We start from the raw sequence: 230,590 nt of genomic DNA, 5'->3' as shown, positions 1-230,590 counted from the left end.
TGCAGGGTAGGACCGCGTCCACTCTGACAGGGCCTTGAGGCCGGGGGAGACTGGGCGCTCCCATTCTAGAGATAAGAAGACTAAGGAGCACTAAGGAGACTAAGGAGGCTGCTGGGTCACGGTCCTCATTCTGGCCCACGTCACAAGTCCCCCACCCCAGTCAGTGGGGACCCGGCCCCGGCTTCTCACAGAGGTCCTTCAAACACCCCAACAACCCCGCTGCTTCCTTGGACGCTGCAGCTAGTGGGCCCCGGGGGGCAGCCTTGTTCCTCCCCGGTGGGCTCGCACCCCCGCACCCCGGGGCGTCCTGGCCCCTCCTTCTGTGTACACACCCCAGTGAAAGGCGTCCCGGGCTCCACCGGGTCAGCATCTTATTTGTTTCAAAACAGCCTCGCTGCTGTCAGGAGACAGGCTTCTGGGTCCAGCAACCCGACCTGGGCCCTGACAGCCCCTCAGTCGTGCGGCGGGGCCGGCCCCAGGGGGGAGGGGGCATGTGCCCTCCCGCCTTGAGTCACAGCCCCTGTCTCTCGGAAAGCACGTTTCCCCACCCCTGCCCCGGGGTCCGCAGTCCGCAGTCCGGGCAGGCTGGAGCAGAATTCCAGCGGGAGGCCCCGCCCTGCCAAGATGTGCCGAGGGACGACCGCTCAAGCCAAGCACGCGGGGGGCCCAGGAGGAGCCCCTCCCGAGCCGCAAAGCCAGCGGCCCCCCCCCCCCCCGGCCTGCCGCAAGGGCCGGGCCCCGGTGATGTGAAGCGGTCACCTCCCGTGGGGCTCGAGGACTGTCGTGGGGATGTCCGCGAGCGTCCTAGGGCTGCTTCCTTCCCGCGTGCAGTGGGAATGCCAGTCCCGGGACCCGCGGTGGGGGACGCTCAGACATCCTGCTCTGTCTTCCTCGGCCTGCAGCTTCGGTTCCGGGCGAAGGGACACAGTGTCCAGCTGCTGGACCTGCCCCTCGGTGCCCGACTCCTCCCTTACAACCTGGGCTCCAGGCACAGGCAGGTTTTCCAAGTACATAATCGGGAAATGCGGTTCCCCTGGCTCCTCTGATTCACACGTTGTCTGTTGCAGCCGCTGAACGAAGCTGCAAAATACAAACCAACCTCCAACCCTGAGACACGTGATGGTGTCAGGGGCCGCTTAGGTTTTCTGCCCCCAAAGCCCCGGGAGGGCCCTACCTCTCTCTGGCTCAGGGCTGGCTAGCGGGCGATGAGGGGTGGGTGCAGGGGGGTGACAGGAGGCCCGGAGACACAGCGGCGGTGGTCTGAGGTGGAGGGGCAGATCAAGGTGGAGTGGGTGCAGGGTGAGCGGGGTCACCAGCCAGTGTTACTGCGACGACCTTCCCAGCCCAGTGCCTGCTGGCGTCAGTCCCAAAGCACGAGGGGCCGGCAGCACTGCCCTCCCACCCTGGTGCAAGCCCTGCTAGAGCAGGGGTTCCGAGGGGACGGCTCAGGCCCGGCTCTGTTGGCATCTGTACCCCACATGAAGCCCTGGGGGGTCTGCAGAGGTCAGAACAGAGTCCCCCTTCCCTCTGCTGAGGCCTCCCCTCCGGCGCCACACGGCCTGTGGGAGCCAAGAACGGGCAATGCCAACACCGCTTCCTGACTCCCTGGCACTTGTTGGCTGTCCTCGATCCCGCTCTGGCCCCCGCTGCCAGAGTCAGCGTGGCCCTGCAGGCCCCAGGCTCCATCCCACAAGGCACCACCGCCGCAGAGCCAGCTGCAGCGGGGACCCCAGGGCACCCCACACCGCCAGGGACCGCAAAGCAGAGCTTAGTGAACTTCACGGTCCAAGAGCTTTGATCTTCGTTGTCGATGGATCTCGTCAATGGCCCATGGTGACCGGCTCTACCACCAGCAGCCCGGGGGGCCTGCGCACCTGGCCAGGAGCCAGAAGGCCAAGTTGGGGGAGGGGTCCTTGTGAATAGCCAGCGACACGCCTCTCCCTCGGGAAGCTGCACGGGTTTCAGGTTCTCCGTGCTGGAGTCCGGGCAGAGGGTGGCCCCTTGGCCTACCTGGCTCTCCATTTCCCTCATGCTTCCATCAAATATATCTTAAGTATTTAACATTTTTGATGCCAAAAACATGAACTTGCAGGTACTTCCTTGCCCTCCCCGCCCCAGGACAACCCCGCCCCCTGCCACAGCAAGCGCATTGCCATCTCCCGCAGGTGTTCTTGAGGAAAGCAGGGGAGCGCTCCCGGCAGTGGGCGTCTGCGCTATCCGTGCAGCGGTGGTTTTTCCCCCTAGATCACTGTGTCATATCCCAGCTGCAAATGTGTATTTGGACAGGTTTTGAGAACTTCACACCAGCTCTTAGGAATGATGAGAAATGCCCCCAGGCCCCACAGTGGGATGTCCGAAGACAGCCCGAGCCCTGCCCTACGGCTGGTTTGGTTCTCCAGGACTTCCAGCATGCCAGGGCTTGATGTGGGTTCCTGGAAAAGGCAGGATGAGCAGTCAGGGCTGACAGTCCAGAACTATGGGGGAGGGGGCTAGGAAGACACAAATCACACCCCCAACCCCTACCAAGTGGATGCAGTAGGGTGCTGACACCCAGAGACGTCCACCGGGGTGACTGCTGGGGTCCTCCCTAAGGTGACCCCTGGCTGAGGGTGCCGGAAGTGGCCACGCTCCAGGTTTCTCACACCCCTACTGCCTGCTCACCCACACAACAGTGTATCCAGGGGCCTCTCCCGTCAGCCGGAAAACCTCTACAGCCTCATGCATTGCACGTTTGAGAATCAAACATGAAGGTGCAGGACCACAGCCAGCAGGTGAGCCCGTGTGTGCAGGAGTGCCTGCCGGGGAACACCTGGCCTGTTCAGTGAGTTTTCTGAGTCCTGGCCCCTGGTCCCTGCACCCCTGCCTTTCCCAGGTCCTCTTGGCCCCCCGGGTACTCCTTCCTGAGTCTGTGCAAGCCCTCACTCTCCTGGGTCTCATCACCTCGGATGAATAAACAGGCTTATTAGCCTCGGAGCTCCCCACTTCCCAAGGAGTCATCTGCCAAACCCTTGGTGACCACATGAGGCAGGAATAAAAATTCTACCCCCGAGCTCCTGCTCCTTCGGATGGCAAATAGGGGCAGCACCCTCCGCCCCATCTGGGTAGGGGTTTGGTTTTCCCGGCGACCCTGGGGCCTGCACCACTGCCTTACCCACCCAGGAGCCCAGATCTGAGCCTGGCCCTACAAGCACTCCTGCCTCCTGTCCGCTCCGAGCTGTGTGGTGAGGGTCGTCCCCAGCAGAGCTCGGGCCCTCATGTCCAGCAGCCTCCTTGCCTGTTCTTATGACTCAGCGGATGACCAGCGCGCCCGTCTCCCTACAGAGAACCTGCTGCATCCGGCCCTGGGTGTCACATCTGATCAGCTGCAGACAGACTTCACAGCCCCGGTGCTGGATGGTTGTCATACGTGCCACTCTTCCCGGCCACCTTCCTAGTACAGGGGCCCCTGGGCCTGGGAATTTCGGCAGGAACTGTGCACTGGTTAAACCTCTTCCCAGACGGGATGCGGCAAAATAGCAGCAGACACAGACTGGCCTTGCCAGGGCGCTCAATTAGCATGGAGCGGAGTAAGCCAAGGATCTAACCCAGCTGACTGCCCCCCGGCTGACCATGTAACCCAGCTGACTGCCCCCCGGCTGACCATGCAACCCAGCTGACTGCCCCCTGGCTGACCATGTAACCCAGCTGACTGCCCCCCAGCTGACCATGTAACCCACATGACTGCCCCCCAGCTGACCATGTAACCCAGCTGACTGCCCCCCGGCTGACCATGAAACCCAGCTGACTGCCCCCCAGCTGACCATGTAACCCACATGACTGCCCCCCGGCTGACCATGAAACCCAGCTGACTGCCCCCCAGCTGACCATGTAACCCACATGACTGCCCCCCAGCTGACCATGTAACCCACATGACTGCCCCCCAGCTGACCATGTAACCCACATAACTGCCCCCCAGCTGACCATGAAACCCAGCTGACTGCCCCCCAGCTGACCATGTAACCCACATGACTGCCCCCCGGCTGACCATGAAACCCAGCTGACTGCCCCCCAGCTGACCATGTAACCCACATGACTGCCCCCCAGCTGACCATGTAACCCACATGACTGCCCCCCAGCTGACCATGTAACCCACATGACTGCCCCCCAGCTGACCATGTAACCCACATGACTGCCCCCCAGCTGACCATGTAACCCACATGACTGCCCCCCAGCTGACCATGTAACCCAGCTGACTGCCCCCCGGCTGACCATGTAACCCAGCTGACTGCCCCCCGGCTGACCATGTAACCCAGCTGACTGCCCCCCGGCTGACCATGTAACCCAGCTGACTGCCCCCCGGCTGACCATGTAACCCAGCTGACTGCCCCCCAAGCTGACCATGTAACCCAGCTGACTGCCCCCCAGCTGACCATGTAACCCACATGACTGCCCCCCCAGCTGACCATGCAACCCAGCTGACTGCCCCCCCAGCTGACCATGTAACCCAGCTGACTGCCCCCCGGCTGACCATGTAACCCAGCTGACTGCCCCCCCGGCTGACCATGTAACCCAGCTGACTGCCCCCCGGCTGACCATGTAACCCAGCTGACTGCCCCCCAAGCTGACCATGTAACCCAGCTGACTGCCCCCCAGCTGACCATGTAACCCACATGACTGCCCCCCCAGCTGACCATGCAACCCAGCTGACTGCCCCCCCAGCTGACCATGTAACCCAGCTGACTGCCCCCCGGCTGACCATGTAACCCAGCTGACTGCCCCCCGGCTGACCATGCAACCCAGCTGACTGCCTCCCGGCTGACCATGTAACCCAGCTGACTGCCCCCCGGCTGACCATGTAACCCAGCTGACTGCCCCCCAGCTGACCATGTAACCCACATGACTGCCCCCCAGCTGACCATGTAACCCACATGACTGCCCCCCAGCTGACCATGTAACCCAGCTGACTGCCCCCTGGCTGACCATGTAACCCACATGACTGCCCCCCAGCTGACCATGAAACCCAGCTGACTACCCCCAGCTGACCATGTAACCCAGCTGACTGCCCCCCAGCTGACCATGTAACCCAGCTGACTGCCCCCCGGCTGACCATGTAACCCAGCTGACTGCCCCCCGGCTGACCATGAAACCCAGCTGACTGCCCCCCCAGCTGACCATGTAACCCAGCTGACTGCCCCCCGGCTGACCATGTAACCCAGCTGACTACCCCCCAGCTGACCATGTAACCCAGCTGACTGCCCCCCGGCTGACCATGAAACCCAGCTGACTACCCCCTGGCGGACCATGTAACCCAGCTGACTGCCCCCCAGCTGACCATGTAACCCAGCTGACTGCCCCCCAGCTGACCATGTAACCCAGCTGACTGCCCCCCGGCTGACCATGTAACCCAGCTGACTGCCTCCCGGCTGACCATGTAACCCAGCTGACTGCCCCCTGGCTGACCATGTAACCCAGCTGACTGCCCCCCGGCTGACCATGTAACCCAGCTGACTGCCCCCCAGCTGACCATGTAACCCACATGACTGCCCCCCAGCTGACCATGTAACCCACATGACTGCCCCCCAGCTGACCATGTAACCCAGCTGACTGCCCCCCGGCTGACCATGTAACCCACATGACTGCCCCCCGGCTGACCATGAAACCCAGCTGACTGCCCCCCGGCTGACCATGTAAGCCAGCTGACTGCCCCCCGGCTGACCATGTAACCCAGCTGACTACCCCCCAGCTGACCATGTAACCCAGCTGACTGCCCCCCGGCTGACCATGAAACCCAGCTGACTACCCCCTGGCTGACCATGTAACCCAGCTGACTGCCCCCCAGCTGACCATGTAACCCAGCTGACTGCCCCCCAGCTGACCATGTAACCCAGCTGACTGCCCCCCGGCTGACCATGTAACCCAGCTGACTGCCTCCCGGCTGACCATGTAACCCAGCTGACTGCCCCCTGGCTGACCATGTAACCCAGCTGACTGCCCCCCGGCTGACCATGTAACCCAGCTGACTGCCCCCCAGCTGACCATGTAACCCACATGACTGCCCCCCAGCTGACCATGTAACCCACATGACTGCCCCCCAGCTGACCATGTAACCCAGCTGACTGCCCCCCGGCTGACCATGTAACCCAGCTGACTGCCCCCCCAGCTGACCATGTAACCCAGCTGACTGCCCCCCGGCTGACCATGTAACCCAGCTGACTGCCCCCCGGCTGACCATGTAACCCAGCTGACTGCCCCCCCGGCTGACCATGTAACCCAGCTGACTGCCCCCCGGCTGACCATGTAACCCAGCTGACTGCCCCCCCGGCTGACCATGTAACCCAGCTGACTGCCCCCCGGCTGACCATGTAACCCAGCTGACTGCCCCCCCAGCTGACCATGTAACCCAGCTGACTGCCCCCCGGCTGACCATGTAACCCAGCTGACTGCCCCCCAGCTGACCATGTAACCCACATGACTGCCCCCCCAGCTGACCATGCAACCCAGCTGACTGCCCCCCCAGCTGACCATGTAACCCAGCTGACTGCCCCCCGGCTGACCATGTAACCCACATGACTGCCCCCCGGCTGACCATGAAACCCAGCTGACTACCCCCAGCTGACCATGTAACCCAGCTGACTGCCCCCCAGCTGACCATGTAACCCAGCTGACTGCCCCCCGGCTGACCATGTAACCCAGCTGACTGCCCCCCAGCTGACCATGAAACCCAGCTGACTGCCCCCCGGCTGACCATGTAACCCAGCTGACTGCCCCCCAGCTGACCATGTAACCCAGCTGACTGCCCCCCGGCTGACCATGAAACCCAGCTGACTGCCCCCTGGCTGACCATGTAACCCAGCTGACTGCCCCCCAGCTGACCATGTAACCCAGCTGACTGCCCCCCGGCTGACCATGTAACCCAGCTGACTGCCTCCCGGCTGACCATGTAACCCAGCTGACTGCCCCCCGGCTGACCATGTAACCCAGCTGACTGCCCCCCCAGCTGACCATGTAACCCACATGACTGCCCCCCAGCTGACCATGTAACCCAGCTGACTGCCCCCCGGCTGACCATGTAACCCAGCTGACTGCCCCCCGGCTGACCATGTAACCCAGCTGACTGCCCCCCAGCTGACCATGTAACCCAGCTGACTGCCCCCCGGCTGACCATGTAACCCAGCTGACTGCCCCCCGGCTGACCATGTAACCCAGCTGACTGCCCCCCCAGCTGACCATGTAACCCACATGACTGCCCCCCAGCTGACCATGTAACCCAGCTGACTGCCCCCCAGCTGACCATGTAACCCACATGACTGCCCCCCAGCTGACCATGTAACCCAGCTGACTGCCCCCCAGCTGACCATGTAACCCACATGACTGCCCCCCAGCTGACCATGTAACCCAGCTGACTGCCCCCCGGCTGACCATGTAACCCAGCTGACTGCCCCCCGGCTGACCATGCAACCCAGCTGACTGCCCCCTGGCTGACCATGTAACCCAGCTGACTGCCCCCCGGCTGACCATGTAACCCAGCTGACTGCCCCCCGGCTGACCATGTAACCCAGCTGACTGCCCCCCAGCTGACCATGTAACCCAGCTGACTGCCCCCCAGCTGACCATGTAACCCAGCTGACTGCCCCCCGGCTGACCATGTAACCCAGCTGACTGCCCCCCAGCTGACCATGAAACCCAGCTGACTGCCCCCCCAGCTGACCATGTAACCCAGCTGACTGCCCCCCGGCTGACCATGTAACCCAGCTGACTGCCCCCCGGCTGACCATGTAACCCAGCTGACTACCCCCCAGCTGACCATGTAACCCAGCTGACTGCCCCCCGGCTGACCATGTAACCCAGCTGACTGCCCCCCAGCTGACCATGTAACCCAGCTGACTGCCCCCCCAGCTGACCATGTAACCCAGCTGACTGCCTCCCGGCTGACCATGTAACCCAGCTGACTGCCCCCTGGCTGACCATGTAACCCACATGACTGCCCCCCCAGCTGACCATGTAACCCAGCTGACTGCCTCCCAGCTGACCATGTAACCCAGCTGACTGCCCCCCGGCTGACCATGTAACCCAGCTGACTGCCCCGCCAGCTGACCATGTAACCCAGCTGACTGCCCCCCCGGCTGACCATGTAACCCAGCTGACTGCCCCCCCAGCTGACCATGTAACCCAGCTGACTGCCCCCCCAGCTGACCATGCAACCCAGCTGACTGCCCCCCGGCTGACCATGTAACCCAGCTGACTGCCCCCCGGCTGACCATGTAACCCAGCTGACTGCCCCGCCAGCTGACCATGTAACCCAGCTGACTGCCCCCCCGGCTGACCATGTAACCCAGCTGACTGCCCCCCCAGCTGACCATGTAACCCAGCTGACTGCCCCCCCAGCTGACCATGCAACCCAGCTGACTGCCCCCCGGCTGACCATGTAACCCAGCTGACTGCCCCCCGGCTGACCATGTAACCCAGCTGACTGCCCCCCCAGCTGACCATGCAACCCAGCTGACTGCCCCCCGGCTGACCATGTAACCCAGCTGACTGCCCCCCGGCTGACCATGTAACCCAGCTGACTACCCCCCGGCTGACCATGTAACCCAGCTGACTGCCCCCCGGCTGACCATGTAACCCAGCTGACTGCCCCCCGGCTGACCATGTAACCCAGCTGACTGCCCCCCAGCTGACTACCGGACCAGCCACTCTAAACCAGTGTCTGTCTGGGAGAGGGTTCTGTGGTCACCTGGGGCAGTGTGCTGCTCAGCACTCACAGTGGGATGATGACCCTCACACAGTAGTCCCACCATACCTGGACGTGAGGTCAACCTGATCCCGTCTAGACCTCGGGAGCCACACTGATCACATGATTCCAGAGGGATGCATGTGCCTTTATACACGTACCTGCAGACTTCACCTCCACACTCCTCTGATGCTCATCCACCATGTGTTCTCTGGGCAGCTGTGGGGTCTTTGCCAGAGAGCTTGCAGATGCCAGGGAGGGAGCTGGGTCTAGGAGGCACTAGAGCTTTTGTAGGATAAAATGAAAAGTTCTTGGCGATGTATGTCCAATTCTGGTAGCATCTTTAGCCTTGGGTGCTCGTACCCATAGTAAACAGGTAGCAGTGGGTTTTCCACCCTGTACTTTAGGTCACAGGGGCAGTGAACTGAACCTTAGGGATGAAGCATCCTCCTCTGAGTATTGACCAACCAGCTATTGGCCTCAGAGTGGTGCTCATGGCTGACCACTGGGTTCTGCTCTAGATCTTGGCCTGTCTATGCGCTGGACGAGGCTGACAATTTTCAGAAATGTTCACAAGTTTGGAAGAGAGGGTCAATATGGAGAAGGCAGACTCAAGATTCTAAATTCTCACTAAACGAATGGGCGAACCTACAATTCAGTGTCACACCGATGCATCATCTACACTTTGCTTTACTTAGAACAAGTCTGGGGACCTTGACTTGGCAGCAGGTCATAGAAGGAAGATCCTATGGTTCCGGTGGACCACAAATCATGTGAGCCATGGTGTGGCCATGTCGTATCTGGGAGAGGGCACCATGCCTGCCATCTTTAGGAGGGCACACCCGGAGGGTCCTCCCGTGGGCCCAGGGGCCACTCCCAGCTCAAACACATACCTGCCAGCACAGTTAAAACTCAGCCCATGAGCCACAGTGTTGACCACCCAAAGGGCACTTGCAGGGAGGTGACATGGATGTGGAAGCAGCTGAGAGGAGCAGCACTCTGACGGGATGAGGAGTGCCCACAGAGGGTTCCCCAGCTGCTCAGGCTGCTCTGCTTCTGCAGCACCGGGACCGCAGGCTGATTTTAACTCAGCGTGAGGACCACTTTGTACACGGGAGCCTGCACGCTGACGAGCTTCCTGCCTGCCATCGTGGCAAGCCTGCCCTGCGGTTGGTGTTGGAGAGCCGGAAAGAGAGACTTCCAGGAACTTCCCTGGTCAGGGTGGCTGGCTGCCAACGGTCTTCCCGGGGCGTCAATCCTGAGTCTCCGCACACTCTCCCCTGTGGTTTAGCGCAACAGTGGTCGTGTCTGCTGTGGCTTGGCTGGTTTCTATTTCCCGCTCCCACGACTATTGGCTAAGGGAAGTCCTCCTGAAAGGAGAGATGTCCACTTGTCTTCAGCTGGTCACTCTGGCATGGACTCCAGCACCCTGCGAGGTGGACTCCAGAACCATCTCCACGTGTGTCGTGGGGCCAGGATCCCTCTGTGGCCCCCGGCAGTGCCTTCAGGCTATGCCCTGTGTCCTCCAGCAAGCTCTTACTCTTCTAATTAGTTTATTTGGGAGCATTTCCTGGTTGTCCACCTGCATAGGATGTTCCAAGCTCATCTGTTTTCCCTGCGCCACTGAGGGCTGAGCCAGCCTCGTCTCCAAGGACCTGGGTCCCCTTGTCAGTAGAAGCTCCAAGTGGAGATTGCAACCAGAGGAGAAAACAGCCTGAAAGGAACCCCCGCCCCCTGCCATCTGGCCCAGGCCACCGCTGTCCCTGGCGGGACCCAGGCCCAAGCCTGCGGCTGAGAGACAGAGGCAGGGACAGGGCAGGCAGTATGGATCCCTCGTGCTGTGGAGGCCGCTCTGCCGGGGCCGGGCCGTCCTCGCCCCTTGACGGGTACCGCGGAGGTGAGCCTGCCACAAGTCCTCACCCAGATGCACGGCCACTCTCCCGCTTGGTCTGAGGGGAGACCGTGCTCAGGCGGAGGCACTGCCTCCAGCCACCACCCTGAAAACCTCCTCCCGAAGGACGTGCTGCACTCGCAGAGTCCCAGGTGGCAGCTTCTGGGGGAAGCTCAAAGCAGGAGGGTCTTCTGCTTCAGTGTGGGGCCTGGCCGGCCAGGCCCCCTCGCCCCCGTCCTCCCCAGGCCTGCTTGGCTTCGCCCCGGACCCTCCCCTCCCCACACCGGGAGTCCTTTCCAGGGGACACTGCTGACTTGCGGAACGGCTATGCCTCAGGACTGTGGCTCCCACTCAGCTCGGAGGTGGCTCTGGGGACATGGCCGGGGACATGACTGGAGCCTGGTCCCTGAGGCATCAGGACCCGACTCACTGGCCAGCTCACTCACGGGGTCGTGTCCTGCACCTGGATCACTCTGCCGGCCGGGCTTTCTCTAGGACGCCAGCAGATCCCTTTCACAGGAACCACTATCACCTTTACAGGACCTGAGACCTTGGACCCCTAGGTCCTGTGTAAAGCCTCGGAAACAGGGATGGTCACTAGCTCTATTTTGCAGATGACAGTGAGGCCACAGAGAGGTTGGTACCGTGGCCCAAGACACAGTACATGAAAAGGAACCTGGGCCCCACACTCTCCTTTTTGGGACTAAGACTTATAGTTATGCCCACTTCACAGGAGAAAAAACTCCAGGCAGCCTCAGGTCTCCAGGCACCAGGCCTACGGAGGCACCGGCCTAGGGTTCCCTCAGGCCTGTCCTACATCGCTGTCCTGGGTGGTGAACCCCAGCACCCCCGTGCTAAACAGTGACCCTATCATGGAACCGGGGACAAAGGGCGGGTTCAGGAAGACTTCCCAGCTATAAGGGAAGCTGAGTTTCCAAAAGGGAGCAGGGTCAGCCGGGTGAAGGCTATTGGGAAGGGGTGCTGGGCAGCAGGGACGTGTGAGCCAGGATGTACGGCAGGAGGCACTGTGTAGTTCACCACGGGAACCCAAAGGACCCTGACCGCAGTGACACCTGCGGAGGCTCACCTCTCCCCCAGACACCCATGTGTCCAGGGGCAGGGGGGTGCCCTTGGTGGTGACCCCAGGGCCCTTGTAGGAAGGCAGGCTGGTGAGAGGCAGAGGGAGACAAGGTGCTGCCTGTGGATTCAGAGGGAACCCAGTGAGCTCATCTGCTCTCATCTGCTCTGACCCCAGATTTACAGGATGACAGTGGTGGTAGCTCCAGCTGCTCCATCTCCGTTATGATGGGCAGTCACAGAGTCCAGGCAGAGGGGAGGGGATCTGATTACCCGGTGGCCAAGGTGCCCAGGTGTGAATAGGGGTCTTGGAGTCCAGGTCAAGTGTCCTGTGTTAGCACCCGGCGACTTCCCACTTGGGACCTGGACTCACCCACCCAGGCCGGCCCCTGAATGATTGCATCTTGGCTCCTACGCATGTATCTGCCTCTTCCTACTCCACGCTCTTGAAAAAGGCTTTGAGCTGGATGGAAAGCTAGGACGAGTCCGTGTCCTGCACTCGGGAGCCTCAAACTCAACGGACAGTGCGTTCTTCTGGCGGCCGGGGCCGGCACAGCTCCTCTGGATCTGAAGTCAGCATTTGGTTTGGGGGTGTCTCATACAGCACGAGGCTTTCCTGGCCATGAGCACAGTTTCGGAAGTTGCTGGTGGGAGCTGAGCTGTGGCAGAGCGCCCGGCGGGGCGGCCCCGGTGGTTGGTGCTCTGGGAGGCATTGGGGCTGTGGTCCCGCTCTGCACCAGGCCCATCGCCAGAGCAGAGAAGGAAGGCATGGAAGCCAGCACACAAGGCCTCCAGGCCCAGCAGCGGACCAGGAACCCCGGGGGTGTGTCCAGTTTACCCCCAAACAGTGGTTGCTGTGAGAACAGGAGTTCTGGAGGCCTGGTTGTTGTTGGGAGACGGATGTCGGTGGCTCCACCAATCCCATCCTCAGGAGGAGGAGCTCAGTTTTCTGAGAGGTGTTTAGAGGATGATTTGAAATCCAACAAAAGCAGGAGCTGTGGGATCAGGATGGGGCTCAGACAGAGGCACTGTGCCACAGCTTTACTGGTTAGGCACAAACGCCGGCCAAGCCAGCCCCAGGCCAAGGAAGACTTTCAGGCCCATTTTCCACTTTCCGGCCAAGTGGCTGACGGCCCGGGGCTAAGGCACAGAGGACTGCCTGCTGCAGGAGGAGAGACCACAGGAGGCTGCTGTCTGTGGCCAGGATCCGGGGCGCGCCTAGAGGAAGAGTTATAGGGTCGCCTGTGAGGTCAAGTGTGCGGGAGGTCCAGGCGCCAAAGAGCGGGCTCCAGTAGAAGGGGAGGAGGGTCCGGTTCCTTGGACTTGGCAAGAAGGAAGAGCTAGAAAGTGTTTCCCTACAGGACCATACCCCATCCTGACTCTGGAGGGCTGTGGAGATGCAGGTCCCATCTTAGGATGTGGGCCCTCTTCCCACTACAGCCCCTCCCAGCTGGTTTCTGAAGATCCTCAGTCAGCTTGCCTGGTGAGTCCTACATCACCTGAGTTCCTCTGTGAGTCCGTGGGACCCATGAGCTTGAGCGGCTCACCTGAGCTAGTGGTGCCATGCAGAGCAGGGAGGCCACATGAGGGCCTCACAGGGTGAAGGAAGGTAGGGTCCAGACAGGTACCCTATAACCAGAGGGGGCAGGTCAGTGCCACCCTGGGGTCAGCCAAGGAGCACGCAGAGATGAGGTTGACACATCAGGTAGCGCCAGGCTGCCAAGGACCTTGAAGGCCAGACAAGAAGGAGGAGTTGTACCCTGGGCTGTCAGCCAGGAAGGTTTGATGGAAGGTGATGCAGAGCCCATGGCACTTTGAGGACACCGAGCCCCGAACAGCTCCAGGAAGGACGGCACTGGCCACAGAGGATCCAAGGAATGGCTAGGAGGGTGTGACCCTGTATACTCATGTTGTTTTTTTTTTTTTTGTTTGTTTGTTTGTTTAGTTGTTTTGTACTCACGGTTTTTAAAGTATTCTTTTCTTTGGTGTGACTTTATTGCATTAAAGTCAAAGCACAATAAACTACATAAAGCTGGAGTGTGTGATTTGGTTGCTTTTGGACATATGTGTACACTGAAGAGACCATCATCACAAGATCATGAACATTTTCTTCACCCTTCGGGGCTACATGTAGCTCACCCATCTCTGCCTTGTTCCCAGAAACCAGTCATCTGCCCCTGGTCACTAGAAACTAGTTTGCATATTATGTATTTTATATGATTGGAATTATATAGTATGGACTCAGTTTTGAGATTTATCCATGCAATTGCACATATTCACCCCAAATATACTCCATCATATGGCACACCACAGAGTGTGCGGGCATTCTCCAGGGGTGGACTCAGGGCTGTCATGGTTGCACGTGTCTCACATATAGCTTCGTGCACACATCTTGGTGCTGACTTTGTGTTTCTTTCCTTGGGGTAGTATCCCGTGGAATGGTTGGATTGTGTAGTGGTGTACGTCTGTGTGTTTTGCTTTTTCTTCTTCCTATGGTGTCTTTTGAAGACCACATTTTTAACTTTGGCAAAAGCAACTTTATCCATTTACATTTTTGTTTTATGCTTTTTGTGTTCTAAGAAATTGTTGCCTACCCCAAGCAAAAGATGATGCCTGTTTACATGCAGATAATTTATACTTTTAGAATTTACTTAGACCATAATCCCCATTCAATGATTTGTGTGCATGTATCCCCTGAGACCCATCCTGCTTTCCCCCACTAAGTCGATCCTTGGGACCAACACTTTGTGGATAAAACTGTTTTTCCCATTCAGTTATCTTGACATCGATGTCGAAAATTAATTTACCATATTTATGTGGGTCTACTTCTTCTATAAAAAGTGATTTTTCAACAGAAAATTAGAACTCTGCTTCAACTCTTTGTCCAGATTCTGTTCCACAGCTTCCTCCTCCACAGCTTCCTGTTCCTCTACTTCCTGCTCCACAGCATCCTCCTCCACAGCTCCTCCTCCATATCTTCCTCTCCACAGCTTCCTCTTCCACAGTGTCCTAAAAAGTTAAATGTGTGCCCACAGGATGACCCAGCAAGTGCACTCCTGGGCATTTATCCTAAAGAAATGAGATATCTATATTCACACAACACTGTACACAAGTGAAAGCAGCTTTATTCATGGAGCAAAATTGTGGAAACATCCCAGATGTCCTGTAGTGGCTATACAAACTGTGGCCACCCACAGAAGAATAAAAAGGAATTAACAGAAATAAAAAGGAATTAACTACTGAATTAATTACACAACCTGGATGTGTCTCAAGAGCATCGTGCTTGTTGAACGATCCAACCTCAGAGGTTGTATATGATATTCCATTTACATAGTGTTCCTGAAATGACAAGTTATAAGATGGAGAAGACACCAGGGGGTGCCAGGGTTAGGGAAAGGGCAGCATGCAGGAGTCCTTTCTGTGACCAGGAGGTTTTGTGTCTGGAGTGTGGTTGTGGTTTCAGGAAACTGCATATCACAGAATCACTGCACAGTGTCATATCCAAATAAATGCACACATCTAAAGTCAGGCCAACACCGCAGGCTGGTTAATTGTTTATGCCAACATTGAGCCACTGGTTTTGGTAACTTACTGTCATTATGCAAATTTTCATCATGGAAGGTTATGTGGAAACTTTCTGTACTATTTTGTAACTTCTTGTGAATTTATAATTAGTTGAAAATCCAAAGTAAAATACAGATACTCAGAAATAAATTCAACAAGAGATATATACAAGATTTATATACTGAAATTTAAGAACATTGCTGAGATGAATTAAGGAAAACCTAGCTAAATGAGGAAATATGGTATTCACATCAAGGAAGACTCAATATTGTTAAAATTATTAAAATGCCAATCTCCCCAGATTAATCTTTGGAATCAACACAATCCTTGTCAGAATGCTTGGAGGTTTTTGGTAGAAATTGACAAGCCAATTCCAAGGTTTATACAGAAAGGTAAAGGATTTAAAGTTACCCCAGCGAACAAGAAAAGAAGAAAGTTGGAGAGTTTACATAACTTGATTTCAAGGCTTATTAATAAGGCAGCAGTAATGGAGGCTGTGATGCCATCATTGTTAGAAGGAGGTAGATCAGTGGCCCAGATCAGAGACCCCAGGATAGATCTACTCAGCTACTGTCGATTGACTTTTGACAAAGATGCCAAGACAATTCAGCGGGAAAGAATACTCTTTAAACAAATGATGCTGTGTCACTTAGACATTTATGTGCAACAAAACAAAACAAAAATCCCCAAAACTCCTGTCTTACACCACATAGAAAACTTAAGTTGAAACAGATCATAAATCTAAATGTGTGAACTATAGCAATAAAAATTATAATAAAAATATAAGACTAGGGACGCCTGGGTGGCTCCATGGTTGAGCGTGTGCCTTCAGCTTAGGTAGTGATCCCAGGGGTCCTGGGATCGAGTTCCCCATTGAGATCCCCGCAGGCATCCTGCTTCTCCCTCTGCCTATGTCTCTGCCTCTATTTGTGTCTCTCATGGATAAATAAATAAAATCTTTAAAAAAAAGAATTCTTACAACTCAATAATAAGACCATTCAATTTAAAAACAGGCAGAAGAATTGAATGGATACTTAATCGGTAACAGATGTGTGGATGGCCCCGAAGCATAGAGAAAGATGCTGCACAATGAGACACTGCAGCACAAGCACTAGAGCAGCTAAAATTAAATACACAGGCCGGCCAAGGGTTGGCAAGCCCCTACAGCACCTGGAAGTCCTGTAGACTGCTGGCAGGACTGCAAAGTAATAAAACCACTTTGGAAAATACTTTGGTAGCTTCTTAAAAAATGAAACCTCTGAGCATATGACCCAGACATTCCTGGTACATGAATGATGACAACTGCTTTACTTTTAATAGCCAGAATCTAGAAGCAACCCAAATGTCCACCAACAGGTGAGCAGATAAACAAATGATGACACGCACAGGAGAACGCTCCTCAGCACTAAAAGGAAATGAATCGTTGGGTTCATTTGAAAATAACCGTGCAGCATCAATAAGGTCGGGCAGTAGAAGCATCCGTGATGTATTCTGTTGATGAAGACTTCCAGAACATACAAATTAGTCTCTAGTGGCGGAAACGTCAGCGATGCCAGGGCTGGATGAGGGAAGGGGAGAGTGGACGTGCTGGGGGTGATAGACAGGTTCACAGTCGTCTGATTGTAGGAACACCTCTGTGGGTGTATCCGTATGTCAGAACTTGCTACCTGTATATCTTCACTATGTGTTTTCTTGTTTGTCAAATATACCTCAATAAAACCTCATAACAAATCACACCTAACTGTAATAAGGGGGATTTAGGGCAAGATGATTTCCTTAAGGGGCATGATGCCTGCTCACAGGTTTTGCTGTTTTGTGTGATTGAAGTAGGCATGAGTGGACACTGTGCCAATGACCCACAAGTTACTTTATGTCACTTCTGGGAGACGATGTGGAAGTGACAGGAGGATGGACTTGGAGTCCTGTGGGGCCCTGCACCCTGCAGAGCATGTTCACGCCCTCCAGCTGAGGGTTTCCCCACAGTAGAGGTGGCCTCTTCTTCTAGAGTGGCTGAGTGTCTTGTCCATCATCTCTCGCATCATTAAGGCCCCACCCTTTCTCACCTGGACAATTCCAAAAGTCCACAAACTGGGGAGAGGATGCACAGATCATGTCACGCCTGCCTGGCAGGACTCTATCCAGCAAGGACGACCATTGTGCATCACAGAGTGAGTGGTAAAGAGAAGAAGCCAGACCTGAAAGAACGCACAGTTTGGTTCTGTCTGCACGAAGGCTCAGGACAGATGAAAGGAAATAGGCCAAGGGTGGCCTTGGGATGCAGGGGTGCCTGGAGTTCGCAGCAGTCTTGCAGCCATGCGTGTGGCATGTTTCAACAGACAAGTTTAGTCGATCCAGTCACAACAAACGTGTCTAAATCTGTCCTCCCAGAGGCTTGAACGATCGCCTGGTGTGTCCCAGAGGCACTCATGGGCCCCTGCCTGGCTCGGGGACCTGCCTTGACTGCCTGCTCACCTACCCCCCGACTCCTTCGAGCTATTTCTGGCAGCCCTCAAGGCCCACTTTGGATCATCCCAGGTGGAGCCAGGTCACATCTTCCCCATCTCTGCCATGGGCCGCAGCTTCAGAGTCCTCACTCTGGTCTGGGGCTCTGGGGCTCAGCTTCCCCTGGTGCAAGGAACTCAGGAGGACCTACCAGGGAGAGAGGCATGGTCCTCCAGTAGCCAGGAGTGGAGGTGGCTCTGGGATCCCAACTCCAGGAAAGCATGGGATCCATTTGTCCACAGGCACCAGGGAGACCCAGCAGAGCATCTCCAGAAAGAGACAGGTGTGTGTGGCACAGCCACCATGGCCAGCATACCCAGAGTGGTCCTCGAGGGCACAAGGAAGTGACCAACTTTGGGAAGAGATTGTACCGTCTTGGTGGCTTGTGTGGTCTGCTGAATGAAAGGACACTACTCGTCGACCAGTATTGGCTAGATGGAATATTGGCCATGTCTTCGATGGGCTTCCCTGCAGACACGGGAGATGTGGAGGGGAGGAAGGGCTTTCCTGGGTGGGCGGGGTAATGGTACCAGGGGCGGGAGGGCTGCGCGGGACCTGCAGCTATGAGGCTGTTGGTTCTCCTACTGGACAGAGGAGGAAAAGTCTGAGTTGATCAAGTAGCCACATTTGAGTCCCCGGCAAATACAGGGGAGTCTCACCATTAGAGCAGTGGCTCCTAAATCTGCAGCATCTCTGGACAGACTCAGAAATGCAAGGCCCTTCCCAGACTCAGTAAGAGTGCAGGACCCTGACCCAGAGGACACAGCCCCACACGGCACGGCACGGGGGTCCATGTGGGAGGAAACCACTGAGCTCCAAGCCCTGGCTCATTCCCTGCCTTGTCAGATGGGTTGTGCATCTAGGAGTCTGCACTGTTGACGACCCCAGGACACAGGCTGTGAGGTCCTTCCAGGTAAGGCCGGCTTCTGAGGCTCCCAGAGAAAGGAGGCAGCTGCCCATGTGGGGGTGGGGGGCACACAGTCCGACAGCAGGCTGCCACATGGGAGATCTGTGTACATGAACCTGAGGAAAAACCACCGGAAAACCCCTCTGGGATCAGGATTCCTTTCTGCCACCTAACTCCATTTTGCTGATGCTGCCCCTCCAGAAGAAGGAACCTCAGCTCCCCTGCGGGCCCAGGCCAGGACAGTGAGGGGCAGACAGACGGCCAGCTGCAGGTGGCACCTGCCCTTGCTGGGAGCTGGGCTGGCCCCAGGAGGGGCTGCATTCTGCAGGTGGGCCCGGGATGAGGGCTGATGGACAGATGCTGTGCTGACTGCTCGCTCAAGCTGTTGTGTGACTTTATGGAGCCTATCATCCTGGTTAGTGCATCCAAGGCTTAGCTGCCTCTGACCTTGGCCTAAATCCCAGTCCCTCAAAGGCACAGACTGGATGTCTCCTTAACCAGATGCTGGCCCCATCTTTGGCATCCAGCCCTTTCCCATCCTGGACAGAGTGGTGGAAGTGAGGACCCAGGGAACGTGACACTGAGGGTCAGCAGCAGAGACCCCTCCGGACAAAGACACAGGGTCATGATGAGAAAGCAGGCCCTGGGGGAGGCTGGGGGCACTGGTGCTCTAGCAGAGTGGTGCAGCCCATCTCTTGAGGAGAGCTTGCTCATGCTGTCTGCTGCAGGAAGGTGCACCCCGGGGAGGTGGCTGTCCCTGCATGGTGGGTAGTCCGCTGATGAGGGACAGGAGCTGAGAGGTGCTCCGGGGCCCATGTGGTCTCAAGGCTGCCGCGGAGAGCCAGGCCCCCTAGGGGAGGCCTGTGCCTGTAAGGAGAGACCACGGAGCCTGAGCCTGTCGGTGATGCTGGGACCCCCACGCTGGCCAGTCAGCCCCACTCCATCGGCACAGACTTTCTTCTTAAAGAGCCATAAGAACAAAAATGCCCAGCGTCCAGGTCAGGAATGTGCCCATCTTCTCTGATGGCATGGTCTCACCCTGTGCTGTGTCGAGGCCCGAAGCCCTCGTGCTCCACGCCCAGGAACGGTGCTGAGTGTGCGTCTGGCTGCGGAGATGTGACAAGTAGTCATCACTTAAGAGAATAAACAAAAGTTCCACTTCCCATTTAACTACTCTGGGCCATGTTTAGAGTCAACGTTTCAAAACATCTGGAAAAACATGGCAGGTTTGCTTCCAAGAGCTCTGCTCCATTTTGTGGGTGGCAGCGCGGCGCCCCGTGTGCTTTTACCAGGAAACATGGCTCTGCTGAGCCACCTTCCCGCGGACCACGTGCACGCATTTCCCGGATTGCAGGAGAGCTGTCCTGGGACACTGACGAAGCTGGACATAGAAGTGGTCTGACCGTCCAGGGCCAGTGGAGCAGCAGCCTGCCGTGAAGTCGGGCCTGGAAGCCAGCGCCAGTGTGGGTGATGCTGCACTTGGCCTAGGAACTGGAAGCTCCGGCACATTCAGGCCTGCCTGAATCTGCTGAGTCATCGCTGCCGATCACTTTGGTCTCCCTGATGCAAGGCGACTGCTGCTCCCCAGCACAGTGGGTGTCTGTCCTACCACAGGAGGTGGCCAGACCAGACGGGGCAAGGCTGGGGTGCAAGTCTCCCTCACAAACAGGCATCTCCAGGCCTTCAGTGGGGTGGGAGGAGGTGGGAAGGGAGAGAAGGCCCAGCAGCGTCCCACTGGCTGGGGGTGGCTGGGGGTGGGGGGGTGGGTGGGGTCCTTAGTGTGCAGATGATATCCCCAGAGCAGCACAGCTCAGAGGCCCCTAGCTCTGCTCCAGCCCTACAAGCCAGTGGCTCACCCCACGCAGACAGCACCCATCCTGGTAGCCCTTGCTAGGGGCCTTCCTTGGCCTGAACCCCTCCAAACGTCCAGCGGCAACAGCAGGCAGCCTGATGCTTCGTCCCAGGGGCTCTGGGCAGGGAATCGATGACCTCCTGCTTGAATACAGCCGCAGGTGTGATGCTTTGACCCACACGTACGTGAGGTGTGCTCTGTCCAGTGGCACCCGGCAAGAGCTCCAAGAGCCAGCGGGGACTGCGGCTACCAGAAGCGAGCCCTGCCCCGCCCCTGAGGCTGAAGCACAGAGAGGGCAGGCGGGCGGGCAGCTGCTCAGAGGTCCTGCGACAGATTCAGAAGAGGCCGCCTTCAGCAAGCCTCAGACTCCAGGCTGCCTGGGGCCCCGGGGGCCCGACATGCTGGCAGAGCAAGAACCGGAGCCTGTAGGGGGAGAGGTGGGAGAGGTTTGCTGGAATGATGTCAGTGACTCACTGTCGCAAATGTAAAGATAGATTCGCCCATAAACTCTCTGTTTTCTGTGTACCTTATCGAGGTGAAATTCATGTAACAATCAACTGCGTTAAGAGGACGCGATTGTGTGGCATTCACAGTCTTGTGCCACCTTCAGCTCCCTCTAGTTTTACAACATTTTCGAGACACCCCAGATGAACACCTCATGAGGGTTCTGCAGTCGCTGCCTACGCCCCCGGTCCCTGGCGACCGCCAACCTGCATCGCGTCCTTGCAGATGCGCCTCTGCTGGATATGTCGTATGAAAGGGAGGGCAGGACATGCAGGCTGTGGTGTCTGGCCTCCTTCACGGAGCATGTTCTCAAGGTTCAAACAAGCTGAGGGGCGTCGGCCCTTCATCCCTTCTCACAGGCGAATACTGTCTGATGGTCGGAGTGCACTTTATTGTTCATCTGTTGACAGACATGGGCTGTTTCCACGTTGGCCACTGTGAATAGCACTCCCATGAACACTTATGTACGAGCTTCTGCGTGGATATTGTGTTTTTGTTTCTCTTGGATAGACACCTAGGAACTGAGCTGCCAGGTCATACAATAATTCTATGCATAACTTTTTTGAGAAAGCCCCACACTGGTGACCACAGCAGCTGCTCCCTTTTGCATTCCTACGAGTCATATCTGAGGGCTTCAGTTTCTGCACATGTTTACTTTTCCCCACTAAAAATAATTATAGCCACCCTTAAGCTTGTGGAGTAGCACCTCATTGTGGTTTTGATCATATTTCCCTAATGACTAATGATGTTAAATTTCTTCTTATGTGCTTTTTGGCCATTTATGTATCTTCTTTGGAGAAACATCTGTTCAAGTTCTCTGCCCATGTTAAAAATCTAATTGTTTGCCTTTATGCTGTTGAGCTGTCAGAGCTCTTCATACACTCTAAACACTAAACCTTGATCAAATCTACAATTTGCAGATATTTTCCACTGTTCTATAGGTTGTGTTTCTACTTTCTTAATAATGCCTTTTGACGCACAAAAGTTCTTAATTTTTGTGAAGCTTATGTACCTATTTTTTTCTTTGTTGCCTGCGCTTTGGTGTCAAACCTAAGAATCTACTGACAGATTTGAGGTTACAAGGATTTATTTCTACTTCTTTTTTTTTTTTTTTTAGATTTTATTTATTTATTCATGAGAGACACACAGAGAGAGGCAGAGACATAGGCAGAGGGAGAAGCGGGATCCTCACAGGGACCCTGATGGGAGACTTGATTCCCAGACCCAGCATCACGACCTGAGCCTAAGGCAGGCCCTCAACCACTAAGCCACCCAGGTGTCCCTATTTCTATTTCTTTCTAATACTTTTGTAAGTTTTAGTTCTTATATTTAAGTCATCAATCCATTTCAAGTTACTTTTTTTATATAGAGTGAGGTGGGGGCCCAAATTTATTCTTTTGCATGTGATTCTCCAGTTGTCCCAACACCATTAGTTGAAGAGACACTGTTTATCCCCAGTTGAGTGATCTTAGCATCCTCACTGTAAATCAACTGGTCCTCAGTGTTCAGGCTTATTTCTGGGCTCTTGATTCTATTCCCTTGGTCCATACATCTGTTCTTATGTTAGTACCACCTTGTTTTAATTACCATAGCTTTGTAATCAGTTTCAATATTGGGAAGCATAAGTGCTCCAACTTTGTGCTTCTTTTTCCATACTATTTTGGGTATTTGGGATCCCTTACTATTCCATATGATTTTGAGGATTAGCTTTTCCATTCCTGCCAAAAAAGACATTGAAATGTTTGTGATTTGTGTTTGTGACAGGGATTGTATTGAGTCTATAAATCACTTTGGGAAGTATTCCATCTTTACAATATTTTCTTCCAATCCATTGAAATGAGGTCTTCTTTAATTCTTTCAGCAATGTATTGTAGCTTTCAGCCTATAATCTTTCAATTCCTGGGTTAAACTTATTCCTACATATTTTATTCTTTTAGGTGCTATCACGGGTGGTATCATTTTCTTAATTTTCATTTTGGGTTATTCATTCATGATATATAGAGACATAACTCATTTTTTAGTTGATTCTATACCCTAAAAGTTTGCTGAATCTGTTTATTAGCTCTATTTTGTGGATTATTAGGGATTTTCTGTATTCTGGAATCATACCATCTGAAAATATACAGTTTTACTTCTTCCTTCCCAACTTTGATAACTTTATTTCTTTTTCTTGTTTAATTGCTCTGGCTAGGACTTCCAGTACAATGTTGAGTAGCAGTGGTGGAAGTGGGCATCTTTGTCTTATTCCTGATCGTTGGGGGAAATCTTTAATCTTTTACCATTGAGTATGATGTTAACAGTGGGTTTTTTGATAAATACCCTTTATCATGCCTTCTATTTTTAACCTGAGTATTGTTTGTTCATTTGTTTCTTTCTTTCTTTTAAATCATGAAAGAGTGTTGGGCAGCCTGGGTGGCTCAGTGGTTTAGCGCCGCCTTCAGCCCAGGGCCTGATCCTGTGGACCCGGGATCGAGTCCCATGTAGAGCTCCCTGCATGGAGCCTGCTTCTTCCTCTGCCTGTATCTCTACCTCTCTCTCTCTCCGTGTCTCTCATGAATAAATAAAATAAAATCTTAAAAAAAATAAAGTGTTGAATTTTGTCAAATACCTTTTCTATATGGAGATGACTATGGGTTTTTTCCCCCTTTATCCTACTAATACAGTGTATTACATTGATTGTTTTCTTAAGTTGCATCACCCTTATACTCCAGATAAACTCCACTTGGTCATGGAATTTAATCCTTTTTATGTACTGTTGGATTTGGTTTGCTAGTATTTTGTTGAGTTTAACCTCTGTATTAAACTTATAATAAGGGATACTGGACTGTAGTTTTCTTGTAGTGTCTTTCTCCGGCTTTGTTTTCAGGGTAATGTTGGCCTCATAAAATGTGCTAGGAAGTATCCCCTCTTCCATTTTTTGGAAGAATTTGATAATAATTGGTGTTAATTCTTTTTCCACAGCAGGCACAGGGCAAGCATGGCTTGTGGAGAGAACATCTGTCTGTTTGGAATCACTTGAAGAAGCCTGGAGATGTGAGACTAGTCAATCAAGAGGCAGGTGAACTTGTCAGATGGATGGGATTGCCATGGGAGGGTGCTGGAGAAGAGAGCAGGACAAGAGGCAGAGCCTGAGTGTATCCCAGCTAGGGTGTGAGGGGAAGAGGTGGCTTCAGGGAGACAGGGGGAGGCCGGGCAGAGTGATCTACCCATGAGCCAGGGGATGAAACATTTCAGACTAGACAGGGAGATAACTTATCCAGTAGGGAACAGTATCAGGCTGAGAAGAGCCCCACGGCTGAGGATTAGGTGTGAGAACACTAATGTTTGAGGACAGTGTTAATGCTGCTGTTGGGGAAGCCAGTGTGTGAGACTTGCTGTGCGGGCCTCCCTGCTAGCTGCACAGGTGAAGAAGAGCAGGTATGAGGACCAATGTCACTGGTGGTTCTCTAGTGGCCCTTCAGGCAGGGGGAGGGCAGCCCACCACACATCTCTGAGTTCTGACCCTGGACACTAGAGAATATCTATGTGGTAGGAATGACAATACACTCTTTGACCAATGGCAGGTTCTCACTGCAGAGCTGCTTAGAGTGAGGGTGGGTGTATAATAATGTAGGACAGAACCGTGTTAACAAACGACCCAGTGTCCCCAGGGAATCAGGTGAGTTAATCTGCCAGGAGATTAGTCCTTTCACTGCAGGAAGGAGCAAACACCGTGAAGCCATGAAAGGATGTGTTTGTTTCTCAATGAGTAACAACTTATCTTGGAGAACCCTGTCACTGATCATGAGAGCAAGTTCAGCAGCATGTTCTGAACTCAACTGGGTAATGCAGGCTGAGGTTACATACCTTGTGAAGAGCCCTAAGAAAAATCTCTAAGCCCATGTTAAGACTTCTGCTTTTAGAAGGAAATTAACTGGACTTCATGTGTGAAGAGGATGGCCAGGTGGAGGCACATGGCGCAAAAGCAAGTGCAGGCTGAGTCAGAGTGAGCTCTGTGAATGTAGGGTCTATTCTTGTCACTGTTTCTCCCCGCCCAGAGCTATGCCGGCCCATGACAGATGCAGAGCAGTGAGCACTGTCAGCTGTGAAACTGACTCCAAACCTTGACTAGGAGTGAATGAGAGAAACACCAGCCCCACTATTGAGAGCTTGCTGCTGGGACAAAACTCTTTTCCCCGAGTTCACGCACTAGAGCCCTCATGCACAGTGTGATGCTGCTAAGGTGTGGGGCCTTGGGCACAGCATTAGATGAGGCCATGGGCACAGAGTGCCAGCAGTGAGACCAGTGTCCTTACAGGAAGGGGGAGACCAGGACCAGAGATTATTCACTCTCCATGAGGACACAGTCTTCCCTGGTGGGAGCAAATCTGCCAGCACCTCTGATGTGAAATGTTGGAGTCCAGGAGCAAATAGTCAAGAAAGAATTCTTGAGACATCTTTGGTGCAAAAAGGTGGTTTTATTAAAGCCCTGGGACAGGATCCATGGACAGAAAGAGCTGCACAGGGGTCATGAGAGGTGACTGACTGTATACTTTCAAGTTGGGAGGAGGTTAGGGAGAGCTTAAGTCTCTATGGAATTTAGAAGCAAGGTTTCCAGGACCTGAGGGGTTAGCTATTGTTGGGAAAAATTACTATTGTTCAGCAAACCCTCAGTCCTTGAGACCCTTCTAATGTGTATCAGGGGGTCATATGCTTGGAGGATGATTGCTAACCTATATCTTGGGGGCTAGAATATGCAAAAGGAAGTAACCAGAGGAATCTCTGTATGTTAAGGTAGACTCACAGGGTCCTGGGGGTCAGGTTTGCCATGAGCAAAGTGTCAGCATCCAGGCAGCCGAGCTCCTAGAGGGAGGTCACTCTGCCTGCCCAAGGACCTGTCCACAGGCTGTACTTTAGAAGGAGGTTTAATGGTTTTCTCTATTTCCTTTGCCTTTGTTCTGCACATGACCTTCATCTTAGACGTCCAGCCTCCAAGGCCCCTGAGAAACAAACTCCTACTGTGTAAGGCCCAGCACTGATTGGAGCTGTGGTGTCCGGGTTCTCAGAGGACCCTGGCCTTGCCCAACCAAGGCAGCCACACCTGCAGCTTTCCACAAAGGCCAGACTAGAGACAAAACACACTATTGGAAGAGGGACTCCATTTCACAAGCGGGGTTTAGGTCATCATAAGAGGAAACAATTTGTTTAAAAGAAAATAAAAAGAAAACATTATTTTGACTGTGAATCAAAGACTGCATTTCAAAGGATTCCTGTCAAGTGAGTTGTTGGTGATCGTAATGCCCTTGAACTTCCTCTCTCAGCCAGAGAGTAACCAGTAAAAAGAATCCTCCTTTCTTCTATCAGGAAGACTGGGCACAATTCCCGACTCTTGGGGATTATTTTCAACTTTGAAATTGATTCCCCCAAAAATTATGGGTCAAATGTGAAGATAGAATGAAGATGTGTTCTGATACACACACTTTTTACTGAAAGTTACAGGAGGATATGCTCCAGAAACATGAAGGAGAAAATAAATAAAGAAGAAGACAGATCAAAAAATAGTGGATCCAGTTCAGAAAAGCTGTGTCATGAAGTGCGAAGAGCAGAGCGACTGGGGCTGGAGAAGCCGCTCTCAGGGGTGTGGGACAGGGTGCCAGGAGCCTGTCCTCATGGAAGGCCAGTCTGTGGACTGCCCATCAGCGAGGGGAGAAGGAATAGAGCCTGTGTTAAGAGCACACAAACAAATATGAAATCATATCAAGGGAAAATGTTAACATTGTCAGGGGAATGAAGCAGGGGGACTGTGTTCACAGAAGGAAAAACAATCCTAGTGCTTTCCTGGCTCTGCCAGAAGTGGTATCTATATACTTGTGAAAATGGAAACACTGCTATGGACTTAACTAAAGATAGGGTGCTGTAGTGGCAGTGGGAAGGTGGAAGCATAAACACCTGCCATAGGAGGAGTAGCAGGTGTTGTCTAAATTTGATAAAGAAAAGTATAAAAACAGAAGCCTATGATTCACTGGTAGAAAAGTCCTTTTAGGATAAAGTCTCTAAAGTGCAGAGCACTTTTCTCTGCATTGCACAAAGAAAAATAAGACATGGTTATGTGGGGACACCTGATTATCAGTTCCAGGTAAGCTTTTTGACCCTGTTTCATTTTACAGTGTGATTTGTGTTATGTTGCACAATTATTTTATTTAAAATGTCGTATGATAAGATAATTAAAGTATAAAAAATAAAATGAAGCGTCCAGGGACACCTGGGTGGCTCAGCGGTAAACATCTGCCTTTGGCCCAGGGCATGATCCTAGATTCCCAGATCAAGTCCTATATCGGGCTCCCTGCAGGGAGCCAGCTTCTTCCTCTGCCTGTGACTCTGCCTCTCTCTCTGGGTCTCTCATGAATAAATAAATGGAATCTTTAAGAAAACAAAATGAAGCATCTAGTTCCAGCAGGAGCATGGGGAGGGGACCAGAGGTTGGTCAGGTGTCTGGCCCCTGACAGGTGGTCAGAATAGCTCTCGGTGTCACAGCAAGGAGCCCTGAACACAAGGTCATCCCCAAATCATAGCACAAAACCAGAAAGCAGAGCAGGGAAAGTATTTGCAGCAACTATGACACAAATGTTGGTAGTTACAGATTTCACACCCATGCAAGGGCTTTGAGCACGAAGAATCACGTGCGCACCTATACAAGCAAAGTAGGAGGGAAGCCCAGGTCCCCCAGACGTACCACACAAGGGCAAGAGGAGACTGTCACTGAGGAAATGCAAATACAGTGTGTTCTGCTGCATTTCCACCACACTTTTACATGTGGCTAGAGTGAGGGTACATGCAGAGGCCACAACCCTGGGAATGCAATTGAACAAAAATTCATGCCTCTCAACCAATTTAACCCATACAGAACTAATTTACAGAACGTATAGTAAAGCTGTTTATGTACAAGTAGAAAACAGTTCAAAATATCCAGCAATAGGGCAATTGAGTAAATCACATACCTATTTTATGGCTTTTTATCATTGGTAAGTGTAAATTTGTAAAGATACAAATAAAAATTTCTTATCTGAAAAAAACTGGAACATTAAGCAGTGTATGAACAATATTGAAATCATGTAAATGTATGTACACATACGATTAAAGGTTTGAGAACAGGGATAACTCATAAGGCTGGTAAAAAGAGCGAGCAACTTTTGTGTCTTCAGTATTTTATTTTATCATATGTATTTTATTTTATTTTTTTAAAGATTTTACTTATTTATTAATGAGAGGCAGAGAGAGAGAGAGAGAGAGAGAGAGGCAGAGACACAGGCAGAGGGAGATGCAGGCTCCATGCAGGGAGCCTGATGTGGTACTCGATCCTGGAACCCCAGGATTACACCCTGGGCTGAAGGCATGCACCAAACGGCTGAGCCACCCAGGCGTCCCTGTATTTTATTTTATTTTATTTTATTTATGTTACAGAGAGTGAGAGAGCAGGGAGGGGAAGAGGGAGAGAATCCCAGTCAGACTCCTGCTGAGTCCAGAGCCGTGCACAGGGCTCAATCTCACGATCTTCACTGAAACCAAGAGTTGGATGCCCGATGGATTGCGTGCCCCAGGCACCCTCTTTCTCTAGTACTTTATTTTATTATTATTTTTAAAGATTTTATTTATTTATTCATGAAAGACACAGAGAGAGGCAGAGACACAGGCAGAGGAAGAAGCAGGCTCCTTGCAGAGAGCCTGATATGGAACTTGATCCGGGGTCCCCGGGGTCATCTCCCAGGCCAAAGGCAGATCCCAAATCCCTGAGCCACCCGGGCATCCCACTAATATTTTAATAGTAAAATGAAATTGTCCTGTACATTGAACTATAAATTTTCACCTGACATAAGAAGTCAGTAACTCCATTTGTTAGAAGAGGAAACATGTGACCACAACTGAATTAACTGGGAGTAAATATTCAGAACTGTAATTCAACTCCTGCCCAACTCATCAGGCACAGAAAATTACAAGCATCTTCAGATGCCCTGGTTTGTTTTAAAGATTTTATTTATTTATTTGAGAGACAGTACAAGCAGGGGGAGGGACAGAGGCAGAGGGAGATGCCCTGCTGAGTGGGGAGCCCAATGTGGTCCTAGCCCAGGACCCCAGGACCGTGACCTCAGCCAAGGGCAGACACTTCACCAACGGAGCCACCCACATGCCTCGAAATTCCCTGTTTTTTATTTGATTTATTTAGGCAGAAATAGTTGAGCCACCTCTCCCACACGCACCTCAGCAGCCACCCATCTGCCCCTGTACCTGCGAGCCTGTTTGCTGTGTGCACACTCCATATAAGACAGAGCATGTGGCGTCTGCCTCTGACTTACTTCACCGTGCCCTTGTTTTCCACCCATGTCATCGCAAATGGCAAGATCTCATTCTTTTTGAGGACAGGGTCCCTGCCTCTGGAGTTTTGTGCCTCCTCTCACTAAAGCCTCGTTTGCCCCATTGTCACTCCTGCAGCAAGCACTGCTCTTACCTGTGTCGCCCTCTGGGGAGGGAGCAGGCCAGACTCAGACGGGCAGCAGTGAGGCAGGGCCCCAAGCCTCCTGTGTTTGGGGGCTCTCTCACTACGGTGTCCCTGCCGCTGCCCGCACTCTGTGCTGGGGCCACAGGGATGGACAGCGCGGTGGCTCGGGTGAACGGGGGCCGAGGTTGCCAGCTCCAGCCTGCAGTGGCTGCTCCTTCCACCTCTCCCTGGAGCCCCACGCCTGCATCTCTCCTTGCCCTCTTGCAGTGGGATTAACCCTCCTACCTTCCTCTGGTCAGTTAGTAAATATCTGTCGAGTTAAATTCCACGTCCACCCAGGAATAAAGACAGCAATAAAATTCCAAGTGGACTTTCTGCCCTAAGCCTGTCCTCTCGTGGGCTCTGCCTACAGGCTGGCTGACGGCCAGCTCTGAGCAGCGACAGGCACATAAAGGTGGCCACATGGGGACCTTAAACCGGTGGCCTGAGCTGCAGGCTGTCGAGGGCAGGGCTGAGAAGAGGGATTGACAGGCTTCCCAGGGGAGGTGAGGGGAAGGCATTCACATTCCATTTAGGAAATGATGTGTTTTTGATAAAGCAGTAAAAACCAAATGATGAAATCTCTCATGTCTGCATTTTAAAGCTTAGATATAGCTTTTCCTAAGCTGCAGTCTGGGAGCTCTGCCCTCTTGGAGCTTGAAGTGAGCCACTAAAGCGGGGCAGGCCCTGGAGAATTAGAGGTTCTAATGAAGAAGAGGGAAGACAGGGTAGGACTATACCAGGAGGGTCAAATTTCACAATGAACAAAAACAGAGCATATGACTATTTACTTGAAGCTGGGGTGGGGGCAGCAGGAAAGGAATCAAGGCAGATTGCGACACACTGTATTTAAAACGGATTTTCCTGGCATAAGGAACAGTCATGCCTGCTTTTTGGCACCAGGCTTGCCTGAGTCCAGAGTCTTCGATGTCGACATTCACTAGCTCTGTGGCTTCTGTCCGGGCACCCATTCACCACTTTGGGCTGCTAGCCCAGGGACATGGGTGTAGGGCTCCTGGCCAGGTCAGGGACCAACCAGAAGATCCTTCCACCTATGGCCTCACTGTGTTTCAAGCCAGTTTAAAACTGAGGTATGAGTGTGATCTGCTGGAGGTGCTCTAACATGAACCAGACACATTTTTAAATGCCCAGCCTCAACAGCGATAGAAATATTTGCAATGATCTTTGGAACTGATTGAGCATTTGCCATGGGCCAGGAACTAAACGAGCACTTTCCGTAAGTCTTCTTTGTTAGGACCTCATGGACCCTGCCTAGCTGCCACTGCAATGCTCGGAAAGTTGTCCCATCCTGTAGCCCAGCAAGACCATGGAAATGAGAGATCAGGGCCCCAGAGCCTCTGGCTGAGGCCCACCCTCTACAGCACTGTCCAGCCACCCTGAGGTGGGGCCGCAGGAGGAATGGGAAGGTGGCTAACCCCAGCTGGCATGACCAGGAAAGGCAGGGATGCTGACCAAGGTGGCTGTGGGGCCATGACTCTGAGGGCTCTTATGTTACACACCAGCAGGGGCAGGGGATAGGCCAGGCCCAGGCATGGACGTGAGGACTCTCAGGGACCTGACTCCTTGACACAAAGCAGGGCAAAACCAGTGACCACTGCAGGAGCCCCCCAGCACCCTGGAGCCAGGCCAGGGGTGGCCCTGTGTCCCTCCGCAGCAGCCTGGCCCACATGCAGCACCTTGTCTGGCACTGCCGGCTGCCACACCTCTGCACCTTCTTCCCCTACTATTGGCTCGGGCCTTGCAGGTGAGACCAGCCGGTGGCCCACGGCATCTCCAGACCCTCGGTGGCCCAGACAGGGACTCAGCTGTCTACACCTCTACTTGAGAAGGAGCAAACTTGTCCACCAGAATGGCACACCTGCAGCTGCAGGGGCAGGATCAAGGTCATCCCAGGGTCCCCTCCCCTCCCCTTGCTGGGGAGCCAGCAGAGGAGCTGCCCAAGTCCCCAGATGCTCCAACTGACCCAGCCCGCCCACCAGTGGCTGTGGACAAGCCAGAGCTGGGTCATGTACCCTCCTCAGGGGCAGAGACAGAAGGGCGGGCCAACGTCGTCGTTGTCACTTGAATTGCAGGAAGGGCTTCCCGCCAGGAGAGGGGCTCCTGGAAGCAGAAGAAACACAGACGGAAGAGTGGGTTCCTGGGCAAAAGGCCCCCTGAGGATAAACCAAAAGAGCATGTTCCCAGAGTCAAGTCCTGGGGCTGAAGCAGGGTAGGGTCTAAGGAAGGGCCCTGGGGAGGGGTCCCGGGGCAGGCTTCCCAGGGCAGCCCTGGGGTTGGTGTGAAGCTGGGTCCCTGGTGCAGCCCTGGTCTGAGGGAAGCCAGAGTGGGCAGTCGTTGCCCCAACACATCATGGCTTCATTGGGTCAGAGACCAGAGGCCACACTTCTCCCACACATTGTGGGGCCTCTGGCATGGCTCCAGAGCTGGTGTAGGGGACTTGGACCCAGGCCCTTGAGTCACGCAGCCTGAGCCGGGTTGTGCTCAGTAACCAACACTGTGCTCGGGTCAGCCAGGCTCCATCCCCACCGGCTTGTGACCTCTGAGACTCAAGCTGAAGGGGTCTCTGGATGCAGGGAAATTGGAGACCCCCTGCCAAGAGGAAGGGCATGTGGCAAAGCGCATGGTGTCCCCAAGGCACCTGCGCGGATGCGCAGATGCGACTCACATTTCATCGGCTTAACCCAGTCTTGCAGTCGAACCAACCAGAGTGCAGCGGCAGGGAGGGAGGAGCATTAAGTCCTTTGAAAGACAGACCGACCAGCCTCCTGCACACACAGCCCTGTCGGTAGCTGTCCCCCCTGGTCAGGCGGGCAGTCGGGGGCCCCAGGATGTTTTTACTGGAGGGTGGCCAGTGGGCAACCTTGCCCAGCATTTCCTGTTCAACCTTGTCACTGCAGGCACAGCACGGCCAGGCCCTCCTTTGCAGACGCCAGACTCCTTATCACTGTGGCTTTGGAACTTCTGTCTCCACAGAGCCCGCTCTCGGCTTGAATTTCTCCAACGGCCCTCAGCCCAGCCACGTCCAGACCTCAGGGTCCTCCAGGTCTCTAAATTCTAGGGTGTCTTCCAAGGTAACAGCTGCTGGGCTGGGTACAGAGCTTCCTCCCTCGGAGGTGTGACCCACGCTCCCAGCCATAGATGCTGCTCACCTCCCGCCCTGGGCCTGGAACTGTGTCCCTTCTGCCTCAAGTGCCCTGGGGCCTATTTTCCTTTCCTTTTTCCTTCATTACCACACTTCTGGTTGACTTCACTTACAGTGTGAAGTGGGGAGGAGAAACCGAATCGACACCAACCCCCTGGTCCAGGACTTGTCTGGAAATAGCAAAACTAAGGAATCTTCTCTCTTCCTCCAGTGGAGGATGGTAATTGTTCTTATAACCTCTCTAGAAGGGACAGGTTCCTCAGGCCACTGTGGGAACAGTTCTCCTACCACTGGATCCAGAAGCAGGAGAAAAGCAGAGACATTGCCTGTGTAATTCACCAAGCTCAGCTGTCCCCTTCAATGGAACTGTCCTTAAATCCTCCACTGGGTAATTGGATCCTGCTGTGAGCCTGGGCTTTGCTCAGCAGAGACTTCTGAGTATTACCAAGACTTTTGTAAGCTCTACTGTGAAGTTTCCAGATTTTATAAGCACTTTCTCCGTAAGATAAATAGGATGTTGAAAGAGTTGGCATCCTCTGAAGGCCTATTGTTATTGTAGCTGCTCCAGGAACTTCACATCAGTGAGGACAGTTTCACACCATGGTGGGAACATAAAATGTACAGTGAACCTCCCCACGGCTGTCCACCCCATATCATGATGGGCCCCCATGCTTTTTCTCCTCCTTGCTGTTTGTTTCCTACGAAACCACTCTACAGTTTGAAACCACAATTGCAAAGAAGAAACTCACAGAAACACAGCAGGATTATCTAAATTGTTTGTCAAGGACATACTGGTCTTCCAAAATCCTCTTGTACTTTTCTACGACCTTGTCGTGGGCCAAGAAACCAACAGCCATCCAGACAGTCAGGGAAAGACAGTCAGTAAAGGGCTTCATTCACTGTTCCTCCACCAGCAGTGAACTTTCTGATGCCAGGAAAGATATCTTGATTGACAGTGTGATTAGGACATGCTTGATGCCTTTTGAGCTAGAAATGCTTTGAATTGTGCTCTTGAGGGAGCAGAGACTGTGACCAAGGAGGAAAACATAGGTGCCTCTTTAAATGCAAACATAATAATACCTAATGGGGTTATGATCACCTGGAAGTAAATGCCCTTAGTGGTGTGTCTGTGTAAGACACACCAGATACCACTAGGACTGCTAAGCACCAGGACATCAAGTCTGTGCTGGCCAACACTGGTGGGATGCCAGCCTATTCATCCTCCCACCCGGGCTGCCTGACTCCCCAAGCACTCATTCTGCATTCTTATCCACCACAGGATAGAGCATTCTTTCCAACTTAAGGATTTGTTTGAACCAAGCATGAGTTCTCTTTCCATAAAACACAATTAGTACATAAATGCCATGTACAGACATGGTGAGAGGGATTAAGAAAATATGTTTACTTTGTGAATCCAAAAGCAACACCTTTAACCCTTTGATGTGCCAAGCATCCAAATGCTCAGCTGGAAAGGAAGGATAAACCATATTGCTCACAAGCTGCTGAGGGCGGGGGTGGGGGGGAGTAAACAGCAGCCCAAAGGCCTCCCTCCTGGCAGGTCTTTAAGGTGTTGGACTGGTCAGCGCAGAGCACAGTGGCTAAGTCTGGGCCTGGAGTTAGATTGGCTCAGGAGGGATCCTGCATCAAGACATCGCCTCAGCTGAAGCACCTGACCTTGCCATCGGAGGAAACAACTCCACAGGGCATTTGAGCAGAATAATGGGCTAGTCCATCTAAGACACGGGAACTGTGTCTGCAGAATACAGAGTTATAATCGCTGCCATTATGCGAATTATGACCATTACATGAAGACGAAGATCCTTTGTACAAAAGTGGAGCCTAGAAACTGTTCTTGTGAGCATAGAGATATTTAAGATCAGACAGTTAGAGAACCTAACAACAACATGCAACCCTTGCTCAGGTGGCTTGTCTACATTTTAGGAAGTGGCTCCATGGGAAGGAGGGTAGGGTAACTGGGTGGGCTCCTAGGGCAGCATGGCATGTCTGAGGGCTATGTGGGAGGCTGCAGCCACCAATGGTAACCAACGGCCGGAAAAAAAGGACCTCCAGAATGTTCTTCAAGTCTGCATTTCTCCAGTTCTCTCTGGACATTCACTTGGTTTTACAGCTGGAGATAGCCTGACCAGACTCTGGCCTGCCCTTCTGACATCTAACCACACAACCCTGGTTCCTGCAACCTGTTCCACCTACAAGTTGAGCTCCAGCTTGTGCCCAGACAGGAGACAGCAGGCCATGTGACCAGCCAGGTAGGTAGCTCTCCTGAGAAGAGGAACTGAAATAAAACTTAATAGATTTAATAAAATAAATCTTTATAGATTGGCTCAACAGAAAAAAAGAAAGGACAGAGGAAAGAATCTGTGAACTCAAAGAAACAATAAAAACCATCCAATCTGAACAACAGAGAGGAAACAGACTTAGAGAGAGAGAAAGAGAGAGAGAGAGAGAGACCTAAGGGACTCTAAAAAAAGATCCAACATTCATGACACCAGAGTCCTGGAAGAAGAGGTGAAAGAGGATGGGATGGAAGAAATTCAAGTAAATAAATATGTAATGGATCAAAACTCCCCAAATATGCAAATGACATAAACCTACAAAATTAAGAAGCTGATAAAAAAAATTAAGAAGCTGAAAAAATTCCCAAATAGGATAAACACAAAGAAGTTCACATCAAAAAAACAACATTGTCAAAATTCTGAAAACTAAAGACAAAAATGAACTGGTGTTTTACCCATAGAGGAAAAACAATTCAAATTATAGCATATTTCTCATGAGAAAGCATAGAGGCCAGAAGAGAGTAGACCAATATTTTTTGAACACTAAAAGAACTGTCAACCTAGAAGCCTGGATCCAGCAAAAATAACCTTCAGGATTACAGGGGAAAATCAAATCATTCTCATTCAAAGAAAAACGAAGAAATTTTGTCACCAGCATACTTACCCAAAAAGGATTAAGGTTTAGTTTCCCAAAGCCAAAAGGAAATGATGCAGGGAGGAAACTTGAACATCAAGGAGGAGGAAAGAACATGGCAAACAAAATATGTGTAAATATAATAAGCATTCCTGTCCTCTTGTGTTTTCTAAATTGTGTTTGACAAGTGAAGCAAAAATTATAACACTGTCTGACGTGGAGGAAATAAGAAAATGACATCATAGACAGAAGAGGGTAAAAAAACATACAGGGAGATAAGGTTTCTAAGCTTCATCTGAACAGGTAAAATGGTGATACTAATAGGCTGCAATAAGCTAATCATGTATGAAGTAGCATCTAGAGGAATCACTAAACACTAAAATAGCTATACAAAGAAATATGTTCAAAGGGGCCTCTGTGTGGCTCAGTCGATTAAGCATCTGCCTTCTGCTCAGATCATGATCCCAGGGTCCTAGGATGAGTCCCACATTGGGCTCCCTGCTCAGGGAGTCTGCTTCTCCCTCTCCCTCTACTTCTCCCCGCCACCCCCAGCTCATGCTCTCTCTCTCAAATAGATACATGAAATCTTTAAAATATATATATGTTCAAAAACAATACAGATAAATCAAAATAGAATTCTAGAAATTGTTCAAGTGATCCACAGACAGGAAAAAGAAAACAAAGGTGAAAAACAGAGAACAAACAGAAAACAAAATCAAATATCAGATGGGAGCCATAACATACCAGTAATTACACTAAATGTAAATGGCCTAAGGAATGCAACACACTGTAAGATTGGCAGAATGGGTTAAGAACTGGGACCTATGTGCCATCCAACAAAGCCTCACTTCAAACATAACAATATTGGCAGTGGAAGAGGATGTATCATACAAACATTATCCAAAAGAAGCAGAAGTGACTATATTACATCAGATAAAATAGGCTTCAGAGCAAAGGAAATTTCTGGAGAAAGAGAGGGACATCATAAAATGATAAAAATCTCAATCGACCAAAAAGACACAGGAATCCTAAATGTGTGTGAACCAAACAACAGAACTACAAAGTAAGTGAAGCAAAAGCTGATGGAACTAAAAGGAACAAAAGGCAACATCCACAATTCCAATTGGAGACATCAACATGCCTCTCTCAGCAACTGATGAAACAGACAGAAAATCACAAGGACACAGGACTTAACAATATCATCAACAAACAGAATCAACGTTTATCAAACACTCTGCCAACAACACCAAATATACTTTCTTTTCAAGTGCCCTTGGGAGATACATCAAGGTAGGCCACATCCTGGGCCATAAAACAAATCCCAACAAAATTTTAAAAGTTGAAATTACAGAATGTGTTCTCTGACCAAATGGAATCATGAACAGAAATCAGTAACAGAAAGATAACAGGAAAACCTCCAAACACTTGAGAACTAAACATTGAAATTCTAGATAATCCCTGGGTTATAAAGTCTCAAGAAAAATTTTAAAAACACATCAATTGAATGGCAACATGTCAAAATTTTAGTAATACAATTAAAGCAGTGTTGAAAGAAAAGTTAGTACTAAATACATCCATTAACAAAGGGGAAGTGTCTCAAATCAATAATTGAAGCTCCTACCCCAAGGACCCTGAAAAGAAAGAGCAAAATAAACCCAAAGAAGCAGAAGGAAAGAATGATAAAGGTAAGGGATGAAATTAAAAACAGGAAAATAAGAGAAAAGCAATGAAACAGAACCAGTTCTTTGAAAAGATAAAAAGAAAATAGACTAATCTCTAGCAAGGCAGAAAAGAGAGAAGACACAAATTACCAAGATGGAAAATGAACAAGGGTTGTCCTCATAGACCCTGCAGACAGAAACAGGAGACTAGCAGAGTACAAACAACTCTACATGAATATGACCACTTGGATGAAATGGACCAAGTCATCAAAAAACAGACTACTCCAACTCTCACAATATAAAATTAGAAAATTGGAACAGCTTTATAACTATTAAGGAAATTGAATTTATAATTTAAAAACTGCCAAAAGATAAATCTCCAGACCCAGATAGTTTCACTGGAGACTTGTACCAAATGTTTAAAAAATTAGCACTAGTTTTCCACAATCTCTTTTGGAAAATAGAAGAGGAGAAAACACTTGCCAATTCATTTTATGAAGCTCATGTTAACCCTACATCAACACCAGACAGACAGAACAAAAAAGAAAACTGCAGGTAAGTATTTCTCATTAATATAGATGCACAAATCCTTAACAAAACATTTGTTCATAGAATTCAGCAGTAAATAAAAATAATTATGTGCCACAAATAAATGGAGTTTATTCCAGGGATGCAAGGCTAGTTCAATATTCAAAAATCATACAGTGTAAACCATCATATTAGTGGACCAAAGAATAAAAATCACATGATCATATCTATTGAGCAGAAAAAAGCATTTTATTTTATTTATTTTATTTTTTTTTTAGAAAAAAGCATTTTAAATCAATACCTATTTGTGCTTGATCAGGCAACTACTAGAAGTGAAGATGAATTTGGTGGTGTTGCAGGATTGAAGCATAAAATAAAAAAGAGGATTGCATCTCTACTTATCAGTAGAAATGCACCTACATATATATGGTCAATTTATTTTCAACAAAGGTGTCAACATAACTCAATGAAGAAAAGACTGTCTTTTCAGCAAATGGTCCCAAGACAACTAGATATTCATATGGAGGGAAAAAATGCAACATTGACCTTAAATTCACACTATACACAAGAATTAACTCAAAATGGATTAGAGCCCTAAGTATAAAATTAAAAACCATAGAACTTGTAGGAGAAAAACCTTTGAAGCCTTGAAGTGGCAAATATTTCTTAGATAGGACACAAAAGGCATGACCCATAAAAGAGAAACTTAGGCCGCTTGGGTGGCTCAGTGGTTCAGTGTCTGCCTTTGGCTCAGGTCATGATCCTGGGGTCCTGGGATCCAGTCCTGCATTGTTCACCCCGCGGAGAGCCTGCTTCTCCCTCTGCCTATGTCTTTGCCTCTGTGTCTCTCATGAATAAATAAATACAATCTTTTAAAAAAAATAAAAAACTTAATAAATTGTACTTTTTTTTTGAAAGACACCATCAAGGAAACAAAAAAGAAGTAGATCAAAAACAGGAAAATTATTTGTTTATTGTTTTACCTATACTAAAAATACATTGATATAATTTAGCAGACTTATTTAATAAAAATATTGATAAATAGAAATAGCAGGAAACATCCTTGACATGTTTTTGCTTTTTTAAGTTGATCAGAACCTCTCTTGAATCTGTTCTACATGCCAGCTTTTATTCCTTTCCTGGCTGTACATCTAAAGTCATAAATCTTCTCTGTGAAGTCAAGCCTGCCTGCCTCTACCTGGAAGTTGCCCAGATGTTTTTGGTCTATGCATTTCAACATCTCTTTATGCTCTGAGATAAGCAAGTGAAAAAGATGGAAGAGGAGGAGGTAACTCTTATGGCATTACTAGGCCAACTGTCCAGGGCAGACCCTCCTTTTGGGAGGATGGGAAGGAAGGGCAGACACCCTCAGGCAGAGAGCACCAGCAGGAGCAGCTTGCACTGTTGAAACCAGACAGGAGTCCTAGACCCTGGTCTGTTGACCACCGTGGACTTCCAGCAAGCAAGATCAATGTAAGATGCTTAAAATTGAACATCTGAACCATGCAACATGGAAAGACTCCTGACTTTCTCTTAATAGTGCTGCTAGGCTGTCCGTCATGAGAGCGGTTCAGGCTCCCAAAATCTGGGGGAGGAGACAGCCATGAATTTTATCCTTGGAGGAATTCCTGATGAGGATCATGAAATAGAAGCAGGTGCCAGCAACGTTGGAGAGGAAGCACTAAGCTCTCCCAGTATTATTGGCAGGAAGACCCTCTTTCTCTATTGTTACTCAGCATTCCAGAAGTTCTACCCAAGGTAGTAAGACCAAAAAAAGAAATAAGAGATACAACATCCAAAAACAAAAAGGAAAGGAACTTCTACTATTTGCACCTGACCTGTCTGAGATACATATTTACATATAATGTATATACATATATGTGCATGTATAATACATTCTTAAACACATTATCTCACTTCACTGTGACACCATTTTAGTGAGGTGTCATTTTACAAAAATTACATGCACATTTTACAAAAATTAAACCTGAGCCTTCAGAAGATAATGACTGGCATTGGAAAAACTGAATATCCATGCAAAGGAATGAATTTAGATCTCTATTTTACACCACTCACAAAAATGAGCCAAAATGGATTAAAGACTTCGATGAAAAACTTGAAACTGTAAATAAAGTTCCTAGAAGAAAATATGAGGAAAACCCCCTTGACATTAGTCTTGGTGATGACTTTTTGGAGATGACACCAAAAGCATAGGTAACAAAAGCAAAAATAGACAAGTAGAATGACACCAAGTTAAAAAGCTTCTGCACAGCAAAAGAAACCCATCAACAGGGGCATCTGGGTGGCTCAGATGACTAAGCATCTGCCTTCAGCTCAGGTCATGATCCCAGAGTCCTGGGATCGAGTCCCACATATGGCTCCCTGCTCAGGGGGAGTCTGCTTCTCCCTCTGCCTATGCCTCTCCCCTCACCCAGGTTCTCTGTCTCTTTCAAAGAATAAATAAAATCTTTTTTAAAAAAGAAAGAAGCTTGTCAACAAAATGAAAAGGCAACCTATGGAATGGGAGAAAATATTTGCCAACCATCTATCTGTTAAGGGATTAATATCCAAAATATGTAAAGAACTCTTACATCTCAATAACAAAGCAAATAATCCAATTAAAAATGGGTAAAGGACCTAAATAGACATTTTTCCAAACAAGAGATCCAAATGGCCAACAGTTATATGAAAAGACTTTCAACATCACTACTCATCAAGGAAATGCAAATCAAAACCACAAGGAGCTATCACCTCACACCTGCCAGAATGGCTATTATCAAAAAGACAAGAGGTAAGGGTTCTAGAGGATGTGAACTGTTTGGTGCACTGTTCGGTGGGGGCATCACTTGGTGCAGCCACGGTGGAAAATAGTATGGATTTTCCTCAGAAAATTAGAAATAGAAATACCATACGATCCAGCAATCCCACTGGTGAATATATATCCATAGGAAGTAAAATCACTGTCTTAAAGAGATGCTGGCGCCCTCCTGTTTGTTGCAGCATTATTCTACAATAGCTAAGACATGAAAACAGCTTAAATGTCCACAACAGATCAATATCACATTTACAGGGCATGTGGGCCACTCGGTTGGTTAAGCATCAGCCTTTGGCTCAGATGGTGACTTCAGGGTCCTGGGATGGAGACCTGACTCAGGCTTCCTGCTCAGCCGGGGGTCTGCCTCTCCTGCTCCCTCTGCCCCTCCCCCAGCTCATGCTCACTGTCCTGCTCTCTCAAGTAAGTAAATAAAATCTTTTTAAAAATCAGTTAGATATATATTTTTATTTATCCATGTTATGGAAGTATGTATGTATGTATGTATGTATTTATAATGGATAATTATCCAGCCATAAATAAAAGAAGGAAATCCGCATTTGCAACAACATGGATGAACCTTGAGGAGATTATGCTAAGTGAAGTAGGCAACAGAGAAGGACAAATACTGTATGATCTCAGTTATATATATGGAGTCTAAAAAAGTCCGGCTCACTGGGACAGATTGTAGACTGGTGGTTGTCAGGGGCTGGGGGAGGGGGAAATGGGGAGATGTTGATCAAACAATACAAATTTCTAGTTATTAGATGAATAAGTTCTAGGGATCTAACATGTAGCATGGTGACTGTGGTTAATGACACTATATTATATACTTGAAATTTGCTGAGGGTAGATCTTAAATGTTCTCATCACACCCTACACACACATGTGGTAACTTTGTGAGGTGATAAATGTACTAACTGACCTTAATGTGGCAACTTTTCACAATATATATACAGGATCATTAGGTTGTACAGCTTGAACTTACACAGTGTTGTCAAGTATATCTCAATACAGCTGAGGAGAAGAGAATATAATGACCTGCCCAAGACCTAGATCTAGCAAATGGTGTACCTAGAATGCAAGCACAGGTCTGGCTGATTTCAGAATCAGAGCTTGGAGCCATAAAACTTCCTCAAAACACCCAAAAGAATGGGCTCAAATTGATAAAATCAGGAGAGGAAATGACAACAACAGACAATAAAATTAATGCACAAAGCCAGTGGTGCTTCCAGATGGTAGCAATACCCAGTGGGCAACGGTGCTGAGGATAGAAGATCCATTCAAAGTTGCAACACTATCTATTAAAAACCCAGGTTAGTTAGGTCAAGAAGTGTGCATTGTGCAAAAGTTTGTTTGCATTGAGGAAACAGTACACTTAGTAAGAGACTGTAAGAAAAGCTTAAGTAAGTTGAGAGTGTAAGTGGAATACCAAAACCAGAAACCAGAGGTGGGAAGCTTAGTAGAGCTGAGCACATAAAAATATAAAATGTATGACACTATGAAGCCCACTATGAACACATTTGTAAAACAAATGAAAGCATAAAACTTCTCTAAGGAGCATAGAGAAACACTGCACTCTTTGGACACTTTGCTGAAATATTTGGTCAGATAAGGGAAAATATTGGTTAAGGTAGGGAATCGTCACGGTGATATTTCAAATGTTTCATTTTAACCAAACGTCCACTAGAGTTCGTGTGTAAGGGGATGACAGTGAAAACGTATAAGCAGTTCTAAAAGTCCCACACTGGGCTAGAAGCTAAACTATTTCCAATAATGAAATGCTGTGGAGCCTTTGAAATGGTGCGTTAGGAAAGTTAGTAAACTGGAAAAGTGCTCATAATATTGCTAAGTAGGAGAAGCATGTTACAGAACAGTATATATTGCAGGAACACATTTTTTTGTGAAAATATGTGTCTACATATTTATGCATTTGCATATTATTAAGATATCAAGAACATGTGTGAAGATCTTAACGGTGTTTTATGTCTAGATGAAATTTATTTCCTTATTTGTATTTTCTTGTATTTTTCAAATGATCTGCAATACACACAAATTACTTTTATAATTAGAAAAAAATGTAGATAAATATTGTTTGGATTTCATAGTGCCATCTTGGTAACTTTTCAAATATTTATACTATTCTTACATTTTTTTTCAATGCTAATGCAGATTATGGTTCCACCTTTCTATTAGATATATTGGATCTGCTCTGTGAGAAGTCCTATTGTACTGAGAATTTACTTGAGGTAGGAAATTACCCTAGGTTTTAAGTTAAATTTTAGATTTTAAAGGACTTGCCTACATTTTTTTTTAAGATTTCCCTAATAAAATGAGTAGCATAGCATGCCCACTTGGCAAAATTTTGGGACGGCTGTTGGCAGGTCAGGGCGTCTGGGTGTGGGTGAGGCAAGGGCCACCTCTCTGTGCTGCTTCTGCCCATCTACCCATCTCCTTTATTTGTTGTGCACCTGTGTTCACACAGCAGGAGGTATGATTATCTCTTTCCTTAATCCGAAGTGTGGAGGGGTTGTGCAAACGGTTTTAGGTGGTATGCAGCTAGATACAATTTTTTTTTAAGTTGCTAAACTATTTCAGTGCCCTGTGACTTTACAGATACTCCTCCAAATAGACAAAACATTAAGTCTATTAAAGATGCAGTAAGTAAATAATAATGATGCAAATGACACAGATATGGCAAAACCAGCATTTGTGAGCAGAAGGCTGAAATTTGGAAAGCACTGCCACGTGATACAGTGCTTGGGTTTTGTGTTCGAAATGTAGTGTTTTATATTTGTGTATTCACTGCTTTTAAATAATGTTGGGGGATCCCTGGGTGGCTCAGCGGTTTAGTGCCTGCCTTTGGGCCAGGGCATGAGCCTGGAGACCCGGGATCGGGTCCCGCGTCAGGCTCCCTGTATGGGGCCTGCTTCTCCCTCTGCCTGTGTCTCTGCCTCTTTCTGTGTCTCTCCTGAATAAATTAAATAAATAAATAAATAAATAATAATAATAAATAAATAAATAAAGTTCACAGTATTTCCTGTATATGTACCTTTTCTGTTTTATTTAAGAAATTAGCCAACTTCCCTCAGCTTAGGTATGTTTTCATCCTTCTTTTTCTTATTTGGTTTCAATATTATTGCAATATGACACAGTGAGATTTTGTTGAATTTATTAAATGCATTGTTACTTCCTAGATTCAATTATAATCACCCTCTTCTAATTACTGCAATCTTGAAAAAGAAAAAATTCTTCTTCAACAGCATATGTGGGGTCCCATAAACTCCCCACGGTAGGTGGGGATTACGGTTTGGCGAGCCTGACAGACCAGGGGAGGTTTGGACAGCCTGCAGGCCACATCCGACACTCCTGATGGCTTCACGGCAATGGGCGTGACTGATGTGAGCAGCGAGTCTGGGAGTTCCTGCCGAGCTGGCACCCATTTCATTACCTGTTTCAGAGAGACTCCTTGTCTGAGGACAGAGGAGGTGTGACCCTGCACATGGGGGTCTGTGGAGCTCCGGTGAACACAAAAGGAGGAAATGAGGGGCAGGACAGGTCTTCAGGGGGAAAGCCAGGTTAAGTCAGGTATGCTATGTTCGAAATACCTACTGGGGATACAGATCAGAGACGTGATACCCAAACTCTAATGAACACTTTCTAGAGTATTCTCATTGCAGAAGTCTAGTGGATGAATTCCAGAACATACAGGTCTCAGCTCTCATTTCTTCATGGTGTTTATAGGATCCTCTCTCTCTCTCTCTCTCTCTCTTTAATCTAAAACCTTGACAAGTAGGTGCCTGGAATTGGAAAGAGGGGTGGAGCCTTTCTTTTAAAATTGCTTTTGGGCAAGTCTCGCTGCCTGTATAGTATCAATGCCAAGATTCACTTTCGGTCAGGAAAGTTTCTGGAATTCACTTTTGAATTATTCATTTCCACATTGCTGTAAGGGCTTGAAAGTTATATGTGGGTTGCAACGTGGCCCTGCTTGCATATGGTGTGATCTTGTGCAAGCACCGAATCTGTCCATGTGCAAGCCTCAGTGTCCATGTTTGTGCACTTGATACAGGACACCTGCCTCCCTGGGTTGGGGAGATTAAATGAGATAATGTTTGCATATGCACCAGAGTGAGGTTATTACTTCCAGGACCATCTTTGGTACCACTGCTGCCACCAACCACCACCTACTCGACAGCAAGGGGACCTCTGGCTTCTTTCCCCAGGTCTTCTGGCTCCTTTGGTGTTATCATTGTTATGTGCTTCCACCTTGTTTTTGGACAGTGACCCACATGACATCTACTATGATCACAAGCTTAGTATTTGAATACCAGTAACCCGTCCTGCCTTCACTGGCATTTACATTTCTCTTTCTTTTTAAAACAGTTCATGTAAACCCAAATGCACTGGAGTAAGAGTTTTCAGGGAGGGTCCCAGCCCAGGGACCCTCTTCCTCACCCTTCCCCACCTCCCCATGGAGCAGTTATTGGTAACTGGACCAGAGATGGTATTTTTCTCTAAATTTCCTCTTAATTTTTAGAGAGTTCCTCACTGGACTTTGTTGGCTGTCCTTTATTTGGGGTATTACTCTCACTTTGAGTATTCAGCCCAAGGAAAGCTATACTTCTGGCCATCTTCCTGAAAGTCTGTCTTTCCTAAATGCTACAAAAGTGACACACTCCAGTAGGGTACTGATTATTAAGGACTGACAGATCCTCTGTCTTTAGTAGTATGCGTATTTGGAAGAAAGTGAGTCCAAAGTTGCAATGTCTGTCCTTCAGCCAGAGAGGCAGATACCAGGGACTATTGTTTGGAAATTTATGAGGACTTTGTTGTAGCGTGCAAATCCCCTGGCCACCAAAGGCAACCTCATAAGGAAAGTATGCACTGAAACAATGGAGGTGTTGGAAATGGTTTGCATTACATCCAGGAATGATATTAATAGACCAAAAATATTAATTCCCCGGCTGAAGTTTATCAGTGGGATGTGGTGATGGTCTGGCTCCATCAGCACCGTGTACTTTGGCAAGTTGAGATCTTTTTCTGTCTCCTCATCTGTGCAGAGAGGAAGTACACAGGTAAGTCACCCATCCTGCTCTGAAGACAGGAATGGGAGATAACTGTGTGCAGAGCCCTGTGCCCTGGTGGGGACCCCAGGTCATTACTGGTTTGTGCAGAAATATACTGTGTGGTGGAGGAGGTAATGCACACAGGAAGTGATGCCAGAGTAACTGCAGTCAACACACACACAAGCAGAAGCTACATACAAAGTGCAGCCAACATCCTATTGGGAGTTTCCTGGTATAAAATGCTCGTTACAGGAAATTTGGAAAATAAAAAACAAACGGAAAAAAAAGAAGAAATCACTTAGAGTCCCATCACCCAGAGAAGACCATGGTGAACATTTTTGCCCTATTTTCTTTGAGGCCTTTTATATTGTAGCACAAGAAAAAAAAAACTATTATCATATGTTATGTGTATGATCTTATTTGCTGGAACAGAATACACAGAACACTTTACTGTAACTCAATGGATAGATGAGTGCATGTTGTTAGCTCTTGATAAGTATCATGTTTATTGTTTTAGGATCATCTGGCATGAGGATTTACCACAGCCCACCTAGTAATCTCCCTCTTGGACATTTGGTTGTTTATATTTTTCACTATTACAAATAATGCTATCCAAAATGCATATTTTGGTGTATCATGATTTTTTCCATTTTTAAAATTTTTTCCTTTTGAATTCCTCTCCTGGACAAATGCTGGAACATTTGTACTCTGTTGGAGAGTCATGGGAAGGACTTTGTCCTCTACTCTGAGAACTCTGCAAACAGTGCTAAGTAGCACATAGCTTGATGTTTAAGAGGGGTCTACTGGGAGGGTTGTTTTTTCCTGTAGTTATGGAGCAACTACTACTTACACCCAAAGTGTTAAGAAAGAAGGGGTCTGAATCTTCAGTGGGCATAGGGTCCCCTCCAGGAAGTTCTGGCCCTGTGGTGGCGAAGCAGGTACTCCATTCCAGAAGAGCCTCTCCAGATGCCTAGCCCCTGCCTGCCTGGCCAGACAAAACTGGCATGCTGGGGAGGTGAGGGTGGTGGTGCGTGACCCAAAGTCCCAGGGCAGGAAGGTCTTGAAGCAGATTCACTCTGCTACAAGGGAATGACACAGAATAGCCCTGAATACCTGCCGGAGTTTATCTCCATCCCTATGCATTTTCTGCTGCATAGAAAACATGACTCTCCAGAGGCGTGACCATATTCCTCCTCTTTTTCCTGGACGATTGGCTCTAATTTTCGATTATTCATTGCTTCCAGGTTGGATAGCTAGTATGTTTGTTTCCTGAACTGACCCGACAGGCTCCAGGGAGCAGGATGAGAGAGGGGGGTTCTTGGGGCTGCAGAGGAGGATGGGCGGGTGAAGGGCGGTGGCGGCATCGCACATGGAGCTGGGCAAGACCTTTCTGCTCCCCTCAGATCTGAGATCCTGTGATCTTCAGGGCTGGCTTCCAGCTGGCGGAGCCCCTGGTGCAACTCAGCCTGTGGTCCCTAATCTTGGAGAGCGTCTTTCATCTTCCTCCAGCCTGTGGGTGGTCGTGATGAAGCTGAGTTTCACCATCTCAAAGCCTGAGGTCCAATTAGTGATAATATATTCTTTTCCAGGCCTCTAAAGTTTGGAGTGAGAACCCAAGCCCCCTCCCCCACCCTGAGGCCACAACCTTCAGTTTGTTGACAATTCAGAGCATCTAAATTCCTGCTTCTCTGTGAAGAAAAATGAAATCTCAGCAATAAGAGTCCAGTCCTGACTGCAGGAGAGAACTCTGCACACTGTGCTGTTTAACTGTGGGGGTGCCCCGGTGCTGCTGCCACCTGCCAGCCCTCCACCTGTGGTTCCACCCTCCTACTGAGGAGACTATCACCAGATCTGACGACCATCTTGGTGGCACCTGCTGCTGGCAGGGCTTTAGGATCATTGTCCAGAAAAATCTCAAACCTCGGGTTCCTGCATTTCATTCTTTCCTCAGTGTCTGTCAGTAACTCTCTGTTCAGTGGGGCTTTAGTACAGGCACCCTAGGGCTGCAGACATGGTCACTGGCCAGATGGAGCAGACACTATCGATCTAGGAGTGGCCAAGAAATTGGGGCCCTCACCCTGACGCGAGCTCCCTCCCCACAGAAGAGAGGACTCGTCTACATTTAGCCAAACAGCTATGGGGCAGCATATCTTTCCAGGGAGGAAATGATATGGGGTCCAGATGGGGCCACGGTGCCTCCTGAGGACTGCAGTATGGAGCAGGGCAGCTTGGGTGAGTCTCATAGCACACTGAGGGAGAGAATCCAGATGCAAAGAGTGCAAACCGCGTGAATCCATCTCCACAAAGTTCAAACAGGCCACACTTTTCATCGATAGAGCCGTGAGCACCTGGCTGCCTCTGGTGGAGGTGGGGTCACTGGGAAGGGGAATGAGGGGACCTCTTGGCAGTTTGGAGAGTTCCTGTCTCTTTTTTTTTTTTTTAATTTTTATGTATTTATGATAGTCACACAGAGAGAGAGAGAGAGAGGCAGAGACACAGGCCGAGGGAGAAGCAGGCTCCATGCACCGGGAGCCCGACGTGGGATTCAATCCCGGGTCTCCAGGATCGCGCCCTGGGCCAAAGGCAGGCGCCAAACCGCTGCGCCACCCAGGGATCCCGAGTTCCTGTCTCTTATCGAGGGGAGGGCTACACAGGACTTTCAATTTATCACAATCATACCACGTGTACACATTACCTCCAAAGCCCCAAGTCAGCCAGAAAGAACAGTCCGGGCCTGGGAACCGTGATGGGGTTAAGCAACATGCCCAGACTCAGGCCCTGCAAAGTATTTCTGGGATTCTTCCCTCCTGGTTGGCTTCTCTCAACCAAAACTAAGTTCTGCTTAAGCTCTGAATTGTCAGAATTCTTCTTTGGAAACAATTTCCCTCCAAACACCTCTCTTCCTCACTTGGCTTTATTTGCGTAGGCCCAAGTTTTGATAGCTGAAATGTATGATGTGTGATAGCCTCTAGAATAACTTTTCCAGCCAAGGAAACCCACAAGCCATCCACCGTTTTTGTTGGATTGGAAGCAAGCGATCTCTGAAGAGCAAGTACTGCACAGCAGGGAGAGCGCAATGTTTGTGTTCTGCTCTGACTGGTCTAGTCTGTGCGAGGCTGTGGCCGCAGAGCCCTCCAGCTGCAGAGCCCAGCTCTACCTTCCAAACATCACAGCCCCCGCCGCTCTTCTCTCTGTTGGCTCGTGATGGAAAGCACAGGGTCGACACCTCTGCCAGCCCTCAGCTTATCACTTTTGGGATGTTATTCGAAAAGTGGGGCTCTGAGGACAGGATGATGGGCACTGGGTGAGACGCGTGTGTGGCACCCACTGCTTGTCCTCCCCCACCAACGGCCCCTCCCCTGGGAGACCCTGGAGGGAGTCTACCTGGTCTAAATGGTCTGAGCAAGGGCCAGAGAGCAGAGAGGCCCAGGTCTGGGCACCTGCCAGCTCTGTCCCTGGGCTTCGGCTACACGGGCCAACAAAGGAACTCACATTTCCCATTCCCCATAAGCTGCCCCGGGCTTTCTGTGCCTGCCACCCAACAGTCATAAAGAACTATTCCAAAAAAAAAAAAAAAAAAAAAAAAAAAAAAAAAAAAAAGAACTATTCCGTTCACCCCCCCATGCCACCCCAGAACTGGAACCCCACGCTAACTCCTGCCACCACTGACCCTTCTCCGTGCCTATGATTATGCTTCAGTGTATCACCAGGAGCCCTGCTACCAGCTTCCATGGGGACACGTTTCGTTTCCAGGAGTGAACACCAAGGAACGTGCTGCTGTGCCGCTGGGTGTTGGGCGGGGCTGTGCGGCTCTCCTGCAGCCTGCCTGTGCCCTCGTACCCTCTGGCCCACAGCTGGCATGAGGCCAGCTTCCCGCTATCCCCCCCCACCCCCCGTACGTGACCTTGTCACTGTCTTGACACACGTGCAGTGATAGCTCATTGCAGCTGTAACTCACATTTCCCTCGTGGCTAATGACGGTGGTGAGGTGTCTGATCACATCTTTTGCTCACTTTCTAATTAGCTTATTTGTTTCTCGCAGCTGAATTCAGAGTATATTTTAGATTCAAGTCTTTTGTTAGAATTGTGATTTGCAAATACTTTGTAGCCTGCTTTTTATCCTCTTAAGGTATCTTCAACAGAGCAGAAGTTTTAAAACTTTCCTATTTGGGTGACTTCTCCCAGACACACAGGCCTTGCTCTGTGTTAAGTCCAGCTGAACCCAGTGCTCCCACAAAACCTACCTTCCGCATACTCGCTCCTCTGCCACGCGCCGGGAATGCTGGGCATGTGCTTCCGGGGTTCTGTGTCCTGACAACTCAGGGCACCAAGCCCATGGATGGAACCCCTGAGTTAGGTCTGCTGGGGCAGAGAAAGCATTCCAGCAGCTGGGACACTGTGCAGGGTTGGTGGGATGGAACGGGGCAGCCAGGGTCCCAGGCAGAAGATGCCCCGCAATGCAGGTCTAAAGGACTTTGGCCCACAGAGTACGCTGCAAATCAGAGAAGGAAGAGTTACCCACTCGGGAAGCACACGGAGGGAGGACGTGTGGGCAGAAGCAGCCCTGTGCCACACGAGTTGCTCCAGCCAATAACCCCAAGGGCAATGGAAAGCTGTTGAGGAGCTTTGCCAGGGTTAGCAGACCTGCCAGCAAACTGCCAGTCTCTCTCCCTTGTCCCCATGCATTTTGCTTGTCACTGTCATCCTGTGTGATGGCTGGTTTCCACTTAGCCTCCTGCAGCATCCTCTCAGCTCACCATGAGCATCCCTGCCGGCTGCCCTGCCCGCCTGCCTGGCTGCGAGGTGCACCATCCCAGGCACATCCTCCCTGGCTGCCTCCGTGTGTCCTGACCCTGGCTCTGTGAATCCCCAAACCCCAGTGAATGTTGCAATGCCTCCTTGTGTGCTTGGCCTCCTAACTCCACACCCCACCAACCCCGCACCATGCGCCCCACTGCCCAGCACTGTGCTCCCCACTAACCTCACATCATTCGTCCCACTATGTAACACATGCTTCCCACTGACTTCACATCATTCTCCTCACCAACCTGCACCATGCTCCCCCATCTACCCTGTGCTGTGCTCCATTATTAATCCTACTAATGTACACTTCTGAGATTAAGGACCCATCACAGTCTCTTACTAGGTATTCACATATGTGTTTGTGTGGACTGCTCTGGAGGGCTCCAGGGAGAAGCAATGTGGTGATGACCCTGGACGTCCAGGGTTCTGCATTATGACTACCTGCACATGCTTTCCACACCGGTCAGGAGCCACAGAATTGTTCAGCTGCTCAGAGACATGGACATGATGTCACTGTTTCCCTGCTGATTTCCCTCTGTGGAATGTGATGGGCAATGAGATGAGCCAGCCCTCCCTCAGTGGGCCTCAGTTGGGAAGAATCACTCCTGCTTCATCTGCCAAGCCAACTGCTTTTCCTCCCGCTCACCTCTCAGCAAAGCATACTTTTTCTCACCACAAAAGTGTGGGATAAGGGGAAAGAATGTACCAGCTACCAGCCAACTCTTTCTGGAACAGAAATCTTCCTATTTCTTCCAGCTTTTCCATCTGATTTAGTTGGTGCATCCCAGAGAGCAATAGTGACTCTGCAACTAACAGTAGAATCTTATTGGTGCACCACGAAGGCAAATTTGGTACAGATGGAGGTGCCTTGGATCATCAAGGGAGGTTAATTATCTTAGTGCCACCAAGAGATCCCTTTAAAAGTGTTTCCTAAAAAAGCATCTCAAAGGCCTAAAACCAAAGACTGCATTGCTGGGCAACTTGCCCAAACGTGGTCTTCCAGGAGGCAGGTTCCCAAGGCGCCTTGGTGCTTGGACATTAGACAACTGCAAAACTGATTTGATTCTGGCTTTCCAGAGTTTTTAGCTGCATGACCTTAAATAACTTAGTTAACTTGATTTCAATGATCTCATATGTGAAATAGAGATAGAAATACTTATATTTAAGGGTGAACACTAAGGATTAAAAATAAAGTATTTAAGTGATAAATTATTCAACAAATGATATTAAGGCAACCAACAATCCAATTGGATAAAATACTATTCCTACTCTTTACTCTTCATTCCATGTAGTAAAGTACATTTCAGATGGACCAAGGATTTAAATGTGAAAGAATTGAGAAGAAAGCAAGCATGTGAGTAGGCCCATATTTTTGTAATCTCCCAACAGAGAAGGCAATACTAGGGCAGATCTGGACACCTTTCCAAAGGCGCTGAGAAAAAGGCTGACAAAAGTCACTCTAGTACACTTTTTAAACTCTTCATGGAAATAAACATGATACATAAAGGAAAAGCTGAGGGGAAGCTTTCTATGCACTTGGCAAAGTGGTAATTCCACTTCTCATGTGATGGACCGTCCATGCTTTGACCTATCAATGTTGGTACCCTACTTGTGATGCTTGTTCCACGGTTTTGCTAACTGTTACCATTGGAGAGACACTAAGTAAAGGGTCCGTGGAATCTCTCTGATTTGAATGTAAATCTTCAATTATCTCAAAATAAAAGATTTAATTTTGAAAAATCATTTTTTGTAATTTGCAGGATTACAGATAAAGGATTAATCCATAGGATCACCTCAACAGATGTATAGAAAGCATTTGACAAAATTCAGCACACATTCACAAATTAAAAAAAAAAAAAAATCAGCAAACTAGAAGAGCCAAACTGAAACACAGCAAAACGGAGGGAATTGCCTCAATCTGATAAAGATCATTTAAAAATATGTAGTTGATATGATGTTTAACAGTGAAATATCAGTTTCTTGTTAAGATAAGAAACAAGTTAAAAAAAAAAAAACTGCTCTTTTAACATGTGCTGGAGGTAATAGCCAGAGAAATACAGCAAGAAAGAACACCAGATAAACAAAAACCTCACACCAGAGCCTAAAGTCCTAGTTATCTCAGCTACTTTTACCTGATACATCATGTCCAGCTTTCAACAAAAAATTACAAGGCATGTTGACAGGAAAAAACACTGTCTGACCAGATAAAACAAGCATCAGAGCCTGCTCTGGTGTGGCAGAGATTTTAGAATTATCAGATCAGTAATTTAATATAAGTACAATTGATAAGCCAAAAGTTCTCATGAACCAAATCAACAATATGCAATAATAAATGAATAATGTAAACAGAGAGATGGAAACTCTAAGAAAGAATAAAAAAGAAATGCAAGAAATGAAAAACACTGTCATGAAAATCAAGCAACCCTGATGGACTCCTTAGTATAGCGATGAGGAAAGGGTTAGTAAGTTTGAAGATATATCCCAGAACACTTGGATAAATGGGTCAGAGAAGAGGCTTCCAGAGAAATTAAGAATTATTTTGATTAAATGAAAAGAAAATGCAACTTTTTAAATACAATGTGGGGGTACAGTGGAAGTGGGGCTCAGGGGTCATTTGTAAGTAACTGCAGAAGAAAGGTCTCAAGTACATGATCTAAATTTCTACATTGTGAAACAGGAAAAAGATGAGCAAGTAAATCCCAAAGTAGCAAGAAAAAAAGAAATAATAAATCTAGGAAATTGAAAACAGAAAAACAATTGAGAAAATCAATAAACACCAAAAGCTAGTTCCTTGGAAAGATTAATAAAATTGATAAATCTCCAGCATGACTAAGGGAGGGAGGGAAGACACAAATTACTAACATCAGAAATGAAAGAGGGGCCATCAACACAGACTACAGACCCCATGGACATAAAGGAATATGATGAACAAGTCTAAGCCTGCATGTCTGATAACCTTGATGAAATGGGCCAATTCTTAAGACACAGTCCACTAAAATGCACACAGAAACAGATGATCTCAATAGGCCTATGTATTATATATGTGTATTAGAGAAATTGAATCAGTAATTAATAATCTTCCAAAGTAGCACCAGACCCAAATGAATCCACTGGTGAATTGTACCAAACATTTAAGGAAGAAATGATATCAATTCTTTGCAATCTATTACAGAAAATACGAGCAGAGGGAATACTTTCTAACTCATTCTTCAAGGCCAACAATACCCTAATATAAAAATAAAAGAAGAAAGAGTACATACCACTATCTCTCACGAACATAGATGCAAAAATTCCCCCCCCCCAATACTAGCAAATTGAATTTAACAATGTATAAATAGAGTGTACATCATGACCAAGTGCGATTTATCCCAGGTGTGCTAAAGAGGAAAAATTCATACGATCATATCTGAAGATACAGAAAGCATTTGATTAAAATCCAACTCTTATTTATGAGAAAAAGCATCAACAAATTAAGAATAGGAGAGAACTTTTCTTTTCTTTTCTTTTTTTTTTTTTTTTTGATTTTTTAAGGAGAGAACTTTTCAACTTGATAAAGAGCATCTACAAAAAAACCTTTAGCTAACATCATACCTCATGGTGGGAAACTAGCTTCTCTCCTACGGTCAGGAGCAAGGCAAGGATGTCCCCGTTACCACTCCTAGTTAATGTTGTACTAGAGGTCCTAAATGATGCAAATAAGACAAGGAAAGTAAGTAAAAATTATACAAATTGGAAAGGAAGAAATAAGACTATCTTTATTTGCAGATGACATGATTGGCCAGGTAGAAAGTCCCAAACCACTAACAGTGGCTACAAGTCCTGGAACTTGTCCACTACAAGTCGTGGACAGCACGGTTGCAGGAAACAACGAACAATGTCCATTGTTTTTCTACATACCAGCAACGAATAACTGAAATTTGAAAATAAAAACACATCATTTACATTAGCACACACACAGGAGAAAAAGAGAGAGAGAGACATATAGACATACTTGTTTTATTGAGCTTTGTAGATACTGCGTTTCATACAAATTGAAATTGTTAGTGACAATCCTGAAATGAGCAGGTCAGTTGGGGCCATTTTTCCAACAGCATTTGCTTACTTTGTGTCTCTTTGTCACATTTTGGTAATTCTTGCCATATTTCAAACTTTTTCATTATTATTTTATTTGTTACAGTGATCATTGGTTATGACTCACTGAGAGTTAAGATGATGGTTAGACTTCTTTAGCAATAGAGTACTGTTCATTTAAGGTATGTACATTGCTTTTTAAGACATAATTCTATTGCACACATAATACACTAGTTAAACATAACTACATGCGCTGGGAAACCAAAAAACTCATTTGACTCATTTTACTAAGGTATTTGCTTTATTGGTGATCTGGAGCCAGACCCACAGCATCTCTGAGTGCCCCATCCTTAGGCACAACCTAACAGAATATATAGACGTATTACATCTATTTGAGGAAAACTAAAAAGCTATGATGAAAGAAATAATAAAATATCCAGATAAATAGAGAGATACTCCGTGTTCATGGGCTGGAAGACTCAATATTGTGAAGATGCCGGTTCCTTCTAACTTGGTCTATAGATTCAACACAATACCCATCAAAATCCCAGCAAGCTGCTTTAAAAGTTTATATGGCAAGACCCGGAATAGTCAACACAAATACCGGAGAAGAACAAAGTCAGAGAACAGATACTATCTGACTTCAAGGCTTGTGATGAAGCAACAGTAGTCAGGACCGTATGGTATTGGTGAAAGAACAAACGAATAGATGAGTAGAACGGAACAGAAGCCACACAAACATAGTCACTGATTTTTCACAGAGGAGAAAGGACAGTCTCTTCAACAAATGGATCTGGAGCAACTAACGTCCACAAAAGAAAAAAAAAAAAGAATTAGACACTGAATTTAATGTAGGGAATTAAAGACTTCTGTTCTGATGAAGACACTGTTAAGAGAATGAAAAAACAAACCATAGACGGGGAGAAAGTATTTGCAAAAGACACATCTGACAAGAGACCCATATCCAAAATATACAAAGAACTCTTAAAACTCAACAATAAGAAAACAAACAGCCCAAACAAAAATGGCTACAAGACCTGGACAGACACCTCCCCAAAGCAGGTGCACAACTGGCAAATAAGCACATGACAAGGTGTTCCTCAGCATTGCCATCAGGGAACTGCAGATTAACGTGACAGCAGGACACCGCTGCCATAGACCAGCATGGCCACGATCCAGAACACCCACAGCACCCAGTGCTGGCGAGCACGAGGAGCAGCAGGAGCTCACCCACTCTGCAGAGGGAGAGCAGAATGCTGCAGCCACCCTGGAAGACCGTCTGGTGGCTTCTCACGGGGCCAAACACATATCATAGCAAAAAATGATGTTAAGGCAACAGATTATCCAATTGGAAAAAATCATATTCCTACTCTTTACTCTTCATTCCATGTAATAAAATACATTTCAGATGGACCAAAGATTTAAATGCGAGAACTTGAGAAGAAAGCAATGCTAAGAGTAGCATCCGATCCAGCAATCACGGTCCTTGGTATCGACCCAAAGGAGTTGAAAACGTGTCCGCACAAAATGTGCACATGGGTGTTTATAGCAATTTTACTCGTCATTGCCAGAGCTTGGAAGCAACCAGGACGTCCTCCGGGGGGTGAGCAGGTGACCAAGGCTCCTTGAGAGACAAAACCCTCAGGGCAGCGAGGAAGGGGACCGTCCTGAGAGCCGACTGCATGGCCCTGGGGTCTCAGGCTCCTGCCCCCAGAACTGGCAGGCCTCATTGCCTGGTGGCCTGTTACCACTGAAACAGTAAGCCACAGGCTTCTCAAAAGCGTCTAACCCAAAATGAGCCCTTCACCATTTCTGAGTCTGATCAGCTCTTCCCAGACCACTGCCTGGTCCACATCCTGTCAAGACCACCAGAGACCCTGCCCCAGCCCCAACTCCTGGCTGCTGCCGTGTCCCCCCAAAAATTTGGCCAGGCTGGTGCAGCCCCCACCTGGCCCTCACTGTCCTGGGGCCTCCCCATGGCAATGCCCTCCTGGCCAGCTCTGAGGGCTGCCACTCCTCCCCCAGGAGCTTCCCTTCACCCTCAGGAAAGAGGGAAGGAAGGCTGGCACCCACTGGGATATGCAGATTCCAAAGTCCTTCGTCCATCTGGCACGCAGCCTACCTTCCAGTTGTATATTATATTTGCCCCATGAGAACAAAGGTAAACTCAATGAGAAAGGCCCTATATTTATATATTTTGTTTAACTTTTGACCCTCATCTCCAGCATCTTCCTTGGTTCCTGGAAGATAATGTGAACTTGATAAGTCATCACTGAATGGGTGAATGAGCAAGAGAACCGGGAGGGAATTCAGGCTGCAGCTTGGTAGGCGACAGTCCTGGGTAGAGGCAGGTGGGAGGGCTCGCAGGGGTCTCAGAGGGAAGGAGCCCCAGGGGCACCCTCCCCTGCAGGGAGAGGGGAGGGGAATCCACGTTGACTCCAGCTTCAGGGCTCCAAAAGGAGCTGGTGGTCCAGAGATGAGGCTGACAATTCCCCAGAACTGTCTCCCCACCGTCAGGGAGAGGCAACAGCAGCCCTACTTCTGACCCTGGGCCCCAGAATCCTGCCTCTGTCCCCACCCAAGGCTGGAGGCCCAGCAGAGGCCCTCTCAGAACTTCAGAATCCAAGCCAGGGCTGCCCCTGGTTGGCGCCACTCCCAGCAGATGGATGTGGACAGGAGGAACCCAGCACTCAGGATGTCTGGGTTCTTGCACACACACGTCAGTTTTACTGTCTTATTCGTTCTATGGCTGACATTTCACGGTTCACCCAAACCCTATTTTGACACATGCACCAACCCACAGACCCGTCTGGGAGGCAAGGTGCAGGGTGGGAATATACACAGTGGTTTTTATGTGGCTCATGTGGACATCAGTCATGCCCTCGAGACATCAGCCTGAATCCCCAGAACTGGGGTTACCTTGCCGACTTGAGGATTTTAGGCCAGTCCTTATGAGGGCAGGAGGGAGGCTGCTGGCGTGAGGCTAAGGAAGGGGCCGTGGGTGCAGGTCCACCCAAGCTGGCATAGTCAGGGAAGGTGGTCTCCCCAGAACCCGCAGAAGGAAGCAGCCCCTGACACTCTTCTTGTAGACCTCTGCCCTCCAGAACCGTGGAATGACAAATTTGTGTTAATTTTTCATTCATGAGAACTTAACTGGGTGTCACATATGTGCCGAGCCAAAGCCAGAGACATGAGCCACCCAGGTGAGGCCCCGGCACCCAGAACGCGGGTCACAGGCAGATACCACCTGAGGGGACAGGACACTAGTTGTGGACTCAGGTCCAGGTTCACCGTGTGGGCCCGGAGCAGGCGAGTGGGGATGGGCCCAAATCAGGAGCACACGGCGCTTGGGAAGAAGCCCTCTGTGCAGTGAGGCCCAGAGAGAACCCTTCAGCCCCAGAAGGCTGCAGCAATGTCTCCAGACTCGATGGCCTGCACCCTGCCACTGAGCCAGGGCCCCCTGCCCTCTGCCCTGCACATGGATCCCTGGGGGGCGAGGGCAGTGCCCAGTCCACTGTGGCCCAGGGGAGGGGGGTCACAGGGAGGGGCCATGGCTGGCGGCTGGAAGTTCTCCTGGGCCCTGCCCAGCTGCAGACTTGGCCTTCCTCTGCCTCGGGAGCTATGCTCAGAGGGCCTCTTGCCCAGGGCGAAGGGCGATGGTCTGTGACAGCAGAGGAAGAGGAAGTTGGCAGGCTTCCGCCAGCTGCAATGAGTGGCAGATCCTGAGTGTTGTTGTGAAGCTGACAGATTCCTGAGTGGAGAACACTCCACCTCCGACCCTCCAGACAGCGCTCTAGGTCTCGGTACCCCAGGTTCCCTGCCTGCAGCTTCATGCCTGCCCCCAGGGCCCTGCCCGGCTTTCTTCTCAGGCAGAGCACCTGTGACCGGTGTGGATGGGGCCGGGTGCCCACCCAGGGCACCAGGGTTCCTGGCTGCAGCCACAGCAGGTGTGTGTGAGAAGGGGCGGCCCCGACTGTTAGGAACCACACCCAGACTTTGCAAGAAGGAGGGGCCAAGCACAGGCACCCCTGCGGCCGCTCCCTCATCTCCCAGCCTCTGTCCCTGGTCCCTCTGCTTTGACACAAGTGTGTTGAGTTGCAAAACGAGGACATCTCCCTGTGAGAAGAAGCCATGGTGGGGCAGTGGGCAAGAGAAGTTTCTTTGTTTTGCCCTTGGAGTCAAATGTTTGAGAAACAGAACTGAGGCAGAAGGAGGAACCCTGTTTTCTTCTGAGGGAACCCTGCTAATTCCATTTCTCCTGTAAAATCCCAACCAGGGAAAACTGCTAAACCTTGAAAGTTGCCCATCAAGCAACAGCACAAGATACAAATGTGGAGGGAGGCAGGCCGGGCCATCGAGGGACAGAGAGGTGCGTGCTGGATACTTGCAAGCAGACGTCACAGGATAGCCTCGGCTGTCCCAGCCTCCACAATGGGCTGAAGCACATCATACGCAGCAGAGTCCAGGAGTTCACACTGAGCCTAAGGATAACAGCGTAAGTCACCTTTGCAGAAGCTAAAAAACTAACTTGCTTTTCTGAGAGCTGGCAAATCAAGGGAAAGAAGAAAGCATTTTCCTGCCTTTCCCAGGCAGACTGCTCTCAGGGTGGCTAGACAGTTGACAAAGGGGCATCTCTCTTCAGAGGGGATACAGCTAATAATGGACCCGGGGTGGCCAGCGGGCCGGGTCCTGGTGGGAGTGCAGAGCCTACGGGAGCCGTGTGCCTGGCTAGGCCCTACCTGCACACAACAGCAGCAGCGGCACCACCCTCCCGGGAAGCCTTGGGAGGAAAGACAAATAAATCATAAAGGAAGGGAGGGGAGGAGACGGAAAGAGTAAAACAGCCTTGGAGGTCCTCACTGGAAAACACAACTACTTAGAAATGTTGCAGAGCCAGCAGGGAAGCGTGAGCTCTGACGTCTGGTGACCCCAAGGGGTCACCGGCAATTATTTTAAGTGCAAATATGGAATTGTGGTGCATGGGAGTTGTGCTCAGCTCTTATCTTTCATAAATACTTTCTGAAATATTAGGGATAAAACAATACGATGTCTGGGACTGGCTTAAAATAACCCAGTGAGGAAGTGGGTGGGGTGTAGACGAAGCCAGCCACAGTGGGCTGGCATACGTCGAGGCCAATGGACAACAGGGCTCACTCTCCCGCTCTCTCTGCTTTGAGTGGGTTTCCTTAATCAACGTGGCAGACGTGGCTTTGTGCATCAGCTTCCCCCGCGGAGGTCTCAGTGGTGACTCCCGGGCCAGGAGGGCAGCTTCTGTGAGCAGGCATCGGGCACATGCTTCGCCGGGAAGGAGAACCAGGAGGTCCTAGAAGACACTTTGCCGCTGTTTGAACCTCAGGCCCGAGCGGGCGCATCTAAGGGTCCCCTCCGCTCCTGTCTCTATCATTTCCGCTGGCTTTTCTCTTCGGGATGCCGCAGGCCACTAACTCCTCAGACTGGTCTTGCAATTGTCTGGGGAGCTGGGGAGGGAACACACAGAGGACATCGTGCACTTCAAACGACCTTGAGGGAGAGGCCGGATGTCAACACAGGTCCCAGAAACTATACAAAGCCCTGTGCCTGCCCTGCTCACGGTGTCCCCTCAGGCGGCCACCTCACCGTCCAAACCCCAAACCACATTCCGACCCCAAGGGAAGGAGCCTCAGCTCCATCTGCTAACCCTGGCATCCACCATGTTTACAAACACCCCTGCCTTGCGAACAGAGGAAGTGATTTATTATCATAAGACAGGCTGCCTGCTGGTAAAATCAGATAAGCCACGTTGGACAAAAGCGTTTCCTTCGCCAGCATTCCACTGGAGACCCGGCGTTTTCAGGTTGCTGCAGGGACTCACCGGGACTCTCAGCACAAAGACACAGGGCGGCGCAGCTTTTGTCTGGTGCCTCCTCCAAGTGTCAGCAAGGCAGACAGCCCTTTATTTACCTCCTTCTGTTGAGATTTACCCAGATCTCAGGAACAGACTGGGAAGCCTCAGATACCGGCTCAGGATGTGGCCCTGATTTTGCAGCCAGGTGGGCAGGCATGACCTCAACTAACCCCACAGCAGCTTCCCCGGCAAGGCCTCTGCACTGTGGACGTGGGCGGAGGCCTGGGGGCTGCCCCGGGGTCCCAGGCCCAGAGCACCTGCCAGGGTGTCCATGCAGCACCTTGCTGTGCCTTTGCTGTCAACAACGCCTGAGCGCAAGCTCCTTGCCCAACCACGTGGGGGGGCTCAGGGCCAAACCTAGTGATGGTTAGGAACATGGGGACCCTCCACATCCCCCAGCAGCCCGGTGCTGAAATAGCAGTTCCAGGCAGCAGCTCAGGGAACCGGGACCCGGGACGATTCAGGAACCGGCCTGGCCCCACGCCAGACCTGCTCAGATGATGGACTCCCGGGGCTGAGCATCTGGGGTGGAGGACAGAGGGAGAAAGGACAGCAGGCATCGAGGCTGCTCCATCAGCCTGAAGCTCTGTGAGTTTTACACACAAATAAACACTAGTAGCAAAATGTCCTGAGGCCTCTTTCATGGATTCCTCATGGAGCATGGAGAAGACATCCGTGTCCCAAGCAGACAATATTATTATAACTGTTATTATGATGGTGATGACTTTTTACTGCATGGCATCTAGTGGTCGGTGATCCCTGTGACCAGTGCCGGCCAGGCCATGTTGGGACCAGAGACAGAAGGAAAAATGTGCACCCAGTATGAATGCTTTTATGTATGTCTTTCATAGTTTTTCTGGAACACTGAAGTATTTAGAAAAGATACTGAAAATAAGGAGGTATATTAAAACTCAACGATGTTAGGTTTAAATATTTTATTTATACCAAAAAGAAAATGTATTATCATTTAACTTTATCAGATTTAATGGAATGGAAATAATAATATTTTCAAAATGGGCTTCTGGGAAAAGATTAACCATTGACTGAGAAAAAGACATGAAAATGTTATAGGTGGCTCTACATGTGGAAAAACAAGAAAATACACGAGCAGTGTTCAAGACAGCCAAAACGGGGATCCCTGGGTGGCTCAGCGGTTTAGCGCCGCCTTCAGCCCAGGGCGTGATCCTGGAGACCCGGGATCGAGTCCCACGTGGGGCTCCCTGCATGGAGCCTGCTTCTCCCTCTGCCTGTGTCTCTGCCTCTCTCTTTCTCTGTGTGTGTGACTATCATAAATAAATAAAAATTAAAAAAAAAAAAAAGACAGCCAAAATGTGGAGACCACCCAGATGCTCATTGATGAATGAGCAGGCCAGATGTGGTCCACCCACACAACAGAGTATTATTCAGCCACGAAAAGGAGCACAGCTCTGATGCAGTCTGCACCGCAGAAGCATTTGGGCAACACCCAACAGCACACACTGCGTGACGCTGTTACGTGAAAGGCCCGGGACAGGCCAGTCCACAGAAGGGACACACACTGGTAGCTGCCAGGGGCTGACAGGTGCTCATGATGGAACATTCTGGAACTAGGTAGAAGTGCATTGTGAATTCACTAAATGCCACTGAGCTATTCACAATGAAATGATTGCTTTTATGGGACTTCCACCTGAATGAGTTCTTTTTTTAAAGATGTCTCACACACGACCAGGGAATTGATGAGACATTGGCTAGATGGTCAGCCGGATGACGACCAGCAGGGTCCCGGCATGTTCCCAACGGCGGGATGGCGATGCCTGCACACGAGGTGGTGTGGCGGTGCCCCCACTCTGCCACAGACTGTGCAGGCCGGACTGGAGACAGCCAACCCCACAGAACTGGGTTCCTATCCTGTTCACCCACTTCAGTGCCAACATCGGGCCTCTGCCCACACCCTCACCGTGAACTCAACAGAAGCAGTGTGACTGTCCTGAACACTGCCTTGGCTGACCCTGGGGCCCTCAGACCCCGCATCTTCCAGCGTCCACTGCCCAGCCAAACACTGGGCACCTAGTTGGCCCTCACAACCTTCCTCTATAAAGAGACGTCGTGCCCTGGACCTACACACAGAGGAAAGGTAAAGGTGTGCACCAGTGAACGCTAGACCACATCTCCAGCCCCAGCTGCACAAAATCAAGACAAATGAGGGAGGGCGCACTCCTGCTTCCTGCAGACACACAGGAGACACAGTCCTCCCACAGTTCAGACATGCTTGGAAACTCAAGCACAGCATCTGGGAACCTGTCCACGCACACAGCAAGTCTCCTTGCAGGATCCCTCTGCATGTCCACAGTCTTGACCAACGCACAGTCCAGAGGGGCATCCCCAGAGGCTGAGGGAGGGAGGCCCAGCCCTGCTGCAGCTGAAGAATGTGAAAGCTGGCCTTTGTCTCTTCGGCTCCAGCCTCTACATCCTCACACACCTGGAGCAGCTTAAAAATCACAAACTGGCATCATACTTGGCAAACCACATATAGAGTGGGTGTAACTTCAACCAGCCACTTGTTTTGTGAAGTCCTAGGCATCATTAGTTCATTCTGGGCACCAGGGTGTGCCGGTCTCGGAGCACGTCCCGAACCCCACTTGGCTCTGTCCTCTGGGCTTCAGGGCTCACTGGTCATGTCCCCTTTGCCTGTGGCACTAGAAGGCCTGTAGAAGATCCACTTCCATGTGACGCAGAAGTTGCGCGTGTCCCTCCCTGCCACACTGGGGTCTCCTCCTGAGCCTGGTTCACCAGCCGAGCAAACGGCCTTGTCTCACTTTGCCACTTCATATGATTTATAGATTCAGACTCTAAGCTCTGTGTTAACTCACAGAACTTTCCCCGGGAAGAGGCAAGTCATTTCTGCCCACAAGGAAAGATAGGTTCTATAAATATATATATATGTACATTTAATACCATACACTTAATCAATAGATGTTGAAAATATAATCTAGATATTTAAATCAATAATAAATGGAATTAGCTAATTCCAAATTGATAATTAAATATTATTAGTATTAGATATTTATGGTGGGTGTTATTATAAGTGATATAATATTAATAATTAATTAAAGCTTTATTATTTATCAATGTAAATATATTAAAATATAAATTGATAAATATGTGTTTAATATGTTTCATGGCCTCGAAAGACCTTGACTGGTGTTGTGTCTGACTTTCCCCTTCAATGCCTCTGAGCACCCACTCCCCTAAAATACTCTTGGTACAGCTGTATCAACTTTCTGGTTCCCTCAGTAATGAGTTACTACATCTCTGACACTTTTCATTCTATTATTTGTGCGACGGTCAGTTTTTGACATTTTAAAACCGATACTTTGCCATATACCCATGAGATGGAAGGACAAACCAAGGCCCAATGGCAGCTTGGGGTGGGTGTGTCCAGACTCTCCCCGCTCTGGATCTCCCAACCGGTGCTGCAGGTTGCATGTACTTCCAAATCACCTCAGGTGCACAGAGAATTTGTGACCTGGAGCAGTGATTGCAGCGGGCCCTACGCCAACAGGGCAGGTGACCTTGAAGAAGGGACGAGACGCCAAGAGAGAATGAAGTTATGTGCCCCCAGGCCAAGAACTCCAGCAAGCTGCGGGAGCTGGAGGGTGGGGACGGTCCACCTGAGCCTCCGGAGGGGTGCAGCCCTGCCATGCCTTCATCTGGACATGTGGCCTCCAGAACCGGAGACCATGTGCTCAGACTGTTAAGCCCCGCAGCCCCCCCGCCCCACCTGTGGCCCTTTGCTGTGGCCACTCCAGTGTGCTGCCCTTCCTGAGGACAGAGCACCCAGCGGCTTGGAACATCACTGCGGGGTAGCCGGCCACAGTAAGGACCGCCAGTCTGTGGGGGAAAGCCGGGTTGTGTCAAAGGCTCCCAGGCAGCTGTGAGAGTTCAGATGCTCTCTAAAGTAATGTCTTTAGATGATTGCAAACTCTGTCAGCAGTTGTTAAATTTAATGAAAGCAAAGCTCACGAGCCTCAGTGAGTGTCAGTGCCTGTAGGAGATGTGCACTGTGGCTGCTGTCTCTGCTGAAGCTACGTGACCAGCACACACATCCAAGGTCCATAGCCATCGGCTGGTGAGCATCCTCAAGACTGAGGTCATGGATGCTCTGGCCATGCACGACTGCCACTCACCACTGTGTGAGCAGGGTGTGAAGCCGGTGGTGGAAGGGGGCTGCGCCGGGCTCTTCCCTGGAAGGATGAGCCAGGGTGCTGTGCGCCAGGGAGGCCCAGCCTGATTCCATCGCCCCGGATGCCCACACCTCCTTCCCAGACGGGCCCTGAGCTCCCCCGACAGGCCTGCAGCCTGGTGTGCCCCCTCTCCCAATTGAGGAAGGGAGGCTTCTGAAATTTTCCGGAATTGGTAAATCCCTCATGATTGGGGCTGTGCCCCATTTCTATCAGGGAGACTGTGAAGGAGCTCTGTGCCACTGACACTCCCGGGGTAACTGGCGGAGGGCAGCACCCCAGCTACCTGGGTGCCCTCGGACACTGGGCTTGTGCTCGGAACTCGGCGTCAGTGCTTTCTGCAGAAAAATCGAAATCACGTCCCAATTTGCTGAGTCTTCAGAGGCAGCTCACCGAGGACAGTGCTTTCTGGCATGAATTTCTAGATGAATAAGCTAAGCGACATGACTTTCAAAGGCCCTGATAGCTGTTACAGACAAAAGACGCAGAAAAGTCACCAGTAATTCTCCCCAACAGAGAAAACAATCCTCACTACCCTTGCAATCAGCCTGAGACACCGGGCACGTGACACGGGCTGGGCACACAGCCTCCCTCCTGGACAGTGCCGTGGCCAGCGGGCAGGGCCTCTGCCCCATGAGCTCACCCTTGACCACTTAGCAAACACTTGGAAGCGGCTCCAGTGATGATAGTGACATACACTCATCGTACAAAACCACCGCGTGTCCAGGCCCAAGGACCAGGCGGGCTCACGTGTGCAGCCGGAGACTCCGGGCCTCCTGGCCCTCCTCTGGCTTTGCCCCAGGCCCCACATGTGGACCTGATCAAGCTTAGCGCCGGGAGGGCTCTCCCCTGCCATGCAGCATCTCTGTCAGGCCTGTGAACCCAGAGTCCTCCGAGAGCCCAAGCGTGCCCTGCCCCAGGCCCCTGCTGGACGTCACCACCGCCCCCTCGGTCCTCGGTTTCCAGCACTCCGTGGGCTGTCCCACCTGCACCATGTTCTGCCTCTTTCCTTCTGGTGCCACAACAAGACCTGAATTGTCAGTTCCTGAGGGGACAACTGAGATCTCTGTCACAGTCAGCTGGAGGCTGGAAGGATCTTCCCATCCAAACCAAAACTGTCCCCACAGTGCTCCCATGCCCTGTGGTGGGCTGGACAGCCCCACACACCACCAAGGAAGGTCCAAGTGCCCCAGCTGGGCACACAACCCCTCTGCCTTCCGTCCCTGTTTCTGCTCGGAGCTCACCTGCACACACTCACCTGACACTCTCTGGGGGGGCGGTTTGTGACTGTTCTGTACTCACAGCGATATTGAAGAGACTCCCACACCTGTCTCAGTCCCCAGGACACCCGACCCAGCCCCTGGGGATACTCGTCCCAGCTCCCAGGGACCCGCCCCAGCCCCTGGGGACATCCATTCCAGCCCCCCGGGCACCCCCGACCCAGCCGCCAAGGACACCCGACCCAGCTCCCAGGGTCACCCAACCCAGCCCCAAGCACCTGTGGGTGTCTCCATGAGGGCCCGCCAGCACATGTGCCTTTCCTTCCGCTCTCTCCTGGTCTGCCCCCTGACCCCCAGAACACCAAAAGAAAACCACAGGTGGAACAGGAAGGGGCACCTGAGGCAGGAGGCCCAGTGAGAAGGGAGGGCCGGCGGTTGGAGGAGCCTGGGAGGAGGCTCCAAGGGTCCAGCAAACACCTGGCCTGAGACAAATTCAAATCCAGCTGCTCTCAAGCAGCCAGCATGTCCACCTGAACAGGTGCAGCTTCACGGCACCAGGTGAAAACCCACTCCTGTGGTGGAGGTGAGAAAAGCAGCCAGGAGGAACAGGCCCTGAGGGTGAGCAGAGACACAGGTAAACCAACCACCCCTGGGAGGAACCTGTGAGATGGCTAAGTAGTGAAAGTCAATAGGACACACGGAAGGTAAAGCAGAACATTCAATGGTGTCCTGCCACACAGAGATGCACAGAAAGGCCACCCGTGCCCTCCACCCCCACCCTTGGGCCTGCAGCTCCATCCAAGCCTGACCTCAGACCCTCCACCAGGTACTGAGTGCCTCGGTGTCCCCTGTGGCCACGGGCACATGTTCCCTGGTGCGGTGTAGAAGGGCTTCTGGGGCTTCTTCTAGATGCTGGGGACCAGGCTGCCTGCGCCCATCCCCACGCGCCCCATTGGCCGTCTGGGAGTGGGTGGGGTGCAGGAGCACCCCTGCTCCCCACACCCTGCCGAGTGTGATTCCCAAACCACCGCCCAGTTCTCCTGTGGCCCCTGGGACTGCCCCCACTGGGAACCCCGCATGACACTGCTACAGAACAAGCAAACGGGCTGAGTGGGAAGAGTGTACTCCTGCCTCCTTTTACATACGTTGTGCATCTAAAGGGATTTTGGGACTTCTGGGTGGCTCTGCCGCTTAAATTCCTGACTCTTGACTTCAGCTGAGGTTGGTGGGTTGGTGACCGGGGGTCGTAGGGTCGGGCTCTATCCCTACTATTTTGGGTCCTAGATGCCCAGGCCCCATGTCGGGCTCCTCGCTGAGCATGGAGCCTACTTAGGATCCTCTCTCTCCCGCTCTCTCTGCCCCTCCTGGCTTGCACTTGCACTCTAAAAAATAAGGATTTCCTTCAGAGCCAGGGACTGCAGTTTACTCTGGAAATCTGGTATTTGGTTATCTTCACCAACATTTACTGTTATTATCACAGTAGCCAGAATCCCTAAAACTATCCCTTTTAACAGACCTGCCCAGCAGGTCCCTGTGACAGTAACAGTAAGAGCAGGGGCCATCAGAACTGGTAACATGGCTGAACACTGACAATGCCCAGGCCCTTGCCCAAGGGCTCCGTCTGCACTCGCTGTTCTCATTTTCAGGGCAGAGCTAGTGGCCCCTTCTATAGACGGAGAGACTGAGGCCAGGGGATGTGGGGTCCCACCGATTCAGGACCTCTGGTCCCAGCTGCCCACCAGCACACAGGCCTGTGATAAGGCAGGAAAGAGGCTGACTGCACATCATGGGAATTTTGGGATAAAACAACACACTAGAGAAAGCTGTCGGGGTCACTGCCCAAAGAATGGGGTCACTGGAGGTCAAGAATATAGCTCACCACAGAGCTGGCGGGTCATTAATGACACAGGAAGTGTGTGCATGTGGCCCCTCTGCCCACATGGACCTGGGCCACCACAAGGGTCTCTCTTGCAGCTGGGGAGAACCTCCCATTTTCCTGCCTCCTCTCCACACAGTCAACGTAAATAGTAAATAGATCAATCTTGGGGAATGTGTGCTCTGAATAAATACGAGTAACCACGCAGCCCTGGGCTGAGGGGACCACCCACCCACCCACCCTACGTCCTCACCCCCACCCTACGAAGGCAAGAGGAGGTAGGTCTGTGTGCTGGGTTTGGTGCAGGAAGCAGAGGCGATGGGCAGCACCAATTCCAAATTTGTCACCCAGCACCCGAGAAAGTCCTGGAAATTTCAATATTTCAAAAAATAGCAACTAAACAGGTTGGCAGTATACTAAAATATAGGAAGCCAGAAAAGGGGGAGATGGGAGTCTGAAGGGGGTGAAGGAAACCCCGGGAGGATGCAGGGGGATGTGCAAGCTCTGCCCCACAGGCTGGTGTCGGCAGGTCCTGCTCGCTCCTTCCAGGCACCAGCTCCCAGTGAGCAGCTGCTCTGAGCTGCCTGGGACCTCCTAACCTCCTTCTCTTCCTCCCAGTGCCTTGACTTCCCAGGACCCCACTTGATCTGCCCCCGGCACCCCTGTTCTCCCCTCGGTGGGCCAGGTGGACTCCTGGAGCCATTCCAGAACCAGACTGCTAGGGACCCCCAATGGCAGGGATAGAGCAGGCTTGATAGGGACCCCCCAACAACAGAGATAGATCTGGGCTGATAGGGACCCGGCCAACAGCAGGAACAGAGACATTTCACGTTACTTGGATTGAAGTGCCTTCAGTTACTTTGCTAACAGAGGTTAACTGAGATGCTAAACGGGCAAGAAAAGATGAACATTTTCAAGGAGGCTTTGCAAATGTGTATCTTTGTCCCAGTAATCAAACAAAGTGCCTGGGCGGTTATTTGCGGCACTGAAGGGGACCAGAAGCTGGCACCAGATGTAGGTCTAGTGCCGGGGGACAAGGCTCGTGTAAATGATCACTCCCTCAGACAAAGCTCAGAACAAACCCTACGAAATCATGTCAGCATTTCAGGTCACTACAAGCATACCTCTGAGCCAACTTACATACTTTTCCAACAAATTCTTTTATCAGCCAGAAGGAAAAAATCTTTCTGAAAAAGTTATTGTTCTGGAAGCTCTAAAAATGTAAACTTCCACATTATGGTGCACTTATCTCCACTTCCAATACAAAAAGCTTTTCTTCTCCATAAGGGGCATCCATTGCATTTTGCCTGCCTAGCACTTTGCCTTTTTGGAGCTCTTCCCTGCCCTGAAGGGCTGTGAATCTCACAGCATGTTTCGAGCTGGAGCTGTGCACACACATGGCCAGGAGTGTGAGCTCAGCCCCCACACCTGCAGCAGGAGGCCTGCCTGTGGAGCCTCTGGGTGTGGGGACATGGCCAGCCTACAGCAGCTGCACCATCCCTACCACACACACAGGAAATGTTAGCTGCAGGATAGCACAAGGCTGGGTCATGGTATAACCAGAACCCTGAGGTCAGCACAGGCCTGGGCTGGCCCGTGACCCAAACCAGCATGTTCCCATTTGCAGTGTTAGCACATCTGGGTTGGGTTTCTGTGCATGCAGGAATGGCTCTGATGAACATATCTCTGAAATGCTCAAGTCTTGGGGCAGTTGCCCCTGGGCAATGACATGATAGGGCTTGTGCTCAGTCACAAACACAAATGCAGGTCCATCAGGATGACTCTGACAGAACAGTTATACTCTACAATGCTACCTTGGTCATACGTGCTTTCTGGGTCTGCAAGTCACAGAGGTGATCCCACCTGCCTGTCCTGAACATGGTACCCTTGTCCATCCAGCTGCACCCACACCCTCCCGTGGTCCTTGGCTCCCACGAGGTGCCCCTGTCCCGGCTCCTTAACATAGCAGTTCCCCTGCGCTGGGCCTGAAGATAGGAATGTGTTTCGACTGGTTAGCAGAGCCCCTCCAGCTACTGTCTACTTTGTTAGACCAACAGAGACTGTTGCTCCTCCCTCCTCAGACCAGTAGGGCATAAGCAGTGGAAGCTGCGTGGCTAGAGCTGGTCCAGGGAAGCACAGGCAGGACCCCATCCCTGACAAGGAGCTGTCATCCACCATCCCATCTGACTATCACACTATGCACCAAGAGTCAGTAAGCATATGCTATTTTGTAGAGAAGGAATTTTTTTAAAGTGACCTCTACATCCGACATGGGGTTCAAACTCATGACCCTGAGATCAAGAGTCACATGCTCCGACTGAGCCAGCTGGGCAGGCTGCAGATATGGAAACTGGGGTGGAGAAGAAAAGTGGCTTGCCAAAGATCACTGTAGGTAGAGGAGGTAACTCTATCTGGCTCAAGGTTCTGCTCTTCCCACCATGCACCTCCTCCTCTGTCTGGGCTGCACATTCCCCAAGATCAGGGCCTGGGACTCAGGCGAGTCTGAGGCTACATGTTTCAGATGAGGGAGTTAACTAGGCTACAGTCGACAACCTTACCTGGACACATTGTTTCTACATGAAGATCCCTGCGGCATTCCATAAAACCACTTATGTGGGAACTTTTGGCTCAAAACCCTTTGTAAATCACAGACCACAAAGGGATCCTCTAGGGGGTGGCACAGGGGGAGTAACCTTCTTGGCATGCCCCAAGCTGAGAGGGTCGGAGACCTAGCACCTTTGATTTTAAAGCTGGGAACATCTCTGAAAAACTGGGACATGTTGGTCATCCTCAGAGAAGACTCTGGAGGACTTACCCACAAAGGGACTTTCAACTTAATGAGGTCTGAGCATCTTCATTACCTAAGGTAAGTAATGTTGTTCAAACTTTTTGACCACAACTCACAATAATAAATATTTCTTACAACTGTGATCCAGTCCACACTCACAAAAATAGATATTGTGGAAATAAAGAACTCACATCCAATAAAACTCTGATATTGTCTATTCTATTCTGCGTCATTAAAAACCACTGGTTACCAAAACACTGAATTCTGTTAAAGTAAAAACCCACTATGGGTGCCTGGGTGGCTCACTCAATTGGGCATCTGACTCTTGTTTCAGATCGGGTTGCAGTCTTGAGGTTATGGGATCAAGCCCTAGGCTGGGCTCCATGTTCAGCAGGGAGTCTGCTTAGGATGCTCAATCTCCCTCAGTCTCTGCCCCACCCCCTGCTCATGCATGTTCTCCATAAAAATAAATAAATAAACAAACAAATCTTTTTAAAGACTCCACTAAACCAATGAGTTGCAAAACATGCTTTTAAAAAAACTTTCATTAAAATATGACTGGGGATTTCTGCTTCTTGGACAAGATAGAGTAATAGACCAGATTCACCTTCCTGCCTGGAACAAATGAACAACCAGACAAATACATGAAATAACAGTTTTCAATACACTGGAAATTAAATAACAAAAGAGTGAACCCTGGGGGACAGGAAATAAATGAGGTGGGCCCTAGGATTGCCAAAGTCACTGCCTAGACAGAGGTGAGGCTGCCAGGCATGGGGAAGCCACCCATGCAGAGCCGCCAACTGCATGAGGGAGAGGGCTGTGCAGACAAAGAACTTCAGAGACCTGCAGAGACCCCCTCAGGTCTTCAGCTGATCATCACAATGAGATGAAGGTGGGCCAGACTCAGCAATGATGTTCAATAGGTTAGGTCATTAAATGCATTTTTAACTTAAAATATTTTCAATTTATGTTGGGTTTATCAGGATATAACCCCATTGTAAGTTGAGGGAGATCTGTAGTAAAAAGAGACAAAATTTCAAGTCAATGACCTCAGCTTTTATCTTAAGAAACTAGATCAAGAAGAGAAGATGAAATACAGTGTAAATGAAAGAAATAAAATTATAAAAATTAGATTGGATAATGAAATAGAAAACAGAAAAATAATGGAGAAATAACATTAAACCAAAATCTGATTATTTGAAATCAATACAATTGTTGAATCTCTGAGCCAGAACATTGTTCTGAGCCAGAACAATGAAGACAAAAAGAAAAAAGACACAAATTATCAATACTGAGAATGAGAGAGGTGCCATCACTTCAGATCTACAAATATTAAAGGAATATTATGAGTAGCTTTGTGCCAACATATTCAACAATTTAGATGAAATGGCAAATATCTTCAAAGGCACAAACTACCAAAGCTCAGTCATTAAGAAACAGATAACTCCAATAATCTTATATCTATGAAAGAAATTGAATTTATAGGTAAAAATTTTCCCACAAAGAAAATTCTAGGTATGCATGGTATCACTGATAAATTTCATCAACCATTTAAAGAATAACTAACACAAATTCTACATAAACTTTTCCTACTGGAGTGTTTCCCACTGAACACCTCATTTCATGATGCCAGTATTTCTTGATGCCAAACCAGATAAAGAAAATATCCTCATAAACATGGTTACAAAGATTCTTAAAAAAGCAATACATCATGACCAGGTGAGGTTCTTCCCAAGGATGCAAGGTTCACTTGATATTTGAAAATCAGTGAAGGCAATTTATATAATAATGAATGGAAAAAGGAAAAAAAATATGATTGTCTCAACAAATGCAGAAAAAGCATTTGACAAAATCCATTATTCATTTCTAATGAAAAAAAAAACTCAGAAAATTAGAAATAGAATCTCATCTTGAGAAAAAGCATCTATGAAAATCCTACAGCTAACATTACACTTAATGGTGAAGGACTGACTTGTTTCCACCGAGTTTGAGTCTCCACTCTCACCATTGTCAACACGGTAGTGCAGGTTACCATACAGCCTATAACACAAGACAAGAAGTAAAAAGCAGCTGGATTTGAAAGAAGATTTGCTATGTTTACAGACAACATGACCATCTATGTAAAAAATTCTATTGAATCTACCAAAAAACATTGAAATTAATAGTTTAGTTAAACAAAGTGGTAGGATAAAAGATAAATATACAAAAAGCAAATATAAACAATCAGAAATTGAAATTAAAAACATCTACAATAGGGCAGCCCCGGTGGTGCAGCGGTTTGGCGCCGCCTGCGGCCCAGGGTGTGATCCTGGAGACCCGGGATCGAGTCCCACATCGGGCTCCCTGTGTGGCGCCTGCTTCTCCCTCTGCCTGTGTCTCTGCCTCTCTCTCTGTGTCTATGAATAAATAAATAAAGTCTTTAAAAAAAATCTACAATAGGATGGAAAATTGTGAAATATGTGGGAATGAATTCAAAGTGGATCAGTTTTAAATGTAAAATGTAAATCTATAAAACTTTGGAAGAAAATATTTGTGGCCTTGGATTAGGCAAATATAATTTGAAAAGCAGAATTCATTAAAAATAACATGATAAATTGTACTTCAAAACTAAAAGAAAGCAGAGTTTCATTGTTTAATAGAATGAAAAAGCAAGTCACAGACTGGAATAAATATTTGCAAATCACAATCTGACACAGGACTTGTGTCCAGAAAATATAAAGAACTCTAAAAACACAGCAAATAAATTAATAATTGGAAAAGCAGACAGCCCAAATAAAAGATACAAGATGATAAAATTAAAATGGACTTTTCATGAAAGAATATATTTGGATGGCAATAAGCACATTAAAATTTGCTCAACATCATTAGTTATTAGAAAAATGCAAATTCAAGTCACAAGGGAATGCCACTACAGATCTGCTCCCAGGGCTGAAATTAAAAAGCTAACCACAGCGAGTACAGGTAGGAGACGCACAGGTGAATCCCCCATATACTGCTGGTGGAAATATACAACATAATTTGCTTTGCAAAAGTTTGTCCGTTTCTTAAAAATTTAACCACCTACCATACAGTCCCACGTTATGTCCTAGATACTTCCTCATGAGAAATAAAAGCTATGTGCATACAATAACTTATACACAAATGCTCATAGCCGCTTTGCCCCTAATAACCAATACCTGTTAAATGAGCCAAAGTCCTTAAGCAGACGGAGGCTGAACTAATTGTGGTGTATCCACACACCAGAACACTCCTGAGGGGAAAAAAAGGAATAATCTATTGATACATGCAACAGGGTAGATGAATCTGAAAATAAATACGCCTAGTGAAAGATGCCAGACAAAAAAGCACATAGTATATGATTCCTTTTATGTAAAATTCCAGAAAATGCAAACTACTCTATAGTCAGAAAGAGGACCAGCGATTTTGCCTGAGGATGGAGGTGAGGATGGAGCAGGGATGACTCAGGAGGGAGGAATTAGTGAAGGGCATGAGGAAATGTTTTTAAGTGATGGGGGACTGTGGTGGTGGTTTTACAGGTATATACATTCATCACAGATATGTCAAAATATATTACGCAGTTTACTATATTTCTATTATGCCTCAGTAAAGCTGCTTTAAAAACAAGGAAAACCCAATATGATTGATTTGGTCAGCACCCAGCACACTGCCTTTGAAGACAGAATAGCAAGCACTTGGCTCAGTTTATTGAGTGGATACATATAAGGGAGTGGTCCTAGCACCTTGAAATCATCACCTGCAGATGTGATGGTAGAAGGAAGAATGCAGAACTTTCATCTACAAATTATAATATATTATATATATTATATACATATATATGTATATTTGTATATATATGTATATATATATTTGTATATATACAAATTATATATACTTGTTTCCTATACCCTCACTTTGATCCCACCTCAACAGTTTCATCCCACTGTTGCCATCCCTGGCAAGAGGAGCCACTGGCTTTCCATCTCCAACCACGACTGTAGATGGTCCATACAAAGCACCCATTACTCTAGGTCTAACAGGTGAGTGGTCTACCTCATCATTGTTATTTCAGGGTATATGATATAGTCCCTGACAAGTCTTTCCAATTTTGGAAGTCATTATCCAATTTTTGTATTTCTGGCTTAGAGCAATTTTTCTGCATTGGTAAGAGTTAGCTTGGGTCAGACACCTTCCCTTGCTCCCTGAGCATTTGCATTCTGCATTCTGCAGTTATCAAAATGACCAAGTGTGTGTGAAGGCATTTTATTAAAGTAAGTCTCTACGTAATGGAAGGTGTTGGGGTTACTAGGATACCAACTTAGTACCAGGGGTGAATGGGGAAGGGGGTGAAGGGGCTTGAGGTCCAGGCTAAGAGGTCAGGGCCTCCTTTCAGTAGGGATCATGCATGGTCACCTGAAGCAGTGAGTCCCTACCCAGTATGGACCCTCCCAGGGGGGACATGAAGAGGCCTCCACACTCTTACTGGGATCAAACTCTTGAGAATTAATTGCATGGACTTAATAAATTCTCTTCACCAAACACACAGAAATAAGAAATCATTGCACACGCTTTCTGAAATCTATCCATGGGCCAGAGGCCTGGAACCTAGGAAATAACAGAAGTGTAATTAATTCATTAAAGGTCTGTATAAATACACACTAAAGAACTTATCACCCCACCCAGATTTGTGAAACCAGTGTTTCTCCTTAAGAACAACAAGCAGGAAGCCCGAGGTGTTTCAGGGCGCTCCCATCACTGGCCGAGGAGGAGGAAGAGCTTTGTGGCTGCAGATCTCAGGGGCCGGTGACTTACCTATTCAAGTGTTCGTGCTCTTTGCAGAGCGCTCTCGCCAAAGCTCATTTCCCGAGTTTAACGAATTAACGCTCATTAACCCCACCTTCAAACCTGGACCTCCGAGAATCCGTAGCAATGATCCATCTCATCTCCCACCGCAGAAGGGAGGTCCGGGCGCTCGCGGAGCCCCCCAGCGCGGTGGCCGGGCGGGAGGAGGGCGCCTGGGCGCGCGGTCCTGTGGGCCTGGGGAGGGCGTCTCGGGCCGCCTGACCCCCCGAGCGGCTGCGTCCCGGCGTGGTTTGTGTCTCGGTCTCAGAACCAGCACAATGTTGCTTCCAGCCTAAGTATCTACCGGGAAACCTCAAGGTCTCCGCGTCATCGCCGTAGGAGACATCACAAAGGAAGTCGTGTCACCTCCCTCCCTCACCTCGCCGGGATTCCGCGTGGCCTCAGCGTCTCTCTTCTTGGGTGGTTCTAAGGCGTCTCCAGACTTAGATGGAGCGTCCGGAGCGGGGGCGGTGGCCCGGGGGGGGGGTGGGTGCTGGCGAGCGGTACCTGCTCCGGCCCCGAGCCTGGCGGTCCTCCTCCGGGTTAGAGGACTCGGGGGCCGCTCTGGGACGCGCGCTCCAGGCGCCCCTCCCCGCTCCCGCCTCTGATCCCCGCCGCGCAAACCTGCTCCGGAGCCCGGCGCGGGTGGGAACCGGCGCGCCCCGCCCCCGCGCGGCCCCGAGGCCGGTCCTGCCCGCGCGCCCCGCCCCGGCCCGGCCGCGAGCGCCGAGGTGCCGCCGCCGCCGGGATGTGACCTTCAGAGCCGCCCGCACGGGATGACCGGAGCCTCCGCCCCGCGGCGCCCGCGGCTCGCCTCGGCCTCCCGGGTGCTCTGAGCGCGCGCCCCCGGCCGGGTGCTCGTCCCCACCCCGGCCTCGGCCCTCGCTCGCCCCGGCCCGGCCCGGCCCGGCCCGGCCCCGCCATGCCGCCGCCGCCCGGGCCCGCCGCCGCCCTGGGCACCGCGCTGCTGCTGCTCCTGCTGGCTTCCGAGTCCGCGCACAGTGAGTACAGTGAGTACCCGGACACCCCCGGCCGGGACGCCGCCGCCCCAGGTGCCAGGGCGCGCCGCCGCCTGCCTCCCGCGCCCCGGGCCCCGCGCCCCGCGCCCCGCGCCCCGCGCCCCCCGGCCCCGCGCCCCCGGGCCCCGCGCGCCCCCGCCCCTGCGCCACCCCGGCCGCGCGCCCCTGGCCTCGCGCTTCGGCCCCGCGCCCCGCGGCAGCATCCCCGGGCGGAGAGCTGGGAGCCCCGCGCGTGCGGGGCGGGGCGGGGCTGACGGCGTGTCCCGGTTCCGTCCCGACTCCCTCCGGTCCGGGCAGCCGTAATGCTGCGGGCGCGCGAGGCAGCACAGTTCCTGCGGCCCCGGCAGCGCCGTGCCTACCAGGTCTTCGAGGAAGCCAAGCAGGGCCACTTGGAGAGGGAGTGCATTGAGGAGCTGTGCAGCCAGGAGGAGGCCCGGGAGGTGTTCGAGAACGACCCGGAGACGGTGAGCGCGCAGGGCTGCCTGTCGGGGCGGTGGTGCGCGGCTCGGCGGGGCCAGGACACCCGGGGCGCTGTCCTTGCAGCACCGCAGTGGGGACACCGGGTCCAGGGCGTGCGCGCGCCGCTGGGAGCCTCGGCTTGCTCCCCGCTCAGACCGCCCTGCTCCAGCTCCGGGTGAACCGTGCATGGTGGGGGCCCCTGCTGCCCTCAGGTCTCACACCCTGAACCCTCGAAGGCCACTCAGAAATGGTGGAAGCACAGTGTCATAGGGCCCCCGAGCCTGCCCTCAAGCGTCCTGCACACTGTGTGCCCCATTTCTCCTAGTGACTCCAGTAGCTTCCACAGCTGTTAGCAGATGCCTGAGTAGGTCCTCTTGAGATTCTCAGCAGGTCCCTGAAGGCAGACACTTTATTTTTTCAAAGATTATTGGGGGGGGGGGGGGCGGGGGGCAAAGAGAGAGGGAGGAAGAATCTCAAGCAGACTCCCCGCTCAGCCGGAGCCCTAATCGGGCTCCATCTCACCACCCTGAGATCACCACCCCAGCAGAAACCCAGAGTTGGGGTTCAACTGAATGTGGCCCACAGATACCCTGGTAGACAGCCACTTGAAAGGAAGTACACAATATACAACACCTCTACCGTTTTTAAGATGTAAAAGAAATAGGATGGTTATGAAGCCAAACAGCTTCCTCCCTCTACCCTCCTTAGATGCATTGGAGGTGAGGAGTGGGCTGCCTACAACCCCTTGGACCCCCTTGGTCCGCATCGAGGGGGATGGAGTGTGTGCTTGAAAGAGGAACTGAGAGACATGAAGTCTAGAACTGCTTGCTACAGCAGGTCCCAAAATACCACTACAGGAATAGGACCAGAACATATGTGGGACGGGTGGGCAGGAGGGCTGGGGTCAGGGGGCCCGGCCAGGGTGGCCTGCATGTGCCGCCTTTCAGCTAGGTGCTCTCTAGAAGCAGCTGGGGACTTCAGGAGCCCTAGCTGTGCTGGCTCAGGACACATTTCTATTAATAATGTCCTTGGGGAACATGGAGCAGCACGCAGCCTCGGGCAGGGAACAGCCCAATGTGGCCTCAGCATCTGCCCGGGAGCTCTGCCCTCCAACAGGACAGGACCCACGGGACCTGCATGTGTGTCTGTCCTGGGGCAAATGCATTTGGAAAGTGAGAGTGGACTTTATACCATGAGGTCAGGGTGATTTCACAGCTGTTTTTGGTTCTACCCAAATTCTTCTTTTAAAGAATCCTGGGGAAAAATAAATAAATAAATAAATAAATAAATAAATAAATAATAAAGAAGGAAGACAGGAAAGAAGGAAGGAAGGAAGGAAGGAAGGAAGGAAGGAAGGAAGGAAAAGAGAGAAAGAGAGAGAGAGAAAGAAGGAAAGAAAAGAAAAAAGAAAAGAAAAAAGAAAAGAATAGAATAGAATAGAATCCTGGGATGAAATAAACCTTCAGGCAGTAAATGGATGGCTCTGTGTGGCCCAATATAGGCTTTATGTTCACTTGTGTTTCTTATCAGTTGACATGACAACCCCTCTCTGGCCCTCTCTGGAGCCAGCTTTGACAGGACAGCCAGCCACGAGCAGTTGTCCTTGGGCAAGTTGTTGCCATGGGGCCACTCTGTGGTGTCTTCCCTGGGGCTGCTGCCCTCCCCATCAATAGCAACTCAGTGTCGGTTTTGTTGTGAGGGACAAGGTTCTGGACCTTCTCTGGCCTGTTTTGGGATTTCTTTAATGATGAGTCCTGGTGGCCCAGTGAGCCATTCTCTGTGGAGCATTGCCGAGGACCAGTAGCAGGGCTGGGTGCCTGGCTGCCAGGCCCCTGCACAGCTGTGGGATTGTGTGACAGGTGTGGTGCTGCTCCCCCACCCCAGACCTGAACCGAGAGCACGAGATGGGGCTTCCAGGTGACCAGTTCACAGCAACCCTGCTACCAGCCACCCTGACCAGACCTGCCAGCCAGGCCCCACCCAGCCAGGATGGCAGGGCCCTGACCTGGTTTTTCCTTGTTGCCTGGACACACTGTGCATTAACCACGGTGTCCTTCCCAGAGCTTTAATGCTCTGATTTTAATAGCTTTTATGTTTTAATTATAACTTTATTTACAAATGTGTAATACAAAGGCAGGAAAAAGAAAGTGTGCTCATGATTCCCTGATTTTAAGGCAGTCAGCACTCTCTGGGCTCGTCCCTGCATGGGACATCCTGGCTGCCCTCGCCTCCTGGGCCTGGCATCCCTGCAGCCAGCCTAGTACAGACTTGTGAACTTCTCTCGTAGCAAAGCCATCTGTAACTTCCCAGGGTTCTGCCTTCCTTACTGGCCTAGCTGCAGTAGGACCTGCCTGGATCCTTCCTTTTATTGGCCCATTTCCCACGTTAGACCAGCTACCTCGCTGTCTCCCCTCAAGGTCAGCTGGGTTTTAACCTATGTTGGTGTCGACAGCAGTGAAGACTGTCGGCTCTGCTGTCTGGATTTAGCCCCTGACTTGTGGAGCGCTGGGAGCAGCCAGGCTGGGGTCGGGGCCAGGGGTAGGGGTCACCCTTGCCACCATGGGGGAGCTCTGCAAGCAGCCAGCCTGTCTTCAGTGTCTGGCTCAGTGGGAGCCATGCATGCCTGCCCGGTCCTGGCTCCAGTCTTTGCTGCTGCCAGGGAAGGCAGTGCTGCTCTCCTGTTCCAATCCCAGGGCTCTGGGGGCACGCTGGTATGTGAGCCCCTGGGCGGGAGTGGGGGAGCTCAGCCCTGCCCCCTCCGCTGATTGGGCTCTAGCACTCTGGGCTGCAAGTGTCCTGCTGCTTTCTGGTGTTTGGAGGCAGCTGGAGCTCTGACTGCATGCAGGGTGTTCCTGCCTGGTCTGGATTGTTCCAGACTAGGCTGTCTTCCTCTTTGGGAAGGGAAGTAACCTTCACAGCAGGTAGCTTCTAGCACACTGGCTGCTTCCTGATTGAGAGCTTGGGGAAGCTCTCTCACACCTCTGCTGGAAAGGAAGGGTCTGGGAACCTTCTTGACTCCCAGGCATCCTGGCCACCCACCCACTTCCCTCCTGGGGACAGACAGTTCCCAGGCTCCTGGAGAGGGTCCCAGGCTCCCCACTGCCATAGGGCTCAGAGGCGTGAGACTCCCTCCTTATCTGTTTCCTCTCCCTGCCTGGCATTTCCCTCCCGATCGCTCTTATGCAGTTCAGCGTCCCAGTGATGAGACCCCAGTGACTCTGCTGGGATCCTCTAAGCTCACCAGAGCCCAACCCAGCAGAGTCACCTTCCACTTAAATTCTTTAAGGCAGTCGGGTTCCAGATGCCAGATGCCATCTCCGTAATCAGCTTTTGCTTCCAGAAAGGGTTCTGGACAAAAGACTTAGCCAGTGCTGCAGGACTTGCCGCAGAGATCCGTTCCTCTACCTTGCAGCGTCTGGGTGTCTGGTCCTTGCAGCCAGCCACAGCCCTGGCAGGAGGGAAAAAATCCAGGCCCTGGTTCTTGACCCACAACCTCGTTTAGAAATGCAGTCAGTGTGGGTGACACAGCACAGCCAGCAGCACACCAGGAGGTCTTCCCAGCCTCAGTGCTTGGCCCCTGGCCAGTGCTTGAGCTCACAGGGGCCCATCTTAACCACCCCACCACCTCAAGCCCCTCAGATGTGGGGATCCCAGGAGCGGTACAGAGGGTTTTAGGGGTGCAGTCAGCTTCAAAGCCCTGCAGCACTGGCCTCTAAGGACACCTGTCACCCCAAGAGCCCAGGTTCTTTGGGGACAGGCATCGCTATGGAGAGCCCTTCCCTCAAGTCACCCCTTGTTGGGGTCGCCAAAGGGGTCTCATGAAGGCCCCAGCAGGAGGGTGGGGAGGAAGGAAGAGGGGGACCTCGTGCCCCCCACCCCATGACTTGCCTCTGCAATGTGGGTGCCCTGGCTAGGGAGGTGACACCCTGGCCGTAACCTCCAGGATAGTCTCTACCTGCCCACCTGCCCCCCACACCCCATCCCTGCCTTGAGATCAGCTTCCGTGGTGCATAGTCACCCATGCATGTTCTCTGTGCCTGCACTCCCCACCCTGCGCAAGCCCAGCCCATTTCCTTCCTTGGGATCCTCGGGGAAAACAGATCCTGCTCCCACTGACCCCTGTGGACTGAGGCCTCCCCTCCTGGAGGCCTTGAGGAAGCCAGTCACAGGGGCTGGATTTGCTGTTGCGGGCTGGTTTTGCTTCATCTGAGTTGGGCCTATAGATGGCTGCTGAGGCCAGGACCGGTGGCAGCAGGCCTGCTGCCGCAGGACTATGTAGGGACATGTACGAGGCTCTCTACCCCAATAACACATCAGGCCCTGTGAATGGCATGTCGTCCTTGCCAGTGGGCCCAACATCTGCGCAAAACCAATTAAAGAATTTTGGAAAACACTGAACGTCTGCCTTTGTTATTTAGGAACAAAACAGCCTTTTAAGAATCGGATGCTTATGGCTTGTTTCTTGAGATTCCAGGTCACTGTGGCCAGGACATTCCAAACCATTCCCAGCTCATCCCTTTGCTCCAGGACCCCAGCATGTACCCCACTCTCCCCACGCTTCACTTTTTCCTCTCCCCTAATGTTCGGAGCAGGGGCGTCTCTGTGATAAAGCACCTGCGGGGCTCAGGGGGTAGCGTTTGACATTGGCCGTGTGCCCCTGCAGTACTTGTGTCCATCCAGGATCCTGCTGAGACCCCAACAGGGTACAGTGCGTCGAAAGTTGTTGAACTTTCCAAGAGGAGTTGGAAGTGAGGAGGTTGGGAAGCACATCAGGCCTGTGTGATCACACCTATTACAACCTATCGTTCAAATGAAATAGTCACATGTTCCTCTAGTATCTGTTCTCTCAGACTTCTGTTTTCAAATTTGAAGAGTATTTCTTTGGTATTACTGCCCATGACAATAACACACATTTTTTCCACATCTGTCCCTAAACCTGCCATCTAGACTCAGTTTGTGGGGGCATATTCTTGGGACCAGCAGCCTTATAGAAATCACACAGCTGGACTCAGCGGCCCCCCGGGGAATAGGCCAGCTCCACAGCTGTGCACATTCTCACGGGGGCTTCTGGGGCAGGGCTGGGGCATCCACCCAGGATGATGCGCATGAGTGGCAGACACAGGTGCAGCCCCTGGGTGCCCCTCTGGTTGGACACACATCTCTGTAGCACAGTGCTTCCCGCTGAGAGGAAGGAACCCATTAGGAGGTTGCTAGTGGCAGTTGTTAGGGGTCAAGACTGTGGGTTTGTGCTTCACCCACCCCATCATGTGGCAGAGCCCCAGGTTCCAAGGCAGACTCGCCATTGGTGACGGAAGAATCGCCTTGAGTGGGCCCCGAGCGCCTGCCGCGACTGCACTGGTCAGGTGCGCTGGTCAGGTGCATGCTCCAGGATGCTGCTGCCTGCATGCACCGTGCTGCTTCTGTGCCCGATGCATAGTGACACACCTCACATGCTTGCCATGATTTAGCATGAATCTGGAAGGCACCAAAATGCACTCAAACTCCCCTTTCCTAAGCCAGAAACAAACACATTTTGCAGTAGCAGTTGTCATAGCATTGTCAAATGCCATGGTGAGCCCTCATTCCAGATGCCTGTGAAACCAAGGCCCTGGAATTCATGTGGGGATTTGTCCAATTTAGCTCCTCAGTAGGAGAAGGATGGAAACTCAGCTCCCTGGGCTCCAGGGTCAGGATGTTAGCACTGAAACTGTTGGCCTTCTGAGCGACTCCTGTGGGTTATGTTTCATCCTAACGCTGGTTATGAAAAAGGCCCCCGGCCCCGGTGGCTCAGTGGTTTAACGCCACCTTCAGCCCGGGGTGTGATCCTGGAGACCCGGGATCCAGTCCCACATCGGGCTCCCTGCATGGAGCCTGCTTCTCGTCTGCCTCTCTCTCTCTCTGTCTCTCTCTTTCTCTCATGAATAAATAAATAAAATCTTTAAAAGAAAAGAAAAGAAAAGAAAAGAAAAGAAAAGAAAAGAAAAGAAAAGGGTCCCAAGACCCCAGCTTTCCCATGGGCTGTAGCCACTCCCTGGGAGCCCGCAGCCTCAGGCCCACCAGCATGTGTTGGGCCCCGGGAGATGTGTGGGGGCTGTGGGGGTATGTGCAGCTGTGGGGATCACTGCAGAGACCCAGAGAGCAGCCACCCTCAGCCTTCAGCCCTGCCACTGGGTGATAATGCCCAGGGGTTTGACCCCGTAGGAATTCCCAGCAACAGACATGCACAGCAGTGTCTGAGGAAGGAGGCAGAACACTGTGGCCTTGTGAGGTGTTTCTGGGGCCTGCCACCTTGCAGGGCCAGCCCAGAGGGGCTCCTGGCTGGACAGGAGCCGGGGAGCGGCCCAGCATGGGCAGGGGTGCCGTGTTTCCTTCTGTCTTCTAGAACGCTGAAGCAGGCACCCGGTTTGAGAGTCCTAGGAGAGGAATTTGGGAGGAAGAAAGGAAAGAAGGATTTTGTGTGAATCATGCTTAGAAAAACATGCACAGATGGAGTGATGGTGGCCTTGGGGATTGAGAAACCTTCAGGCCCATGCAGTCTGAGGGGGCCCTAGCTGGCCCACTGACAGCAGGGAATCTCTCTGGGAACTGTCATAAGAACAGTGAGAGCGCAGTTGTGAGTTCCTCCAGTAAGGGTGATTCAAGTTGACCTAACTTTGACAAGTTTTTCCCTAAGAAGTCAAGTTTGTTAGCTGGATAGCATTGAGGTCAAAGGATTAACCCATTTTTCTGACCCTTTCTCGTGGAAAAGACCTGATATTCGTGTCATGTAAATAAGCAAACTTACTGTGACACACAGGTCTCAGCTTGCTTTGTCAAATAATTTAAAGATTTTTGGAAGCAAAATTTCAGGCCATCGTTTATTAAAGGAAGTAATACACTCTTAATCTATTGAGAAAAAAACTGCTACTTGTGGTACTTAATGTATAGCTCCTTTTACATTGTATAAATGTACACAGAAGTCCTAGGTAGGAGCTCTGCACAGCTGGTGTGGAGGTGTGTGCATTCATCAGCACGCGGATGTCCCCACCACACTGGCTGTAAGCGTCCAAGCACAGGAGCTGCCACATCAGGGCTGGAGGCTGTCCTGGTTCCCCTGGTTACCTCTTCCCTGCAGGGACCTTGCTGGCCTCTGAGGACTCAAAGAGTTGAGGGAGATTTGGATGTGAAGGTATTTATGAGCTGTAGCTACCAAGTTCTAGAACCTTCCTAGCTGCACGTGGTCCTGTTGATAAGCTACATCACTCTGAGCCCATGTCATGTTTCTCTCTTGGTAATGTACATTTTGACCGACTAGGCTTGTGTGGGTTTTGAGCATTTTTGGAGGGCAGATCTGCTCTCAGAGTTTGGTAGAGAGATCGCTCCAGGGCCCACCAAGCCTCAGACCAGGCCCAGCGGAGAAAGTGCGCCACGAGGCCCTTGGGGGGCATTCCAGAGCTATGGGCTGGACAGGTGGCTGGGCGAACAGGCTTGCGTAGGCCACCAGTGCTTCTGGAGCTGGCATTCCAGAACTGACTGCCCCAAGGTCGGGGAGGACGTGGCTGGCAGGTGATGACCCATGGGGATGCTCAGGGGGCACAGGCCCTGCCAGGCAGACGGGGGTCCCACTGGTCATGCAGAGCAGAGGCTGCTGGGAGACTCTGTCCACAAATGGGAATTCCCAAGGATTTCACCAGCCACCTGTTTGCTGTCCTTTCCTATGGGCCCTTTAGGGAAGGGGCCATCTGGGTGACAACATAACTAAGGAGCAGAGACAGAGGAGGTTGTCCCACAGAAACACTGGCCTATAGTTTCAGAAAAGATTGCCCAGCCTCACATTAGATGACAGTGGACCGAGCCTGCCCTTGGGCACAGATTCCCATGTTTGTAAACCCACAGGGAACAGGGGCATGGCAGGATGGCGTCTGTGGGGAAGGCAGGGCTTGTTGGAGCGTTCAATTCTGTTTATACAGGGCTGTGCTCTAGCAAGTGGGCTCTCAGCCAGGACCAGTGTGCCAAGCCTGCTGGAACCAGACGCTCTCCCATAGATGGGATGTGTGCTCCACACAGGGCTGCTTCCCTCACAGGCAGTCCTTACCAGTAGTGATGACAGCTCAATTGTCTCACGTGCACCATGGCTCATTGCCCCCTGGGAGTGCAGGACTCTTGGGATGAACGGCAGGAGGAAAGCAAGGCAAATGGCAGTTAATCTAAGGATTAAAAAGTGCACTGGCAATCTGTAAGCTTAAGGAAGCATAATACTGATACTTCCAAGTTTTGAAAGAGACGATCTAAGGGCATCAATTTAGATTTTTCTCCCAATGTGCTTACCTGTGTTATAAGTAAAATAAAGAATCTGATGCTTTGTACAAGTCAGTGAAAATTATAGACTCTTTGTTTGCCTGGTCATCCATCCATCCACCCACTCACCCGTCCATCCATCCACTTTTCCATATATCCACCCACCCATCCGTTTATCCACTTTTCCACCCATCCACCTACTCACCCATTCATCCATTCTTCCATCCATCCACGTACCCATCCATCCACTTTTCAATCCACCCATTCACTCCTTCTTCCATTCATCTATTATTCATTCACCTGTTTGGCAATGGCTCCTGCGGGCCTTCAGGGAGGTGGTTAGCACCAGATACTAGACATACAGGTACATCCTTTCTCTCTGGGAGCTTCAGTTCACAGGTTAGTGGCCTACAGTTTGCTCACTCCCTTCTCATCTTTAACTGTTTAAGTTAATCAGAAGTAAACCCCTGAGCAAAATGATTGCCAGGTGACAAGTGGCCCCATTTCCAACACAATGGCCCTGGCCATTCCCTGCTCCTGACCCCAACCCCACCATTTAGCAGCTCTGTGCCAGGCTTTGCTCCTTGTGTGATCAAAAAGAAAGAAGGCATGTTTATAGGTCACTGATCCCTGGTTCTGAACCTGGTTGAGCTATGGCCTCTGCTCTGGGGATCCCTGTGGGGTGATGCTCATGAAAGTAAACCCAGCTCCTGATCCTCGGGCCACGGTTTATGTGTAGCCGATTTGTGGCTCAGGCAGGGACAGCTCTGTGTTCCCTGTCCAGTGCCCGTCACTCACAGAGGTTTCCGTGGGTCCTCGTCTCTGGTCAGAACTTTGAAGGGCAGTTGGAAATGTCTCTTTCTCTTGGGAGAGTGCATAGTGATTTTAGCTGTATCCATCCCAGCTTTGCAGTTATTCAGGCTTAACCATTTCTGGCCTAGATTAGCAGCCAAATTAGCACCCTCCCCTCCCCAAATAAATCAAGTGCACAAATTAGAATAAATTGTCACCAGGTTATGTATGGCCCTAAGGTTTCAAAACTCTCATTCCCATAGGTGTGGTGAACTGAAGAGAGGTACACATGGTTTTTCTATCAGTGATGCTTTTCCACAACAATAGAACTCATTAAAACATATGGCACATAACTAGTAGTAATCATGGTTTTGAAAAATATAATAGAGCTTTCCGGAAAGGTGTGGTAATGCCACCATTTGTGACAGTTGGTACTCTGCTCATGGTTCTTCACTGCTTCTAGTCTCTTTCTTGGTTTTCTGAGTGGACACATGGTACATCCATCCTAATCCTAAATCTTTCCTCCTGAACCAGAGTCCTTCCCTTTGTGACAAAGACTGTGGCCTCTGTCATCCCTCTAAACCCAGAAGATGTCTCTGCCTGCTTGACCCCAGCTCCAGGGCTTTGTCAGAGCTCCCCTGGCCTCGCCCACCTTCCGGGCCAGAGAGTTGCCAGCCCGTGACCAAAAGCAACCACAGGGGTGAGAGTGGGTGGTAGGGGTCCCTGAATGCTGGTGTGGAGGGGTGTCCCCGCCCTGGCTGTGGAGCTCTGCCCACCAGGTCGGGCCACTGTCGCATCTGTCTGAACGTCACTGTTGTGTCACACAAGCTGACGTAACAGACTTTCTCTGACCATTACTGTTCTTTTAAAGAAGTTCTGAGTCTTTTTGAACCATCTCTACCAGAACATTAATTTCTGAAAACACATCTGAGGGTGTTTAGCAAAGTGTCCCTGGCATCACTGCCCAGGCTGTTGTAAACAATGAGGGAAGGGGACAGGTGGGGTTGTGCCAGACCAGGGCATGCAGCCGGCCAGATGTGGCCAGCCCAGGGATCCCCTCTGCCTGTCACTGCAAATGCAATGCCAGATCTCATCAGCATGGTTTTGGATGACGATGGTGTGCCATTGGGAGCCCGTCCTGGCTTCCTGACCTTGGCCAATTGCCACCGTGCGTCCTGAACATCCATCTCCTCATCTCTGATGACAGGGTTAATTTAAAAGACCTTGACGTGGTTGTGGGGGTCGGATAGAATGATGTATAGTCACAGACCTGCACCAGTTCCACCTGAAACCCAGCACCTTGAGGCAGGTTCCATCAGGAGACGTGTCTAGGGCCAAGCTGCCCCATGGGGGACCCTGAGTGGAGACAACAGTGGACGGGTGGGGGCCACTTTCACCACCCTGGGGCCTGGCGTCTGTGGCTGGAGCTGTGGACCTGGGGATGGTCCCTGCTGCTCCCTGCTGCTAGCCAGGTCCTGTATTTGACAGCCAACTTGTACGGTGCAGGCCTCTTAATTTGCATGCATGGACAGAAAGACCCTGGCTTACGCCCTCATACCTCATTCCAGCATCAGTGTCTTACAAATACAGTAAATGCCAATCAGTGCCCATGTGCTGATGATCCTACCAAGGTCTGCACAGCTGTGGGAGGAGCCTGGCGGTGGGGAGGGTCTAGGGATTACACTGTGGTGCTCCTCACCCAATGAGACACTTTACTGGGCACCACCTACGTCCCTTAAATGACATCGCCGTTGCTACTTCCAGAAGGTCTAATCGCGTCAGCAGCTTTGCAACACCATTCTGTAAAAGCCGAGTCAGCAGCCTGGGCTCCGCCCTCCCACTTTCTCTCCTTATGCCATGGTTTTTGTGGCAGAAAGCGGCTTTCTGGGTGGTTGTGTTCTGCTGTTGCTGGGCTGGCTGGAGAATTCCCTGCCTTCCTCAGACACCTGCGTCTCGGGGCATCTGTTTCTCCTGCTGGGGAGGAAGGCGCGGTCTCACTGCCCAGCTGCTCAGGGGCTGTTTGTGAGCCTGTGCTGTGCCAGTAAACTGTTGTTCTTTCTTTTTCTTTTTCTGCAGGACTATTTTTATCCAAGATACTTAGGTAAGTTTACATCCCTGCTTCTGTAGGTGTCACAAAAGAATAGAGGGGGCTCTGTGTCACACATCAGAGACATCTGGGCCAGCTCGTTACCCAGTCACTCCTGAAGGGGAGGTTGCTTAATCACACAGTGAGCTTGGGACCACCCAGAGCACGCCGGGAAGAACACCTGTTTGTGTCTTTCACGCCATAGGGGCCGCATTAACTCAGTCCGGTGCCATTATTTGCAGACGGCTTCCGTGCTCTGACTTCAGGATTAACTCACTGTTTGGGAGTGTGATTGATTTAGTGGCTCTCAGACATTTTGGTCTCAGGGTCCCTGCACTTCCAGAATTATCAAAGACCCCAGAGAACTTTGTTATGTGGGCTGCGTGTGTTGATATTTGCCAAACTGTTAATCAGCTCTGAGGACATGTTTTTGTTTAATTTGAACAAGAGGAATGTATAAGCAGACACTCCCAGTCACTGAGCAGGGACGTCACTGTGCGAGTAGCGGAGAAAAGGAAAGGACAAATGACAGCCGAGTCTAACCTGGATGATCAGAAAGAGGCCCTGGATTTCCCCGAGAACTGCTCCTCTAATTAATACCATTTTAAGATTGTTTTTAGATGCATGTCATTTAGAATGAAATAAACCTATTCCAGGGCCTTCCTTTTTGATTTTTCAAAGGGCATGTTGGTAGATTTTCCATTGGCTTTACATCCTCTCAGAGGTTCCTTCTCTGAGTCTGTATCTGGCAACAGAGAAGAGGAACTGTAAGTGGCCCTGCAGAGCTCAGGAACCCGCCCGCTCCCAGGCTGCCTGTTCCCCACAGACCTGGCCCCTGCCAGGGTGTGCACGGTTTATTTCCAGAGGCAAAGGGTGAGCAGCTTTGCCAGGAGTGCCCTCCAGCTTGCCAGGGCCTGGTCCTCCTGGGCAGGGTGGAGTGCCAGGGGCCATGGCAGCTCCACACCTGCTCTGCAGGCCTTCAAGCTCCCAGGCGCCTTTGCCCACGCCTGTCAGATGGATGGGGCAGGTGGGGATGCTCCCCAAGGCAGAATGATTTTCGAATTAAGGCTGGTGTTTCCAGACAGTGTCTGTTGCAATTGAAGTTTATCACTGTGACTGTGGTCAGAGTGCTCCCTGAGTGCAGCTCAGGATCCTTCTGGTTTGAAGCAAAAGGATCCCCTGAAAAGGCTGCAGACAGACTTCGGACACAGTTCCTCTTCTTTGGTGAAGGCATTCTCTTGCCTGCTGGGGTTAAAATGATCTGTGATACAAAAGCTGACCTGTGCCTCAGCTTCAGCACCCCATAAACATGACAGTCTCTTCTCCAGAGATATCTCAGAGGCCATGTACCAGGTCTAAGGTCTGTCCTGTGTCCTGCAGCAGGAATGACCTTCTTTCCATCTCTCTCTTGCAGACTGCATTACTAAGCATGGATCTCCGTACACAAAGAGCCCAGATTTTGTTTCATGTGTTCAAAGTAAGTCTGTCACCTTCCTGTCTTCTTCACAGCCCTGCGTATTCAGGTCACTCCAGGCTCTGCTGTGGTTTTCAGGGGGTCTTGAGTATTTCCATTGATCCTAGGGAGCAGTAGCACCAGCCTGAGCTCTGCTCTTTTTCCACTGAACTTTCTCTCATAAGCAAGTAAATTTGATTCTTTATTTTTTTTAAAGATTTTATTTATTTATTCATGAGAGACACACAGAGAAAGGCAGAGACACAGGCAGAGGGAGAAGCAGGCTTCCTGTGGGGAGACCAATGTGGGACTCAATCCCGGGACCCCAGGATCATGCCCTGGGCCAAAGGGAGGCACTCAACTGCTGAGCCACCCAGGGATCCCAGCTTTGGTTCTTTACATAGACAGGACGTGCATGCAGTACAAAAGCTAACCCTTTCACGGGTGTGAAGAGCGAGCGCATCCAGCCATGCCTCCTCATCAACCAGTTCGGCTTCCAGAATATTCTGAGACCTGTAAACACATAGGCACTTTTGGCTTTGCACAAATGCTAGCTTCCCATAGATGTGCCTGACCTCATTCTGCTGCCCTGCGTGCAGGTTGTCTTCCAGCTCAGCCTGTACAGAGTGCACACACGTGCACAGTGTACCGGTACGGGTAGGTAGCACTATTACACCGTTTCCCGGCGGACTCACGGGCTGCTTATCACAGACAAATCTCACACTCATCGAAGTGTGTCTGTGGGACAGATTCCCAGGTGGGAGTGCAGCCCCAAGCCTGCGCGGCATCACTCAGTCTGATGCAGATCCAGCATTGGTCACCCCCGGGCAGTGGGCAAGCAAGATAGCCGTCCCCATGCCTGGCAGGCTAACACATGCTTTTACTTTTTGGTCTCCTTCAATATCAACGGTGAAGATTATGGCTAGTCTTTCTGTTTATGTTTTTCTCTTTATATGCTTTGCCTGTTTTTCTCAATTTATAGGAGCTCTTGATTAGCCATTTGTATTAAAAGTACCACAATTTTTCCAAGCTCATTATGCATCTTTTTTAGTAGTAATGTCATTTTTTTAATTTAGTTATTTAGTTATTTTTAGTTATTTAGTTAGTTATTTAATGTTATTTTAAATGATCGCATGTTGAAGCTGCCGTTTTGCTTGCTGTCCTGTCACTCAGCTGCCTGGTCGCCCCCAAGCCCAGCAGTCAGTCTGTTCATTGCATGTGCTGGGCAGTGGGCTCTGAGCGCCCAGCCCCAGCTGCAGAGGCTTGCGTTACACATGCGCCTGCCCCCTCAAGGCAGCCAGGAAGGCAGAGGAGGACCCACGGCTGCTCACAGGGCCTGGCTGGCCTGACTCGGTAGCAGAGCTGCTGCGTCTGGCCTCCCACCTGTCCACATGTGGGCACAGTCCAAAGCCAGCCCAGATGAGCAGAGAAATGATTGACTTAAATCAGGAAGGGGAAGGTAAGGTGGCACTGCTGCTCAGCCCCCACCCCCTTCAGCCCCAAGCAGTGTCACCTAACAGGAGCAGAGCCCACTGGGCTCTGTCATTTTGGGTAGAAGTGCCTCTTAACTCAGGGCAGCCAGAACCAGCCCATGCATCATGGGCGACCTGGGGCAAGCCCCCTCCTCAGCCTCCCTGTGACATTGGCGTCTCCCAGGGCTGAATTGACCTCCCCAAGGCCTTAGGCAGACATCAGGGGTGTGTCGTGGCAGTTTTAGTTTTGTGTCATTTTGGCTTTTTGTTTTTAGCAATTTTTTTTTATCGTTGTCAATCTGCTAAATCGGTTTCTTCCTTTCAGATTAGGTCTCCAAATTGATTAGATTGTTTAAGTTCCTGGGTCATAGACTGTGATTTTCTGGAGATCATAAACAGTTTCCCAGAGCTTCATACCTCCTGGCGGTGTGAGCATTGCAGTTTCTAGATGGCAGCCCCTTGTTCCAACAGCATTTGTGTAAAATCACCCAGGTCTTGCTTAAACGGAGGCTGTCACAGTCCTGGGCCATGTCATGCCCGCTAGAGATCTCATGGTTAGAGGGACTTGAACTGTTTGAACACCACAGATTTCTTCTGAGTGGGCTGGAGGCTCTGTGCTCTGGTGGCAGGTGGCCAGGAGTGCGGGAGGAAGGGGAGTTTCTGAGCTGGCATCAGAGGACAGCTCTCATGCCACTGCCAGGCTGCAGGAGATCCCAGCCCATCGGGACGCCGCCTCCCACTCCTGGCCTCTCCATCCTGCCCCGGGTCATCCTCCATGGGTGTGTGACCACATGCTGTTTGTGCTCCGTCAATTCTCTGAAGCCTGACGTGCCATCCTTACTCAGCTGCATGTGAAGATAGCTGAGGACAGGGACCCGAGGCCTGGCGCTCAGGACCCACGCACGCCCTACTTGCCCCCAACCCCCAGAGCCACACCCCTAGGCCTCCGTGCACAGGACGCTGGAGGCACTTCATGCTGTTTTCATCGGTTCCCTCCCAAAACCATCTTATTTCATGGCCACGAGGCACAAGGCATAGCTGGGTGCTTGATTGCTCATTATTGTTAAAGTCAAAGCAACAGCCTCATGGAGCGGGCCTCTCAGCATGCCCGGGCCCCCCCTCAGCCCCACTCACTCCTGGCCTGGGGCTTTCCTCCCACTGACTCTCCACCTTCTGTCCAGCCCCATTGGAGGAGCCCCTTCTTGTTAGTCACGGTGGGCACCGCCCTGGAGCCCATCATCACCCTCAGATCTGGAGAACAGGGAGCTAAAGCAGCCGAGAGAGGCTCCTGCCAGGGGCAGCCCCGCCGGCTCAGAGCAGCACCGCCACCCGGGGCTGTGGGTGCCTGTCCCCAAAGGCCTCTTGTGTCTGGCGCTCAGGCTGGGCAGGAAGTGGTGCCCTTGGTGCCTGCAGAGGCTTGTCCTCACCCACGCATCCGAAGTGTCGCTCATTCTGCTGCTTGCTGGGTGCACACACGGCTCTGCGGCCCCCTTAGGTCCTGGAGAGAAGCTGTGCAGCAGGGCGGCAGACACAAGCCATGGTGGGGTTGGGAGGCTGCTATGCTGGAGCCCCACCACAGTGCCACCCACAGAGGTTTTATTAAAAGGGGTTCAGGCATTCTAGGTAAATTCTAGTTAACCAGGCCTCACGCCAAATGCTCAGTTACGCACTTGTATATAACTCAGGCTTTAACCACATATGTCGAGTGGAGACACACCACCTCCCACTCCCTCCCTCCCTTGGGGCCCCTTGGGCCCCGGCATAGGACCCCTTCTGCCTTCAGAGTCCATCTCTGGTGCTGGCGCTGGGCTGGCCCTCACGGCCTGGCCCTCCTGCACTCAGAGTGTCACCGGCGGCACAGCCGGGCGCAGTGGCATGGCTGCTGGGCTGACTGGCCAGCTCTGGGCAGGGGGACACGCTGTTCCCATGCTCCGTTTCCTCACTCTGGACTCAGTCCCTACTTGATCACAGTGGAAGGCAGTACCTTGCCCTGAAACTCTACAAGTTCCCCAAGAAGTGGGGCCCCTCTGTGACAGGGTCACTCACCTGTGTGGGACAAAGGGACACAGCTCCGCTGAGTCTGGACTGGTACCACTGGGGCCGGTGGAGGCCTGGACGGGCTGGGGCACTAGGGGTTTGCTGCTGCTGAGCAGGAGCAAGTCCGGTGGCAGAAATGCTGTGCCCAAACCTGGTGTTGGGCTAGAAACGTCATCGTTTTAAGAAAGCAGTGATACATTGGTGCTGAGTTCCCACCTGGCCAGCCTCCCGCAGGATGGACACGGGACTGAGCCATCTTACTGGCCCTGTTGATTTGGGCAGAGAAACGCTGCAGAGCTGTCATACCCTGGTCACCCAAGAGTCAGACAAGCCAACGCTGCCCACCCACCCCACGGTTTGCAGTGGGCAAGTCACTTCTGTCGTATAAAAGGAGCAATTGTACCTGGTGAGGGTCCTGCAGGACATGGCTCTGGAAAGGGTGACGTGGGGTGAGGATGACCTGGGCTGGTCCCTCCATGGCCCGGCCGCCCCTGCCGGGCCCAGGGATGTGTCTCCACCACTGAAGGCCACAGTCCCCATGGCTGCTGGAAATGTTGGTCGCCCCCCAGCGACAACAGAACAATCCAGAGTAGCAAGGTTTTGCCATGGATTGTCAACACAGCTGAGGGGCACAGGCTCAGGTGCAGCGAGGTGTCACGGTCCCCTCAGCCCTGGCCCTTGCTTTGGGCCTCAGCCATGGGCCCCATGCTGTCCAGAGCTGGATGAGGCATGTGTCCACACAGGAAGAGAGCAGAGAGAGATAGGGACCAACAGAGCCACCAGGACACATTTACCGTCTGCACAGCTGTGGCGTGTCAAAGAACAAAGCCTGGAGCAGACCCATAGGACGGCTGGGGGTCAGGGCAGGCTGACCTGCAGTGGGACCCTCGTGCCTGCCGCGTGACCTGCAAGACAGGCATTGGGGAAGTGGGTTGGGCCCGTGTGCAGCACAGGCTGACAGCGACCTCAGGAATCAGCTCCACTCGCTGAGAGTCCCTGGAGACCCTGCATCTCCCTAAGACCAGTGGCTCCTCTGCCCTCCATGCCCACCAGCCCACCCAGCTCAGCCATAGCCCTGTAGAGGATTTTTGGAGTGCAGCTCCCGACCACCAGCACCCGGAGTGCACATCTCCGTGGGTGGGGCCCCACCTCAGCCTCTGAGCTGGTGATGCTCCCTTGGAGCTGGAGCTTCTGTGGATGCGTAGCCCCCCAAGGAGTGGAAACGGCTCCCGTGATTGACACTTCTGACGGGGAGACACCCTCCAGCAAGGGGATCGGCGCAAACCGACTGGTGCTCCTCTCTGGGAGGGCAGGGCAGGGCAGCCCCTCTCCAGGGAGCCAGTGTGGGGGCTCCTGCAGCAGCCACGCCCTGCCTGGGAGGTGTTGGCGAGTGTCCATGGCAGGGTTTGAGTGGCCAGATGCCTGGCCTGGGAAGGTGGAGGCCTGTTCCTCATGCGACCCCTTGGGTCAGCCAAGGGTCTGTGGACCTCTCCCTGAGGGGTCAGAGCACGTGGAGCCTGGCCAGGCCCCGCCCTATCCTCCTCCACTGCCCCATGGGGAGGTGGTCACTCCCTCCAAGCTGATCCAGTTCCACTACCCCACCCCGGGAGTGGGGTCTGTGCCACCAGCCTGGGCCTACCTCAGCGTCCTCGCCCCGGGCCAGTCCCTCCTAGCTGACCATTCTCTCCCTTCCTTTGACACAGACCTGCCTGACCAGTGTTCCCCGAACCCCTGCACCAAGGAGGGGACACAAGTCTGCCAAGACCTCATGGGCAACTTCTATTGCCAGTGCCGAGCCGGCTGGGGGGGGCGGCTCTGCGACAGAGGTGAGGCGGCCCTGCAGCCACAGCTGTGCAACAACGAGGCAGGGGCTCCCAGGGCAGGGACTGTGGCCCATCCCTCTGTTTCCACCCTGCCCTACCCCCGGGGACCTGGCCCCCCCTCACCGGCCACCCTCCAAGGGCTCCCTTGGCCACTCAGGGAGGCCAGCAGGCCCCTCACGTCCCCTGAGAGCAGGAGTATTCAGAGGGTGTGGGCCGGCCCTGCTCTCGCCTCTAAGTGCTGGGGGCTGTCCAGCTGGAGGACCATCGGGTGCTGCCAGAAGTAGGGGGTGCGGCCTGGACGTAGGAAGGCACCACCATGGGGCCCGGGCTGTGGTGACGAGATAGTCTCAGGGCCAGCCTCCCCATCTGCCCCAGGATCCAGTGACCTGAGGCAGCCCCTCACCACAGTGCCCGGCCACCCTGGGGAGGTGTGTCCGGGCTGAGTCTGGGCCCGCAGGCTGCCTGGTCACATCCATCCTCTTTTAGCCCTTGCCCTCCTCCCGGGTGCACTGGCGGCCACCAAGCTGGCCAGGGATGGTCCCATCAGGGTCTCCCTGTGCCCTCACACTCACGGCACAGACAGGCGTGCAGATGCCATGGCATGCTCCCTGCGGACACTCCCCGGTCTCTCTGTGTCCTGTGCCCAGATGTCAACGAGTGTGGCCAGCAGAACGGGGGCTGCAACCACATCTGTTTCAACAAGCCGGGCAGCTTCCACTGTGCCTGCTACAGCGGCTACGCGCTCTCCCATGATGGCAGGACCTGCCAAGGTAACGCCCGGCCCAGAGCCTCCCCCTCGCCTCTCAAGTTCTCCCCGGGTTTGTCTATGCAGTTGCCAGACTGCTGAGGTTGGCAGTCACATCTGCTCCTCTGCAAGAGGCTGCTGCAGGCTCTGGGGGGCGGGACAGGTGGGGGGGGCATCCAGCTGAGCACATGCCCGGGCATGTCAGCAGCCATGGGGAGCTGCCCTGGCCCCAGCGCAGGATGATTCACTGGGATCTGTGCATGGCCAGCCTGGCTGAGACCTCCCCCGCCCCAGGATGCAGCTGCCGGCATCTGGTTTATCTGTCCAGGAGCCCAGGACGGAGCCCAGATGCTGGGGCCAGAGCACACAGGCTCCCTCTCACCCAGGGGTGGCACCTGTCTACACCCACCCAGCTGGCTTCCCCCCTCACCCACTTCCCTCTGGCAGAGGCGGGCTGGCCACTGAGCAAAGCAGAAGGCAGCCGCCCTCCTTAGTCTGGGGCCCCTGGGGTCCAGTGCCCTGACCACCCCAGAAAGTCTGCACACTGTGGCTGGCCGGGCTGCAAAAGGGGTCCCCGACTTTACAGGGGGGCTGTCTCTTCCTCCCTCCGCCCCCTGCCCTCCAATACAGACCTGCTGACACCTGCCACTGGCGTGTCCCTGAGAATCCGGGCAGTTCTCTCGTACTACGGGCCTGCCTGGGGCAGAACAGATCTACTGAGGGAGAAGCGGCCTCAGGAGCAAGGCTTGCGCAACAGCTGGTGACAGGGTGAACTCTGAGTCAGACAGGACAGGGGGCCCTTCCCACTTTTGGGAAAACAGCTTCCACTTTTGTCATCATTCATGGCTCCTTCCCACCTGCTGCCTCAACCTGACAACAGCTGTCCTCTCCTCGAGCTGCGGCTGGCACCCAGGCCAGACGTGCACGGCCACGGCCCCAGGGACTTCCGGCCTGCGGGCTATGTCTGGGGCCGTGTCTGCATGTGATGCACCCACAGCCGCTGGGAGTTCCCGGAGCCATGGTGTTTGCACACCCCTGGGCGATGTGCTGTGTGCCGCGGGCACCTCCTGCTTTTGCCTCCTCGGGAGACCCTGAGTGACGAGGGTCTACTTAGCGCTCATTCACCAGGTCTGTGATGTGTGGGAGCTGACAGATCCCCTGCACCTTGGTGCTTGGTGCCTTCCCCCAGAACAAAGGTGTTCTCCTTAGCGTGATGGATTAACAGCAAGCATGGCAGGTGCCCCACCTGCGCGGCCAGGGTTCCTTGTGCTGACACCAGCTGACAGACACCTCCCCTTCTCTTGGCCATCGCCTGTTTCCTTGGGGACCTTGGGACCCCAGACCCAGCCAAGGGAAGCTGTGGGAATGAGGGGCCTTGCCAGTGTGGTGTGGAAGGGCCCAGACTTTCCATCTTGTCTTCCTTGATCAGACTCTGAGATGCTGGGAAGGAGGGGCTGCGGTCGCTCCACTTCTACAGCCCCCCAGCACCCTGGGAATGGGGGCTCTGGCCTTTCTGTCATTGCTCCTTGACTGCAGAGAGGGATCTCCAAGCCTCGCGGGTGGGGCCCTGTCCTAGGAGGAGAAGCAGATGAGGGCCTGGGCGGGGGGCAGAGGCAGGGCCTGTTTGGGGGCCTCGGGCCTCTTGGCCTTGGTGCACAGTGTAGGGTTGTGTCTAGGCTTGTGCCCCATGCCTGGTGCCAGCCCCACACACTGCCTGCCTCCGTTTTCCTGGTCACCGTGCTCTGATGAATGGTCGGACCGCAGCATCTCCAAAGGGCCACGTTTTGGCAGGATGCAGCGTGGAGGTGCTGAGAGGCTGGAGTCAGAGCGGTCCTCTGATAGAGCTCGGCCCTATGCATCACAGGGGTGCTCTCTCCTGTGGGAGGAGAAAGCTGGGTGTCATGGAGCCAGATGGGCACGTGAGGAGGGGCTGGCCTGGGAAGTGCAGTGTGCCAGAGCGCGGAGAACCCTTCCCCCATGCCACTGCCACTGTGGGCCATTCCCTGGTGGGTCTGGGCCCTCCAGCCACCAGCCCCTCCACCGTCACAAGCCCTGCAGGGGCCGTGGCAGCTCCTTACGGGTGGTGTTCAGAGAGCCTGTGCTTACGAGGCATCCTTCTTGGGGTGGCCCGTGTCCTGCAGCCAAGCTGTATGCATAGCACCCACAGCCTCCCCGGGGCAGTCAGGACTGTGGAGCCGGGTTCCTATGCTCCTGGACATGGTTGGCCTGGCTCTGGGACTGAAATTCAGGTTCAGAAGCATCCACACTGAGTCAGTGGACAGAGGGAACCCGCAGCCTTACGCCTGTGTCTCAGGGCCGCGTGCTGTTGCCAGAGCGCCTTCCTACGCTCACTGAGCCACGTTTGAGAGCCTATTTGCTGGCAGGCTGCCCTTGTGATGAGCTCCACCTAAGGCCCCGCAACACGGGTGTCCCGCTGCCGTCTGAGGGATCCATGTCGTCTGGACTAATAATTGCCTGTCCCAGATATTCGTTCTGCCCCTGGAGGAAACAGGATTAAGTGCAGAGGTTTTTGTATTTGTTCTTTGCCAAAGTAGCAGATGGATGAGCCTCAGGATGAGCCTCAATAATTCACCACTAGTGAGCTTGGTTTCCAACGGAGAGATGGGGTGTGTGGCTGGAGGTCATCCCTCAGGAGGTGAATGGAGCCTGGGAGCCTCCACTGGAAGTCCCCATCCTGGGCTCCAGTGCTTGGCCCTGGACGAGCTCAGCCGCATCCAGCAGTCTGAGATCAACCTCCTCAGCCGGGACCCCAGGCAGAAACATCCACCACGCCCGCCGTGCCTGAGCCTGGGGCTGCAGAGTCCAGTGGACGGGAGGAGGGCTTAGTCACCCTGGGAGCTGAGGCCACCCAAGGCTGTGGCTCACGCTGCAGCACCTCCCCTACCGACCAGGAGACAACCCTGGTCAAGGGCCCTGGCTTCTCTTGCAGACGTGGATGAGTGTGCAAATGGAGCTGCCTGCGGGGAGGCGCGCTGCCAGAACCTGCCTGGCTCCTACTCCTGCCTCTGTGATGAGGGCTACGCATTCAGCTCCCAGGAGAAGGCCTGCCGAGGTACCCCTCCACAGCTGCCCGCAGGCCCCGGCACAAACACCTGTGAACACATGTGTGCACACATGCAGCGCCCCACACATGACCACACATTTGCACACACATCACACATGTGTGCATGCCATGCACACATACATCCACAGGTACCTCTTAAAGCAACTAGGTGCCTTCTCCAAACTGCTGCAGACACAGAATTTAGGAGGAACGAGCTCTCAGGCCACACTGCTGTGTTTGGGGACAACTGACGAGCACTCGCTGTGTCCAGGGCATCTTCCTCCCCTTCCTTCCAAGAGGAAGGTGGGGTGGTCCCAGCCTCTGTCTCCCCTGCAGGGTGTCCCTGGGGCCCCTTTAGACCCTCAGGCCAAGCACCTCGTAGATGTGGTTTATGCGCTGAGCTGGTACCGTGCTCCAACCCTCCTTCAGCCTCTACACTAGCTGCTTCCCTTGAGAAACTGCAGAGGGTGTGCAGACATTGGAGACTGCTGACCAGCACAGCTCATGGCCAGGGAGCCAGGGGGGCGTGGGGTGGGCTGGGGAGTGGGTGCCTCCTGAGGCTCGTGCTCTGGAGCTTGTTTTCACAGCAAGCCAACCGCGTGCACGATCAGAGAAGGCATGGGCACTGCACCTGGTGAGGTTTGCCCATCTTCCCTGTGGTGGCAGATGTGGACGAGTGTGCGGAGGGACGCTGTGAGCAGGCCTGCGTCAACTCCCCAGGGGGATACAGCTGCCACTGTGATGGACGTGGAGGCCTCAAGCTGTCCCCAGACATGAACACCTGTGAGGTAAGTGCCCTCGGGGCAGCCGTCCTTCAGGAAGACAGTGCTGGAAGAGGTGTTTTTATGGGAAGGCCCAGTGTCCCCTGGCCGGTGGCAATGTAGGATGGAGGCATGTCTGTCCTGGGCATGAATTCCCTAGGCCTGGTGGCTCCCTACCCCCAACGACCTGGGGGCTACACCCAGAGTACACTCTGCCCTCCCTGTCTGCCAGCTCAGGCTCTGCCACACGTGTGCAGTCGGAGCCTCCTGCTTTTGGCCAGCCTGCCCACCTCTTGGACTCGTACCTGCTGGTCTCTCCGGGCCGTGGCGGTCTGAGTGTAACAGAGTCTCTGGTGTCTGTGTGCCACCTGCTGTGCATCTGGCTGGCGGAGTGGCGGGGGAGGGCCCGATTGCATCCTGACAGGCAGTGTGATGGGGAGGGGCTGAACCAGGTATGCCCCTCCTGACACCCCTTGCTCCCACTCCACAGGATATTTTGCCCTGCGTGCCTTTCAATGTGGCCAAAAGCATGAAGTCCTTGTACCTGGGTCGCATGTTCAGCGGGACACCCGTGATCAGACTGCGCTTCAAAAGGCTGCAGCCCACCAGGTGAGAGGCGGCGGCTCACACAATACAGAGCAGAGTGGACCAGAGCCCGAGGAATGGCTGGCCTGATGCTCCCTGGGCCCACAGACCCCTGGGCCATGCCCCAGGCTGCACCCCAGCGGTCTAGGCAGTCAGCCCGTTCCCTGCCCAGCCACAGCAGCACGGCTCCAACTCTGGGCCTCTGGGCGCCCACCAGTGCTTCTGGCATTCAGGGAAGAATCCCAGGCTGCCTGCACACGGCTGCTCTCTCCCTGCTGGTCTGGGTCCCTGGGGCAGGAGGCCGTGAGCCGCCAGCCCATGCATCACCTGTTTCTTTTTCGTGCTGGCCCTCAGGCTGGTCACCGAATTCGACTTCAGGACCTATGACCCTGAAGGCGTCCTCTTCTTTGCTGGAGGCCATCAGGACAGTACCTGGATCGTGCTGGGCCTGCGGGCTGGCCGGCTGGAACTGCAGCTCCGCTACCATGGTGTCGGCCGTGTCACCAGCAGTGGGCCTGTCATCAACCACGGCACATGGCAGACGGTGAGTGTGGCCACCACTCCAGCCCCAGGCCGGCTGGCATATGGGACTCCCGGGGAAGGGCCCTGGCATTTGCTCACGCGTTTGCACAGTCAGCAGTGAGTGGACACTGCACAGGCCCCTGCCCTGCGAGTCCGCATGTGATGGGGCAAGAGCTGTGGTCTCAGGGGCTGTTCCACCAGGAGCTGCTGGCTATGTCCTGGTTCTGCTTGTCAGAGCTGCTCTTGGCAGCAGAGTCAGAGCCAGAGGGCTGCTGGTCACCCTGCAGCACACAGGATGCCCCACGTCTCAGAAAACCGTCCCGTTCAGAACATCCACAGTGCTGAGGCGGGGGTCCCTGGACTGAGGTCTGGGCGCAGCTCCTGTCTCCATGCATCCACACCGTCCCAGGACCTGGCTTCTGGGGCCTGTGCCATTCCCACAGAAACCCCGGCACACTCCCACCCACGTGGGCGCCTCCTTCTGGAGAATGCCCTGACCACCCAGAGCCTGAACCATTCGCTCCTGGTGAGACCGTGCCGAGGGCAGCTGTCTTGCCACTGCCCTGTCCTGCATCCTGATGCTCAGAACACAATAGCCTGTGACACACAGGCCCCTCCAGAAGTCCAGAGGCCCCCAGTTGGAAGTGGGCTTTTAGAAGTAAGCACTTGAGAGAGAAAAGCATTCTTTTCCCTTTAGAAGTCAAGATAAAATGGGAAATTCTGAATAAAGGTGATGTGGATGTTTGCTAACCTCTGCCTTCTTTCCTGAGCTCTTGAGGCCCAAGTGTCTCCCGAGCAGTGGGAGGGACACCAGTGCAGAGCTCAGATAACATGGCAGAGCCAGAGGGAAGCGGCTCCCTCGGGGTCGAGATGACAGGAGCTCTGCCCAAGGAACCTGGCACCTGTGGGCTTGGAGCCTGAGGGTCCCTGACGCACTCCTGCTCCTGGCGGCCCTGACACACACGCCGGTGTCCTCTTGACCACACTCTGACTCAAGGACCTACATGTTTCCCTCTTTAACCAAAAAAGAAGTTGATAGGCTTCTGGTGGGTTAGGAGGACACCCTGAGTTTAGAGATGGGTTTTTAAATTTCCCTGCATGGAAAGGAGGAAAGAACAGAAACTTCTTTTTTTTTTTTTTTTTTAAGATTTTATTTATTCATGAGAGACACAGAGAGAGAGAGGGGGGCACAGACACAGGCAGAGGGAGAAGCAGGCTCCATGCAGGGAGCCTGATGTGGGACTTGATCCCGGGTCCCCAGGACCATACCCTGGGCTGAAGGCGGCGCTAAACTGCTGAGCCACACAGGCTGCCCAGAACAGAAACTTCTGGAGTGAATCCACATGCCCATGCGGTATCCAGGCTATACCTGGCACCTGAATATCTGCTGGGATTTAGAAATGTGTCCTCCTGCCTTGGGTGGGGCACATGGGACTGCACACTGCATAGAGGGGACGCAAAGCACCACATGGAAGGCATGACGTCAGGTGGGATTCCTGCTCCCTGCAAGCAGTTCCTGGGGGGCTTAGAGGAGCATCAGGATGGGACCAGGGAGGTGGCTACAAGTGGTTTGGGTGTGGGAGGGGGAGTGGAGGGGGAGCTGGGGCTGGGGTGGCCCAGAGTCGGGGAGGCGGGGCTGGGGAGACCCAGAGAGGGGAGACAGGACTGGGGAGATCCAGAGGGGGGGAGCCGGGGCTGGGGGTGCCCAGAGAGTGGTGACAGGGCTGGGGGGAGCAGGGCTGGGGGGAGCAGTGCTGGGGAGCCCAGAACGGGGAGGCAGGGCTGGGGAGAACCAGAGTGGGGAGACGGGGCTGGGGGTGCCCAGAGAGTGGTGGCAGGGCTGGGGGGAGCCGGTGCTGGGGAGCCCAGAGCGGGGAGGCAGGGCTGGGGAGACCCAGAGTGGGGAGACGGGGCTGGGGGCCCCAGAAGGGGGAGGCAGGGCTGGGGGAACCCAGAGTGGGGAGGCAGGGCTGGGGGCCCTGGAGGGGGCATCCAGGGCTGGGGGGGGCCCATCGGGGCCTGGAGGGGGCGCCAGGGTCATGTTGGCACATGGGGATTGTGAGGTGTATGCATGATGAATGTTGTTCCCTGAGGGTGGAGGTGGCTTGGCCCTCAGTGGCGATGGGGGCGTGGTCCCCAAGGTCAGGGGTCCCTTTTGGAAGGTGTACCCCCTGAAAGCACCGTCTTCTTCAGATCTCCATGGAAGAGCTGGATCGGAATCTGGTCATCAAAGTGAACAAAGACGCCGTCATGAAGATCGCGGTGGCCGGGGATCTGTTTCAGCTGGACAGAGGGTTGTACCACCTGAACCTTACCGTGGGAGGCATTCCCTTCAAAGAGAAGGACTTGGTCCAGCCCGTGAGTACTGAGTACTGGTATCAGCCCAGCACAGGCGAGGCCACAAGCTCACTGCGCTTGGGCAGCCATCCCCCCAGAGGTTAACACGCAGCAGGTGCGCCTCTGCCCGAGATTCATTTCAGTCCTCTGAAATGATACTAAAGATGCCTGTTTTTCAGTGGAGATAAAACACAATGAAATCGTTCTTTAACGAAAAGAATAGTCAACTTTTTTGGACAATTCCCAAGAACATTTGTGTTGTTAACCCTGCCATAGGGGAGCAGGACTGACGGGGTGGTTGGTATTAGTCGCTCCTCGCTGCCCTGCCCGGCCTCAGCCCCCCTGCACCCCGCCCTCACCCTCACTGGGATTTCTCCCTCACCAAGCCTGTGGACGTCAGTGGCCAGAGTCCCTCCTGTGATTAGGACTCCCGTACAAGGGAAGAAATGGGTTATGGGCATGTTGCAGTTCCCCTGGTGGGAGGTATTGGCCTGGTCCTCCCTACAGGAATGGAGGAGGAGGTGCTACACATGACTTCGAGCATCAGCCCCATTCCAGGGTCCCATAGTTGCTGTTTACACCTCCTTGTTTCACAAATACAGGCAGGGGTGACCGATTTGCTCCAAACCATGTAGCAAGTGCCTGGTGCTCTGGAATCTGCATGCCCGGCCCCTACACTCACATTTCCATAGGTACCAGAGACCACTGTGTACCCATCCCCTCGTCCACTTCCTTCCAGGGGGTGGTCGGCGCTCTGATCTGGGAATGAGTGGGCAAACCCCATGCAGACACAAAAGGTGGGCGTCCATATGGGATGCACAATACCCTTACCTTGCTTGGGTGAGGACCCACTGTGAGTGCTGGGTGTCCTGCAAGGACTCATTTTGTCCAGTGAGGAGAGTTTTGGGAAATAGATACTCTCCACAAGTAGGGCTTGTCCATCTTGTAGTAGCCAAGAGGGCATCCCCATCCATCCGAGCAGGGTGGTCCCAGGAAGCCACTGGGATTTCTCCATCCTTCCAGATAAACCCCCGCCTGGATGGCTGTATGAGGAGCTGGAACTGGCTGAATGGTGAAGACACCACCATCCAAGAGACTGTAAAAGCAAACCCCAAGATGCAGTGCTTCTCTGTGACGGAGAAAGGGTCCTTCTACCCTGGGAGCGGGTTTGCCTTCTACAGCCTGGATTACAGTAAGTCTCGGCTCTGGCATGGTGCTTATGCTTCCAGATCATACACAATGCAAGTGGATAAAGCAGGGAACAGCTTCCCTGGACAGCAGAGTCCAGGAGAAGCTGAGCCCCGCCCCACCGCCCAGCCCTATGACTACCTCTCAGGGTGGCTGCTCCCAGTCAAGGTTTCCAGGGAACCAGTGAGGAAGAAATGACAGGCAGGAGCAGACAAACTGCCCTGCTGGCACTGGGACAGCTGGAGATGGGCAGGCAGGTGGGACGTGAGGGACCTCAGGGGATGCTGGCAGAACCCTCAGGGTTCTGGGACAAAACGAGCTTCGGTGTCTGCACGTTGGCAGAGAAGCTCTCAAGAACACGCTTGGCGTTGCAGTCAGCAGGACCTCATGAAGAGTGGATGGGGCAGCATCCAGAGGGCTGCCTCTGGGGCTCCAAGGAGCTCTACATTGAAGGAAAGAGAGGAGGAGGAGGAGGGCCGGCCAGGAGGCGCCAGAGGGGTAGCCAGCCCTGTCGTGTTGCCGAGAAGGTGCGGGTCTCAGCAGAGCTGGGTCCAGCCACGCCAGCATTGAGGACCATGCAGGAGAAGAAGGGGAACCTGCGGGAACAGACCTTTTGGAAGCTCCTGTGATGCCCACGAGCCCTAAACTGTTGCCCGGAGTCAGGAGGGCCCCATGCCTGGCCCAGGAAAATGCAGGTGCACCTGGCCGTGCGGGGCCCCCTGGGTGGGGTCACGGGCCCAGGAACCTGCCATGCAGCCCGTGTCCAGACCCGTCTGAGGATCATCTACACTTTGTGTGACACAGCATAGGCCACACAGGTCATCTGTGCCTTGGCTACGCCACCTCGCGGACCCCAGGGCTGCCCACTATTTCTGCTGGGGGCTCTGCTTGTTCAGGTACAAGACTGCAAAGGCCAAATGGTATTTGGAACTCTGGGCCCTGTTAGTAAACCTCCAATGGTACCATTTTATAACACGGCAGGGACCCCTCAGGAAGTCACAGACTGTGGCAGAAGAGCCCTCACCTCCTGAGTGGCCCCACAGAACCACGGAGGCCCGGTGTGCCCAGTCCTGTCACGGGAAAGCAGCACCAGGAAACACTCTCCTCTGTCAGAAATAAAGGCAAAACTTGGCCACAGGGAAGATCACTGAGTTTTTTGGTTTTATTTTTGGTTTTTGCCCGCTTTTTCCAGTTCTACATGCATTCAGGGGACAGTTATCGGGAGCCGACCGTAACAGACCCCAGTCAGGGCTGGGGGCCCACAGATGGTTCGGGACGCGAGCTTGCAGCTCGGTGGAAATCTCCAGGAACCTGCCTGCAGCCGAGCGCCTGAGCTCCAACGTCCGCGGCCCAAATGGACTCCTCCGTCAGGATGCTGACGTCCCCGAGACGCGCACTTCACTCCGTGGGGCGGAGTCTGTCCTGCGGCGCCGACATCAGCGGATTGAAGCGTAGGGAGGAGGTGTGCTGTGGTGTTGGCCCCCAGACCACCACGAGCCGGCCCTTTCTACCAGAATGTGTTTTCTGGAACCATCCATGCAAGATGTGCAGGATGCTCTACGCGTCCTTCACTCTGATGCTCGCGCATCCTATCCCATATACGTCGCATGCGTTCTGTATACAGGAGGTGCCTCCATGTGGAGCTGCTCCCCTGAGGCGGGACGATGGCAGCAGCGCTGCCCCCCATGGCAGGAGGCCATGGGTCTGTGACGATGGCGCTCAGCGCAGCTCGCAGAGACTCCCAGGTTCTCTAAGCAGTCTGACCTGCTGGTGGGCCTGACGGGCGCAGGGGGCGGGCGGCCCGAGGGCCCACAGCTCAGGCTGTTGTGCGGGGGAGGAAGGGGAGAGCCCGTGGAGGGCGCCGTGGCTCATGGCGGCCAGCAGGGACCCCGGAGCCCGAGTCAGGAGCGCATGTCCGCGGCGGCTGGCTCCCCGGGGACGGGGTTCTCCTGTGGCCCTGTGCTCAGGTGGGGCCCCTGCGGCCAGGCGGGGCCGGCGACCCCCTCACTCACCTTCTGATGCGCCGCCCTCACCGCAGCTCGGACCTCGCTGGACGTGGGCACTGAAGCAACCTGGCAGATAGAGGTCATGGCTCGGATCCGCCCCGCCGCTGACACGGGGGTGCTGCTCGCGCTGGTGGCTGGTGACCACGTGGTGGCCCTCTCCGTGGCCCTGGTTGACTACCACTCCACCAAGAAACTCAAAAAGCAGGTACCGCTCACTGTGGCCCCGGCCTCCCTCCTGGGTGGGGCCCAGTCCTGCCTCAGGAAGCTGACCCAGGGCCGCGCAGCCTTCACCAGCCCGACGGCCACGTGGCTGGGAACACTGGACCCGAGGTCACCCAACACAGCCTGAGGTCAAAGCTGTGTGAGGCCACTTACCCCCGACAGTTGGCCAACCTGGCGTCAGGAAGACGAGCGTCAGTTGCTCGTGTTGGTGTCCGACCCCTTCACTAACATGGTCAGGCTCCCAGTCTCTCCTGCGCCCTCAGACATGTAGGCCCAAACCCCTGGGTGATGCAGCCGAGCCCTGAGTGTGGCTGTCCTCTGTCCAGCTGGCCCTTCATACCCAACCCAGTTGACCACCACTGTGTGGGACGCATTGTCTCCACAGAACAGCCAAGGGGCAGAGGAAGGAGCTTTTTCTTCTTGCCTCTGTCCAAAGTGGGAGGACCCGCCCACCGGGGAGGGAATGGGCACACCCAGCCAGCCTGCCCCCGACTGGTCCAGGGCCAGCAGCAGGGACCCCCATCCCCACCCTCACCCCCACCCCCACCCCCAACCCCACCAAGTGCCGTCCGCATGCACGCTGTCTGCACCTGCCCCTCCGGCCACCTACAAACAGCTGGAGCTGCCACAGGGGGAGGATCCTCCCAGGGCACAGACACCGGCAGACCCCCGGCCACACAGCCCTGCCCAGGGACCCTGCTGCTGGGGCTTCTGTCCATCTCACTGTCAGAGCCCCTGCCCATCCCGCTGTCGGGGCCCCTGTCTGTCCCTGCTGCTGGGGCGTCTGTCTGTCCTTCTGTTTGGCCCGTGTCTGTCCCCGTGTTGGACTGTGTGTCTGGCCCGCGTTATCAGAGGCACGTTCTGCGGTTGTGGACACTGGGTTACGTGGCCAGCTGTCTTCTGGAATGTTTGCATTTACCTCCTCACACCTCCAGCCACTCTGCTGTGGCTTACGGGTCAGGGTCTTCCATGTCCTGTGTTCTGGATTGTGGACGCGCAGACAGCACATCCACCTAGATGGCTGGACAGTACGGTGCCCTGACTCTTGCCCTGGGATAATGTTGCCCACCCCCACCTCACACTTGTGGAAACTGAGTCCTGGACCAGTGTGCCACAGAACGCAGCGCCCAGGCTGCAGGGGACCCCACCCCCACGGAGGGTTCGGGGTGTGGGCAGTGGGACAGGAGGCCTGCACGCTCAGGTGCGCATGTCCCCACAGCTGGTCATCCTGGCTGTGGAGAGCGTCACCCTGGCCCTGATGGAGATGAAGGTGTGTGACGGCCAGGAGCACCAAGTGGCCGTGTCTGTGCGGAAGGATGAGGCCACCCTGGAGGTCGACGGCACCAAGGGCCAGAGCGAAGTGAGTTCTGCGGGACTGCGGGAGAGCCTGGCCGTGCTTGGGAGACACCTGCAGGGCTCCGTGCTCACCTTCGTCGGGGGACTGCCAGGTATGGCTCCATGGCCTCATGCTCGGGTGCGGCACCTGCTGTTCCCACCAGCCCCAGTGTGTCTTTCTGTATAGGGTGAACTTTTAGATGAAGAGAAAACACAGGTACACCCCTGGCTGGCATCATGATGCCTTAGTGTATCAGTGCCCGCTTGGCAGTTCAGGGATTGAGGCTGAGACCAGCTCACAGGGACAAGCACCAGCTGAACCTGCTCAACCCGCATCCTCGGAGAGCACCCACCTGACTACGCATCACACAGAGGCTGTGGCTGTGGCCTGTAGGGCAGGCCTAGCCTCCAGGGGCCACACGGGAGTCCAGGTGTCCTGGGACGCCCCCACCAGCCTGCTCCCTGGTCCAGATGTACAGCTTCTGGGGACAGGGTCACCTTCAGCTCCTGCTATGCCCAGGAAGGGGCCGCATGCAGCCACCTCCTACAGACTGGGGACCCGATTCTGACCAGGCGCCGTGTGCTTGCCATGGCCGTGAATGATCAAGGGCCAGCTGCTGACCTGACCCCCAGCGGCCCCCAAGGCCCCATGTAGGTTCTCACTCACTGTGCAGGCCAGGACTCCTGGCTCGGCCCGCAGACACAAGCTCCATTTAGTTTGAACAAACAAACCTTTGAGGAGGATGGGTTGGGAGCCCTGCGGCACGACTGACTCACTGGAGCCAAGAGGAAGATTGCATTTATTTAATCGATTTGACTATCTGGACACACTGGCTGGGGACCTGCTTGCCTACAAGCATGCAGCCGAGCTGGTGCCATTCTGGACAGAAGACACCTGCGCCCCTGAGGAGGAGGGTGGGGGAGGAGACGAGCCTGCGGATGCTTGGAGCACTGGGCGGGGGGACGGGGGGCCCAGGGAGCCCGGGCTCCCACAGACGGGGTGGCTCATCTGCTAAGATGGTGTTTGTTTCTTCTCACTGGCCCAGATGTGCCTGTGACCTCAGCGCCAGTCACGGCTTTCTACCGCGGCTGTATGACGCTGGAGGTCAACCAGAAGGCGCTGGACCTGGACGAGGCCGCCTACAAGCACAGTGACATCACGTCCCACTCCTGCCCCCCGGTCGAGCAGGAAGACGGGAGGCCTTGGTCTCCCCAGCCCAAGCCCACCACATGAGCAGCTCTGGACCCCGCACTCCCACAGGCCGAGCTTCCTTCCAGACTGTTTTCTGCCTTGTAACATACATGTATATAGCTGAGGGCACTGCTGTTAGCCACCAAAGCCACAGCCCCGACCCCGGAGCACCCTCCGTGTGGAGGGCTGGCACATGCCAGAGCAGACCCAGGGGATAGTTCTCTGTTATTTTTATTACCAAATGCTTCTTTCTGGCCTAAAAACATGGAAAAATAAAATATTTACAGACCCTTTTAACTGTGCTGCAGGCTTGGCTCCTTGCTTGTTACCGTGCAGTGGCTGGTGTCAGCAACACGGCGTCCGGGGTGCTGGGCTCAGCTCCGGGCACCTCCCCTGCTCCCCCTACCCGGCTCCTGGCTCCCGGTGCCGTGGACATGACTTGGGCAGATACAGGGCCACGGCCACCCCTCCTGGAACAGAGCTGGTCGGTACCTGCATCTCTCTCCCTAGACAAACCCATTCACCCCTCAGCCTCCCGTTTTCTCCGTGTAAAAGGGAAATCCCTGTTTTCTCTATTCCAACGGGCACTACTCCTGGCACAGAGCCACTGGACTCAGCACACAGGTCCACCTGCTGCTCTGTGAGATAGATAACCCTCAGCCCTCTGACCCCAGGAACATCATCATAGGAAATGCACGGGGCGGGGGGGGGGGCAGGGCTACCAGCACACAGCTGAGGTCACAGAGGCCCAGGGGTGGGGCAGGGTGGGGCAGAGCAGGGCGTGTCCCTGTGCCTGTCGGGACAGTGCTTGCCCCATGGCTGGTGGTCACTGTCACAGCAGGCGTGGTGCAGAATGTGCCAGAGAAGTTTCCAGCATCCACTGGGGATTGTGCTCAACAACTCAATGGCTCCTCCAAGACTGAGATTCTTTTTTTTTAAGATATCAAAGACCAGCAAATGTTCTGAGGCTGTGGGGCAGGTCTGGGTTGTGTTTTCTTTCAGATGTTGTACCACGGATGGCAGCAAATTGTCCCATAGCCCTGTCATTTCTCAATACAGAGTGATCCCTGGAAGCCGCATCAACCAAGCACAGAACAGTCCGAGTTCTAGTGCCTGGGTGTCCCCCTGGCAACTGCACACGAGTCCCTAACTCACAACCTGATGCAGAGACAAGCAGGTGCAGAGGGGAGGGCAGAAGGCTGAGGTGTCCGCCCACAGCTAAGTGACGAGGACACAAGAATCCATGTGAGCGGTGCATTGCTGGAGGAGAGATTCCCCTCCAGGCTTCTAGAGAGCAAGGTATGGCTTCAAGAACTGGCAAGTGGAATGGCCCCAAATGTCCTGATGGGAGGAGGTGAGCATCCCTCCTCACCCATGGCTGGCCCACCCCTGAAGGGGTCTCCAGGTCTCTGGGAGAGCTGGCCATCACAGACACCCACCAGGGGGACCCCTCCCCAGACCTGCTACCCTCGGAGATGATGGCAGAAGGCAGCAGATGCCACAGCAAGGACACAGGAAGGCCCACGGGCTGTGGGAGGCCAGGCCACCGAGGCTGCCCAGGGGTCCCTGGCACCTCCACCATGCCCTCGGCACTCCCTTGCCTGCCCACAGCCACATGTGTGTCTGGACACCACCACTACCCGCCTGAATTGTTTTCCTAAGTATTTAGTAGCATCTGGGTGGAAATTCTGTTGACTCAGGACTTGAGAAAACTAGTCTAAGAGGTTCTTCAGGTAGTTTTACATGCCGGTGCACGAGAAACAAGGGATGCAGGGAAGCTGTGTCCTTGGAGGGTGCATGTTGGGCTGTCCCTGGGCTGCTCCAACCAGCTGCGTCCTCAAGAAATGTCCATCTTCAGCCAAGGTCCTAGTGGATGGGCCCCTTCCCACGGCACTTCCCCACTCTTGGTCTGCAACCGGGGTGGATCTATGTGCCCACTTGCACCATAAGGAGACCCCCAAACCCAGGCCCCCTCTGCTGGCTCTGGAATGGGCAGGTAGCTGGGTTGGGCTGAGCCCAGACAGCCTCCAGCGCCAGCGGGCTACAGCTCTAAGAAGTGTGGAGGTGGGTTCTGCCTGTGGCCCCCCGGGAAGCATCATGCTGCCCACCAGGGGCCTCATGAGACATCGGGAGCCCAAAGCAGCTTTGGGGCCTGATCCATTTCTCAACTTGTCATTGCACCATTCCCCGTGGTGTTGTCTGGTTTCCCTCACTGTAGAGGCAGCTCTGGAATGTTCCTGTGGAATGTTCCCCTAGCCAGCCCCAATCTCTCAAGAAGGCCAGGACGGCCAGAGCTAAGAGCACACACACACTGAGCTGCAGAACCCCGTGGGCACACACAACAGAGGCCATGGCTCAGGGGCATTCTGACCACCATGGGTTCATCTCCCATCCAGTGGGGCTAGGCACAAATGTGTTTCCTGCTGTGGTGGGCGCTGGGGGTTATTCTAACTACTACCAAGAAAAAGCTTATGGCCATAAACAGCTGAATGCGGCAGTACATTGCCCACCTGTGCCAGGCATGTTGGCACCCTCACCACCATCCAACCAGGCAGGACTGGCTACAGAGGACTCTGGGACAGACGAAGCTCCATGCCATTTGACTGTGTGCCATGGGGCTGGGGCTATTCTGCCTGTGTGCTGTGGAGGGAAGGGAGGGAAGGGGAATGATTCTGACTGTGAACCCTGGAGGTGGGGCTGGGGTGATTCTGAGCGTGTGCTGTGTTAGAGCAGCTGGATGAACTGATTCTGCCTCAGGGAGGAGGATCCTAGACCATTTGATTTGTGCTATGGAGCTGCAGTGGGGAATGGATTATGCTGTGTACAGATTTATGGTCTGTGCTGCTTGTTTGCTTTATAAGTGAAGAGCCACAATAATTTTGTTTGCTCTTTGTTCTTTGTGTCCCAACCCCCACAGCATGCATGACAATCACAAATGTCTCCAGACATTGCCAGATGGCCCCCAGACACAAAACCATCCCTGTTGAAAGCCGCTGCATTAAAAATAAAGGAAATTTGAAACTTAACTCACATAATACAAGGGTAGACTATCTATTTAGATCTAAAAGTGATCTATAAGGCACTTAGAAGATCATGTGAAACTATAGCCAGTCAGTGTTATCCACCCCTCCTTCTTAGTAAAGCTCATTGGCACACAGCCAGGCCCATGAAGGTACTAATGTCTACACCTGTATTGGTCCACAGTGGCAGAGTTGAGTAGTAACTACACACCTACTGGCCTCTAAGCCGACAATATTTACTATCTGGCCTTCTACACACAGACTTTGCTGACCCTTGTGACAGAAGAGTGTTATCAAGACCTAAGATAGAGACCTATTTCTTAAATAAAACACAAAATGCCCTCATGATGAGAGAGAAGATTTAAAACTTGAGCAACATTAAAACCAAGAACTTCATGAACTCACAAGATTGACTGTATGTGACTTCAGGACCTACTGCAAGATACCACGATCAATACAGACTGGTATTGCCAAAAGAATAGACAGATTGATCCGTGGAGCGAACAGAGAGCCTAGAAATAGACCCACATAAATACAGTCACGGGTCTTTGACAAGGGAGCAAAGGCAATACAGTGGGGCAAAGATCATCTCTTCAACAAATGGCACTGGAGCAACTGGATGTCCACTTGCTGAGAAATAAATCCAGACCTTACACCTTCACAAATAACTCAAAAAAGGATCACATACCTAAATGTAAAAGGCGAAACTATAAAATTCCAAGGTTGGGCATGGCGATGACTTTGTAGACACAGTACCAAAGGCATAATCCATAAAAGACAGATTGGGCAAGCTGAACTTTAGCAAAGTTAAAACTTTTGGAAGACAGAAAGAAGGAGAAGACAAACCATAGACGGGGAGAAAGTATTTGCAAAAGACACATCTGACAAGAGACCCATATCCAAAATAAACAAAGAACTCTTAAAATTCAACAGTAAGAAAACAAACAGCCCAAATAAAAATGGGCAAAAGACCTGGACAGACACCTCCCCAAAGCAGGTGCTCAGGGAACTGCAGATTAACGTGACAGCAGGACACCGCTGCCATAGACCAGCATGGCCACCATCCAGACCACCCACAGCACCCAGTGCTGGCGAGCACGAGGAGCAGCAGGAGCTCACCCACTCTGCAGAGGGAGAGCAGAATGGTGCAGACCGTCTGGTGGCTTCTCACGGGGCCAAACGCACTCTTAGCATCTGATCCAGCAATCACGCTCCTTGGTACTGATCCAAAGGAGCTGAAACGTGTCCACACAAAATCCTGCACTGGGGCAGAGGTGGGAGGGGCTGGGCTCTCAAGTGCCTCAAGCCCTTGTACCTTAGCTTTAAGCATTCGTTCTGCCCGTATATGAAATTTCATAATTAAATCAGTTTAGAACACGAGAAAAGGAAATACATACGTATGTAACTGTTGCTGTCTGGGGAGCCACTAATGGAATGAGGGCCTTGCCTCCTGGACTTTTTCCCTCTTCCTGTAGGCCAGACAACATTTCCCCTGAGTTCATAGGGCATCTCTGCTCAGCTAGGGGCCACTCTTCACAGTGATGATGAGGGTCTTGTTCTTGTTAACTGGACACACGCTGTCCTCCCGGTTCTGCTTCACATGCATTGACATCAGGGTATTCCGCCCTGTTTCATTGAGATACGAGTCATGTACCACAATATTCACCCTTTAACAAGGTACAATTCAGTGGGTTTTATACATTAACAAACCTGTGCAACCATCACCACCATCTGGTTGTGCAGGGTGCAGACTGTGGGGCACTATCTTGGGACTGGGGGGTCAGGTGTGGGCATGTGTGGGGTGCAGGGCATGGAGACCTATGTCGGGGACTGGGGCGGGGGGTCAGGTGCAGGGCATGGGAGCTGTCCTGGGGATGAAGGAGGGTGCCTGGAGCCACCACCAGGCTGGGAGTCGAATTATTCACATTCTTTGTGGCTGGTACAAGGGATAAAGACATTCTTGTGGGCAAGAGCAAAATTGTTGGCCTGGGAGTTTAATATTTTTATCAGCTCTTGGGTTCACCAGCCAGATAGAAGTGGGTTTGGGTGACATGGGTGTGAACCGGGACACTACTGTGTGGCTCTGGGCCCAGGATGAGTGCGGAGGTCAGAAAGTATCCTTGTGTCTCCTGGTACGTGCGTGGCCATCTGCTGGGGTTGGCGGCCTGGGTCCGGTCAGCACAGGCTGCCAGGCTGCAGCTCAGGGGCGCTTCTAAGCAGGACGGGTCCTGAGGAGGCGGACGTCCTGGCCCAGGAGGCACCACTTCACTCCCCCAGATCGCCTGAGAGCGAGGGGCACACTCCAGTGGGTGGAGTCCAGGCTCCCACGACAGGGAACTCAGGGACGGAGACAACACCTCAGATTGCCGCAGCTTCCTGATTGGCCACACAGAGCTGGTTCCTAAACTCCAGGCAGATGAGGTGCTTGCTGGGGGGCCCTGGCATCCCCTCTCAGACCCCCCGCCCCCGAGCACAGGGCTGGCTGCCTCCACACTCCCCGTTGCCAGCCCTGCGCTGAAGGGGGATTTCCTCTGCAAAGGTCAAGGCTGGGCCGTGACCAGTTGGGGCTCGGAGCCACCCCAGACTCCATCCCACTCCTAGAACCTGAAGGCGGCTCACAGGACCAGGGGCCAGGCCTCCCGCCTCTTTGCCTGTAGCAAGCAGCTCCTCTAGGGCCAGCGTGCCGGGCTCCTCACCTGGCCCACCACACGCCCCACATCCCATGTGCGCTGCTTCCCCGTAGGAACCTGCACGTCACCTTTAGAGAAAGCGCGCCTTGGGCTCAGGAAGCAGTGGGAGGGGTTCCCGTTCCAGGCCCGGAATGTTGCCTGGTAGATGTGCCTCCGCGCCAGCTCAGGGGGCAAGAGACCACGGCCGCTGACCAAGGCTCCTGTTCCGGGTTTTTCTCTCCCTCCCCCACCCCTCCCGTCTCCACCCCTCTTTCTCCAGTGCTCCAGGATTGTAATGTTCCCAGGCCTGTCACTCAGCCAGGATTTGATCATTGCCCAGGTGGGTGCCCACCTGCTGCGCCAGGTGTGTCTTGGTCAATGGCTGTTGGTCTGCAAGAGGCAGAGTTGTGGCCCAGGCTCTGGCTGAAGGGCCTCAGAAGCCGCCCACCCGTGGTCACTTGGAGCAGAGACATTGGGGCATAGAGGGATCTATTCTGCAGGCAAGGGAGGCCCCCTGTGGGCCGCCCCACACAGCAGATTGGACAGCCTCTAGAATAATTCATGAAAGATGGCAGCTGGAAGCAAAGATGCCTTGAATAGGAAACATGTAGCCTTAGGTAGCAAGTCTTTCTGCAGGTGTGACAACAGGTTGGGAAAAGAAGTGCACACAGACCTCAGTGAACACACATACCTTACAGGCAGCATTTGATATTTAAGCCAAAGCACCTTTCCATCCCCAGCAAGTACCAAATGAACACAGCTCCGAGCACAGAGCCCTGTGCTTTGTGGGGACACACAGGTAAGTATGTAAACATACTACACACCTCCTTGATACAGGATGTTCACATGGGGCACACAGGGCCATATTCCCTTTGCAAAATAATAATGACAAGCTCACTGGGGGGCTGGTAAGAAAGTGAGCTTTGTTTAGTGAGTGACGACACCACCCAGGGCAAGGGGGCTCGGGGGGATTTGGGATCTCTTTGGTGTCCAGCGTATAGAGGTGCAGCCTGGGGCTCTGTCCCCCCACCACTGATCCTGGCCTCTCTGCCCACAGATGTGCCCAGGAGGGGAAAGAGGGCGCAGACTCAAACATTCCCCCAATGTTCCCGGGAGGTTGGCCACAGAAGCAAGGTTTGTAGAGGCTGCTTTGTTTTTTAACAAACCAAAACTAAATTATTTTTCAATCTATGCCCATGTGTCATGGAGTGTAGGGGGGGGGCTTCTCCCCTGGGAGGAAGTGGGCTGGAGCACAGAGAGATGGTGTGTTGGGAGGCTGCACATCCTCAGACAGAGGGGGGTCCCTGGGAGTCGAGGCTGGGAAGCCGCCACAGCGCTGAAAGGAACAGAAGGGTGGGGCTGGTCAGCGGAAGGGCCAGCCCCACACGCATCCACATGGAGCACCACAGCACCCCAGAAAAAGCCCCTCTGGGGGCCAGGCTCCCCCACATCCAGGGCCACCCGCCTGACCCACGCCCCCTGATCAGGCTGCACCGCCAGTGAGGCTGGGGGGGCCCCATTCAGTCCACGGGGCCCTCCTCTGCACACACTCCGCACCCGCAGCCACCCGCAGAGATGCCCATCCTCCCGGCCCACACGGCTGCAGCGCAGGCATCTCCCACCAAAGTGCAAACATGTCCAAGGAAGAGGCTACCCCAAGCATCTGGGTTCCCCAGCACTTCATATTTTAAGAAAAAACTAAGACACCAACATTTTCAGTATAGTTCGATGGTTAATTTTATGTGTCTACTTGGCCAGGCCTTGGCCCAGATGCTCAAACACTGGCCCAGATGTTCCTATGGAGGTATTTTCTAGGTGTGATGGACTTTTAATCAGGCCATCAGTTCAAGGCCTTGAGAGGATAAGACTGAGTTCCCAGGGAAGAGGGACTCCGCCTCTGGACTGCCTGCCTGTGCCTGCAAGACCCGTTCTTCCCTGCTCTGTAGCCTATGTCTACCCCATCCTGCAGGCTCTGGGCTCGGTCTGTCCTCCTGTCCTTCTCTGTCTCTCTGCCTCTGTCTCCATCTATCTCTGTCTCTGTCTCTGTCTCTTTCTCTATCTCTCTGCCTCTGTTTCTCTGTCTCTGTCTCTATCTCTATCTCTCTGCCTCTGTCTCTGTCTCTCTGTAGCAATATCTGTATCACCTATATATGCGCACACATCCTGCAGGTCCTATTTTCCCTGGGGAACCCTGGCTAACACACATAGACTCAAGTAAAAGTGAGTCTGAGAAGAAAAATGTTGAGTATGGCACATAGTTTAAGTCAATAAAATTTCCAGTTTTTCTCAACCTGCCAGCAAACCTTTTAAATTTTTTCCCTTAACTTCTAATAGTTAGAAATGCCTACTTCAAACCAGTATTTAAATAAATAAAGCAAACAGTCCCCTCTATGAAATACACAGGGTGTTTAAGAGCTCTGATCTCCTGATGGTGTTCTGGTCCCTCTTACCTCCACCTGCCAGGTGTCCAGGGCCCCCAAGAAGCCAGCCCATCTGACCTCTGCGGCTCCTTCTGGACCCTTCCCCACCAATGACCCAGGGGCCCCAGGGATTTAGCATTCTGAAAGAATAATGTCCTCACAAGCCGTAGCTGAACCCAAGAATACTGCCCCCTCAAAGTCAGCAGCATGGGCTTCAGAATCCAATGGCCGGGCCTCTGCCCACCTCTCTCTCTCCTCTCTGACCACAGGGGACAAATCAAACTTCTAGAGAACATTCTCTCTGGTCTGCTAGGAGCTCCCAGCCTTTACAGTGCATGTGTCCACTAGCTCTCCGCTGGAAATGAGCAGCTGCAAGACCACACACTAAACCACCATGAACCCTGGACTGAACCACCACAGACCATTAAAAAACTGCTGTGAATCATGAGGACAATCTCTGGCAGGACAGCTTTGCCCACCCTGGCAGCCCTGTTAGGAAAGCAGACAAGACACAATTTGGTGTAGGATGCAGCTAACCCATTTTTGTTCACACATGTCATGATGCCAAGCCCTCCCGTGTGTCCTGGCCAGGTGACCACTAGAAGCAGGAAGGGTAGTTCCCTTGAAGGTCTTTCTTTCAATGAATGGCTCCAATGAATGGCTCCAAACAGCTGCACCTGCTGTCTGGCCCCTGCTATTATGTGGGGGGGATCCTTTGCTGCTAATGACCTCAGACACTCCTATTCCCTCTCTGTGGTCATGGAAACAGAGCATCGGTTCCCCTTCCATCGCCAGGACACACATGGAGCACCCCAGTCGGTCATCTCCCTGAGACCTGGTCATTGGTGTGAATGTACTGATGCTCCTGCACATGCTGGTGATAAAGCTGACGAGGCACAGGGAGCACCCAGGCCTCCCCCGGGGGACAAAGGGAGATCTTGTCAGGACAAGCCCGGACAGTGGCTGAGGATGGGATACGCCACATTCACTAGCCAGCACCATGGCCGGCACATGGAAGGCCACCCCCTCGCCCCATGTCCTATGAGGAGACGCATCGTGACACCCACCCAGGGCTCTGAGGTCAGGACCCAGACCCAGAAGAGCCCCCAGCAGCTGCCGGCCTCCAAGGACCAGCGGGTGCCCAGCGAGTCAGGGCTGCACTTGGGCTCATGCAGGTCCACCATCACAGGCAAGTTCATGGGAGGCGTCCAAAAGGAGTAGGAGCCCCTACAGCACACACCAGAGCTTGGAGGGCACAACTCCCCCTGCCGCCTGGCGTGGATGGGTGACAAGCGAGCCAATCCAGCCTGCACTCAGGTCCATGTTTCTGCACTGGGGTTTGTCCCTGAAGGCAGCCCACCAGCCAGGGATCCAGCCTCCCCACGGCTGTGGGTCTCACACTCTGGGCTTGGCAAATTGAAGGAATGAGAAGCAGAGTGGAGCCCTCAGGGCACACGGTCAAGGCAATGTGGTCCTCACGGTGGTGGGGACTGAGGGGCACGCCCAGACATAGCAGCACTCCAGGGCAGTTGAGGCTGTCGAGTGTGGCCCCCAGGATGGCGGGGACAGCTGTGCCCAGTGGCATGGGGATGAACCTGCCCTCGGGTGAGCGCTACAGGGGTGGTAGACAAACCTCTCCTTTCTTCAGCCTTGGGACCATTGTTCCCCCACATCACAGAGGAGGGTAAGATACCCTCAAGCAAGGCCTCACCCTCTTGGGGACACGGTGCTTGAAGGGGCTTCATGCCCGTGGAATCAGGACCGAGCACCCTGCGGTCCCCATGGGACCAGGGCCCAGTGCCCACTCAGCACCTGCTGGGTATTGCCTGGCAGACACTTCTTGGGAAGGAGGAAGCGTCCCTTGGCACAGCCCTGTGGAGACCAGAGTGGGGCTTGACTCTGGGTGGACGGCTGTGTCGGGTGCCCTCTGGGAATTCAAAGACATCACCCACGCCCAGGCAGCTCAGCCACTAGCCTCATTTTCCAGGTGAGTAGAGACAGCACCAGCAGGAGGCCGGCACACCACTCAGGTCGCACCCAGTGGGCCCTCCGTTGGCAGGCTGCAGGTAACAGCCCCCTCAGCATACCGCACCCCATGTCCCGGGCTCCAGAACCCCCTATACCTGCTCCCAGCCACCTCACTGACACCCCAGGCAGCCAGCCGGCCTGGCCAGTGGGGTCCCCAGAGCCACAAAGGGAGCTGTGTGGAGACAGGACTGGAAGACAAGGCAGGTGCCACTCTGGGAACGACCACAGCTGCCCCAGGCCCATGTGTCCTACTGGCTGTGAGGTGGCCACTTCTGTGGGTATGCATGGCTGGAGGGTGAGCTCCCATGGTCTCCAGATAACTGCGCACAGGCCACGGATGGCCGGCCGGGACTCTGCGGTGAACTGCCACAGGGTCCGGGCCTGGGTCAGAAAAGGCTCAAGGCCTGGACGATGCCAAGGGCCAGGCCAGCAAAGGAGCCTGAAACACTGGAGGGGCCGGGCTGTCTGCCATGCCTCCCTCACAGGGCCCCCATCCCTGGCCAGTGCATGCTGGCTCTGCTGCCCTTAACAAACTGGGGGAAGGGAGGCCATGGACCCCCATCTGGGTCCCGTCTGACCAGGGCTGTCCTGGGCGACTGCAGCCTGTGATGTGGGCCCACTGGCTTCTCCCAGGCAACACAAGGCCTACCTGGAGAGGCAGAGGGTAGGACGAGCAGGTGGGGAGGGTCGCGGGCGATGGGCAGAAGCCCGTGTAGGCCAGGATCTGCTGGGCGGGGTTGTAGAGGATCTGAGGCAGAGCAGACGGGCCGTAGGCCAGCTGGGACAGAGGGACCTGCCAGCAGAACAGATGTGTGTCAACCGGCCCTCCCAAGGCCACCCACCCTGGGCATCAGGCCACCAGCCGCGGAGCCCAATCCTCCTGCTACCCTCCTGTGACACCTGCAAGGGAGACAACACTCCTGGATCAGATCAGAACACCTAAAAGCAGGGCTTACTTTTGCATTTTTCTATTTGTCTCAGGGACACACCCACGTGCCAGGCTAGGCCAGGATTTCTTTGGTGTTTTATTTGAAAAAGCAAGACAACCACTAGCTCCAGGGCACCTGGGGGGCTCAGTCGGTGAAGAGGCCAACTCTAGATTTCAGGGTCGTGGGATCGAGTCCTGCATCGGACTCCCTGCTTCCCCCCCTCCCTCCGCCCCTCCCCACATGCACATGCTCTCTCTCTTTCTAAAATAAATAAATAAACCCTAAAATGAGAAAAAAACAAAAAAAAAACACAGCCCTGGTTGTTCCTCTCCAGGGGAGCCATGTTACAGGGCATCTCTACCTGGCAGGTGCCTGCCTTGGAGCAAGCCTCTTCTGATGGCTAATGAAATGCCTTCATTCCTTAAGATAATTTTTAAATTATAAAACCCATCAAAGTTACAAGACTATCTACTCAGTAGGTGTAAAATTTAAAGAACCTTCTAACAATTCTATTGTGGACTCTGATGAACGCCAGAACCTGTTCCAGAGCACCTGGGCGGCCACTGGCCATGCCTTCACCCAGGCTCATAGAGCGGCGGAGGTCTAAGCCCATGAACCTACAATCTACGCTCCTCCTGTCTCAGAAGATGTGCCAAGAGTGGAAGCTTTGAACTAGCTGCTTTGGCAAAGCCTTGCCTCAGGTCCACAGGAGCTCCCCGCGGCCTGTGCCCGTCAGCATCCTGATCCCAGTCCTGCCACAGTGACATTAGTCCAGGAGGAGGAGGCTTGTCTCATATGAGCTTAGAGACCCCTTGTGCCCCAGAGCTTGGAAAGGCTGTGCACCAGCCAGTGGGGGAGGGGGGCAGTGGGGGGAGGGGGACTGCTGGGGGGGTCTCCCTCCATGACTCGGTCCAGACAGCGTGAGACGAGTTATATCTCAGGAGGCTGCAGGCTCAGCTCCTAAACATGAACTGTGACCAGTCTGCAGTGCGCTCAGGCAGCGTGGGGCCTGTGGGGCATGGGGTCCATGTGTCCACACTAGCCGGTCCCAGCTTGTGCTCTCTGGAGTCCATGGCCTGAGGTGGGGCCTCGCCAGCCAAGGACAGCCAGGGTCAGGAGGGGCTGTGCACAAGAGGTCCAGCTGGGTACAAGCCTGTCTCAGGGAAAAGAGGGGACCGGAGGTCCCGCGCAGCCCTGTCCCGAGGACAAGCTGCTTCCGAGCAGAGAACCGGGCTGAGGGTGCCCCCGGGGCAGGAGGGGGAGGGGGGTCAGCTGGAGCCGCCTCGGCCAGAGCACCAGCCCCAAAGCTCTCGTCCATGGTCGGAGGCATCTCCAGGTCACCCCTAGCTCGGGCACACACAGACCCAAGCCCTGGATCCGTAACACGGGGCTCTGGGCTTCCGTGGGCAGCAGGGCGTGACAGGGTGGGGTGAACAGCCTGGGCTTGGGTCCCATCACGTCTCCCACTCCTCGAGTGGCTTCGTGCACCGCATGCTACTGAGGACCGGCTCCCGGGACCAGGTGGTAAAGGCTTGCTGTGACCCTAACGTGGCTGGCAGCTCATGTGAGCCTCTGTTTCCCCACTTGCAAGTGAGGATAAGGAGGCCCACCCTGTCCACCTCAAGCCCCGACCCATCTCCAGTGGGTCCTACTCACCATGTCCTTGAAGGCGCCCAGAACTGCTGCTGTGACGATGCCTAGGAGCACACCCAGGACATTCAGCAGTGCCGAGGCCCAGAGCAGCCGGTACAGGTGCAGCACGTCCTGGCAGCGATGCACACCCACGAACTCATAATAGGCAGGAGGGTGTTCAGTGCTGCCCGAGGGTAGCAAGTGTCACCCACACTGGCGAGGAGGTGGCCCACAAGCAGGGCAGGGCACAGAGCCCAGTGGTCTGAATCCGGACAAGGGAGGGTCAGGGGGACCCCCTTCGTGAACCAGCCCAGATGCACCCTGAGGTCACAGTGGCAAGGCTGTCTCCCAGGGCTTCTGGAATTCCTTCCAGGGAACAAACCCAGGCCTGTGAGCGGGCAGGACCACCCGAGCCCACTCCCCAAACCCAGGTCCCGGCAGAAGGATGATGGAGCCCTGACTGGGTCACCCTCAGAGCCAGCAGGACTCGTGGCTGGGCTCTCTCCACCTGCTGCCGTGCAGGGAATATAGGAGGGTGAGCCCCTGCGGGGGTCTGTCCTGCCCCCCCACGGGCCTGCAGGGGTCCACACATCTGCTGTTTCTCCCATTTTGGCTTGGAAATGGGACAGAACCCTCTTTGGGGATAATGGGGTTTCTGCTTAGAACCCTGGGGTTTCCAACAATTCTGGGGAGGGGACCCAAGAAGCAAACATGGAAGTCCCTGCTAGCTCTAGCGTAGGTGATCCAGCTAGTAACGTGACACGGGGCCCAGGGCTATTGTAGAAGCCCTGCCGCATTAAGGATGGATGCCTGAGGCTCTGTGCAGGTGAGTCTGAGCACCAAGAACCCCAGGGCCCGTCCTGGGGAGGCTCCCACACGCCGTGAGCTTTCCGGCAGCCTGGGCAGGCTCTCGCAGCCCACGCAGAGAAGAGGGCCCTCCGCTGTTCACAGCGCAGGTTAGGGTAGGCCAAGCACGGCGCTCTCACCAGGACCTGAACTCAGGGCCCCCCAGGCCCGGGGAAGGGGCCCCGGCTGCAGCCACCCAGCCCAGCCCCAGCTGACCAGGAAGGAACACGGAGAGGCCTGGGGCACATACATACCGTCCAGAGGCCCAGGTTCTGACAGAGCCACAACCAAGGGGCGGGAGGCTGTGGCCCTCCCCATACCTCAGCACCTTGCTGTGCCTCGGTTTCTCATCCATGAAATGGACTCAACACCCCTTCCTCCCATGGACATCTGAGGACTGAAGGGGACTGTGTGGGTGCAGAGCCAGGGCCCAGAGGGTCAGGAGCATGGATGGCGGCCATGTGGTCAGGCCCCTCCCCACCACTCACCTCTGGCAGTTGTAGAGGTCACAGCAGTAGCACGTGCTGCTCCTCACCTTCAGCTGGCACTGGCCATTCGAGGAGTGACAGGTGACCTTGAGCAGAGAGACCTTGTCAGGCGCCGGCCATTCCTCACCCCAGAGGGGACAGGGCTGCCTTCCTGGGAGCCAGGCAGCCCCTCCTCCTGGGACCTGTCTCCTCGCCTTCCTCCGTCCACCCACCCCAGGGGCAGTGGGCTGCGGGCTGGTAGGGTCCCCCTGCTGGACACTCAGAGGATGAGGCTTTGCCAAGACAGCCATCATTTGGTGGACAAGGAGAGGGTGAGGGTCCCAGGCACTGAGCATGTAGGCAGGGATGCACCAGGAGGGGACATATGGACAGCTCCAGGAGGGGGGGGGGGGACGGCTCCAGGAGAGGGATGGGGGGCAGCTCCAGGAGGGGACAGGGGGCAGCTCCAGGAGGGAACGGGGGACGGCTCCAAGAGAGGGGGGTACTCCATCAGGGAGAACTCCTCCTGCTCACACATAGGCCGCACCCGGCAACCCGGTGTGGCCGAGACTGGAGACCGCCCGGCATAAGAACATGTATCCTGCCCTCAGGCCCCTGCCAGAATCACCCTATAAATGGCTGGGAGACTTTTGATGTTAAAAAAGCAAGATTGGAGCAGAAACATGACCTTCCTCCTTCCCCCAGTGTGACATGAGCAATGCTGCCTGTGTTTGGGAGTTAGTGGCGCAGGACCGCTCCAACTTCCGAGGGGCAGCAGTGACCTCTGGGGAGGACAAGAGACTCCTGAGATAGGACGGACGACGTGCCAAGTGAAGGGCAGGGGGCAAGCTCTGCCGGTCCAGGGGCAGGTGAAGGAGCAGCCAGGCCACGGGGTACTCATAGTGTCCCTCTGGCCCCGGCCCTCTTGGCCACACTTCCAAAACCACTAGACTCGTGACCCCCCTCAGGGTCCTGTGGTTGCAGGCTGTGGGGTGTTCTGGCATGGGCAAGTACCTGGAGCACATAAGGGCAATGTCCAGATCAGCAGGGTCATGCCTGGGGTCCTGGGAAGGGCAGGGCTGCAAGCTCAGGGGGCAGAGGGGCAAGGGAACGGGGGCCACCCATGGCTCCCTGGCCCCGGGGGAGTGTGCAAGCCCAGGGGACGGCGGCTTAGAGCTGGTTGGCCAGTAAGAGGCCTGGAGCCCAGCCTGGCCCCCCTGCCTGTCATGCAGGCAAAGCTCTGTGTGGCCATGCTCCTCTGTTCCTGTGGCCGTTCTTGCACCAGGGAGCCGGGGACGAGAATGGGAACAGAGACCCTCTGGTCTGTAGACCCTGAAAAATCACTGACTCTTTATAAGGGAAAGCCGCTGGGCCTGGTCTAGAGCTGTGCAGGCAGCGCAGGCCCAGAACCTCCAGGGAGCATTTCAGATCCTGAGTCTAGTGAAGCCACAAGCTGGGGGGCAGGGGAGGGCAGCATCAGGATTTGCTCAAGCTCCTGGGCTCGTTCCAAGAGAAAGAGGTTTGGGAACGAGGGGCGAGCCAGGGCAACCCCAGGGTCATGTGGCCCTATCCTCAGAAGGCCTGACAGATGGGGTTCAGGAAGTTATCTGTGCTCCTCTGTGACCCCAGGAGCAGAAGTGGACAGGTGGCCACCAGCAAACGATCCATCGGGGGAGCCGGAAGGAGGGCAGACAGGAGAAGTGTCTGTGGATGGGTGGGGGTGTACAGGGAGGACCTGTGACAGCCTCTGGCCGGAGAGCTCTCCAGCCCCTCACCCCAGGTAAAAGGCCAGGAGGGCTGGGGGCAGCCTTTGGAGAAAGCTGCCTCCCCCTTGGAAGGGCAGCAGGGAACCTCCACCCCTGAGGCTTCAGAAGCACCCAAAGACATGTGGGGGTGATCCGCAGTGTCTGCTCCAGATACAGCTCCTCCTGCACATGTGCACAGTTGGGAGGACGAGTTTAGTCGAACTGACAGGTTTGTGCAGAACTGGGGCCAGTCTGCCAGAGGGGCCCCATGCCTGTGCACCACCCGCTGCAAGTGGCCACCTACAACCCAACAGGCGACCCGCAAGACTGCTGTGTGTCCCCAGAAGCCACTCCAGCTGCCACATGGTGGGCTAGTCAGCCCTGGGCCGGATCAACAGAAGGAAGCCCACGCACCCCAGACCCTGTGTACCTCCGTCTGGTAGGTGTCGTGCACGTAGCCCACCTCGCTGGCGAAAAACTGGCATCTTCCCGCAGTGAGGGGCCTGGGCTCCTAGGCACAAGGACACACACGTGGGATGGAGTGGCTTTGACCCCAAGTCAGGAGCGATTCCAGACCCACCTGCAGGCTCAAAGCCTGTGGGCATCCGCCAGGGGCAGGACGCAGAGCAGGAGACCCTGCCACTCCTCGTGGGTGGCTGGGCCACTGAGGGCAGGAGGCCCACCCCAAGTGGCACCCACCCTGCAGGCTGGGCTGACACATCCCTCCTCCCTCTACCTACAGAAGCAGCAGAAAGGAGGCCGTTGCCTGACCTACTGCTGTGACCTAGGAGACCTGTCAGCTCCTGCCTCTATCCCTAAAACAAAACAAGTTTTGTACCAGGAAGGGAGAAAAAAAAGACCCGTCATTAATTCATTTACCCAGCCACCCCTCCACCTGATCATCCAGTCATTCACCATCTCTATATCCTTCCATCCATCCCTCTATCCATCCATCCCTCCCTCCATCCCTCCCTCCATCCTTCCCTCCATCCATCCCTCCATCCTTTCCTCCCTCCATCCATCCTTCCCTCCCTCCCTCCAGCCATGCACCCACCAACCACTCAACATACATCCATCTATGGCCCTATCCAATTTTCCATCCACAAATCTGTCCCCCGTATTCATGGAGAAGATGCCATGCCAGACGAAGAAGGTGCCCAGGTTAGACATAGTCCCTGCCCCTAGGGGACACACAATAACTGACACCCAGGAGCTGTAACATGCTGCGAACCTGTATTATCTATAAGGTACACAAGGGTATAGGGTCCCATAACTGTATTTATTTCTCCGTTAGTCCTATTTCTCAGAACACCCCCACCTCTGACCCAAAAAGAACATAGGTTACCACCAGCGACAGCCCCTTGGGGATGCAGCCCGGGACGCAGAGCTGGGCAGCCCCGTGGGTCCACCTTCCTGCAGGAGACAGACAGCAGAGCCAGGAAAGGGGTGTGGGGTGCAGGACGGACCACAGGGCTGTGCCAGGATGGGGGCTGGCAGGCTGGTGTGGCCAAGGCCCCGTGGTGACCACCGCTGAGCCCTCACAGGATGCCGCTGATTCTGCCCTGCCCCTCCCCCTGGGCTGTCATCCCCACACAGGCTTGTTCCAAAAGCTCCTCTCAGTGTCCCAGTGGATGGCAGGCGCCAGGGGCACCTGTGATGACAGCATCCGGTGACTTGGGTCCCACCCTGCTGCATCGGCGCCCTTCCTCACACCAATATCCATATGGAAACACCCTTTCTGACTGTACATCGCAGTCTTGCTAGAGGCATCCAGATGCACAGGTCACCCTGTCCCCATCCGAGTCCAGCCCCACTCGAGCACCAGCCGCGCCCAGCCTCAGCACCGTTTCCACTTTGGTCAGCTGGGCCACCGTGACTCATGCCACGGACGGGCGGCCTGATGAATAGACGCTTGCTCCCACAGCCCTGGTGGCAGCCGCAGACCAGGGAGCAGCCTCTTCCTGCCTCGTCTTCACATGGCAGACGGCGGGCTTGGTCTCTGTCCAGACGCTAATCCCACCACAGGGCCCCCCATCCCCATGACCCCATCTGACCCTGATCACCTCCCAATGGCCAGCCCCCCCCCCCAAGTGTTCTGGCGACGCAGATCTGCAGCCACGGCAGCTCAGAGGACAGTCCACTCCGGGCACCACCTTAAGTCAGACACGAAAACTCCGTGGACAACCTGCACGTTTCAGCAAACTATCTTCCTAACACAGAAGCTCCGGTGGCGTAGTTTCCTTTTCTGTCTAAATCTTCAGTGTCCAATCAGGAGGAAATAATTCTTAGTTTGAAGTAAATAAAACTGGGACCTATTTTAGTCCCACCGACCACACAGCCTTAGTTTTCGAATGTATGACGACACCGAGACTACGTTTCTCTGGGGATAACCCTCACCTCTGCTGGGCTGGAGAGAGCCCCGAGTCCGGGTCACCGGGCCTAAGAAAATGGGCCACGGGCATGCAGAAAGACTGTTGACAAATCTTACTTCCTAACTCTTCCACATAAATCAACATTAAGACACCATGCATATTAATATCAGACTCTAAGTCACTAAAACTCAGTTAAAACCCCGTTGTCTCCTGCAGGGGTCAGCCCACTATACCCTCGGGCCATGTCCAGCCCACCACCTGATTTTGTAAATAAAGTTTTATGGGCACAAAACCATGCTCATTTGTCCACATCTGTGGTTGCTTCTGTGCTTCGACAGCTGAACTAAGTAGTTGTGGCAGAGGCCACATGGCCACAGGCCTAGGGTGCCCCTGGCCCATTGCACGTGTGTCAGGGCAGGACCTGCTGAGCAGCTGTGAACAGAAGATGTGGGGCCGCCAGGAGGACGGGGACACTGTGCCCCTCACCAGTGTGGTGTGATCAGCCCAACCACCAAGTGGGCTGCCCCCCTGGGCTGTCATCCCCACACAGGCTTGTTCCAAAAGCTCCTCTCAGTGTCCCAGTGGATGGCAGGCGCCAGGGGCACCTGTGATGACAGCATCCGGTGACTGTTCTGCCCACCCTGAGGGTGGGCAAGTCCACCCTGAGCCCATTATTTCCTGTGTCTCCCGTCATAAACCAGAACCGCTTGTCTCGCAGCCCAGACAATCTGCCCGAAGGTCCTGCTGGGTAGAAATAGGTCGTTAGGGATCCCTGGGTGGCGCAGGGGTTTGGCGCCTGCCTTTGGCCCAGGGCGCGATCCTGGAGACCCGGGATCGAATCCCACGTCAGGCTCCCGGTGCATGGAGCCTGCTTCTCCCTCTGCCTGTGTCTCTGCCTCTCTCTCTCTCTCTCTCTCTCTCTGTGACTATCATAAATAAATAAAAATTAAAAAAAAAAAAATAGGTCGTTAGCTGCCAACAAATGTGCCAGCGCTGACCTTCCGGACCCTGGGCACTGATGTTCCACTTCACGGGGCTTCCAGCCAGCTTGGAAGGGGGAAGCCTGGCGTAGCAGCTGGTGACATTCATGCCCTGCCTGCAAGGACAAATGGCTTCAGCAGATCCCACTGGTCTTAGAAAGGAGATGGGGGCTGAGGGAGAGCACAGCTACCCTTTCACTCCCATGGCGCTCCCTGGGGTCCCCGACTTGGGAAACAAGCAGATTTGAAGGAAATTTCTCTCCAATACGTGCTGGGTGGGCGACGAGGCTGGCAACACCCATGCACAAGGCAGGGCCGGGCTTTCCCTCCAAAGCCAGTGTTCCCGAGGCTGCCCACCTGGCCCCACCCTCAGGTCTCTGCTCAGAAGCCAGAGTGAGTGCTGCCGGCAGCAGGGAGACCTGGGCCTGGAGCGGAGCATGCAAGCCACACCACATGCAAGGCTGCAGTGCCAGAGTGGGCCTGACCAGGAGGGGGCACTGACTGCCCAGTGGGCACTGGCTGGGTCCCCAAGGCCCAGACACACCTTCACAGCTCCTAAGTGCTTCTCAGGCCAGCTGGATGCAATGTTGAGGAGCCACAGCCCATGACGGGGTCCACCCCGCAGGCCCAGGGGTCCAGAGGCCACCAGCAGATGCCACGTCCAGCACCGGGATCCTGCATCTGGGGGCAAGTTTTTCCACATTCTGGTGTCCTCCCACACCTTGTCCCCCAGTCATTGGCACCTTAAAGTCATAATTTGGGGAAGTGCTAAAAGCCGGTTGCAAGTTTGTAGGAAAGAGCCTTGATGAATTGATTTTATCGTCTGTGGGGCAATCACCCCTGCCCCCCAGTCAGGCTGCACGTTTTAACCCAGAGACCCTGCTTCTTCAGACCCATGCCCACATCTTCCCTGATGCACACGCCCTGTGCCACGTCCATGTGCAGCTGGAGGGAAACAGAAAACCAGACCAAGGAATAAAGAAAGGTGTGGGGATGGGGAGTGGGCAGGGTGGCGGGCTCCACAGGCGCGACCCCTTGGCGTCCAGGCAGCCTGAGCCCTCTGGAGACGCAGCACCCAGGAGCCGAGCCAAGCCCCTGACCCAGGAGGGTGAAGCTATGCACTCGGTCCTGGCAATTTTTAAACCTTTTGTTTGGAAATAATTTCAAACCTACAGAAAATTGGAAAGAATCGATTACAAGCAAACCCAGATTCGCTGAAGATCATCAGCCAGTGCTGTGTGAACCTGTGAGGAGCTGGAGTCCACGCAGGACACAGGGGAGCCTCAGAGAAGGGCAGAGAGGGGCTGTCGGTCGGGCCCGGGCAGGCGGACGCTGGACCAGGCCCCTGTGCACCCAGCCCCTCAAGCTCCTGGGCCGCAGCACGCAGGACATGGGCCCAGCAGGTGCCCGACCTCGGACACCACAGCCCCTTCGCGGTAGTGGCCCTGCGGTTAATGGGCGGAAAGGCCTGGTCCGTGAAGCCTCTGCCCGGGCGGACAGCCTATGGTGCTCGTTTCAACGGAAAGAACGGGGTCTGCCCGGGAAGGGGGACTCCCTTGATCTGACCCTGAAAGGCGTGCGTGACCTTAGGCATCTACCGCTAGGACAGGAGCACGGCCCCTTACAGGCAGGAACCGTCCGAGCTCGCAGTTTGCGCCCGTGTTTCTCCAGCGCGAGGCCTGCGGCTTCTTACGAGGGCCCCTGGCTCCGGAGCCCCACCGAGCGCGTGCCAGGCCGGAGACCTTCCCTTCCCTTCCCTTCCCTTCCCTTCCCTTCCCTTCCCTTCCCTTCCCTTCCCTTCCCTTCCCTTCCCTTCCCTTCCCTTCCCTCCCCTCCCCTCCCCTCCCCTCCCCTCCCCTCCCCTCCCCTCCCCTCCCCTCCCCTCCCCTCCCCTCCCCTTCCCTAGGCTCGGGCGCCTCCCTCACAGAACAAGCAGGAGGTCACAGCGTCTCCGGCGCTTGGCCTCAGGCGGGAACGTGCCGCCCGCCAGCCATCGGCGCCGTGAAGCGTCCTTCCTCGCACGCTGGCGGGTCCCCTCCACGGCCGCTTCACTCGCGCGTGCGGGTCAGCATCCGCGTCTGAGTCTGTCGTGCACGGACCAGCTGGACCGGTGCGTGCAGGTGGAGCGAGCAGCCCTTCCACGTCAACGGGCAGGCCCGTGATCCGAGTCCTCACTTTGCCTGGAGGATCGTCACCGGGCTGTGGCTCGGGTCCGTACCCCCTGGCTTGATACGGGCCTGCCGCCGGCAGGTGGGGTCTCAGGACCGGGTGACCACCCCTACAAACCGCCTGTCCTTCCTGGCCGGAGGGAGCTGAGCCACCTGAATGCAGAGGGGCACTCAGGGGCACTCAGGCCGTGGGGCGGGAATATCGCGTCATCTCAAAATACGCTCCGTGTGCATTTAGAAGGAAAAGAACACGTGGCTTGAGAAGAGGCGTATTTACCTGAGAAGCCATCCACATTGACGCGGAGGCCTTCAGGATGGTGCCTGGCTCAGGGCGCCCCCACCCAGGCCCTGCTCCAAGCCCCGCGCCAGCAGAGCCTGGCCGCCCCTGCCCCGGGCATGCTCCGCCCTCCACCCCTGAGGGACACTTCTCCACGGCATCACCTACAACCACCCCTCCTGGCGCCCTCGGGCCTGAGCGGAAGAGGCACCCCGGCCTCCCTGGGCCCGTGACACCTGAGCCGTGGTCACACTAAGAGAAAACCATAACTGACTCTTTTTAGAGCAGGATGCCACTGCGTGGACAGGCCTCCTGAACCCAGGAGACGCTTACCTGGAGCAGGTGACCAGTTGGCACAAAATTCCGGCCAGGCCAGGGCGGACAACCTGCATCTGCCCAAGGTGGAGCCTCCACCAGAGAAGTAAAGTGACTCAACTGTTCTAGACTCTTTCCTACCGGCTTGTCACAGAGCAGACAGGCCAGAGCCTGAGGGAGTTAACTTACTAGAAGCTGTTTTTTCTGCCCACTGGGAACTAGCTCTACCCAATTTGGTGGGGGAAATGAAAATGTTCACAACAATCGTATTTGGAGCACCTGAGCGGCTCAGGGTGTGACCCCAGGGTCCCGGCCGGGATCGAGTCCCACATCAGGCTCCCTGCGGGCAGCCTGCTTTTCCTCCCCTCTGCCTGTGTCTCTGCCTCCCTCTGTGTGTCTCTCGTGAATAAATAAATAAAATCTTTTTTAAAAATCGCATTTTGACTCCTGTCATCAGAAATTACATTATTCTCTGTGTCTGTTGGGAGAGAAATGGGTTTGTGCAGCAGACATGCAGCCTGGAGTTGCCGGCGGTGCTGTTCCCACCAACTGTCATTGGCAGCCCCACAGCAGGCTTCATGCGGGGCCTCATGGGGTCACACACACACCCCATCTGCCAGCTTCCAGGTCAGCCTGCTAACACTGCACCCACAAACATCCATCCCCCAGACGCTTCTCAGAGAGTGGCACTGAGGGCACATGTGGTGCATCCTCCTTAGAAGGGCTTGGGACACCCACCCCAGTGGCACATCTTGAGCACAGAGACCTCTGTGCCCCGGCTCAAGGAGCCCTTGGTCTGTGCCGCCAGCTGGATGACCTGCAGGCATGACCGTCCAGCACCAGAGCACATGGTGGACATCACTGACCAGATTGGGATGGGAATCAGACTCAGGATATGCTTTCTGTTCTAACCTGCAGAGTGCCAGAACCAGGACAGCAGATACTGGCCGGAGACTTGTAGTTTGAATGATCTTTCCAAAACTGAGACACAGGAGTCTGAGACAAAGTATATAGAAACTCCTAAAAGGTTCTAACAAACGATGAAGATGCAGAGGCACAGTCATGGGCCCTGGCATCTATCCCTTCCAGGTACCTGCTGGCCGGGTCCACCCAGGGCCACTCGTGAGCCCTGCAGGCGCCGCCCAATGTGCAGCCAGGGCTCTCCTGGGAGCTCTGCTGGAAGGTTCTGTCCTGCTCTCCCTTCGCCTGCATCCATCAGCAAAGGCACAAACCACATTATGCAGAAGCAGAGGAGGGGTCACCACCACCACACACCCCGACCCCCCGTCAAGGACTTTGCTTGGCCCCAGGGAAGGACCCCCAGGCAGCACCCCACTCTTGGTACCAATTTATATCTTAGTCCACACAGTCTGCTGCCACAAAGATGCTATAAATTGAGGGCTACTGAGCAACAGACGTGTTTCGCACAGTCTGGCAGCCGGAAGTCCACAATCAGGGGCCCCAGATCCGGCGTCTGGTGGGAACCCATGTCCTGGTTCAGGGACAGCGTAGCCTCGAGAATGAGGAGCGAGCGAGCCCTCAGGTCCCTTCACAGAGTCTCCACCTCGTGACCTCCCAGAGGCCACGGCCTCATTCACCGTCACCTTGGGGACTAGCTTTCAGACATGAGAATCTGTGGGGCATCCAGTCTGCCCTGACCTGACCCTGCCATGGAGCCATGTGCTTGTTGGCGAGCTCCAAGGCCGCAGGGCAGTGGGAATGCAAAGTCCGTCGGCTCCTGGCCCATTGCTCCTCAGGCCGTGAAGGTCTGTTGAGGGGTCTCAGGGAATGACTGGCAGTTCACTGTCCTTTAGTAGGACAGGACACTGGGAGGTCAAGCGGACAGCAGAGGCAGAGTCAGCACCAGCCCCACCAGCCCTTGTGTCCAATCTCCAAGGTCAAAGGCGGCCGCATATGACGGGCATCTTGGTTCAGGAGAAACGTGGGCAAGGACAGGTCAGGCTTCCATCTGCCCAGTTTGAAACAAGGGCCATTTCCTGACACTACAGCAAAACTTTTCTAAACACACAAAAGGCTAAAAAAAAAACCCACATAATTTGACAATGGATTTTACATTTGCCTGTCATGTAGGAAGTTGAATTTGGATTCCAACTGAGATGCTGATGCTGGTGCCTGTGTGTGTGAGTGTGTCAGTGTGCACGTGTGCGTGCACATGAGTGTGTGTGAGTGCATCTGTGTACACGCATGCTCATGAGTGTGTGCATACATGTGTGTGCATGTGAGTGTTGCATGTGTCTGTGCCCAAGAATGTGTGCATGCACTGTATATACGTGTGTGCACATGTGCACATATGTGTGTGAGTGTTCTCAGAGTATGTGCATGTACATGCACAGGACTCTGTGTATGCCTGTGCCTATGAGTGTGTGCACATGTGTGCATGCACATGAGTGTGCGTACGCACCTGTATGCATGTGCATGCACATGAGTGCATGAGTGCACTGTATGTGCACACATGAGTTGTCCACATGTGACTTGTGCATGTGTGTGCATGTATATTCCTGCCCACACGTGTGCATGCTTGTGCATGGGCGTGCACGTGTGCCGAATCAGTTTTGCAGGGAATGAGGAAAAGCCAGAGAAGTAGAAACAGCATCTGGCAAACAAGTGGAGAGAGGAACCAGGAAGGTCTATGAGCCGAGTCCTGCCAGATGAACTTTTGTTTTTGTAGATGTTTCTAAACCCCCGACAGCGATGGAGAACAAAATGAGGAGAACTCACTATGTGCCGAGCTGCAAACACGCCGTCCACGATGGCGCAGCAGAAGGCCGCCACCACGCCAAAGCTGATGAACACGATGGCCGCGAACAGCTGGGGCAGAGGGCAGAGAAGCGAGTGGGCGTTACACGCTCCCGACACCTGTTCTCCAGGACAAACCGCCCACAGCCCCTGCTCCCGGCGCTCGTGGCCTGTCCTGCCCCTGCCCTGCCCGACACTCCCCTCCTGGGAGGGCTGCCTTCTTGCAGGTTGTCCACATGGCAGACGGGGAGCTTCTGGCGCCGGCTCCTCCACACGTTGCTCATGAACAAACTGACTATTGAACGGTCTGCAATTTCTCACTATTACAAACTCTGCAGCGAAGACCCTAATACATTGTGTCTACAGCTCTGGTTTCTTTTTTTTTTTTTTTTTTTACTCTTGTAATATTTTTATTTTTTTATTTTATTTATTTATTTTTTATTGGTGTTCAATTTACTAACATACAGAATAACCCCCAGTGCCCATCACCCTACAGCTCTGGTTTCTGTGGGGGAATCTCCACAGGACAAACCCAGGAGTGCACAGATGGGACACATTTGGGTCACTGATTTTAGCAGCAGAGAAGCCACAAGGTCCCATAAGAGGCTTCACCAGTTTGCACCCCAGCTCTCTGGCACCCGTGTCCTTATACCCAAACGATACTTCCTATTATTAATCGTTTAGACACTGCCATCTGATGCACAAAACAGGCTCACAGTATTTCCAGCTAGATTTCTATTAAGAACCTTTTCTTAGGTTTGTTGGCCATTTCTTTAAATCCTTAAAACAAATTTTGTGAAATAATTTTAAATTTACCAAAAAAGAAGCAAAAATAATACAAAGAAGTCCCCTGTGTCAACCCCTGAGATCCCCCAAGTATTAACACCGTCAAAACCACAGCCACACAAAAGACATGAAGAGAAATCTCACAGAGGAAGACACAGACATGGCCAACACGCACATGAGAAAATGCTCCGCATCACTTGCCATCAGGGAAATACAAATCATAACCTCAATGAGATCCCACCTCACACCAGTGAGAATGGGGAAAACTAACAAGGCAGGAAACCACAAATGTTGGAGAGGATGTGGAGAAAGGGGAATCCTCTTGCACTGTTGGTGGGAATGTGAACTGGTGCAGCCACTCTGGAAAACTGTGTGGAGGTTCCTCAAAGAGTTAAAAATAGACCTGCCCTACGACCCAGCAATTGCACTGCTGGGGATTTACCCCAAAGATAGAGATGCAATGAAACGGAGGGACACCTGCACCCCGATGTTTCTAGCAGCAATGTCCACGGTAGCCAAACTGTGGAAGGAGCCTCGGTGTCCATGAAAGATGATGGATAAAGAAGATGTGGTCTATGTATACAATGGAATATTACTCAGCCATTAGAAACGACAAATACTCACCATTTGCTTCGACGTGGATGGACCTAGAGGGTATTATGCTGAGTGAAGTAAGTCAGTCGGAGAAGGACAAACATTATATGTTCTCATTCATTGGGGGAATATAAAAAATAGTGAAAGGGAATAAAGGGGAAAGGAGAAAAAATGAGTGGGAAATATCAGAAAGGGAGACAGAACATGAAGACTCCTAACTCTGGGAAACGAACTAGGGGTGGTGGAAGGGGAGGTGGGTGGGGGGTGGGGGTGACTGGGTGACGGGCACTGAGGGGGACACTTGATGGGATGAGCACTGGGTGTTATTCTATATGTTGGCAAAGTGAACTCCAACTAAAAATAAATTTATTAAAAAAAAAAAAAAAACACAGCCACAGCTTTGTGTCCATAATCTTCTCAGGCAGGGAGGACCCATCATGTGTGTTTACATACCGGGTCCAGGATCTGCATAAAGCCACTTAGAAGGATGCACCTTTGTGAGCAGCAGGCTGTGGTCAGGACACATGCTCGTGAGCAGCTCTCCAGGTCTCTAGCCTTGGACATGTGCTCATGCCAGCCGGCTGATTCCCCAGGTCTCTCAGGGCAGTGTGTTTGAGCCACTTCCTGACAGCATCAGGCTCACCGGTCGCTGTTGCACCAGGCCTGCTCCCTCCCTATCCTTGAAACCTGAATTATTCACTGATTCCCTGAAGCCAGGAGCTGCTGAGATGCCACCTGGCTTGACACTGCAGGGGGAGGGATGGGCGGGAGCACCACAACGAGGAGCAGAGAAGGGCTGGCACCCTGGCTCATCCTAGACCCCAGCCCCACCAGCACTCAGTGGAAATAATCCCCCAACATTGCAAATCAGGGCTTCGCCTAAGTCCTTGGGGGTCTCTCACTAGTGACTCTCGGGTCCTCGGGTTCCCCATCTGGAGACAGGTGCATGAGCACCTTGCATGAGCCTCCTTGGACCTGCCTCTCTAGTGCCATGGGCAAATGTGGCAAAACCAATAGAGGTCCTCGGCTCTACCCCCAGTCTGACATTTCTGACACTTTATGATGAATTAACTGAGAGAATCTAAGGCCTCAGGGGGAGCCGTGCGGAAAGCCCTGCCTGTTGTTCATCCAAACAAGAAAGAAGAATCATCCAGCCTCACCGTGGCACTTCTAAAACCAACTCTTCCGTACAGCAGCTCCAGCCTGCAGACTCTGCTGCGCTGGACCCCCTGCTCTGTGCACTGGAGGAAGCACAGCCCTGCCGGCACCCCCAGACAAGAGCTGGTGCCCTGTGAGGTCCATGGCACCAGGGGGCTACCCCCCTGCCAGGCTGACCAGGGAGGCCCCCAGAGGGACATGGCTGGTCCTTGCCCAGCTCTAGCTTCCCGGGGAGGAAATGCCGAGCCCCCTCCTACTGGCCCAAAGCCCGAGGCTGCACCACCTCATTCAGCATCAGCTGGGAGGAGAGGCCAGTCAGGCCCCATCACTGCCCCCTGCTTCTGTGGACAGCCTCACGGCCCACATGGAAAGACTGTCTGCCAGGGTGCCAGCAGGTCCCCTGGGGCAGAACCCTGGCCAGAGGGGCTGAAGGGAAACAGGCTCGAGATGAATGAACCCCCTTCAAGCCCAGAGTCCTCCTAGTCCCAACAGCTATGACATTATTGCCACTGCAGGGAGGGCTGGCCACCCTCAATCTCAAGAGTGTGGGATGGAGCCCCGTGCCCCAGCACCAGGCCTCCCAAGCAGCTAGTGATCTCGGGAAGGGAGGCAAACTCTCTGACACAAATCCAAGGAGGGAGAGCCCACTCCTCCAGCGGATGCCTCCTGAGCACCTGCTTGATCCCAGACGCCATGCTCACACTGGCCCGTGACGCTCTCGAGCCCCGGGCAGGCTGGGCCACAGACAGGCCTCACAGCCCGTGGCAGGAACTCTTCTATGTCTTCTACATCTGTCTCCCTCATCCCCAACCATCCCTCGGGCCACTCCTGCTGTCCTCAAGGACCTGGACTGTCCCCAGCGATCACTCTCCTAGAGCCCGGTGGGGTCTGTGGCCAACCTGGCTACCGGGCCCTGTCGAAGGTGAGTGTCCACCTGTTCTGTGCATTGTGCACTCACCCCCAGCTCAGCTGTCAGCTGGGACATCCTCCAAGCACTGGCCACTTGCCTGAGAAGCTGCCAGAAGTGACCCCACCCCTGACGCGCTGACGGCCTCCTACCTCACTCGTGCGTCCAAGCAGAGTGCTGTCAGGACCTGCTGCCTCAGCGAGCTCATCACACACTGACTCAGTGGCCCCCAGAGAAGGCCACGCTCCACGTGCTGGCCACACGACCAGCTCTGCCCCAGCAGTGGCCTGGCCGGAGTCTCAGACAGCCAAGACACTTCCTATTACACCTCTGCCCAATTTCACCCAGAACTTCACAGGAAGCCCAGGATGTGCACTGTATTCTTTGCCGTTGCCTGCCAGCCCTAGGCTCTCCAGAGCTACATGCATGCCCTGGTTTGGTCTCATCCAAACTGTTCATCTGAACATTCTCATCGACTTCCTGCTGGCCCTGCCTTCACCCACCACCCTTGAAAAGTAAAACCCAGTGCCAGCATCACTCTCCACACTGCATGGGCGGCTGCACAGATGGGCTGTGCATGGAGGCTGTCAGTTCCACAAGGACGGGGTAACTGGCCTCAGCACCCTGCCCGGGCCCCTTCTCTGGGAAGAGGGGAAGGTCACCTTCAGATCTCCTGGGCTCACAGAGTTTACATTGCAACAGGGAAGGCAGATTAAAAACCAAACACCAATAGATAAAGTCAAGTTGATAATGTAGGAATGAGAGCAAAGAGTGGGGTGAGCTTGGCACCTGCTGGGAAGGTTGTCATTTGGGGGTCAGGCCTCTCATCCGGGGCATTAGACACATTCAGTGACTCAGGGCTGCCAAGGGGGTTGGGATCTGACTGGGCAAGGTGGTGCTCTCGGGTAGGGGGCAGGGGTCTGGGAAGGCCTGCCCTGGAGCTTGGGAGCCCTCTGCCTGCGGGGATGGACTGGAGCAGGTGGGAGGGGGCAGTTAGCTCCTGGGGACAATGACCCAGGCAAGTGATGACCAGTGTAGGGCCAGGAGCAGCCAGGGGTGGTCTGAAGGGGGCACCTGGAGATGGTATGGGAGAGGCATAGTGGTCAGGCCTCAGGGTTCTGGAGAGAATCTGCACTGGTGGAGGGGGCACTATTTCAAAGGGGCAGGTGGAGGGTGGCCCCTGGTGTGGGTAGAGGGGCTTAGTCAGACAGCCCAGGAGCATCATGTGGACCAGGCTGGCAGGGACACTGTGGGCCAAGGAGAACATCACCAGGCCCTCACCAGGGAGCCCACAGGCAGCCCCAACCCCCAAAGCAGGGGGGCAGGATTCCTAGGCCATCCCTCAGCAGGTGTCCCCTATCCCCAGCTCCCTCGTCTCCAGGTGTCCCTCATCCCCTTTGTACCCTCTGCCCCTGGCTGTGACTGGGAGCCTCCTGCCAGGGACACTGCAGGCCCCGAGGCCCCACCATGGCGTGCATCCCCACGCAGCCCACCCTGCCTCCCCTACAACCCCAGGCTGAAGTTCGTGTGTCTTCCAACCATGTTCCCACCATCTGTACCTTCCTCTTCCCAACCACAAGGATGGAACTAGAAAATCATGGGTGGAAAGACGGAAAATCCAAACATCACACTCTGAAACAACCAATGGGTCAAGGAGGAAGTCAGCAGGGAGGCCATATACAGGTAGAGGTGACCGCAACGAGACGGAGGCACAGTGGAGCCTGGCTGGGGGCACAGCCAAAGCCTGGAGGGATCTGACCACAGTAAACATGCACTGAGAAAGCAGACAGACCTTCAGTTGGCCGCCTGATGCCCAAATGAACTGGAAAAAGAACAGACTAAACCCGAAGGCAGTGAAATACAGGGAATAATGGTGGTTAATGCAGAGAGAAGACTCAGAAAGAAAAATAAGATCAGTCAACGTTCCTGGAAGTTGGTTGTTCGGAAATGTGAAATCTATAGCTGAAGTAAGAGAGAGAACAAGCAAGAAAAACCAGATACCTGAAATCAGAAATGAACCTAGAAACATTATTACCAACTTTACAGAAACTAAAGGGATAGTAGGAAAGTACCATGAGCTCGTGCACCAATGAGCATGACCTGGAAACCAACCATCCCCAAGAAGCATGAACCACCAACTTCAACTCAAGAAGGAACAGCAGATTTTCACAAACTCACATGATGGAAAAACACCCAACCTCCCAACAAAGGACCAGATGGTGACCCTGGCGGTGTGCAGGGGAGACACCAGCAGGTCTGCGTCTGGGGGCAGAGAGGAGGCCCAGGACCCGCAGTGGGACAGCCCCTCCCGGCAGTGGCAGGTAGGGCGCCCAGGCACCCACTGCCATGGGCCCAGGTCCACAGGGCTAGCTCACGTCACCGCCCTCCCCCACCAAGCTCTCCGGACCCACCCCCCACATCGTAGTTCCACAGTCGACCACCGCAGGCCTCTGCCCCCACCCCTGGGGCCGTCTGGACAGCAGAGCTGGTAGTGACATCGATGGTTTGTCATCAGTCTGGGTGAGAGGAGGCACTAACTGACCATTAACAGAAAGTATGAAAAGCTGACTCATGTCGGGGCCTTCCTAGGAAATCCCTGGAGACTAGCACAGAGCTGGGCAGAAAGAATGGTGAAGCCACTGACAACGATTAGATTCTACCCGTAAATTCTAGCAGAGTAAAGTATTTGCAGATGAAATGGCACTATGTCTGCTATTTGCTTCAGAATAATATGGGAAGGGAAGAAACAGGGGTGAGGGGATACGACTGGCCATGAGGTTCATTCGCCTCCCCTGCCTACTTTCGCATATGTTTAAATTTTCTGTCAGAGAAAATTAAAAGGAGATCAAGGAAGAAGAAGAAGAAGACCTTCTTACGTGTCCGGATGCACTTGAAATGCGTTTTCTCAGCCTGCTGGTTCCTGACTTGGGAAGCAACACAAACGTCCCGAAGAGAGCGCTGGGCACCTGCTCTGGGCCAGCGCTGGCAGGTGTCCTCACCCAGGTGCTCCCAGCAGCCCTGGAAATAAGGAGACCCAGGTCCCAAGGGTTGAGTAAGGTTTCCGAGGTCACACCCCTCCTAGGTGAACCTGGGCTTCGGTCTCCGTCAGCATTAAGTGAAAGGTCCGTGAACACATTCCTCCCACAGGTCAGCCTGGAGAACAGCTTCCCAACAAGGACAACGGGGCAGCTCACGTTCACAGACAAGTCCGTCGAAGGCTCTGGTCTGGTGCCCAGGGAAGCTTGTGGGCTCGCTGGGCCCCACACTGCTTTCCTCTTACCGCAGCCTCCAAACAGACCTCCAGCATCCAGATTGGAAAGGAAGAAGCACACCTATCTCTGTCTGCAGGTAACATGATCTTTCGGATGGAGAATTCTACGGAATCCACTGTAAACCACCAGAACGGAAGAATGTGCTCAACAGACCTACAGGATACAAGACCAGCAGAGGAAAATCCATCGTATTTTTATACACATGCAATGGACGATCCAAAAATGAAGTTGGGGAAACAATTCTGTTTATGACATTCTCCAAAAGAATAAAATACTTAGGAATAAACGGAACAAAAGAAGCACAGAACAGCCTCCTGAAGACTCTTGACACAACAAAACATTATTGAGAGAAATAAAAGTAGATCTAAAAAACCTAGGAAAGTATCCCACATTCATGGGTCAGGACAAACCTGTGACACTCCCTCGGCTGATCCAGGGATTGAGCAAACTCCCCATCAGAATCCCAGGTGCCCTCAAGCTGATTCGTAAATGTAGAGGGAATCGCAAAGACAGAGAATCAGAACAATCCTGAGGAAGAGGAACATGGTAGGGAGACTCGGGTTCTGATTTCAAAACTTGCTACGAAGCAATAGGAGTTGAGACACTGCACGGACAGAAGGAGAGAGCCGGGGACGGAAGCAAGGGGAAGGGAGCCCACAGATGGGAGAGAGAACTGGAGTCCTGCATCCGACAAAGGGCTGGTCTAGATCGTGTAAAGGACGAGTCAGTAACGGGAAGACAACTCACCCACCGTAAACATCAGCAGAGGATTTGAATGGACCCCTGTCTGCAGGAAAGGTGGAAAGGCCAATGAGCCCATGAGAGAAGCCCGCGGTCACTAGTCATCGAGGGAACAGTCAGAGCCACGTCCGGCCCACGGCAGGTGAGCACACGTGTCAGCAGGGTTGGGGACACTGAGTCCACGAGCACGGGGGTGGGAACGAGGATGGCACCCCTGCTCTGGAAGACGGGCTGGCACTTCTTCCCATGACTGCTGCAGGACTGGGAGTCCCACCTTGGTCTGCGTGCCGGAGCCACAAAAACGTGTCTGTGGGACTGTATCATCCACCACCGACGGTGGCCCTGTGCACAGACGCCGGAGGTGGCCACGACCCCGTGACCACTGCTAATGGATGGATACACAGGGAGCGGCCCATCCACACGCCCGGACGTGACTCGGCAATGAAGTCCCAACACAGGCCACAGCGTGGGTGAACCTGGACTGCGTGATGCCGAGTGACAAGCCAGGACACGAGTCGACACGCACAAAAGTTGAGTAGCAGATGCCTAGGGCTGGAGACAGGGATGCAGGCCTGGTGGCTGATGACACAGGCTTCTGGTCAAAAGGGCAGAAATGTCCTCAAATGGCCTCACATACCCGGTATATGCTAAAGGTCACTGAATTTACACCTTTAAAGGGTGGATTATACCTCAACAAAGCTTTTGGAGGAGAGGAAAGAGTAGGTGTCTGCGGACCAGACGGTCAGCACCACCCCAAGGGTGCTGGCCTGCTCACCACCAGCCTGACACCTGCCCCCCACTTCACAGCCAGCTCTGCCCCTGGGGAAGTCGCATAGAAAAGCCATCAGGAGGCTGACCTCTGCAGGCCCAGGTCACCACTGCCTCTGCTGGATGGATTGCGGGGTCCTGGGGGCTGCAGCCCCTCCTCAGGCAGCCCAGCCGCGAGCCCCACTCTGCAAGCTTGGTGCCTCCCCACCCTGCAGCTTGAACTCAGGGGCCTCCCCAGGGACACTCACATTGGAACGTGGCTAAGCATGGACAGAACTCAACAATTCTTCCAGAGATTCGCTGGGAGGAGGGGGCATGCGGGCGCTGAGCACTGCCCTCCCAGGAGGCTGGGGTCCAGCACTGCCTGGATGGTGGCAGAAGCCTTGGGTCCCTCTGTCCACCTCCTCACAGCCGGCAGCCCAGAGTAGGCGCTCACCCTCCCAGTCCTTAGGACAAACACTTGTTTCTGCCAGAATCCATACCTCCTTGACCTGCCCCCCCAACCCCAGACCCATCCCAGGACGTCCCCCCTCACTCAGCCAGGCTCGTTCTGCCCCAGGGGCTGCTTGCTCAGTGTGGCCAGCACAGCCCAGCTGTGGACACAGAGGACACATGGGGTCATCTCCTGCACGCCCGTCATGCAGTGTGAGCCCCGGGGCAGGTGGCTGCGAACCTGGAGGTCAGCATGATGGCCAGATTGGAGAGGAGTCAGAAACGGCCACATAGCCCCAAATACCCCTGAACACGAGCCACCTCAGTGACTGGAAGAACAAACTGACCATTCTTGGAGCTCCATCCCCCAAACCGTGCAACAAACAGATGCCAAAATGAAATTGTTAATAAAAATACCGTGTTTGGAATTCTGGTCCAGATCGGCACTCACCCCAAGAACCGACTCCGTGGACAGGCAGTGTCTACATGTCTCCACAAAGCCCATCTGAGCCACGGGTCCTGCTGTCCCAGCTACCTCCCTTTTCTCCTCAGCCTGGGGGAGCCTCTATATCATCGTTTCACTTACTAACCCCCATCCCACCCCCTAATCTTTCTTTCCTTCACCTCGACCTCGGCGGCCAGGACTATCACATGAGGCTGTAGGATCCACCCTATGATCCCAGAAGCAACGCTCACTTAGACTAGTTGGGAAGGGCACCCACTAAACCTTGAGACCAGAGTTGTGCAGTGCACAGCCTGGGAAACTGGGCCCTGGTCCTGCGTTGCTGGGTGCGGGTGGAAGGCTTTCCTAGGAGCACTGCCAGAGCCGCAACACACTCTGTTGAGGGGCAGCACTCTTCCTGCCCCACATTTGAAAGAAACAATGTACGTTCTTACCACCTGCCTTCTGTTCTCCACCAGGTTGATGCCAATAATTCCTAAGAAAGCTCCGAAGCCCAGCTGGCGGCAAAGGAAACACAAGGGAGAAAGCACTCAGGTTAGCGCAGGCAGCTCCCCCACCTTAACCGCCCAGTGGCACACACGCTCACACCGCTGGGCGGGCTTCTCCAGCTCCATCAAAGCTGGTGATTGGAGTAGAAGTTGCCAAAACGTGACCCATCTCCACGCCCGTGTTCAAGTACTTTGACGCTTGATCATGTGACCCTGCCCTCCGCACCCTCACAGAAGCTCAGAGTGCTCACAGCTGTGTCCTGCTTTGGCCGCCAGGTGAGGGTGACATACTGGAAAACCAGGACCCAGGGCACGCGGGAGAAGAGTTGTCGTCGCCCACAGACGTGGCCGATGCCACTCAGGTGAGCAGGCAGACAGGTAACCCTGGGGAGCGGAGGAGAGCAGGAAGGAGTCTCGGGCACTGGGAGGACGGGGTCTTCCCATCCTTGAGAAAGCCTCGGCTCCTTCCCCCGGACCGAGGGAGGAGTCTGTTGGAGGAACACGCCCTGGCCGTGCTCGCGTCAAGATGAGGGATGCAGGGCAGCGGGTCCCTCCACCGAGCGAGTCCACCTGGCGGGAGACTTTCTCCAGGAATGTCCATCGGCTGAACTGGCGGCCAACAAGGAGGAACTGCACTGGGCCACTCGCGACAGGCAGCAGGCGGCAGGTGCTCTCAGCAGATGGCAGGCGACAGGCAGCAGGCGACAGGCAGCAGGTGGCAGGTGCTTGTGGCAGGTGGCAGGTGGGCTCCTGCCCGTCGGGCTTGTGTCTGAGTTTGGGGCGCTGACGGCTGCTGTGGGTGCTCAGGGGACAGTGTCAGATCTAATGCACGGACGGTCAGACCCGCTTACAGCTACTGAAGCCTCCGTCTGTATCAGTGGAGACGGACACATGAGCGCAGGCGACGTTTTCACCAAGACTTCAGGAATCCTCAGGGAGGAAAGACGAACGTTTCCTCCACATGCAGCTGCAGAATATCATAGTCCAGCTCCCCAGTTCAAAGGCATCGGAGGCCCACTCGGACACGAAGGCACTGAAGTGCCTCTGTTGAGTTCCACTGGCTCCGTCCCATCTCTTCCCGGGGCCACTCTGACACCGTGTCCACAGACACGGGTCTCCAAGCAGGTGACTTTGTTTTTTAAAGATTTTATTTATTTATTCATAGAGATGAAGAGAGAGAGAGAGAGGCAGAGACACAGGCAGAGGGAGAAGCAGGCTCCATGCAGGGAGCCCGACGTGGGATTCGATCCCGGGTCTCCAGGATCACACCCTGGGCTGAAGGCGGCGCTAAACCCTGAGCCACCCGGGCTGCCTAAATGTTACCAATATTATTACTAATCTTGACAACACTTTCAGTAAGAAAATGTGATTAAATGAGCTTTATTTTAAGAAGGTCTGGATTGAGCATTTATGACAGCAATTTCAAGGGCGTCACAGTGGATGACAGCCGATTCCACAGACCCCTCGTGCCATGTGGGCCCCTCAGCAGATTCTATTGCTAACAACAGTGGACATGAAATCACAATTCAGACACTCTCCTCGATAACTCTGAATTTGGGTGGCACTTCTTGCCAGATCTGAGTAGGTTGTCCCCAATTAAGCTGTGGCATTACTGCCTGAAATCTGAAATTAGGAGTGGATGACATGCTTTTCTGCTGCCCCCATGAGAGCAATTGATTAACCGAACCTCCCTGGGGCTCCTCTGCAGGACTCTATTAAAGGCACACTCTGTTCTCCTGGCTGGGCTGGTCCGTTCAGAGGCCCAGGGTGGTCCGGTCCAGGGTCTGTCCTGCACGGGCCGGGCACCCTCCCTGGCTTGGGCATCCCCACCCCCCCACACCTTCCCCATCTCAAGGTTCCAGCGCTGTGCCTGCTCCCCTGCCCTTCAAGGCCCTGTGCTCACGCAGGCCACTGCCTGAGGCTGCCCAAGCGGCCACCAGCACACCCACAGGCCCGGGAGAAGACACAGGCACCTCTGGGCTCAGCCTCTTCTGACCACAACCACTGGCAAAAGGTCCTGTGCCCTGCCCTCCACCCGAGCCCAGACCCAAGGGGAGCAGCACTCACAATGATTCCTGGGTAGTAGCCCCCCATGGTCACGTTCTCTGTCCTGGTGGTGGCAGTCAGGCCGACGGTCAGGATGGAGACAGACACCACGAGTAGAGACCCCACAAACCAAAGGGAGGTCTTCTTCCTCTTCGCAAACCCTTCTAGAAGAAGGACAAATGAGGAGCCGTGAGAGAGGGATGGGGCTTAGAGCAGGGTCTCAGCAAACACACATCCTGCCTCGCCCCACCTCTCTGGGGCCTGGAGGGTCTGGAAGATCCTTCCGCAGGTAACCCAAGCGGCCCACGTGACTGACCCCATCTTCCCAGGACCCTGTTTCTCATGGCAGGAAGTCAGAGTCCCCCTGGTCACCCACTAGTCCCCCTGGAAAATTTCTACCAGGCTCCTCGACGTCCTCTCCTGGAGGACACGTGCACCCCCACCTGCCTGCACCTGCACAGCCTCCCCCGCACCTGCCTCCCTGCTGGTTGGAAGTGGGAGCCTCTGGCCGCACCCCTGCAGGCCCACTGCAGCCAGTGAGCTCCGCTCCAGTGTTCACCGCCCCGATATCAGACCCCCCACCTGATGGGCCCATGAGGGCAGCTGGGGATCTGTCTTTCCCTGCTCCATCTCTTGTGCCTGAGACTGTGCCCACAGAGTACATCCTCACTGAACACCAGCACCACCACAGCTCACCCCCAAAACCAATGCCCATCCTGGTCTGCAAGTTCCCCAAAGCCTTCATCCTGACAACCCACACAGCAGAGGTCATGCCTGACCATTAGCATCCATCAAAGCAAAGGATGTCTAGTAGGCCCTCCAGGAAATCTCTGAGAGAAGCCTGTCCCTCTGCCTTTCTCTCTCTCGTCCTTTCTGCTGCCTGGAATATGAGCATAAAGGTGGAGCCCCAGCAGCCATTTTGGGCCATAAGGGAATCCACACTTACAGAATGGCAGAGCACAAAGAGCCTGGGCTGTCTATCTCCAAACTTTAGTAGCAGAACAAAGTCTCTGGACCTCATCTGCTACTTGGGACGTCAGAGTGCTTGTGGACAAACCTGATTCCAGGTGTCACAGAACTCAGGAAAGCAGCCAGACAGGAGACCTTCCCAAGGTCTCTCCAGCCCTCGAGTTTTGACTTCTGGGTTTCCCATTGACCTGACTCCCTTCCCTGTGGTGTGTCTCAGGGAAGGCAGGGAGGCCTCATTGGCCGGGACCATTTGCACTTGGAGACACCCACTCCCACCTCATGGGCAGCAGCCACACAGCAGAGGTGGAGGCAAGAGTGCATCCGGGCTGTTGGGTTTTGTGTTCTTGGAGCTTAGCCATCTGGATTCCTGTGCAGGATAAGAGAAGAGGGTGCTTCTCTGCACCAAACTTCTTCAATCAACATCCTGAGTGTTTAGCAGCAGAGACAATGGCGCATGACGGCAATGTCCAGGCTCAGTCGCTGCACACAAGGTCCACACCCCCGACAGTTTGTGTGTGAATTTGCATTTGTGCAGTCCCATCAGCTGAGCTCATGGCAGGTCAGCTACCGTGCCCGCGACGGGGTCCTGACATGCTCAGAAGTCACGCGGAAGAACAAGTCACCCTGCAAACTCGTGCAGGTGACCTCCTCTGCAAAGGGTTTTTCTTCTGCTATTTTTCCTCACTTAGTATGGAGCACATCTCTTGCCCCCACCCTCAGCCAGAGCACAGCCCCCGGGGCCTCTCAGCGCCACGGGGGCACTCACCTGGCCTAACACCCTCAGCACGTCCCAGGGTCGCGCTCTGACGCGCAGATCACAGAGCCAAGGGCCAAACATGTCTCCTCAGGGATCGTGGGATGCTCCCTGCAGCCCATTCTGTCCTTTTTCCTTCTGAAGCCTGGGCACAAGCAGATGCGGCCACTCCGTCCGAATTTCCATGACGGGCCCGAGGTCACTTGGAGGGCGAAGCTGCCGTGGTGTGGCCCCCACAGGATGCTGGGAAGCCGAATGCCGCCCACCGCGAGGTCTCTGCAGGCACTGCCCAGAGACGGAGGAGAAGGCCCTGGCCTGAGACACTATGAACACAGGACTGGGCATAAGATAAGGGAACAAGAAGTAAACCCGAGAAGGGAAGGCAGGATCATAATTTCCCCAACACATGCAGTTTTAGGTCAGGTTTTGCAGACAAAGGGTCCTGTGCTGGAGGAAGGTCCTCTCCATCCCGTCCACACGCAGGGCTGAGCGTGGTGTTCTACCAGTGACGTGCCTTGACTGGTACCTAAAATATCTACCGTCAGGTTTGTCACAGGCGGCTGCCGCTCAGAAGGCCTCGTAGTCTCCATCCCCGCAAGGAGAAGCCCGCAGAGTGGGGGCCGTGTGCCCCGTTTGCCACCAGACCCCACGCCCAGCTCAGATGACAGGCAGACCTCTTGGGTACAGTGACCTCCATTTCCCAAGCTGGACAGTTGAGACAGAGACAAGCAGCTGCATCACCCGCATCTCAGCTGCTGTCAGGACACATGTGAACGTGCAACGTGAGTGGAGAGAGCGCTAAGACGGCCTAACAGGTGCTAAACTGGCTTCCCTCCCTCGGGGGAGAGGAGTTTGAGGGGCAACCCTGAAGGCTACCAGCGGCATCTCCCATGGGACGTACGTCCTCCCGCCCAGAACAGCAGGCACTCAGCCCCCGGCCCCTGCCCCTGCCCTCTGGCCACCACAGCTCTTCTGGAAGCCTCGCCCCGTCTGACGAAGGGCAACCAGGAGCAGACACGTGTCACCAAGACCAGGCAGTGCTTGTGGGGCCTCGAGTCCCAGAGAGAAGAGTGCGCTTGCTCCATCGCGTGGGATCACCCGAAACAGAGGGACAGTGACGGCCCCCGGAATCCGAGCAGAAACCAGAGACTCAGCCTCAGTTTCCTGCTCCCCGACTATCCACAGGATGCATGCCGGTGCTGGCCGCAGAGACGCCGAGTGCAGAGTTCCCAGCTGCACTAATGTTTAGTATTTTTAGATAAGAGCCCAAGTCCAGCTGTTGTTTATTAGTTTATAGTTCCTCGTCGGAAGGAAAGACGCCCGACACTGCCTTGTAAACCACCAGTCATTCCAGTGCAGTCATAGGACACCAGTAGGTGATCCGTCTCTGGAGGACGAAGTCACAGGTGCCAGAGCTCCGTGCTTTAGAGAAGGGAGCCGCACATCTGTTTCTTTCAAGGAAAAGCCAGATTCTTTAATTATTTAAAAGCCAAATACCATTAACTCTGGTTTTTAACAAGAGAGGCCTCCGAGAGGCTGCACATGCACGCCTGGCGGGACCCCCAGACAGGGAGCAGCAGCCTCTCTGCCCCGTCCCAAACCTGCCCCGCCTGCTCAGGACAGTGCATCCATGTCCTTCGGGCCGTGTGCCCAAGGCGGTGTCTGTCAAGGCACCCGGGGCTCCAGGAACGAGGGCACCAGAGGGTGTAGAGGCTGGAACACGGCTGCACCCAAACCGTGGGGAGAAGCCACCATCTGTGCAAACAAGGTCTGGAAATGTCTGCAGGCTAAGCTGGGACAAGGGAGGCAGAGGCCGGGTCCGTGGTAACAGGAGACATGGAGTGGGGGGAGTGCAAGGAGCCAACTGTGTCAGGACAAAGGGCCCTACAGGTGAAGTCCCGGGGCTGCAGAAAGGCGAGCGGACCCTGCCCATGACCCCAGCCCAGGACTGCAGTCCATGGCCTTCCAGGCACCACCGGGGTGCTGGCGCCCCACTCACCTGTGGCATCCAGCAGGGCCAGGGGCCCGGGCACCGAGGGCTGCATCCTGGGAGGGCCTGCTCCTGGGGGCCCGCCCTGCCTTTGCGACTGCTGCAGCCAAGGATCTGCGTGGCCGGAGCACCGCCCCTCCTCTGCGTGCACCGCCTCCTTCCCACCTCCCTCCGGCCTCGGTCCCTGTGCCAGAGCCTGAGGGCCAGCAGGCAGACCAGCGGGAAAACCCTCCAGGGCTTCTGGTCGGTGCCCACAGGCCACAGGCTGCAGAGGAGTGGGGAGGCTACACTTGGCTCTGACCTCCCACCTGCCCCGACCCCGACTGGGCTCCTGCTCTGTGTCCAGAGGGCAGCAGACGCTTAAACTCAGTTCCCCACAAATGGATGAACCAGGGACACATGCAGGCCACAGGCCCCTGTCACATCCCTCCATCATGCTGGTACGGAGTAAAGACCCCAGGTTAGGATGGCAGCATCTGGGCAAAGGGGGTCCCGGGACCCGGGACCGTGCATGGTGGCCAGGAAAGGGTCTCGTAAAGGCCACCGGTGCCATCTTAAATCGTGTGAGCAGACACGTCACAGCAGAGGAGCCGAAGCACCAGCCAGCGTGACAGGCACCCACCTCCCTGGTAATGAGGAGAACACCGACACGAGGGTGTGCCTCTCCCCACCACTGCGCCTTTGTGGGCCAACTGCTAGGGTGAGGCAGGAGCTTCGACAGCAACGCCAAAGCGCTCGCTGCACATGTGCATGTGCAAGGAACAGAAGGTGCGGGTGCGAGCAGAGCCCCCGCAGCGCCATGCACAGGTGCTGGGGTCTGAGCCCAGGCTGCCGGTCCCTGCCACCGAGAGCTGTGTGTTCATCACTGTGAGCCCAGGCTTGGCCCAGCACCTTCCTGGGGCTGCAGGGTACGGTGTGTGTGCTGAGGCCACTGTCCTTCGGGGCCATCACCATGACAGAGCCTCGCGCGTGTGTGCGCTGACGCCGTGTGCACAACAGCAGAGCAGCAGGCGCGACGTGAGAGGGGTGCACACAGCTGGGGGACGTGGACTGGCGTGAGCAGTGTGGGCTTGTTAAAGGGATGTCAGGCAGCAGCGCCAGCAGCTCCCTCGGGTAAGCGTCCGCCTCTTGGTGTCCGCTCAGTTCGTGGTCCCAGGATGGTGGGATCGAGCCCCGTGTTGGTCTCCACGCTCAGCGTGGAGTCTGCCTGACTCTCTCCCTCTGCCCCCCACCCCCCGCTCTCTCACACTCTCTCTCTAAAATAAACAAATAAATCTGTTTTAAAGTGACATGGGGCAAGGATGCAGGTTCGTGGGGTTCTGGTGAGTATAAGGCATTTATGCAGTTTCAATGTCTGAAAAAAGACACTCTTTATTCACTGATCCTCTCAAACATTTACTGAGCACCCACTGCATACTAAACACTGATCCGTGCACTCAGGAAGTGCCAGGGAGCCGATGGACAAAGATCCAGGGAGGCTGGCATTCACGTGCGGAAGAGGTGTCAATAATGCATTTCGTAAATGAGGACGAGGCGCCGTAGGCCCCCCAAGCGCCTCCTGACCTCTGACACATGTGGCATTAGTACGTGTGAAGAGCCACGTGGGGCAGGCAGACCTGGTGCAGCTTTGGGAAGAGGAACACACAAAACAATGAGTCACCACCTGGGTCTCCCTGGAAAGGTGAGGGCATCAGGCAGACACGAGGACTGCGAGGCAGTCAGCCATCCGGAAACCCGACCGCACCAAGGCCCGGTGGGCGGGCCTGGGGAGGCAGCAAGGTGCTTGGGGGGCACCCAGGCCGGCCGGGGGTGCAGCAGCACTGAGCCCACCCACATGGCATCCTTGGACAACCGCAGTACTGACCCCCCTTCACAGATGGGGAGACCAAGACCCCAGGGGGTAAACTGTGAGGCCGAGCAGATCCAGAATCCTTCCAAAGCCTGTGTGTGTAACTGCAGGGGCGTCCTGCTTAGAATTCACTTCCTAGAAGCCTCCTGCCCCCACTGCAGCCAGTGTGACGGGTGCATCAGGTCTCAACCACTGGCGCCGGCTCACAAGCAGACACCCGGTTCACCCACCTCCACCTGACCCCAAGGCCCGGAGCGAGCTAGCCTCCATAGGAGCAGCCGTCTGGGATGGGGGACTTTTTAAATGTAATTTAATTCAGCTCTTGCTAAGACAATTAAGAGGAAATCTGTCCTCTTCCGGTCTGAAGATAATCAGAGGGACTGGACAGATTAGTATTGACATTAAGAAGATAATTGAGGCACAAGCTTATATCCGGCAGGGCTCTGAGTCCCGGGGCGCTGGCGCAGGGAAGGCGCGGGCGGGGCCGTCAGAGCAGCTGGGGTGACAGACGAGGACAGGAATCCAATGGAGGTGCAGGCACGAGCTGCTGGACAAAACACGGCATGTCAGGCCTCGAGTTAGTGCAGACACGTTTGCTGTGAACTATCGAATTCCGAGAGAGACGCTGGGAATGGCCCTGCAGACGATGGGACGGTTGGGAAAGTCACTGGACGACACATCACACAAGAGAAGAGGCGCCACACCGCGCCGGGCTTTGGCCACTGTGGCCCCAGATGCGCGGGTTTCACTGGAAGTGGATGAGAGCAAAGGTTGCCTTCGCTGATGGGAGCCCCAGCAGCAGAGCCCAAAGGAAGGAAGACGTGGTCCCCATGGGGGGGGTGGGGGGGTGCACACGGGACCCCAAAGGGTGGGCACCGGGTCCTCAGTGGGGGTCATAGAGGGTATGTGTGGTCCCTGGTGGGGGTCATGGGACACGAGCAGGACCCCGAAGGCCACGCAGGGCAGACTATCTTCTGATGTCTTTGCTGCCCATGCTCCCTTGGACACGTAGCATTGCTTCCTTTCCAGTGGGTTAGGGGTTCAGGGGGTGTGTGTGGGTCATGGGGGTGCACAGGGTCCACGGGGGCAGTGAGGTCCACGGGGGGCTCAGGGGAGCACATGGTGTCTCTTGTTCAGATGCATCAGACGGATCTGCCGACCGCAGGGAAGTGCCCAGCAGGTTTCCAGTCCCCGATGGAGAGTCTGACGATTCTGTGCAGTCCAGGCCGTGAAGCCCGGCGTCCGCAGGGTTCAGCACTTCCCTTCCTCTGTGAAGCAGCTCAGCAGCCGGCACCGGCTGACCAGTTTGGCAGATGGCGATGTTAGCAGTCATGACATCTGCAAAATATAAAAAAGCAACCGCTTCAGTAAAAGCACCGGGTGAGGGAAAAGAGAACATGTGTGAGGGCAGCAGCCCTCCTTCCCCTGCCCAGGCAGTGCCCTGGGTCTCCTACCCCGACCTCCCCTGCATGAACACGGGGCCCGGCGTGCCCCCAGAATCCACTGGGGCTGCACGGCCTGAGCGTGGCCCTGCCAACAGGCAGGCGGGGTGGCTGGTGGCTTCCACCCGCTGGATGCCGGCCGCGCGCCTCCCGCTGCGGCCACTGCTTTCCACCCGAGGCTTTATTTAATCTCCACGATATTATTTCACAGATGAAGAAACAGGCCCGAGAATTGAAATACTTCTTCCAAACGGCCGTATCTGGTTGACGGCAGGTCAGCCCAGTCTAGCGTGACGTCTTCAGAGGGGAAAGCACGCGCTGCTCCGACTGCAGACGTCGAACGCACTTTCATTTCTGCCGCCAGCAGCCGTTCTGGGATTCCCTCCGTGCACGAGCCGCCGGGGGGGCGGGCAGAGGACGGGGTGGACGCACGGTCAGGCGCTGCCACTGCTCCCGGGAAGTGGGCCCTGAGCGCCGGCAGCCCCGGAGGCGGCCCAGCCAAGTGACACCCGGCGCCCTCCCTGGCGGCCAGCGCCGCGTCGCCCCCGCGGGCACCCAGCCCTGGGCGCTGAGACCCGGCCTCTGGGCTTCCTGGGGAGGCCGGCCTTCAGGACAGACGGGAGGCTGGCGGCGCAGGGGAAGGACCGGGGGCGCGGGTGGGCACCGGTGGTGCGTGGTCCGAGGAGGCGGGCTGTGTGCCTGCCGGCCGGGACCAGCCTGAACTACGGGGCCACGTGACACCTTGGCAGGAGCCCTTGTCCTGGGCGCCCACACGGCCCGTGCATGCAGACAGGGGGACAGAGTGGGGCGGGGGCAACCTGGCCATCAGGCCTCTCAACCGTGTCTGACACTGGTGAGACGGAGGCGCTGGCGGCGAGGCCTCGCGGTCCCGCTGGGCAGACTGGCTTGGGCCCCGTCCTGCCCCCCCCAACTCTTCTCTTACTGCCTCTCAGTTTTCTGGGTCAGGCTTTGGAGAAACCAAGATGTAAAAGGCACAAGGACCTCTGCCAGCCCCCCTGCCCACTGCCATGGCCCCTCCCTGAAGCCACTGAGCAAGGAAGTGGAAGAATTCAGAATTTAGTATCTTGAGTCATGGTCAGGGTGACTTAAAAATGCATGAGGAGGCCACTCGAGGAATGCATGCTGCCTTGGGCAGCCCGCCTGCAGGGAGGCCCCACATTGAGGCCAGACAGCCTGGCTGGGCAGGCAGGGCGCAGGAGCCAGGACCCCGCCCTCCAAAGGGCAGGAGTGACCGTTACACATGCCGCCTCTACCAGGAAGCAAGCGTTGGCTGAGAGTAGGTCCATCTCAGGGCAGGTGCACGATCAATATGTGATGAGGAAATGTGTGCGAACCTGACTCCAAACAGTATCAGCACCTGCTTCCTGCCGGGTCGGGGCACATGCTGGGCACATCCTTCCTCCCCAGCTGTCTCACCTTCGGGGTCCCATCCAGGGCAGGAGAACTTGCTGCAGGCCCATCACATCAGCCTGACTGGCAGAAAAACCAGTTTGTTTAAGCAGATAGGGGTCAGCAGCTCAGGGATCAGAGGCACTTGGGAGTCACCAGTTCTGGACAAGGACACAGGTGCCCCCAGCTCTAAGAGCAGGATGAGAAGAAATATAGCAATGAGCCAAGAGCCTCCTTGCTCATCCGCAGTCAGTGTGTTTCTCAGGTTTGTCCTCGACCCCGGCAGGTGGGAATCGTTGGGGGCTCGTGTGTGCACGCAGCCTGGCTCTTGCTCTCCAGGGAGTGGTGTGCACACAGCAAAACACGACTCCCTCCTGTAACCAGATGACCTTGAAATGAAGCTCAGGGGATAAATAATGTAGACAACGAGCAACCAGAGAAATGGCAGATGGCAGGTCCTGCCTGCCTGTCCTCACGAGTGAAGTGGAACAGGACAGGAGATATGCTCAGAGACATGAATTTTTTAAATTAAAAACACCATCTGGGCTTTGCCAGGAGGGCTGGTAACCATGATCTCTCTAAGGAGCCCAAGCAGGGGGAATCCCGGGGTGGCTCAGTGGTTTGGCATCTGCCTTCGGCCCAGGGTGTGATCCTGGAGTCTTGGGATCGAGTCCCACATCGGGCTCCCTGCATGGAGCCTGCTTCTCCCTCTGCCTGTATCTCTGCGCCTCTCTCTCTCTCTCTCTCTCTCTCTTATTTCTGTGTGTGTCTTTCATGAATAAATAAATAAAATCTTAAAAAAAAAAAAAAGGAGCCCAAGCAGGACACTCTGCTACACCCCAGATGTGCCCTGTTTCAAGGTCTCAGGCTCATGTGCCTCCAGCACCCAGGAGCGTGAAGCCCATCCGTGGTTCCGGGAGTGAGAGCACCTTCTGGGCCTTGGATTCGGCCCCACAGATTGTCCGAGGTCTCCTGTTTCAGCCACACGATGTGCGCAGTGCGTGTCTCCACAGCCTGGATGCCAGCCTGCTGACCACACAGACTCAGTAGCAAGTGGTGGCAGGCAAGGGAAGGACAGCTGCCCTCAGGCTTCCTGACTCAAGGGACGGGCACAGGGAATAGCAGGCCAGGCCTGGCAGGGGTGGGGGCATAGGCTGCAGTGCCTGGCGTCCGCTCTCATTTCCCTGTATCACGCCCTGGTCCCCCGATACCGTGTAGGCTCTCTCATCCATTGACCCTGGAGCAAGAAGCCTGACTTTGGAAACACTTTTTTCCCATCGCTAGGGGACGACGGCTGGTTTCCACCTACTCAAAGCAAGCTGTTGTCTTTGTTTCATGTGATCTGCAAGGGCCTGCAAACCCACTCCTGTTTGTGTTTGACTTCATGTTTTCACACTGGGCTCTGCCTTTCAAACCGTGTGCTGCCCGCGGGCCTGGCCCATGTGCTGTCCATGTCCTGCTGGTCAGGCGGCCACCCTGGAGCCGAGGACAGAGCACCCACTCAGGAAGCAGACGTGTCGTCGAGGAAGCCCATCTAGGAAGACCACAGATGAGAGCACAGCCGGTGGCCGTGAGGGGAGCAGAGGAAGGCCGGCCTCCAGCTGTCCCAGGCTCCCAGGGGCCCAGCAAGAAGACGTGTCCCGCGCGTCCCGCCTGCCGTGTCAGTAGGGTGCCCATGCGCACCATCCTTCCGGCTGCTGAGAATTTTCGCCGTATTTGCCGTACACGTTTTGCAAATACTTGCTACAGCACTCTGGCCATGGCTTCAAGCCCTGTGGGGTCGTCCCAGCCTCCGAGCCACGTGGCACCAGCTCTGGCCATCCCATGTGGGGCTTCCTGCCTCTGGGCATACAAGTGCGTCTCCATTCTGCCCTGGGCCTCCAGGCGGCATAGGAGGACCCTGGGCCCCATGGGGCGTGGCACCACCCCACTACTGCCAGGTGGGGTGGGGTCCAGGTCCCCTCACCTCTGTCCATACCAGGGGGAAGCTGGGGGGTGGGGGGGAGACGCAGCACTTCCTCACAGCGAGGCTATGGGTGTGCCTTGTCGATGGGGGCCCTGCCTCGCAGGGCTGGCTCCTTCGTGCCTGTGGCTGGAGGGTCACTCCTCCTGGGGCTGCTTTCCCTGGGCCTGGTGGAGGCCTGTCTAGAGCCTAGCCTAGGTCACAGGAGGCAGAAGGCATCCCCTTGGTCCGGGGCCAGCCTACTGCTTCCTCCTCCCCAGCCTCAGTCTGCCGGGGGCTGTCCCATGTACTGCAAGGGGCTGGGCCTCACAGGTTGGGGGAGGGGGGGACGAGAGTCCACCATGCCCAGAACCGAAGTCCGCTTCGTGCTGTCCTGAAATAGGAAGGTGGCTTATGCTCCCAGCCCTCTGGGCTGGCCTGCAAGGGCCTGGGGACACTGAGTGAGCCGCCAACAACACCACTGCCATTGGAACCTACAAGAGCGAGGACCAGCCAGACCTGCTGCCAGGAGCCCACACGACCCCACCAACACCCACGTCTGAGGCCTTGTTCATCCAGGGGCTCCCAAGGGCCTCACACAGGGATAAGCAGAGAAAGGGTTTAATCTAACTCCTAGGTCACCCGTGGCCATGGAGGAACCATTTGCTTGCCCAGGTGGACAGGCCTCTCTGAGCACCTGGCATAGGTGTGGGCACAGTGAGGCATAAGGGGGCCTGCAGCAGGTGGAGAGAGGAGCACAAACGGGAATGAGACACAGCACCCATGTTTCTCTGCAGTGTCTATACAGCACTCGGCACCTGCATTTCCCTGACATGCAACCCTTACTGCCCCGGTCTCTGGCAGCTCGCTCCGCATGACCTCCTGTCCACCTCGTTAAACCCCAGGGGGCCTCTGTGCAAGGCAGCCACAGTGCCACCCACCTCTGCACCATCTCAAACAAGTGTGTGCCATAGAAGGGAATGAACGATGCCTATCAACACCTCTAGCTCCTGTGAGCAGCCGAGTAAAGCCACACAACGCACCAGACAGGGTCAGGAGGAGGTGTGCAAATGCAGGTGCTTGGAATTCAGAGTCTGGCAAAGACGGGCGTGGCAAGCAATTATTATAATCTGATAGTTGCACAGAAATGAGAACAGAGGCAGATCGTGTGTGTGCGTGTGTCTGCAGAGGCCTGTGTCAGCACACATATGCATGTGCATAGACGTGTGTGTGTGTGACTTCGAAAGAAAGAATATAACTAGCATTCATAGCATAATCTAGAATCCGACCTCTGTTTTGCCTTTTATTTTTGCCTTTTTCTGCTTGAATAGAAAGAATTGAAACTGCATTTTTTTGTTTTTCACAAACAAGAAGTCCCTCTGAGTTGTTTAGATCTCAGTATCTCCGGGGCCCTGCGCTGCCCGGCCTCCTCCTGAGGAGAAATACCCTGGGGGCCGCCCCAGCGCGATGCACGTCTGGACACGCCGCCCACGCAGGTGATCCTTGCTCTGATTCCAGGCCAGAGATGCCCGAGTGCCTGAGGCCAGCCCCCGTGGGGTGTGGAGGCCAGTTTCTGAAGACCCCTAGGCAGCTGCAGCACGCAGGACAGTAGGGGTAGTGACAAAAGCTCCTGTGCAGGGGCTTCCCACTTAGGCCTGGTGCGGGCAGTCCCCCAGCCAGAAACAAGCCAGCAGACTGACCAAAGCCCTGAAGCCCTGATGGCCACCTGAGGCTGAGTGAGGAGTCTGTGTCGGGGGCAGCCCTGCAGTCCAGGACGGGCAGCGTGTCCCCTAGACTCCAGCCACAGCGGAGGGGAGGACCATCATACGTGTGGGACAGCCAGACCCCTGGACTGTGCCAGGTTAGGGAGCTGTGCCTGGAAGACCACCCACAGCAGAGACCCCCTGAGACCAGGAAGGAACCCGCAAGCACTGATCTGCCCCTCCCCAGACCCCAGGAGTTCAGGGGGAGGGTGGGAGTGTCTTGCAAGAGCTGCAATTTCCACATGCTGGGCATCTTCCCACAAGCACCTTGAGACTACCATTCAAGTGTGTGCAGGGATAGGGAGTGTGTAGATAGGGAGTGGGGGTAGGCCTGGGGCAGCCTGAGCTCCACAGGCCAGGGAAAGGCCCCTCCTGAACAGGCCAAGAGACACGCCCAACAGGCCTGCTGGTTCAGCACAGTAACCACTTCCTCACACATGACGAGGATGATCGGCACCAGGCAGGCCAGACCCGGCCCACGACACCGTGACATTAGTGTAGGGTCAGGCCGTGCAACATTCGGGACACCCTCCAAGAACAGTATCTGCTGCTCATCTGAAATTCAGAGCAACCCATGCCCTGTGTTTTATCTGGCCATCCAAGCAGATGGGTCCCCACTGGTGGCTCTGGTGGCTGTCACTGCCACAAGAGGGGTCTCCAGTAATAGGCCTACTGGGCGGCAGCCAGGCTTCCACCCACATGGTTGCTGGAATCACTCCCAGTCCAGGGCCATGGGGACCTAGAACACATTAAATGGTTTAGAAAAGCCAGAAATGGGTCTTTCTTCCACCAAAATGTAGTTATGGGACACATGTGGCCGTCACCTGCTTAATGATGCACCATCCTGGAAGTCACACCCAGGTTTGATGGGCATAGTGGTTGGCCCTGGCCCTGGCCCTGGCCTGCCTGCAGAGACCTACCAGGTGGCAGCTCTGGACTGTACACCAGAAAGCACTGGACTCCTCACCAGGCCCCACTCTTTGCCTGGTGGCAGGCTACATGCTTGGCCAGGAGAGAAGGGTCTTTCTGGTCCAGGGGCACTTCCAAGGTAGAGGCTTCAGATGTAGGGCTAGACTAGACTCCAGCCACAGCGTTTGATTCTCTCCACCACCTGGCTGGTGTCTACACCCCGGACAACTGTGTGTGCCACACACAACTCCCTGCATGGCCCGGCACCTGAGCAGTGACTCTCCCGTGGGCTGCAGGACCCACTGTTCCCTGAGGGTGGAGGGACCTGGACTGCACACGGACTTCTGCTGGCAATGGCCCCCCAACACTCGGGGTCGACGGCCTGAGGGTGGGGGCGCCCCAACACTCGGGGTCGACGGCCTGAGGGCGGGGGCGCCCCAACACTGAATGCTGCAATCTGAGGGTGGAGACCCCCCCATACACTCGGGGTTGACGGCCTGAGGGTGGGGACACCCTGGGACTTGGGGTTGGCTCTCCAAGGCAGCTGGGACAGGAGGGGGTAACCCCAGAGCACATGCTGAAACCAGGTAGGAGGACCCTGCACTCACTCCCTCGCAGGTCCCAACATCCCCTCCTTGACGCTGTGGCATCTTCCTGGGGGCACTCTTCCCAAATGGTCCCCACACACACAGTCCTCCGTCTCACAGCCACATCACGTGGCTCTCTGCCTGTCCAGTGTGTGACACGGCGTGCAGGTTGTAGAGACTCAGAAATTCTTCCCTAGTCGAGGCAGAGACCCTTCTGAAAGTACTCCACAGGCCTTGGACCACCGTTCCACCCCACCCGAGCCCTGTGTGCAGTATGGGACTCCCAGGTTGACGCCACCACATCTCAGTCCAGGAGGCCGCTACCACAGGAACCATGTTCTCCCCATCAGGACACATACAGCACAAGGGACCGTGGGGTTAAAGGAAACACAGGGGCCAGTGCCGATGATGCCGGGTGGCCAGAGGCCAAGGGAAGGCACCCTGTAGGTGCTGCTGCCTCTGGGGACACAGAGAGGCTGCCCCCAGCCCACCGTAGCTGGACAAAGGGCTGTGCCAGGAGGCAGAGTGGGGTGGTGAGCGAGTGCTTGGGTTGGAAAGAGAAGATTCCTGCACATCTGTCTGCCCAGGGGGTGGGCAGCTTTGGGCCCGGGTGCCACCAGCTGGAGATGTTCTCAGGACAGAGAGAAGCCACCCTCAGCCCCTCCTCTGGGACACCTGGGCCCAGCCTGGTCAGGGCAAGCCAGGAGCCGGCACCACTCAGCACCCAACAGGTGCCAGCACCACCAGTGGGCAGTGGGTGACCAGTGCAGGCCCTGGCAGCAGCCAGCCAGCATGGGAGGTGGGGGCAGAAGCCAGGCACAGCCCAGGCCCCTCTGCTAGTGCGCAGGAGCCACCGGCCGCGGTCTGCCAACCCCTGAGCCAAGTGGGAGAAGGCATCCCCCAGACGGCAGGGCTCTGGGACATCACAGTGACGGTGCCGGGAAACAAACGGAGCATCCACCGATGTGAACAGCCCCCCGCCCCAGCGGCCCAACATGAGAGCCCGAGTCGTGCATTCTGGCATATTCCACGTGGGAACCACCATGGCATCTTTCTGAGTGAAATGGGGGAAAGGAAGTGGACTATTTATGGGCTGGGCTCCTCAGCGGCACAGGACTCTGCACTCTGGCCTCTCCCCGATAGCTCTGCGGGCGCCCAGCGGCTCACAAAGGCATCCTCGCCCCTGTGGGCTGCAGAGCAACCTCTTTCTGCACGTTTAGGAAACCAGACACATCCCTGACTTGGACGCTGGGGCTGCCTCCTCCACGGCGATCCCCTTCATGTCATCAGGCATCTGCCCATCAGCGCGCCACACATTCAGCTCCGCGAACACGCCCGTCTCGATCATCTCCTCCTGCCAGGGGATGGAGCAGTTGCCCGTCGCGAACTCCTGGAAGAATTCTGTGTCGGCTTTGTCAAAGACGACACCCTTGACCGTGGAGAAGGCGCCCACGTCCTGGATGTTCTTGGCATAGACGGTCCGTGAGTCTGGTACAAAGGGGGGCGTCAGCATCCCTGTGAGGAGAGGGAAAGCACAGGATGCGGGACACCACGAGAGAAAAGAGACAGCCGCATGCTCAGTGAGCAGGGCCACTCTTCCCAAGGTGACCCGGTGGCTCCAGACAGGCTTCCCAGTGCCCAGCGGCACGAGTAGGACACCAGGGCCTTAGTGTCAGGCTGGACGCGCTTCCCCGGGTGCCCACCACGCTCTGGCCGGCAGTCTCACACCGGCCTCCCCGAGGCGTCATCAGCGGCAGGTGGGACACCTTGAACCCAGCTCGGGACTTAGCTCCTCGTCTTCTTTCCAAAGCTGCTTCTCTTCCAACCTGCTTAGATCCCCGGCGCCCTAGTCTCCAGATACAGAATGCCAGACACCCCCTGGCCCCAGCCTCCCGGCCGCCATCCTCCCCACACCAGCTCCCCCGGCAGAGCCCCTTCCCTGCAGAAGTAACCTCTGTCCTGGGGTATCTGATGCTCAGGGCTCCCGCGTGGAGTCCCGTATTCACACGCCTCCTACAGGCTCTGTGGTAAGGCTGCGTCCACACATGTGCACCTGACACCTGACACCTGACACCTGACACCTGACACCTGACAACACATACTGTTGAATGAATGAGTTTGTACCAAGCAGACAGCTTGAGGAATCCCGCACTCTCCCGGGTACGGCTCCTCAAAAGTGCAGGGTGTAGGAATTGACACAGAGGCCTGGGCCTTCGGTTCCCAGAGCAGCATGTGCCCCACGCATCCCGTCCAACCTCTACCAGCCTGAGAAGCCTGTGCGCTAACCCCCAGGTCTGGGTCGTGGAGTGACAGGGCTGGGGGGCGGGCGGTCATCGGGGCAGGAGGGTGGCTGGGCGAGGCTCTGCAGCATCGCCACTAATCTCAGGACCTGCCAACAGCAGGCCAGGCAAGCACGGACCCCCCCAACAGCCCACCCTCGACCCCGCAGATCCAAAGACGAGGAGACAGTACCAGCCTCGAGCTGCCTCCAGTTGATGTCCTTGAAGAGGGGGCTGGCGCGGAGCCCATCACACGTCCCGTCTCTGAACCCCAGGCGCTTCTCGGGGTCCTTCTCCAGCAGTGCCTCACAGAAGTCCTTGCTGACCTGGCTGAACTTGTCTGGGTACTTGATGGCCTCCGAGAGGACCCGCTGCTTCAGCTCCTTGTTCTCTACCTGCACGGCAGGATACACCACATCACACGGAGCCCGCAGAGTCCATGGAGTCCGTGTACGGCTGGGCCAGCGTGCCTCCCAGGAAGACACATGCGCACATGACCACGCAAAGGGCTCAGGACCTCCAGCCAGAGGACAGGCCCCCGCAGTGCTGGTCGAGGCAGCTGTGGTGCCCAGGGAGCTACGGGCACACTTACGTAACTGTCCCTCACCCCCTGGAGGGAACAGGAAACAGGAGACTGGGTGGAAGCAGGGCCAGCCGGTGCTGCCTGGTTCTGGGTCTGCTTTGCCACAGACCCCCATTCCCAGCAACCAGGGAAAGGGCCTGCACAGCCAGTCGGAGGCCCCACTACGACCCCAGATCGCCCTGTGCCTCGGCGGCCTGTCTCCACCCAGCTCGGGCAAACACAGGCCATCTGCTTTTGCCACGGATTAGATCTGTGTCTCCAAAAACGTCACGGACCCAGGCTCGCCCACAGCTACCCTTCTGGGATGTTTCTTTCCTTCGCCACGCGAGTCTGACACTTGAGACAAGGAGCTGTGCGGGCCCACCACGCTTGTTCTGTCCGAGCCCATCGGGAAACCGGGGTTCTGCTCGGGGCCGTGGGGTCTCCCCCTCCCAGAGGCCAGGCCCCCATGCGCAGACCACACATGGCTTTGCCTTGCCTTGCTCTTCCAAGTGGATGTCAGGAGAGCAAACGGGTTAGTCGAGTTCAGGCTGATGTGCAGAGACCCCAAGCAGCCCCGTGGGTGAGCGGCAGAGACACCACTCTCAGGAGACTGCACGTGGCTTATTTCCACACGTGTCTCAGGGCCGGAGTGGGCCTGGGGATGGACACGCTAGGAGAGGACCCCACACAGTGAAGTGAGAGGGACGTGACCTCCAGGCATGTCTAAACACTGCTGTTTGCCACAGCTGCCCCGGAGGTGCCCCTCACCCTGGTTCCTGTCCACCTGGCTGACCGCAGCCACCAAGCCTCAAGCCCACCCACACCTGACCCATGAGAAGAGGCTGGCTTTGCTCCCTCAGCTTTGAGCAGGTGGTGAGGTCCCCAGATACCACCTATGGGCACCCCTCTTCTCACTGTGCTTGAGAAATCTGCTTTTTACAAATGGCAGGTTTGCGGCAACGTGGCAGCACATGAGTCTGTTGGCACCATTTTTCCAACAGCACATGCTCACTTTATGTTTCTGTCACGTGGTGCTCCTCACAAGACCTCGAATGTGTTCATTATCATTACAGCTGTTACGGTGATCCATGGTCAGTGATCACAGCTCACCGAGAACCCTGAGGACGGTCAGCTCTAAAGAAGCTGCTAACTAAGGCACATGGACCGTTTCTTGGACGTGAAGCCACTGCTCGCTATGCAGACTACGGCATGCTGTAAACACAACTTTTACGTCGACCAGGAAACCGAGAGGTTCATCGCTTCATTATGGTGGTCTGAGCTGGACCCAAGTGGTCTCTGAGGTGAGCCCGACTCTGGGCACATGGTGCAGGAGATGGGCATGGTGGGGGTCAGGGGTTAGGCAAAGCAAGCCCATGCCTGCTGCCCCCTATTCAGAAAGGCTGCCATCCGTGTCAGAGCAGGTTCTCAACACGCGGGTGACGGGGAACTTGCTGTCTGCAGCAGAGGCACGAAGGGGGCAAGCCTGCACCCCTTTCCTCCCAGGACCGGCTTGGCCTGGGGGTGCCAAGCGCTGCTCTCAGCGGAGGTTTGGGGAGGCCCAGGCATGGCTGGTCCTGAAACACATCTTAGCATGGGGCGCTCCCTGATATGAATAGATGAGGCCACCATGTCTCCTCTCCTGCCCAGAAAGGACTTGCCACAAGAAGCCTAGCACTCAGGAAGGGCCAGCTGCCCCCTAAGGATGGTGGTCATGGGGTGACTATGGGACACATCCCGAGAGACCTCCTACCTTCTCTCCTCGGGCACGGAAGGGTCCTCTGGCTGCGATCATCTCATACAGTGTGACCCCCAGAGCAAAGTAATCCACGGAAAAGTCATACTCCTCACCACGCAAGAGCTCAGGGGCCATGAAGCCTGCCGGGCAAGACACAGCGCACGGTGGTGAGCACTCCCTGCCCTGGCAGGTGCACAACTGACACTGCCCTGCACACGACTACGGACTTCCCGTCCTACCCCTCCTGTGCTGCTGCCCATATACTGTGAGGTGGTGAGCAGCACCCCTGGCCACACCGAGAGTTAGAACCCCCAGCTGTCATGCCCAAAACTGTCTCCAGACACTGCTGAGCATCTCCTCTGGCAGAGCTGCCCCTGGTTGAGAACCACTGCTCGCCACATAAGCAGTGAAGCCCCATCTCCCCCGTGGCACCCCGGGCACACAACCAGACAGACAGTCCTTGCTCACCACACAGAGCAACTGTGACCTGTGGTGCCATGTAGCACATGTCAGAGACAGGTGCTAGGGGGGTATGGTCAGAGACAGGTGCTGGGGGATATGGTCAGAGACAGGTGCTACCAGCTCCTTCCCAAAAGGGCCCAGCAGACAAATTTAAGCAAAACAGTCCAAAAAGCAATGCAGATGCCCATCACTGCCCCATAGGCACTCATGCCAGGTCTGTGCCACATCAGGGGAGCTGGGGCCATGTGGGGAGCCCTGCATCTTGGAAGAGGGGGCTCCCTGAAAGCAAGCTCTAGACCTCCCTAAACTGCCACTGTACGGAAGCCAGCCAGCACATAGGAGGGGCGGGCAGTCCATTCCCTGGGGACCAGGGGCAGGTGCTATGGGTTGGGACGGGGCTTCTGTGCCCAACGGCTTCAGACATTCCAAGGTAAGCAATGCTAATGTGTCTGTTGATTTCTGGTACTGCCTGGCCCTCAATATACCAAGTTCAGAGCCAGTCTCTAAGAGGGGATGTGCTTGGCAACAGCAGCCAAGCTGAGGTGACCACAGACTCACTTCTTCCCAAAGAGGCTACAGGAGTCAAACTCCATAGGCCCTTCCGGCCCTGACAGCCCATCTCCCCTTTGTGGGTCCGCTTCTCAGGAACTATCCAGATGGCTCAGATGCTGTGAGAAAGACATGTTTAACAGACCACCACTTTCAGATTAAAACAGGGCCTGGGAGAAAGCCTCACCAGGCCAAAGGGAGGGGACCAATTTCTGTAGCAAATATCCCAGGGGTGGGTGGCCTCTAGTCTGCTTCCCAGCTCAGTCCAGGTTGACACATCATTTTCTATCTCAAGGACCTACATGGCATCTGGGACAAAGTAACAGAAAACATCTGTCACCTGAAGGAGCAGATGGGTGAGTAAGTGAGTGAGTGGGTGAGTGAGCGAGCAGGTGAGTGAGCAGGTGGGTGAGTAAGTGAGAAGGTAAGTGAGTGAGCGAGCAGGTGAGTGAGCAGGTAGGTGAGTGAGTGAGTGAGCAGGTGAGTGGGTGAGTGAGCGAGCAGGTGAGTGAGCAGGTGGGTAAGTGAGAAGGTAAGTGAGTGAGTGAACAGGTGGGTGAGTGAGTGAGTAAGCAGGTGAGTGAGCAGGTAGGTGAGTGAGTGAGTGAGTGAGCAGGTAAGCAAGCGAGTAAGTAAGTGAGTGAACACTACTCAGTCTAGTTATTAATTCCTCCTCACGTTGACTCAGCCCCGTGTCTGGGCTGGAAACCCTGTGGGTTCGGAGGGCACGCCCACATGTCCTCTGTGCCTGGGTCACAGCTCCATGACTGCGTGCAGAGGCTTGGCTCCAGGGGCTCCAGCAGGCAGGGCACAGAGAGGCCAGGGAGAGGCACACAGTAGGCTGCAGCCCAACCTACACCTGCCTCCCCATCTGCTACACCTCTTTGGAGGTCACACCCTGCACCTGACCCCAAATGCTCAAAAGATGCGTCCTCAACTCAGAGAAAGGGAGCAGCCATGGCAAAGCCAGGGGGCCCTCTGGTGGCCGGCAGAGCCCTCGCATGCTGTGCCACCGGGGGCGGGTGTTGCTCAAATCAGACTACTTGGAATCCAGCTTGTGGTGCCTTATTCTCTGGGGCTTTCTCCTAATGATTGGAATCACCCTAAAATATGTGGAGAGTGTTTCTGCTCACATGATCGCACACAGGGCTGGAAGGTCATAGACTAAGGCCAAAGATCTGGAAAACTCAAGATAGGACCTTCCCTAAATGAAGCCTCAGATGAGGACAGACCCTCCATGACATCAGGGACAACCCCAAAGGGGCCCAGAGCACAGGACAGGAGGATTCAGGGACACAGTCTAAGTGGCCCCAATCTCAGTGGCAACATTTCCCCCAAAGTCACATTAAACCAGGAAAGGATTTGCTGGGCATCCCTGGACCTTCTGGAACATGGAAGGGCAGGGCATTGACCCCACGTGCGGCGGGCACAGGTGTAGGGGCTGCATCATGGCACTGAGTCCCCCTGCCCCTGGGCTGCCTGCTGCGCCCACCCCAACTTGAAGGCCCTGCTTCCCCCCCACTGAGGGGAGTAGAGGTGTGGGGGAGCAGCAGGATGTGTTGTGTGTGCACGCACACATACACATGGACACATGTGTGCACATGCACGCAGACATGTGTGTGCATGTTGACACACGTGCACATACACATATGGACACGCCTGCATGCAGCCACAGATGCATGTGTGCATACGTACATACACACGGACACGTGTGCACACACATGCACACATTCTGGACAAGAGAAGCCCCCTCCAAGCCTCACACTCCACCCTGGGTTCCCTTGGACTGCAAAGACCCTGGCCACATGGAGGGGGGCTACCCCAGGTGGCTCTCCCAGTCTGCCCACCTCAGTGGGGGTCTTATTCTCTTGAGGGCAGGCTGGTGACCAATGTAGTGCAGACCCTTAGGGCTCTGACCAACAGGGCTGAGCACTCAAGACAAATGCACTCTGCTAATGTCCAGGAAGCCACTGATGCAGAAGCTGCATCACAGAGGCTGTGGCCAGAACTGCCGCCCCTCCAGCAGCTACAACCTGCCGGGCATACGCCCTGGCCAGAGCCAGTGGTTTCACTATTTGCTATGAGGGGTGGGGATACCCAAAGGTCCCCAGGGCCTCACGCCCACCCCACCCCCAGAAAAGAGGCGGCCCCATGCTTGACCTCGGGCACTAACCTGGGGTCCCTGCATAGCCCTTGGTCTTGGTCTGCCCGTCCTTCAGCTCCACAGCCAGCCCAAGGTCAGAAATTCGGATATTGCCTGAAAGCAAACATGGGCTGAAGTCACACACGGCTCCACAGAACTAGGGCACTTTGATTCCCAGCACCTGCAGGAGCCAAGTGCAGCCTCTGCACACATGCACACACTTGCACACAAGGGCACGCCTGTGCCCACGGGCAGGCACTCACAGCACATGCCCACCCAAGGGCCCCGAGGCCTCTGCACCTCCCACCCTGTCCCCAGCAGAGGACAGCACCTGTCACTGTGATTGGGGGCACAATCCACCCAAATCCCATTTCAAGAATGCCCCACATTTGTGTGACTTAAAGACACAAAGGGAGGGTATCTAAAAGGACATAAAGCAAACCGAGATCTCTATTTACCATCTAATGAGAATCCCATAAAAGGCACAAAGTGTGACCAGTCTATCCTCTTATGGATGATCCGTTGGGCCAGGGAGGAGAGCCTGGTGAGGGGAGGCTGGGCAGGAAAATGCCAGGAGGGGAGGCTGCCTCACCGTCATCATCCAGAAGTACGTTCTCAGGCTTGAGGTCTCGGTAGACAATGCCCCTCTGATGCAGGTGCTCCAGGCCACTGATGATCTGGGCTGTGTAGAAGATAGCACGTGGCTCCTGGAAGCCAGGGCTCTCCTCATTCACATTGTAGATGTGGTACCTGGGTCAGACCACACAGAGGCCCATGACTCTCTGGGACAACAAGTGGGATGCCCACAGTTTCTAAGGAAGTAAAATCTCCCAAAACAGTGAGAACCTCAGAATCCCATACTGTCAGCGAAGTGTCTGGTCACTGTGGGGCCCCAGCATCAGCCAGAAGAGCCTGCAGCAGTGCCAAGAGGCCCTGGCAGCTGGTGTTTGTGTCCTCACAAACCTGTCGCCACAACCATTGCGAGAAGAGCAAGGCATAAGAGCTCACTGCTCTCCCCCCCTCACCCACACTGGTCTGCACAGGCTAGGAAATGGACCCCAGAGCCATTTCACCATTGCCAGCCAAAGGAGGAAGGGCAGAGGATGGTGAAGGGCCCGGGGCAGGGAGCCTGAGTCCCCTCAAACAAAAGCAGTCAATCCAGTGTCCATGGAAACACGTTGGCCATTTCACCGAGCCCAAGCACAGACTCCTGGGTGGGCCTGCTGTAGGTAGGGTTTCCTTCCTGCTTCTCTCCTCCTATGACCTTGCTGCTCATCTTTTCCACTATTACTTTCTACAGAGAAGCAAGATCTAACAAATAAAAGGAAACAAACTATTTATGTCAGGTAGCAATCAGTGAGAGGCAGGCCAAGAGAACAGGAGAGAAAGCCTCAAATCAGCCATGATGACAAGATAAATGGCTTTTATGTTACATTTATATTATAGTATAGTGCAGTACATTTAGTACAGTATAGATAAGGCATGTGACACTGTGTAGGATAGTATAGAATAGCACAGTGTAATATTGTGCAGTATGATGTGGCGTGGTAGAGTCAAGCACAGCATATCACAGTGCAAAAGTGTATAATGTAGTACAGCATGACACGGCATCACATAATACAGTGTGATGGAGTATAGTGTAGTACAGTATGGTGTGGTATATAGTACAGTGTAGTACATGTAGCATAGTATAGTGTGATAGTGTAGTACGGTGTAGCATAAAGCAACATAGAGTAGTATGGCATGATTCAGCATAGTATAGTAGAGAGCAGCATAGTGCAGTACGGTGTAATACAATACAGTGTAATGTAGAATGGCATAATGCAGTGTAATACACAGTAGTGTAGCAAAACATAGTATAGCATAGTATAGTACGGTACGGCACGGTGTAGCCTAGTAGAGGGTAGTAGTACATAGCAATGTAGTGTAGTGTGATTTAATGTAGTATAGCATGATGTATTATGGTGCAGCATAGCGTGGCATAGTATAGTATCAGTAGTTTAATACGGTATAACGTAGCATAGTGTGGTATGGTGTAGTAGAGGGGAGTGGAGTGTCATATGGTGTAATATCATGTCGTGCAGTGTGGTGTAGCATAATCTAGTATAGAGAAGTATAGTGTAGTATAGTGTAGCATAGGGTAGTAGCATAGTATGGTGTAGTGTAGTGTAATACAGAATAGCATAGTACATCATAGTATGGATGGGATGGGATGGAATGGTGTGATGGGGTACAGTGCAGCACATGTAGGATAGTAGACAATGGTGAGTATAATACAGAGCAGTACTATGGTATGATATAGTACTGTACAATGTGGTATAGTGTACTATAATCTGGTACAATGTATTAGTGTAGTCTGGAACAGTGTAGTATGGTGTATAATATTGTGTAGTGTGGTATGGTGTAGTATAATGTACTATAGAGTAGTATGGTGTAGTGCGGTATAGTATAGTACTATGTAGCAATATACTGTAGTATACTGTAATATGGTGTGGCATAGTACAGTTTAGTATAGTATAATATAGTGTAGGACAGGGTGGTATAATACAGTACAGTGTGCTGTAGCATGTATGGTATAGTAGAGGACAGTGGGGTGTAGTACAGGACAACAGGGTGTAGTAGAGGACAGTGGAATGTAGTACAGGATGGCGGGGTGTAGTACAGTATGGCAGGGTGCAGTACAGGATGGCAGGGTATAGTACAGGACAGGGGGGTGTAGTACAAGACGGCAGGGTGTAGTACAGGACAGTGGGGTGTAGTACAGGATGGCAGGGTGTAGTACAGGACAGTGGGGTGTAGTACAGGATGGCAGGGTGTAGTACAGGACAGTGGGGTGCAGTACAGGACAACAGGGTGTAGTACAGGACAGTGGGGTGTAGTACAAGACGGCAGGGAGTAGTACAGGACAGTGGGGTGTAGTACAGGACGGCAGGGTGTAGTATAGGATGGCAGGGAGTAGTACAGGACAGTGGGGTGTAGTACAGGATGGCAGGGTGTAATACAGGACAACAGGGTGTAGTACAGGACAGTGGGGTGTAGTACAGGACGGCAGGGTGTAGTACAGGATGGTGGGGTGTAGTACAGGACGGCAGGGTGCAGTACAGGACGGCAGGGTATAGTACAGGACAGTGGGGTGCAGTACAGGACAACAGGGTGTAGTACAGGACAGTGGGGTGTAGTACAGGATGGCAGGGTGTAGTATAGGACAGCGGGGTGTAGTATAGGATGGCGGGGAGTAGTACAGGACAGTGGGGTGTAGTATAGGATGGCAGGGTGTAGTACAGGACAGCAGGGTGTGGTACAGGATGGTGGGGTGTAGTATGGGGTATGTGATGCCCTGTAGTAGGATGCAGTACAGTACAGTGTCATGATAGTCTCTGCTCTCTAGGTCATGTTGCATGAACCTCCTAGTCTCTTCTCTCCTCCCCATGTGGCTTCACAAGCGTTCCTTAGTCAAGGCCTCAGAATTCCCGCCTGGAAAACATGGCCAACATACACATGACATATCTTCAATGAAGCTGAATCCACCAGGCAGAATGGAGGCAGGGGCTTGCACAGAACACCAACAGCAATGGCCCCATCTGTGACATGTGACACCCTTTCAGGTGTCTTACACATATTAACAGACTCTCCATAATGCCCTGAGAACACTAGTTTTACAGACCAGTGCATGGAGGCAAGAGCAGTCAGACTGCCTGGGCTGCACCTGGGTCTTTCCCTACTGAAAGCCAGTGGCCTGACATCCTCCGGAGTCCAGGGCTGGGTCCTCAGACGCCCGGCAAATCCAGACACCATCCACTGGCAGCAAAGCGCCGGTCCCAGAACTTGGCCACGTCACGTTTCCAGCTCTGCCGTCATCCCCAAGAGCAGGTCACAATGCAGTGTCCTCAACCCCTGCCCTCCACCCAAGCCTTCTTTCATCTGTCTGCCCAGTTAGCACTTGCCCTGTGGCACCCTGTGCTCCTGCTGCCTCCACCCCTATGTGGTCACATGAACCTCAGGTCCACCAGGAGCTAGAGAGCCATGGGCCATCTGCCCGTGGTCCCACATTTCACATAGGACTGCAGAGTATCAGCCACTGGGGGACGGGAGGAGCATGTTGATGGGCGCCCAGGGCTTTACCTCAGGTCACCATATTCTCTACACGTGTGGGCAGCCCCCCCATTTACCTTATGTCGCCTCCATTCATGATGGTCATCACCAGACAGAGGTCAGTCTTGGTTTCAAATGCATAGGCCAGAGAGACTATAAACCTGCTGTGTACCTTTGCTAGAATCTTCTTCTCCACCATAGCACCCTGAAAAGCAAGATGTCGAAATATTATCAGGTTTAAGCAGGATGTCACCAAAAAGACCAAGTCCCACATGCCAGAAAATAGATGCAAACACACTTGAAGGAGCTTGCACCACACAATTGCAAACAACCTACAGACATCTCACTCATCCCCCAGCCAGCCGTGCAAATGTGTGGGTGTACAGAGGACTCGCCAGCAAGGGGCAGGAGTCAGACCACCAGCCTTAAAAACACCGGAGGACCCAGCACAGGCAATGGCAGCCTGTGTGGTGCTGACCTTCCTTCCGGGCCTTCGGTACACCCGGCCAGCTTGCCCACCGCAACCCCAGGCCCCAACCTCCTCTCCAGGCCCTGGGCAGCGGCCAGCCAGGGACCCAGCAGCATCTCTTCATCTTCCAACTGTATTTTAAAACCTCACGATGTCCATTTAACATGTTTTTTAAAATTATGTTTGGTTAAGGAGGGTAGAATTCCTTTTGGAAGGAGGGATCCTGGTGTTCTGGGAGCCCTCTGCATCCACACTACGGAGCAGATGTCAGGTTGCTCTTGCTGAGTATTAGGCTCAGTGAGGACCCCGACCTCGGACAGAAGATGCTGGGTTCAGACCACACGTGGACAGTTGGAAGGGATGCCTGCTTGTCCCGTAGCCCCAAAGGGACAGCACTACTGAGAAGCCCTGGGGTGGGCACCCTGGGTGGCTGCTGTTAACCCCAAAAGTTGCATTTGTGCTCCATTGGCAGGAAAGACAAGGGACCACATGGGATGAGACAAGCTCCTACAACACAGCAGCATCCACTGTCCTGCCTCAACGGAGCCTGACCCCATGCAGAGCAGACCCCATGCAGCAACCCCATGTGCTTGGTTCACTCCGGCCCGGAGAAAGCATGGCGGATGCTACCAGGCCTGGCTGGACTCCCAGCGGCTGGACTCCCAGCGTGCTCTCCGTCACAGACAAGCCAGGGCCAAGAGAGCTCCAGGAAGCCAACAGCCTCCCCCAACACTTGTTCCCAAATTTCATGATGGTGGTAAAAACACAAGACGGCTGGCAGGAGGGGCACCTAGGATGGTGCAGTCAGTTGGGTGTCCAACTCTTGGTTTCAGTTCAGGTCATGATCTCAGGGTCAGGGTCATGGGACTGAGTCCTGCGTTGGGCTCTGCACTCAGCTCAGAGTCTGCTTAAGACTCTCTTTCCCTCTGCCTTTACCCCACCTTCCCCACTCGTGCACACGTGTTCTCTAAAATAAATCTTAAAAAAAAAAAAAAGATGACAGCTGGCAGGATATGCAATACCGCCCACACTAACAAACACCTCTAAGGCCGCCTCTGATGAGGGGTCAGGGCAAACCCTGTGGTGTGCAGAGTGCTGGGCCAGGGTGGCAGAGCTGAGGACACCCCCTCTATGCCCCGGGGGCCAGGCCCTTGGCTCAGGATCAGGAGGCTGCCCAGTAGGAGGGGCCCGGTGTCCCAAGGTCAGAGGAGCCAGCCCACAAAGGGCCCCGCGCAGGACCGGACACAGCCCGATGGCCCTCCCACCACCGTGAACAGTCAGCTGCCCACCTGGTACCCCTTCCTTTTCTTGAGTCTCTTCTTGTTGAGCTTCTTACACGCATACAACTTGCCAGTCGCCTTCATCTGGCAGGCAGACACCTCCCCGAAACCACCTTTCCCCAGGACCCTGAAGTCCAGGAACCAGTCCTCCCCCGTAGGCTGGGCCTCCAGCCACTTCCACTGCAGGAACCTCTGGAAGTACAGGCTGCCCAGGTACTCCTGGAAGGGCGCCTGGCTCAGGTGCTCCAGGGTAGCCTGCAGCAGGGGCTGGAACAGCCCATCCTCACTTGCCGTGGGCCCTTCCCGGAACTTGGCCACTACCCCCTCATCCAGGAAGCTGCAGAAGAGCTTGGCCTGGGGGTCCAGGTACTCAGCCAGGATGGCCCGGGCCTTCTGTGGCCGGAGGTCGTCATCTGCAGTGTCATAGTCCTCGATGTCCTTCCAGAGCTCCAGAGCTGGCACATGCCTCTCATCAGCCCCCAGGAACTGCTGGAAAAGCCGCTTGCCGATGGGCTGCTCTGAGCACACACTTGGGAACGCCAGGTCCAGGCTCTCCCGGAGGCCCTCACACTTGGACAGTGGAGGCAACTTGAGCTTAGCCAGGTACTTCCTGTCCCGAGAAGATGGGCCACTGCTCCCATCGAAGCTGCCCCGGGCGGCAATGAAGGCTGAGTTGGCCACCACCGTCTCCAGGGAACCGAAATCCATCCCGGTGCTGGCCTCCTGCCGAGTTAGGCTCGAGAGGCCTGACCCACTGTCCGGGGCCTGTGCCCCCTGCCCTCCCCAGACTGCAGGCGTCCCAATAGGTGAAGAGTGACTGGGGGCCTCGCCGGGAGCCCAGGGAACACAGCTGACACAGCTCCAGCCAAATCCCAGCCCGGGGTCACAGAGCAGGTGCCAGAAAAAGACAATCCTCTAAGCTGCTTCCAGGCGGATTAGATGCCCATCCTCCCCATTGCTTCCTCTGAGGACAAAGTGCAGACCCCGATGGACCTCCCTGAAGCTGCCCTGTTGGGTCCTCAGCTCTGGCAGGTGGCGCACCTGCTTGTTCCCCTGCGTGAGCCGGAGGCCAAACAGAAAGCAGAGGGGCCCGGGAGAAACCCCAACTTAATATAAGATGGCTGTGGCTTTCCTACTGTATTTCATTTTTGTCTTAAGAAGATAGAAAGCAGGAGGAAAAACAGCTGATATCAGGAATTCAGAGAGAAAAAAAACCCACAGTGAACCGCTCACTGGGTATTCGAGAGTGAAACCACTGGCAGGGGGACTGGTTAGTATGTGGGGACCTGGCCTGACACTGACAGGAGCCTGCCCTCGGGTCACCTGCCAGCTCTGAGGACCTAAGGTAACCTCAGCACCTGCCGGGGGATCAGCTCCGCATCAGCTCCCTCCCCTCTCCTGAGCTGTGCCAGCAAAACATAAACACCCAAGAGAAGCTTCAGGTGAAGTTAGAAGCAGGAGACCTCCAGCCACATCCAGGGCTGAGGCCTCAAACAGAGAAACAGGAATGAGAGGGCAATGATGAGGCCAGGGACACACCTGGAGGCATATCTGGGGGACACACCTGGGGGACACACCTGGGGCACATCCCTGAGGGACATACCTGGGGGCACACATCTGGGGGCACACACCTAGAGGGACAGACCTGGGGCACACACCTGGGGGACACAACTGGGCACACCTCTGAGGGACACAGCTGGGGGACACAACTGGGGCACATCCCTGAGGGACATTTCTGGGGGCACATACCTAGGGGGACACGCCTGGGGGTACATACCTAGGGGGACACACCTGGGGGTACATCCCTGAGGGACATACCTGGGGGCACACACCTAGGGGGATACACCTGGGGGCACGCCCCTGGGGGACACCCCTGGGGATGCCAGGACCAACAGAAATGTCAGACTCATAGGGGCAAGGTGTTGTCCGTCTAGTATGCAGCAGGTACTCTGTAAATGTGCAGGGAAGGAAGTGATGGGGGTCGGTTAGAGTTTGAAGAGGGGAGGAAGTGAGGTTATGGAAACAAGAATGTAGGAGCCAGAGGAGACCAGCAGGACCAGCCCACCCCGTGTCCCTCCTCTGGGAGGCATGGAGGTTCCATGAGTGGGTGAGGGCAGAAGGCAGAGGAGGCCAAGGAACAACCTGCATCTGCGCAACCACAGTCCCTCCTTAACCCCTCCCCAAGTACCGTGAACACTGGCGGGGGTTGGTCGAAGCACCACCTCTACCAGCGCTTCTGACGGCGTGCCTTCAGTCCGCGCCTCCCGGTGGTGCCAGGCACACCCAACGGCCGAGGATCTTGCCGAAATCAAGATTCTGCTTCAGCAGCCCAGGCTGCGCGGTGCATCTCTCCTGAGCTGCCCGGGGACGCAGCAGGCACCCCGGGGCAGTCTGCAGCCCCACCGGCTCAGTCCCTGGTCCCTCTACCACCACCACCTCATCCCCATCACCGTACACCACACATATAACAGGTAACAAGCCTAAGTCGTCAACTTTACAGTTCTTTTTCAAAAATATTTTTCAGAACCCATTTTTTAAAAACTATTCAAAATACAGAAGAAAATATTCCACTTTCTATATGAATTTTACAAAAGTCTGTATCGACACAGAAACATCTTGCTGGATCTTGCCAGGAGTTACCCCTGTCTATCAGTCTTTGGTGTGCTGAGTCTTCCCACCGATGAACATACCGTCTTCATGTCCCAGATGCTCCACCACCGCCCTCACCAACATGTGGCTTTCAGCACACGAGTCCTAACGTGTTCTGTTGGACTAATACCTAAACATTCTCTTTGTTTTGAGCAACTAGCAATGGTATCGTGTTTTTAATTTTGTTATCCATGTGTTCGTTGCTAGTAAATGCAATCGTTGACTTGGGGGCATCATTTTGTATCCTCTGCCTTGCTGAACTCACTTATTCGAGATTTTTTTTGCAGTCTTTGGCATTGTCTACGTGTACAATACTGTCAACCGAAAATAGGGAGTTTTGTTTCTTCCTTTCTAGTCTGTGTGTCTTTTCTTTTCTTGCTTATTCCACCAGCTGGCCAGTGCAGCACAAGGGTCATCTGTGGCGAGGGCAGAAGTCCATGTACCGCGTCGTCGGGTAGACACATGCAGTCCTTCGCCACTGGATAGGATGCTGGCTGGCACTAGAGATCCTGTCAACGCTTTTCATCAGGTTAAGTTTCTGTCTATTCCCAGCCTGCTGAGAACTTTTATCATAAATGAATCTCGAATTTTGTCAAGTGCTTTTTATGTATCGGCTGATATGATTGCATGGTTTTCCTTCTTCAGCTTGTTAGAGCATTACACTGATTTCTAAATATCGAACCAGCTCTGCATCTCTAGAACACATCCTTCTCAGTCTTTTAATGCTTTAAAAAAAAAAAAAGTCATTTATTTGAGAGTGAGTGGGCACACAAGGGACAGAAGATGACAGAGGTGGAGAGAGGTTCTCAGCAGACTCCCCGATGATTGCGGAGCCCAACACGGGGCTCCATCCCATGACCTGAGCCGAAACCAAGGGTTGGATGCCCAACTGACTGCATCACTCAGGTGCCCTGTTTAATGCTATTAAACATCAGCATTAACAGCTAATTAGTGCTATTGTTGGATTCATTTGCCGATGTGTGGTTAAGGATTTTGTCTGTTTGACAGGGTTTTGGTCTGTAGTGTTTGTTGCCTGTGTTTATGCTCTTTGTCTGGTTCTGGTGAAGGGTGTGCTGGTTTCATAAATCATTTGGGGAAGTTCCCTTCTATTTTCCAAAGGACACACCACACAATCTGTGCTACTTTACTACATGTTTTGTACGATTCTCCAGTGAAGCCATTGGGGCCTGGAGAGTTGTTTTATTTTGCGGGAGGAGGGGTGGTGGTGGTGGATTTTAAATTACAAATTCGATTTCCTTAAGTTATAGGGCTATTTAAATGACCTATTTCAAATTAGACAAATCGTGTTTTTTTGAGGAAGAGGCCAATTTCATCTAAGTTGCTGAGTTTATGTGTATGAAGCCGTGTGTTATTTTTTTTTAATGTCCAAAGGGTCTGTAGTGATCTTCCATTTTTGATTTGCTATGTGTGTCTTTCTCTTGCTATACGTTTGCCAATTTTATTGACTTTTCAAAGAACCAATTCTTTCACTGATTTTCCCTTTTGCTTTTCTGTTGTTAATTTCATGATTTCTGTTCTCCTATTTCTCCTTTCCACTTGCTCCCCCCTCCTTTTCCTAAGTTTTCCAAGTGGGAATTCAGATTATTGAGACTCTATTTTTGACTGCATGCACTCAGAACTATAAACAGTTTTAGTGACGTCCCACGAATTTTGATTTCATAGATTTCTCACCAGCCCTACGTATTTTCTAATTTCCCTCAAGACTTCCTTTTGATTCATGAATTACTTTTAAGCATATTGCTTCATTTTCATGTTTGGAGATTTTATCTTTCTGGTTTTTTAGTTTCTAGTTTGGTTGTATCATGGCTGGAGAATATACTCTGCATGATCTCAACTCTCTTAAATTTGCTGAGCTTTATTTTATGGCCCAGGATATGGTCCCAGGTTTATGTTCCTGGGTCACTTAAAAAGAAGTTGTATTCTGCTGTGTGCGGATGAGGTGTTCTACAAATGTCAATGGCATCCTGTTGGTTGACAATATTGTTGAGTTCTTCTCTATCCACGCCGATTTTCCATTTAGCTGTTCTATCGATTGTTGAGAAAGAAGCGATGAATCCTGTGACTAAAATTGTGGATTTGCCTATTTCTACTTTCAGTTGTATTTGTCTACGTCATATATTTTGAAGCTGTTGTTTGGTGCACACACATTTAGGATCGCTTTATCTTCTTGGTGGATTGACCCTTTATCATCATGCAATGTCTTTCTCTTGTAACTTTCTCTGCTCTGAAGTCCGTATGATACTAATATAACCACACACTTCATTGATTAGTATCTGCATGATGTATCTTTCCCCCATTCTTTCCCAGTCAACCTACCTATATCATTCTATTTGAGATGCGTTTCTTGTAGATAGGTTTGGAAACATTAGCCAACTATAGCCTGTCAGTTTTTTTATTGGTGTACTTATAGCACTCACAGTAATTGTTGCTCAAGTCTGCCATTTTTCTATTTTTCATCTGTTTTTTTTTTCTATTTTTCCTGTGGGTTACTTGAACTTTTTTAGAATTCAATTTTGATTTCTCTATAGTATTTTTAGGTGCATCTCTTTATGCAGATTGTTACTGGTTGTTACTGGTATCATATACACATAACCTATTACATTCTGTTGCTATCATCTTTTTAAAGATTTATTTATTTGCGAGAGAGAAAGCATGTGGAGGGGGAGAGAGGTAGAGGGAGAGACTCATCAGGCAGAGTCCCCATGAGGCACTGAGCTCTACATGGGGTTCATGAGGCCATGACTTCAGGTGAAACCAGGAGTCAGACTCAACCGACTGAGCCACCGCGGCGCCCCTTATTGCTGTCATTTTATCAGTTCAAGTTAAGCGCAGCAATATCACCTCCTTTTATCCTTTCCTGTTTACATATAATTAACATTACTTCATCTACATACGTTTAGCATATCAGGCAATATTATGGTCTTTGTTTCAACCATCAAACATAATTTAGAAAATTCAAGAGAAGTAAAGCTCAGTATTTACCCATATTTTGCTCACCATATTCCTTCTTTCAACATTCTGTTTTGAGAACTTCCTTCACCATCCTTCTAGGATAAGTCTACTGGTGACAAATTAGCCTCCTTTCCTTTTCCTTCATTTCATAGTGCTGGGACCTCCTTCAGACCAAAAGGATATTTGCACTGGATTCAGGATCTGGGTGACAATTCTCTTCATTCAGCATTTACATATATTCTGTAGCTTCTTTCTGATCTCTGGTTTCTGATGAGTAATCTGTAAATCAAATGGCTTTTCTCTGGCTCTTTCTAGATTTAGGTGTGTGTATGCTTTCAGTTTTCAGAAGTTTAATGATGATGCAGCTTGGATTTTGGAAGAGTTACCCTGCTTGGGTTTTAATCCATTTTCTGAACTTTCAGGTTAATGTCTTTTGCCAAGTTTAGGGAGTTTCTAGTCCTGCCTTCATTCTTCTGTCTTTCCAAAATTCTGACAACAGAGATGTCACACTTCATTACAGTCCTCCAGGCCCGAGGCACTGTACATTTTTTTCTGAATCTACTTCCTATTGTTCAGATCAGGTGTCTATTATTTTTTCTTCCATGTCACTGATTCTTTCCTCTGTCCCCCTCTCTTATGCAGTTTAGCCCATTTGCTGAGCTTTTCATTCTCATTATAATTTTTTAATCTAAAATTTCCATTGGTTCGAGGCCTGGGTGCCTCAGTGGTTGAGCATCTGCCTTTGGCCCAAGGCTTGATTCCGGAGTGCCTGGATCGAGTCCCACATTGGGCTCCCTGTACGGACCCTGCTTCTCCCTCTGCCTATGTCTCTGCCTCTCTCTTTGTCTCTCATGAAAAAAATAAAATATTTAAATATTTTATTTAAACCGATGGAAATAATAAAATTTCCATCGGTTCTTGTTCATATCTTCTAATTCTTTCCTTAAACTTTCTTTGTTGAGACTTTTTTCATTTGTTTCAAGCACGTTAATGATTGCTCACTCAAGCATCTTTATCATAACGGCCTAAAAATCTGATTCAAACATCCCTGTCACCTTGATATCAGCATCTATTGATTGTCTTAATTCATTTTGAAATCTTCTTGGTTCTTGGTCTGATGCGTGATTGTCAGCTGAAACCTGGACTTTTACTTAATACTCCTTTGGTTTTAGCTGGCTCTGTTCCAGCAGCAGGAGGAGGGCCCCAGCTCACTACTGCCGGCTGGAGAAGTCTGGGCTCCCCGCACTGCCTGGAGCCTGCTCTTTATGGGGCATGGGTCCTGCACTCTCAGAGCACCTGTTCAGGAGGCTGCCCTCTCCCTGCCTCTCCTCCCCAAGGCACACGTCCAGAGGTCATTTTGATAACGTGTGCTCAGTTCACCACATGCTTCCACTAAATGTGGAAGATTTCATTCAGTGACTTCTACAATGAATTCATATCTTATTCATTTCAAGGGCATGTCTATAATATACTTTCCAGACGAGCGTGGCATTTACTCTGCAGGTAACATTTGCTGTGCTGCATCTTTAGGCCCCAGGAATTGGGGTCCAAGGCCCACAGACTGTGAGCAATCAGACCGCAGCCTAATGCCACTCTGCATCTTATTGACCTAAAATTACAAAATTGTGCATGAAAACAGTATTATGGAAAACACACAGAACTGGTCCATTAAAAAGTCCAAGCTAAAATGGTGCTATTCCATCTGAATCTTAGGGTGCCCATTTTGCTAACAAACTCTAAATCATCCTGAAGAAAATAAGGCAGAACTAGAAGAGCATTTTTCATTATTCTTCTTCCCCAAGAAACCTTCAGATTTGGCTACATAGGTCCTCCAGAGGGAAAAACTAGATGTGACAAGAAATGAAATTCTAGGTCTTTGTGCATAACACTCACTATTTTAATCAGGCTCTGACTTAGATACCTGTGAAAAGACTTCTGTGGCACATCTAGCTAATTGGGGGACTTGCAGGAGTCTGGGTACTCCAGCCACCTGGCAGGTCGGCTCGCTGAGTAACTTGACGGTGGTGGAATAGCTGTCAGAAGTATCCAAGGCAACCCAGCTGATTCGGATGTGCTGTCAGGCCAAGTGTCCCCTGCCTGGACATTGCTATAGTCCTAAAGCCACCTACACAGCTCACCAGGAGCCCCTGGGTCCAGTGGGTCCCCACTGAGTCAGAAATGCAGTTCAACAAGATGCCAAGGACTGGTGTGCATTAAATATTAGAAGGTACCTCTAGATGGTATGGCTGTGACCTCCATTTCCTCCATGGACACAAAGTAATCCTAAAGGACCCCAGCACCACCCCAACAACATGAGCCTCATCACCTATACTAAGCAACAGGAGTGACCAGGGAGGTTAAGACGGGAACCTTCTGAACCCTCTCGTCTAGAACAGAGCCTCTGACCCTTTGCACACTAGCCTCATCTTCGCTGTCAGATGTATTCTCCAGCAAGTGATAACCTGCAGGCATGAGTGACAGGAGCCCCCTGGGTCACCACCCCCATTGACTCAGACCAGGACAACCTCAGGCACCATGCCAGGGTCAGACCCAGACCTGTCCTTGTTCATCCTGCACTGCTCCCATCTCTCCTCTGGAGCTGAAGAACTCCTCCTCCTGCACCACAGTCGTTCTCCTTGGTCGTATCAGAACAGATAAGGACATGGCCAAGGACGTCCTGGGAGGAGGGGCTGGCAAGGAGGGGGGCATCTGATACCTGTGTTTGGATAGCAAGGTGTGCTCAAAAACGCCCTGGTGCTTTCCCTGGGGCCAGTCTCCACAGTGCCTTTGACCTCCAGAGGAGGAGACGATAAAACCCAGAGGCCACCTTCCTCCTGTCAGGCTAGTGTGGGGAGCACCCGTGTTCTGCAGGAGGGGACTCCAGGGGCCGGGACGATGGCAGCACTACAGGAGAAAAAGTCATGCAGCCAGCGGATGGAGGAGTTCCAGCGCTACTGCTGGAACCCAGACACGGGGCAGATGCTGGGCCGGACACTGTCCCGGTGGGGTATGTGCCCAGGGGTCGGGGGTGGGGGGGGAGGCGGGGAGGGGCTGTCCCTCACCAGGTGACCCCAGAAGCCCATTCCAGCTCTGATCCCTGCCGACAGCAGATGCTTACAAAGTGGGAATATCTGAGGGTCAGCCCAAAAGGTTTAGCCCTAGGTTTGAAAAGAACCTTTTTAAAGCTATGTTCCTAAAACTTACAATTTTTAAAGACTTTTAAGTGAAGGGGTACAAAGCATCTCTTGTGTGGTGAGAACAGTCTGGACCTTGACAGAAGCGATGGCTGCATGTGTGTGAACGCACTATCTACACTGAGTGATGCTGAATCCCACCCTCGCCAGCTGCATCTCACCTGCCTCTCCCCACAGTGTGGATCAGCCTCTACTACGTAGCCTTCTACGTGGTGATGACTGGAATCTTTGCCCTGTGCATTTACACGCTGATGTGCACACTTGACCCATACACGCCTGACTACCAAGACCAGCTAAAATCACCAGGTAATGGGGCTGGTGGCTCAGCATGGACACCAGGATCCCATGCATGGGGGCAATGCTCGGTCCTAGAGCTGCCTGGCCAAGAACAAAGCCCAGAGAGGGAGCCCAAGGATCTGAGGGGCCACTGGGGTGTAGACAGCCCCTCCACCCCTTCTGAGGATGGTGCCCCAGGTTACAGTTATTAAAACAGATCTGGTATAGATCCTTACATCTCTTACTTCACCTGCTGATAAACACAGCCATACCACACCTAGGGGGACAGGCAAGGCAGTTGGCAGGGCCATTAGGGACGAAGGGTCTGTGGGAAGGAGACACCTCTGAGCACCGAGGACTCTCTGAGGGGGGAGCGCTTCCAGACACGAGTTCAGCTCACAACGTGGTTTTCTCAAAGAGCAGTTTGTCTACTGTCCCGTTTGAGGACAGAGGCTCAGAACAAAGGCTGAGCACAGAACTCTCCTGAGTCGGCACCAAGATGAAGAGGTCACTGGCGTCACATGACTCCAAGGCCTGAAACAGAGGCGGCACCTCCCAGGTCCCGGGGAAGGTGGCCGCCCCCAGCTGCCCGCACACACCAACCCGGAAGGGCAGGCAGGGGTAAAGGAGGAAACACACTTGCCAGTATAGTCACTCACTCACATGTCCCTAGTACTTCGGAAGGCAGCCATGAATGGCCACAGCAGCACCAGCACTTCCCAGGGACAGGAGACGGTGGTCTCAGACGCTGGAGCCAAGGCGGGCATGTGTCCTCGGGCAGCCCCACCATTGTGCCGGGGTCTTGGTGAATCTTCTGGTTGGTGACCACAACACCAAAGTGCTTTACTGGGTATCATTTTAGAGCCAACCAACAGATAAGACATGGGAGATTTCACCGTAGCTTCAGAGCAGATACAATACGTCACAAACCCAAGGACACGACAGGGGTCACAGGGAGCGGGAGAGAGACACGGTCCTGGATGAACAAGCCATGAGACCCTGGGAAGCAGCTGTGGCATTTGCATGGATTAGACACTCGTGAGCGGTACCCCCTTTGTCTCCTTGGTCAGATCCTCTCAAGGCCTTTAATTTAGACCACGTACAGCCGTGACTTCCACGTGGTCCATGAAACAAGAGAATGCTAGCTTAATTAGTTAAAAAGTAACATCAACGTGGGGGCTGGCTTTGTAAACTGTGGAACGTTCACACAGCAAAGAAATGACAGTATTTGTGGGAAGAAGGCGGGGAGTCAGCTTGTTGATGGCACGCTTACACGTGGCACTGGAAAACGGAAGAAGGAAGGTAGAACCTGAGTGGTAGGATCCCATTTCCCTAACTTAAGACACAGGTCTGTGCATCTGTGCTCACAGACGCGAGGATGTCTGTGGATGTTCCGACTCCTATACACGCATCTTTTCTTTTTATACAACACACATTGTCACATTGCTTTTGTACTTCATTGAAACCAGCGAAGATTGTTCAAATGCGCCTTCAAATACATCTTCACTTAGCAATGCAGTCCAACCAGGCAGCTGGGCAGGCCTGGCGCTGATGGTGAGCTTCCAGGTGGGCAGGGTCCCTGCTGAGCCATGGCTGCAGAGGACACCAGGCCGCAGCCTCCTCGCCCAGGGGCCCTGCTTGGCCACTGGACCAGGCCAGCTCTGCATGGCGCTTGCCATCCCCACAGCAAGTGGCTGGGTGTGGATGGATACTTTGGCGGGAACTGAATGTGTCTCTTTCCAGGGGTGACCTTGAGGCCCGATGTCTATGGGGAGAAAGGCCTGGACATTTCCTACAACGTCTCTGACAACAGGACCTGGGTAGACCTTGTGAACATCCTCCACAACTTCTTGGAAGGTGACGTTTCACATGCTTCCCATCTCTGTTTCTCCCTCCTCTAAGACAATCTCACTGAGGGGTACGGGCTTCCCACTGTCCAGCCAGCCCCAGGTGGCTGTGGGTGGAGGCAGGCAGCCACAGCTGTGTGTGTGTGTGTTCCAGCAGGCTACTCGCCCACATCCCAGGAGGACAATATCAACTGTACCTCTGAGAAGTACTTCTTTCAGGACGTTTTTGGGGCCCCAAATCACACCAAGTTCTCCTGCAAGTTCATGGCAGACATGCTGCAAAACTGCTCAGGCCTGACAGACCCCAACTTCGGCTTTGCAGAAGGAAAGCCGTGTTTTATTATTAAAATGAACAGGGTGAGTCCTGAAGGGCTGCAGACCAGGGACCCAGCCTGAGGGCCCCTGTGGAGACAGCTGTGTGTGACCCCAGGCATCCCTGGCTGGGACCTAGGCAGCAGGGTGGGGACATGCACTGCGGCCCCATCCCTCCCTGCACTTTCGCTCAGCTCATACCTGCGTCACGCTGGCTCTGGAGTTGACCGTTCCCCAAATACAACCTGAACACATCTCAGACACAGCCCTGACTTCGTGGTCCGCAGCATCTGGACACTGAGCAGTAGAGTCCGGGCTGCTTGGGGCGGCCACATGTACAGGACAGCTTGACAGCAGCCAGCTGTACACAGGTGCCACAAGGACAGCTGGGAATCTTCCAGGGTAGAGGTTTTCATTTTCATTCTGGGCCAGGGGCTGTGCCGGGCATGAGGGAGGCTGAACAGGCCAGTACAAGCAAACCACAGGAGAGCACAGTCCACCCAGCCGTGGGGTGCAGGGGAGGGCGGGAGGGCTGGAGGGTCTGTGCTCCATGCTGGCCAGCAGGTGCGGCCAGGGGTTCCCAGCTTCTACTCAGCAATACAAACCTTCCGTCCTGAGACCAAAGGAAGCCCCACATTTGTGAACTGCACACTTTCCTGGGTCCCTGCTAGGTCTCGTGGCCACCTGGCAGGGGAAGCTATGCACACAAGGTATGCGGGGAGGGCAGTATTGCCCTGGGCACTCCACTTCAGGGCACCGCAGAGCACCAGAAGGTGGCAGCTACAGCTCAGGTCCTCCTGTCCAGCTCTGCCACCTGCTGGCAGGAACCACAGCTGGGACAGAAGCCCATGGAGAGCCACAAGGACACCCTTCCCTTCCAGATCGTGAACTTCCTCCCCAGCAACAGCACAGCGCCCAGGGCCGACTGCACCTTCTTGGTGAGTGCGCGGCCGCCCCAGAGCCGCTTCCCCCTCAGTTCCCCTCAGCTGCCTGGCTGTCTCGATCCTTGGTCACACGAACCACCGCTCAGAGCAGCTTTCTCATAGGGAACAAAAATCTAGTAAGAAGAACAGCCTATCTTTGTTGTTTTGCTACAAGAAGCATACAGTGTATCACTAACACACTTCAAAGAATTTGGGGGCAATTTGGAAAAAACTGAGTTGGTATTAATTTACTCAAAAACAGTTCTTAAGCACAACACCAAAATACCCAAACTTCTTGTCACTGAACATTCCCTAATGCTTGTTTTCCCAGTCGTGGCCTCGCCCGAAGACTCCTGTGAGCAGCCACAGCTCCCACCCCAGCCTGTCTCTCTGGTTCTGGGTCCTTCTGTAGCCACTCATCCACACATGTGGGCTGACCTGGGCTTCTAACAGATGTCAGAGTGTCCCCCAAGACTGACTGGCAAGCTCTGGCTATCCGCCGAGAGATTCACAAGCTCTCATAATGACGAGAAACATACCCCACACGGGCAGAGACCCTTACCTAGAAAGTCTCTCAAACTTGTAGCCAGTTCAGCCTCCGCAGCTTTCATTCCCACAGATGGACAAACAGGCACCTTCTCTATCAATCTTGTTATTCTACAAGGACTTGAAATGATAAAAATCCAAGTTTGATAGGCCATGGAAGGTTGTGCAAATGAACAAACAACGTCCCTATGAGATCTCAGCATTCATCATAAAGGTTAGATCTAACGCATGCTAATTGCACAATGAAGTGTTTGTATCTGCACGTGTGCATACGTACACATGTGCAGACACACGCACCCAGATCCTGCCTCTCTCAGGCCATAGCCTCTCTGCCCCCAGGACCAGCACAAGGATGACCGGCCCTTGCAGGTGGAATATTACCCACCCAACGGTACCTTCAGCCTTCGCTATTTCCCTTACTACGGGAAAAAGGCGCAGGTAGGTTTGTCCCACTTCTCCCAACAACAGCTGCAGAATCATCTCAAAGTTAGCATGATTGGCAAAAGGAAAGCCATCAATGTTTTACCCATGCAAGTGAAACAAAGGTGTCCCTTGGCCCGTTCTGACTGTGTAGCTCTTTGGGTGTTTCCCTACCTGAAAACACACAGCTCTCCTGTGAAACACAAATGTCAAACCTAATTCTTTTCCGAGAGCTTCCCAAATCCTTTGAGACAACCACATACCCATTTTAAAGCACTTCCTCCAAATCTCGCAATTTTTCCTGTTTTATTTTTATACTAATTTTCATCAAATATAATTTGAAGTTAACTTTGTCACTGGTGTGGTCTCCCTACCCCCAGACCAGCTCTCCTGCATGTGGCAGAGTGCGAGGGCTGCTGAGCAGGTGCTGCAGGCCACATGAGAACAGAGCAGGCAGGGGCTGCCACGACAGGGCACCTGCCGTGCAGTTTCTAACTCTCTCCTCCTCCCGTTTCCACGCTCACGTTCCAGCCCCACTACAGCAACCCTCTGGTCGCCGCGAAGCTTCTCAATGTCCCCAGAAACACGGAAGTCCTCATTGTGTGCAAGATCCTGGCAGATTATGTGACCTTTGACAACCCCCATGACCCCTATGAAGGGAAAGTGGAGTTCAAGCTCACCATTCAGCAGTAGAGAGCAAGGAGGCTGCACCCTGGCTGCCCACCCCCCTGCCATCCCTGTACTCCTCCTAGCTGCCCGTCGCCCCCCACCCCCCACCCCCCAGCTGCCCGTCACCCCCCACCCCCCAGCTGCCCACCACCCCCTGCCCTCTGCATTCTTCCTAGCTGCCCGCTGCCCCCTGCACCCCCCCACACCCCCACCAGGCCTCTAAACGCCCGGGAACTGCAGGCAGCTGTGCACTAGGCACCTAGTGTGACAATCAACAGCCTCTCGCTAAGTCTTTTCTGCTCTTTGACCCAGAATCAGTAGCTACGATAAAAACACTAGGCCAATGTGGCGACCCTGAGGCAGCAGCAGACTTCATGTTCCTCACTATTCCCTAGTCTTTTTAACTTCAATGACATCCCAGTCCCCGTGTCTACGTGAAGACTGCTCCCACTCCCATAGAAACACTACTTATCAGGCATTCTGAAGGCTTGCTCTAAAAGAACAGAATTCCCAAACTGTAAAACTAAAACACATTAAAGGTACTATGTTAAACAATCATGTCTCTTCTGATAAAGGAAAAATGTAACAAAATCACTTTCTCTTTAAAATCTTCTTCTTAAAGTTTCTAATCCCCTGTTGGGGGAAATTCAGACAAGGCTGGAGCAGGATGCCCCTGAGAACCCATGCGGCAGCAGGAGGTAGGCATGCGAGGCAGGAGGGCAGCACATGTGGGGTACGGTCTAAGCCACGGACACAAGCCCACCCTCCGACTCCCAGGGATGAGCGGGCGTCTCCCTGAAGCCCCCTGTGAAAGCCTGGACTGAGAGCCCTGCGCTCCTGGAGCTTCGCCCCCTCCACCCCAGTCATCTCACACAGCCTGGTACCCTAATCCCCTGTGAGCACCAGGCACAAAGTCACCACCAACAGAGCTACAAGGCCCCACGCAGCGGAGGGTGGGAAAGATGTCAGACACCCGTGTGCCAGCGGTCTGCGAGCTGCTTGCCCCCACGATGCCCAGCACAGGTCACCTCCACGGGTTCCACCTGCATGCAGCAGGCAGGGAGCACCAGAACATGGCAGCTGCACGTTCACCCGCCCCCAGGTCCCGCTGCCCTCGGGACACTGGCAGGAAGTCAGACTGGCAAGAAAGGCCACTTCCTCCCATAGCACCACGGACACCCCTCCAAGGCTTGCGGTGAACACTTCACCATCCTTTCTCACCTCACGACCTCACTCCTGAAAGTCAAACCCCCAGAATCTGGGTCAACTCTGAGGGCCTGGGAGGGCAGGTGCACTTGGGCTGTGTCCACTGGGCCCCCGACCCCTTGCTTGGAGACAAGCAATACTGACACAGAAGATAAATTGACTTATGGACCAGAATCCTGAATTAGAGGAACACAGAGCGTGTTTAAAATGCCCATGCGCGTTTTATTAATAAAAACTAACAGTGCCAAGTTAAACAAGTCAAACAATTAAAGTCTCTTTATATTCCATAAAATATTACAGAAAAGTTTATTTGTGTTTCAATAAAAAGACTATTGTTTAGAACAGGCAGCTGACAGCAACTGTGCGGTTAATGGTTCTTTGTGAATAAATTTTAAAAGGGACTATACTGCCTGTCCTGAAATTCCTTTTTCTTTTTATAAAAAAAGAACTATTAAAAATGATTGACAAATTTTGAGTTAAAAAACTGTTAGAACATTCTCTATATTTAATGTCAACTTCATCATAGATTACAGGAAGATGCTCACGAAACAAATAACGTTTGTTTCAGTTCGTGTCCTTAGATGACAGACGTGTAGGTATGTAAACGACTACACAGGAGTTTCCACACCCCGCCTGTAAGAAATCAGGCGGACCTCCCACGAGCAAATGTGCTCCGAGCCTTCCACAGTTGTCGCAGCTGCACCAGCACGGCAGTAAACTTTTACCAAACAAAACAAAAACAAAGAAAGAACTTTGCAAATTGTTTGCTGCAACATAGAGCAAAAAAAAAAAAAAAAAAAAAAAAAAAGGCATAAACTTGATGGAATCACACAGTCAATATAATTTAAGGGTAAATAAAGTCATGATACAGTTTCTGGCGCTGAATGCTGAGGAGCATAGCCCTGCTGCTTGCCAGGGCCCCCAGACGCCCCAAGAGGTGGGGGCATCAGGAGGGGGCCACATGCCCCCAGCAGCTGTGCCGCTCCCAACACACTGCAGACACATGGTGCCCAGGTGCACCAGCCACGGCCACACTGCATTTTACTGTCGCGACGTGGATGGGGCACACGGCTTCGGCACACTCAGCAAGAATTGGGGGGCAAAGCGAACTCTGAATGAGAAACAGACAATGAAAACAAAATCCTAGACAGTGAAGAAAGGCCCTGTGTCGCCGCTGGCATGGAAGCGCACCACAGCTCCCCCCAGGACCCCGAGGAGCACAGCCCTTGCCTGCTCAGTGGGGCCGCACGGCCGCGCCATCAGCTCACCGCTGGCTCCTTGGGAGGAGGCCAGGAAGAAACACACGCCCGCGGCAGAAGCAGTCTCTTCCGAAAGCGGTGTTCCCGATGTAGACCGTGAGGGCGGGCCACGGGCGGGCGTCAGTCCTCCTCCTCATTCTCATTGAAGTCATCGTCCTCCTCTTCGTCCTCCCCAACGTAGGACACAGGGGTCTCCACCCGGGAGCCGCTGTACTGAGACCCGCTGGAGCTCGTGGCCAGCATGCCGTCTGCACCATTGGTCAGGTCACTGTGAGGATGAGGCGAGACAAGGCAGTCGGTGGGACGCGGGCTGGCTCCTGGGGGGGAAGGGGCTTTCCCTACCATGTGGGCAGATCAGGGACCCCCGACATCCACCCCTGTGAGCCCGGCGCTTCTCCTGAGCCGTCCTCTGCGACAGAACAGAAACGAGCAACACTGACAGGACCTCGATGTCAGTGACCAAGTTGCCGACAAAACCCCAACATGCTCCAGCTGGAAACCCACGGCTCCTTCTGGGCCTTGACCTTGTGACCCCCTCCATCTCCAGGAGGGAGCCGAAAACATGTTAGGAAAAAGGGGCCCCCAGAAAAAGACGTGGCTCCCCAGATGCCAAGCAAGTCTGTACATGTGCTGTACGTGTAAGCATATGTTGTGTGTGCATGTGTGGTTGTGCATGTACGTGTGTTGTGTGTGTGCATGTGTTGAGTCAGTGTGCATGTGTGGGTGTGCATGTGCACATGTATGTGCCTGAGTGATGCTGTGTGAATGCATGTGTCCACAGTCCCCCAGGCCCCACCCTCAGCTCCTCTGGCATCAGTGCAGAGCCTAGGAAGACGAGCTGTGTGACAGATGAGTCTCGCTCAGATGCTCTGCAACCTGCACTTCTAGAAACAACTCCAAGGACCCCATAGCCTTCTACCATTTCATGAAACAGCAGCTGCTCAAAGCCAGGGGGGTGGCAGGGCAAGGTCCAGGAGCCCAGGGGGGCAGACCTGCAGGGCGGGTACTGTTGGGAAGCAGGGCTGCCTACACTCTGGTCCCTCAGACGGGTGTCTGGAACCTGTCTACGTTGCCCCTGTACCCTTGAGAGTCTCAACAGGGCACATCTAACCTCCTCTGCTATCACAACTGGGGGGCATCTGAGCCCAAGGGTGCCACTAAACACCTCACTAGGCACAGCACAAGGTGCATGACAGAATCCTCTAGCCCCAATATCAACAGTGCCTTGGGCAAGAAGGCCCTGGCCTAGAGAGATCTTTAAAAAGCCGCAATCCTGAGGAAAGACTTCTGGGTTCAGGCACCACCCCTCAGGACCCAGCAGAGCGGGTCAGACACCGTCTCGGGGCACCAGCAGGTGACAGCCCATACCCCCTATGAGGTGCACACGTCCCCTGAGAAGTATAATCTATTGTCAAAAGTCATTGTGATTTCTTAGTAATTGAGAAGAAAAGGTATTCTAAGAAACACCACATACTAAAGGGAAGGGATGCCAGTCTAGAATTTAAAGCTCAACAGAGTTCCTCCAGATTCTAGCCAGACACCCCATAACCACACAGGGGTCTGGAGGTCACCCCAGCAGAAACCCCATGCTCAGCATCCTCTCTGCTACTCAACGGGAAGGCCTTCAGTCACCTGCCTCAACAGGACAGGACACAGGAGGGTAGAACCACACAGGAAACACGGCTGTTCTACGCTCGAAGAAGAGGGAGTTTGGGGCGTGGGCTGACGAGCACCACTCTCACCTGGCAATGCAGGTGGGAGCCCCAAGGCTATAGCATCCCATACCTACCACAGGCCAGAGCCGTGGCTCCAACAAACGCTTTTCTTTGACATACAACCACACGTATATATTTTAATGCCTTTTACTAGAATTAATGAACACCATATGATTAAAAACTATTAAAGGTGACAGTCTTTGACAAAGGAACTCCACATCTGTGAAATCCAGCCTAGCAAAAAAGTCAGAAAGGGTAAAAAAATTTAGCCAAAAAACTACTTCAAACTGCATCTTTTCTTCTAAGTGGGAACCACCTAACTGTCCAAGAAATCACTGTGCCTCGGTAAAGTATCAGTGCCAGTTTCTACACTAGTTTTTCTTCTGAAATGGTAGTGGCTCTCCTTACCTTGCTATAAACCTGCATTAATACCCAAATTCCGCCTCTTGGAATAACCAGTGCTCAGCATCCCACAGACTCACAACCACCCGTGCACAGCGGGAAGGTTACGACCACCTACTGAGCTGACCTCTGCCTAAATCTGATGGGGGCCAGATACTACACAAAGGACTGCGGTGACAACCCCACAGCCAGCCCATCGCATGGCGCAAGTCAAGAGCTTCACTCGTGTCACAGAACCCAGAAGCCGGTGACGGCCACAGAGCGCCACATCACCCTTGAGCAGATCAATTCCATTCTGTTGAACCTATAGACCACTAATCTATTTCACGCTTCAAGAAATTAGACATTTATTAGTATTTAAGACTGATATGAGACAATATGTATAATAACGTATAACATAACATGAAAGTTAATAAAACCATTGTTTTGTCAATACTTAATGCAGAAATTATCTTATGTTAATCTTTAGAAAACTAAGATAAATACCCAGCGACAACATAATCCTGCTTTTGCAGGATGGCTAGTTCAAAGGCTACTACATGGTGATTTAAATAATAAAACTTCAGTAACACACAAAAAAAAACACATACAGTAAATAATAAAGCAAAAAACAGAGGCCCCGGGTGGCTCAGTCAATGAAGCATCTGCCTTGGCCTCAGGTCATGATCCCAGGGTCCTGGGATTGAGCCCCACATCGGGCTCCCTGCTCAGCGAGGGGTCCCCATCTCCCTCTCCCTCTGCCCCTCCCCGTGCTCCTGTGCACACACACTCTATCTCTCAAATAAATACAATCTTAAAAAAAAGAAAGCAGGGATAAAGTTTTATGTCCACTGTGATCTCAACTGTGTTAAACAGAAATAGGAAACAGACGGAGAAACACCCCATCCCTCAGGCTGCCAGCAAGAGCTCAGGCAATTCCAGCCCTACCTTCAATGCATCCTACTTTTTAACAAATAAAAGGCACGCGCATCACTTTGATGTTTTAGGGGGAAGAAACCCTAAGCAAGAGGATCCTGTGTACCCAGGGGATGAGCTACGATGGGCCTTCAGGGGATGCAGCTCAAGAGGAGCTGTGGCCGGGAGCAGCCAAAACTGTGGGCAGAGTGTGGGGATCCGCCATCCACGCGAGGGAGCCAGTGGGGAGCCCTGGAGGAGGCAGGACGGTCTTCAGGAGAGCCAGGGGCTCCACCCACCAGCCAGCCCAGAGCTGTAGTACCTGGCAGAGAGCCTTGTGCCATTTGAGGTTGAAACTGATGACGTGACGAACACCCCTCCGATTGATCCCTGAGCCATCTCTGAAATGAGAAGAAAACAAGGCAAAGGTCACAGGTACAGGCCAGACAGCTGACCCGCCCTGCAGCTTCTGTGCCAGGACACCAGCCATCCTGCCCAAGAAGGCACCCAGTCCTTGGTTTACGTGATCACTGATGACCATGCAGCTGTCCCGTAAATGGACACTGTTTGAAAGTGGGGTCGAGAGCAGGAGGACCAACCCTGACTCCCCATCCCAGGAGATGGCATGCACTGCTGGCAGCTGCTGTGGTGTCTGATCCAGCCCAGTGGCTCTGGGAGGAGATCCACACCCCCAGGCAGTGCAGGGCCAGCAGCCTTCTCACCACAAAGCCCCTCCGTGGCCACAACCCCATGGCTCCTCAAAGGAGTCCCCAGAAGGGCAGCGAAAGCAGAGAACTGCCCCCCAGGCAAACCCGTCCTCACCCCCACATTGGGAAGAGGCACAGAGCACAGCACTCCCCAGAGCCTCTTCTGGTTGTGGGACCTCAGAGGTCAACCACCCACCTCGTCCACACCCTCTGACATTCCAGTCCCTGCCTTCTTGAACCCAGAAGGTGAAATCCTAACTTAATACCTCCGTCACATAAACCACACAATGCCAATATGGCGTCCAGCCTGCCGGCCCTGTACCCTACCCGCCTCACGGCCCCAGGGCCCCCTTCCTGGCTGAGTCCACTCCTGGTGCCCGGTGCTGGATTTGGCCTCTGCAAAGGCGGGCCACACATCCAGAGCGGGGATCTGGCCCCATGGCCACCAAGGGGACCGGACAAGACTGACCTGTCACATAGGGTTCCAGTGCTTTCGGCACCAAACTCCTAGCCATCTTCAGGTCTTCAGCAGAGCAGCTTCCGGACTCCAGCCCACAGGCCATCCCCATGCGCTTCAGCACTTCTATGTCATCGTGGATCTCAAACGTGTTGTCAAAGTTGAAGAGATACTCAAACCTGAGAGACAAAGTCGCCACCGGAAAATGAACCACATGCCACGTTCCTGACGGTGCAGGCATGTGGGGCACACGGGACACATGGGGCCCCAAGCAGAGTCACTCAGCCCAGCCTCCCAGGACCTTTTCTCATCTGGCATCCCACAAAACCCATCACCGCAGAAGCAGCAGGCATCACAGAGCTGAGCGTGGGGCAACTGCCCACACCTCAGGCCAATGCTGAAACTGAACACTGGCTACTGCTTGTACAAGGTTTAAACGGATGCGCTAATAATAACCCTGAGAGATTTTACATTTTAAGAGATAAACACAAAACCGGGGATGTGAAAAAGAAGTCTATCATCTCATTACACTGAAAGACTATATACAATAATCACAAATTAGATACTTCTATAAAGAAGTAAGTGGGGGCAGCCCGGGTGGCTCAGCAGTTTAGCATCCCCTTTGGCCTAGGGCGTGATCCTGGAGACCAGGGATCGAGTCCCACGTCGGGCTCCCTGCATGGAGCCTGCTTCTCCCTCTGCCTGTGTCTCTGCCTCTCTCTCTCTCTCTCTGTGTGTCTCTCATGAATAAATAAATAAAATCTTAAAAAAAAAAAGTGAACATGCTACTTCTGAGTGTGACACTGGCTTTCTCCACGCTGACCTGAGGCTCAGCTGGGACCTCAGAGTAGGGGCCCACTCATCAATGGACCTACTTGTCGTTGGAAATGCTGCAGTCGATCACGGTCTTCTTGCTGGTATTGACGATGATGAAGGGCAGGTGGATGACGGAGTTGGGGGGCGGCGGCCGGCTGGCCTGCTGCTCCGCCTGGCGGTTCCTCTGCACCAAATTCTTGAAGGCAATTTGCTAAAAAAGATGAGCCACCAGCACGCTGCTCACACCAGCTGCCACCAATCGAAGGCCTTGTCCATAGGTGTCCCAACAACTCTGCCCAACCCCACAGGACAGCAACAGGGGTCAGGCCCGTGAGAGGCCAGAGCAAACCAGGGGGAGACGCAGGCCCCGTTGAGGGCTCAGCAGAGGATGCACACCCTGAACACCAAACAGCCCAAGGGGAATGGAGGCAAATGCTCAGGCCACTGAGATAAAAACGTCTCCCAGGAATGGTTAAAAGAAACGCATCAATGCTGGATGTTCCATTCCTCCTGCCCCTCTGGGTCCCGAGAAGGCAGACATGGGGCCATGCCCCCATACGGACCTGGAGCAGCAAACATCTGCAGACCCGCTGGCACAGGGCTCTGAGGGTGTGGGCCCTGAGCTCTGCAGTGACGTACACCTTCACCATAACTCGCGTGTGGTCAGGTGAAAGCCAGGAAGCACCCCTCCCTCCTCAGCTAGCCCCAGGCCACAGCGCCTGGGAGGGGACTTGGGGCTCACAGCTAGGCAGGAGAGGCAGTGACTGGATATTTTAAAGTAGCCTCGTGTGCTGTGGATATCACAGGGAACTGAGCCGAAGAGAGGGACCACTGCTGACAGACATGCACGTGCTGCCCTACTGCCCTCTGCAGCCACATCCTGTCCACCAAAGCACTCCCTGCACCAAAGGCTAGGGTGGAGGAGTGACCGAGGTACCCCGTGCCGAGTGCACCCAGCATGGCTAGACTACACCCTCCGCTGCAGTCTGCAGGCACTGGGCCAGCAGCTATCACTAAGCCTCTCACTGACCCCTCCCCTCTGCTTTCTCCCGTGTTTGAAGATCTCCTGACATCAGCCACCAGGCCTGTCCTCAGACCCCACTGCACTTCCCCCAGGACCCCAGGGTTCCCCATGCTCCCTCCAACCTTACCATGGGGCCTGTGGCTTCACAGCCCTGGGGTCCATGAGCACCTCAATAAATCACGGCTAAGCCATGTCCCCTTCCTTGGCCAACCACCAGTTCCACAGCAGCTGACTCGCACACCGTAGGCCCCAGCTGGATGGCCCAGTGCCACACAGCCTCAATCCAGGGACCAGCCCCCACTCCAGCAAGCTCCTGGTATGTTTGTTATTTCTGCTTCCAACCCTGAATGGGCATCTCCAGGACCCTACAGGGACGGGGATGGCGGCACACGTCCCCCAACCACACATGCTGCCCATCTCACACCCCTGGTCTGGGGTTTGGTACTCAGAACGCACTTCATACCTGTCCCTGGGGAAGCTTCACATGCTACCTTCCACAAGGCATCCCTCCCGTCATTTAGACTGTGATAAGCAGCACGCGTGCAGCACATGTGCTCACCCATACATCCATTCTCTCTGGGAAGAAGACCCTCATCTGTGAAAGTTTACATCAAGGACACCTGTGCCCGACTCAGTGGGTGCTTGTGAAATGTGCATTCAGATCTCAAAGCGGAGATTTTCCCCAGGAGGTAGGCACCAAGGCTGCACGGCACTGAGCCCTAGGTATTCTATGTTTCTTCCCAGCCATGCACTCCAGCGCAGGGTTTGCAAGCGAGGTGTGGTTAAGAAATGAACAGTAACACAGGACAGTTAGGATAACACCCTGGTAAAAGCCCTCCATCTGCATGCAAGGCGCACAGGCACGGGACGCGGCAGTGGATCACAGGGCACAGGGGATGCCACAGCAGGAGGGAGCCAGACCAGCAGACACAAAGCAGCTGCCTCCAGAGAGCAGCACCCTTACCTGCAGGATGAGCTCCTGAAGCTGAGACTGTTTCTGCTTAATCCTTTCAAGTCTCCTCTGTCTCTCCACCTTCAAAACAAAGATGGTGGCATCATATTCCATCTAGCAGTGCCCCCTAGGGACATGCTCCCTGGCCTGTTTGCTAAACTAACAGCATGGAAACAGATGGCCTATAGCACGTGGCACATGTCCTGGGACAAAGGGGAGTTTCTTTAATCTCAAAACCACACCCTCCACTCCATCTTCTCTTATCTTCTGGACACGGCAGTGTCTTCGGACACAGCAGCTATAAAACTCAAACCTCAGCTGTCAGGATTCAGAATTTATCTATGCTGGGGATCAGCAACCGCGGCCAGGCAGGCCACCTCCTCGCCAGTGCCCACAGAGCACGGAGAGGCTAGACGGATGGCATGCCAATGTCTGGTGAGCAGGCGTGGGGCCTGGGGAAGCAGCCGACCCCCGGTCCAGGCCAGGAACACACAGCTTCAAACCCTGAGTGGGCACCTCCAGCACACACACCAGAAATGCCCACCCCAAACACACTACACAGGGGGCACATCTACAAGGGCACAGCGGGAAACAGGTGGTTAGCCGCATACCTCTAAATTCTGACATTCCTGAGCCGAATTGGTGGGTAGACCAATCCACTTGATCTCCTTCTTCTCCTTAGAGATGATGTTCATGGCCATCAGCACATTTAAGGCATCATAGACTCGCCGTCTTATGTTCTTCTGGTCGTAAGCCTGGGGAGGATAGAGCATAAGTTTTCCAAACCATCCAGAGCAGCTCACAGGTGGACACTTGAACGCCACACTCAACCACATGCAGGGAAGCACACCACCAACCCGCCTTATGCCCTGTGAACACACCAGCTGTGGCTAGATGGCTCCTAGCGCATCCCCACAGATCTCCAAGGGAGTCTCTACAGGGAGCTGACCCAACAGGAGCCAGAGCCCACGCATGACACCATCTGGGGATGATAAAGTGTCATACTGCCGAAAGATCCAGAAAATTCTTTTGTGTTGTTCTCTGAACTTGTGTGTCTCAAGTAGTTCCAGAGAAAACAAGAGTGAGCAGTACGACGCCAGGGCGTCTCCCTGCCATGCGGCACATACTCACGGATTCGTTTGGTAGGATATGGTTATCGGCAGCACTGAACTCTGCAACCAGCTCGTCGGCCACCTCGTTGTAGGACGTGGTCCCCTTCCTCTGCACCTTCTCGCACACCTTCATGGAGAAGTGCCTTAGGCCTTTCCCGTTCTTCTCCCCTTTCCTGTGGCGTTTCCTTCAAAAATACAAAGGAACAGTGGTGCCCTCAGCACCAGCCCCAGGGGACACACATGTCCACCCACAGGCTAGCAAGCTGGGTATGGGCCGAGACCCCAGGTGTGGCCCTGGGGACCTGGCTCGTCTGCAGAGTGCACTGGGCACAGCCCTGGGGCCAAGGCTCTCTTGCTTTCTTTAGGGGCCAGAAAACAGACTTTTAGGTGGCCAGGCCTCACATCTCCATCAGCTCCCAGGAAAAACAGGGTAGACACACATCAGATATGCAGGAGCCAGTGCACATCTGATGTGTACTGATACACCAACATTGCTTCTTAAAAAGATGCCCACTGACACAGAATTATGCAAGTTTTACTGCAAATTTAAGAACTTTTAGGGAAAATTTGAGCAGGCCAGGAGCCAAGGCGATGTGGAGACCATGACAGCCATGTGGCAGTGGGCACCCGACACTGAAGACCACAATGTGCTTCAAATTGGGGGAAAGCCACTGTCTCAACTTTTTAAGTCACCACGTCAAGGGAAGGGTGGCTCTGGACAGACACCTTGCTGGGTGATTCAGGGAATCACGGTTTTTGCTTTGGAACCAATACAGACATAATTCCCAAAAGGTTTTTGTTTTTAAGGAAAGTCACAGAGCTGACCTCCGAGTAAAATTATTTCCTCACTAGGCTGCTTACTGGAAGACAGGGTCAAGGTGACAGTGGGCCGGGACCCTCCTACAGGTGGGTGTCACCCGTGGAACAGCAGTTACAGAGCCACAGCGGGTGAGGCTATGGGAGATCCACCACATTTGCACACTCTTCCCTAGATGCTACTTTCCAGTGCAGAAAACGGAAAAAGTGCCAAAGTCACCAAAGTGCTGAGAAGCCAGCTTCCTCGTCTTCTTCCGATCGCATGTTGGCCACCCTCCATGGTGCAGACCCCTCCCCCCAAACCGCAGGGAGGCGGCCCCCTGCAGCCAGACTTCTCCTTTACGAGGAAAAGTGTACCCTGACTACATCTTTTCTGGGCATGACGGCCAGCCCTCATGGCCCAGAGAGCTGGAGGTTATAATTCTAGGCAATGTGCTCACCCGGCAGACCAAGGTGAGGGGTCTGAAGGCTGGTTCTGTGAGACAAAGTGAGTGTTAGGGGTGTGTGGGCTTCCTACCACGATAGTGTTGGGCGCTGCAGGTCTCTGAGGCGTACCAATTACCTACAGTCAAAAGAGACAATTCAGAACACAATCAGAAATGTCCCGCATATGACCCTGCCATTTTACATTTCCCATCATCTACAGCCACTGCTGAGCTCCATTAGCTAAGAAATTCAGAGAACACGGTCACGTGAGCCCCTGACAGCTGACCCTGCTGAGTTAGACGCCATCGATCAGCACTTGTGCCCTCATCGACCTCAGGTGTGTCCCCGGGTTCACCAGAAGAGGCAGGAAATGCCCCCACACCAGCGAGCCCCACGGAACAGCAGGCACCAAGGAGGTGGTGGAGAGCGGGGGCACCTACAGAGTAAGCCTCAGGGTACATCCCCACTGTTCCTCTTGCCCTAGTTCACTTGCCCTTCCCTTCAGGGACATGGACAAGGATGAAGCCCTCTCTTTCAGGGCTCCCCAAGTGAGACCAAAACACAAAGAGGAAAACTCTCGGAACAAAGGGATCACAGAGCAGGCCTTGTGGTGCCCCACCAGCCCACCCGTGTGTGGGAGCCTCACCCCAACAGCGGCTTCATGGGGGACCTGGCACCCTAAACACTGCAGTGGAAGGTGGCAGTTAGCACCAGCAGCAAAAGACACACTCCAGGCAAGAGCGGCTCAGGGGACGGCAGTGTGACCTGCCCTGCACGTGGTTGAGTCTGAGCACCCCACGCCATCTCTTCACAGAAGAAAGGGAAAGCCTGCTTTGTCTTTGACAAAGACTCGGAATTCGGTCTTGTGAACATGCAAATATTCCCATGGGGGACAGACACACTGCTGTGTATAGTCAAGTAAAAATCCCAGTTTTCTAAGATCTTGTACATGTCTCCACCCACATCACAGAGCTGATGCAGGAAACAGTTCAGAAACCTGACATCCCAATCGGAGAAGGACAAACATTATATGTTCTCATTCATTTGGGGAATATAAAAAATAGTGAAAGGGAATAAAGGGGAAAGGAGAAAAAATGAGTGGGAAATATCAGAAATGGAGACAGAACATGAGAGACTCCTAACTCTGGGAAACGAACTAGGGGTGGTGGAAGGGGAGGTGGGCGGGGAGTGAGGGTGACTGGGTGACGGGCACTGAGGGGGGCACTCGACGGGATGAGCACTGGGTGTTATTCTATATGTTGGCAAATTGAACTCCAATAAAAAATAAATTTATTAAAGAAAAAGAAAAAAAAAAAAGAAAGAAACCTGACATCCCAGCATCTACACAGCTGAGTGCCCCAGGGCCATTATGCCACTGTCCAACGAGTCACCCTCAGGCTCCAGGTGCTAGGGCAGCCCTTCGCAGGGGCAGGGCGCACCCTAGGGTCTCTCTGTGTCCACTGGGCAGCCAGGGGGACATCCCTTGGGCCCCTTCTTAGCAGGATGAGTGTGCTACCTGCCATGGCTGTGGGATAGCTGACTGGGCACTTTGTCCTAGGTCAGGTCACCTGTCAGTGCTAATGACCCACAAACCACAGAAAGAAAAATGTTCTCAATTTCATTCTTTTAATTCACACTTGATCATTTTCTAATGATCACAGATTCATCACAGTGTTTTCCAAACTGTGGATCACTCATTCAAAAGCCATGAAATCAACAGCATACTTTCTGAAAAAAAAAAAAGAGGTCAACAGAGACAAATTCCCAGAGAGGAGGCACACCTCCTGAACCTTCTGATTCTTTTAAATAAACATATGCATTTAAAGGGCCCTGGGTCACTGTGGAGAACGTGCTTCTGCCGAGGCCCAGGGCCACCAGTTTGGGAAAACACGGAGCCCTGTCACTCGTGGCACTTCCTGGACGTATACTACGCAGACTTGGTTGGCTACATTCTCAGGAGAATGGATTTAGGACACCGACACCCACACGGACGGGAAGGAGCATCACCAGAGGGCTACCTGACACCTGGTCCAGGCCCCCACAGCCAGCACACTTGCTCTTGTCTTCTCCCTAAGCTGGACCTCCTCACGCATCTGGTCCACAACGAGAACGAAAGTCAGAGGACCAGGCATACAGCAGGTACTCAATAACTAACCGTTCACAGTGAACATGGCCTCCCTGGATGACAGAAGGCTGTTCTCTCTCTGGTCCTCTCCTACAAACTGTGCCCGCAGGCACTGACTCTGGCGGGGCTGCAGCCCAAGCTCCTCATGAGCCCAAGCCACACTCACATCACATGAAGACGAGGCTCCGCAGCCACAACGCGCCCGTCCTTCTGTCCTCAAGTGCCTGGCAGATGGAGTTGAGAGACATTCGGACATGTACTCGGCTGCTCACCCTGCTGGGCTTCACAAGGGAGTTACCATCTCTAACTCCACTCCGAAACCACCAGGCTCCAACCAGAGATGTAACTTTAGGTCTGATAAAGTTTAAGGCACCAACAGACAAATGTGCATGTTAATTTTCTTCCCTACTATCTACAGCCACAAAAAGAGATGGATTCTCAATTAAGGAGGTATTCCCAAGCTATGTCCGATACACAGTACCTAAAAATAAAATGAGTTACAGAATAAAACAAAACAGAATATTTAACTTACATCAAAAACACATTTATTAAAAGCTATGATGAGCCAAATATCACAGCAACTCTCTAAGAAAAGCAGTCACGCCTACTGACGGGGGCTAAGTGACGGGACGCATCCACAGTTACCCGGGAGCTCAGATCTGAGCAAGCTCAGGTGGGCAGTCAACATCCTCCTCTTGATGCTACACATGGCCCAGGAGTCAGGGAGGCTTCAATCTGACTGAGATCCGTCAAGAAGGGCCCACTGAATCCCACAGGTGATCAATACACAGGGGCGCCCAGCACGGGCTGAGGAGAGCAGACCCACCTCTGCCCCCTTTTATCAGGTGGGGCAGTCAGGGACACACCTGTCCCAGTACCCTGACAGTCTACAGAGCCCTAAGCCCACTGTGTGCTCCACAGGGACCCCATCCCAGGCAGGGAGTGTCCACCCTAAGGAGGGTCAAGGCTGGGTGCTGCCACCCACACACAACTCAACACGGCTTCCCCAGGGCAGACTCGGGACCCATGGGCACACAGCACAGGCCAGGAAGCTGCCGGGCCTAAGCCAGGCCCCACTGTCCAGTCACACCTGCAGGCAGGCCTGGTCCAGGGGAGTGCACGCTGGCACCCCGAAATCTGGCACTATCCCAGCACAGTGAGCATTCGAGAGGGAACAGCAGAAGGCAAACCTCACACCCCGACCTCCGCACCATAGCCTAAGAGGCCACCATCCAGAATATGCAAGCCCACCTCCCCAGGGCCCCTTACCACTTGCTGTGCAATGTTGACATTGGACTGTCCGAATGTTTTTGGCAACAGCTGCTTCCCCAGCGTGTTCACTGCAGAGGGGTGGACAGCTACCAAGGACACCACACCTACAATGTGAGGAGGTAACAGGTTAGTTCCGTTCTGGGGATTAAGGCTAAACATGACAGCTTCAGGATGATGAGGCTTCTGATGACAGGTCCCTACTTTACCCACCTTAGGTCTGTGGGTCAGTTGCAAATCCTTCTAAGTTTAACTCACACCTCACAGCACCTGCATGGACACGACCACCTGCTCTCCCACCCAATCAGCCCCTCCTGGGTGCTTTCATGTCAGGAGGCAGAGCTCAGGGGCTGCAAGCACATCACCAACCTGCCCCAAGTCCCTGTGGAGTTGCCTGCTCACGTAGACTGTTCTGCAGGGACCCCCCAGGGATCTGAGGATACCAGCTCTTGAAAGACTACAATTGTGACAATTAGGGGCAACTTATGTTCTAGCATTTCTCTGTGTGCAAAACTAGTTTAGAAATTGAACAATCGGGGCACCTGGGCAGCTCAGGGCGTGATCCCACAGTCCCAGGATCAAGTCCTGCATCGGGCTCCCCGCAGGGAGCCTGCTTTTCCCTCTGCATGTGTCTCTGCCCCTTTCTCTCTGTGTCTCTCATAAATGAATAAATAAAATCTTGAAAAAAAGAAAGAAAAGAGAAAAGAAAAGAAAAGAAAAGAAAAGAAAAGAAAAGAAAAGAAAAGAAAAGAAAAATGAAATGCCTGGTGACGAAGATGCCCCCTCTTTGAACACGCAGATGACCTCATCACAAAGCAAAGGGGAAGGATACATGATGAACAGAAACACTCATTCCAAGCATTAGAGTTCTGTGTGCCTGGCTCTGTCCTTGGTGCTAGGGATACAACAGTGAATAAAAATGATAAAACATGTTATCTTGGGATGCCTGGGTGGCTCAGCGGTTGAGTGTCTGCCTCTGGTTCAGGGCGTGATCTGGGAATCCGGGATCGAGTCCCACATCAGGCTCCTTGCAAGGAGCCAGCCTCTCCCTCTGCCTAGGTCTCTGCCTCTCTGTTTCTTAAATAAATAAATAAATAAATAAATAAATAAATAAATAAATAAATAAATAAATAAATAAATACTTTTAAAAAAAGCCATCTTATATATTAAATAATAAAATCAAAAGAAGTAGAAATGATAAAAATTCAAAACATAAAAATGAAGCCCTTGCCCTGACGGCATGAGAAGACAGAGCGGAAATAAATAAAGAGAGTGCGTACAAGAGACAGTGATGCCCGGGAAAATAGGTGGAGGGTGGAGACCCTCAGAGTGTGCTTGGTCCACGTCCTATGGAGAAGGGCCAGAGCACCCCCAGGAAGAAGCAGACCAACTCCCCCTCTCCTGGTCACTGGGTCACTGCCCTACGGGGAGAAGAGGAACCCTGCTGGCTCCTGGAGCAGACTGGCCTCCTGTGGCTGCCACCGCAGGGGAGAACAGGATCCTGAGAGGGGGATGGGAAGAAGGGGGGACCGGCTGGGGGATGGGGAAGGGAAGGGGGGAATCTGCAGGAGGATGGGGGGACCTGCAGGGGGATGGGGGGTAGGGTGGTGGCTCACGCCAGGCAGCAGCAGATGTCATTTCCTTCATTTCACGAGGCCATCTAGCCCAGCCTGAAGGTTCATTTTTTGTGCCCTTTAAAAGTCCATGCATTTTAAAGAACAGAATATGCTAAACAGTGAATCCTACAGCCACACACAAAAACCAAATAATTTCTGAACAGCAGAAGTTGACCAAACCAACTGGCTAAATATTAGTATTTTTACCAACCAACACCAATAGATATTTATTTTCTGTAAATATATGCCTTGTTTTTATTTTCCTTTAAACACAGAGATCTATATCGTAGCAAAAACAAATTTTTAACAATTGTTTTAGGTACGCAAAATGTTTTAAAAGACAAAAAGCAAAATTATTCTACTTTGTATAGAGAGATTTAAAACATACAAACCTATCACTTTTCAGATTCATGTATAGATTAGCTTTAACCTATTATTCCTAGGTTTCTAGGAATACTGGATTGATTCATTAAAAAAGATAAAAATGGGTTTTTTCAGTCTGCAAATGACACACTGCCAACATCAGGCGGTTCTTAGGACACGTCTTAGCGCTTACTTTGCGCGTCACGTAAATGAAGACAGAACACAGGACTGCTGCACTGGGCGCAGCCGCTTTTCCCGGGCTAGACCTGCAGGTCCAGATGCAAGTGCTCCCACCCATAGAAGGCAACACAAACCACCCAGAACCACAGGAAGGTCCTTCTGTAAAATAACATGTAGAGCCCCAGGGATCTCAGGGAGCAAGGGGGAGCAGAGAGGCAGATGTGTACCCAGAGCCCTTTCCTGGACAGTGGTAGCAGCTGTCCTTTCCACCAGGGGCTCTTCCTCGTTTTGTTGAGAGAAACTTCAATACAAAGAATTGCTTTGAAGCAGTCCTGCTCCCACAAAACCTAGATTTAACTATGACCATTTTACCCTATTTGCTGAAGAGGCCTGAAAAGCAGAGGTAAGCTTCCCGCCCGCAGACCCGCCCTATCCCCAGCTGCTGCCAGAGGGCTTGGAGGACGCACCATCTGTGCCTGTGAATCCAAGAAAATACAAGCATTACTCATGTGGGCCTTTGAAATCTCAAAGAAAGCTGACTTGTATCACATCTTCTTGCATCTGCGCTCACCCCGTTGCTGGGACCATCCTGACAGATCTAGCGGGTTCCTGCGGTGCTGAGCCACTACTCTGTGCTAGCAGGCTGGCTGTGCGGGTGCACAGATGCTCCTAAATGCAGTAGTTAATGTTGGGCAGGCCTCCTCCTGCTGAGTCTCCCAAGGGCAGGTGCACCAAAGGGAACGTGTGCTCCAGGTGACCATCTGCATTTCGGGCTTTGGCCCAGCACATCCATGCACACACACAACACACACACACACACACACACGCCCACCCAGCAAGTATCCATCTCCCAAGTTCCTGTCAACTGCTGACTCAGGAAGACATGTCCCTTTTTGTCAATCTCAAGGATGGAATTTCATTTCTGGTTTAATGTGATCACAGAAATTAGAATTGTTTAACATCCTCTTCTGACAAGGACCACCACACACTCAACCCCTCACATGGGGGACGGGAACCAGTTTAGTCACAACACCGGCCTAGAGATCTACTCACTAGAATACTGTGAACTGGACTTCAAGCCATTTATTTAGGGAAATATGCAAGGTATTTTCAAATATAACATCATGAAATGGAGGATTCCTTTCCTAGCAAGAAAATGCACTAGGAACATACGTGATCTGAACTGCTCTAGCTGTAACAGTAAAAGGATACTAAAAATACTATGTAATCATATTATAATAATCACAATCCATTAATATCTATAGGTTTTAAGATATCTTAAATGATGAAATTATGGGGTTTAATATTTTCTTGGACATAATTTTAACCATTTTTAAGTTCTGAGAACTTCCTATCCTGCCCACCACACCAGACACTCTGTGCACTGATGTGGCTGAAAGGGCCATTAGAACTGGTGCCAGAGAAGGTCTGCCCCAGGCGATGGCAGGTGCTACCCCACACAGTGGGCACTGGATCACCACCAATGGTGTCCTTCTCAGGATGAGCTCACTTGGGGACCATCACGACAGCCACGCCACCCCACGTGCTCACTGCTCCCCAGCCAAGCACCCTGAAGGGGGAAACGGGCTCTGCAGGTGCCGCCCCCTGCCCTGGTCTGAGGGGCACTGCATCTCAGGACTCTCAGGACACTGGCTCGGACAGTGGCAGGTGGACGACGCCCTCACTGCTTATTTGTGCAGCACCTGTCTCTTTTGCACCGTGGCAGTCATAGCAAGCCCAGCAGCAGGGTTCAGAGGTTGGGACGTCATCTAGGCTTTAGGTGTCCCCTGGGTTCACACAGCTGGGAGGAGATAAGCTGGGGCCTCTGTGGCACATGCCCCGGGGGGCCGAGTGAGTTCTGCCATTTCCTCCTGCACAGGGTCCTTTCCCAACCGCCGCACGAATATCAGCCTGGACCGACCCACCATGTGTGCAGGCGCATGCGCCTCTGGGAGGGAACAGTGTCCATGTCTCTAGAATCACACAGCAACACCAGGCTTTCAGCCACACGGCACCACTGAAATCTCACCTCCCCTGCCTTAGAACCCTTCCAAGGGGAGACACAACACTGATGCAGAAGCGGGAGGTGTCTGTCACCAGCCAGACGTGCATCTGCCCCCCCCCCCCACACACACACACGGAGCGCACACAGGCACAGAGCTGTTCGGGAAAAGGACGGGTCTCTGTCAACAATCAACATGTCTTACAACTCTCCACCAAGAAGGCACCAGGCGACAATGGGCAGCACTAGGAACTCCAGGAATGGCCCAGCGACAGACAAGTGTTAAGTCACACAACCACGGGGACAGGACAAGCACACGCCAACAGGACACACCTGTATGCCGCCATCGGAGAGTGTGTACAGAATAGTGAATACACACATACATGTACCTTTACATTTTTAACTGAATTCTGAAGTACCCTTGCAGTTTCTGCAGTGAGCAATGTTTGATAAATAAGAACTTTGCCGAAGAGGTGTGAGTAAGGCTGATGGGCCAACAGAGATTGGGTGAGAGGAAGAAGGCTGGCTGTGTGCAGAGGGCAGGCAGGCAGCAGGCGCATCGGGAGCAGAGGGTGCCCGCGTGGCAGGGGACAACGGCCTGAACCCCAAAGCAGCAGCCGGATGGCTGAAGAAGAGAACCAGGCAGGAGCATCAGCAAGAAACTGGGCCAGCAAAGCACCTGGACAGACCCAACCAGCACGAAGGCCCGGGAGCAGAGGGGCTCAGACCCACTGGGCCACCAGGACCCAAAACATGGCTGCTGCGGGTATGCAGGGCTGGGCATTCACGTGTTTGGTGCAGCCATGCACATGAGCCACGTGGTCCAGTACCCAGTCCTGAGCATCTGCTCAGAACACAGGAACAAAAGTGCATGCAAAGGTTCACACTGGCATCACCACCACTGGCAAAACACCAGAAGCAACCCAGTGCCGTCACACATAGGATTCACCATCGCCAATGGCATCGGGGGCTCTGGCCCTCAGGGCCAGGGGTACAGAATGTGGTGACTTCAGTGCGTTTTTCTGGGGGGAACAGCTTTCTGAATCTTGCAACTGTGACGACTAACAGGATAAGCCCACTTGCCAAGGTGCCCGTTCTCAGCTGCCCATTCACAGGCCAGCCAGGGCTGCTCTGGAACCAGTAAGCCGACTTCAGGGAAGAGAGACCACCCTCCAGAACTACCCGACAAAGGTTTTCAGAGCAGAAGCTGGGTTTCCTCAAGGAGGAAGGAGCGCTGCCTTAGGGTTAGAGCCCCGGCCCCTGCCTGTGTCCAGCCTGCAGATTTCAGACCTGCCAACCCCCTCATCAACTGGGACAACTCCATGAAACAAGCCTCTCTCACATGCACAGCATGCCTCCCACAGTCTCTGCCTCTGGAGAAGCCTGTGGACACTGGGATCTGGAAATGGGCCCCACACAGCAGCAAAAAGACACAGGCAGAAGAGAGTCATGGGCAGCACTGGAGGCCAAGATGGTGAGCTGAGTTGCCATCAGGACCCAACCAACAGGGCAAGAGCTGCAAAGCCCGCATGGGAGCATGTGGGACCCCAGTGTGAGGGGCATCCTGGCCAGAGCCTGGGCAGGAGCAGGCGGGGGAGGCCTCATCAGTACCAGCTGGGGGCAAAAGGGTCCCCAGGGTGCAGTGCAATTCAGGTACTGGCCTGTTCCCAAATTCTCAGTGGGTAGACTGGAAAGTTGGGGCAAACTGGCCTGGCAGGCACAGCACACAGGGTACAGTGAGACTAGCCCCTGCCCTGCAATGCCCAACCCGCACCGGGCCCGGGCCACAGCCCTCTTCGTGACTTCTCCCCACCCCACAGTTGAACCGCTACAGTGAAAGCCAGCTCCTGCCCCTCACAGGCACTCCACAGAGACCCGCTCTCTGGCACACACCACTGGCCATGATGACTCCGGGCTCCTGGAAAGGCTGGTGCACAGGGTCTGGCCTCACTCACCGTGACCCACGCTGAGCTTGTGCCAAATGTCCTCGGGAAGTGCCTGCAGTGACCACTGAATCAGACAACACGGCGCAGGGACACCTGGGTGGCTCAGTGGTTGAGCATCTGCCTTTGGCCTAGGGTGTGATCCCAGAGTCCAGGGATCGAGCCCCACATCGGGCTCCCTACACAGAACCTGCTTCTCCCTTTGCCTGTGTCTCTGCCTCTCTCTCCGTGTCTCTCATGAATACATAAATAAAATCTACAAAAAAAAAAAAAAAAGACAACGCGATGCAACACCCAAGGTCTCCTCAACCAAATGAAACACCAATGAATGACCCAAAGTGAACAGCTCAAATCAGCAGCTGCTTTAGTCTGTTGCCTAAAATTAACCTCAAAATCTCGGAGCCCAAAGCAAAGGAGGCTGCAGGTAGAAACAGTCTCGACGGGCAGATGATACGGGATAGAGCCTGTGCACCAGAAGGCGGCATTCAGGCACCTGGTCCCACTCCCTCAGGGCCAGAACAGCACCTAGCAGCCCAGCCCCACAAACAGCTCTGTATTAAAACAACTTCTGTGGAAGTGCATGAGAAGCCTGCACGGGCAGCAGGTCGCAGAGATGGTGTGGGGCAGGAGCCCCACAAGGAACCCGAGCACCTGCGAGGCGTCCTGGTCCTGGAGGGGCACAGATGCAGAGGCAGAAGCCAGGAGAACCTCGAGGGGCAGAACACAGAACCCACTGCAGGGCGCACAGGGGGCTGCAGGGGGGCCAGATCACACTAAGGAGACACCAAGTACTTTAGCACTTGTCAGCAGGCAACTGACACCAGAATGTTGCCTCGTGGACTCAAGGAGCTGTTTTCTGGTGCCTCTCAAACCTCTGCCTCACCATCAAACTCTGCAGGACACAGCTATTCATAAGCAGGGAAAGGGGACAAGCAGCCTGTGATAACAAGCAAGGCTCTCAGAGTATCCCAACAGTGAAGAATTCAATGTAAACACCAGAATGAAAGATTTCCATCATTTCCAAAGGAACAAAGTTTGTGGGTTTTTTTCATGGTTATTTCTGCTCCATCAGTTTGACAAAACATGTCATGCCTACAACTCCTGAAATGCTAAGTGTCCTGCTAATTACACTACAGTGTCTCTCACTCATGCAATCTATGGACAGTGAAAGCTACACACTGAGCCCCTTGGTGGACTCTCCAACCCTACGCAGGAAGCTGAAGAGCAAGGGATCCACAAAGAAGCAGGACTCTGCCTATGGCCTTCACAAAAGCAGAGAAACCAGGAGAGCAAGTGGAGGCAGCAGCCAGCAGGATAAGGAAGCGCACCAGCCGAGCCTGGACAGGGCGCAGGCCAAGGGCCCTGAAGGGCAAGAGAGCCTCCATGGGCATCTGAAGGTGACATCCCAAAGCAACAGAGGGGACGGAGCATGAGCCCACTGCCCCAAACCACATTGGCCTGCTGAGCCACACAGGCAAGGGCCCCATGGGGCAGGAGTGGCTGGGCTGCCATCCCACTTGCCACAGCAGACAGGCAGGAAGGGGCTAGGACACAACACCCAGCTCTAACTCCCCTGAAGCTACAGCGGGACCCAAGAGGTCACTTGTGCAGGCCTCAGCCTGGCTGGTGTGGACAGAGAAGAGGCAGTGAAGTGACCCAGCCACTATGAGCTCCATAGTCTCACACATCCACGCTGGAAGGAGCATCTCCTCTGATGCAACACTTCCACAGCTAGCCTACCCAAGGAGACAACTAGCACACTCTGACATGATCACTACAAGGGGAACCATGGGGCCCTCGGGAAAAGTGGCTTTGACCAATCCACCCCCATGCTCACCCCTCAACTCCAATGAGCCACTGAACAGACACACACGGCTTCCTGACGAGGAAGATGCTCATCCGCACATGAGGTATGCACCACAAGCCTTGCATCTGAGTCTGTTCTGGTTGGGGCCCGTGTCCAGAGCAGACACCTGAAGAGCCGTGAGGTGGAGGAAACCATGTGACCTGGGTTCTTGGCACCTCACATTCCCAAATTTCTGCAAACAGTATGTGGCTTACACACCAAAATGAACTGCACTACAGATGTGTGCCTGCAGGTGGTGTCTGGCTGACTTCACTGGGGGGCCCAGGCACCCTCAAAGCAGGACTCTTGCACCAAAGAAACTCACACATACACCACATGGAACACTCGTACAACAGAATGGCGTTAGGGATCCCTGGGTGGCTCAGTGGTTTAGCGCCTGTGCCTTTGGCCCAGGGCACGATCCTGGAATCCCGGATCGAGTCCCATGTGAGGCTCCGGGCATGAAGCCTGCTTCTCCCTCTGCCTGTGTCTCTGCCTCTCTTTCTCTCTGTCTATCATGAATAAATAAATAAAATCTTTAAAAAAACAACAAAAACAGAATGGCGTTTCAGAAAGAGGCGCCTTACCTTTTCCAGGACTAAGATTCTGGTCTATGAAGACCTTGAGTTCTCCGTTGGCTTCAATTAGACCGGCCTGCGGAAAGCAACAACAACAATAAATAGGACATCTGGGAGGACAAGCCAGCCTGTCTGAGCGGCGCGTAAAATAAAGCATGAAAGACCACATGGCCGTGGTGATGCAAACAAGTGCAGGAAGCTGTGCAGGGAGTGCAGGGCCTCCCCAGTGCTGAGCTCTCTAACTGGACACTCAGTGTGAAAAAAGATCACGTGAAGACTTCAGCCTTTGAAAGTAAGCCCTTGACCCGTTAGTCAAACAGCTTTTGTCTGTTAGATCAACGTACATATTACATGGCAAGTATGAGAGCAGCAGGGGCACACCTTGGGTAAGCATGAAAATTCATCTAACCATCTTGAAAGCAGACTAGTGATTGACCTGAGAAGAGGGCATGGTCACAGCCCTGGACATAGCAGTTCCTCCTGAAACTGGGCGTAAAGTACTTATATGCACAACAGGGGACACAGCAGGATGGCAGGGGTGCCTGACACCCTGGGCGCCCCATCTCATGAGTGGGGCAACCACGTGCAGATGCCAGGCCACACCCATACAGCGGTGCCTGCTGACAGCACGAGCACACTGGGGGCACCAGGGAAATAAGGTCACAACCCATGGCACACAATGCACAGGGAGGGTCTGCAGGACCACCTAGGACACTACAAGTGGTCGTGTCCAGGTCTAGGAATGATTGCTGACGTGCTTTCTGCTTTTGTCTCTTCTAGATTTTCCACTGGAAAAATGGAGACTTGCATAAGTTAGTTGTGGGCACCTGCACTGTTAGTGCCTATTGTGATGCCAGCATCCTTGAGTTCAGAGCCAAGAGCTCCTCCATCCCCACCAGGCATCAACAGAGGGCGTCTGCATGCCTCACTGAATCAACACAGGCAGCTCTGCTGGGGATGGGGGGGTGCCTGGGAAACCAAGCCTCCTAACACCTGCCTTGCCACATGCACTACTTACACCAGCTCATACACGTGTACACATACACAGGTGTACACACACATCCATACAGAGGCATCAACACCCACACATGAACACGCATGTGCCTAAGTACACGCATGCACACAAACCACAACACAGGTCAGTTCATCTCAAGAGACAAGTCTCTTCTCCCTCCTGCTCAGGCTTCTGACCACCAGCAGCCAGCGCAGTGGAATTTCTGGCCTGGTGAGAGCACCCCCCCCCCCCCAGAATGCCTAGTTGCTCAGGGACTCACACCTATGTCCACCCACAGGAACCATGCATTCACAGAAGCTCACGTCTGTGTGCTGGAGGCTCCTCATGGGATGTGTGAGCACAGGCCAGCCTGTAAGCAGATCTAAGCCCAGCTTCCAGCATCATCTTGCTCCTCCAGGAAGCCAGGGTATCCGAAGCCCCATCATCTTCCCACCCTGAGCAAATGCAGTCCCCAGGGGCCACAGCTTGAGGCTCCAGGGGCCATGGCTTGAGGCCAGAGCCTGTGTCCTATGAGGAGCCTGAGGTTTGCAGCTTCCAGAAGCACATCTCCCAAGCACACATGTGGCAGTGATGAGCCTGGAGTACACACAAGCACAGCTCACCTGAACCTGGCATGGGAGAACCCCCACCTCAGGCCCCGCGGCATCCCAGGGGTGGGTTTACGGTCTCTACTGGATGCACAGTGAACAAACTAAATGCATCATCCACACAAGAAACCAAGAGTATATATCCCAACTCACTGACTCCACCTGAGATGGAAGTCAGGCCTACACATGTGAGGGACTACCTGCACAGCCTTGGAGCCCAGCAAAGCTTCCTGGACTCTCCAAAACCCCAACTTCCCAAAGAAACCAAGGGACCAAGTGTGTGTGCCCAGGAGGACAATGGCAGATTGAGGCCTGGCTGGGTTAGAAGATCACTGGCCAGGAAGTGGGTGAGGAAGACTTTCCACTTGCCGATGGAGCCCAAAACAGACTGGTCCCAGCAAACAGGCTCCAAGTGCCCCAGAGCCACAAGACACCAAGTACCTTGAAGCGAGGACCTAGCTATAGCAGGAGAGTGACTCAGTGCCCCCACAATGACAGCAGCACCTGTCAGACAGCCCCAGACACCCCCCTCCCCGGCACATCACCGGCGCTGCCAGCTCCTCCTTCCCACAGCCCCAAGGGCTCCTCAATCCCATAGATGTGGCCCTGAAGGCCCTGTCCACAATCCTTCACACCAGAGCAGATGCATGAGTGGACGCTGGACAAAGACCCGATGAGAACAGGGCCTGACTGCCCTCACGAGTCTACCCCGGTAGGACTGGTGGGACCCAGCATCTGCCCTGATCTGGTGCCACTGCACGTGCCGCTCTGGCGCTCACTGGCCGTTCACTGGAATGCCAAGAATGCTGCCACCCCTGTCCCATAGAGATGGCGCTCATGGTTGGCACAGCAGTGGCACAACCCTAGCAACCCTCACAACCCAAAGCAAGAACCAAGCTGGGAAGCCCCAAGTCCCCCTGGGGAACACCCAGTCTGACTCGAGCTATAGGTCAGAGCAGCCCGTCCTCCCTGGAACAGAAGGGCTTCATCTTCCCCCACCACGGGCTGCCTGCAGTAGCACCCAATGGGCGGCCTGGGCGGGAAGAGACCAGCACAACCTTTTCTGGAAAAGTCTGGGAATGGATGAAGAGGCCAGTCCCTACCAGTCTCAATGTCAGGACCCAGAGCTGAGGAGCCACTGGAGAACCAACGGACAAGACATAAAGGAAGGCAGCTGCAGAGCCCAGAGGATGAAGGAGCCACACAAGCACTGGACAAGAGACAGGTCCCCCACAAGTATCAGGTCTGCTCCGTGATACCAGGAAAACCCTCACATGAACCCTGAGTGCTCATGCTCGGTCAGATTCCTGTCTCTTGTACTCCCAAAGAGCTCGTGTAAAAGGGGGGCTGGGAATTTTAATATGGGCGGTGCACCCACCACCTGTGCAGCAGGCCGGGCCCAGCCTCACTCTGTCCCGTGAGAGCCCAGTGATGGGCAGTGGCCAGGCACAAAGCGGCTGCAACATCCAGAGCATACTGTCCCAGCAGCACGAGTCCAGATCTCAGGCTGGGAAGACCCTGTCTGACGCAGTTTGCCCTTCACTGTTAGACCAGCAGCACACAGGCCACCACCACCAGACGCTGGCAGCCCCCCAGGTGCGACAACGCCTGGAGGCTATAGGTGCCATTTCTGGAAATGCACTGCCTCTGATGGGATCATCTGCCCAGAGCTGCCAGGTCAGGAAAGACACACCTGTCTTATTCCCAAGCCTGGTTTTCAGTTCGGAGCCTAAGAACCACAGGACAACAAATCTGACCTAGAAAGAAGCTAAGCAGCTGGCAACCAGCTCCTGTGGACGCCTACACTGTCCACACTCAGGACGGTGACCAGTTTACCCCACAGCAAGTCTTCCAGACACAGAAATGATCTGTTTGGAGACAGAACATGTGTCAGAATCACAAGAGGTGCGAGCTTGTTTTTCACTAACAAAATGAGAAAAACAAAAACACTACTTTTAATGCTCTTGTTCACGGGTGATGTGGAGAACAGCTTGTACCCCAAGCCTGGGGGATGGTGACCAACATATGAGACAGAACTGGGAAACCACGGGCCCCAGGCACTCTGCTGGGGCTGGGGCGTCAGGCTCCAGGAAATTGCCACACCATCAGGCAGACCTGTCCTCGCCTGGGGGCGAGGTGGGAACAGAGATGGCGAGATGGTATGCTGTGTCCCACTGTGGGTCACCAGGAGAGGTGACAAGGCCCGTGGGTACAGCTGCCGTGGAGGCCAGTGCTTTGGGTACACACTTTCTGGTGGCTGCAGAGCCGGGCAGTGTCTCCACTGCAACCCAGCCACTCCCAAATTCTGACCCACAGAAACCCTGCAGGAGAATAAACATTTACTATTATTTTAACCACTGAGCTTTGGGGTCCTTTGTTTCACAGCAATGACGACAGTGGTCAATCGTTTTGCTACAGAACCTAAGGGAAAAAAAATGCTTCTTTTCATCAACTGGGAAGTCATTCAATATATTTCTGAAACAAACTTTAACAGTAGCACACAGATTTGGCACAAATTTCCTGGTGTAAGACCACTCATTGCCAATTATCAAAGACAAACAGCCATGACCAAAGTAACGTATCTAGGTTTCCTGACCTCAGACAACAGCACCTGATGAGTGCGTCCACAAGGAGCGATGGCCTGGGAGTAAGCGAGCCCTGTGGTGCCCGGCTGGCAGGATCACCGCTGACTACTCAGGCAGCAGAGGCCTGGCAGCTGCGATACCAAGCAGGACACTCTTGAGGCCAACTGGCTTCCCTGTACGGATGACCTACACTGGCTCCAGTGCTGGTTCATCCTGCCCAACTGCCCACACTCACAGCACAACACAGTTTCCACATGAAGCCCAGGCCCCACCCAGCTCGCATCCCCCAATTCCGCTCTCTGTGGAGAGACACACTTGAGTGCAGCAGGCTGTGCAGGTCTACTTCATCTGGAGGTGCACAGCCCACGAGGGCTGCACCCCTCCCGTGCGCAGCAGGTACAGTGGCCCACGACAGCAGCAGAAGCGTGAGGACAGAGTCTTTATACTCAAAATGCAAACCTACCCTCCAGTAAGAAAAACACCAAAATGCTAAATTTGTGTTAACACATAAACCAAAAGCAGAAGCACTCGTGTGCCACAACTAACCGTTTTTCTTACAAACATGGCATTCATCCTTTCATGTTTGTGCTACATGAAAACAAAACCAGCTGCTATGTTCTCATGTGGGCAACGAGGATCCCGCTCCCACAGAAAGTCACCAAGCCGCCTGGAGAGCTGAGCCAACTGCAAGGGCAGACAGAAAGGGGATTAAGACCACTTTAGATGATTCACAGAACGAGCCAGAAGTCACCAGGCTCCAGGCTTCAGAAAGTCCACCCATGTCCCTCCAAGCGCCCTCTACCCCCCACAAGGCGCGAGGGCCACAGCAAGGCCCTGCCTCATCCTGCCGCCCACCCTGGATCTCCTCCCCCTCCACCCACCCCATCATCGCCCCCTACCCCCATCCTCTCCCTGAAACACACCCCATGAGACAGACTCCCTCTGGGCGCCCGCATGACAAGCAGGACAGAGCCCCAGAACTCAGGGCCCGTTGGAGATGAAGCCTGTGACAGGGCAGCAGGGCGCAGCTCCCGGTGGGAGGGGAGGCCAGGGCTGCCTCACTGCCCCCCTCCATGGGCAGGCCCCATGCTTCCCACCACCTCTGCACACTTTCTACTTCCAAACAGGTTACCTACCACGGAATACAAGTCCCCACGGGGGAACAGAAGCCCCTTAAGGCAGGACAGAGGCCTGGGCAGACAACCCCCATGGCAAGTCCAGATCGAAGCGGTCCCCCAGCCCGGCACGGAGGCTGGGAAGGGCTGAGTGGTGGCACCCAAGCAGCCACTGTTAAGTCTCAAACAAATGGCAAGACGCTCCAACAGAACTTCACCTCCTAGAAGAGGCAGTAGGCTAGTCATTCAAAGACAGAAGCATGAAAGCACCCAAACGGGGCCAATGAACGGATGGAGAGTCAATGAGGACATGGAAACGTGGAAAAGCCAGCAGAGAAAGAGAAACCTACACACAGATCTCCTCAGGGACAGTCACACAAAACGTGGGGCACCTGAAGGAAGCTACAAGGGCCTTGAGAGAGGGACCACCCTCCTCTACTGACCTTGCCCCCAGCCCCCAGTGATACTCCTTACAGGGGCCCCTTTGCACACGCAGCGGTGGCCAGCACCCAACCACAGTATCAGAAGCACGTCTGGGCCGAGGGGGCATGGAGTGCTGCTGGGAGTGCCGGCAGGAGGCAGACACAGTGCTACCAGCAGTGATGGGTGTGGAAGAGGGCAGTGGAGTCCTTCCACAGAGGCCAACAGAGACACCAACTCCCAGGAATCACAGCACCCACGGGGCCACACAGGAGACTCCCTGGCTCCCTGATGGATACACGCCACAGCCACGGGGCAGAAACCTCAACACTGCAAATCATACCACAGAATGCCAAACGCTGCTCAACACCTCCCGTTTCAGGGGGGACCTGCAGTGGGACCTGGCCCTCACTCCACCCCATGGGTCCCATGTAGACCCTCCCTCAAATGCAGAGCCACAGGACAGGGCCTCCAGCACCAAGGACAGGGCAAGTCCAGTGGACACAGCGGACACAGCCTGCGGGCACCCTGCAGGCTCCCAGGGTGGGAGGTAAGGGGGAACCACCTAATCCCCTCTCCATGAGTGAGGCCTGACCTAGTGATGGGATCTGCAAAGGCCAGGTCAGGTTTCAGGAGCTGGGTCTTGCTGGCTCGTCTCTCTCTCCCTGTGTGTCTGTGGATCTCACTCCAACCCTCCCCCTCTCTCTCCCCTGCTGCTCCCTTGCTCTGGCAACACAAGCTACCCCGCAGCAGGCCCACAAGGCAGGGAACTCAAGGCAACCCCCCCACCGCAGCCCAGAAGTGCACGAACCCCACCACGGACCAGGTGAGAGAGCTCAGATGCAGTCCTGCCCACAGGGACCTCAAGGTATTGGGACTCTTCAGGTCCTAGACTGGAAGCCAGTGCAGCTGCAGCCAAACTGGACAATAGCAGCACACTTCCAGGTGGCCTGAGTGAGCCAAGAAACAAGAAACACTGACTGAGCAGGGCATGAGGACTTGCCTAAGCCAGAGCCCTCCTCAACTCTGCGCACTTTCCTGCCTTCCCCACCTGCCGCCAGTCCAGTCCTTGCACAGAAAGGGCACCACAGGAATATAAAAATTAGTGAAAGGGAATAAAGGGAAAGGAGAGTGGATGAATGAAAATATCAGTGAGGGTGACAGAACATGAGAGACACCTAACACTGGGAAACGAACAAGGGGTAGTGGAAGGGGAGGTGGGTGGGGGGTTGGGGTGATTGGGTGATGGGCACTGAGGGGGGCACTTGGTGGGATGAGCACTGGGTGTTATGCTAAATGTTGGCAAATCAACTCCAATAAAAAATTTTTTTTAAAAAAGGCACCACAGTAATCTCACAAAGCAACTGGAGGCAGCACACTACGCAAAAAAACTATAAGGTAGAGTTACAGTTTATCACATAAAAAACGGTTCCAAGTGGACAAAAGAATAAAGTAGAAATGATACAAGTAGGAGCACTATATCCAGCACCCCTGCCGTAAACAGCACAGTGAGCTGGCCCTCCTGCCTCCACCCAATCTGCCTGCCCCACAGAGACGCCAGCATACTTCCAAGGTTGCCCACAAAGTGCCACTGCAAGAGCCTGCCAATAAGGGTGCTTGTCCCAACTGTGCTTACAGAGGAGGAAGCTCCTGAAGACAAACTAAATGCCCATCAGCAGAACCAAAATACATGAACACATCCAAACAAAATACTAGCTTGACACTGACACGAATCGTTCACATCCCCAGACACTAGCTCTCCAACAATACTAACAAACTATTGTGCATTATTTTGGGTATTTTTAGAGATACACACCAGAATACTTAATGAGGAGGCAACATGTTTGTAACCAGCTTCACAATCACTCAGGCGGAGACACAGATAAACAGCCACAAGCAAGATTACTCAGGATGGGGATGGGGTGCAGGAGGTCACCACCATATTCTCTCTGCACTTGCACATCGGTCTCAAATGTTCCACGAAAGTATTATCTTATTTATATTTATAGTTACCAGTGTATCTAGGAGAAGCTGTGCAGTAAGACAGCAGGGAACAGAATGTGGAAGTTCATTTACATCAAACTGTACAATAGATGTGCAAGTTTAAACACACACCTGGGAGTTACCCCCGCAAATCACCACCAGAGTATTGACAGTAGAGTCACCTGGACTATGACTTTTAGTAACTGCTGGCTTTCTGCTATCCTTTCAGTTCTTACTGAAACACTAGTGTTCTGTAACTAGATAAAGCATAAGGCTGGATAAAACAAAGCATGTGGGGTCCCAAGGGTAACAAGATCTAGAGATGATAAGGGACGGGTAAGGATGCAGCCTAGATGGGAGGTCAGGACCCAGAGGGGGAACCACAGAAATGAAACCAAGATAGTAGAAGAGCCAATGGAGCAGAGGCCCATGTCCACAGACCAGACAGAGCAGGATGGAAGGTCACAGAATGCTGGCCCTGAGCCACAGGCAGGACAGTGGTGGCTGGAGAGTAGAAGGGCAAGTTTGAAGAGGAAAAGGAGCGGCTCACACCAGGAGGGCACTCCAGTGAGCTGCCATAAGAAACCCAGACTCTCAAGAGAGAGCCTCAAGTCCACGGTCAGGGCGACCCGGGAGGGAGGAGTCAAATTTGCCAATCCCAGTAAGTTGAGGGGAAAGGGTGAGGCACAGGTGAGATAGACTGGGGCGGGGCGGGGCGGGGCGGGGCGGGGGGGGGGGGGGGGAGGGTATTGTGACCAAGATTTCTGAAGTTTCAGTGAGCACGTGGGCGCTCTGCCAGGAGCCAAGTAGACTTGAGTCGTTCTTGCCGCCCCGGCCCCTAACCAGTCAGTACAGTTGAACTCAGCAGTGGAGGCAAACCTCCCAGCATCCCCCATTACTTGGATTCCACTCCGTGCAGGAACGCCCATACCCCTTGGCTTCAGCACCATCACTTGAGACACAGGATAAACTGTCTCCATCCACCTCTGCCCCACTCCACCCACCCAGCTGGACCCAAATGTCAACCAAATGCGGAATCAATGAACTACCATCCCCACCCCGCTTCAAAGAGCACAGGTAGCCAATTGCCTCCTAGTCACACCAAAACACAAGGTTCTGTGTTTCTCCCTGGATTTGTCTCTCTTACTCTCCCAGAGTTACAACCCTTCCTAGACACACGCAGCCAGAACCACAGCATCTGCTTTTCCTCCTTATCTGACTGCACTCTGCACTTCACCCTTTGCCTTTTTGCCAGAAAACTGTCAAATTTATTCTAGAGCATGCAAAAATACAAAGTCTCAGGAAGATATAACATGGCTGCAAAACAATTTTTAAATATTTGCCTACATCTCACTTTCTGGCGTTCCTGTAGCCAACCTGCTAAGCAGCTGCACATGTTACATACTGCATTTTCACACCTGCTGAGCAGGGGAGGCTGCTCACAGGGCCTGACAGGGTCTCCAAATGGCAGGTTGGGCTGCAATTCATCACTAAGTCACCCCCAGTACACCAGGAGTCCACCTTCTTTATAATGACAAGGTCTGAACCAACCAGATGGCCATACCGAGTGCTCTCTCCTTAACCAAAGTCCATGCTGTTGAACTGCCCCACACCCACCCTTCTGATGGGCCTGCCCCAGAGTCTGAGAGTTCCTGCAGCCCACCTCCCATGCAATTCGTCCAACTAGTCAGGGCAATCTGGAGAATGTGGGGCACACAGCTGTCTATGGAGAGACTGAGGGTGAGGAGAGGCATGCGGCTGGACGGGGCTGCAGACCCTGGGCGCCCAATGGCGAAGCAGCATCCCCTACACCCTGTCTCTGGCAGTCTCTGCCCCCTGCACCCCAACTCGGTTCCCAAGCTCAAGCCCTAAGAAGGAGCTGGTCCCTCAGCCACACCAGGAGGGGGTCCTCTCCCAGAGCTGACTGGACCAACTGCTTGCAGCTGCGGAGAGCGTCTACGAGGACCTTCTATGAGCTCCAAGTTTTTCAACGCCCTCCACCTTACTGTGAGAACCTGTCCAAGTGCTGCCAGACGGGGTGGGACATGTGATATGCCAGCCCTCTAATCTTTGCTGCCCTGAAAAAGGGACAGGACACTTGTCACCCTATTTACCAACGCGTCACCAAGCCCTGGAGAAGCCATGTGGGTCCGCTCAGAATCATGGCCTCTGTCCTGGTCAGAAATCATTTCCAGGAAATGCCCGTAGTCCCACGGCTCCATGTGGAGGGTGGTGGGATCCAGGCCTGCAGGCCTCTCCTGGGAGTAACAGAGCCCTGTCTGCTCATGGACCATCTTTATTTTACTGGCTAATTTAAAAACACGCTACTCTGACTTCTCTCTTGGAGAAGTTACTGCAGAGCACTTTCTCTCAGAAAGAACCCGACTTCCCTATCAACAAAACCCAAGTGACCAGAGCCAGGAGTTTCAAGAGGACCCCGGTCCTTCAAAGCCTCCAGGGCAGCTCCTTGGGGCCCAGGTGGACCCTCTCCTTTCCCAGGGGAAGGGGTGCTCTGAAGTACAGAGTGAGCATAGTTCCTACAGTCCACACGGAGGCACGCGTCACTCAACAACAACCTAGGATGCAAAGATGTCAGGGCCTCAGGCATCAGACACTGACCACCTCCTCAATGCTCCCACCCCCGTGCAGCTCCATGAAGGAGGAAGAGGGGGTATGTCCACAGGAGGATGGTATACTCAGGAGCCTCTACTTCCTGCTGGGAAGTGCTCTAACACCCAGGTACAGGCCAGCATTTCAAAGCTCTCTGCAGTTACAAAACCCCATGAGATTGTTTAATTTTGTGACTTCCCTCCTGCCCAAGCTGGTGCTCATGCTGGGGGAGGGCACATCAGGGCACCCCAAAACCAGGACAAGATACCTCAAGATCCACAGCCATCCTACTGGGAGGTTACTTAGACAATATCAAGGTAAACACTCATCTTTTATGCTGTATATCATTACAAACAAAGTAGCTAAATCCCAAAAAAGAACAGGTTTGAGAAATGCTGATGTACTAACAACAGCCAGGAACAAATAGCTTCTGGATGACCTGGGTTAGCAGGTTCACCGCATCAGAGCCGTGCGGGGCTTTTTTTTTTTTTTTCTTTCATGCAGGGCTTCATACGTAGCCCCCACACTCAGCCTCGGGACAAATCTACAGGATGATCTCCCACATAAATACCTCCCTCCCATAAACAAGGACTGAGGGTCTGTCAATACAGGTGCACTCAGATGTTTTCACTCAAATCCTCATTTTTCTGAAAATCAAATAAAACAAAAGAAACAGAAGAGCCCTCCGAGGCAGTCCAGGTCATTAACACTACTTTTTTTTTTTTATAAATTTATTTTTTATTGGTGTTCAATTTGCCAACATATAGAATAACACCCAGTGCTCATCCCGTCAAGTGCCCACCTCAGTGCCCGTCACCCAGTCACCCCCACCCCCCGCCCACCTCCCCTTCCACCACCCCTAGTTCATTTCCTAGAGTTAGGAGTCTCTCATGTTCTGTCTCCCTTTCTGATATTTCCCACTCATTTTTTCTCCTTTCCCCTTATTCCCTTTCACTATTTTTTATATTCCCCAAATGAATGAGAACATATAATGTCTGTCCTTCTCCGACTGACTTACTTCACTCAGCATACTACCCTCCAGTTCCATCCACGTCGAAGCAAATGGTGGGTATTTGTCGTTTCTAATGGCTGAGGAATATTCCATCGTATACATAGACCACATCTTCTTTATCCACTCATCTTTCATTAACACTTCCAGACAGAGGAAGGAAGATCTTGCCCCAGGCTGAACAGGCCTGATGGGCTATACTTATGTTGCACTGTCACAAGACTCAGGAAGTTACAAAAACACCAGCCACTGTCCTAAGCCTGGACCGCAGAGAGTCCTCAGGATCACACTAAATGAAGATGAACAAATACATATTAGCCAATCAAACACAGGACAAACATTTAAACTACCTAAAAACGGGGCACCTGGGTGGCTCGGCAGTTGAGCGTCTGCCTTTGGCTCAGGGCATGATCCTAGAATCCTGGGATCGAGAACCACATCGGGCTCCCTGCATGGAGCCTGCTTCTCCCGCTGCCTGTGTGTCTGCCTCTCTCTGTCTCTCGTGAATAAATAAAATCTTTAAAAAAAAAACAAAACAAAAAATCTGTTGCTAGAATGACAAAGGCAAACCTAAGCAAACCTACTATTAACATTTTCCTATGGAACAATGAACATAGGTTTAACAACCTTAATCTAAAAAGAGTGGATGTACATCAATAGGAAACAGACACTGGACTAGGAAAATGAGCTCAGGACATGCTCATCAATTCACAGAGAAACATGCTTTAAAAGGAAAATATTCAATCTCTATATCAAGAAATGCAAACTAAAACAAAACACAGATCCCGGGTGGCTCAGCGGTTTAGCGCCTGCCTTTGGCCCAGGGTGTGATCCTGGAGTCCCAGGATGGAGCCCCATGTCGGGCTCCCAGCATGGATCCTGCTTCTCCCTCCTCCTGTGTCTCTGCCTCCTCTCTCTCTCTCTCTCTCTCTCTGTCTATCATAAATAAATAAATAAATCTTTAAAAATAAATAAATAAAAAATTAAAACAAAACACAATTTAAAATTCTACCTACCAAATGGTACAAGTTTTCTGGGCTTTTAAACTGTGACCACCAAATTGAATGTCGTGACAATGAGCTCTCCTTTACCACCTGATGAAACTCAGTACAAACTGGCATAATCAGGGCAGCCCAGGTGGCTCAGCGGTTTAGCGCCGCCTTCAGTCCGGGGCATGATCCTGGAGACCTGGGATCGAGTCCCACATCGGGCTTCCTACATGGAGCCTGCTTCTCCTTCTGCCTGTGTCTCTGCCTCTCTCTCTCTCTCTGTCTCTATGAATAAAAAAAAAAAAAAAAAAAACTGGCACAATCATTTTGAAAAGTTATAATGTCTCAAAGACAGCACAGGTACGTGCACACATGCCTGCCCGTGGCCACGCACAGTTGCACGTCCAAGAACTTATCCCTGAAGTCATCACAGGTTGGCACCAAGCAGAGAGAAGAAAGCACTGGAACCCCACAGCTGGAGGCTGGGGACCTAGGGCGCGCCCACACAGTGGGATGGAGGAGCATCCCACCCTCTCCGAGTGGACATGGACGGCTCAGTGGGTGAGGTGGGACGCTCACGCTTGGCTGTGTGCACTCCTAAACACCTCTTTATTACTAAAACCCGGGAATACTACAAATACTCTAGAAGGCTGATGTGGTATCTGATGGACAGACACCAACACTGGCTATCACGTTCAGCTGAGGGAAGACACTCAAGTGGGCTGAGAAAGCTTTCTCTCCAAAGCAAAGGACTGGGGAGTGAAGAAATACTGGCTTGGATTTAAAATGATGTGTTTAGGTTTGCATCATCCCATTTCCCATTTTACGTCATGTTTTCAATGAAAGCCGACCGTCTACAACTCCCCAACATGCCGTATCCACGCACACGCACTAAATCCAGCATGGCCCTGAGGACTGCACACACCTCCCCACAAGACAGGCCTGCCACACGACACTGAGTCAGCAGGTGCCCAGGGGGTCCCACCTCTAATTTGGCCAGCACAGACACCCCATAGCCCAAACGATGCCCGCTCGGCAAGCACCTGCTGGGTGGCCCTACACCATCTCAGACCGCCCCCCCCCACTCTTCCCTGCAAACCCCGTCCCTCCAACAGACAATACAAAGTTGAACGCAGGAGAAGCCAGGTATCGATTCTGAATGAGAATTTCCTTATTGCTCTACATTTAGGTTTCAAACAGTAAAGAGAAGAGGTTTTCAGAAAGGTGGCTCAGGGTGCCTGGGGGGCTCCATCGATTGAGCATCTGCCTTCAGCTCAGGTCATAATCTCAGGGTCCTGGAATCGAGTCCTGCTTCAGGCTCCCTGCTCAGTGGAGCAACTGCTTCTCCCTCTCTCCTGTCCCTCCCCCTGCTTATACCTGCTCTGTCAAATAAATAAAAATCTTAAGAAGGAAAGGAGGGAAGGGAGGAAGGGAGGGAGGAAGGAAGGAGGCTCTGTGTGGAAAGCATCAAGGAGTCCACTGCCAGCCAGGCCGCACACAAATACCACAGGCCCATTTCCAAACGGCTCTGAGACAAAACAAGAGCACAGAACTGATAATGTGATAAAGACATCCCTTTTTTTTTTTTTTTAAAGATTTTATTTATTTATGATAGAGAGGGGGGGGTGGGGCAGAGACACAGGCAGAGGGAGAAGCAGGCTCCATGCCGGGAGCCTGACGTGGGACTCGATCCCAGGACTCCAGGATCACACCCTGGGCCAAAGGCAGGCGCCAAACCGCCGAGCCACCCAGGGATCCCCCCATTTTATCTTTTGAGTTTTGTGCAAGGTATTCATTCATACAACACCTGTTTTACAGCAAGATGCTCCACAGCAACACTTCTGATGGAGCTGTAGCTTTCTGCTTATAATCCCATCCCAGAGTTTTTCCAATGCCATTCCACACAGAAAGCCATGAATTCTGAAACATGAGAAGCCTATGTAAAAGCAAGCATGCCACCGTGGCCCTCCTCGTTTCATAACCTGCATGCACCCCACACACTCCCCTCTCCTGTCCGACACGATGTCACTGCTTCATGAAGGAGCACCGGACCCCACAACTCACTGCATCCAAACTGAAGGAAACCACGTTACTACTTTACCACGTTTATTTCTCCCACCCTCATTTCACCATGGAGGTCTGGGTCTGAAAACTCATACTCAGTACGTGTATTTTTAGATAAGCTCATTAGTCTCCTAGCAGTATTAAAGCAGGCCTCATTATATCATCCCTCCAAAACTTACATGGAACGCATTATTCCTTGGTCTTCGGCTCTCACATAACACTGGTTAAGAGAATTTTCCATAAACTCACAGAACACCAAGTGAAGTCACAGACCAGCTTTCAAAATGGAGGCCACACACTGCAGAGGGACTTACACACCACCTCCTTCACCAGGAGCTGCCACTGCACTGCCCTCAGTGCTCGGGCTCCCACCCCTGCAAGTTGCAGGGGTGGGGCCATGCTGGAAGGGCCACTGCACATACCGGCATCCCCCTCAAAAGCACCTCTGTAAGTTTACAGACCAAGTGGGCACCTCCCTGTTCTTCACAAACCTTCACAGCACTGGAAAAAGACAAGAACACAGTCTCCCCTCTGGTGCTCACGAGGGACTCGGGCTCCGCCTGTGACCTTGAGGAAGGACACAAACCCCTGTGGGACCACAACACACACACACCACATGGGCACACACATGTGCACGCACGCTACATGTGCACACACAGCTCACACACAGACGTGCACACCACACGTACACACACAGCAATGCACACGGCTCACACACAGGCACACAATCACATCAGATGTTTTCCCCTTCCTACTGCACACAACGGCAACTTCTCAAATGAGCATGTTTAAACAACAATTTCTCTATCTTCCCTAAAGTTGATATTTACATCTAGAGCCTTTCTCAGGGCTGAAAATGTAACTGTCTTCTCAGGCTGCTGAACCTCCCCAACTGTGATCTATAGCCCCGGGAACCTTGGTTGGCACAAAACAAAATTCAGATACCTACCTTCATGGATCAGTACATAATCTACATTTTTCACTTCCCAGGGTGATGAGACCCCAGGACGGAGGGACAGGTCCATGGCTGTGGAAACCAAGACCCACGGTGTCCCAGAGTGGCAACTGAAATGTCCCCATGTACCTTACCCAGTCAAGACTCTGCATGAAAGCCACGTCACTGCCCACAATGATCATCTAAGGAAGACCCCACGCTTCGGGGCTGAGCCCAGAGGGGCAGCCTACGTGCCACCAGGGGGTCCCATGGGAGCCCTGGTGGGAGACCCCAAGGCAGTACTCTGCTGGCTGCACTGACCCCTGGGTGTTGCCCCCAAGGCTGTCCAGGACTGCAGGAGGACCACTCTCACGAGGCGGCCAGTCTCTACAGCCAGAGGACTCCTGTCCCAGAGCCCAGTACCTACAATATTCTTAGATTAAATTCTGGAAGTAAACCCCAAAACTATTACTCATGGTCACTTCTGGGAGTGACAGAGTGGAGGATCCTGGTCACTTCCACACTGTGCTTTGTACCATCTGAGCTTTCTCTCCTCCACCCAAGTATGAATACTTAGACTTTGGATTTGTACCATTTGAATTTTTCATCGCCAGCATACAACCAACATAATCCCAGTAAATAAACGTCAAAGACCCACTCAGCCCTTGCCTCCCTGCCAGCTTCCAGGACACAGGCAAGAGGGGGTCTCCATCCTGACACACTGCCCCAGGCCACACAGCCCTTGGTCGGGCCAGAGTCAAGCCAGGGAAGCAGGAGGGCACACAGGGACCTGCCCACCAGTCACACACACTTCCAGGTGAGGAGACGCACTTGCAAAATGAAATACTAGCGATTCATCACCGAGGAATCGGGCTTATTTTTACGTGTTGTTAGAAGATGCAAGGGTTTTTTTAGCCAAAAAAAATGACAGTGTTTTGTCTAGATACCCTTTTAAAACATACAGAAATATTTATTTGTTCTCTAGAAACAGAAGACACAAGGTACAGTCAGTGCCAAAGCAGCTAGGCTCCAGATCCATGCTCTCCCCGTCACCCATTTCAGTGACAACAGCATTGCTTCCCCAGGGGCCTCCACCCCCAGCCCACCACCCCACCTGCCCTCAGTGTACCCATTCCTCCATCCACCCTCTACCCCTCGACCCCTGGCCGTCCCAAGCCCCCAGCCCCCGTCAGCCCCTCTGCCCCTCACTCCCCTCCTGCCCCAGCACTCTTGCCCCTTCCTCCTTGCCCCCGGCACCCCCCAACCCCTCAGTCCCCCCATGCCCCAGCACCCCCACTCATTTGCCATCTCCTGCCACTGCAAGCTTTATGAGAGCACCCGAATGGCACGGCTCACTCTCTGCCGGGCCTGGGCACTTGGCAAATAGCAAAGGATGGACAAGATGGACGTATGAACAAAACAAGCAGGTCAGCTTCGACGCAGGAATTTCCACCTTGTCCCCATGTGCTGAGAACTAAGGCAGATGCACCACACACAGAAACCAGCGGGCCTTGCTCATGTCAATTCCGTACTGAGACATGCCTCCAACAGGATGAGCAAAAAGATACCGATCTTCCCAGAAAATGACATCAGGCCCCTCCACCGGGCACAGTTCAGGGGATCAGCCTGCAGCAGTGGTCTGCATGCCCAGATGCCTGCCCAGCGCCACAGCGTGGCCCCCCAGCTCACAGGTCAGCATGGCCATTGCCACCCCAGGCCTGCTGCCCTCCCTAGGCCCTCTCTAGCTGGCAGCCCCCTCCCTCAAGGGCTGACTCCTGCCCTTTAAGGCCTGCCCACACCCACCACCCCATCACTCCCAGTCGACACACTCAAGCCATCTAGCGACCCCAGCCGGTGGGTGGTGTCCCTGGACCTCCCTGGAGGTAGGAAGCTACCACACCATTTTCCCCGTATCCTCTTGACCAAAATCTGCCTGGCTGACCCCTTTTTGTCTTCCTTCACTGTGACCCCACCCCCCAGAACCTAACTGCAGCCCCCTCCAGCCTTCCAGCCCACCCCCCTCAGCTCACAGGGCTCACCTCCCACCCCTGCTTATGGGCTTTGACCTTCCACTTAGCTCAAACTGCAGAGCCACTGTCTAAATTAACTACTGCTGCTTCCCCTGACACTGGCTGCCAGTCTTCTTTCCAAACTCACATATCATACCCCTACTTAAAAAAAACAAGGCGGCCAGAGACAAGGCCGAATGCCTTCCCGTGGACCACACTCCCCATTCCAACCCAACCCACCAGCCCTGGTGAACCCTGGTTCCAGCCATACCTGCCGTCCACAGCTCTCAGGACAGGGAGGCACTTCACTCTGCTTCTTCTCACACCGTTTCTCGGCCTGAGCTACCCCACCCTCCAGAGTGTCACTTTCCACACTGCAACAGACGCCCCAACCTAGCTGCAGGGACACTGTGCACTTTGCAGAGGTGGCCTCTGTAGAAGTGACCATTGGAGGAGACAGCAGATACCACCAGAGGCTCCAAGAGGCCTCCATAGTCCATTAAGGAAGAAAATAAACGGGCCTCCCCGGAGCGCACAGCCCAGAGCACCCGGCCAACAGAGGCTCCCGCTGAGACGCCTACTTCATGTTACTGAGCATACACCGCCGGCCGGGCATCTTTGGGGAATGAACACCAGAGACCAGGGCACAGTCATCAACAAACATGACCAGAGGTGATAACCTCAACCTCCCCTTGTGTACAGATTATGACTTTAAGTCAAACCACAGCACACAGGGTGCATGTACATACTCACGTGCTCTCTGCCAAGGAAACCCAGAGCTGGAGGGCAGGAGCCTAACAGCAGTGCATGCCCAACAGTGGCTGGGCACGGGGCATGCCTTCAATGAAGCTTTTTGAAAAATGGTAAAATGCCTGAAATGATGGCTTAACACACATGGCTGGGTTCCGCAGAGAGGAGACACACTTGTAGCGCATCTCGGGTTTCAGGGAGATGCAGGTCCTCTGGGCTTCGTCTCCAACTCTCTGCAACAAATACTGAATAGCCGCGTCCTCAGACAACAGGGCTTTCTGAGGAGCCCTACGGGGCAGGACCACCCCAGGCCGGCCGACATCACAGAGTGCGGCAAAGAACCGCACCACCCCTCCAACAGGCTGTTTTGGGACCTAGATGCCCGTTTCTTGGTACGAGCTTCAAAAAGTCATTCGACATATTCCACGTTCCACGGTTTCACGACAACTACGGGAAAAGCTAACGGAGAATTTTTCACATTTCAATAGTCACCAAATGGCACTTTTCTGAAGCAAAAGAAACGTGGCCAAACTCCCCACAGACAGGTGCTCAGGGAACACGCGTGCATGACCAGCCGCGGCCCCACACAAATATTCAGCGGCAGAGGTTAGCACGGCCCGAGGGCTCCAGGAGCCGCTGGTGTCGCTGAGGGGCCTGCGGGCTGCAGGGGACCCCGAGGCACCCCCCGCCCCCCTGGGCACCCCCGAGCCCCCCAGCCCCGCCAGGCACCGCGGGCACCCCCAGCACCCCCGGCTCCTCCGTGCGCTCCAGGGCCTGCACCGAGCAGCCACGGGAAGCAAGGGCCGTGGCCGCCGCACGCAGCGCGCGTACTTACATCTTTGGCCATGTTACCAGATCCGTGAGATCGATGCTATGGATGTTCACCCCCCACAGAAGAAAACTGATTTTTCTGGTAAGAAAAACGGAAAGACGAGAAGGGATGAGTAAGAACGAAAACCCGGCAAAGAAGCTCTCAACGCCCCCAGCGCCGCTGCCCCGCGGCCCGCCCTAGGGGCAGGGGCCGCCCCGCCGCCGGCCGCAGGTACAGCCTCCCGGTCCGCACAAAGGCCCGGCCCCGGCCCCCGCCCCGCCCCGCCCGCGCCCCGCCGTGACAGGTGGGCTTCCGGCCCGCGGGCCTGTCACCCGCCGCCGCCGCCGCCTCCCGCGCCTCCCGCGCCTCCCGCGCCGGAACCGGCAGTCGGGTCAGCGCCGCCCCCACCCCGCGCCGCGCCCGGCCGACCCCGGCCCCCGCCTCGCGCCCCGCCGGGCCCCCCGCGCCCCCGCCCCGCCCCCGCCCCGCCGGGCCGGGCCGGCCGTGAGCCCCCAGGGCTGCGCGGGCGCGGGGGACCAGGGGCCCGGGGCGCACACGCGGCGGGACGGCGGCGGCACCGGGGCGAGCCCCGCGCGCCCGCGCCCCCCGGGGACCCCGGCGGCCGCACCTGGCAGGCTCCGGCGCAGACTCGGGGGTCCCGGCGGCGCGCTCGGCCCCGGGGTCCCAGCCCTGCGAGGCGCCGGCGCGCGGGGCTCACCCTGCGAGCGGGCGTCGGGCGGCGTGACGTGCGCGGCGCGGCGACGTGACGTGTGCGGCGGGCCGGCTCCCGCAGCGCGCCTGCGCGCCTTTTCGCGCCTTCGCCGCCCTCCTGGTCCTCCCGCCGCCGGCCCGCGCGCCGAGGGGGATGGGCCGGGCGCGGGCGCGGGTGCGGGTGCGTGCGCGCGTGCGCGCTGGGCGCGGCCGGGCCGGGGCCGGGGACGCGAAGGCCGGCGCCGCGAGGCTTGGTGCGCGCGCCCGGAGAGGGGCCCGAGGTGTGCGCACACCTGGAGGGAGCCGCGAGCGTGCCCGGGCCGCCGCGCGCACTCACCGAAGGGCCGGAGGAGCGCAGAGCTGGGGTGCGGGGCCGGGTGTCCGTGCGCAGCTGTGCGCGAGGGAGAGGGGAGGCCAGGTGTGTGCGTGTGCACGAGCGCATTGGCGGGTGTGCGCGTGCAGGCGTGCACGCCCCAGGAGGAGAGGGGCGGAGGGGTGTGCACGCACGGGTAGAGGCCAGCCGCGTGTCTGAGTGGCTGTACGCACAGCGAGGAAGAAAGGCCGCTGGGTGCACGCGCGGGGAAGCGCACATGCACCTGTGTGCAGGTGTCCTCGTGGGACAGAAAGGCAGCTGGGTCTGCGCAGGGAGAACACTTGCCCATGTGCACGGGTGTGTGCACGCAGCATAGCAGGCCCCGGCCGCCCAGCGCCCCCCTGCCCCTGCAGGGCCGGCGGTCTTCACGCCCACACCCAGCCTACACCTGATTCCCCACCTCCCGGCGGGGCGCTTAGGACGGAGGCCAGGCAGCCTGTTTGCTCCCCATTGCTGACTGGGCCCGGTGGACCCTGAACCCTGGAGACTGGTCCTCCGGGGAGCCCCCCTGCCACCTGCAGAGCCAGGGCAGCATTGCTGGCCTCACACCCCACCCCCCATTCCCCAGGCTAGGGACGCAGCAGAGGGCGGGCTGGAGTCCAAAGTTCAGGGCTGCTGGGCTGTGTGCGGTAAGGAGCAGAGCGAAGGCCTCTCTGTCCACCGCGGGGGTGGCTGTGATCCCCTTACACCCCAGGATGGTGGTGTCCACTCCTGCTTCTCTGCCCATGGGCCACTTCTGCTGTGAACCCTGGACTCGGCATCGGTTTCATGAAGACAGCAGATCTCTGCACCTTCTTTGGGCAGATTAGCACAGAATGGGCACCAAAGAAACAGGTGATGGGGGTCACAGGGGAGAGGCCAAATCCCTCACAGTCCCGCCTGC

At 53.6% G+C, this 230,590-nt stretch overlaps 5 protein-coding genes and 1 long non-coding RNA gene across 13 annotated transcripts; 2 read left to right on the top strand and 4 right to left on the bottom strand.

The window, feature by feature from the left end:
* The first annotated feature begins 76,091 nt into the window (after nt 1-76,091).
* On the top strand, nt 76,092-109,053 carry GAS6 (growth arrest specific 6). Of its 2 annotated transcripts, none has more exons than XM_025441349.3 (15): nt 76,092-76,391; nt 76,698-76,864; nt 88,005-88,029; nt 89,429-89,491; nt 94,680-94,802; nt 95,447-95,569; nt 98,495-98,617; nt 99,275-99,396; nt 99,860-99,978; nt 100,309-100,498; nt 102,670-102,834; nt 103,837-104,005; nt 106,040-106,212; nt 107,449-107,677; nt 108,611-109,053. In XM_025441349.3, exons 1-15 carry the CDS (start codon nt 76,304-76,306, stop codon nt 108,796-108,798), a joined length of 2,067 nt encoding a protein of 688 aa, XP_025297134.1. In that variant the 5' UTR covers nt 76,092-76,303; the 3' UTR covers nt 108,799-109,053. The 2 variants fall into 2 exon arrangements, with proteins under 2 accessions (XP_025297134.1, XP_025297135.1); XM_025441350.3 differs by having other exon boundaries at nt 76,242-76,382.
* On the bottom strand, nt 89,476-96,324 carry LOC112656141 (uncharacterized). 2 transcript variants are annotated; one of them, XR_003134146.3, is made up of 4 exons: nt 96,177-96,324; nt 93,380-93,881; nt 92,986-93,138; nt 89,476-92,448 (listed from the first exon to the last, which is right to left on the bottom strand). It is a non-coding gene; the product is annotated as an uncharacterized LOC112656141 (long non-coding RNA). The 2 variants fall into 2 exon arrangements; XR_004808173.2 differs by lacking the exon at nt 96,177-96,324 and adding an exon at nt 95,372-95,511.
* A 5,665-nt stretch (nt 109,054-114,718) lies between the features above and the next one.
* TMEM255B (transmembrane protein 255B) lies at nt 114,719-149,212 on the bottom strand. 3 transcript variants are annotated; one of them, XM_025441352.3, is made up of 9 exons: nt 148,759-149,212; nt 145,058-145,200; nt 142,937-142,999; nt 133,364-133,453; nt 124,943-125,023; nt 122,789-122,874; nt 121,479-121,638; nt 119,543-119,686; nt 114,719-115,781 (listed from the first exon to the last, which is right to left on the bottom strand). In XM_025441352.3, exons 1-9 carry the CDS (start codon nt 149,183-149,185, stop codon nt 115,647-115,649), a joined length of 1,329 nt encoding a protein of 442 aa, XP_025297137.2. In that variant the 5' UTR covers nt 149,186-149,212; the 3' UTR covers nt 114,719-115,646. The 3 variants fall into 3 exon arrangements, with proteins under 3 accessions (XP_025297137.2, XP_035560512.2, XP_025297136.2); XM_035704619.2 differs by lacking the exon at nt 133,364-133,453 and having other exon boundaries at nt 148,759-149,210; XM_025441351.3 differs by lacking the exons at nt 133,364-133,453; nt 142,937-142,999 and having other exon boundaries at nt 148,759-149,207.
* An 890-nt stretch (nt 149,213-150,102) lies between these two features.
* On the bottom strand, nt 150,103-172,933 carry GRK1 (G protein-coupled receptor kinase 1). The gene is made up of 7 exons (XM_025441207.3): nt 172,235-172,933; nt 170,554-170,681; nt 166,977-167,134; nt 166,415-166,498; nt 163,246-163,370; nt 161,124-161,325; nt 150,103-160,166 (listed from the first exon to the last, which is right to left on the bottom strand). The coding sequence occupies exons 1-7, from the start codon at nt 172,931-172,933 to the stop codon at nt 159,868-159,870; spliced, it is 1,695 nt and encodes a 564-aa protein (XP_025296992.1). The 3' UTR covers nt 150,103-159,867.
* Nucleotides 172,934-180,617: 7,684 nt separating this feature from the next.
* On the top strand, nt 180,618-186,166 carry ATP4B (ATPase H+/K+ transporting subunit beta). Its single transcript, XM_025441226.3, has 7 exons — nt 180,618-180,854; nt 181,219-181,347; nt 183,061-183,174; nt 183,322-183,521; nt 184,358-184,414; nt 185,285-185,383; nt 185,897-186,166. The coding sequence occupies exons 1-7, from the start codon at nt 180,743-180,745 to the stop codon at nt 186,056-186,058; spliced, it is 873 nt and encodes a 290-aa protein (XP_025297011.1). The 5' UTR covers nt 180,618-180,742; the 3' UTR covers nt 186,059-186,166.
* A 1,275-nt stretch (nt 186,167-187,441) lies between these two features.
* TFDP1 (transcription factor Dp-1) lies at nt 187,442-229,412 on the bottom strand. Of its 4 annotated transcripts, none has more exons than XM_049099192.1 (12): nt 229,342-229,412; nt 228,648-228,722; nt 209,752-209,818; nt 201,215-201,321; nt 197,835-197,956; nt 196,598-196,763; nt 196,078-196,221; nt 195,479-195,547; nt 193,550-193,701; nt 192,687-192,853; nt 191,833-191,911; nt 187,442-188,767 (listed from the first exon to the last, which is right to left on the bottom strand). In XM_049099192.1, exons 2-12 carry the CDS (start codon nt 228,657-228,659, stop codon nt 188,620-188,622), a joined length of 1,233 nt encoding a protein of 410 aa, XP_048955149.1. In that variant the 5' UTR covers nt 228,660-228,722; nt 229,342-229,412; the 3' UTR covers nt 187,442-188,619. The 4 variants fall into 4 exon arrangements, with proteins under 4 accessions (XP_048955149.1, XP_025296878.1, XP_048955148.1 ...); XM_025441093.3 differs by having other exon boundaries at nt 229,252-229,392; XM_049099191.1 differs by lacking the exons at nt 228,648-228,722; nt 229,342-229,412 and adding an exon at nt 221,076-221,355.
* Between the last annotated feature and the right edge of the window lie 1,178 nt (nt 229,413-230,590).

Source organism: Canis lupus, chromosome 22 (assembly GCF_003254725.2).
Source record: "Canis lupus dingo isolate Sandy chromosome 22, ASM325472v2, whole genome shotgun sequence".
Classification (NCBI taxonomy): Eukaryota; Metazoa; Chordata; class Mammalia; order Carnivora; family Canidae; genus Canis; species Canis lupus.
The sequence above is the reverse complement of the archived record's forward strand: the minus strand, read 5'-3'. Positions and strand labels throughout refer to the sequence as shown.

Coding starts and splice junctions, on each gene's coding strand:
- GRK1 (XM_025441207.3), bottom strand. CDS start 172,933: ATGGATTTCGGTTCCCTGGAGACGGTGGTGGCCAACTCAGCCTTCATT. Junction 161,326..163,245: donor TCCGTGCCCGAGGAGAGAAG/GTAGGAGGTCTC, acceptor CCTGCCGTGCAG/GTAGAGAACAAGGAGCTGAA. Junction 160,167..161,123: donor CTGGAGGCAGCTCGAGGCTG/GTACTGTCTCCT, acceptor CTCTCCTCACAG/GGATGCTGACGCCCCCCTTT.
- TFDP1 (XM_049099191.1), bottom strand. CDS start 221,204: ATGAAAGATGAGTGGATAAAGAAGATGTGGTCTATGTATACGATGGAA. Junction 195,548..196,077: donor AGGAATGTCAGAATTTAGAG/GTATGCGGCTAA, acceptor TTTGTTTTGAAG/GTGGAGAGACAGAGGAGACT. Junction 192,854..193,549: donor TGCAGCATTTCCAACGACAA/GTAGGTCCATTG, acceptor TTTGTCTCTCAG/GTTTGAGTATCTCTTCAACT.
- GAS6 (XM_025441349.3), top strand. CDS start 76,304: ATGCCGCCGCCGCCCGGGCCCGCCGCCGCCCTGGGCACCGCGCTGCTG. Junction 76,392..76,697: donor GTCCGCGCACAGTGAGTACA/GTGAGTACCCGG, acceptor CGGTCCGGGCAG/CCGTAATGCTGCGGGCGCGC. Junction 89,492..94,679: donor TTTTGTTTCATGTGTTCAAA/GTAAGTCTGTCA, acceptor CCTTTGACACAG/ACCTGCCTGACCAGTGTTCC.
- TMEM255B (XM_025441352.3), bottom strand. CDS start 149,185: ATGATGGAGGGATGTGACAGGGGCCTGTGGCCTGCATGTGTCCCTGGT. Junction 143,000..145,057: donor GCTACTACCCAGGAATCATT/GTGAGTGCTGCT, acceptor CTTTGCCGCCAG/CTGGGCTTCGGAGCTTTCTT. Junction 121,639..122,788: donor GACCTCTACAACTGCCAGAG/GTGAGTGGTGGG, acceptor ACCCTCGGGCAG/CACTGAACACCCTCCTGCCT.
- ATP4B (XM_025441226.3), top strand. CDS start 180,743: ATGGCAGCACTACAGGAGAAAAAGTCATGCAGCCAGCGGATGGAGGAG. Junction 181,348..183,060: donor AGACCAGCTAAAATCACCAG/GTAATGGGGCTG, acceptor GTCTCTTTCCAG/GGGTGACCTTGAGGCCCGAT. Junction 183,522..184,357: donor TTATTATTAAAATGAACAGG/GTGAGTCCTGAA, acceptor CTTCCCTTCCAG/ATCGTGAACTTCCTCCCCAG.